The sequence below is a fragment of the Canis lupus genome, chromosome X (assembly GCF_003254725.2).
Source record: "Canis lupus dingo isolate Sandy chromosome X, ASM325472v2, whole genome shotgun sequence".
In the NCBI taxonomy this organism is placed as follows: Eukaryota; Metazoa; Chordata; class Mammalia; order Carnivora; family Canidae; genus Canis; species Canis lupus.
The window spans coordinates 12,698,724-12,987,081 of record NC_064281.1 but is presented as its reverse complement, the minus strand read 5'-3'; the positions used below and the strand labels follow the sequence as shown (position 1 = coordinate 12,987,081).

The 288,358-nt window shown below is 42.0% G+C and overlaps 5 protein-coding genes and 2 non-coding genes across 23 annotated transcripts; 4 read left to right on the top strand and 3 right to left on the bottom strand.

Annotated features, from left to right (window-relative positions):
- The first annotated feature begins 13,488 nt into the window (after positions 1-13,488).
- RBBP7 (RB binding protein 7, chromatin remodeling factor) lies at positions 13,489-37,954 on the top strand. 4 transcript variants are annotated; one of them, XM_035711346.2, is made up of 12 exons: positions 13,489-13,816; positions 14,658-14,802; positions 20,592-20,737; positions 24,300-24,446; positions 25,492-25,607; positions 29,631-29,791; positions 30,516-30,642; positions 30,763-30,840; positions 31,444-31,520; positions 33,671-33,728; positions 36,646-36,756; positions 37,501-37,954. In XM_035711346.2, the coding sequence occupies exons 1-12, from the start codon at positions 13,801-13,803 to the stop codon at positions 37,567-37,569; spliced, it is 1,251 nt and encodes a 416-aa protein (XP_035567239.1). In that variant the 5' UTR covers positions 13,489-13,800; the 3' UTR covers positions 37,570-37,954. The 4 variants fall into 4 exon arrangements, with proteins under 4 accessions (XP_035567239.1, XP_025293228.1, XP_025293219.1 ...); XM_025437443.3 differs by having other exon boundaries at positions 13,490-13,816; positions 24,273-24,446; XM_025437434.3 differs by lacking the exon at positions 13,489-13,816 and adding an exon at positions 14,216-14,378.
- Positions 37,955-38,868: 914 nt separating this feature from the next.
- TXLNG (taxilin gamma) lies at positions 38,869-95,040 on the bottom strand. Of its 4 annotated transcripts, none has more exons than XM_025437401.3 (10): positions 94,833-95,040; positions 66,117-66,420; positions 62,443-62,534; positions 56,896-57,066; positions 55,387-55,581; positions 51,969-52,088; positions 50,373-50,447; positions 45,405-45,497; positions 42,987-43,082; positions 38,869-42,011 (listed from the first exon to the last, which is right to left on the bottom strand). In XM_025437401.3, the coding sequence occupies exons 1-10, from the start codon at positions 94,932-94,934 to the stop codon at positions 41,691-41,693; spliced, it is 1,569 nt and encodes a 522-aa protein (XP_025293186.1). In that variant the 5' UTR covers positions 94,935-95,040; the 3' UTR covers positions 38,869-41,690. The 4 variants fall into 4 exon arrangements, with proteins under 4 accessions (XP_025293186.1, XP_048963908.1, XP_025293195.1 ...); XM_049107951.1 differs by lacking the exon at positions 94,833-95,040 and adding an exon at positions 89,475-89,754; XM_025437410.3 differs by lacking the exon at positions 50,373-50,447 and having other exon boundaries at positions 94,833-94,998.
- On the top strand, positions 52,878-52,984 carry LOC112655941 (U6 spliceosomal RNA). Its single transcript, XR_003133979.1, has one exon. It is a non-coding gene; the product is annotated as a U6 spliceosomal RNA (small nuclear RNA).
- A 20,567-nt stretch (positions 95,041-115,607) lies between the features above and the next one.
- Positions 115,608-149,534, bottom strand: SYAP1 (synapse associated protein 1). Of its 2 annotated transcripts, none has more exons than XM_025437379.3 (9): positions 149,215-149,534; positions 140,594-140,712; positions 139,744-139,810; positions 135,392-135,465; positions 131,350-131,489; positions 122,736-122,884; positions 121,275-121,333; positions 120,730-120,877; positions 115,608-118,469 (listed from the first exon to the last, which is right to left on the bottom strand). In XM_025437379.3, the coding sequence occupies exons 1-9, from the start codon at positions 149,405-149,407 to the stop codon at positions 118,342-118,344; spliced, it is 1,077 nt and encodes a 358-aa protein (XP_025293164.1). In that variant the 5' UTR covers positions 149,408-149,534; the 3' UTR covers positions 115,608-118,341. The 2 variants fall into 2 exon arrangements, with proteins under 2 accessions (XP_025293164.1, XP_025293174.1); XM_025437389.3 differs by having other exon boundaries at positions 115,608-118,466; positions 149,215-149,531.
- Positions 149,535-149,685: 151 nt separating this feature from the next.
- CTPS2 (CTP synthase 2) lies at positions 149,686-258,631 on the top strand. 10 transcript variants are annotated; one of them, XM_049107158.1, is made up of 21 exons: positions 149,686-149,880; positions 151,461-151,702; positions 159,431-159,635; positions 162,765-162,878; positions 164,980-165,150; positions 167,433-167,533; positions 179,120-179,236; positions 179,666-179,749; positions 180,614-180,694; positions 183,495-183,646; positions 187,906-188,038; positions 190,960-191,048; positions 192,194-192,288; positions 194,285-194,347; positions 194,453-194,496; positions 219,446-219,542; positions 235,159-235,214; positions 238,674-238,770; positions 243,611-243,755; positions 257,248-257,354; positions 258,425-258,631. In XM_049107158.1, the coding sequence occupies exons 3-20, from the start codon at positions 159,470-159,472 to the stop codon at positions 257,315-257,317; spliced, it is 1,875 nt and encodes a 624-aa protein (XP_048963115.1). In that variant the 5' UTR covers positions 149,686-149,880; positions 151,461-151,702; positions 159,431-159,469; the 3' UTR covers positions 257,318-257,354; positions 258,425-258,631. The 10 variants fall into 10 exon arrangements, 9 of the variants coding, with proteins under 9 accessions (XP_048963115.1, XP_025293086.1, XP_025293104.1 ...); XM_025437301.2 differs by having other exon boundaries at positions 149,686-149,920; XM_025437319.3 differs by lacking the exons at positions 149,686-149,880; positions 151,461-151,702 and adding an exon at positions 153,806-153,951.
- S100G (S100 calcium binding protein G) lies at positions 206,227-210,575 on the bottom strand. The gene is made up of 2 exons (XM_035711342.2): positions 210,435-210,575; positions 206,227-206,428 (listed from the first exon to the last, which is right to left on the bottom strand). The coding sequence occupies exons 1-2, from the start codon at positions 210,567-210,569 to the stop codon at positions 206,324-206,326; spliced, it is 240 nt and encodes a 79-aa protein (XP_035567235.1). The 5' UTR covers positions 210,570-210,575; the 3' UTR covers positions 206,227-206,323.
- On the top strand, positions 209,191-209,263 carry TRNAE-CUC (transfer RNA glutamic acid (anticodon CUC)). Its single transcript has one exon. It is a non-coding gene; the product is annotated as a tRNA-Glu (tRNA).
- Positions 258,632-288,358: the final 29,727 nt, after the last annotated feature.

Sequence of the window (288,358 nt, the reverse complement as noted above, 5' to 3'; positions counted from 1 at the left end):
ATTTTCCCCCAAACTTTATTGAGGCATAATTGATAAAATTGTAAGACATTTAAAGGGTCCCAGGGCACCTGGGTGGCTCAGTTGGTTAAGTGTCCAACTCTTGATTTTGGCTCACTTTATGATGTCAGGGTTTTGAGGCTCAGAGATTGAGCCTCCCTCCACCCCTTCCCCGGGCTCTGCACTCAGTGCAGACTCGGCTTGGGATTCTCTTGCTCCTTCTCCTGCTGCCCTCTCCCTGCTCTCACACATGTGCTCTCTCTTTCTAAAATAAATAAATAAATAAATCTTTAAAAAAATTAAAGTGTACAATGTGGTGATTTGATATATACTGCAAAAGGATTCCCCTCACCAAGTTAACACATCCATCAGATACTTACCTTTTTAATTTTTCTGGTAAGAACATTTAAATTCTACTCTTTTAGCAAATTTCAAATAAACAATATAGTATTTTTAACTATAGTGACCATGTTGTACATTAGATCCTCAGACCTTATTCATCTCATATCTGAAAGTTTGTGCCCTTTGACCAACTTCTTCCTGTTACTCCCACTCCCAGTTCACTGCAACTACTTTTCTACTCTGTTTCTATGGGGTCAACTTTTTTTTTTTAATTTCTTTTTTTAGAAAAGAAAAGATAGAAGAGATGCCATGAGATATTTGTCTTTCTCTAGCATAATGACTTCCAGGTTCATCCATGTTGTTCTAAATGAGGGATTTCCTTTTCTAAGGCTGAAAAACATTCCATTGTACATACATTCCACAACTTCTTTATCCATTCACCTGTCAACTGACTCTTACATTGTTCCCATACTTTAGCTATTGTGAATAATGCTGCAATGAACATGGAAGTGCAAATATCTCTTTAAGGTAATGAATGATTCAGTAAAAAAAAGAAAAAAAAAAAAGAAAAAGGTAACAATTTGGTTTCCTTTGGATATATACCCAGAAGTGGAATGGTTGGATCATATGATACTTCTATTGATTTTTTTTTTGAGGAAGCTCCATGCTGTTTTCCATAATGGCTATAGCAGTTTGCATTCCCACCAACGGTGCACAAGGGTTCCCTTTTCTCCAGCGTTTATCTCTCATCTTTTTGACAACAGGCATCCTGACAGGTGTGAAGTGATAGCTCATTGTGGTTTTAATTTGCATTTCTCCAATGATGAGTGATGTTGAGCACCTTTTTGTGTATCTGTTGGCCATCTGGATGTCTTCTTTGGGAAAATGTCTGTTTAGGTCCTCTGCCCATTTTTAAATTCTTCTAGGAGTTTTATAGTTTCACAGTTACTTCTATTCTGAGGTAATTGTTGTAAAAGGTGTAAGGTCTGTGTCTAGATTCCATTTTTTGCACAGAGATGTCCTGTTGTTCCAGCACCATTTGTTGAACAGACTATCCTCTATCCATTGAATTGCCTTTGCTCCTTTGACCAAAAAACAGGTAAGACTTTTGAGCAACACATCCAGGTGTTCGTCTCATGTCGGTTCTTCTGGCTGATAAACTGACTACAGCTGTGTTTAAGGGAATTGCTCTAGAGTCAAAGACGTCGTTTTGTAATCTAGGCTCCTTCAGTTACAAGTTGTGAGACCATGGGTAAGTAACCTCTCTGTGCCTCAGTCTCTTCAATGTATGAGTTTGATAATAACAGGATTGATAATAACATAAGGTTATCATGAGACAAATTAGATAATATATGTAAAATATCTGGCATATACTAAGTGCTCAATAAATGTTAGCTGTTATTATTATTGTATTCTAAGTTTAACTTGCTTTCTGCCACAGGGGCTCACCATCAAAATATACAAAAGAAGAATATGCATATATTTTTCTTTATTCTCTACATTCCCTTCTAATGTTTATAAAATCACATACCATTTATGTTGCTGCTGTTTTCAAAACCACATTCTCTGTAAACTAGTTTTAGTGACAAAAAGCAGATCAGTGGTTGCTTTGTGGCCATAGATGGAGGAAGGGGCACAAGGAAACTCTGGGGCATGATTGAAATGTTCTGTTCTTTTTTTTTTTTTTTATTGTAGTGTTGTTTTCATAGGTGTTTACATCTATCAAAACTTACTGAATTGTATACTTTAAATAGGTGCTGTTTATTGTACATGAATTATACCTCATCAAAGCTAAAGCATACACCTTTATTAAGAGACAAGCTAGTAAATATAAATGTTTCCTGGATTTTGAAGGGATTGTTAGGTTTTTTTTGTACGTGTAAATGTATTATTTTGAACTTTTTAAAAAAGGAACTTGGGGTGCCTGGCTGCCCAGCTGGCTCAGTCAGTAGAGCATATGATTCTTGATCTCGAGTTTGTGAATTTGAGCCCCACATTGGGTGAAGAAGCTGTGGTCTATGTATACAATGGAATATTACTCAGCCATTAGAAAGGACGAATACCCACCATTTGCTTCAACGTGGATGGAACTGGAGGGTATTATGCTGAGTGAAGTAAGTCAGTTGGAGAAGGACAATCATTATATGGTTTCACTCATATGGGGAATATAAAAAATAGTGAAAGGGATTATAAGGGAAAGGAGAGAAAATGAGTGGGAAAAATCAGAGAGGGTGACAAAACAAGAGAGACTCCTAAGTCTGGGAAACGAACAAGGGTTAGTGGAAGGGGAGGTGGGCAGGATGGGGTGACGGGCACTGAGGAGGACACTTGACGGGATGAGCACTGGGTGTTGGAAAATCTAACTTCAATTAAAATATATTTAAAAAAATAAAAAATAAAAACTCGGGATCCCTGGGTGGCACAGCAGTTTGGTGCCTGCCTTTGGCCCAGGGCGCGATCCTGGAGACACGGGATCGAATCCCACATCGGGCTCCCGGTGCATGGAGCCTGCTTCTCCCTCTGCCTACATCTCTGCCCCCCCCCCGTGTGACTATCATAAATAAATAAAAATTAATAAAATTAAATAAAAACTCTAACCCCCCCAATAACATCTTCAATAAAAAAAAATTAAAAATATTCTTCAGAGAGTTAGAACAAATTATTTTAAGATTTGTGTGGAATCAGAAAAGACCCCGAATAGCCAGGGGAATTTTAAAAAAGAAAACCATATCTGGGGGCATCACAATGCCAGATTTCAGGTTGTACTACAAAGCTGTGGTCATCAAGACAGTGTGGTAGTGGCACAAAAACAGACGCATAGATCAGTGGAACAGAATAGAGAATCCAGAAGTGGACCCTGAACTTTATGGTCAACTAATATTCGATAAAGGAGGAAAGACTATCCATTGGAAGAAAGACAGTCTCTTCAATAAATGGTGCTGGGAAAATTGGACATCCACATGCAGAAGAATGAAACTAGACCACTCTCTTACACCATACACAAAGATAAACTCAAAATGGATGAAAGATCTAAATGTGAGACAAGATTCCATCAAAATCCTAGAGAAGAACACAGGCAACACCCTTTTTGAACTCGGCCATAGTAACTTCTTGCAAGATACATCCACGAAGGCAAAAGAAACAAAAGCAAAAATGAACTATTGGGACTTCATCAAGATAAGAAGCTTTTGCACAGCAAAGGATACAGTCAACAAAACTCAAAGACAACCTACAGAATGGGAGAAGATATTTGCAAATGACGTATCAGATAAAGGGCTAGTTTCCAAGATCTATAAAGAACTTACTAAACTCAACACCAAAGAAACAAACAATCCAATCATGAAATGGGCAAAAGACATGAACAGAAATCTCACAGAGGAAGACATAGACATGGCCAACACGCACATGAGAAAATGCTCTGCATCACTTGCCATCAGGGAAATACAAATCAAAACCACAATGAGATACCACCTCACACCAGTGAGAATGGGGAAAATTAGCAAGGCAGGAAACAACAAATGTTGGAGAGGATGCGGAGAAAAGGGAACCCTCCTGCACTGTTGGTGGGAATGTGAACTGGTGCAGCCACTCTGGAAAACTGTGTGGAGGTTCCTCAAACAGTTAAAAATAGACGACCCAGCAATAGCACTGTTGGGGATTTACCCCAAAGATACAAATGCAATGAAACGCCGGGACACCTGCACCCCGATGTTTCTAGCAGCAATGGCCACGATAGCCAAACTGTGGAAGGAGCCTCGGTGTCCAATGAAAGATGAATGGATAAAGAAGATGTGGTTTATGTATACAATGGAATATTACTAAAAAAAAAAAAAAAAAAAAGGAATATTACTCAGCTATTAGAAATGACAAATACCCACCATTTGCTTCAACGTGGATGGACCTGGAGGGTATTATGCTGAGTGAAGTAAGTCAATCGGAGAAGGACAAACATTATATGTTCTCATTCATTTGGGGAATATAAATAATAGTGAAAGGGAATATAAGGGAAGGGAGAAGAAATGTGTGGGAAATATCAGAAAGGGAGACAGAACGTAAAGACTGCTAACTCTGGGAAACGAACTAGGGGTGGTGGAAGGGGAGAAGGGCGGGGGTGGGAGTGATTGGGTGACGGGCACTGGGGGTTATTCTGTATGTTAGTAAATTGAACACCAATAAAAAATAAATAAAAAAAATTAAAAATAAAAAAAGAGATCTCTCATGTTTTAAAGATGCATCTAGAAATTTTTACAGATAGAGGCACCTAGGTAACTCAGTGGTTGAGCGTCTGCCTTTATCTGGGGTCGTGGTCCCAGGGTCGTGAGATCGAATCCCGCATCGGGCTCCCCATAGGGAGCCTGCTTCCCCCTCTGCCTGTGTCTCTGCCTCTGTCTCTCTATGTCTCTCATGAATAAATAAATAAAATCTTTTTTAAAAAAGAGAAATATTTACAGATAACATAAAATGTGAAATATGCATCAAAATAATAATGAGGGATGGCAGGATGGATAGGGGCATAGATGAAACATACTTGACGATGAGCTGATAATTATCTAACCTGGGTGGTGTGTACATGGGGGTTCATCCCACTACTCTCTTTTCTTTTGTATTTGTTCGAAATTGTCCATAATTAAAAAAAAATAAAAAAAAAACACCCACATATGTTGTGGGGGGGCGCCTGGGTGGTACAGGCTGTTAAGCATCCAACTCTTGATTTTGGCTCAGGTTGTTAGTTATCTCAGGGTCCTAAGATCCAGCCCTTCCCTGTTCGGACCTGAGTGGCTCAGTTGGTTAAGCATCTGGCTTCAGCTCAGGTCATGATTCCCAGGTCCTAGGATCCCTACATTGGGCTCCCTGCTCAGTGGGGAGCTTGCTTCTCCCTCTCCCTCTGCCTGCTGCTCCCTGTCCCCCGCGCTTGTGCTCTCAATCTTTCTCTCTCTGTCAAATAAATTTTAAAAATCTTTCAAAAATAAATCTTTAAAAAAAAAATCACACATGGGGTTACCTGGGTGGCTTGGTCAGTTAACCATCTGCCTTTGGCTCAGGTCATGATCTCTGGGTCCTGGGATGGAGTCCTGACCCGCACAGTGGGGAACCTGCCTCTTCCTCTGCCCCTCCCCTCCACTCATACTCCCTCTCTCACTCTCTCAAACAAATAAAATCTTTTTAAGAAAACCACACATGTAGGAACTATTTTTACTTCAGTTAACAAATGAAACAAGACTGAAAGCATTGCTAAGGGTTTTTTTTATTGTTACTGCACACCACTTTTAATTTTAATTTTTGACTAAATTTTTTGAGGTAATTGTAGATTCATCCTGCATATACTTTGCCCAATTTCCCCCAAAGGTAACGTCTTGCAAAACTAAAGTATAATATTACAACCAGGATACTGACATTGACACAATGCACTAATCTTACATTTCCCCAGTTTGACTTGTACTCACTTGTGTGTGTTTGTGTATTAAGTGCTACACAATTTTATGGCCTATGTAGGTTTGTATATCCACCACCCCTATCAAGATACCAGAAAGTTCCAGTACCACAAGCATAAGGATTCCTCACTTTGTCCTTTTATAACCACATTTCACATTCCTGAACCCCTACCCCCAATCCCTGACCCCCAGCAACTAGTAATCTCTTCTTAATTTCTAAAATTTTGTCACTTCAAAAATGCTATATGAATGGAATCATAAAGTATGTAATCTTTTGGGATTGGTTTTTTTCACTCAATATAACTCCCTAGAGATTCATCCAAGCCTTGTATACCAATAGTTTCTTTCCTTTTATTGCTGATTAGAATTCTGTGGTATGGATCTACCATAGTTTAACTATTTACCCACTGAGGAACATCTAGGTTGATTTCAGTTTTTGGTTATTACAAATAAAGTTGCCACGCACATTCATGGACTCATTTTCCATCTAACATTTTGTTTTGCTACTAGTATAATAATTTCCCCCTCTATTCATTAATTGTAGTAGACTAGTAATTTTGCACACTTTCAAAATAAAATCTGTTGGCTTAATCAGTCTATACTTTTGAAGCATGTGTAATTTCCCTTAAGTGAGATTATGAAGTATTTTCTCAACGATATAATGAATTTTTCTGGCTTTTCTCCTAGTGTATTTTGAAAAGCAAATCTCAATAGGAATTCGTAAATGACCTTACAAATACAAACCTTTTGATGACTAAGATAGGTCTACATCAAAGCTGGTTTCCTATTTGTAATAATCAAAGGGAACAATCTTGCCGCACCTCCTTGCACCTTATAAATATGTATTAGGAGACAAAATTTCCAACTGATACATCCATATGCCATCACTAAGGGCCAGAGAACATGTTACAGGTTTGAAATTTGAGCCCTTGGGTCTTTCAGCATAAAGAACAATAATGATGCAATTTATTTATTTATTTTTTATTTATTTTTTTTTTTAAAGATTTATTTATTTATTCATTCAGAGAGAGCGAGATAGAGGAAGAGACACAGGCAGAGGGAGAAGCAGGCTCCATGCAGGAAGCCCGATGTGGGACTCGATCCTGGGTCTCCAGGATCACACCCCGGGCTACAGATGGCGCTAAACCGCTGTGCCACCGGGGCTGCCCTAATGATGCAATTTATACTTAGCCACAGATAATACTGAAAATTTCCAACTTACTTGGGAATTCTATTTTCAAAAACCACTACTGATCCTTTTAAAAGCAAAACATGCTTTTTGTCGTGGTTATTTACTTGCCACTGTCTCTTAGCTCTAAGCTAACCCTTTTTTACTCTGCTCTGATGCCAGGGCTGGGACTCTGCGAACTCCCATGCCCACTGCCTCCCTTTTAGATTCTGTCAATGGAAGGTTCTGATGGGAGACTGAAAGAAAGAAGGGACCTCTGGATGCCAGCTTCTATCAACAGCCTCCCCCACCATGGTTCCAGTCTCCAGCTTCTTTCAACCTTCCCAGCATACAACACCAGATCCCAATAGACGCACCAACACTCACTGGCCATACCTTCCTTGGTGGTCTGCCCTTGCTGAGTAGTACAGCCTCAGACAACTGAGCAGGGGTGCGTGGGGAGGGCCTCCGCAGAGGTCCAAGAGCCAGCCAGCTCGAGACCTCTCCTTCACGCTCCCAGGTTCTGGGAACCCCACTTCTTTCCTTGTGTTCTCCCAGCCCTAAGCATGGTGACTGCTTGCAATTACTAATATTAGCCCTAGGGGCACAGGAAGCAGTGATAAATATCTGAGTTACCTTGTTGTCATGTGCATCCATGTACTCAATTCTCCGTATTTGAATCCGCTCTATTAGAAATGCATGGCTGTTTTCCTGTAGCAAACAAAATGTTGTCATTCCCCCCCCCCCGGCTTTTTAGTATATTTTCTATTTCCTTTCCAACTACAAGGGTCATGTTCCTTCTTCAGGAGAATCTGTGGTTGAATTAAGACTTGGAGCTGCAAGGGGACAGGGTTAGATGACTATCAAATTCTGTTGTACTCAACAAATGAACTCAGGAAGGGAATCTATGGAAAGATATGAGCAACTCACAGAATCAAAGGAGCCAATTTGTAAAGGGTGGGAACCAGAGCCATTCCAGAGATGTAGGAAGTGGGAACCAATGGAAGGCATCTTGGGGTGCTTTACCAGCATGAGCCTATGGAATCCACATTCCGAGAAGGGTGTGGCTTACTGGCCCCACTGGGGTTAAGTGCCTACCCTGTGGCTGGTAGAAGGTGGGGTATCTTTTGTTATTTTATTTTACTTTATTTTATTATTTTATTTTATTTGTTTAAAGATTTTTATTTTTTATTTTTTTATTTTTTTTTAAATTTTATTTATTTATGATAGTCACAGAGAGAGAGAGAGAGAGGCAGAGACACAGGCAGAGGGAGAAGCAGGCTCTATGCACCGGGAGCCTGATGTGGGATTCGATGCCAGGTCTCCAGGATCGCGCCCTGGGCCAAAGGCAGGCGCCAAACCACTGCGCCACCCAGGGATCCCCTGTTTAAAGATTTTTAAAGTACTCTCTATAGCCAAAGTGGGGCTTAAACCTACAACCTCGACATCAAGAGTCACACACTCCACTGACTGAGCCAGCCAGGTGCCCTGAGGGTGGTGTATCTTGATGGACAATCCAACCAACCTATAAGAAGTTCAAAGAAGGAGGGCAGCCCGGGTGGCTCAGCGGTTTAGTGCTGCCTTCAGCCCAGGGCCTGGTTCTGGAGACCTTGGATGGAGTCCCGCCTCGGGCTCCCTGCAGGGAGCCTGCTTCTCCCTCTGCCTGTGTCTCTGCCCCCTCTTTCTCTCTCTCTCTTTGTGTCTCTCATGAATAAATAAAAATAAAACAGTCTTTAAAAAAAAAGAAGCTTTAAGAAGGAAGAGGAGCTCAACCAAAATAAATTTAGCATGCTGTTTCCTGGAGAAGGAAGAATGGATGATAGCCAGCAATTAACAAATTTTCACTATATTGAACTTCAGAAGTGATCTTTTGTTGTAAATTACAATGCATTGTGTACTAAAACTTTGAATAAAAGAACACTGATCCTGCGGTGCTCAGAGCAATTTTTCCAAAATAAGGTTCTACATGTGAAGCCTTGTTATCACTACTTATGGATTGGGACAGACCAGGAGGAGTTTCCTACTTAATATTTTTCGTTTGACAAATATTTATTTACTCTGCCCCAGTGATTCTAAGTCTAAGCCCCAGGGATTCTGGTCTAGGTTATTTCCTTCATTCACTGTCACCAATACAGAGCTCATGTTGCTTAACATTAACAGTAAGCACAACGGGATAAGTTGGTCTTTCAGAAATCCAGAGGGACGCCCACAAAGGTTAAATATTAACACACATATAAGGGTAAAACAATGACTTCACTCTACCTAATATCACAATAGTAAATGAAAACAAAGTACAAGTTCAAACAAGTACAGTATTTTCTACTTTACAATAATTTTCCTACAACTCCGTCTTTCACAAGTGCATTAAACAATATTTTAAGAGAAATGACTTAGAATTCTATCGCACCTGGGCACCTGGGTGGCTCAGTGGTTGAGGTCTGCCTTTGGCTCAGGTTGTGATCCCGGACTCCCAGGATCTGGTCCCACATCAGGCTCCCTGAAGGGAGCCTGCTTCTCCCTCTGCCTGTGTCTCTGCCTCTGTCTCTCATGAATAAATAAATAAAATCTTTAAAAAAAAAAAGAATTCTATCACACCAAGACAATTCATTTGGGTGCATTACTCTTCTACCATACTTTATACTTTTTTCTAAAGTATGTGGGGGTTTTTTCTGCTTAGAAGAGTAATGTCTGTCCACCGGAGTATTTTTTAAAATAGAGCAATGTATGAATAAAAAGATGACCATCATTCTTAATACCAGTAACCAAGAGACAACAGCTATTAATGTTTTCTGTAGCTTCCTCCACTCCTAACAATTTGGATGAAAATAATTTGGTCAGAAACAAAATTGGTATTCTTTATGCTCCTTTCTGTTTCTGTAATTTTCAGATTTTTCTGCGATGAGCTCTGCTTTTAATAAGAAAATAAAAAATAAAAGAACGTATAAAATGGAAGGAATGTATGTACAGACAATAAAGGAATGTACAGAGTTGGGGCCCTATATGTCTTGTTCATTCCAGGTATCTTGAGTTCCCGGAACAATGCATGGCACAGAGTAGGTACTCTAAAATTTTTTTGAACATCTAAGATTTTCACCAAAAACGAGTAAGGGCTGCTTGCAAATACAGAATGTCTGTGTATTATTTCCCTCTCTCATTTCTTTTGGTAAACAGTTCAATCTATCACACAGGTCACTTTTGCTGTCTTAATATAAGACTGATCGAATTCAAATTCCAAGTCTAACACTCACTAGCTATGTGACCTTGGCAAGAAACCACCATTCTTTGCCTGAGCTTCCTCATGTGGTAAGCACTGGTCCAGGAACTGGGGATATAACAGAACAAAAATCCTGTAACTTCCATTTTAGTGTAGGGAGAAAAGCTTATGAACAAGCATTTGTCAGGTGGTGAAAAGCACTATGAGAAAAAAGAAAATGGGAGTAAAGGGGATAGAATGCAATTAGCTGTGGGGGAGGAGAGATGAGGGCATGTTGCTACTTTTTAAAAGATTTTATGTATTCACTTGAGAGAGAGATGGGTGAGGGAGCATGAGCACCAGGAAGGACAGAAGGATAAGCAGTCTCCTCCCTCAGTGGTGAGGCTCCAACCCAGGATCCCAGATCGTGGCTGGAGCTGAAGTCAGGGGCTTGATCCCAGGACTCAAGATTGTGCTGGAGCTGAAACCAGGCACTTACCTGATTGAGCCACACAGGCGCCCCGTTATGTTGCTATTCTGTAAAAGATAGTCAGGGACTGGCCAGCTGCTTCAAAAATAACCTAGCTGTCTGTGTTTTCCAAACTTTAAGCTGTAACTAAATGTGATTGCAAAAATGCAATGTACAGGGTAATCTGCATATTTTTTAAATGAAATAAAATACCAGACTGTGTCACACATATTAAAGGTCAGCAGAGTTCAGTGTAACTTGTTTCAGTTTTTTTTTAATTTTTTTTTTATTTTTTAAAGATTTTACTTATTTATTCATGAGACACAGAAAGAGAGAGGCAGAGACACAGGCAGAGAGAGACGCAGGCTCCCCACAGGCAGCCTGATGCGGACTCCATCCCAGGACCCTGGGATCACACCCTGAGCCAAAGGCAGATGCTCACCACTAAGCCACCCAGGCGTCCCTCTTTCGGTTTATAATACAAGTATACTAGCCTGTAAAACACAGTCCCATCGACAAAGTGGTGGGTAATAATATAGTAACTTTGATGTAAACAGTCTTAGAGAAAGGTACCTAAACAGGACTCTTTATGCATGCACCTGCTGGTGTCTTACTCATTTAGCAGACCTACCCGAGTGCAAGAGAGACAAAAACACAGAGAAAGTGGGAGAAAAGATTGGGACCAGAGCTAAATCGTTGGGGTGAACAACAAAAGTAAAATCGAAAAGTTTAGCAATTTGAAGGAAAATGTATTACCTTCTGGAGGCAAAAAAGTACCTGATTAGAAAAAAAAAAAAAAAAAAAAGACCAAAAAAATTAGAGAAAAGGATCGGCAGATTCTACCTAAAAGCTAATAAAATATGTTGTAATGATACTTTTGGATGAAGTATATGACAGTGCCTGCATATTTTCAGAAACTCCCAAAACATCTGCTTCACACTTCCACCTCTGACCCTCAGTGAGGTGGACAATATAAAGATTATAAAGCCATAATGTCTGGGAAGATTTCTTTCAACCCTTTACACATGTAATAGGTTTTGGAAATCATGCATACCCATCAAATATAAATAAAATGAATTAAAGGGAGCCTCAAACCTGTCTGCCAAGCCTTCTCTTGCCATGCACATGAGGATGTTCCCGCTGAAGCAAAGCCATTAAGGCAATTATTCTAGAACAAGGTGGTCAAACTAGAGTCCTCTGGGTATATAATCACCACCAGTTTTTGTATGACCCACGAGATAAAAATGTTTTTTCTATTTTAAAGTAGTTGAAAAACAAATCATATTATTTTGTGGCACGTGAAATTTATATGAAAATTCAGTGAAAATTATTTATATGAAATTTCAGTGTCTATTATAAAGTTTTATTGTAGTACAGCCAGGCTCATCCATATTATCTGAGGTTGCTTTCTCACTGTAAGGTGGCAAAGCTGAGTAGTTGTTCCCATCACCTAAAATATTTACTCTCTGGCCCCCATCAGAAAAACGTTTGCCACCCAGTGTTCTAGAATATGAGAGCTGTGCTATTTAAACACCCTTCCAACCCTCCTCCCTCTGCAGCCGAGACCCCCACTGCCCTGCCCCGCCACAGCTTTAGTCCCTAACAAGATTCCTGGGCCTAACATGAAGGCAGAGCGTTACAATAATGAACTGTAACCTACTGTAAAGCAGACACATCAGACAGTAAATTTCTATATAAGGTAATATTACTGGTTTTGCCACCAAGTAGAGTAAGGGCTGAGTTTGTTTTCTGATCGGAAAAGTGGGCATCACAGCGGCAACTGAACAATTTCGTTTGAGGATCACCATGGTCACTCTTGTGAAAGCACTTGGAAAATATCAAGGTACCAAATGTTCTCGGGTGCTTTTGCAGAGGGAGCCTCTCTCCTAATCTGGATGTACACTGAGGTTCTCTTTGTGCGTAGGCATCTCGGCCACGTCCTCCCACCCGGTACCCTCTGGCCCTCACAGCCCTCCTGGCCTTGCAGCTCACTTTCTCCTCACCCCCACGCACTCCTCAGGGGCTACCAAGTTTCAAGGCAAGCAGGGCTCAAGCAAGCCATCCCGGGTCCGCATAGGGCAGCTGTCCCCAGCTAAGGCATCGCGGAGTGGGGTCGCCCTGGGACCCCCACGGGTGACGAGAATGACTCAGCAGGGGCCAGCACGGAGACAAGAACGTAGGGACAAAATTCTCTGCAGTTCGAGAGGCCGCAAATCATTTTAAGGACCCAAATGTGCAAACAAACAGTGTAATTCAAGTCAGCTTCGGGCCGTCGGAGGCCTTGTGCCAGTAACAGGCCGCAAGTTTAGCCTAACAGGGAGGCCCCTCGGCTTTAGCAGTCAAAAAACGCCCGCGGCCTCTGTAAAAGGTTTCCTCAGCCTGCAACGAACCCCACCTCAGCTCGACCGGACCCCGGGAAAAGCCAGTCGACTAGAGGGAAGCCTTTCAGGGTACACAGAATTGCATGCCCGTGATTATCCGGGAGACGTTGAGGGCACAGTAATCTCTCGAGACTAGAAACCATTTTCCTCTCTCGCTCTGAGATTTTGCTTGGCTAAGCCGCGTCAACCTCCCTGCCCCCCTCCCACCCCACCGCCACGGCCGCTGCAAGCAGCCACGCCCCGCGGCCCCGGGGCTCACAGCCCCCGCGCAGCCCGCACGCCGCGCCCCCATCCGCCCCACCCCCGCGCGCCCCCATCCGCCCCCGCGCCCGGCCCTGGGAGCGCTGGGCGAGCCCTCGCGCCTGCGCCTCGCCAACTTCCTGCCGCGGAACGCCCCGCCCACCCCCAGAAGCCCGCCCACAAATGCCGCGTGAAACCTGCGTGCCGCACCTCATTGGTTGAAACAACCGAGCCGTTGGCTCCCAGGCCCGCCTCTCCACCGCCTCTCACTTTTCCCAGGGCGGATGCGCCTGCGCTCAGCTGCCTGGGCGGGCTGGGAGGCGCGGGTTGAAAAGTCTCGTTCCAAGTTTGGAGAGAGAGAGAAGAGCGCCTCAGACCTCGGTACCCGCGAGCGGGGAGGAGGCAGGAGAGAAGGACGCAGCGTTTGGGGAGCACCCAGGCCGTAAGACGGAGCTCACGCTTCGAGAGCTAGAAGTGTGTGACGCGCCTGGGCGAGGCAGGAACGCCTGCGGTTGGGCTGCTGTTGGCTAGCGAGGGGAGTCCGAGGCGGCGGCGAGGGGCGAACGACCCGACGCAAGATGGCGAGTAAAGAGAGTAAGAGGCCCTGCGGGGCGGCGCGCGCCGGGACCGCGGGGGGCGGCGGGCGCGCGAGGCCGCGGCACGCGCCGGCGAAAGGCGCGAATTGGCGTGAGGAGCAGGGGGCGGGGCCGGGCGCGAGGCTAGGCGCGCGCCTCGAGGGGCCTACAGCGGGACGGGACCGCGGCGCGGAGGGCTCCGAGCACTTCCGGAGCCGGGCGCGGGGCCGCGGGTTGGGCCCCCTTCCCCCTCTGCCCCCCTCCCGCTCCCCTCCCCCCCCTCTGGCGGCGGCGCTCCCTCCGGCGCCCTTGGCTCTCGGGCGGAGGCGGCCTCCGCCACCGGAAAGCGGACACGGCTGCTCCTTCCACGCGCGCGCGTCGACCGCTTCGGGGTCGCGGCCCTTGTCCGGGGGATTCTGGCACACGCCGGCCTATGGCTGCTGACGCGGGCTTCGTGGGAGCGGAGGCCGCTCCTGGTGGGGGATGGAGGGAGCGGGCCGAGGGGTTTCTGCTACACGTGGATTCGTCTCCCGGGGTGGGTCGTGGAGCCCCTGCACAGATGGGTCGTCATCTTAGAACAGGTGCGAACAGCTGTAACTGCTGAAACAAAATCGTCGTCTGTGTAATTGCCCAATTCTGTATACGCAAGCAGTATCGATTTCTAAGTGCAAAAAATAAGCTTCCTGGTGTTAATATTCTCCTCACGTTCTGGAAGAGCAGTTAGTTCGTGTCCAAATTAAACGTAAAGCTGAGGAGTAGATTAGGTGTGGCCATCTCGAGGTGACCTCCACTATCTGTGTACAGATTCTAACTCGATTTCTCTCAGCCACTTAATTGTGTGGGATTTCTCCAAATTTCAGTGTTTGAAGATACTGTGGAGGAGCGTGTCATCAATGAAGAATATAAAATCTGGAAGAAGAATACACCGTTTCTGTATGACCTGGTTATGACCCATGCTCTTCAGTGGCCGAGTCTTACCGTTCAGTGGCTTCCTGAAGTGACTAAGTAAGGGTTTCTGGCAACTTTTACTTTGCATAAATTTGACTATTATCCCGAAATTCCTAGTTTTGGCATTTTACACATAGAACATGAGCGTGTAATCAATTTAGCCCTTGCATGAGGTGGCAGGTGATTTTTATTTTCAAAACAAGTGATTTATGGGATGGTTTTTGATATGTAAGCGTGGGGACAAAGTGCGATTAATGATATTTGTGGGGAGCATCTAACGTATTTAACAGTTCTTGGGATTAAATATAGAGCAGCATTTTGGGGACCCAGACTAATGGATTTCTTTAAAACTTTATTGAAAAAGAGCACACGTACAGAAAAATGCACAAATCATAAGCATACGGCTGGATGGATTTTTACGAAGGGAGCACATCCATGTAACCAGCCACCACTATATGAATAGGTTTTAATTGACAAAGGGAAAAAAGAATTTAGCAGTAGTTCACTGAAGAAAAGACGTTACTAGTTGATAGTGTGGAATACACTTGGAGGTTGCTGTTGGTTCTTTTCAGCCGTTTCTAAAATTTCTCTGGTAATAATTGCTGGTATTATTGAACACTTAAAATAGGGCCTGGCACATTTCAACAGTTTTGTGTCCAGTTGTTTAATATTCAGAATTATACTATGAAAAAGTATACTATGATTATTCTTTATCATCTTTGTCTTACTGTTGTGGAAACTGGGGTGGGGGTGTTAAAATACCCAGGATCATCCAGCAAGTGGTGGAGTGGGATTTTGAACCCAAACCGGGTACCCCAGAGTTGAGGCAACTCCTGTATTATTAGACTTTCTTAAGCGCTTGCACTTTTTCTAGTAGGAACTTGGCTGTGTACTTTAAAAGTATTTAATTTGGGTATTGTGAACATATATTTTTAATGAGGATTAACAAAACTAACGTAGGAAGGGGATTTTGAGACAATTTCTGAAAATAAGAGCAAGTTAATTTTCTATGAGGTTACTCCTTTAATGGCCGAATTCTCCATATGCAGACATTGTCTTCCATATAGGTAGAGGCTTTTATTAGGATTCCCCAAAATCAGTGTAAATACACAGATGTGATAAGAATAGCCAAGAAATAAAAAACAGACTTCAAAACACTGACATAACAATTTTGAACATCAAATACTTAAGGGTATTCAGGTTCTCCTTTGAGCACCATGTACTTTTGATTCTTTGTGCACTCCTGTTAAGTAAATTAAAACCTTTAACAGCTTAATTTACATTATTTTGGATCTTTTTGATCTACCTTACCAGCAGAACACAGCGGAGGTGTTTAGGACTCTAAGGTTAGAAACCTGAGTTTGAATCCTGCCGCCTGCTTCTTAATAGCTAAATTAGGGCACATTGGTCAGTCTCTATTCCCAAGCTGTCTGATCTGTAAGTGGAGGTGCTGGTGCTTCTGACTGCCTACTTTTGAGGAAATGAAATAAGATCATGCACTTTTAAAGTGCTGGCACAGAAGAAGTCCGCAATAAGTGGTGACTGATGCTGATTTTCTCCCCCTTTGTATTCAGAAATAATTAGACTGTAGTAACTGTGTTTCTCCATTTGGATTCCAGTGAAAACTGCTTATTCAAGTCTTCTGAAAATGTTATCTGTGTTTTGTGTAACAATTTTAAGGATGTTAAATGTGTATGTTCTTAGCCCGGATACTGCTTTTGAAAAGATTTTTATTTTTAAGTAATCTCTACACCCAACGTGGAGCTCAGATTTACAGCCCTGAGATCAAGAGTCACATGTTCCACCTACTGAGCCCGCCAGCCCCCCGCCAATACTGCTTTTATGTTAACACTTAAGAACTTAACAAAAAATACTTTAAATGATGTATTCCGTGGTGTTCTTTGCATACAAAGAAGTGGGATCTGGTTGTGGGATGTGCAGTTGCTCTGGGAATGCAAGAAAATGCCAGCCAGCCTGCATTCTTGGATGTTGAGGATGGCTGTATGGTACTTTTGCAGGATTCTACTTGGAGTATGAAGGGACTGTGATTGTGTTTTGTTACTATACGGAACACTGGAGATGTTGGCTACTCTTATTCCCAGGGTCTTTGAGGAATGTGATGCTAGTCAACCTCATGAGGCTTTTACCTACATACTACATAGAGCATACCTCCCAATAATTACTTGCACTTTCTGAACTGTTGTCCTTAAACTAAATTAGGTAATTGTCCACATGGTGGATTTGCCTTGTAAAAATTTTATTTAGGGGGGATCCCTGGGTGGCTTGGCGGTTTAATGCCTGCCTCTGGCCCAGGGTGCGATCCTGGAGTCCCGGGATCGAGTCCCGCGTCGGGCTCCTGGCATGGAGCCTGTTTCTCCCTCTGCTTGTGTCTCTGCCTCTCTCTCTCTCTCTCTCTCTCTTTCTCTATCATGAATAAATAAAATCTTAAAAATTTTTTATTTAGGTATTTCTAATCTGTAATTCCATTATTCCATATTTTTTATTAAATAATTTCTTAAACATCTTGAGACTAACTTATTCTGTACTTAGAAACCTTTGTAATCCTTCAAATTCAGATGGTACAAAGTACATAGAGAAAATAATAAGTCTCCCTTCCATGTTCCCTGTTCTCCTGGTTTATTACCCAGAGTTGAGTCATTTTTGGCTGGCTTTTTTAACTGATCCTGCCAGAAATAAGTGTATATACACATTACACACACCTACCCTCCATCTCTCTCTCTCTCTCTTCCCCCCTCCCCCCCTTTGGGTGAACTGGTTGTGCATGAGCAGGGGGAGGGGCAGAGGGCAAGGGAGAGAGAGAAACTTAAGCAGATTCCCTGCTGAGTGCAGAGCTTGACACAGGGCTTGATCTCAGGACCATGAGATCATGACCTGAGCGGAAACCAAGAATTAAACACTTAACTGACTGAGCCACCTAGGCACCCCTCCCCTAAATCTTTTTTTAATGATAGCAAGTTACTCACTTGACTTTACAGTTTGTAGTTTATGTTGGAGACTTCCTATCAGCATGCTTAGATATGCTCTTTTGCTTTAAGGGCTCCATAGAATTCCCTTTATGAATATACTATTATGTATATCACCAGTTCTTTTTAAAATTTTTTAGAGATTTTTTAAAAAGATTTTATTTATTCGTGAGAGAGGCAGAGACCTAGGCAGAGGGACAAGCATACTCCATGCAGGGAACCCGATGTGGGACTCGATCCCGGGACTCCAGGATCACACCCTGAGCCAAAGGTGGACACTCAACCGCTGAGCCACCCAGGTGTCCCACCAGTTCTTTATTAATAGATATTTAAAGGTTGTCATCAGTCTTTTTCCACTAAGACAATGCTACTGAGAATAATCTTGTGATAATCTGTGATTGTTAGGTGACTTTCTTAGCCGTGGAGTCTTAAGTGATTGATCAAAGGATGCTGGCACTGAAAAATGGACAAGGTCTTTTAACATTAGTGCTCCTGCAGCTTTAGGTGCATTCAGCATTGGAGGAAAATACTGTAATATTGTTGGTTCAGGAAAATAAGTTTGTATTTTAATGATGGACTTGAAAGGATTGCCAGTAAAAAAGAAAAAAAAATCCTTACATGATTATTGTGACGGGGGATACCTGAATTGAATTTTAGAGTCAAGGAATTTTTCAGATCCTCCATCCATGTTGGGACCGGGCTTCTTAGAAAGGTCCTATTTTTTTCTGTTTAACCCCCTAATAAAATACTTCTTCCTTTTATGTTAGCCTTAACCTTGCTTTGTGGTGCTTCCTTTCTCTCAAGCATTCCTTTTTCTTTTTTTTTTTTTTTTTAAGATTCTATTTATTTATGAGACAGAGAGGCAGAGACACAGGCAGAGGGAGAAGCAGGCTCCATGCAGGGAGCCTGACGTGGGACTCGACCCCTAGTCTCCAGGATCAGGCCCTGGACTGAAGGTGGCGCTAAACCCCTGAGCCACCCGGGCTGCCCCCTTTTCAAGTGGTTTTTTTTTTTTTTTTAAATTTTCAAATGGTTCTAATGAGATGTGTTTAAGTTCCCTTTCATTTTGAGCTACAAAGATTTCATTTTGTCTAAGTCCTCCTCAGTTACATTGCTTAGAGCCTAATTTTCTGTTATTTTTCCATTTAAAAATAAGTTGGGATCCCTGGGTTTAGTGTCTGCTATTGGCTCGGTGTGATCCTGGAGTCCCGGGATCAAGTCCCGTGTCAGGCTCCCTGCAGGGAGCCTGCTTCTCCCTCTGCCTGTGTCTCTGCGCCTCTCTCTCTCTCTCTCTCTCTCTCTCTCTCATTAATAAATAAATAAAATAAATAAAAATAAGTGGGTGAGTACTCACATGCATTGCCTCCCTCTCTCTCATCTAAGATGGAATTAACTGTTTAGGTAGCCATATCCTGTTCTTGACCACTGAACATACATTGACTAAGACTCCTGTATTTTTTTTTTTAAATAAGCTATTGCTTAGACACGGGTGCCTTATTCTGTTCTTGGAGTTGTATACATATTTATTCTTTTTTACATTAAGCCTAATTTTGGCAAAATTTCATCTTGTATTTTTTTTTCAGTTACTACTAAATTATATTCGTAGAAGCAACCCTCAAGCCTTTTTTAAAAACCACTGAATCCTTTGTACAACCAAACTTTAGAAACTGGGCAGTCCCGGTGGCCCAGCGGTTTAGCGCTGCCTTCAGCCCAGGATGTGATCCTGGAGTCAGGGGATCGAGTCCCACGTCAGGCTTCCTGCATGGAGCCTGCTTCTCCCTCTGCCTGTGTTTCTGCCAATCTCTCTCTCTGTCTGTCATAAATAAAATCTTAAAAAAAAAAAAAGAAAAGAGAAATTTGTAAAACAAACTTTAGAAACAGATAAATAGCCTAACTTGTCTGATGTTGGGGCTCAGAGCCCTACATCTTGGCCCTCACTGAGGTGGGACCATACAGCACAGGTGGAAATTGCTATTCTAAATAATACAAATGGGAAAATGTCGTTAAAAGATAAGAGGCAAGGGATACCTGGGTGGCTCATCGGTTGAGCGTCTGCCTTCAGCTCAGGGAGTGATCCCAGGTCCGGGATTGAGTTCCGCATCCGGCTCCTGCAGGGAGCCTGCTTCTCCCTCTGCCTTTCTCTCTGTGTCTCTCATGAATAAATAAATTTTACAGATCTTTTTAAAAAAAATAGATGAGGCAAAACCAGGGTGTCAAGAAGCATCAGTGGGTTCTTTAGCCTCAAAATTAGGTCCATAGAAAAAGGTAACAACAAAGACCCCTCTCCCCCGATAAAAATGAGAATCTCCATTTCATAAACTTTAAGCACTATGAACATCAATAGAAAGTTTTCACAGGCTATTTGCACACATAACCTGTTTTTTAGGTGAAGAAACTAGGCCCCACAGGAAATTGTGTTTTAAGGAATTGCATATTTTGGGACACCCTGGGTGGCTCAAAGGTTTAGCTCCTCCCTTTGGCCCAGGGTGTGATCCTAGAGTCCCTGGGATTGGGCTCCATGCCTGGAGCCTGTTTCTCTCTCTGCCTGTATCTCTGCCTCTCTGTCTCTCATGAATAAGTAAATAAAATCTTAAAAAAAAAAAAAGGGAATTGCATATTGTTAATTTTAGTTTGAGCCAGGATTTGAACCCAGTTTTTCTGGCTCAGTGCTTAAACTTGTTGCCTCTTACTGGGAAATTAGAAATGTCTAGTGTAAAAAAAAAAAAAGAAATGTCTAGTGTATTACAATGGAAGATATTTTTTAGGTGAGAAGTCGTGATTTTGAGTATGGAGATTGGTGATGAATTTGTTAGCAACTGATTTCTTGTAGGGTTAGTGTGACTTATTTTCTTTCCTAAACAGACCGGAAGGAAAGGATTATGCCCTTCATTGGCTAGTGCTGGGGACTCACACGTCTGATGAGCAGAATCATCTCGTGGTTGCTCGAGTCCATATTCCGAACGATGATGCACAGTTTGATGCTTCCCACTGTGACAGTGAGAAGGGTGGTAGGTATACCATATGTTCCAGTATTGATGTGTAAGAGAGTGTGGATTTTTTCTAATATGTTATTACAACTTACTAATATCTTTTGGCCCAGCAGTTTAGCTTTTAGGACTTTATCTTCTAGAACTCTAGAACTACTTGCTTACATGTGCATAAGGATTTCACAATAGCATTATTTGCAGGATTGAAAAATTAAGATCAACCTAACAACCCAGATGTTAGTTTAATAGGAAATTGGCGAAACACATTATGTTTGAAATACTGTGCAACAATTCCTAAGAATGCAATAAACCTGAAATTTTACACAAACTCACAATGAGGCAGATCTGTACGCCCTAGTACAGAAAAACGTCTAAGGTAAATTAACTTCTTTGTGTGTTATAGTACCCATTTTTGTAAAAGTAATGTGTGTTGGGTGTGCATGGGAAAAAGTCAGAAGGCGTATTATGCCAAACAGTTAATAGTGGCTTTTAATGGAAGCTGTTAACTCCCTGCCCCCCCCCCCTTCTGTCAAAGGTACATTTCCCTGATTTGGTATTCCCACCATCACCCAAGTTTGGACATCGTGCTAGAAGGACTCACAAGACTCAGCAAATTATACTCATGGCTAAAGTTTGTTACAGTAAAGAATACAGAACAAAAGCAGTAAGGAAAAGATACACATCAGGGAGTCTAGGGAGGTCTGGCACAAGTCTTGTCCAAGGCCGCACACGATGTGCTTTCTTTCTGGCAGCAAACGACAGGGACATGTGCAGAATCTCTCTCTCCTGCCCAGGGAAACCCAGTTGAGTGTCAGGATCTGAGGCTTTTGTGGAGGGGTTGTTTTCACAGGCATATCCTGCTGGCAACCAGTTAAGACAATTGAAACTCAGGACCCCAGTAATGAAACCAGGTGCATGTCGTCAATCTTTATTTGTGCAAAGCAACCCTGACAAACTGGTACAGCACGGTCCATTGCTCCAGGTGTACACCACAAAATCATCAGTCTATCAGTGACGTAAAGAACATTCTGAGGTCCATGTTCCCAGGACTTGGCCTAGGGTCATTCATAGTCCCAGTGTCCCTCAGAGCTGCGAGGGCTAAGCAACCGGACCTGTTGGGTTAGTGCATTCTGCACAGCCCTGAAAGGTTTGATCTTAACGTTTCAAGGAATTTGCTTTAGTTTTTTTCTTACCGGAAATAAAATATTACTTTATAGCTAAAGTCTTGCCACCCCAAACCTACTCCTTTCCTACTGCTGCCTTGCTTTGAAGAATTTCTCACTGTCGTGAAATTAGTGTGCCATTTGTTTATATTTTTATTATGCGGTAGTAAATATACATAAAGCTTTTTTTATAGCTTTTTTCTTTCAGTACTGTTTTGTGTATACCATGTAGATGTCATTCTCCTTTTAACTGCCGTATAGTGTTCCATTGTGATTAAACCTGACTTTGTTCTACTGGGGGCAGTTGGATTGCATCCATGTGGTACTTTGCTCTTATAAACAGTGCTTCAGTGAACATCCTTACCATGTCTCCTTGTACACATGTTGGAAAATTTATCTAGTGGAGTGGAATTGCTGAGTTGTATGGTGTATTCATTGTCAGCTTGAAATAGTATGAAACTATTTTCCAAAATGATTTAATCCATTTGCCACTGCCACAATTCACAGTCCATTTCCCTACAACATTAAGCATTATTTCTGTAAATATTGTAATCAGAAATTTTTAGTGGCTTTTAATCCTAAAGTATGTATTTATTGGACTCTTGCCTTTAAGAATTAGTGTCTGTGCATAATTTATGGATGTGTATTAAATTACTGAAGTCACTTGTTCAGTGTATTACATTCCAACAGTGATTGAAATAATTCAGTTAACACCTCTTTGTTTTTTCATTTACAGTATTTTTTAATGGATACTATTATCATTTAAAATAATGGTTTTTTCAAACTTTTGAAGTTGAGAAAACAAAGCCCCATGTTAAAAGTGAATCTTACCTGGAAATCCTTTTTTTTTTTTTTTTTTTTTTTTTTTTTAAGAGGAGAGCTGTTTAGGTTGTTTTAAGTAAAGGAATTGGGGAACTTGAGTGTCTTTATATCAGAAATGTTAGAACCCTTGGAGTCCACAGTGGGTGGAGGGTTTGTGGTGGGTTGAAAATCAAAGTTGGGACAGGTTTGGAGCAGAGTCTTGAGATGAGTGGCAGTCTTAGAAAGACTGGGATGCATTTCTCCCACTGACATGATGGAAAGGGAACATGCTGAGAAGGAAAGGTGATTGCATATGGCTGTGTGGGAGTAGCTATATGGAATGGTATGTGATTTTTCAGCCACACAGAATAGTAAGCTGTGTTTGCCACAGAGTAGAATGGCTCAATGCTGATATTAAACCATGGGAGCCAGTGTTCATAAAGCATTCCCATATAGCAAGAGCTGGCTGAAACAGAAATGGTTTGCTGCTTTCAGCTGGTTTTCTCCAGGACCCAGCCAGTCTGTTTTAGTTGTTACTTGCCTGGCTCCATTAGGCATTTGAGTTAGTGTTCCTAACCTGAGACACTGGGAACAAAAAAGGAATGTGTGGAGAAGTAGCAATATAGGTCAGGAAGAAATAACAGTTACAAAGTGAAGCCTCCAAACATTTTTTAGCCTCAGCAACTATTTTAGTTCTTAATCTATGAACACAAAAAAGAAAATGTTCTTGTTATCTGCTTAGATGTTCTCTACTTGTATTCTTTCTGCTATCATCTTGCTGCTTCCCAGAAGCTCCTGTACTCTTTATGTGACTTTGTTACTTTTCCAAGGCCTTTTTAGTAACTATTCAACACTATAGTCTTTTTTTATTTTTTTATTGGTGTTCAATTTACCAACATAAAGAATAACCCCCAGTGCCCGTCACCCAATCACTCCCACCCCCCGCCCTCTTCCCCTTCTACCACCCCTAGTTCGTTTCCCAGAGTTATCAGTCTTTATGTTATGTCTCCCTTTCTGATATTTCCCACACATTTCTTCTCCCTTCCCTTATATTCCCTTTCACTATTATTTATATTCCCCACATGAATGAGAACATATAATGTTTGTCCTTCTCCGACTGACTGACTTCACTCCGCATAATACCCTCCAGAACACTATAGTCTTATTCACACACCAGGTAGAGAGGTTAACCCCTCCCCCCCCTCATTTTAGCTTTGGCACCCTACTAGCAGTTGAATTCAATATGCTGGTGGAACCAACATATCTGTCTCAGGGTTGGGTGGGGGTAAGTTAGCATGGATTCCTGATTTTAGGGAATAATCACATCCTTTTCGCAACTGAAAGAGGGTAGTTTTTAATTATTCTAAATCCAGGGTGAAACAATTAATTAACTTGCATAAAATAACATTTTCCAATTCAAATGGGCTTTGAGAATAAATTAATTCCAAGTGGCAAGTGAGCCCATATTTTTGCGTCCCTGGTTAATTTGTGCTGTATTCTATCAGGTTAAAAATCTGTTGGGTGTATTAAACTAAATGACTTGTGAATTTTAATCGTAAGTGTATGTGTTTATTTCTTTCTTCTCACATTAGAATTTGGTGGCTTTGGTTCTGTAACAGGAAAAATTGAATGCGAAATTAAAATTAACCATGAAGGAGAAGTAAACCGTGCTCGTTACATGCCGCAGAATCCTCACATCATTGCTACAAAAACACCATCTTCTGATGTGCTGGTTTTTGACTATACAAAGCATCCTGCTAAACCAGGTATGTGGTAATGTAATTAGTCCATTGCTTGAACATTTTCTTGATTTGAAAAAATTGCTTTGAGGTCATTCAAACTAGTGTAATCTATAATTTTTAAAGGTTTAAAAATTGTTTCAGGGGTCCTATCACCAACCTCAGAATTCAGGTGATTTGACAGAAAGACCTGCCAGCAGGTCTCTTCTGGCTCGGTAGGGTTTACTACATGAGAGGATACAGAGCAAAAGTAGGAGGAAAAGATACATATCAGGTAGAGTCCAAAGATGTCAAGCACAGGCTTCTGAGTCCTTCCCCACCAGGGCCACACAGAACGTGATGTCTCTCTAGCAGCAGACCACAGGAGCATGGAAGTATCTCTGCTTAGGGAAGCCTGTTTGAATCTCAGGATCTGGTGTTTTTATAGAGGTCTGGTCACCTAGGTATATCATGCTCTATGACCAGCCATGATAAGGACAACTTAGGACCCCAACAGTGAAACCAGATACATCATGAATCTTGCTAAACAATTCTGCAAGTCTTGACGAGCTGCTACAGCATGCCTCACTGCTCTGTGCATACACAACTTCAGTGACGTGAAGAATTTTGTGAGGGTCACATTCCTAGGGGTTGGCTAAGGGTCAGTCATGGTTGCAGGCTACCCTGGAGACATGCAAGAGCTCAGAAACAGGACCTGCTCTGTTAATCCTTTCCTTGCAAACATGTTTGAAAAACTTGATCGAGGGGTGGGGCGGGTTGCCACCACTCAAATTTGAGGGGATAGCTATAGTTTTCAGTATTTTGTGTTGCAGCTAGTACTAGATTTTGCAAAGGAACTAGTCACTTTATAGTCCTGAAACTTCGTGTGCATCGAGTATTAGAAGTGAAGCACAGAGAACAGGTTTTCAGGGTGGCTATGGGTCAGACCATGTCCTAAGTCATGATTGGTGTGTGGTGCTTTTTTTCAAGCATTGTAATGAATGTTAACAGCTCATTCAGTGAGGAGTGAGGATTGCTTTTACTAGTTCTGATAAAAAAAAAAATCACTTAATGTATCTCTTTTCTTCTTTAGACCCAAGTGGAGAATGTAATCCTGATCTTAGGTTAAGAGGCCACCAAAAGGAAGGCTATGGTCTTTCCTGGAATTCTAATTTGAGTGGACATCTCCTAAGTGCATCCGATGATCATGTGAGAGACTTATTCTTTCTAATCTCATGTACTTGGAGTTAAAGACTGTCATGGAGAGCTGTGCACTGAAGGAGTGCTGTATAGTTGAAAGGTTTTCTAAGATAATACTGGTGATTATTGTGATAACATTTTCACAGGATTTAGAGCAATGGTTATCATACTGCCCTGTTGGAGCCTTAGAATTCCACAGAACTCTTTTGAAGCAGCCTTAGAATGGAGGGAAGGTGGGCAAAAGGTGTCCCATGATTTAAAAATATCTTTATAATGGAAACTATGAAGTGTGAGGCCTGAGAAACAGAAATTACATTTTAGTTTATTTAAGTGTACAATTCAGTGGGTTTTAGTATATTCACAAAGCTGTGCAGTCATCACTGCTCTCGAATTCTAAAACATTTTCATCATGTGTCACAAAGAAACTCCATACTCTTTAAGCAGTCACTCCCCTCTTCCCCCAGCTCCTGGCAACCACTAATTTATTTTCTATCTCTATAGATTTGTCTCTTCTTGATTTTTCATATAAATGGAATCATATGTGCTTTTTTTCTTTCTGGCTTTTCATTTAGCATAAGTTTTTCAAGGTTCATCCAGGTTGAAGCAAGGTCAGTATGTCACTCCTTTTTATGGCTGAATAATCCATTATATGGATATATCAGAATTGATTTCATCAGTCGATGGACATTTGGGTTGTTTTTACTTGGGGCTTTTTGCTCTTTTTTTATATTTTAGGGCTATTTTGTATTTTTTTTTTTTTTTGCTATTTTGTATTTTGAGTGATGTTGCTATATGAACATTTTTGTGTAAGTTTTTGTGTGGATGTAGGTTTTCATTTCTCTTGGGTAATTACCTAGGAATGGAAATAATACTAGGTCATATGGTAACTCTATGTTTAACTTCTTGGAAAACTGCCCAGCTTTTCCAAGGGAGCTGTACCACTTCACATTCCCCCCAGAAATGTGTACCCCAGGCTTCCACTTTCTCCATATCCTGGTCAGCACTTACCTTTTTTATTAGAGCCATCCTGGTGGGGGTAAAGTAGTATCTCCTTGTGATGATAACTAATGATGTTGAGTATCTTTTTATGTGCTTATTGGCTATTTATAGATCTTTGGAGAAATATGTATTCAGATTCCTTGTCGGTTTTTAAATTTTGTTTTTTTTTTTATTGAGTTGTAAGAGTTCTTTGTATATTCTGGATACAAGCCCTTAATCAGATAGGATTTCGAAAGATTTTCTCCCACTCTGTAAGGTTGTCTTCATTTTTTTAGCAATGTCCTCCTGAGCACAAAAATTGAATTTTGAGTCCAGTTTATGTATTTTTATTTTGTCACTTGTGCTTTTGATATCATCATATCTAAGAAACCAGTACATAATCCGACATCACAAAGATTTACATCTATGTTTTCTTCTAAGAGTTATCTTGGCATCCTTAATACAAGTATTTTAACAAAAGTACCACACAAACACAAAGTGATCTTGTTAACTTATTGTAGATCAATCTTTGTAGCATTCTTGCCACCTACAGCTCCATACCTTCCTTCATGGATCCCATACTGTAAGCAAAATATGGTGGGTATGACTCCAGCCCAGAGCTGAGAGTAGACTTCTGGAGCTTTTGAAAGCTCTTGTAACTTGGCCACAGGTTCTCTTAACCTTCTTCCGTAGTATATCCTCCTGTCTAGAACAGGCCTATTGCATCACAGACCTTCTTTTATTTCTACTGGTTACAATTTCTGTTAAGCTTTTTTAAATATTGAAAGTAGGTAATTGGTTCAGTCAAGATTCTTTAGCTGCAAGCAACCAAAACCAACTCCGGCTGATGCAAACAGAAAAGGAATTTATCAGAAGGGTGTTGGGTAGGGTAGCTCACAGAATTGCTTTGCTGGCTAGAAAATGGCCCAGAACAGAGAGGAGAAGCGGGTGGGTGTTACTCTCCACTTTGTACCCCCCCACACACTTGGCAAACATGAGAACAGATTTCCCTCTTAATGTTCACAATTTAAAGTCCTGGTCAGGGGCACCTGGGTGGCTCAGTTGGTTAAGCAACTGCCTTCAGCTTAGGTCATGATCCCGGGGTCCTAGGATCAAGCCCTGCATCAGGCTCTCTGCTTCTCTCTCTCTCTGTCTGCCTGCTATTCTCCTTGCTGTATGCAGTATATCTCTCTCAATCTCTCAATCTCTGTCAAATTAATTAATTTAAAAAAATCCTGGTCAGACTGATGTAGCCACTATCATGTCCTAGCCACGAGGGAGGCTGAGAAGTGAGGGTCTCCCTTAGTTCTCCAAAAGGAAGCTTTCCTCCACTTCCCTCAAAGTGGGTGTGGTAGAGTCTCTGAAACGGAATGGATTATGCTCAGTAACTTTATTACTAGTGCCTTTTGAAGACACCACGCTGGGATTTGCTAGTTATAATAGCTGACGTTTTCTAAGGGCTCTGCATGTGCCAGGCTTCTTGCTCATCTTCCCAGGATCCTTCTGAAATGAGCAGGAAAGGATGTCAAGAGCTCTATATATGTTCCTTTTTCTTCAGTGCTTGTAAATTGTCTGAGTGTATATCAACAAAGACTAAGGGTGTATTCTGTAAAACTATTTTTTTTGTTACTGAGTACATAGCTATTACTGGGAAATAGCTTTGTCACAGAAAGTCTTTCAGATAAGAAAGTGATTTTCAAAGAGATGAAACCCATACCAGTCAGTGGAATTGTTGGGGCAAATATGTCTTAGTGGAATTACCTTTTAAACCGTTTGGATGATAATCATTGTCCCATAGCTTGTAATATTTTTTCATAAAAACTTTCCTGTTAACTTTGTAATGGTTTTCATTTGAAGAATCAGATCCCAGAGCCTGCTGATCTGTGATCTTTGAGGCCTGGGAAAGGCCCATGGCCTTTCCTTGGATTTTGCTGAAGTATTGAGGTCTGTGCTGTGGGGATCTGTCAGCAGGCCTTAAGCTTTGGCCTCTCAAAGTAGCCTAGTTGGGGTTTCTGGATTTTTCACATGTTCGACTTCCTAATGTTCCACTACAAATAGTGGTTTCTGCTGTGAGGCGAGAGAATTATCCAAAGATTTTTCTTTTTTTAAGATCTTATGTAATTTATTCATGAGAGACAGAGAGTGACAGAGACATAGGCAGAGGAAGAAGCAGCATCCCTGTGCGGAACCTGATGCCAGATTCCATCCGGGACCACAACCCTAGCCAAAGGCAGATTCTCAACCACTGAGCCGCCCCCGCCTTTAAAGATTTTATTCATCCATTTTACAGAGCCTTCATGAGCACAAGCAGCGGGAGGGGAGGGAGAGGGAGAAGCAGACACCTTAATTTCCAGTCTCCCAACCCTGTGTGAATTTTTAGGACAGGAGTATCTGTTCAGTAAATACTGAATATTGGACTCTTAGTGTTGCATTGTGTAATCGAGATGAATTTTATTTTTATTTTTTTTTATTTTTTTTTTTTTTTCGAGATGAATTTTAAAAGATTTTATTTATGTATTCATGAGAGTCAGAGAAAGAGAGGCAGAGACACAGGCAGAAGGAGAAGCAGGCTCCATGCTGGGAGCCTGATATGGGACTCGATCCCAGGACTCCAGGATCACGCCCTGGGCCAAAGGCAGGTGCAAAACCGCTGAGCCACCCAGGGATCCCCTCTAGATGAATTTTAGATACTTGATTGAAAGTATGTCAGTAGAAACTCTACCTCATTGTCTATTGCCTGCCATCGTGCCTGGTTTCTCTGTCCCCGTTATCATATACTTTCCTTTTCCTTGCCCTCTGCATCTCAGGTGATGAAAGCTATAAGCATACTCTTGTGTTTCTGAAGCTTCACTTTGTTTATATTTCTTCTCCCTTGTGTTTATTTCTGCCTTTATATATATAGTTAGATAATTTTTAAGTTTAAGTGATCTCTACACCCAGCATGGGGCTCGAACTCACACCTCGAGATCAAGATTCACTCTTCAGACTGAGCCAGCCAGGCACCCCTAGTTATATAATTTTTTAATGAAGATTGTTTGTTTTTTCCTTCTTTAGACTGTCTGTCTGTGGGATATAAATGCAGGACCAAAGGAAGGCAAGATTGTGGATGCTAAAGCCATCTTTACTGGCCACTCGGCTGTTGTAGAGGATGTGGCCTGGCATCTGCTGCACGAGTCATTGTTTGGATCTGTTGCTGATGATCAGAAGCTTATGATGTAAGGTGGAAGGTTCAGTGGGGTCTTGATATATGGGTGTCCTGAATGATCAACAGTGATTGTGGTGGCCTATGGTTTGATTTTTTTTTAAGTTATATACTGGCCTTAAAAGCTTTAGCTTGACATACAAGAAACAACAAGTGTAACAGCTTTTTTTTTTTTTTTTTGCATAGAAGATACTGTGCTATATGAATGAACATATTTTTTTACTTGAAAAAAAATCTACAAATGTAAAGAAACATTCTTAGTGGTATGTGTCAAAATTAGGGTCACAGTGACTTTGAAGATGAGGGCTAAAAATGTTTGCATCAGGGCATGGCTACAGGCTGCATTCAGCCACCTAAAATGTGTTTTATTTCATAAAGAAACTAGTATCTGAGGCAAATGTGGCTAAATAGTAAAATATGGTAAGGTTGGGTTGTAGGTATCAAATTGTTACATTATTCTCCAGTAGTTGTGTCTGCTTGAAATATTTGGTAATAAGACAGGAATCTGAAACTGGAAATGATAGCCCTAATTTATTTTCTGTGGGTTTAGAATATGTCACTTAGTGGCTGGAAGTCCAGATTGGCAGCTTTGTATGTGATTAGGGTGTCCATGAAGGGGTGAGCATGGCAGAGTAAGGGTGGTGTGGAGTGGTGCAGACCTGGAAACGGGCATGAGAAACTGAGGAGGGTTGGGTGGCTTCTGCTTGTGCTGTGTGCCTTGTGTCTTTGTGTTCTAGATGGGACACCAGGTCCAACACCACCTCCAAGCCAAGCCACCTGGTGGATGCACACACTGCCGAGGTCAACTGCCTGTCCTTCAACCCTTACAGCGAGTTCATTCTCGCAACTGGCTCTGCGGATAAGGTTTTTTAAGTTTTTGTATATTTGATGTTTATGAATCCAGTTGTCTTGTGCTATAATCAGATATTCTAAAATTCTTCGTACAGTGCAGAAATGAATTCCTTTTCATTTATTTTTCTTCAGACTGTAGCTTTATGGGATCTGCGTAATTTAAAACTAAAACTGCATACCTTTGAATCTCATAAAGATGAAATTTTCCAGGTATGTGACAGTTTTCTCATGTCTGTCAGGCTTTTAGTAACTCTTTGATGGTGGGAAATTTAAAATCTTACTGGCTTTATAGCAGGCATGATATTTGTTTTAAATTCCTCTTCTGTATATATATGTTAACTAGTGGGAAGTAACTTGGAGCTATTTGAGATTATTACATTAGAAGTAGAAAAATCTTGCAAAACAGGATCATTTTAAAAAGTGAAATTCAAGGATTCTTTAGTTAAGGTGTCCAGTGTGGTGCATTCTCTAGTGAATAAAAATACCTTGTATGTGGTTTCAAATGGAGATTTGCTTAGGTTTAAGATACACCTCATTGAAAAAGTGAAAAGCTTCTGGATTAGTTATGGGCTTATTAATAAGCGTATGGAGGTTCCTAGCTGAGCTCCCCTGTATGGGGGGGTGTGATCTTCCCGGAGGGTGGGCTGGGGAGATGGGCCATTTAAGAGCACTTGAAAGGACAGGACAAGGAGGGTGAGGGCTGTATCCAAGAAGAGGATACAGAAGAGGAGATGGGAAAATCTCAAGGATTAGAATGATACCCACAAACGTAGGAACAAATGATGCTTCATACTTTCAAATCTGTATTGCTAGGTCCACTGGTCTCCACATAATGAAACCATTCTGGCCTCAAGTGGTACTGACCGCCGCCTGAATGTGTGGGATTTAAGGTAACTCAGAATCTGGTAACAAGAAACAGCTTAAATCTGTTAATATGACAGTGTAGTAATTCATAAACTAGAGCATAGTTTGCTGATCCCAGTTTAATAAGCCAAATATTAAAGCAACTTTCAGGTACCTTCCTGAAGAGTCTTGGTTCTGTAAAATAGAAGTGAATCAGCAAATGGACTGCAAAATAAATTTATACAAGGAGAGTTTAACGATCCAAATAATTGTATTGAAAACACTGTTGGTAGAGAAGCTAGCTGTTCCCATCTCATTGGAGCTCATATCATACCTGCACTCTTAAAAGTGTTTCTACCATTTGCTTTTCTGTGCTTCCATCGGTTCATTTTGGGGATCTGAGCCCCTGCTGTGGGTTTTGTGACCGCTGGGGATATACTTCGGAGCAGGATAAGCACTGCTCATGCTGTAAGAGAGCTTACATTCTTCTGGGGCTCATTATATAGTTCCTTGAAATTTCTTAAAGTTCCTTGATTTCAGAGTTGCCATTCTAAGAATTTCAGACTCCTTTCTTTTTTTGTCTGAGCCTTTAGAGCCGTTAACAAAGATGTCCAGTTCCATGAACTACTTCTAAGATACCATTATCCTAAGTTTATGTTTTTTAAAGGTCTTATTTATTTATTCATGAGAGACACAGAGAGGAGAGAGAGGCAGAGACACAGGCAGAGGGAGAAGCAGGCTCCATGCAGGGAGCCCGATGTGGGACTCGATCCCGGGACTCCAGGATCACACCCTAAGCCGAAGGCAGATGCTTAACCACTGAGCCACCCAGGGGTCCCGTTATCCTAAGTTTAAATACTTAAATTACCAAGAATTAACTTATTTCAAATTCTTATTTTAAATGTATTTCTTTGAAGTAGACTGTTTTTAGTTCATTAAAATCAGGGCCACCTTAATCAGAAGCCATATGCTGGTCCTTCAATGTATAGAACAAAAAACATTGTGGAGTAAAATGCGTGTGTTGTAAAACTTGTGAAACATCTGATGTTCTGTGTTTGTTTGGGACAAACTCTGACCATAATAGAAGCTTGGAAATGTAGAGAATCTTTAAAACTGACATTTGAGTATATACTATTTTATTTGAAAACAATTTTGTTAGTAAAATTAGAAACTTAAAGCTCTAGTGGTTATATGAAGTGAAGCAGCAAGCTCTGGAAGTCTGATACCCTGTCAGCTGAATTGTCCCTAAAGGTGCCAATAATTAATTTGCAGGCATTGTAAAAATTCTTCTTAAAACTCTTCTATTACTTGTGTACTATTAAAAATACACTGGATAGGGACACCTGGGTGGCTCAGTGGTTGAGCATCTGTCTGCCTTTGGCTCAGGGCGTGATCCTGGGGTGAGTCCCACATTGGGCTCCTGGCATGCAGCCTGTTTTTCCTCCCTCTGCCTGTGTCTCTGCCGGTCTCTCATGAATAAATAAATAAAATCTTTTAAAAAAAATACGCTGGATAAAACTACAGATTAAAATGACCAGTGTTAGCAATTATACTCCTGACCAGAGGAGACATAATTGTCTAGCAGTCACATGTGTTTGGTGTGAGTTTAATGGGAAGAGAAAGAATCCCTTGGAAAGTTGTGTTTTGGTTGCTTTTTCAGCAGTTATTATTAGCAAAGTCCACCTTGGGGCTAGATACCGAGGCTGATATTTGGCACGTAACTTAAGAGTGATTTCGCTGTTAGGACTGCTGGCAAATGCTACAGATCGAAGTTGTTAAAAAAAAACATAGCCTAAAAAAAAAAAAAATAGCCTTTCCTTGGCTTATATATTAAGTTTTACTTTTAAGTCCAATGCAGTAAACAACCACAGTTAAAAATAAGTAATTTTATTTTGGTTTTTTAAATAATGAATTTTAAATTATTATTTATTATTAACAATTTCTGTGCTATATACTCAGTTATGAATAGCTCTTATCATTTCCAGAACGTGAACATTCCACCCTCCCACCAGTAATTAATATAGAAGCTATATTAATTAGGCAGATGCTTAACTGCTGAGCATAGTAGTATAGAAATAAGTTGTTTCTAGGGTGTATATGTTTTGAGATGCACTTTGTGGGCTAATGCTGGTTTGGCGAACATTCACGCCATCTACGAGAATTTCAGTAATGACGGCATTATGTTCTTTATTGATAGCAAAATTGGAGAAGAACAATCAGCAGAAGACGCAGAAGATGGGCCTCCAGAACTCCTGGTATATATTGGCTTTCTTATGCAAATTGAAATGTCTATGCAGACTGGATTATTTGTCATTGATCCATGTATCTGGAAAAGGAGTCAGAATTTCAAATGCTAGCTCTTGGGGAGGATTTAAAATCGGAGGTCTTGTAGGTTATTGTGACTGGGTTTTGACATTTATCGACAACAGTAAATAGAGCACAGTAGGTTTTTATGAATGTTTCACTAAACTATTTGGGCTCCTTGGAAAATAGTTAATTTTTCACTGATTCCCAATTATAATATTTCTGAGAGGTTTTTGGAGGGGGTGGGCAGCTAGGTATTGATAGTGAATTAGCAATACTTACTTACCATTATCCAACAGTACAGAAATATTTTTGTGACCTGCTATTTAAGTTCCCTGCCCAGAAAATGAAAGCATTCTCAGTCTTGTTGGTGCCAAGTGTCTACCATCTCCCTCCTGCTCCTGACTGAATCACTGGGCATCTCCTTGGCTCGCCATCAGAGGGTTTCTGTGTTGTCTCTCTCTTGTTGGTCCTCATCCCCCCGGTCTCTCAGCTCTTCAGTGTGTGCTTCAAGTCCCTTTCCTGTTAAGCATGGCCAGACTTAGCAGTGGTTCTTCCTCACTCAGATCCATTCATAATCCACCAGTTATGTGGCAAATTGTCATTCATTGCTCTGCAACATATTTTTTTTAATTTTTAAAGATTTTATTTACTCATGAGGGATACAGAGGCAGAGACATAGGCAGAGGGAGAAGCAGGCTTCATGCAGGGAGCCCGATTTGGGACTTGATCCTGGATCCTGGGATCACGACCAGCGGCGAAGGCAGCCGCCCAACCACTGAGCCACCCAGGTGTCCCTCTGTAACATATTTTTATTTTTTTTTTTTTTTTTTTTTAAAAGATTTTATTTATTTATTCATGATAGTCACACAGAGAGAGACAGAGAGGCAGAGACACAGGCAGAGGGAGAAGCAGGCTCCATGCACCGGGAGCCCGACGTGGGATTCGATCCCGGGTCTCCAGGATCGCGCCCTGGGCCAAAGGCAGGCGCCAAACCGCTGCGCCACCCAGGGATCCCTGTAACATATTTTTAGTTCTTAGGGCAGTACTAAGTCTTGGTACACTTGGGCTTTGCCCACTACTTTTAAAAGGTAAGGGCGGCCCTGGAAGGCAAGCCCTAGGAGATGCTCACTAAACTCCCATGTTGCACAGACATCCCGAGATCCCCTTACTCCTTGTCCAGCATGTTACCATGTCAGACGGCAGTGGACAGAAAGTGACAAGAGGGTATGACGACAAGCCAGCACGTTCTGTGCACCACTGATGAAGGAATAGCATTTCTCAATAAATTAGACAGATGACAGCACCTAAATGGTTTATTCTCCATTGAGTGACTTAATCTGAAAAGTCTGTTTTGTGAGGCACGGCTTCATAGTTTTATTTTCTAGCTGAGGTGCTGCTGTCAGCTGTTTTTGTCCAGCTGTTTGCACTTTTTACTTTGGTAAAAACTTTATTGAGCTAGAACTCTCATACCATATAGTTCACCTATTTAAAGGCTATAATTCAAAGGTTTTTGGTCTATTCACAGAATTGTACAGCCGTCGCCACAAATCCATTTTAGAACATTTCCTTCCCCTTAAAAAGGAACTGTCTACTCTTGACCACCTCCCAGTCTGCTTCTTTCCTCAGTCCCCAGCAACCAGTGATCTGCTTTGTGTCTCTAGGTTTGCGTATTCTAGATAGTTAATAGAAATGTAATATAAAGTGGTCTTTTGTGACTGATTCTTGTACTTTGCGTAATGTTTTCAAGGTCTCTAGCTATTTTTGGATACCCTTTATATTACAGTTAACAATTTTTTTGGTCCTTGACGAGATCCACTAGGATTTTGTTCCTTTCACAGGAGAGCCTGAAATCAAGGGATACTTACTTGTAGTGAACTGGATGCTAAGTATAATTTTAGTATAACAATATCTTGATTTGAGGACTCCTTATATATTCCAAGGCTTATGGTCTTAATATATTTTCCCTTATGTCCCCCTTAACGATTCTGGAAAGCTGTTCTATCATTTTTAAACTGGGGGGAAAATAGCTAAAAATAGTTACCTTGCATGTAACTTATTTGTCATCCTGAGTCAAATCAGACTTTGTCAGGAAGTAGGAGTTCTCTGTCCAAAATCGTGTATTCATACTGTCCCTATGAGAATGGTTTCTTCCCATTGCTAATTCTGAGGTAAGGAAAGCCCAGTGCCTTCCCATGAGTGGTCTGTGTCTTATAGGGAAGGAGTCTCTGCCTCCTTCATCATTTCATAGCAAAGCCCTCTGCCTCGCCTTTCTGGGGCTTTGCTTTGGACCCCTGGGTTGGTTTTGGTTTTTTGAATCCCCACCCTGAGTGATGCACCTTGGAAAGATGCAGGCTGGTGGGGAGGTGTGCCTTTCTCTTAGCAAGAGGGAGGAGGAGGAGCTCTAGAACTGGGAGACTGACTCCTCGGGTGGGCCTGTTTTGGACTCTATAACAGAACATTAATTTATTGTGTGGACCTAACTACACATAACTGATAATGAGGCTGAATTACTGTTAAATGTATTAGGTATGTCAATGGCATCATGGTTGTGTAGGAAAAATGTCTTTACCTTTGGGTGATGTGGGGTGAAGTACATGGGCGATGGCTCAGTAGGCGTGTCTGTGTAAGAAAATGCACTCGTGAACATGTTAGAATTGGGGGAATGTAGGCAAAGGGTATCCCAGGCAGTCCCTGTACTGTTCTATCACCTTTTCTGAGGGTTTGGAAATTTGCAAAATGAGAAGTGGAGAGGTAGATTACTGAGCCTGTAAGCCCCTCCCTTTAAACCTCAATTGTAAGACTGATGCTCTAAAAACGGCTAACATAAGATATGAAACGAAGGCTTTTAAAAATTCTTATTAACAGTTTATTCATGGAGGACACACCGCCAAGATATCAGATTTTAGTTGGAACCCCAATGAGCCGTGGGTCATTTGCTCGGTGTCTGAGGATAACATCATGCAGATCTGGCAAATGGTGAGCTAAAATATTTCTCTTTGCTGGATGAGAAGAAGAGACAAACTATTTACTGGAAATGTTTCTATTATAGATTGTGCATATTACAGCAAATCTAGAAAGGCAACAATCTGAAAAGATCTTTCTCCATTTTAACAAGTCTTTAGTTCACTATGCACCTGTCAGGTCAGGAAAAATCTGTGTCTACGCACAGATGGGGACACAGCATCTGTTCCACTTTGCGGGACGGTTGTGCACGTCCTCGGCGGGGCTCTTGGCATCGCTGCTGAATGTCCAGTGTCTGCTGTGCGTCCACGCATTTGTAGGATACCGAGTTCTCGGATGTGGAGTACAAAGTACCTGATGTTTCTGAGGTGGTGTTTACCCTCATTAACTGCAGGGCCATTGCTTCATTTCAGTGATGCTTGAAATGCTGTTTGGGAAACACTTTTTACAATAGAAATACGTAGGGGGCGGGCAGCTTGTTGGTATAAAGGTGGAATTCCCTGCCAAATAAGAACGCCGGCAAAAAAGAAAAAAAAAAAACGCTGGCCCTGGTTTTTCCTCATTCAAATCTTGGGGTGGCGGGGTAGGGGGGTGGTGGCGCGTAAGGAGACTACTAAGTAAATTACTCTAAAAATGTCTAACACACAAACACGTTGACCAGTGAATCCTAAAGTCTAGACAGTTAAATGCTGTTTGTAGAGAACTTTGTAAAAACCATGGGGAGTTTTACCTGTGCGTTTATTTGGTTGTCCTCTCTAGGCTGAAAATATTTACAATGATGAAGAGTCAGATGTGACAACATCGGAACTGGAGGGGCAAGGATCTTAAAACCCAGAGTACAAGAGATGTTTCTATTGAATGTAATGCTACACGAATGCTTGGTTTATCAAGCGCCGAAAGGCATTGTATAGTAGGAGATGTAAGTGAGATGGCATATGGCGTTCTTTACCTTCTGATTCTAGCACTTTCAAGTGAGCTATTGCGTACTGTATCATATTGTAGCTTTTAGGGAAGAAAGGAATGTTGTTTAAGAACGAACATCACTGTTGTTTTAAAATACAAGTAGCAGGGTACTGCCTTTGATTCAACTATTTTAAGTCCTTGTTTTCTCAAACTAAGTGCTTGCTGTTCCCAAATATGCAAGAATAACTTTTACACTTTTTCCCTCCAACACTTGTTGATTGGCTTTGCAGAAATAAAGTTTTAAAATAAATTCTGTTTTATTCTCTTAGAACCTGGGTAAGGAGAGCATGAGTGTGTGTTGTGTGTGTGTGTGTGTGTGTGTGTGTGTCCCTTCTTGGGAGCAAGCTGGTATGTGTGTGGAACAGGGTACACGAGAGTGTCCTAATCGAAAGATGGGGAGAGGTTAGACTTGTACACCTGGAACTACCTTAACACATCTGTTGCCCCTGCCCCATGAAAGCTTGTTTGCTTATACGGCAGGGGTCAGCAAAGGGGACAAACCAGGTTGGCCTCTCCACCTACCACCTATTTAGTAGGACCTGCCAAAAGGAATGGTTTTTAATTTTAAAAGGCTGTTTAGGGACGCCTGGGTGGCTCAGCAGTTCGGTGTCTGCTTTTGGCTCAAGGCGTAATCCTGGAGACCCAGGATCGAGTCCCATGTCGGGCTCCCTGCATGGAGCCTGCTTCTCCCTCTGCCTGTGTCTCTGCCCCCCTCTCTCTCTCTCTCATCAATACATACATAAAATCTTAAAAAAAAAAAAGGCTGTTTAGAGGATCAAAAATTCCCAACACTAAAGTTAGCCAGCCCCTCACTTTGATTGATTGTATGTGCTTTGTGCATCTTCGAATTAGATCGTGCCCTGTATGCCTCTCTACATACCTCATGCTAATACACATAGGGGCAGCCAAGACTTGTGGAAATGCAAAAGTATAGTCTTCTAAGTTTGACAGCAGGTAAACTATAGAATTTTTCTTTTTTCTAAAGGCAGAAAAAAGGTATGCACAGGAGTCTAGACACACCAAATGAGTCTTCTGCTACCCAGTCCCAGGGTAAGGGGGTGCTCCATCCTTTCTCTAAGGCCCGAGAAACCAGCCACCTGCAGCTGTCCTTGCAGTTGTTATACACAGTTATGGTCACACGGGCAACAAAATACACAGAAGCGGTTAAATTTATCATACATATTTACTTAATCTATACAGAATCGAGTAGATAAAATCAGATTCACATTAGTGAAAAATCTCTACAAAATGTCTTTGAAAAGCAAAACAAGACTGCCTCTGAACAATTCGTATCCTCATGAAAGACGTGGGCTGTAAAAATAAAGCCGTGTGTTTAGCACAAACTAGAAGATCTCTGCATCATTTGTTTTTCACAGTTATTTCCATCTACAGTCTGAAAGAGGTAGATTTTTCTGCAACACCTGAGAATTGAATTGTGATAACCAGGTGTAATAAAGGCAGTTGCATACAGAACTAAAAAACGCTGGTCTTAAGACCAAGAAATGTACTCCTAACAAGTCTGAGGATGAAATGGTCCATGATCCAAGACCCAAGTGTTCTCTACTCCTTGGAGTCTACCGCCACTATAAATAATACACAGCAAGATTCCATGATGGTGCAACAAATGCAGTCGAAGTGAATGGGACATTTAAACCTTTTCTGGACCAGCCTAACAGCATTACAGTGTTCTAGAATACGGTGGATACAGGGCGTGCTACAAAGCCACAACACTGGGCTGGTGAGGTGATTGCTTCAGGGGGGTGTCCGCAGAAGGGCCCATTTGTTTTTATTCACAGGGTAATGGGAGGAAAGATTCTGAAGGGACACCTCATGCATCCCAAAGAGAATCGAGCTCCTTTAAATACCATGATCGCATCTAGCTACAAAATACATAGTAAGCCAAAAGCAGCAGGCCAAGGACTGTTAATCACATTGCTTAGAAAGCCCTTGAAAATATGCAACAGGTCCAAGATTTACATCTTCCACACAGGACAAGCACCACAAAGAAACGTGGTGGGCTACACGAATGGCTTTAACAGTAAGAGCTGTACATCCAGCAGAGTTCTTGTGAAACATGATTAGTACTAATTTAAAAGTTGATTATATTTCTGATATATACCTTCGTTTCCTCTAGGGGAAATGAGTCCAACATATCATCTAGTAGCAGAAAGGAATATTTATACGAGGCCGTTGGAGGAGGGGATTGTTTTTGCTTCCGACTCATTTTGACAGTAATGAGAGAACCTGCTCTGTGGTTTTCTTTTCCTCTACCGTCTGGCCCCTTGATTCCTATGACCAATGGCGGAAGCTTATCAGACAACTTTCAATTCTTTCAACCCACTTTAGACCATGAATACAACAGGACTTTACAAGACCGCTTTAAAGAGAAAACCCTTGTTAACTGGACAGAACGGACTCAATTCGGCCCAGTGAGCAATTGCAGTCTCAGTTTGATAGTTTTGCTCCATGAAATGTGCTAGTATCAATTGTGGTAAAGTATTTCAATGCAAAAGTCCAAACTTGCATGGTGTAACCTGACTTATCATTTGCGTAACTCAGCCATATTCAACATCATAACACAGGAAAGTTAAGGAACTAATTCAGAAGTGACATGCTTCATATGGAAAGTTCCCCCAGTCCAAGTAGAGAGACCTTGATAATACTGGCTTTTTTCTTAAAAGGACCGTAACTAAGAAAAGGGGTGAGAACCAGACCAAAAGCATAAGTAATAGATCCAGACTACTTAAGACTCTGCCAAGTCTTCCCACAGTTAATAGTGTGGGTTCCAGTCTTTGTTTTGGAAATAAAACCCGTTGTGGTTAACATGATCCACAATTAAAATTCCCTTTTAAAAAAACCTGGAGAGGGCAGCCCGGGTGGCTCAGCAGTTTAGCACCGCCTCCGGCCCAGGGCGTGATCCTGGAGACCCGGGATCGAGTCCCGCGTCGGGCTCCCTGCCTGGAGCCTGCTTCTCCCTCTGCCTGTCTCTGCCTGTCTCTCTCTCATGAATAAATAAGTTAAAAAAAAAAAAAAAAGTTAAAAAACCTGGAGAGCTTTGCTATCGGGATTTGCAAAAATAGTTGATCACCAAATTTCAAGTAGCCAGAAGGCATCAAGGTAGCAGAGGGACTTCTGCTTAATGAGAGCAATACACCAACCTCACCCTCCTTGTCTTCAAATGACCACTCCTGACGCTGCCTTCTGTAGAAGGGGAGGACGCCTACCCAAATCCCAACGTGAAAGCCAACATACCACCATACTCCAGGGTGACCATCTGGGGTCCAAGTTCAAACGGGTTCTGGTTCTAACCTGAATCCAAAGCAGTAGTAGTCACATAACATTACCTTGTTTTGTTTGTCCAATGAATTGCCTGTATATGCGACTTTAAAAGTGACAGCTTTATGTACTTAATCTGCCAAAACTTTGAGTATTTGAGGCTTGCAGCCATGTCAATTTGTCAAGTGATAGAAGTATTACCAAAAAGCTAATTTGGATCAAGGATGCTATACTTATTTCTGACCCAACCCAACTTTATTTTTACTTAGCATTTAAATGGGCTAGGAGACAAAACTAATCAGATTTTTTTTTTTTAGTATTATTAATTGGGGGGGGCCATGTTTGAATCAATATTGTTTTCACATCAAGGAACCATTATCAGAACAAAGTTCCCTTGTGATGATCGGCCCTGTCTCCAGTGAAATCTGAATAGTTCTGTGCAGGGAACAGGGAAACTAGGACAAGGCGATGGTCACATGCATTCCAATGAAGGGAAATGAGGCAGATGTGCAACACGGCTGAGGAAAATGTATAGAGGAAAACTATTCAAAACTGCTAAGCAGCCTCCTGTACCACATAAGTCCAGTAGTTCTAAGAAAATACAGATATGGTAGAAAAAGTAAGAAAATTTTCACCACAAAACCAATAGTTACTACTAACAGAAAGTTATACACAAAATAGAGCTCTCGATACAGTGATCATACTTCCTTTCAGTCAACGGACTCGATACCTGGCCCCGCGCCCGCAGACATGGCCGTTTTCTCCTTCGCGGCCTTGGGTGCAGCCTCCAGGGGGCCTCCAAGGGCGCTTCTGGAAGCAGTGTTCAGCTCCCTGGGGGCCGCCAGGCCAGTGCAGGGCTGTGTCCCAGGCAGCGCCGGGTCTTCGCCCGCAGCTCTCCCGGAGACCTGCTCCTTCAAGACCTCCACCTTCTCGTTGAGCTCGTTCCTCTCGGTCTGAAGAGCCCTGCACAGCTTCTCTAACCGGTCCAGTTTTATTTGAAAGGCCTTGTACTCTTTATCACGGACAGTTTTCTGTAAGGAAAAAAGCGGATTTATGTAACCTCACTGAATACCAATCAGGTTACAGGATACAAAAAAAAAATGAACCAAACTGAGCCATGTTTAAAAGTGTTTTAGTCCCCCAAGCGCACCGCCTTTCCGCACACACCACCTAACCATGTGGCTAGCTTCGCTGCATACCGATCTGATCTACCTGTACCAGGTGATATTTAACGGCTAATACTGTCCTAGGGTAACAAAATGACCAAAACCCACTTTTAGAAACATTCGGTATTGGTCAACTATAAAAGAAATTCAAGATAGTCCTCACAAAGCTAAAGATGAAAAAAGTAAGGGCCTGATTAAAGAGGAAAGGATTCTTTTCTACATAGATTTCTCTTGTTCTACCAATTTTTAGATAACAAGATTCAAGATGAGATTTTGTGTTTGTAAACGATACATTTCAGCGGGTTAAAAAAAAAACATTTTGCTGCTTCTTTTGAAGACTCAGTCAAGGCAAAAGGAAAGGCACCGAGGAGTTGTCCGCATCCGGCACTGGGCAGTGCGCTCAGGCTTCTGGAGGTGGGCCCTGCAGCCGCCGCCGCCGCACGCTTGTGAGAAAGGCAGATTCTGCAGCCCCACCCCAGAACCAGTCACAGTGGGTGAAACCGAGCCATCTGGGTCTTTCCAAGCTCAAGCGTGATGCAAGCCCCAGCCTGAGAAGCCACTGCTGTAGAGGAAAGCAAAATCTCCGTGCTGTGGCTATCTGCGACAGAAGGCCGCACTCCTCAGCTGCGCGGCGGGAACCTAGTACCTCACTCAGGCCCCCCACCTGCAAGCCTCAAAGACAGCTGCAGGTTCTAGAGAGCCATCCTCCCAGCCCCGGCTCTGGCCAGAGCCCTCAACTACGGCGGTGGGGACACCACATGCCCCCTGCCCTGTTAGGTGCTTGAGCTTCACGAGTCCCCATGACAACACACACACCTTAACCATGGGAAACCTCCTCACCTCTTCAGCCATTTGCAGAAGTGCTTTGTTATTGTTTTCCCATTTGGTACGCCAGATTATTGTTTCTTTTTCCAGTTTTTTAATTTTCTTTGTCATCTGTCAATCAACACAATTGCAAATGTAAATTCGAAGTTCCATTTCTTAGCTCTACCCCCGTCCCACCACAAAAGCTTGCTCTACCCCACCCCCATTGTGGCACCCGCCTCGTCCAGCTGACAGCTGTGCCTGTCCATCGGTGCTAGAGCTGATCTCAGAAGCTCCTACGGTGGCAGCAGCAGGAACCAAGGTAGGGGTTTCAAATTATGAGAAAAACGAGTCTGATCTCAATTTCAGAGGCAGGAGCACATGGAGGAAGGGGTCAGACAGCACACTGAACTCTAGCTTAGGCTGGAGTGCGTCTTTCCTCCCAGCTGTGGTTAACAAGGGACCTCCTTCCCCAGGCTGTACCAAAAACCTGTCCGTGTCAGTTTCCTAGTCATTAAATGAATTCATCTGGTTCTTGGAAGGATCGGGGTTTCCAGCTCCCCCAAAGACTCAGAATTGGTGATCTCCCACAAACCTCCAAGACCACATCAGTTTCAGAACTATAGGCAGTGTCACTTCGGTAACACTCCAGTGAGCAAGAAAGAGACCGTAGTGTATCATCAGCTTTGGGCATTCTCAGCACTCACGAGGCTGACTTCAGGTTCGGCTAAGATAAAACATGCCCCCAATAAGGGGAACATTCTTAAACCTAGACTTCAAGAACCCAGTTTTCAGAAATCACAGTGAGACTTCTCTGTGCCTGTCACTGAGCCCCATTTTCAAGATTCCTTCATGCACTGTTGACTGTGCCCCAGCTCTGATTCCAGGTGGGGCACTGAGCCAGGTGCTGTTATAAGGGACACCAGGATACAACCCTGTGCTGAGTGGGTCATTACCCACAAAACTGTAACACAAGGCAGGGTGGGACAAAGGCCATGGGAAGAACTCATGAAGACCTGGGTTTGGTGCTAAGCCACGAGCAGAGAGGATAGCGAGCGGAGCGCATGACTCCAGCTCCGTCCGGCCCCCATGGTGAGCACTGGCCGGCTATGGCACTTGCTGTGTAGAAGAGTGGCCCTCGAAGGACTCTTCGGGCAGAACGAAGACGCACCTCACCAAATTCTCCAGACTACTGAGTCTAAAAATACCTGAAGGTGGTAATTTGAGCACTTAAACATGGCCAAAGCGCCGTCTGAAATACTCCTCTTTATGGAGGGTAGGTATTTTTGTCATTTTTAATGAGGAAGACCCAGAAAGGTTAAACACTTGCCCACAGTCACGCATTATATGATGTAATTGGGACATTACCCAGAGCACACACTCCCAGCCACTATAGAAGATCTAGTCATCTACTGAATGCTTTCAAAGTGCCAGGCTGTACTTCTCCCCGACCCACCACCATTTTATAAAGCTCCATTTGAAGGGGAACGTGCCACATAAAATAAGGATGAATGGATGAATGGACAGACAGATGGATATGTATGGAAATATTCTGGTTCTCCGCTTGGTATCAAGGATATCGCTTTCCTTAATGTAGGCAGGAAAATTAAGCAGAAGCCAAAGAATGAATGTGTGTGGTTGAAGGAGAAAAAATTCAGTGGGAGTACAGCTAAAAGAAAAAAGCTAAAAATGTATAAACACCAGGACACCTGGCTGGCACAGGTGCAGAGTATGTGACCCTTGATCTTGGGGTTGTGAGTCTGAACCCCACGTTGGGTGTGGAGATTACTTAAAAATAAAATCTTAGGGGACCCCTGGGTGGCTCAGCGGTTTAGCACCTGCCTTTGGCCCAGTGTGTGATCCTGGGGTCCCAGGATCAAGTCTCACACCGGGCTCCCTGCATGGAGCCTGCTTCTCCCTCTGCCTGTGTCTCTGCCCCTACCCCCCTCTGTGTCTATCATGAATAAATAAAATCTTTAAAAAAAATAAATAAAATCTTAAAAAAAAAGGAAGCACAGACATATTTTGGTTCATTACAGATATGTAAAATATAAGTACACATATTCAATTACATATATATACAATTACTGTTCTGGGCTTGGATGTCTTTAATCTCCAAAATCACAGAGCTCTGTGAAAGAGGGGTGGGGTGTCACTTGAGTGAATACAACAAAAAACACAACAAAAAAGAAACCACTTTGTGTGTAACAACAAACTATTTAATAGAGGAATTCACTTTATTAAAGATAGTGTTTAAGAGCATAGAGATTACTAGCTACATGGGGCACACCAAAGGGGAAAATGACGAAATGGGATGCCACTGGAGGATCAGAAAAGAGGAAATGAAGACTACTTGTAACAACGTCAACTCATCCAGGTAGTGATCATGCTTAAAACAGCTTCTTCTATAAATTCCCTTTTAGGTAATATTCTACTAAAAATATGCAAAAATACCTTTTCCATTTCCTGCCGGAAGGTTGTAAACAGTTCGTTGCTTTTTGCCATCGTAGTCTGGAATTCTTCAAACTTATCCATATAAAGAGAAAGCTAAAGAAGAAAAAAGTATGAAATATTCTGAGTTCTAGGTAAACAATTTAAACATTCCAAAAGACTTTCTAAAAGGACATAATATGGTTGGTTACACATTAGTTACTTATTACAAGTGACAGAAATAAACACGCACCCAGCCCCTGGCTACTAGACAGAGACAGCTGAAGTTCTATAACCCACTGAAATTCACTGCAACTTAAACATCTTCAGATGTAAATACTAAAAATGTACAAATATTTACTATCTCCAATCCACCAATTATAATAAAAACTAAAGGATGTAGTTGGTATAACTACAAATTTCATATAACTAATCCTTCATGAACTACCCTCTCTCCTTATATTTGAAAAATTGTCCGTGGAAAAAGAACTTTCTTTTAGAATACCACCTGTACAGTTCTTAGCTTGATATCAAGGATAGCTCTTTCCTTAACAAAAGAAACAGAAGACAAAGCACTGGCTTGGTAGCGGGGGAGAAAGAATTCAGTGGGATGAGGTCCTTTTGATTGGTTTGGGTCTTGGGGACCATGGCTCTAAAGTTCAAATATTGGAAATTATCCTGCTTATAATAACCTTAATAATAACCCTGGTGTGTTGTAGAATATTAAAAGCTTTAAATGCATGTTCATAGCTTTTTTTCTTGAAGATGGAATATCCAGGTAGACTGCCCCATCTGAGAGCTCAAGGCTGGCCCACAGTGGGTAGTTAGTAAGTGGGAACTACCATCACACCTGGATTTACATGCCTGCCTTACAGAACACTGGGTCAACCAACACCAATTTGACTCCGTCCTCAACAAATGCTGGAAACGGACATGGTAAGAGCATAGAATGAGACCAACTTTTGACGAGAGCCACATTTAGGGACTAGGAAAAGAAAGATGTGACAGCAAAGGAAATAAACTAATCAGATTAACACAACTCAGGGTAACAGAGATCACAGACAACAGAAGTTGCAACGGTAACAGTCCAACAGAATCAGCTGCCTGGGAGCTTCATAGAAGGATCCTCTGGTGCTTTGCACTGGACTTAGCAATGACTCCCACATTAAAGTCTATCTTCCAAAGCTTATACAAATAGACTTTATATGCCTTTCCCACATTAATACTCTTCTCCATTTATATGGACAACTGAGTTTATAGAGCTAATAAGGGGTTCAAATTCCCTAGAATCAATCTAGCACAATCCTAAGATACAGTGGAAAGTTCTAAAGACTTCTTGAATTTTCACTCTAGGTTAGGTTAGCTACAGGAAAAGAGCATCACCACATCGTAAAACATGCCCAAAGACAAACTAGCATTGAGAAGAGGTACTCCTAAAGATTCGGACCAGTCTCCATGTATCTGCATTTTAGAGACCGTACATTACGTATACATTAATTACATAATAAACTTAAAATGAATAATATTTTTTCAACAGAACGTATCTAGTTACTTGGAAAAGGGTGAACTATCTATAGGTAAACACTTTACTTGTCCATAAAGACACAGGAAGTCTTTCCTGTACTTTTTCTTTGAGTGGGGAGGCAGCCTCTGCTACCCTTACTCCACATAAGACAAACACCGAGAAAGACTGCATTAGACAAACTCAAAAGGAGTTTGGGTTGAAAAGCAAGGAAGCAACAAAGAAAAGCCTCGGTCCAGATGGTCTCACGGGTGAATTCGGCCAAACACATAAAGAACGAAAGCCAATTCTTCTTAAAGTCTTCCGAAAAACTGAAGAGAAAGGACCTCCTCAACTCATTCTATGTAAGGTTAGCCTTCACTCTGGTATCAAAGCCTGATAAGGATGCCAGAAGAAAACTATAGGCCAACATCCCTGATGAATATAGTTGCAAAAAACCAAAATACTAGCAAACCAATTTCAATTGCACATTAACATCATCCCTGTGATGATGCAAGGATCATTCAACATACACAAAGCAATAAATGTGACATTCTACATTAATGAAGGAGAAAAATCATGAGATTATCTCAATAAAGTACAGAAAATGCATTTGACAAAATACAACATCCATTCACGATATAAATACTCAACAAACTGGGTATAGGAGCATACTTCAATGTAATAAAGGCCATACATGATAGACCCACTGCTAACATCGTACTCAACAGTGAAAGGTTTAAAGCTTTCCTTCTATGATCAGAACAAGGCAAGGATTCCCACCCTCACCACTTCAATTTAACACGGAATTCCTAGCCAGAGCAATTAAGCAAGAAAAATAAAAGGCATCCAGATCAGAAAGGAAAAAAATAAAACTGTAATGTCTGCTGGTGACATGATCTTATATATAGAAAATCTTGAAGACTCCACCAAAAAAATTTATTAAAGTTTCAAAATGTGAAACCAGCATACAGAAATCAGTCTCATTTCTATACACTAACAAAATATCTGAAAAAGAAATTTTAAAAACCCTATTTACAATAGCATCAGAATAAAATACTTAGAAATAAATTTAACCAAGGATATAAATCAATCTACTCACTGAAAACTAAGACACTGATGAAAAAATTTGAATACAAAGTGGAAGATATCTTGTGTTCATGGATCAGAAGTTAATATTATTAAAATGTCCACACTACCCAAAGCCATCTATATTTAATCCTTATCAAAACCCCAATGGTACTTTTACAGAAATAGAAAAAAAAAATCCTAAAATTTGAATGGAACCACAAAGAGCTGGGATAGCCAAAGCAATCTTGAGAAAGGACAAATCTGGATGGAGGCACCATGTTCCCTGACTTCAAACTATACCACAAAGCTAAAGCAATCAAAACAGTATGCTACCAGCATAAAATCAGACACAGACCAAAGGAACAGAGTTGAGAGCCCAGAAATAAACCCATACAATAGGGTCAACCAATATTTGAAGGGAGCCAAGAATACTCAATAATGAAAGGATAGTCTCTTCAATAAATGGCATTGGAAGACTGGATGCCTGTCTTAATACTATTCGCAAAGATTAAAGACTTAAACATAAGACCTGAAACCATAAAACTCCTGGAAGAAAAAAAACATAAGTAAAAAACTTGAAAATGGTCTCAGAAATTTTGGCTATGATACCAAAAACACCAGCAACACAAGCAGAACTCAACAAGTGGGACTACAGTGAACTAAAAAGCTTCTGCAGAGCAAAAGAATCAAGAAAATGAAAAGGCAACCCATGGAATAGGTAAAAATAACTGCAAACCACACATCTGATAAGGGATTAATATACAAAACAGATGAGGAATTCATGCAATTCAATAGCAAAAAAACAAATATAATCCAATTAAAAAATGGACAGAAGACTTGAATTAACATTTTTCCAAAGACCTACAAATGGCCCACAGGAACATGAAAAGGTGCTCAATACCACTACTCATCAGGGAAATGCAAATCAAAACCATAATGAGATGTCGTCTCACACCTGTTAGGATGGCTATTATAAAACAGACAAGAGATGACAAATACTGACAAGGGTGTGGAGAAAAGGGAACTCTTACGCACTGTTGGTGGGAAGGTAAGTTGGCACAGCTACTATGAAAACCAATATGGAGGTTTCTCAAAATTAAAAATAGAACTACTGGGGCAGCCCGGGTGGCTCAGCGGTTTAGCGCCACCTTCAGCCCAGGGTGTGGTCCTGGAGACCTGGGATCGAGTCCTGCGTCGGGCTCCCTGTGTGGAGCCTGCTTCTCCCTCTGCCTGTGTCTCTCTGTGTCTCTCTCATGAATGAATAAAATCTTTAAAACAAATAAATGAATAAATAAAAATAGAACTACTGTGTAATCTAGGAATCCTACTTCTGGCTATATAGCTGAAGGAGATAGAATCACTATCTGAAAGAGATATATATGAACACTTCTGTGTTCATTGCCAGCAATATCCAAAACAGCCAAGATATGGAAACTACCTAAGTGCTTACTAACAGATGAATGGATAAAGAAACTGTGATATATATATATATATACACACACACACACAATGGAGTATTATTTAGCCATTAAAAAAAAAAAAAAGAAATCTTGTCATTTGTAACAGGATGGACCTTTAAGGGATTATGCTAAGTGAAATAAGCCAGAGAACAGACACTGTATGATCTCACTTATATATGGAATCTAAAAATAAGCCAAACCCCTAGAAACAGCAAGTGGAATGGTAGTTGTCAGGGGCTGATGAGAGGGGGAAATCTGAAGATGATGGTCACAGGGTACAAGTTTTCAGTTATAAAAAGAGTAAGTTTGGAGAATCTAATGTACAGCACAGTGACTATACTTAACAATAATGTATCATATACTTAGAAAAGAAAAAGTAGGGAGAGCCGCCATTAAAATCACCATCTCCACAGCTCTGAGACTAGAACTGTATGGCAGTTAATAGGCAGTCTTTAAAGTAGGTTATGTGCTCACAGCACAAAATTCTGAAGATTTTAAGTTCAACTGTATGAAACTGCCATTTTAGTAGGTCAAAGGAGTATCAGCAATTTCATATAATTCAACTTAATACAAAAGAGCTATAATCTTAATATTTGTTTTTCTTTAGTTGGAAATTAACAGACACACGTGGAAAGAGACTGAGAAAGGGAGGAAATACCTGGGATATTGGAAAGGGGACACTGCAGACAGCATCACCAACCGTCCCAGTCTGCCTGAGACCTAAGTGTTTCCTGGGGCACGGGACTCAGTGCTAAAACCAGGAAAGTCCTGGGCAAATCAGAATAAGCTGGTCACCCTAAACTAAGAGGGAAATTCCAAGAGGGACACATGATCCACTCTCAGTTCTGGCTGGGAACAAGCACAAGCATCTTAGAGAAGATTCAAGGTATATATCAAATGAGCCATAGTTGCTGTTGTTTTTTTAATAACAAATGCTACTATCCCCTGCTGTCAAGTTACCTGCTGTTTTAGTTGTACTTCTTGCTGTTTCATTTGTTCATATTTGTGCCTCGATTCTGTTGCTTCTTTTAATAACTAGAAAACAGAAACATTCTGGCAAAATACTAATAGTAATTACAAATATGACTATGTCAAATGACCAGAGAGAGACTTAGGCTTAATCCTTCCACTCATTATTTTAGCAAGAACTACAAGTCTATAGATAAAACTTTCAGTTATATCAATTGTTCATTACCTATTATCTTCAATCTGTTCCACTTGTTAACACTCAGAAATGTTGGAATAATCTTTTACTGCTTAGAAAGAGTACCCTGGAAACCTAAGAATAGGTTTACAAAACTCGAGACTAAATTGTTATGTTTCAGGTGAAAATAATTAGAAGTCTGGTATTAGCAGAAAACGTGACTAGGAATCTTGACATCATCTAGGTGACTAGAAAGCCACTCTACTCCTTGAGAGTCAAGATGAGGCAGAGTGAAAGGATACAGAGCAAGGCAATGAAATCAGAGACCAGTTTCTGATCACTTCTTAAATAGAAAGGGAGAAGTGGATGAAAGCTTTTATACACTGGGTTTTTAAGAAAATTATATAGTGAAATTGCATAGTAATAAGCAACTGCTGAAATTCAGTCTCTGAAGTAAAATGTCACACATAGTCCAAATAAGCCCTAAAAAGTCATTATACCAACTACAAAGTATATACATGCAATCTATGTACATGTGTGTGACTGTATGAAACTTATACTCCCACTTTGGAAAGAACAACTGTTTCTTCAATTACGCACAGGATACTTAGTTCTCGCAGAAGGATTGTGCTGTATGAAAAATAGGTCTCTTTTAAGCCTAGACTCACACTCAACATGGTAAGTTCACAGCATGAGGGCCACTCACAGAGTCTTCATACCAGGCTCTCCTCAAAGCCTACACTACTTGAGTGAAAGCTGGATGAATAGTCCTCATTGCCATAATCACTTCTCACTTTTTTTTGGTTAAGTACATAAAGCTGAATTTGCAGATGTTAAATATACATACCCAATGAGATTCCACTGTATTCACAATTACTGACAGGCAATATAGTCTGAACATACACTCTGGGAACGATGCTGAGTGATTAGGCATAGAGAATTCTGTTAAAATTTTATCAGAAAATTATACCAGAGTAAGTAGACAAATAGTTTCCCTAGTTTCAAGTTATTTGTTTGGAACAAAATATAACAGTATACAGGAGACCAGTGTTTGGTAAGCTTGATATTAAATTGAACTGCCAAATGTGATGTGCTCAATATTGGTATAGTTCTTGAACATGGTGACCATTACACAAAAGAAGTGAAATAACCACAAAAAAGTCAAATGAGTGCAGATCTTTCCACTAACTTGGTCTAATCTCTCCAGTGTATCTTCTGTATAAAAACAAAACAAAACAACAACAAAAAAATACTTTCTAACACACACATGCCCTTCTCAGTCTAGAACAAAAAACCAGTTAGCATGACCCAGGTACTATATTAAGTTTAAATAATAGAAGTTTAAATGTTTTAAAATGGCTTTGATTATAATTTTGACAAAAAAAAATCTTTTTTTAAGAAAGAGAACTTACAAACTCTCTCTCTCTTTGATGTTTTTCATCAGCTTCTTTTATTAGCTGTGTCGTCTGCTGAAGCTTGGCATCCACAAGCTGTTGTTGTAATTCCTTATGTTTGAATACTTTATCAATATGCTATGGGAGAAGTAAAATTTCTTCCATCACTTAATGAAAAAGGAACACAATGATGAGCAAACAGCACAAGTTACAAAACTTTGCTTATTATCACACTGCTTTTCCTGCTTATACCACCACAGCCAAGGACACTGGGTCCCCGTGCTTGCGGAAGCATGTGCTTTCCTTCACCTTGCAAGCCCTCCTACACTACATTTGCAGTAAGGGAGCCTTCTTGCTACTATCCTGTACCCCCTTCTCCCTTTTGGAGGTGGGCTGTCAAGGAGCTTCATCAGCCATATACTTGTACTTCCTATTTCTGCCCTACAATGGAAAATGAGGCTCAAAGTGTATCAAGAAAAAGATGGATGAGGAGATCAAACTGTTCAACTCACAGACTAGACGCAGTAATTCCTGGATCTTTCTCTTCCCTTTAAATTTCCCCAAATTTCTCAGTTGGAGGCAGCATGCTGTCACATGACAGTTGGAGTGGCCCCAGGTCAAATCCTGGCTAGTGTGTGGCCTGGGGAAGCCATTCCCCTTGCTGAGTTTCAGCGCCCCCCTCTGAGTGAGGGGGAATCATGCTCTAATGCAGAGTGGTCTAAGCCAGTGCAGTGGTTATGCTGGGTAAGGTACCCAGTGCTCAGCACGTGTTAGAGATTTGGTAAAACGTCATTATAATTTCCAAATGAAATTGTTCAGTGGTTATTTATGTGCAATAAAGTCATGAGAACATCCCTTCTCAGATGTAGAAAGAGTAACTCTTCCTGACCAAAGAACATTTGATAACATCCAAAATAAGTAAGATTTGTGCTCACTTCGACAGCACATATACTAAAATTGGAACAATACAGAGAAGCAGAGCATGGCCCCTGCACAAGGATGACATGCACATTTGTGAAGTGTTCCATATTTTTGACCATGTGATGTGAGGAGCACTGGGTGTTATACGCAACTGATAAACTATTGAATACTACATCTGAAACTAATGTGTACTATATGTACACATTATATATATATTCTATATATATGTTGAATTTAAATAAAAAACAAGACTCACATGCAATGTGATTTAAACATACATAATTTTCAAGTTTTCTACATCTATGATGTGGCAGATTGTCACTTTAAAAAAAAATTATTTATTCATGAGAAACACAGAGAGGAGAGAGAGAGGCAGAGACACAGGCAGAGGGAGAAGCAGGCTCCATGCAGGGAGCCCGATGTGGGACTCGATCTGGGGTCTCCGGGATCACGCCCTGGGCCGAAGGCGGCGCTAAACCGCTGAGCCACCCAGGCTGCCCCAGACTGTCATATGAAACAAAACCAAAAGAATAATTTTGGGAAAATGGAGGGCTTTATAATCTAATACAAAAATTTATTCTCTAAGATAAAAAAGTTCCTTCAATAAACATTCTGTAAGAAAAAAAAAAGAATGAAGAGGAAATCTTTATGTTACAGACTCAAGATCAATCAACCAGTGAAACAGATGGGCTTTATTTAGACCTTGATTGAAACAGCTTAAAAAAAAAAAAAGGCATGCAAGGGGGACTTCAGAAAATTGAACAATGATTCGATATTTAACATTAAGTAATTACTGTTAACTTTTTTAGGTGTGAAAATCATATTGTGGTTGTGCTTTAAAAAAAATCCTTATCTTTTTGAGGTACACCCTCAAATATATATGAACAGAATAGTAGGACACCATGAGGTTGTGTCAAAATAACCAACGGCAGGGTGATGGGAAGAAAGCTGAAACTATGGTTTCATCTGCTAAAACCAGATGACATATTCTCTACTTTTAAGTCTATATTCTCCATTAAAAAAAAAAAAAAAAAGCACAAGGCAGAGAAGAGTGATTAAAAAGAAAATCTTTTCAGTAACAGTTTTTAGGGGCGCCTGGGCGGCTCAGTCAGTCGAGCTTCCAACTCTTGATTTTTGGCTCAGGTTATGATCTTGGGGTCATGAGATCGAGCCACAGGTTGGGCTCCTTGCTCAGTAGGGAGTCTGCTTGAGATTCTCTCTCTCTCTTAAATAATAAACAATCTTTAGGGCACCTGGGTGGCTCAGTCAGTTAAGTATCTGCCTTCGGCTCAGGTCATGATTCCAGGGTCCTGGGATCAAGCTCGTGCCGGGCTCCCTTGCACAGTTGAGTCTGCTTCTTCCTCTCCTTCTGCCCCCTCCCCACTCTTGTGCTCTCTCTTGTTCTCTCTCACTCGCTCTTTCTCAAAAATAAGTTTTTGAAGGTCTGAATGTAAGACTCTAAGTTAGTATGATCTAAAGTTTGCCTTCAAAACTGGATACAATAACCCATAGAGGTACCAATCTTTTTTTTTTCTTTAATCAGCTATTTTAATCTACTTACATAGGGTTACAACACACATAAAAGCATATTTCCCTAACTTCAAAGGCAGCGAATGCACTATTTAAAGTCTGATGCCTCTAATTCTGTCCATCTGACCTCTAAAAATGAGGAATCTTAAAAAAAAAAAAAAAAGGCTATTGCCTATTTGCTTTTAATAGACACTACCTCTGAACTTTCCAACTAGCTTGAAAAAGTCTTAATTGGAGGCCAATGACCAAGATTGGCAGGCATGGATCGTTCCAATAAACTTTACTTCAATGGGTATGAGAGCTTGGAAATAGGTTCTATTTTTCCTCCCAAATAGTATAAAACCCCCATTCAAAAAAAAAAAAAAATTAAAACAAAGGTGTAATACAACGGTAATGTAGACTGTACAGATTATTATCGATGTCTGAGTTACAGCATTATTTGGAGGCCAAATATTTATTCATTATTAGTGTAGATAAGGAGAAAAATTTGTATGCTAAGAACACCATCTTCTGGGATCCCTGGGTGGCGCAGCGGTTTGGCGCCTGCCTTTGGCCCAGGGCGCGATCCTGGAGACCTGGGATCGAATCCCATATCGGGCTCCTGGTGCATGGAGCCTGCTTCTCTCTCTGCCTATGTCTCCGCCTCTCTCTCTCTCTCTGTGTGACTATCATAAATAAATAAAAATTAAAAAAAAAAAAAAAAAGAACACCATCTTCTAATATCAAGTGGAAGACTAGTAGTACTTAACACGTCTTTAAGAAACTGCCTCACCTACCCAAATGTATGGACTCCTCAGCTATCTAAGTGATGACCCCCAAGACTCCTGTTCCCAGTGGCTGAGTTTTTCCAAAGAAAAGCCCAATGTCCACTATGCAGATATAAAAGTTCTAAAATATTCCATGACGGGAGTTTTCCTCTGATACCAAATGATGAAAAGTTCTTGCTAATAATGAGAAGCTGTCTAAAGCAATAAAACGGCTTTACCTCCTCTCTCAGGGCATACTGTTCAATGAGCTTCTTTAGCTTCTCCCCCAGTTCAATATTCTCCTGACGGAGTTTGGCGTTGTGTAGGTCATGCTGTTCCAGCTGGGCTTGGATTTCATTTAAAGTAATTTGGAAGTGTGCAGTGGCTTCTTTACGTCTTTCTTCCTCCTCTCGTGCCTGCTGCATATTTTCTTCCTTATTATCCAAAATAATTTCTGTTAATGGTATAGACCTATAGAGAAGATGCTTGTAAAAGAAGCTGCTGCTATGGGGGTTGTTATTGCTACCCTGAAGTGTTGCTTCTGAACTACCATTCCTTTCCTTTGACCAGAAGATGCTCATTTAATAAGCAGGCAGCTTTTCTTAAGTAGATAATCAGAGATGCAAACTGCCCTGCTGGAAAATGAGTGCCACCTGTCAATCTAAAATTCATCATCCTGAAAATAAATAAATACATTTAACTCAATGCATTTTACTGAAAGAGCTTGCCACACGGCCAGCTCTCCACCGTAGTTTCCCAAATACTCTCCTCACCAGTTACACAAAAGCATCTTAAATCTGCCTGACGAGAGAGACCCTTCCTGCAGCTTACTTTCTGGGTTACACCTAAATCCCTACAAGGCAAGGGACTAAAGGAATCCGTGTCTTGAAAACCTTACTTCCATCACTTGCCAAAGATACCAGTGTTAAAAGTTTTAACAGTTAAAAGATACAAGTTTTACATGTTTAAATGGCTATCAGTCTAATCAAAATGTTGATTTTCTATAGGAAAAAAATACCACCTACTTTAATGAATATTTAAATCCAAGGGTTCAAAAGCAAAGAGAAAACTAACAGCTCCCAGAGTAGGTAAACATCCATTTCCTGGGTGTTCCTATATTCTAGGACCTTGGACATCTGCTATGCTGGAGCAGTTTAATGGGAGCTACTGCTCAGTCGAAATCATACCAAAGCTGTAAATGAAGACAGGCCTGCCTCCAAGTCTCTGGCTCTTTTTCCTTCTCCCCCTGTTGGCATCAATTAATCTTTGGATACCTGCTCTTTCTTCCTTTATATTCAGCCATCATTTAAGTGTCATTCTAAAAGTACTTCGCCACTGGGTACTGGGGGGCAGGCAAGGGTGGTTTGGCAATGCAGCTTATGAACAGCCCCCAAGAAGCTCAATGGGTGTTTTCCCTCCACAGACTCAGTCTCTGCTTCAAGTCTGTTTCAACTCAGCTTCTCATACATGATAATTACCTCAGTGCTCAGAAAACTGGCAACTCTGAGCTTCCTAAGCCAGGGCTCCAGGCAAGTAAGCTGTGCTTTAAACATCAATCTCAATTAGATTCCCCATGACCAGGTATGAGGTTCATTAAGAAGCATCAGGCCAAGCAAAAGAGTAGTAAGGTGGTTGGTATCTGTCTCCATGTAGTGACAAGATTTATTTCAAATAGGTACACAGTGATTATAGAACAAGGTAAGTCAGTGTCAGTCCCTCCTGAAAAACATAAAAGTGAACCAACTAACCTTTAAAGTCTTATTGTGACGCTGAAGTTCCCTGCAAAGAGACTCTAGTTTGCTTCTTGCCAAGATAGCCTTGCTGTGTTCACTCTGCAAGTGAACTTTCTCTTTCACGATCTGGGCTTGCTTCTTCTGCAGAATCTTCATTTGCTTCTGAACATTCCTGCTTTCCTCCAGCTAAAATTAATAAGTACTTTACAATCAGGAAGTACAATGAAAACCTTTGAGTTATGGCTGGAGGAACTACAGTAAGAACTATGGAACACATTTTCAAAAGCCAAATATATTTTATTTAAATTATTTTGTGCCATATTACTCTGTCAACCTTCTCTCTCTTCCAGTTGTGATAGGTAAGTAAGCAAATAATTTAGGGTAAGAGAAAAGGAAGCCAATCTTAACCCATTTTTTAAAGTAAACTCTGCCCCCAAAGTGAGGCTTGAACTTACAACCCCGAGGTCAAGTCACATGCTCTACCGACTGAGCCAGCCAGGCACCTCTTATTCTATTTTCTTATTAAAAATTTTAAAAAAGGGGATCCCTGGGTGGCTCAGCGGTTTGGTGCCTGCCTTTGCCCCGGGGCGCGGTCCTGGAGTCCTGGGATCGAGTCCCGCGTCGGGCTCCTGACATGGAGCCCGCTTCTCCCTCTCCTGTGTCTCTGCCTCTCTCTCAATCTCTGTGTCTATCATGAATAAATAAATAAATAAATCTTAAAAAAAATAAATAAAAATTTTAAAATGTTTTTTGGAAAAACTTTAGAAATCAACAGTATCGTGTTTTACATTTGTGAAAAACACACACAGGCTGCTCTGTTGAAATGGTCCTCCAAATTAGAATAAGCAGCACTGGGGCGCCTGGGGGCCTCAGCAGGGTAAGTGTCTGACTCCTGATTTTGGCTCATGTTGTGATCTCAAGGTTGTGACATCGAGCCCCGCATCAGGCTCCACACTAGGTGTGCAGTCTGCTTACAAGTCTCTCTCTTCCTCTATCTCTGCCCACATCCCTCCCCCAGCTCGCGCACACATGAGCGCCCTATCTTTTTATAAGCAGCACTCAGGTTTCTTTGTAAGACAGGGGAATTGCTGCAATTTTAGGTTTGGAACAAATGAGTGTATTTCAAGGTTAAATCAACAATGACAGTTTAAGGCGGCCCTACTAACCTTTCACAGAAGGAAAGGAGCGGAGTGAATTTCAAGGGCAAGAGTGACACCTTGTGGCCTATCAAAATACACCAAGCATACATACAGGCCAGATGCTTACAGCTCTTAAAAATGTCCTTACAGAAATTCCTGCAGGAAAAATAATTTTTTTCTCTAATACTTTTGCAAAGTAATCTTAACAATGATTGTGGGCTGTAGCACAGTTCCAAGAAGCTTCCAGTCTGTACACACTATCTGTAATTCCATTGAGAGCTGCAACTCCCTCTGCCCTCCTGGACTCAGGGTAATCACAATCCTGAATCCCAAGCTCACAATTCCTTTGCTCTTCTCTTTTTATCTCCTTAGCGTGTGGTCCTAAAAGAATCGTTTTGGTTTCAGTTGTTTTGACTTTGTTGTGGCTAGTGCAACTGAAGAACTGAATTTTTTCTTGAATTTAAATTGAGCTTAAATAGCCATATGTAAGCGAATGGCTACCATCTTGGACAGCAAAGCTGTAGATTATATTGCTACAACCCATCCAAATTGTTGGCACAGATCAGGGGACAGCAAACCTTTTCTGTAAATGGCCAAAAAGTAAGTGTTTTAGGCTTTGTGGGCCATGTACGTGTCTGGTGCATCGTTGTCTTCTTTTTCTAAATACTTTAAAAATGTAAAACCATTCTTACCTTGTGGGCGGTACAAAAACAGGACTCACTAGATTTGGCCCACCGGTTGTAGGATATTTCACATAAAAAATATACCACACACAATATGCTTTACTGATCCATTCTCAGGTCAATGGGCATTTGAGTTGTTTCCAGACTTTATTACTTAAAATGATACGAACACTGTCCTAGGAGTTTCCTGGTATACACATACAAGAATTTCTCTGGGTACAAACCTAAGAGTGGGACTGCTAGGCAGTGATTAATGTTCTGTTTCACATGACAATGCCAAACTGTTTTCCATAGTGGCTGGCAAACTTATTCTCCCATCAGTGACTTATAAGAGATCATGTAGACAGAAAAAAAAAGAGAGAGAGAGATCATGTAGATAGATGCACATCCTCTCCAAAACTAAGTACAATCAGAATTCTTAATTTATGCCACTACAACAGACATAAAATCGCATCTCACTGCAGTCCAGATTTGCATTTCCCTGATCACTAATAAAGCTGAACATCTCTTTATAAGTTTATGTACCTTTATGTTTAGGTATCTTTGTATCTTCGTGTTTTTCTACTTATATAAAATCTCTCTTACATGTCTCTTGCCCAGTTTTCCACTGAGTTGTTCTTTTCATACTCATTTGTAGGGATTCCTTATTCTTGAAACTAAATATTCTGTTGGTTGTATTTGTTAGAATATGTTCTTCCCAGTTTTTTAATATGTCTTCTTATGGTCTTTTGAAGTGTCTTTTGCTGAATAGAAAGTTAATTTCAGCATAGCCAATTTTTGCAATCCTTTCTTTGATACTGCTTTTTGTGTTATAAGAAATCCTTCCCTTGGGGTGCCTGGGTGGCTCAGTGGGTTAAGTGTCAGACTCTTGATATCCACTCAGGTCATGGTCTCAGGGTCATAAGATCGAGCCTCACATCAAGCTTAGCACTCGGCTGAGAGTCTGCATGTGGTTCTCTCTCCCCCGCCCCTTTGCCCTTCCCCTGCTCTTGCTCTAAAATAAATATATCTTTTAAAAAATCCCTTAACCCAAGTTTACAAAAATATTAATGTATCTAAATAAATATAAATATCTAAAATTTTAAAGCTTAAGTTTTACATTTAAATCCTTAATTCATTTGGAATTAATCATTGTGTATGGTATGTAAGAAACTAATTTCTTTCCCATAAGAATATACATTTAAAAAAAAAGATTTATTTATTTAAGTAATCTCTACATCCAACATGGGGTGCAAACTCACAACCCTGAGACCAAGCATGCTCCACCAACTGAGACAGCCAGGTGCCCCAGGATATACACTATTTACATTCCATTCACTTCATGAGGAAGGGAATTCTACCGCAAATACACCAATAATAGGGATCCCTGGGTGGCTCAGCGGTTTAGCGCCTGCCTTTGGCCCAGGGTGCGATCCTGGAGTCCCGGGATCGAGTCCCACGTCGGGCTCCCGGCATGGAGCCTGCTTCTCCCTCCTCCTGTGTCTCTGCCTCTCTCTATGTCTATCATAAATAAATAAATAAATAAATAAATAAATCTTAAAAAAAAAAATACACCAATAATAGATTCCATGAAATGCTCTTCTAAATTGTCAACTGTTTTTTTCCCCCAATTTTTCCCAGTAAGTTGAACCTAAAATTTTATAAAGAGCCAAGAATAGCTAAGATGCTTCTAAGAAAGAGTATTAAGACTATATACATACCCCAGCAGATATCAAGATTTATTATTACACTATAGTAATCTACACAAATTGACTCAGGAATGGGAAAGAATAGCACTATAACAGGTCCTTAAGAATCGTGTTACAAACCTAATGGTATCCACACTTAGCAAGTGAAATGTGAGGATTTCAAAAACCCATGTTATCTGGTAAATGTAGAGGCCACAAGGTCTCCCCAATGGATTATCCCAATTACAGCACAACATGCCATACCACCTACTCTATAGGACTTTTCTACTTATTCATGCCAAAAGGACCAGTGATGTCAGATGATGCTGTCACAAAAAGGGGAGAGGACAGTGACGGCGAAAGGGAAGTTTTCTAAATAAATAATTCTTAGGAAAAGGCTACTATTGATGGTTTCACTGCTATATACCTATATACTCTACCTTTTAAAAGAAATGAATGCTGTTTTAAGAAATAAAACTTTAGAACATTTTCTGAAAATGGTACACATCTGTCCTTCATACATTCAGCACACATCAAATTCAAAGAGAGGTTACTACTAGGCAAGTCATCTATGTGTCACACATTCTAAAATGAACATAGCAATTGTTACTGGTACTTAAAACTAACCATACCTACCCTCTACATACACAAAATAAAAGCCATAACCAATAACAGCCTAGATGCCTGCTACAAAGTGTGATCTAAGGGCTAACAGCATCAACATTATCAACTGGGAGCTTGTTAAAATACAGACTCTCGGGCCCTAACCCTGACCCAGTGAATCAGAATGTGACCATGATATGGGTAAATATGAAGACTGCCCCAGCGAACTATTTGCTTTCTTCTTCTAATCTATTCATGGCTGTCTGACTTGCCACAATACCCGGTCAAGTAGCCAGCTAACACCCTCTATGCTGCTTTTTGTCTTTTATTCTTCTTTTCTTTTCCTTTTGTTCTTGTCTTCTTTTTCTACCACTTCTCGCAGGATCTCATGTGGATGGAACCAGTAGGGACTGTCTTTCACAGATAGTAGAAGAGTTCCTTGCCTAAAACCAGCAATCTGACGACATTGTGTTTTCTTCCATCTTTGTATTTGTGACTGTTCTAGGCCATTTATACTGACGCACAGGGTTTCCTGCTGCTCTGAATAGAAGGTGCTAGGCTGCCAAATGCCAGCTACGTGGGGGTATACACACATGAAGGGAGAGTAACTACAATTCTTTGAGTAATAAATAAACAACTCATTTTTAGAGCTGCCCAATGACAAAAAGTAGTATTTATGATATGGAATAACTGCTTTATCAACAGATGAAAATGCATAAAAAATGTCAATAATTCATACAAGTTTTTCACAAAAGGCATTATTACTTTTAGCATTTATATTACTACTCATTCTGTTTCCCACAACCCTAACTTCAAAGGGTTCTAGGATTTCCCCATTCTTCAACCTAAAGAGGATGGCAGGGTTTCCATGTTGAGACTTCTTTCATAATTTTAAAAAGAGAATTAATGCTACTTGAAATAACAAAGGCCCAGAACAAATGAGGTCAGTTTCTTTAGAAGATGGAAAAAGAAATGTCTGGCACATAGTAAATGTGAAATAAATATTTCCTGAGACACAGTATTGTTTTAGTAGACTATTTCATCTAACTCACAATTTCAATCACAATGGGTAGAACCTTTATCTCTAGAATTCCCTTGGGAAAAGTTAAATACAGGAACCACTACACCCTGACTAGCATCTAAAGCATCACAACAGGGTATTTCTAAGTCAGCCTTTTCATTCTAAAACTGAGTTTTAGAAAATCGATGCCATATTGTAGCATTATAATGTCCTATATGTATGTATCAGCCTATATAATGAAGTCATACAAGCAACAAAAAGCCCCAAGAAATGACATTCCCCTCTTCGATTCTGGAATACAATATAATTTTACATCTAAAGCTATATGAAAATATTTTTTAAAGCTTATCAAGTATATACACATATACACATATTTTTTATACTTATCAAGTATATACACATTTTGCTGTTATTTCATTTGAACCTTACTGCCTTGATTTAATACTCACAAGATCAGCATATTTCTTACAGAGAGCTGCCAGCTTCTCTTCTGGAGTCGAAAGGGTGTTTAGGGCTTGCATCAATAACAAAACTTCTTTTCCTGATGATCAACAAGATAAGAAGAATGAGATCAAATCTAAACTGTAAATTCTACATAATACTTATGTTCTAACATGTAGAGTAAAATAATTTGTGCCTGTTAACTAGACATAAGAGATTTATCAGCTAAATTAAGAAAGCTATTTTTAAATTCTGGATTAGCAGGAACCTCTCCCTTCCCACCCCCACCCCAAATTTCTTCACTAATACCGCTAGCTATTTGTAAGAACTCTTGCTGAAGGCTTAAAAATTCCCTTGCTTAACCATTGATGTCCAAGTTAAGACAAAGGGCAAGTTACAAAGGGCAGAATATTTTTAAAAGCTTCCTAACCGAGTACAAATATAGAAGCAAGTTCAAAGGGAATTTCAGTTGGTATTCTCGATCTAAGATGCACATAATCACTTGTGACATGTATCTTTTCTATAAGTAATTTAAATAACTTCTGATGATTTAGTAAGCACATTCTGTGTGTTAACCAAGTGTAGTGTAAATAAAAGGATGTCAACATAAATTCTTTTCCCCACAGGAGGAGCCAGCAACAGTACTTTTAAAACGTTTTGGCAGGGAGAAGCAGGTGGCTGAAATAGAGGACAAATGGCCTTTCAAAATAAGTGAAAATATTTTACTTCTTAAGGAATCATTTTTATTTTTTAAAGTGTTTACTCTTATATGTAGGATATTTCATTTAAAAAATACATATGTATATATTTTTAAAGATTTATCCATGAGAGAGAGAGAGAGAGAGAGAGGCAGAGACACAGGCAAAGGGAGAAGCAGGCTCCTTGCAAGGAGCCTGATGCAGGACTCGATCCCAGGACCCCGGGATCATGACCTGAGCCAAAGGCAGATGCTCAACCACTGAGCCACCCAGGTGCCCCTTAAAAAGATATATTAAAGGACTTTGGTACATGGTAGAGAGACTGCTATGAGGAAAAAATGCAAACTTTAAAGTAGAACACCGGGGATCCCTGGGTGGCTCAGCGGTTTTGCGCCTGCCTTTGGCCCAGGGCGCGATCCTGGAGTCCCGGGATCGAGTCCCGCGTCAGGCTTCTGGCATGGAGCCTGTTTCTCCCTCTGCCTGTGTCTCTGCCCCTCTCTCTCTCTCTCTCTCTATCATAAATAATAAATAAACAAACAAACAAATAAATAAATCTTTAAAAAAAATAATAAAGTAGAACACCTTCCTACCCACACAAAATTTCAGTAACAAAACCTCTCATTTACAGCCCAAGGCCAATAAGAATTCTGAAAGAGATGGCTAAACATGATTATTAAACATGATTAGAAGTAACCATAGTGAAACTGCAATTTTTAACCAAGACTTTATTTTATTTTTAAAGATTTCGGGATCCCTGGGTGGCTCAGCGGTTAAGCGTCTGCCTTCGGCTCAGGGCATGATCCTGGAGTCCCGGGATCGAGTCCCACGTCGGGCTCCCTGCATGGAGCCTGCTTCTCCCTCTGCCTGTATCTCTGCCTCTCTCTGTGTGTGTCTCTCATGAATAAATAAATTAAATCTTAAAAAAAAAAGATTTCATTTATTTATTTGACACACACACACACACACACACACACACACACACACACACAGAGAGAGAGAGAATGAGCAGAGGGGAGGAGCAAGGGGGAGAGAGAGAAGCAGGCTCCTTGCTGAGCCGGGACCCTGGGATCATGACCTGAGCGGAAGGCAGACACTTAACTGACTGAGCCATCCAGGTGCCCTTAACCAAGATTGTAAAACTCATATTTTCCATCTGAGGTTTTCTTGAAACACAATTCACATACCATAAAATTCACCCTTTTAATCTAAAAGTGTACAATGGAGTACATTTGCAAAGTTGTACAACCATCACCACTGCCTAATTCCAGAACATTTTCATCACCACAAAAAGAAACTTCATATCCTTTAGCAGTCTCTCCCTCTTGCTCCCCAACCAGGATCCTGGCAACCACTATGCCACTTTCTGTGTCCATGGACTTGCTAATTCTGAACATTTCATATAAAAGAGAATCCTATTATGTGGCCTTTTGTGTCTGGTTCCTTTCATTTAGCACGTTTTCAAGATTCACCCATGTAGGATGTTATCACTACTTCATTCCTTTTTGTAGCTGAGTAATATTCCATTATACAGATATACCACATTTTGTTTATTCATTCATCAGTTGATAGATAACTGTGTTATTTCAACTTTTTGGCTATTATGAAAAAGGCTGCCATGAACATTCATGTACACATTTTTGCATGGACATGTGGGTTTTCAACCCTCTTGGGTATATACCTAGAGGTAGAGTTGCTGGGTCACGTGGTAACATTATGCACAACTTAAAAAAAAATTTGGGGGTGCCTGGTGGCTCAGTGGTTGAGCATCTGCCTTCAGCTCAGTGTGATTCCGGGGTCCAGGGATCGAGTTCCACATTGGGCTCCCCTTGAGGAGCTGCTTCTCCCTCCGCCTATGTCTCTGCCTCTCTGTGTCTCTCATGAACAAATAAAATCTTAAAAAAAAAAATTATTTAAAGATTCTTTAGGGACGCCTGGGTGGCTCAGCGGTCGGGCATCTGCCTTTGACTCAGGGCATGATACCGGAGTCCCGGGATCAAGTTCGCATCGGGCTCCCTGCATGGAGCCTGCTTCTCCTTCTGCCTATGTCTCTGCTTCTCTGTGTCTCTCATGAATAAATAAATAAAATCTAAAAAAAAAACAAAAAAACAAAAAAACAAAAACAAAAACAAAAACAAAAAACTCTACACCTAAATGGAGTTCAAATTCACAACCCCAAGATCAAGAGTCACGCTCCCCAAGTGAGCCAGCCAGGTGCCCGACTGTGTGTAACTTAAGACTCCATCTGCTTTTACACATGTAATTGGGGCTGCTGATTTTGAAGAAATTTATTTGTAAGGAATTAGAATTATTTCTTGTATTTCTATAATTTTTAGGTTTTCCAAGTTAGCAGGAAATAGATTTAATAAGGACAATTCTATAGAGAAAACCATCTAAATCAAACACTATTAATCTTAGGTATACTAAGTATAAAAAATTTAAGAGCAATGAGTAAGGCTAAAATAAAAGGGGATTTCAGATTTCATAACAAGACTTAACATATTACTTTCTTAGTCCTAAATCTCAAACACAGCAGGAGAAAGAAAACATACCTTTGAAAGCCAGTCTTAACCCACTTTCTGAACTACAGATAACATTATGTTGTCTCTCAAGTGTTATGACTAAATTTTTAATAAAACAATCAAATAAATATATACTGTAAATTTCAGACTACACTAAAGATGCAAACAAGGCAAGTCAAATACTACTTCTGTCAAGTTGGCCCCCAATTTTGTCAAGAAAGCCTATTCTTGATTATTCAGAGAAAACAACTTCCTACTCTACTATCTTTGTCTCCTGCACAAAATGCAGTAGATACGCAGACTGACCCCACTGAAGACAATAAATGTTATTAGCTAAACAACATTTACCTCAACAGTGGCTATGTTCATAATCACCTGTGCTGCAGAAAACAGAAGTAAAAAGAGCAGCACGTAAAAATGTCCAAAAAAAGAAAAAATATCCAACCACTGAGCACAGATTATTACCTAAAGTTTTCTCTTTGTTTCTGTTGCATTCTGAATCCTGCTGACCGTCAGGCGGATCTATTCGAGCTTCTCGCCCAGGAATTTCCTCTCTTGACTTTTGTGTGCAGTATGCTGGGCTCATCAAACTCCTGTTCTTTGTAATAAAATCACTGCCTTCATCCTCTTCCAATGAATGCTTGTTACTTGTGCCACCACAATTTGAGTCTTGATGTTGAAGAATATCATTCGATTGAGAGTTGCGCAACATATCTGATTTCACCCCTAACCCACACATTCCAGCTTCTTCCATTGTGCCAATCACAAACTAGAGGGAAAAGAGGAAAAGAAAAAATATACAAAGAGGAGTTATATCAAATGTGATTAATGTTTACATCCTATGACACACCAAAGGTTGACAGCTTTTTTCTTTCTTAGTATTTGTAAAATTGATGTAAATATTTTTAAGTTTCAGAGAAGGGACATAACTATAAAGTATAAGAAAATTAAAGTTAAAACAAATCACACAACTAAATGGTACCATAGGAAGTGAGAAAAGCCATTTAGTTGTAAATCTAAACTTATTTCCCTACAAAAATTCACCACTTAAAATAATAAGCATCTTAGAAGTAAAATCATCCTCTAAGTTATGAACATTAATTATTCTGTTCTTATCCTTGATGAAATGGTACAGCAGAGATGGCTCACTAGCTATCCAGCAAAAACCCATGCTCCTCCAATATCCTCTAGAGCTGGCACTGCTGGACAAATGCTCAGCCTGGGACTCCACTTCCCAGCCCTCTATACCTAAGTGGAACTCCCATGTGAAGTTCCCACCAATGGAATACAGGATGAAGTAATGACTGACTGTCCCTTCTTCAACAAGACTTTTATTCTTAAAAAAAAAAAAAAAAAAAAAAAAAAAAGACTTTTATTCTTAGAAGCATACATTCTTTCCCCACTGGTTTTTAATATATTCACAGAGTTGTGCAACCACCACCATCATCAATCTTAGAATACTCCTGTCACCTCAAAAAGAAACCCTCCCATTACCTTCAATCCTAGGCAACTAATTGTTCTGAACAGTTCACATAAATAAACTCAGATAATTTTTTTAATTTTTTTTTTAATTTATTTATGATAGTCACAGAGAGAGAGAGAGAGAGAGAGAGAGAGGCAGAGACACAGGCAGAGGGAGAAGCAGGCTCCATGCACCGGGAGCCCGATGTGGGATTCGATCCCGGGTCTCCAGGATCGCGCCCTGGGCCAAAGGCAGGCGCCAAACCGCTGCGCCACCCAGGGATCCCAAACTCAGATAATTGTAGCCTTTTATGTTTGGCTTCTTTCACATAGCATGATTTCAAGGTTCATCTATGTTGTATTATGTATCACTACTTTATTTCTCTTTATTGCCAAATAAGACTCCATAGTTTGGATATACCACATTTTTTTTTAAAGATTTTATTTATTTATGAGAGACACAGGGAGAGAGAGAAGCAGGCTCCATGCAGGGAGCCCGACGTGGGACCCGATCCTGGGTCTCCAGGATCAGGCCCTGGGCTGAAGGGGGTGCTAAACCGCTAAGCCACCCGGGCTGCCCTGGATATACCACATTTAACCATTCATCAGTTAATGGGACATTTTGATTATTTCCAACTATTGGCTATTATGAATAATTCTGTTATGAACACTGATGTACAAGTCCTTCTGTGGACATGTTTATATTTCTGCAGGGTATATACCTAGGAGTGGAACTGCTGGGTCACAGGGTCACTGTTTAACCTTTTGAGGAACTGTGAAACTGTTTTTCTAAGTGACTACACCATTTTATATTCCTATTATCAGTGTGTTAGGGTTCCATTATTTCTACATTCTCACCAACACTTGTTTTTGCCTGTCCTTTTGATTGCAGCCTCTACAGTGTGAAGGTATCTCATCTAATGACTAATGATGTTGAGAATCTTTTCATATGCTTATTGGCCATTTGTATACCTCCTTTGGAGAAATGTTTATTTAGATCCTTTGCCCTTTTATTAACTAGGTTATTTGTAATTTTATTATTGAGTTGTAGGAGTTCTTTATATATGCCAGATACAAGTCTCTTATCAGATGTATAATTTGCTAGAGCTTTCTATCACTGTTCTTTCAATTTGAGAAAAGGCAAAATATATTCACCTATTTCAAAATGTCATAGATTTAATTATAAGTTACTCTGGCTTTCAGATTAAAGGCATATAGGTCAATTTCAACCATCATAGAAAAAAGTTGAAGGACTAGAAAGATCAAATGTTTACCTAACTCACAATAGTAGCTGGTGGCATTGAATTAAGGACATTAAGGACACTGAATTAATGTGTAGAGTATATAACCATCACATCTCATGCTGTCCTTCTATTTTATCATTCTCTATCTTCAGTTATTAATACTACTGCTTTTTTTTTTTTTTTGGTCTTTCCAGACACTCCATTTTCACTTCTCAGCTCCTGTCACACACATTACATTATCACTTATTTGCTATACATATCCTCCTAGACAGCAAAGCTTATGCATAAAAGACACTCAACTGCCAATTGATGAAGAACAGAAGGGACCAAAATGGCTGAAAACAAGCCATGGAAAGTACCTAAACATTACTACAGAAGTTAGAGAAAAAGAAGCAAGACAGTATTACATTTCCCTTCTCTCCTGTGCAACTAGTTTTGATGTATTTTTTCATACTTGCTAATGAAAGACCAACTTTGGTGCTACTAAATCTTTGTTTATGAATAAGCCCAGGTCTAGCTGGACTGCTGAAATAGCAAGCCCCGGGCAGCCCAGGTGGCTCAGCAGTTTAGCGCCACCTTCAGCCCAGGGTGTGATCCTGGAGACCCGGAATCTAGTCCCACGTCAGGCTCCCTGCGTGGGGCCTGCTTCTCCCTCTGCCTGTGTCTCTGCCTCTCTGTGTCTCTCATGAATAAATAAATAAAATCTTAAAAAAAAAATAGCAGGCCCCAATTTGTCTACTGTAAGGACTATCTGTTCAAGAACCTACTTGAGGCTCTGCACTGGGACATGATATGAAGCAAATTCTCAGGCCAATAACTTTTTTTTTTTTTTAAAGATTCATTTATTTGAGACAGAGAGACAGAGATAATGACAGAGATAGTGAGAGAGGGCACAAGCCAGGGAGGAGAGAGAGGAGGCGGCTCCCCAATGAGTAGGGAGCCCAACACGGGGCTTGATCCCAGGGCCCCAGGATCGAGACCTAAGATGAAGGCAGATGCTTAAATGACTGAGCTACCCAGGTGCCCCTCAGGCCAACAACTTTAAATTACAAATTATTTCTCAGCCCTCACCTCCCTAAAGCAGAGACTTCTATATTACATGGCAAATACAACTTCCTACTCTACTCTGATACCCATTCTGAATGCCTTTTCTTGGGTATAATTTCCTGTATAAACAGCAGCAGCTAGTATTTATACAGCAAATACTACATCCTGACACAAGTGTAAGCACTCTCCTATATTCACTAACATAAGCCTCACAATAATATCACAAGTACTATTATCATCTCCATTTTACAGATGAGTAAACTGACACAGTAAAGTTAAGTATGCTGCCAAAGATCACAATGAGTAAACAGCAGAGCAAAGATGTGAACCCTGGCCGTTTGGTTTCTGAGTCCACTTTTAACTACAACGATACAACGCTTCACGACTACACTTTGTCTACTATACAAACACCCTTGTTCTGGCCCAGCCATCTAACAGAAATCTATTTAGTAGTGGGTAGAGATGCCCCCTGCCAAATACTATATAAAAACAAATTGCAAAAATAATTTAAAAATAAATAAAAACAAATTGCAAAACAGTACGCACCCATGTTTCATATATACACATGTGTATTTAATGCATGTATGTACATACACACAAAGTGTTGGGAGGGGAGCACTTGGGTGGCTCAGTGGTTGAGAGTCTGCCTTTGGCTCAGGTTGTGGACCCCGGTCCAGGAATCGAGTCCCATATCAGGCTCCCTGCGAGGAGCCTGCTTCTCCCTCTATGTCTCTGCCTCTCTCTGTGTCTCTCATGAGTGAATAAATAAAATCTTAAAAAAAAAAAAAAAAAAAGTGTTGGGAGGAGGCGCACCTGACTGGCTCAGTTGCTAGAGCGTGTGACTCTGATCTTGGGATCATAAAAATGAGTGCCATGCTGGGTGTAGAGATTTTGTAAAAATAAAATCTTAAGAAAAAAAATGTTGGGAGAAAATACATTTACATATTAATAAAGGTTATTTTATTTTATTATTTTTTAGAAGGAGGAAGCAGAGAGGGAGAGGAAATTTTTTTTTTAAGACAGCAAGAAAGAACACAAAGTGGGGGAAGGGAGGAGGGAGAGAGAGAATCTTAAGCAGGCTCCATCTGCAGCACAGAGGTGGACAAAGGGATCAATCTCACAACCCTGAGATTGTGACCTGAGCTGAAATCAAGAGTCACTTAACCAACTGAGGCACCCAGGCACCCTAATAATGTTTATTTTTAAACAGTTTAACTATGGGTGGTGTTTCTTTTTCCTTCCCTATATTTCCTAGTTTAACTACCATGAATTTTTATTACTCTTGGAATTGAAAAAAATTCAGTAACTGTTCATACTAAGAACAGTGGAAGCATTACAGAACATATGTAAATTTTTTAAAAGATTTTATTTATTCATGAGAGACATGGGCAGAGGGAGAAGCAGGTTCCCTGTGGGAAGTCAAATGCAGGACTCAATCCCAGGACCCCAGGATCACGACCTGAGCCAAAGGCAGACACTCAACCACTGAGCCACCCAGGCTCCTCAACATATGTAAATTTTATTAAAATTTCTGGGGGATCCCTGGGTGGCTCAGCGGTTTAGCACCTGCCTTGGCCCAGGGCATGATCCTGGAGTCCCGGGATCGAGCCCCGCGTCGGGCTCCCTGTGTGGAGCCTGCTTCTCCCTCCGCCTGTGTCTCTGCCTCTCTCTCCCTCTCTCTGTGTATCTCATGAATAAGTAAAATAAAAATCTTAAAAAAAATTTTTTTAAATAAAATTTTATTAAACTTTCTACAGTCATTTAAGATTAAAAAAATATTTTTTTAAATATATGTGCTGCCGAAGCGAGCACAAAAACAAATTTTTTAAAAGATTTTGTAATTTTTGTTTAAGATTTTATTTATTTATTCACAAGAGACACACAGAGAGAGGAAGAGACACAGGAAGAGGGAGAAGCAGGCTCCATGCAGGGAGCCCGATGTGGGATTCGATCCTGGACCCCAGGATCACGCCCTGAGCGAAAGGCAGATGCTCAACCTCTGAGCCACTCAGGCATCCCTAAAGATTTTATTTACTTATTCACAAGAGACACAAAGAGAGAGGCAGAGACACAGGCAGAAGAAGAAGCAGGCTCCCCTCAGGGAGCCGATGCAGGACTCAATCCCAGGACCCTGAGATAATGACCCAAGCTGAAGGCAGAAGCTCAACTGCTGAGCCACCCAGTTGCCCCAAGATAAAAAAAAATTAATTATTATTTTTTTTTTATTTGAGAGTGAGAGGCATGGGAGGAGGCAGGGGCAGAGGAAGAGAGAGAATTCCAAGTAGGCTACATGCCCAGCACAGAGCCAGACATGGGGCTCCATCCCACAACCCAAGATCATAACCAAAGCCCAAATCAAGAGTAGGCTGGTCAACTGAGCCACCCAGGCGGCCCCAAAATTAATTTAACACAAATGGATACTCAAATGAAATAAACAATGTTAAGATCCACAATCCAACAAAAATGGGCAAACAATATGAAGCAAGAAATCATAGAAGAGGGGATCCCTGGGTGGCTCAGCAGTTTAGCATCTGCCTTTGGCCCAGGGTGTGATCCTGGAGAACCAGGATCGAGTCCCAAGTCAGGCTCCCTGCATGGAGCCTGCTTCTCCCTCTGCCCATGTCTCTGCCTCTCTGTGTGTGTGTGTGTGTGTGTCTCTCATGAATAAATAAATAAAATCTTTAAAAATAAAAAAATAAAATAAAATGAATAAATAAAACAAAAAAATTGAATAAATAATAAAGACTACACACACCCCCACCAAAATAATGGACTAGATAGATCAACTGTGGTACATCAATACAATGAAGTACTACAGCACCTATTAAAAAAAGAAGGTAGTTGTATAATTACTGATCTGTAAGGATACGCCAAAAGAGGAAAAAGAAAAATGCCCTATACTATGTACTGTATGCCAAGATTTGGGTGTATGTGAGGGGGTGGTTGTTTAAGTTTATGAGTGGGAATCCTATACAATCTCTGGAAGGATACAAAGAAACACACTAATGGAGAGAAACTGGAAGTGGCAATGGAGAAGAGGAGACACCAAGCTTTCATAGCATGCCTGTTTTTGTCTTTCAAGTTAGAGACATTCATAACAGTTTGTTGGTCTTTTAAAAAACAAAAAATATCAAGATGAATAGAGTAATATAGTACCTAACATTAGGAAAACTAAGGAGGAAATGTTTATTGAAATTCCAACCTCAAATGAAAATGAAATCAACAATAAGTAGTTTTAAGATAAATTTCTATTCGAACTTTTCCCTGAAAATCATAAAGCAAGAACTATCACATTTTTATTTTGTTTATGGTCTACAGTCATAAGTAGCACACACAGCTCTTAGAGCCTGAAAGACACTAGAGAGAGCAGGTCATCCTGCCACAGCAGTATTTTGTTGTTTAGAGCCCTAAACCCCAACAACCCCCACCCTAGCCACTCCCCTCCTGTCAAAAGATAGATTTCTCAACCTTCCTTCCACTGTCTAAATACCTGGAGCTAAGATGATTCCTTAAGTGAAAAAAAGATGCCTTCAAAATGGATAGCCACCAGTTCACCATTAATTGTGGGAATTTATTTATTTATTTATTTATTTATTTATTTATTTATTTATTCATGAGAGACACAGAGAGAGAGGCACAGAGACATAGGCAGAGGGAGAAGCACGCTCCATGCAGGGAGCCTGATGTGGGACTCAATCCCTGCACCCAGGATCATGCCCTGGGCCAAAGGCAGGCGCTCAACCATTGAGCCACCCAGGTGTCTCAAAGAATAGCTATTATAGAAATTTTTGCAAAGGTAAAAAAGCATTTAAATAAGTTTCTTTCCCTTCTCTGTAAATTTGAATAATTTTAAAGTTTAATACTTTCATTTATGCTCTCTCAGATATTATTGAAGCTAAAGAGCCCTATTTCTTTCACTTATTTTGTTTAAAGGGCTTCAATATTTTTAGTAATGGCTGTTCCTTTACTACCATTCATCTAAAAAAACAAAAAACAAAAACAAAAAGCCAACACCCACATTCACTTCCTAATTATTTCAACTACCATCTGCTTAAATGAGATCGAATGTCTTCAACCAGTGCCAGGCCATGTGTTAAAAGCAGAAATCACTCAGTCCTTGCCACTGAGGGCCAGGGTGGCCCTTTAGAGGGAGCAGTTGGGAAAGATTATGCACATTTATGCCTTTTCCTGAGGAGAGAGTGTAGCTTGCCTTGGGTTCCCAAAGAGTCTTGGAAAAATTTATCAAGTAGGTAAAGGAAACCTTCAGAACATGCAGGTTCCTTTATTACCCCATTTAACCTTCCTCTCTGAGAGGTGAGTCTTACTGTTCCCAGATAAGGAAAATGAAACAGTGAGTTGCAATAACTTGCCCACGATCATATTAAAGTCAATAAAAGGAATTCAAATAATTCAAAACCAGGTCTGTCAAACTCAAGAGCCTAGGTTTTCTTCATTACACAACTCCTCTCACACTTCATACATTGGCCTTGAAAAATGAAAAGTCAAACAGATCTCTCATGCAGTTACAAAATAAACCTAAGAAGTTAAATGATGTCTAAAAATATATAGCATGCTACATATACTAGCATGAAATTAGGAAAACATTGGGAAAGAGCTTTAAGATTTTTAGCAGTGATTAACTCTGGAATTTAGGGAGGTAAGACAGGACTAATTTGGGGGTAGGGATATCTTTAAATAATTTTAAGTGATTATTTAAGGCATTGGGTTGTTGTTGTTTTACTTTTTTGGCCCAACTTGGGGCCTGAACGCACGACCTTGAGATCTAGACTCTGACACTTAACCAACTGAACCAAGCAAGCGCCCCTACTTTTTGCGTCATGGCATAAACTAAATTCTCTCTAAAAATCCCTTCAACTCTATGTTTCTAATAATTAGCCCTAAGAGTTGTCAACCACCAAATGGGAATGTGAGGACAGGAGTGCATGCTTGCCAGACCCAGTGGGAGCCAGTGAAGGAAGAACTGCCTGAGGAAATACTGAAAGGTACCAAAAATACTCTCTCTCAAGACCAGCTATCAGCCTTAGTTGATTTTTAAAATATGAATCTTAATACCTCAAAATATAAACCTATCCAGTATTTTGAGAGGTTTTTACATTTCCAAATACAAATTTTACAAACTTACAACATTTACATTTTCATGTGCCTTTTTGTCTTCTTAAATAGGTGGATGGAGTTGGTGGGGGTTTCATATATTTTTTAAATCAGAAAAGTGACTTTAGCTTTGTATAAATAATTTAAAATAGTTTATATACTAAAGCTATTTTAGTCTTTCAAAGCATTATTCTGGATAGCAAACTTTTCCACACATTAACACTGCATCAATCATTCATCTCAAAATTCTGTTTTAACCATTTTGGACCAAAGCCTTTAAAATATATATTACATAATGATGGCTCCTTAAATAGTAGTCTGTTTCACTGTGTTAGAACAAAGGAATGAAATGAAATTAGGGGTTTTAATTTTTAACAGATAAAATGATATATTACTGTGCACTAGAATATAATTAGATTCTGGAGTACATCTCCACAATATGCCTATATTCTTTTTTCGGGGGTGGGAGGGGCAGAAGGAGAGGGAGAGAGAATGTTAAGCAACCTCTGCACCAATCTCATAACCCTGAGATCATGACCCGAACCAAAACCAATATTTGGATGTTTAATTGTGCCAACAAGGTATCCCCTTCCTATATTCTTTATGACAATAAACTCTTAATATCTCAAAATATAAACTCTCACAGATGAAACCTTATTTTTATTTCAAGCATGAAATACTTGTCTGAGACTTCCTAATTTTATAGCACTGTCTTCCAAAACAGACCATGCAGACCCATATATGGGAATTCACTATATTAAAATCAGTGTCAGGGTGCCTGGTTGGTTCAGTCAGTTGGGCCCCTGCCTTCAGCTCAGGTCATGATCTCAGGACTCCCTGCCCAGTGAGGAGTCTGCTTCTCCCTCTCCTTGCCACTCCCCCTGCTTGTGCTCTCTCGCTCTGTCAAATAAGTGAAAAAAAATCTTTTTTTTTTTTTTTTTGAAAAAAATCTTCAATTACATACATATATACAGTGTCATTTCAAATTGGTAAAGGAGGGGATGCCTGGGTGGCTCGGCGCTTAAGCATCTGCCTTCAGCCCAGGGTATGATCCTGGAGATCTGGGATCTAGTCCCGCATCGGGCTCCCTGCATGGAGCCTGCTTCTCCCTCTGCCCGTGTCTCTCATGAATAAATAAATAAAATCTTTAAAGAAAAAAATCGGTAAAGGAGATAAATGATTTCATATTATTTCTCAAATCATACAGGAAAAAAAGAACTGATATCCTGTAGCATCTCTCTGATGTACCAAGACTGAAAAACAGAAAATGAAAACCACAAAGAACTAGAGGTCCTAAGTAAAATTTTCTTCATAACCTTGGCAATGGAAAAGATCTAAGTAAAATAAGTGCAGAAGCTATTTTTTAAAGGAGAGGAAGATCAATTTGGACCGACTTCAAAAGGCCACATTTGTACGAGCTTCAAATGAGTCAGAGACTTATTTGCAAGGGTTTGTGAACAAGCAGATCACAGTTAAAAAAACATGCTTAACCTCATTCATAATAAAAGAAAAGCAAATAAAAACATATACGGGACAACTGGGTGACTCAGCAGTTGAGTGTCTGCTCAGGGCATGATCCCAGAGTCCCGGGATCAAGTCCCATATCGGGCTTCCTACATGGGGCCTGCTTCTCCCTCTGCCTGTGTCTCTGCCTCTCTTTCTGTCTCTCATGAATAAGTAAATAAAATCTTAAAAATATATATATCGGGATCCCCGGGTGGCGCAGCGGTTTGGCGCCTGCCTTTGGCCCAGGGCGCGATCCTGGAGACCCGGGATCGAATCCCACATCGGGCTCCCGGTGCATGGAGCCTGCTTCTCCCTCTGCCTGTGTCTCTGCCTCTCTCTCTCTGTGTGACTATCATAAATAAATAAAATTAAAAAAAAATATATATATATATCATCTTTAACCTACTGGATATAAAAAGGATGATTTAAAAAGAACAAAACAAATCATACTGTGGGCAAACAGGTCCCTCAGTACAGTCCTGGGAAGCCTAATTGGTAGAGTATTAGTTTTGTAGGAGTATTTAGCACTATCAATGTCTGAATACACATTCACTTTCACCCAACAATTCCACTGCTAGTTTACTCTGAAGATATTATCACTCAAGAGCAAAAGCTATTCACCAAACTACTGATTGTTACCACGCAAAACTACCTAAGTGTCTACAAATACGGAACTGGTTAAATAAACAATGCTCATCCATACAAGGTAAAACTACAGCTATTCAAAAGAATAAGGTAGATCCACATCAATATGAACAGATCTCCAAGGTATACTTTAGAGGAAAAGACAAACATCTAGTGCAAGATGAATGTCTCAGTATAAATTAAAATTGTATTCATATATAAGCCAGTATACTGGCAAAATTTTTTTCTGAGGATATCCTCAAAATTGTTTACCATGACAGAGGTGAGCCTAGAAGCTGGAAATGAATGAAGACTTACTTTTCATTTTACTATGTGAATGTATTACTTTCATTTAAAAAAAACAAAAACAAAAAAACACTTTAAAGTTGATTAATTTATTCTTAATTTTGGGGTGAGATCACGGTATTATTCTTACTCATTATTCTACTACTACACTGTAGGAGTTCCTATTCCATGTCATCTTTTCCCTTTGCCCTGCTCTATAGACCTCTGGGTCTGTCCCCCTAAATCTTTATACTCACATTTTCTATTGGATTGTAGTAGAAGCAGGAGATACTAAGCATGAGGTTTTGTAGCACTTCTCATTTATTTCCTTCTTAAAACAATTCTGAAAATGAAAATATCTCACTTAAATTTGGTCTCAGTTTATAACTATGGCTAGGACATCTACCAAATCACTTCACCAGTTTGAAAAAACTCAAGCATGGATAACTAACTATTCACAAGTGAAATCAGATGATCAATATCTCCTCAATGAAAACAGATACAAAAATCCTCAACAAAATATTAGCAAGGGGTACCTGGCTGACTCAGTCAGAAAAGTATGCTACTCTAGATCTCAGGGTTGTGAGTTCAAATTCCACACTGGGTGTAGAGATTACTTAACTAAATAAAACTTTAAAAATAATAAAAATAGGGCAGCCCGGGTGGCTTAGCGGTTTAGCATGGCCTTCAGCCAAGGGCCTGATCCTGGGGACCCGGGATTGAGTCCCACATCAGCCTCCCTGCATGGAGCCTGCTTCTCTCTCTACCTGTGTCTCTGCCTCTCTCTCTCTCTGGGTTTCCCATGAATAAATAAAATCTTTAAAAATAAATAAATAAGGGGATCCCTGGGTGGCGCAGCGGTTTGGCACCTGCCTTTGGCCCAGGGCGTGATCCTGGAGACCCGGGATCAAATCCCACGTCGGGCTCCCGGTGCACGGAGCCTGCTTCTCCCTCTGCCTGTGTCTCTGCCTCTCTCTCTCTCTTTATCATAAATAAATTTTAAAAATTAAAAAAAAAATGCTGGCAAGTCAAATTCAACAATACATTAAAAGGATCATACACTGGGATTAAGTGGGATTTATTCCAATGAATTCAAGGATGGTTCAATAACCACATATCAGGATGATACACCACATAAACAAAATGAATGATAAAAACCATGATCGTCTCAATAGATGTAGAAAAAGCATTTGGTGAAATTCAACATCCATTTTATAATAAAAACTCTCAGGGCACCTGGGTAGCTCAGTCTGTTAAATGTCTGACTCCGGATTTTGGCTCAGGTCATAATCTCCAGGTCCTGAGATCAAGCACCATGTCAGGCTCCCCACTCAGAGTCTGCTTGAGATTCTCTTCCTCTGCTTCCACCCTCCCCCCAACACACACACACACACACACACACACACACACACACTCACTCACTCTCTCGCTGTAAAATAAATCTTTAAAGAATAAAATAAAAACTTTCAACAAAGTGTAGGTAGAAGGAACATACCTCAACATAATAAAGGCCATATATGACAAGCCCACAGCAAACATCATACTTAATGGTGAAAAACTGAAAGCTTCTCTTCTAATAAGAACAAGACAAGGATGCCTACCATTGCCACGTTTATTCAACACAGTATTGCAAATCCTAGCCACAGCAACAGGCAAGAGAAAGAAAAAAAGGCACCCAATTAAAAAAGGAATAGGCATCCAAAACTGTCAGTTTTTGCAGATGACATGATTCTACACATAGAAAACCCTAAAGACTCCACCAAAAAACTCTTAGAAAAAGTGAACCCACTAAAGTTGCAGCATACAAAATCAATATAAAGAAATCGTTTGCATTTTTCTACACTAATAAAGAACTATCAGAAAAAGAAATTAAAAAAAAAAACACCTAAAATGGCATCAAAAAGAAAGAATACCTAAGGAATAAATTTAAGGTAAGAAACACACACACTGGAAACTGTAAGACACTGTTGAGAAACACTGAAGACAACACACATATATGGAAAGATATTCTGTGCTCATGGACTGGAATAAACTCATGGATTAAAATAATTAACATTGCTAAAATGTCCATAATACTCAAGGCAATCTACAAATTCAATGCAATCCCTATCAAAATTCCAATGGCGGGCAGCCCTGGTGGCGCAGCGGTTTAGCACCACCTGCAGCCCAGGGTGTGATCCTGGGGACTGGGGATTGAGTCCCACATCAGGCTCCTTCATGGAGCCTCCTTCTCCCTCTGCCTGTGTCTGTGCCTCTCTCTCTCTCTCTCTCTCTCTCTCTCTGTGTGTGTCTCTCATGAATAAATAAATAAAATCTTAAAAAAAAAATTCCAATGGCATTTTTCACAGAACTAGAATAATCTAAAATTCATATGGAATTACAAAAAACCCAAGATAACCAAAGTAATCTTAAGAAAGAGAGCAAAGCTGGAGGTATCACACTATCACACTCCCTGACTTCAAACTATACTACACGGCAGCCCAGGTGGCTCAGCGGTTCAGCACCGCCTTCGGCCCAGGGTGTGATCCTGGAGACCTGGGATCGAGTCCCACATTGGGCTCCCCGCATGGAGCCTGCTTCTCCCTCTGCCTGTCTGTCCCTCTCTCTGTGTCTCTCATGAATAAATAAAATCTAAAAAAAAAACCAAACTATAGTACAAAGCTATAGTAATCAAAGGTATGGCACTGACCTAAAAACTGATACACAGATCAAAGGAACAGATTAAGAGAGCCTAGAAATAAACCCATGGATATATGGTTAATTAATATATTACAAAGGAGGTAAAAATATACAACGGGGAGAAGACAAGTCTTTAATAAATGGTGCTAGGAAAACTGAACAGTCACATGCAAAAGAATGAAACTGGACTACTTTCTTATACTATACACACAATTTCACTAAAAATGGATTAGAATTGAATGTAAAACCAAAAACTATACAATTCCTAAAAGAAAACACAAGTTGGGATGCCTGGGTGGCTCAGTCGGTCAAGCATCTGCCTTCATTCAGTTCAGGTCATGATCTTGGGGTCCTGGGATCGAGCCCTGCATTGAGCTCCCTGCTCAGTGAGGAGCCTGCTTATCTCTTACCCTCTGTCTCTCCCTTCTCTTGTGCTTGCTCTTTCTCTCTGAAATAAAGAAGTAAAAATCTTAAAAAAAAAAAAAAAAAAAAACGAAATAACAAGTGTTGGAGAGGTTACAGAAAAAAGGAAACCCCTGTATACAGTGGAAATGTAAATTGGTGCAGTTACTATGAAGATCAGTATAAAGTTCTTCAAAAAGTTAAAAATAGGGCAGCCCGGGTGGCTCAGCAGTTTAACACCGCCTTCAGCCCTGGGCCTGATCCTGGAGACCTGGGATTGAGTCTCACATCGGGCTCCCTGCATGGAGCCTGCTTCTTCCTCTGCCTGTGTCTCTGCCTCTCTCTCTCTCTGTGTCTCTCACGAATAAATAAAGTCTTAAAAAAAAAAAAAAAGAAAGAAACTTAAAAAAAAAGGTAAAAATAGAACTACCACAAGATCTAGCTATTTCACTTCTGGGTATTTATCTGAAGAAAATGAAAATTCAAATTTGAAAAGATATTTGCATCCCTATATTCACTGCAGCATTATTTACAACAGCCAAGATATGGAAACTATCCATCAATGGATAAGGAAGATGTGATATATATATACACAATGCAGTGTTACTCAGCCATAAAAAAGAATGAAATCTTGCCATTTGCAACATGGATGGACCTAGAGGGTATTGTGCTAAGTGAAACAAGTCAGAGACAAATATCATATGATTTCACTTATATGTGGAATCTAAAAAACAAAACTCAGAGGGAATAGATAGGTGGTTATTAGAGAAGAAGGGGGTTGGAGGTGGGCAAAAGTGTAAAGGAAGTCAATTGTATGGCGATGGATGATAAACAGACTCATGGTAGCAATCACTTCGTAGTGTATGCAAATACTGAATTATTATATTGCACATCTAAAACTAATATAATGTGATATTACCAATTTTACCTCAATTAAAATATACTGGAAAAAAAACCCCTAAGCCTACTGTTTGAGATATATGGAATTTACAAAAGAGGGTTAATATAGAATACATAAGGCTAAGTTCTGAGTAAAGGGAGGAAGGAAAAAACCTAACATCTATCTACTAATTGCTTTGTGCTAAACATTTAAAATACCTTATTTAGTTTACCTTACAATTCTAAGATAGTGAGAAATGTCACTCCATTATACAGATAAACTAAGGAACAAAGAAGGAAGAGGGAAAAAGTCCATTATTTGAGACCTACATTTGTTGAGCGTGGCATGGAGGTAATGCTTCTATGGGGGATGTCCTAAAGAATCACATTTGAAGTTAAGAATCATGATGACTACCCAAGTGTTCACTGACAGATCAACAAATGTGATATATAATACATACATTAGAATAATTATTCAACCTTAAAAAGGAAAATCTTGACACATGCTAGAACATGGATGCACCTTGAAAACATCATGTTTAAGTGAGGGCTCCTGGTTGGCTCAGTCGGAAGAGCATAGGACTCTTGATTTGGGGATGATGAGTTCGAGCCCCATACTGGGTGTAGAGATTACTTAAATAAACTTTAAAAAGGGGTGCCTGGGTGGCTCAGTCAGTTGAATGCCCAGCTCTTGATTTCAGCTTAGGTCATGATCTCAGGGCCCTGAGATCAAGCCCCACATGGGCACCCTCCCCCCCCCCCCCCCCCCCCGCTGTGCTCAGTGGGGAATCTGTCCCTCTCATTCTGCTCCTCCCTAGCCCCTCCACCCCCAGCTAGTGCTCTAAAATAAATAAAGAAAATCTTTTAAAAAATACATCTACAAAAGTGTTTATATATATCATGTTAAGTGAAAAAAAAAAGACACAAAAGGACACTGTGTGATTCCATTTATGTGCGATACCGACAATAGTCAAACAGATAAAGAAAATAGAATAGTTGCCAGGCGCATAGGGCAAGGGGAATGGAGAACAGTTTCAGTTTGGAAAGATGAAAAAGTTCTGGAAATGGATGACTGTGTTGTTTGCACAACACTGTTGATGTAATTGATGTAATTAATGCCACTGAACGGTATGCCTAAAAAGGGTTAAAATGGTAAATTTTATGTTATGCATATTTTAACACCCCCCTCCCAACATACACCTGAATCATGATGAATGTATTTTGGTTTAGAATGTTCTTCAAGCCTTTAGCAAATAAAACCTAACTTTATACCAGCCAGTAGGAATTAAACGTAAAAATATTCCGGTTGCTAGGATTACTGAATTGCTCCATTAGCAAGATAAAGCAGTTGAGTCAGTAGTAACTGGGATTCCACATTCCTAGAACAAGGCCTAGGAATAGGGCCAGGAAAAATAAGCCTATTCTCTTCTGACAGAATGGTCTTTGGGAAAGAAGAAGAAAGGAAAAGCAGAGCCCACTTCTGAGAAAACTCAGGGGCAGTGGTTCTCAAAGTATGGTCCCTGTGGACCCTTCCAGGTAATGTGTGCAAGCTCAAACATTATTTTCATAATAATACAGAGATATTATTTGTCTTTTGATGTTAACATTTGCACTAACGGTACAAAAGCAATAAAGGGTAACAGTGCATGCTCCTTAGAACAAAATCAAGGCAGTAGCACCAAACTAGAAGTCATGGTTTTCTTCACCATCATGTACTCTGAGGGTAGGGGAGCATTTTTACTTATAAATGCTCTTGAGGAAGCAATAAAGTTACGAATCTGTATTAAATCTCAACTAATGAGTACATACCCTTTTAACTGTGTGAAGACAAAGTACACATAAAGCACTAATGCTGCACATCAGTGTAATGGGATCTTTTCTTTTTTAATTATTTATTTATGGGGGGGGGGCAGAGACACAGGAGGAGGGAGAAGCAGGCTCCATGCCGGGAGCCCGACGTGGGACTCAATCCCAGGCTCCAGAATCACGCCCTGAGCTGAAAGCAGACGTTCAACCCTGAGCCACCCAGGCATCCCAAAATTTAGGATTTTTAAAAACTACCTGCTACCATGAGTTTGACAGATTCCCAATACTTAAGACTTCTCTATACGACATAGGGACTAAAGTCAATAATATTGTAATAACACTGTGGTGACATAGAGACTACACTTAACAGTAGTGAACACTGAGTAATGTATAGAATTGTTAAATCACTATGCTTTACACCCAAAACTAATATAACGTTGTTAAAAAAAAAAAAAAAAAACTCCCCTGATGACATCAGTGGTGATACTAACATGATTTTGATATAAGAAAATGCGTCAACATTTAGAAGATCAACACAATTTGGTAAACCAAATGACTAGTAGGCAATGTTACAAAATGACACATGGAGAAAGAATATCCATTCAAAGTGTAAAACAGACAATTACCATTAGATTTTAATAGTACTGGGATCCCTGGGTGGCTAAGTGGTTTAGTGCCTGCCTTCGGCCCAGGGCGTGATTCTGGGGTCCCGGGATCGAGTCCCACGTCAGGTTCCCTTCATGGAGCCTGCTTCTCCCTCTGCCTGTGTCTCTGCCTCTCTTTCTCTCTCTTCTCTCTCTTTCATGGATAAATAAATAAAATATTTTTTAAAAAATCAATTTAGATTTTAATAGTACTAAAAGTTCAGTAGAGTTTCAGATTCCACATTGGCGACTAACTAACTTTCAAGAACTACTACTTGTCAAGTTTTGAAGTAGTATCAGAATTTCCACAACTGTCTATTAAAACACTACTCCTTCTCCTGGTTCCACCTACATATATGTGTAAGGCCAGACTGTCTTCGTGTACTTCAACTACAATGGCATACTGCCAAAGACAGAATATGAGAATTCAGCTATTAAGCCATTCATTAAAGAAATCTACAAAAACATAAAACAATGCCACTCTTCTCACTTTAAACTCCCTTCATCTATTTCACCCATGCCCCCACCCATCTCCCCTCTGGCAACCATCAGTTTGTTCTCTGTATTTGGGAGTCTGTTTTTTTGGAAAATCAGTATTTAATTTTCAAAAACCATTATTCTGATATGTGGTAAGCAGCTTCTGACACGGCCCTGGATGATCCCAGTGATCCTCCTGGTATTTACAACCTTATATAATCTCCTCCCCTTGAAGGTGGACTAGACCTAGTGGACTGACTTTTTTTTTTTTCTAAGTTTTATTTATTTATGATAGTCACAGAGAGAGAGAGAGGCAGAGACATAGGCAGAGGCAGAAGCAGGCTCCATGCACCGGGAGCCCGACGTGGGATTCGATCCCAGGTCTCCAGGATCGCGCCCTGGGCCAAAGGCAGGCGCTAAACCGCTGCGCCACCCAGGGATCCCCTGACTTCTAATGAAGAGAGAATCTGGCAAAAGTGAAGGGATGTCACCTCTATGGTTATGTGACAAAAGATTGCAACTTCCTTCTCTCTTCTGCTGACAGTCTTGGTCATTCTGATGAAGCCAGCAGCCATGTTGTGAGATGCCTATAGAAAGGCCCATGTGGCAAGGAACCAAGGGAACCCTGGAGCCAACAGCTCATAAGGAACTGAATCCTGCAAACAGCTACATGAGTGAGCTAGGAAACGGATCTGTCCCCATCAGGCCTTCGGATGACTGCAGTCCATGAGACCCTGAAGCAGAGGACCCAACTAAGCCACACCCAGATTCCTGACCTATAGGAAGAGTGAGATCATAAACATTTCAAGCATTAAGTTTTGGGGTTACACAGCAATAGATAATTAGTACAATAGGAGTTCTTTTTTTTTTTTTTTTTTAAGATTTTATTTGGGCAGCCTGGGTGGCTCAGCGGTGTAGCGCTGCCTTCAGTCCAGGGTGTGATCCTGAAGACCTGGGATCACGTCCCATGTCGGGCTCCCTGCATGGAGCCTGCTTCTGTCTCTGCCTCTCTCTCTCTCTCTCTCTCTCATGGATGAATAAATAAAATCTTTTAAAAAATCAAAATAAAAAGATTTTATTTGAGAGAGAGAGAGAGAGCGCGCGTAAGAGAGAGCATGAGCTGGGGGAGAGGCAGCTGGAGAGGGAAAGGCAGACTCCGGCTGAGCAGCGAGCCCGATGCAGGGCTCAATCCCAGGACCCCGGGATCATGACCTAAGCTGAAAGCAGATGCTTAACTGGCTAAGCCACCCAGGTACCCCTAGATGAGTTCATTTTAAATGAATAATTATTTAAAATTTGCTTTAATTTCTAATACGTGAAATATCAGATATAACCCACAGAAACTCCTTAGGGTTCTCAATAATTTTTAAGTATGCAGAAAGATCCTGAAGTTTAAGAACTGCTGTCCTGGTTATGGTGGAACAGAAAGAAAGAGACTACAGGACACCTGGGTGGCTCAGTGGTTGAGTATCTGCCTTTGGCTTGGGATGTGATTCTGGAGTTCCAAGATCAAGTCCCACATGGGGCCCCTGCATGGAGCCTGCTTCTCCTCCCTCTGCCTGTCTCTGCCTCTCTGTCTCTGATGAATAAATAAATAAGGTCTTTAAAAAAAAAGGGGGGGGGGGGATCCCTGGGTGGCTCAGCGGTTTGGCGCCTGCCTTTGGCCCAGGGCGCGATCCTGGAGTCCCGGGATCGAGTCCCACGTCGGGCTCCCGGCATGGAGCCTGCTTCTCCCTCCTCCTGTGTCTCTGCCTCTCTCTCTCTCTCTCTAGGTCTATCATAAATGAATAAATCTTAAAAAAAAAAAAAAAAAAAAGGAAGAGAGACTAGAAGGCCAACTCACTCAAACCATGGTCTGAGAGGGGTCCTTATCTCAGCACCCTTAACCAAGCAGATCCACCTCTAGGGAATATGACCCTGAGACCAAGTACAAAGACAGGGAGCCAAGAGTGCCACTTCCTCTGGTTCATTCAGAAGCCTCTCCAACAGTACTTGATATACTTCCTCATTTAATCCTCAGAACTATCTTACAGGCAAGTGTGATGAACAAACAGGCTCACACTGATATAACTTAAAGTAGTTTGTCCTTCTCAGTCATGAGCCTAAGGGCTTAGAAAGCAGAGACTGAATTCTTAGCTTTCTCTCATTCCAGAGGATATGCTCTTCCAAGGTTATGTTAAAAATAAATGTGGTGGGCAGCGGTTTAATGCCGCCTTCAGTCCAGGGCCTGATCCTGGAGTCCCGGGATCGAGTCCTGCATTGGGCTCCCTGCATGGAGTCTGCTTCTCCCTCTGCCTGTGTCTCTGCCTCTCTCTCTCTCTCTCTGTGTCTCTCATGAATAAATAAATAAAATCTTTAAAAAATAATAAAATAAATGTGGTGATGGTCACAAAACTCTGAATACACTAAAAACCACTGAACTGTACATTTTAAGTGGGTGAATTGTATGTGAATTATACTTCAACAAAGCTGTTAACCAAAAAATTAGTAAATTAATACATGAGTAAAGCCAGATCAATGACAGGGTTCCAAGGAGGGAAATAAACTGGAGGCATAAGTTCTAGGAGTTGTCCCAACTCCTAACTGTTGGCAGCAAAATGCTGCCAATGATCTGTCACAATTATGTTAGGAGCACGGGGAGCACATGGAGGCGTTAATAAGTAAATGAGAAAAAAAAGAGAAACCAGAGCTGAAGGTAGGATGAGGGAACCTGATTTCCCCCACTGGCGAAGAAGCAAAGAGTGAGCAAAGAGGTCTGGAAAAGGTCTAACTGGGACACAGCTTCTTTAGCCTTATGATCTCTCTTGTAGTAGTGTTACTATCTACAGTAGTAGGTGCTAACATCTGTATTAGACTATACACATCATTTGCATTTTAAAACAAGGATCGCATTAGATTTCGCATTTAATTTCTATCTTATAAAGGGTGCTAGATTTTATTATTTGCAAAATCATTTCTAGCTCTAAAACTGTAATTTGGGGATCCCTGGGTGGCTCAGCGGTTTAGTGCCTGCCATTGGCCCAGGGAGCAATCCTGGAGTCCCGGGATAGAGTCCCACATTGGGCTCCCGGCATGGAGCCTACTTCTCCACTTCTCCCTCTGCCTGTGTCTCTGCCTCTCTTTCTCTCTGTGTGTCTATCATGAATAAATAAATAAAATCTTTTAAAAAAATTAAAAATAAATAAATAAAACTGTAATTCAATGATAATCTGCAAACTGGGAGATATCTGCACTAGCCTAAACACCTATCTATGCAGCAAAAATATCTGGAAACCCCAAATTTTAATGCTCAAAGCTACTGAAATATGCTTGGGCCTGACCTATTTTGCAGAGGGGCAGGGGCTGGGTCACACAATCAGTATCTTCAAGCCACAGACTCCTAAGATGTAAAATGGTCTTCTACTTTTATGGGTTACTAAATGGAACACCCCGTCCCAATTTTATGAAGTCATACTTTGCCAGCTCCACGTGCAACAACCATGATGTACCTCTGAACATCAAGCTTTCTCTTTTTTCTTGTCCTACTTACCCAGACCACTTTAGCTCTTTGTTAACACCATGTTGTGTGGACTTTAAGACAGGTTTTTACAAAAAGGTCTCTCTAAACCCTCTATCTTTCGATTCGTCCAAATTATACTTGGGAGGTGCTTTTGCAGGAAGTTAAAGCAGCATATCTCCTAAATCATTTATCTTAAAGTTGACCTAAGGCCTAAGTGAAACAAAAGGTATGAAACCTGAAAGGATCAAAACTCCCCTCAAAACTTCCCAAATTATAATAGCTTTTCTATACCCCTAGTGATCCAACCCACCCTTCAGAGTTTCATTTTCATTTAACAAAAATGATTATTATTTTGACTCACCACTGAGTTTGGGTTACATTCAACAAGGAGCATGTTTTTACTTACTATTCTCAAGAAATGAGTTAAGAGAGCACAAGACACATGACATATGGGTAATGACTTTGGAGCCCCAGAAGTCTGACCTTCGAACATACCACATACTGCCTCCTATGCAGCCATGAGGGAGATCAACGTCAGTTTCCTTATCTGTGAGGTAGGGATGTATATTATCTACCTTCCAGAGTTGTAAGATTAGACATAATCAATATAAACTGAGCATGCAGATTATAATAACATCTGAATAAGGATGCATTTGCAAATTATGCAAAATGCCTACATTCTCACTTTTAATATGGCCCACATGCCAATTGATAAAATCCTTGGCAAAATGTGTTTCTTAGCTACTGGCACATCTTGCCAAACCATTCCATATTGACCTTTCTGAAAGTAGGAAAAGAAGTGGAGAGGGATGCCTGGGCGTGATCCCAGGATCCTGGGATCAAGTCCCACATCAGGCTCCCCATGGGGGGCCCGCTTCTCCCTGTCTGTGCCTCTGCCCCTCTCTCTCTCTTATAAATAAATAAAATCGTTAAGAAAAAGAAAAAAAAGTGGAGAAGTGCTGGTTTAGCAATATTATTTATGACAGACTACAAAGTAGGAAGTTGAGGATAATGAGGGTTGTTCTGGGGGACATTTTTGAAATGTAACAATGCAAATCAACACCCTGAGCAATAAATGCTAAGGGAATTATTTTGAAAAAAATTATTTTGATAGCATAGGAGGACAACACCAGTTATTTTATATATCTTTTCCATCAAGTAATAAAATTTAAGTAGTTTTAAGTATAAAGAGAGTTTCAACTAGGAAATAAATTGAATCATAAAAATATACTCTCAGGGTTCAAATCCTTAAAGGGTCACCTGACCTATTTTATTTTCTTCTGGAAATGCTCCACTTGGGAAACATTTAAACATACCTAATTTTCAATGTTAATGAATACTACATTAAATTTGTATATTACTTTATACATTTAAATACTGTCACATTTGTTATATCAACTAAAAGTTACTGATAATCAGTGTAGAACCAAACAAAAAGGAGCTGAGGGGGAAGGGGGTGAGTGGGGGGAGGGAAAGGCAAGGAATTTCTTTGGGATATTAGATTAAAACTTGCTAGGTAAGCAGAAACTGTCCACTTAGTAGGGTACAGTGGTTGCACAATTATATATCAACTCTAGGCCAACTTCACCAACTCTGAGCTATGTTATTTAAAGCAAGTTTTCAAAAAAAATAAAAATAAAAATAAAGCAAGTTTTCTGTTATTTGACTGAGCCTCAGATGTCATATCTATACACCTGGGAATATCACCTATTCTGCAAAGGTAAGAAGATATGAGAATGTAAGCACATTTTAAGTGCCTAGCACATTGCAGGAGACAGTGAAGACTCAAATTTCTTTCCTTTGAAACCCAACTCTCTGTAAAGTGTAAAATCTGAACAACACATCTACTGAAAAATCTATTATAGTGAATCCTTATGTAAAGAATCCCATTTAAAAAAAAGAAAAGAGGGATCCCTGGGTGGCGCAGCGGTTTGGCGCCTGCCTTTGGCCCAGGGCGCGATCCTGGAGACCCGGGATCGAATCCCACATCAGGTTCCCGGTGCATGGAGCCTGCTTCTCCCTCTGCCTATGTCTCTGCGCCTCTCTCTCTGTGACTATCATAAATAAATAAAAATTTAAAAAAAAAAAATAAAAAAAAAATAAAAATAAAAAAAAAATAAAAAAAGAAAAGAAAAAAAGAATCCCATATAAGGGATACCTGGGTGGCTCATCAGTTGAGCATCTGCCTTCAGCCTGATCAGGGCATGATCCTGGGTCCAGGGATCGAGTCCCACATTGGGCTCCCCTCGAGGAGCCTGCTTCTCCCTCTGCCTATGTCTCTGCCTCTCTCTCTGCATCTCTCATGAATGAAATCTTAAGAAAAAAAAAAAGATTCCCATATAAAAGCAAATCATACACACCCTGTTTTATGGTATCTAGATTTGACATATACATTCCTACATAAAACTCTAATCAGGGATCCCTGGGTGGTGCAGCGGTTTGGCGCCTGCCTTTGGCCCAGGGCGCGATCCTGGAGACCCGGGATCGAATCCCATGTCGGGCTCCCGGTGCCTGGAGCCTGCTTCTCCCTCTGCCTGTGTCTCTGCCTCTCTCTCTCTCTCTCTCTCTCTCTCTCTCTCTCTCTCTCTCTCTCTCTGTGACTATCATAAATAAATAAAACTTAGAAAAAAAAAAAAAACTCTAATCAATTGGATGGACCTAGAGGACATTATGGTAAGTGAAGGAAGTCAGAGAAAGACAAATACCATGACTTCATTTGTATATAGAATCTAAAAAAAGGGCAGCCCGGGTGGCTCAGCGGTTTAGCACCGCTTTCAGCCCAGGGCCTGATCCTGGAGACCCGGAGTCGAGTCCCACGTCGGGCTCCCTGCCTGGAGCCTGCTTCTCCCTCTGCCTGTGTCTCTGCCTCTCTCTCTCTGTGTCGCTCATGAATAAATAAATAAAATCTTAAAAAAAAAAAAAAAAAAAACACACAAATGAATAAAAAGAACAAACAGACCCATACAAAGAATTGATGGTTGCCAGAGGGGAAGGTAGTGGGGGGAATGGGCAAAATGGGTGAAAGGGAGTGGGAGGTACAGGCTTCCAGTTATGGAATGAATTAAGTCACAGGAATAAAGGGTACAGCATCGGGAATATAGTCAAAGATATCAGAACTGTATGGTGACAGACGGTAGCTACACTTGTGGTGAATGTATAATTCATAATGTATAGACTTGTTGAATCACTAGGTTGTACACCTGAAACTAGCAGAACATTGTATGTCAACTATACTTCAAATAAAAAATAAATAAATAAAAAAGCTTTTTGGAGTGCCTGGGTGGCTCAATTAAGCATCCAACTTTGATAGCAGCTCAGGTCTTGATCTCAGGGTCGTGAGTTCAAGTCCCACATTGGGCTCCATGCTGGATGTGGTGCCTACTTAAAACAAAAACACACAGAGGCAAAACAACAACAACAACAACAAAAAAAACCTACCACCACCACCAATACTTCTCTAGTCAAGACCAATATAAATGACACACATAACATAAAAACACCTTCCAATAACATAGTACATAAATGTAGCATATTATGATCTAAAAACATGGAATTACCAAAGGAATGTGCTACAGCCGGTCTGCTCTCATTACTGCTTTGCCTCTTTGGCCACCATTAAAATGAAATTGACCAAAGTTTGATGATAGACAACAATGTTGTAAATAGAAGATCACTTTGAATATTATTTAATCTCTGTGTCATAAGAGTGGAAATTCAAATCCACAAATAGGGAGAAAAACAAGATAATGAAACGGTTTCTTCCTATCCCATACTCTTGCCTCACCCTGAGTGGACTTCTCATTTTTTCTATCAGGGAGAGATTCTGGGAAAAGAGAAGACTACAAAGCTTGGTAGGTATATTTACAAAATTAATAGCACCCTAAAAGCAAGAGAAATGTATCTTTCATATATTCCCCTTGCCAGAACAAGTAAAATTATACAGGCCCAGGAGTGTGCTGAATGCTTCTCATCAATTCTTATTCTTCACAACAATTCTATGTGGTAGGTATTAGCATCATCGCCACTTTACAGATGATGCAACTGAGGCTCAGAGAGATTGAGAAACCAAGGTTGCACAGCTAATAAGTGGCAGAGAGCCAAGAGTCTTGACTCCAAAATCCATACTATTCACCTAGTAGTACACTACTTATTACCTAGATGAAAGGGTATTGGTTTCTAGACTTGGCTTCACCCCTTGGGCAAATCACTTGACCTTGCTGAGTAGCTTCTCATCTGTAAATGAGGGCAATGACAGCTTCTCCACAGCATCCAGTATGCTGAAAGAGTTAACGTATGGGCAAATATGCTGTAAAAATTATGGGGTGCTTTGCAGATGTAAGATTTTAATTTGAGCCTTGGTTACATATCTTTATTTTTCCAAATGGTTTATTGACCTAAAAACGTTTAATAGTAGTTTAATCATTTTTAACATTCCCAAGCAAAAATCTAGTATTAAACCAAAACAAACCTACCTTAGACATTCTGGAAAAAGCAAAACTATATAGATAGTAAAAATACCAGTAGCTGCCAATGGTTTGGGGGAATAGGAGGAGGAAAAATAGGGGATTTTCAGGGAAGTTAAACTATTCCATATGATACTGTAATGGTGGATACATGTCACTATACATTTGTCAAAACTCTTAAAATGTACAATACTAAGAATGAACCTCAATGAAAATTATGGACTTTTGTTCATGGTAATGTATGGATATTGTTGCATCAATTCTAACAAATGCACCACACTAATGCCAGATGTAAATAATAGGGGATAACGGTGTGTGTGAGGGAATATATGGGAACTCTGTAATTGATGTTCAATTTTTCTACAATCTAAAAGTGCTCAAAAATTATCAAATTTTTTAAATCAACCTCATAAAACAAATTCTACATAGAAATTTAGAGAGTAATGAATGACCTTGGTGGCCTAAAAAAATGCCTGAATACCTGACAATGTATATCCCATCTTTTTAGACTAATATTGTCCAATAGAATTTTATGCAATGATATAAATATTTTTGATCTGCTCTAACTAACACGGTAGCCACTAGCCACAAAGGCTACTGAACACTTGAAATGTGGCTAGTATGAGTGAAGGATGTAATGTTTAATTTTATTTAATTTCAATTAACATTTAAACAGCCACATGCAGCTAATGGCTATCATATCAGATAGCACAGTTTTAGACAATTCAAGAGGCCTCTAGAAATGTACTATAGTATTAACTTCATAAGAAAAAAGTTACCTCAGAGACCATTCAAATGGATGTAGTTATGAAACAATGCCACAATTAACTGAGCTGGCGAAGAATGACTAAGTAGGTGGTTCAAACTAAGAACCAATAAAGTCCATCTCCAGTTGTTTTTCCACTTTAAGTCCCATAATGTAACCAAAGTGACTGTACACTTTTCCTTTAATTCTCTCAATATTTTCAAAACATTCCAATTAATCAAACATCGTTTCTGCTTCCTGAAAAAATACAGTACAAGTCAAATTAGAATTAGGAATATTTTCTCATGTTGGTAACTCAGAGAAAATAAAATATTAAGGGTCATAAAGAAATAAGTGATTTTTGCAGACACAAGATAGTCACCCAATTTTTTTTAAACGAAAATTCAAAAACTAATATTCAATCATGTATTTCAATTCCATGTCATAGTCAGTTGGAAATCAAAAGGAAAAAAGATGCCCAGAAAAACAAGAGCAAAGAAAAAAGGTACATGAGATAAGAAAACAAAAACAGTACCGACACATATAACTATTCATATCCAGCTGTTCCCCAGAATGCTACCTCAAAGGGTCATTACCTCTTATCTCGGGCATTTAAAATGCTAGTTGATAAACCTCAGTTCCTAATTCAGACTTTTGGTCCTTATCCCAGTGGCATAAACGGGAACTTATGTCTTCAATCGCAGTGGCTTTTTATCAGAGCCCTCCCCTGGGGGACCTATGAAATCAAACACTGAGATTGGCTCCCCACCCTCAGGGAATAAATGAAGTGACCGAAGTGACAGTTTTGAATCCCTAGAGTACATTCAGTCCACAGCTTCTTTTTCAGTCTTTCATGTACTGGATCTTTATTTCAGAGTATAAAGAGAGAGGTAACTGAGAAGTAGTAACACCCTTATGCAGGAAGATCTAAAAATACTCGACCTTAGGAACAGGCCCCCGAAAGCCAATTCTTGACACTTTGCTCAGATGTAAACCAAACCTTTGTTCTCCTTTTTCAAGCTCGTAAGTCTCATTAGAAAAATATTATTTAGTAATTTCACACAGGAGTGATTTTTAGAGTATCCAAATGCATAATTAACAATATTAAAAAGCCCTGAGTGATCAAGCAGGACGTCCAACAAGTCGAACGTTTCAATATGATCCACCGTAAGGAAAAAGAGATGGGATTTCCACCTTTCCAGCGCCTTTCCCCGCGGATTTCCATTCCTGGGCCCTGAAAGCCCTGTACCCCATTAGTTGTGCAATTTTTTTCGAACTCCACCCACTGACTCCAGAACAAGTGGAATTCTCCCATTCTGAAGGTCTAGATTTTCCTGTATCCAGGGAGACATTGAAAACTCCTTGACGTGAGTCAAGTAAGGCAAGGGGGAACGGTCCAGCCTGTCTCCCAGATTAAGAGAGACCAAAGGCCAGGGTGGGGGAGGCGCTCAAGTTTCTGCTCACCCAAAAAAATAAAAGAAAGAAAAGAAGGGGAAATAAAGAAAGAGCAAGAAAGGGGAGGGAGGGCTGAAATGGGAAGACTGGCTATATCACGCAATGCTGCCCCCAACTCTGCGGGACCCAAGTCCACCAGCATCGTCTCTCATCGCCCGCCCCACGTGCAGCCAGGCCCGTGGTGCCCAGAGACAAGCCCGGGGGCCCAGGAGCGGAGTGGCCCCTCCAGCCCCGCGGCGCTCGCCCGCCCGCGCAGTGGCGGGGAGCGCAGGGGGGCGGGGGAAGGGGGGCGCAGTGCAACCCCGGCTCCCGCGCGGTTATCTTACTGCGCAACAGCCTCGCCCGCGCCGCCCGGGCGCACCCCGCAGCGCGCCCTGCGCACCTGCCGGGGGAGAGCAGGGCCAGCCCGTGACCCAAGCAGCCCTCCGACGGCGGCGCCCGGCGCGGGGAGCGCGGCTGAGCACTGCGAGCACCGAGAGCACGCCGAGGGCGGGGGCTGGGAGAAGGAACACCTGGTGTCCGGGGTTCCCCGGTGCCGGCCGCACGTGGCTGTCACACCTGGCGCGCCCCCGCCTCGCACCCCTTCCCCTTCACACCAGGTTGCGCCCCCTGCCCTCTCCCCACCTCTGCCGCGGCGCCCCCAAACCCCAGGCGTCGCTCCCTCTTACCCCATCCATCCCGGTCCCAAATCCCCCCCCCACCTGCTCCCACTGTCGTCACCCCCGGGGAGAAAAAAGGCCGGATGTTAGTCCCGCGGCTAAAGGTAACCGGAGAGAGTGAAGATGTGGACCCCGAAAAATCTACCCGGGCATTCCCCCGGCCGGGCAACAACGCGGACGCCTCCCACACTGACCTTTTGCCGCGGGCTGCGTCGCCGTCCGCTCCGTCCGGCCTCAATAGCCTCCTCGGCGCCGCCGCCTCTTCCCCGCGCTGCCTCCTCTACCCGCGTCGCCATGAGGTGACGGCAGCAGCCAAACAAGCGGCCGGACAAGGGGCACGGAACCTTTCAGGGCCCCCGCGCCCCGCCCCTGAGCCCCCACGGCCAATCGCCGCATGAAAGGCTTCCCACGTGACCGGAGGAGGTTGGCCCCCGAGGGGTTGGAGCGGGATGGGGGTGGGGAGCATTGAAGTCTGGGCTGGGCTTCTGCAGGGCCGAGGGGCTAACACAGGCCGCGCGAGTCTGCGCAGACAGGGAAAAGTACTCTGAAGCCGACTACATGTCCCAGCAGGCGGCGCGGCCACGGCTCACAGGCTCAGCTCAGGATTGGAGCGTTAGGCGGCGTTCTGAAACGGGGAGAGTGTCCACTGGGTTGCGCGTGCTGCCTACTGGGACTTGTAGTTTTGTGGAAGCGATGTACCGGTACCGGAAGGTACTCTTGATTATCCTTTGGGAAAAGTTTAGAAATATTCCAGCGTTTGGGAGAGAGCGGGAGTGGGGGACACGTTGTTGTGTTTTTCTTTCTCCTCTTCGGAATTGAGCCCATATGATTTAGGGATAAGGGGAAATCGTGACTTTCGAGGCGGGAGAGATGTAATGGCTTTCAGAATTTGAGGCTTCTGGCTGGGACACTTGCCCGGAGTCCTGCTCATCCAGCAGAGCTCGCAGCACCGTTTACCTGTCCTGAGCTCCTGCGGGGGGGGGGGGGGGCTGCGTCCGATTCACCTGGGCTGAACCGCCCGGTCTCCTAGCACAGTTTTCCACACTTAGTTGGCGCTTAATACATGTTGAATGTATCCTGTTTTCTCCGCTAGTCGTTTCGTTACCGAAATTTTTAAACAAATTAGGTTGGCTGAATCGCTTTTTTTTTTCTTGACAGGATTGGGGCGGGGGGTGCAGTTTTCCTCAGGAATATTCCGTTTCCATCTGATGGAACCAGATCTTTAATGACTGAGCCTCTGAAAGTCATAGATCTTCAGCTATGATCTATGATATATATATATGATATATATTTAATATGATCTATTAAAGAACTAATTATGAAAATTTGTGTAAATCCTTTACCATTTTTTATTAGAGTTGAGGACAAGAGTGGTAGCAGATGCTGAAAAATTTAATAATAGGGACGCCTGGGTGGCTCAGCGGTTGAGCGTCTGCTTTCACCCAGGGTGTGATCCTGGAGACCTGGGATCAAGTCCCCTGTCGGGCTCCCTGCATGGAGCCTGCTTCTCCCTCTGCCTGTGTCTCTGCCTCTCTCTCTGTGTGTCTCTATGAATGGATAAATAAAATCTTTTTTAAAAATTTAATAATATACATGAGAATAAATTTCAATATTGTGGAAATTCCACCTATTAATATTAATTATTTTTGTAAATTTGGGGAAAAGTACCAGTATTTTATTTCATGGGCAGAACACCTCAATTCAGCATTGAGATTTCAAAACTAGAGCAGTAGATCATGAACCCGTACTCAGATTCTATATAAAGCTGATGGTCTCAGCCACCATGCCTCACCTTCTTAAAGGTAAAATTCCAAGAGAATTTTGCATCCAAGCAAGATGCATAATAAATGTAAGGGTAATACTGCTTCTAACCTGTTCGGGGAACTGAGTATCAAAACAAACAGTAGTTAAATTACAGCACAATAGAACACCATGCAGCTACTAAGAATGATAAACATTTTTTTTTAATTTTGACCTAGAAAATATACATAGCATAGTGAGCTTTAAAAGAAAAAAATTCCAGGGGCTCCTAGCTGGCTCAGGCAGTGAAGCATGTGACACTTGGTCTCTGGGTTGTGAGTTCAAGCCTTAAGTTGGGTGTAGAGCTTACTTTTAAAAAAATTTGTTTTAATTCATTTGGGAGAGGGTAGGGGATGGGCAAAAGGTGTGAAGGAGAGTGTGAAGTAAAGGCTTCCAGTCATGGAATGAATAAGTCACAGGGATAAAAGCTACAGCATGGGGAACATAGTCAATAGTTTTGTAATAGCATTGTATGGTGACAGACGGTAGCTACACTTGTGGTGAGCGTAGCATAATGTATAATGTTGTCAATGTTTTACACCTGAAACTAATGCAACATTGTGTCGATGATACTTCAATAAAAAAAACTCCATTTATATAGAATTGCCTGTATATGTATAAAGAGATATTTAGAAAGATATTAATCAAAACGTTAATAGTATGTTTCCCTGGATGGTGAGATTTGGGAGTATTTCTACTTCATGGTTTTCTGTATTAAGTATGTATGGGGAAAAAGTCGATAGTTATCTTTATTACAAAAACAAAGGAACTATAAGTGACCTCAACTCTTAAAAGATGAAAACTATTTCATTGTATTTTATTTATACATGGTCGTATTTCAAAAGGGATTTGGAGGGATCCCTGGGTGGCTCAGCGGTTTGGCACCTGCCTTCGGCCCAGGGCCCAATCCTGGAGACCCGGGATCGAGTCCTGCATCGGGCTCCTGGCATGGAGCCTGCTTCTCCCTCTGCCTGTCTCTCTGCCCCCCCCCCTCTGTATGTCTATCATGAATAAATAAAACCTTTTTAAAAAAAGGGATTTGGTTATATGTGTGTATGTAGATATATGGATCTATATCACGCTATTCATTCATTCCTATGTATATATGGAGGGAGGGAATGAGGAGAAAGTGAATGTGGAAGAAGGATGGGAAAAATAAGATGAAGTCATGGGTGAGTTGAATCTGTAAAATACAGGCCTTAAGGTCTTGTCCACAAGCTGGAGGTGAACCAGATTTTTATTTGCGCTTCTTGACAACTGAGAAAAAGAAGAAAACACAATTTACAGAGTGATTCACAGCATTGTAAAATAAAAACAAAATGGTTGCTCGAGAGAAACCTGGCTATTACTGCTCCTGAGAGAAATATGAATTTTAGAGGTTCTAGAATATCTTTAATGTAGGCAATGGTGGTTTTTAAGTCTGTCCACAAGTTTGTCGATGGTCCTCCCTGCAAAAGGTAGAGTCTGATTCCTCTCCTCTTGGGTGTGTGGCCCAGGCTTAGTGGTTGGCTTCTAAGGAATATAGCTTAACAGAAGTGATGCACAGCTTCTAACACTAGTGAGAGAAACAATAGCTTCTGTCTGGTCCTTTAGGCCTTGGATCGTTCTCTTATTCCTTGGCTCAGAGTAACTTGATTTTTTTTTAAAGATTGTATTTATTCATTCATGAGAGACACACACAGAGAGAGAGGCAGAGACACAGGCAGAGGGAGAAGCAGGCTCCATGCACCGGAAGCCCGACGTGGGATTTGATCCCGGGTCTCCAGGATCACGCGCTGGGCCAAAGGCAGGCGCCAAACCGCTGCGCCACCCAGGGATCCCTGCAGATTATTTCAAGCTGAAAATAACCAATGCCCAAAAACGCTCAGGAAGAAACTTGGAACTTCCCCCTGACTGCCTAAAAGAATATGGAGGACCTGCTCCAGAGAGCTAGCACCGTAAGTAGCTATATTATACTATGAACTATGTATGGTAGACAAGAAGAGAGCTAGCAGGCCTGTTTGATCCAATTCTTTTCTGTGTCCCATTGTTTGAGTGGCCAAACATTTACTCTTTTTCATCTTCATGAAAGTCCCAGACCCCTACCCTCTTCTCCTTAGTTTATTTATTTTTATAAAGATTTATTTATTTATTTATGAGAGACACAGACACAGAATGAGAGAGACAAAGACACAGGCAGAGGGAGAAGCAGGCTCCCTGCAGGGACCCCAATGTGGGACTCGATCCCAGGACTCCGGGATTACACCCTGGGCCGAAGGCAGATGCTCAACCACTGAGCCACTCTGGTGTCCCTTCTCCTTGGTTTAGAAGGCCATTTACATACTTCATTTTGCCTGTCTTTGGAATCTCAGGTCTGTATGGATTCCTCATATGTAGATAATTAAATTATTTTCTCCCGTTAATCTTTCTTTTGTCAATTTGATTCTCAGACTAGCTAGAAGGACATTGAAGGATAGAGGGAAATTTTTCTTCCCCAACAATACCCTGTAATGTAATAAAAAGCATTGACAAATCTAAAGACGCAGTGTTTCTATTAGAAGATCAGAAACTAGCAAAAGGGAGAGTCAGGAAAGCTTGGCTGACAGAGCCATCCAAGCGATGTTTGAGGGAGAGAGAATCTTGGTCAGAAAAAGAGAACTTCAAAAATAATAGCCCTATTCACAAGTCTAATTTCTCACATGGGGATGGAGGCTCTGTCATCCTAATGCCTTTGAGCAGGGAAAATTGTTTTGATTTCTTACCAAACAACCTTTCCATTATGATCTGCCTCTCTATATGGATCTGACTACAGAGAGAGAATGTAGATATGTGTACATTTCCATTCAGTGAGCCACTTCCATTGCTTATTGTTAATAAAGGGACATTTTGACTTTGTTAATCAGGCCCAAGGGCTGTGTTCTGTAGAGAACATATTCTGAGTGGTCCCTCTAGGAAGCCTCTCTGGTGCTCACAGTGTCTTAGGCGTACCATGTTATCCATCCCTAGCATGTTGTACTTCTCATCCCAAGCTAGTCCCACTCTTCAGTGTAAAGACCTTGTTTAATTGACTCTTTACCTCAAACAGGTGGTAAATGAAGTAAGGGCAAGGACTGTGCCCATTGAACTCCTGTATTACCAGTGCTCCACAGAATGTCACACTCGGAGAAAGCTCCCAATACATGCTGATTGAGAAAGAGCCTCTGAATAGATAAAATGTACTCATAATTTTTCTGAACCTGAACAGATGAAAGCCAAACCCTCAATTCCCTGAAGCGATATTCCTTTGTGCAACTTCTTGGAGAGCTTCCTGCTAGCAACAACCCCCTGCTACACTGGGAAGACCTCAGCCAGCCACAAGACCAAGATCATCCCAGGATAAACGTGGTGGCAATAGAAAGTTTTCATTCATCAGTTGAGCATTTGAGCACTTACTACATTCTGAGCACTATATTAGACACTAGGCATACCACAATTTAGAATAAGGACTCCCAGGCCAATAATGGACAGTGGCATGCACAAACAACTAATTCATAAGATACAGGTATTGCAAAGTAACTTCTCAAGGGCTATTTTCTTCTGGTGGTAGAGAGATTTAAGGAAGGTTTAAGGTAACATCTGAGCTGTGTCTTGAAAGGTCAATGGGAGTTAAATTAACCATGCTAGTTTGACTAGTCCACCTCAGTATTTTCAAAGAAAGAAAAGCTCCTACTAACCTTTAAAGCAGCCAAGAGTATTATTTCATGAAGACTTAAATTTCATGTTTGTTGGATACTATTGAGGTTGTAGGTAGTGGAAGGAGTATTTGCCTTTTCATAGAACAGAGAGCTTATTGTTTATTTTGATTACCCAATACTATCCTTGTGAGCTAACCTTGATTTTAGTCCTTATAGGAATTTGGCCAGTTTTAGTATTTGCTATACACTTCCACATTTCTGGCAGACACTAAAAGATTTAGAAAATGATTTTACTTTATACCCAGATTGCTCAGACATATTCATGGCAGGCCGTGGAGGATACTATTAGATCGGCACACACTGGAGAGCCAGCTCCAGCAGGAAGAAGATAGGTCCAAAATTCTTGTCATTATGGAATATTGGGAGAGTACTTGCATTTCAAAAACTCAAATTTCAAATACACCTATTGCATATTTGAGTATAGGCATTCATGGATTTTGTTCTGATTTCCCCCAAGTCTCACCTTTAATGATATACTTACAAGGTAAAAAAAAAAAAACAAAAAAACAAAAAAACAAGGTAATGGAAACTCTGTATATAAAGACAATGGTAGGGCAGCCCAGGTAGCTCAGTGGTTTAGCGCCGCCTTCAGCCCAGGGCCTGATCCTGGAGTCCCGGGATCGAGTCCTGCATCAGGCTCCCTGCATGGAGCCTGCTACTCCCTCTGCCTGTGTCTTTGCCTCTTTCTCTCTCTCTCTCCTCTCTCTCTCTCTCTCTGGGTCTCTCATGAATAAATAAATGAAATCTTTAAAAAAATAAAAGACAATGGTAAAGAACACAAAATTTTCATGGGTTAGGATGTGTATTAAAGCACACACACACACACACACACACACAGGCACCTGGGTGGCTCAGTTGGTTAAATGGCTGACTCTTGATCTTGGCTCAGGTCTGGAGCTCAGGGTCATGAGTTCAAGCCCCGTGTTGGGTGTGGAACTTACATTTAAAAAAATAATAATAATAAAAGAAAAAAATAATTTACATAAAAATTTAAAAATTACTTGTTTTTGGCATCATGGTTTAGGCTACCTGCCAGTCTTCTCTAGATTAGATGCCTCTAAGTTACATATCTTTTAGAACTGATAAGGTCCCAGTCACGATTATTATTATTTTTTTAATTTTATTTTTCATTCATGAAAGACAGAGAGAGAGAGGCAGAGACACAGGCAGAGGGAGAAGCAGGCTCCCTGCGGGGAGCCCAACGTGAGACTCGTCCTGGGGCTCCAGGATCACGCCCTGGGCTGTAGGCGGCGCTAAACCACTGAGCCACCCAGGCTGCCCCAGTAACGATTATTTTTTAGCACAAATGTCTTATTATTGTTATTACTACAAACATCTTATTTTTGAATAGAATGTAAAGATTGGGCCCCACCAAACACTTCTGGATCCATTGAAGAATAGTATCTTACCCATAATGGGTGTTTTGGTGAATACCATTAACCATTTCTTCCATAAGATGTTCCAGGATAAGGATTTGTTATATTTCCAGCTGCCTTTAGTGCCAGCATGGTATCCAAATCTCCATTCTTTAGTTCTTCTGAGGCTCTCCCAGGAATATTGGGGCTGATATTTAATTAATCTAATACTGAAACCATTATAAAGAGTTTTGCAGTCTTTGTACAGGGTGCCAACTTGGCGGCTTGGTCTGCCTGACTATTCTCTTGAGCAATCAAACAATTTGGGGTGTCCTCGGCATCGAGGACCATAGCTGATGGGTCACAACTACATCTAGCTCTGTGTTGTCCCTGATCCATAAACCTGTTCCCATCCATGATTATCTCAAGGTCTGAAATTTCCAATAACAGATCTATCAAATCAGGATGGCTGGAATAAACTAGTTTTGGTGATCTGAGCGGCCTATTCAGCAATGACAAACATGGGCCAGTGTGGCAATTTTCTCTGAAATTTGCTTCAAGTTGTCTAGATTACATCAGTTTGCAGGGCTTCTGGAAAAAAGGGCAGGTTTAGTTCTCAATGATTTCAAGTCAAGAAAATGGGAGAAAATTGGAAACCTTAATCAAATACCTAATAAAGACAAAACACAAGGGAGAGCGAGGAAGAGTGAGAAAGAGCAAGGGTTGGTTACTCCCTAATAAACCTTTCTCCGTGTTTATTCTCTATGATCTCAGTCCCAACCATGTACAAAATTCCTTACCAAAGATTTCCTTCTCACAAGCCTTCTACAACTTTCCCTGTTTACATTCAGATTTTGTTCTAAGGTTTTCCTCTTTAAATAACCAGTCTTGCTTTCCTTGCATACAGAGTTGTTACCCTTATTATTCCCAGCCTTAGATAACCCATAAAACTTAATGAAGCATTTAGACAAAGCTTTAAGGGTTTTTTCCCTTTTCTGACAAATTTTGCAATGGAGATAACATAAACTTTTACATTTAATGCTGATAATTCTAAAGACCCGTCCATTGTAACTAAACTATCAACCTTAAATTAGCTTTAATGCCAAGTATTTTCCAAGATCATGTGAACTTAAAAACCAAACATTTGGGTTAGTTTCCATCTTTCCACCTCACATTTATAATATACATGGACACACAAATAAAAACACAAGATGCAAACAAAATCTTAAAGCACCAATTTCTCAATAGCTCCCTTTTACAAAACAAATCTAATTGCAAGATGATATTATAATTTATGGATGTGTTAATTAGTCATTTTTCTCCAGGGTGTAACAAATATGATAGCCAAGCAGTGTTGCAAAAAAAGATTGCCCAATTTTGGAGAGTATAGCCCAAAGGGCTGCACACAGGGATCAAACTGTCATTTCCATTTTCCGATCACACCATTGCCAGTTTTATTCAAAGACACCGAAAGACCTAGCAACAAGCAAACCAAATAAAGCCCAGGGTAGCTCTACAAGGGTTGGTTCCTCCCCAAAAGTTGGGGCTTCACCGACTGTACCAAATGGCTTCCTCCCCAACCTTTTTTTAAGCATGCAGGAAAAGGAGGCTAAGAGAACCAAAACTCCTGTGGGAAGCCAACCAAATGAGAGGAGAAATCTAAGAGAGCCAAGTCAAAAGGGACAAAGAAATAGGCTCATGTGCTGTCACACACAAAGTACTCACTAAGAGAAGTCTGTCCAAACCAAACCCCCAAATCATTTCCTTGCTACAAGAATTAAATTAGGCACTAAAGGTCAGTGGTCCCCAGTTGGAGTGGGGCCCTGGGGACAGTCCCTGCGACAAAGGCCATAGGGCGCTGCTTTGACTTATCACCAGACTCCTGTTACCGACTGGGGTCCCGAAGAACCATGGGCAAAGAGCTCCTGGCTGGTTTGCCAAATTTGTAACCAAACCCAAGCTCATCTGCCTGATGCACAACAAAGCCAATCACTGAGATGCTGAATGCACAGCAAGGAAAGGGCTTCTTCGAGAAGCAGCCAAACGATGAAGGAGATAGGAGCGTTAAGCCTCAAATTCACCTCCGAAGTCCATGGAGGCAAGTCAGGGAAATTTAAAGGCAAAGGAAAAAGGTCTGGGTGAAAATCTGCAGCTGAGCTTATTAGTCTGCAGCTGCAATTAGTCCCATTAACCAAATTTGGTTACCAATTTCAACAAGACATTTACTTCACAGATAAAATTTAATATAAGGACGGGATACCTGGGTGGCTCAGTAGTTGAGCGTGTCTGCCTCTGGCTCAGGGCATGATCCTGGGGTTTTGGGATCAAGTCCCACATCAGGCTCCCCGCAGGGAGCCTGCTTCTCCCTCAGCCTAGATGTCTGCCTCTCTCTGTGTGTCTTCGTGAATAAATGAAATCTTAAAAAAAATTTAATATAAGGAATGATTAGCTAGGGGTGGTGGGGGGGAAAGAATGATCAGCCCATATATTGGAGAGGCAAAAAGGAAACACTTAGGTAGCAAGTTTTGGAAACAGCTATTGCTCCTAGGACTGGAGGGGAAAAGGAGCCGTTGGAATTTTGAGGCTGATTAGCTTGGCGGAGGGGGTCAGACCTCTGATGAGGGGGCACCGTCGATGCTGGGCTCTCTCAGGGCACCACGAGGTTGGTTCTGGGGAAAAGCTGCCCATGGAATTAACTGCTACCACTGAAACTAACTATAGAAAATAAATAAATAAATAAAAAATAAAAAAAAAAAAAAAGAAAGAAACTAACTATAGGCAGGTGAAGTTTCTGAGGACCAAGCCCAGAAACAAGGCCCCTCTGTCCTCTAGCGGGCTCTCTAGAGCCTCCCAACGGTGGGGCCTAACAGGGAAAGGCTGGCCAAGGAGAACCAAGGCACCTGGGAGGGCAGCTGGGAAGCTCAGAGAGGAAAGCTTTAACGACCCTCACAGGTTGTTAGCTTCAGGCTGAATGGGTTCCTGGAGTACCCTGAGCTAGAGTTGGGCTATATCATCATTTTGCAAACCCCAGTGAATAAATGAACCAGGCACTGAGTATCAATGGTTCCCACCCACAGAAACCAGCACCATTTTATGTCTCCCAAGCTTATGTCAAAGTGATCAAAACAGAATGGACTCAAGCCTGGGCATCCAACTGCTAGCTTGTAGGAAATTCCCAGGATACAGTTCCTCCTGGAACTACATCTGTAGTTTGTAATCAGCAACAGTCAAGCTCTTGGGATCAAAGGGCCCGGTTTCTTCTACCGAAAAATTGTAAAGGAAAAAAAAGAGGGGATGGATGGGAAACTTCAGGTAAAAACAATTTAAAAGACATTGACACAAATGGGCAGGATTGAACTGTGGTGCCTGGGGATGCAAGTTTGGGTGAACCATAAAGGAAGGACTATAGAAGTTGGGTGATCTTCCAAGACAGGGAGCAGTGATGGGGGCAGGCGTTCAGAAAAGATGCTGGGGGTGGCTGGCAAAGTTCTATTTCTCCACCTGTGTTGTGGCCACCAGGGTGTTTGCCTGAAGATACTTTATTAAGTTGCACGTTTGTTATTTTTTCCAAAAACAGGTTAAGAAATATTGCTCTCTACCTTTACACATCCCCATCCCTCAACTCCCACTACCTAGCGGCCACCACTTTCATATCTTTAAAAAGTCTTCTGCGGGATCCCTGGGAGGCGCAGCGGTTTGGCACCTGCCTTTGGCCCGGGGCGCGATCCTGAAGACCCGGGATCGAGTCCCACGTCGGGCTTCCGGTGCATGGAGCCTGCTTCTCCCTCTGCCTGTGTCTCTGCCTCTCTCTCTGTGTGACTATCATAAATTAAAAAAAAAAAAAAAGTCTTTTGGGGTGCTTGGCTGGCTGAGTTGGTAGAGCATGAGACTCTTGATCCCAGGGTTGTGAGTTCAAGCCCTACATTGGGTGTAGAGATTACTTAAATAATAGATAGATAGATAGATAGATAGATCTGTAAAAAAATAAAAATAAAAAAACCTCTTTTACTTATAGGCTGTTGGTGATTAAAACGGTTTTGTGGGCAGCCCGGGTGGCTCAGGGGTTTAGCGCTGCCTGCAGCCCAGGGCGTGATCCTGGAGACCGTGGATCGAGTCCCACGTCGGGCTCCCTGCATGGAGCCTGCTTCTCCCTCTGCCTGTGTCTCTGCCTCTCTCTCTCTCTGCATCTCTATGAATAAATAAATAAAAATCTTTAAAATATATATATATATATAAAAAAACGGTTTTGTGATGTTCACTTTTGTGTGTGTGTGTGATTTTCACTTTTAGATCATGGTAGAGGGACATCTGGGTGGCTCAGCAGTTGGGCGCCTGCCTTCGGCGTGGGATCGAGTCCCACGTTGGGCTCCCTGCACGGAGCCTGCTTCTCCCTCTGCCTGTGTCTTTGCCTCTCTCTCTGTGTGTTTCTCATGAATAAATAAATAGAATCTTTAAAAAAAAAAAGATCATGGTAAAGACTTCTTGTTGCCCCCTCTGAGATCAGTTCTTTCTGCTTCCTCAGTAATAATCCTCACCCACCCAAATTCTTAGCTGGGAAAATGGACATGGACTTCCTAACCTTCCTAAGCACCCTTAGCCTTCCTCTAGACTTCATTGATGTGAAATAGAAAATATGCATCCAGCTTGGACCACTGTAATTTTGGATTTTCTGTCACATGCCATCAAATTTATTCTTGAATCATGGAAAGATATTATATACAGCCTGCCTCCCACATCACACCACAGGGACAAAAGAAAATCCTAAAAGCTTCCTGAGTAAAAAGGGGTCACATACCAAGATTCAAGAATCAGAATTGCATTGGTTTCTCGACAACACTGCAAGCTAGAAGGCAATATAGTAATACCTTTAAAATCTTGAAAGATGGGGCAGCCCGGGTGGCTCAGCGGTTTAGCGCTGCCTTCAGCCCAGGGTGTGATCCTGGAGACCCGGGATCGAGTCCCATGTCGGGCTCCCGGTGCATGGAGCCTGCTTCTCCCTCTGCCTCTCTCTGTGTGTCTCTCGTGAATAAATAAAATCTTTTAAAAAATAATAAATAAAAATAAAATTGTGAAATAAATATTTTTTCTATACTTTTCTATACTTTGGTATAGATCTGGAATGAACTCGAGTGGCTATGTGACCTGCTTTGGCTATTGGAATATAGGCAGAGTAAACATATATCACTTCTAAGCAAAAGCTGAAGGAACGATCATCTTTGGTGAGCTATACCCTCTTTCCTTCTGGTTTGAGACTGATGTCCCAGTCGGGGGCTGCTCCATCCCTTGATCCTGGGGAGAAAAAGCATAGAGCTAGAGCCAACCCATGAGGACATGGTTTGTTGAAGAACGGTTTGTTGAAAACCAGTGGGATGTTGGGATCATTTGTTACCAAAGCATAACTTTGGGTGACATATAAAGGGGTGGCCAAGAGAAAAGAAACATATGAGATCCAGAAAAAAGGATTCAGCAGAGGAAAAAGGAGAAAGGAGGCCCAAAGAGACAGAGAGAGAAAGAAAGAAGAAGAAAAAGAGGCCCTGTTTCAAGAGAGCAAACAGTCCAGATTGGAATAGAACATAGGATTCCTGGAGAAATGTCTCCTGGAGAAACGATCCAAAACTAGATCAAATGACTAAACTACCTGAGGTGTTATATGTTGATGTATTGAAAGGACACTGTATTGAACATATTTGTAGCAGAGGCTCTGGAAAAGAATTAGGTAATAGGGGTATAGAAAATCAAGCAAATAAAAACATAAGGCAATTGTTAACTCAGAGACAAAAAAAAGTTGAACAAAAAAACTATTATTTTCATAGGACACTATATAACTGAGTTGTAAATAATATTCACATGGAAATAATACAAAAGAGATTAACAAAAATAAAACCACTATATTGGGAGGATTATGATGCCAAAGTATGTGTGTGTATGCATGGGTGTGTGCGCACATGCACGCACCTACATGTATGGGTGTGCTGGAAGTTTCTTTAATTCTTTCACAAGGGCAGCCCGGGTGGCTCAGCAGTTTAGCGCTGCCTTCAGTCCAGGTCGTGATCCTGGAGACCCGGGATTGAGTCCCATATCGGGCTTCCTGCATGGAGCCTGCTTCTCCCTCTGCCTGTGTCTCTCATGAATAAATAAATAAAATCTTAAAAAAAAATTCTTTCATAATTTTCTTCTCTCCATTTTGTTTTCTCTTTCTGGGCTTCCTTTAGCTAGAGGTTATACATTCTGGAAGATCTTCTGTTTATCTTTTCTCTCCTATCTTTCTACCTCTTATTTTGTTCTAGTTTCTAGAAGATGGTCTCAACTTTGTCTTCTAATACTTGAATGAAATTTTGACCTATGCTATCATATTTTAATTCTCTAGACCTATATCTTGTTCTCTGAATGTTTTTCTATCTATAGCATACTGTAATTTTTTCATGGCTGCAATGCTTTCTAATATCTCATTTAAAATATTAGAGTTTTTGTTTAAGTTCATTATAAAGTTTCCCATCAAACTTTCTCCTAATGGTTTCAGCATCACTAGTGATTATTATTAATTTTTAAAGATCTTTTAAAAATTTATTTATTCATGAGAGATTCACAGAGAGAGGCAGAGACACAGGCAGAGGGAGAAACAGACTCCCTGCCGGGAGCCCGAAGCAGAACTCGATCCCAGGACCCCAGGATCACGCCCTGGGCTGAAGGTGGTGCTCAACCGCTAAGCCACCCGGGCTGCCCTGGACTTCTTTTATAAAGAACTTTCCTTCATCAATTCTTTGTGTTATGGACTCTTCAAAATTCTATCTATATCCTGAATACAGGAAGCAAAGGCAACGAATAGCCAAGACAATTCCTGAAGAATAAATACTTTGTGTCATCAAGAGAAACCAGGGCTCTTGGAGAGAGTGCCTGATTCTAGGTCTGAGTCAGGAAATATAAAAGATGAGTATGAAACCTCTTGCTGTCCCGTGTGTGTGCCTGCGCATGCTAAATTCAAATTTACGAAATTCGATTTTAGTATATGTGCTGCTGAAGTGAGCACAGCTACTAAGTTCAGTCAAAAACTCAGGGGCTTTCTTGGAGAAGCTCCTGTTGGACTGGGATAAGACATTTTAAAAATCAATAAAAATCAATAAAAATAAAAATCAATAAAGATAAGAACTGCAATGGATAGACACAGCGAATATATTCAAAGCCATTAGTTCATAAGGATCCTTCACTGGCCCCTGGTTTAGAGCCTCAGTTATCCAAGTTAAGGTTTCTGCAATTCTTTGACTTTTCCTTCTTGGTCTCAGGGAAGTACCAGCAGCTCCGGCCATCACATCCACGTTCCAGGGAGCAGGAAGGAGGAAAGAATGAGGTTGACTCAGCTTTCCTGGGGGTTCTCCTGAAGACTGACTTACTTCTCTTGGTCATTCTCACTGGTAAGGGACCCTGGGGAATGTAGTTTTCTTCCCACAAACTGAGCACAATGCTGACCCTATAAATACCTTATTAACAAAAAGGAGAAAAATGATACTGGATAGGGAGCTAGCTGTGTCAGCCACACTTTTGTATCTTGAATTATATCACATTTCTAATTCCTACTTTTATTTGTGCCTTTTTTATCTTGATCAAATCTTTTACAAAATCATGTTTGCTCCTCTTGAGATTCTTTGTCTTGTATTCCCGCTGCTTATTCTTCGTCCGCCCTATTTTCTTTTCCTTTGCTCATCATGAAATCATTTTATTTTTCTTATTTTGTCTTACTATGTCAAACACAGACATTTCTGAAAACAGACAAAAACAAAGAGCCTCGAAAAAGGCATAACCGGCATGAACATCCTGGCAGAAGGATCATTTTGGTGTAAGCATGTTTCTGTGCACATACATGCCCGACGTGCCCATATACATGCATTTCTGAGAAAGGAAAATGTAATAATATTACATATATTTTTCGATTTTGCCTTTTAGAGTTCATCTCACGTTATGTTTTGAACATTCTTACATGTCAAATACAGACCTCTGACATTTGCTTAAGCAGTCAACAAAATCCTTTGTCCTAAAGAAATCACCCCCAGAGCCTCCAGGAACAAAACGGATGCGACAAAGGGTCCGGGCCGACCAGGGAGGGGGCCAGTCCCTGCCAGGCGGGCTTCAGCCCCCCGCGGCAGCTACAGCGTTAATCTCCGGAGCGATGACTCAGCTTTCATTTGCATTACCATGGTGCACTGCAGGCAATAGATTTTCAAGTTAAAAGCCAAAGGTTTCCTTTAAACCTCTTATTTCAAAGAATGAGACTTTTCTCTACCCACGTGATGGAAGGAGCTGCTGCTGCAGGCTCTGGAGCAGGGCTTACCTTCACCCTTAGTGTCCCAGGAGTCACGGCTCCCTGGCAATCCTCTCAGGGTGCCACTCTGTTCTATTCCACTTTCTCTTCAGATAGTACAACTCTGTTGACTTTCATTAAATATTTCCGTGGAGAAGAAACAAGCTCGAATATTGATCTTTTCCCAGCCCCGCAGCCCTCTTACATGCAGGGCTAATGCCTCTAATGGTAGATCTTGCAGCTAACTAGTTTTGTGCAGTTGTGATCTCCTATCTTCCTTTTTTTTTCCCCCTAAATTGTGAGAAGGCCTTTATTTTTCTAGCTCGGTAGTATCTAATTTTCGTGGTGGTTGTCTTATTTATTTATTTATTTATTTATTTTTAACTGGTCATATTTTTCATTTTTCACCTATATTTCAAGCCTATGTAGGTGAAGTCGTTCTGTTCTTTTGGCTCTTACTTTTTTTTTTTTCTCAAACATTTTGTGAGATTCATAGATTCATTCACAATCCCGTGTGTAGCTGCTATTCATTCGTGTTCTTTGTTTTTCACTGTGGTATATATTTCCATTCCATGTTGATGGTCATTGGGGTTGGGTGCAGCCTAAGGCCACTAGACCACTATTACGGACATTTTTGCACCTGTCACACTAGATACATCCTTTTAGCTTTCATTTTCCTAAGCAATGGTAATTTTCTTCATAAGTGGTTATCTCATTTTATGCACCCTGGGAGAGGAATTGCTAGTCAGAGAGAAGCACATATTCAAGGTTTCTTTTTTCTTTTTTTTTTTTTTTTTTGAAGGTTTCATTTAAGTAACGTCAATTTTTGCTTTCTCCGAAGGAGACGGAACCAGTATACACTGTCACCGCAGTGTATCAACAGTCCAATTGTTTGACATACTCACCAAGTTGCTATTTTCAGACTTTTACACTTTTGAGCATCTGGTGGGTGTGAAATCCATCACTTAAAATGTTTGCATAAAAAAATAAAATGCTTGCATATCATTCCATTGTATGGACGAGCCATCACTTGTTTATTTTTTTTTTAAGATTTATTTATTTATTCATTGGGGGGGGGGAGAGAGAGAGAGAGGCAGGCAGAGGGAGAAGCAGGCTCCATGCAGGGAGCCCGACATGGGACTGAATCATGCCCTGGGCTGCAGGCGGCCCTAAACCGCTGCGCCACCAGGGCTGCCCCCATCACTTGTTTAAATGAAGATTCTGATATAGAACATGTAGTTTCCAATTTTCAGTTTTATAATCAAAGCAGTGCTTGTTCAATTCCTCAGGACAAATTTTTTCTTTTTTTTTTTTAGAATTTTATTTTTTTAAGAGCTTATTTATTTATTCATGAGAGACACAGAGAGAGTCAGAGACTCAGGCAGAGGGAGAAGCAGGCTCCATGCAAGGAGCCTGATGTGGGCCTCGATCCCGGGTCTCCAGAATCACAACCTGGGCCGAAGGCAGGCGCTCAACCGCTGAGCCACCAGGCATCCCCTCAGGATAGATTCTAAGAGTGAAAATGCTGAACTAAATGTTCTGTACATTTAAATTTTTTTCTTTTCTTTTTTTAGATTTTATTTATTTATTCATGAGAGACAGAGAGGCAGAGGGAGAAGCAGGCTCCATACAGGGAGCCCGACGCGGGACTCGATCCCAGGGCTCCAGGATCATGCCCTGAGCCGCAAGCGCTAAACCGCTGAACCACCCAAGGATCCCTATACATTTAAAATTTTGATGCATATTACCCAACTGCCATTCAGAAAGGTCTTACAATTTTACATTCTCATCTACTGTATTTGCATACCTTTTTTTGCCATACCCTGGTCAAAAATAACTCTCTTTTTGTTCTTTTTTATTTTATTTATTATTTTATTTTTATTTATCTTTAAATATTTTATTTATTCATTCATGACACACACACACACACAGAGGCAGAGACACAGGCAGAGGGAGAAGCAGGCTCCATGCAGGGAGCCCGATATGGGTCTTGATCCCAAGACCCCGGAATCACAACCTGAGCCGAAGGCAGATACTCAACCACTGAGCCACCCAGATGTCCCCAAAAATAACTTTCAAAAAAAGGTCTTCTGTTTATAGTTTTAATTTTAGAAGTCATTTGATGAAGGCTTTTAAAATTTTATTTATTCATGAGAGACAGGCAGAGACACAGGCTCCATGTAGGGAGCCCAACATGGGACTTGATCCTGGGTCACCAGGATCACACCCCAGGCCAAAGGCAGCGCTAAACCGCTGAGCCACCTGGGCTGCCCTGATGAGTGCTTTCAGAACAGCAGACCCCTGACTCGCCCTTCCCCAGCCCTAATTCCTACTTCCCAGGAGCCATCATTTTAAACCTTTAGCAGTTTCATCTGTTTGCCTCTGTAGCTCATAATACATTTATACCACTCTTTGATGATTTTTTAGTTGTAAATTGTGGGAGAGGCCTCTAGTGGGCCACCCTATCAATTTTCCCTCAGTCTTTTTTTTTTTTTTTTTTAAATTTTCCCTCAGTCTTTAGAGGAGGTACACCTTTGGAATTCCTGAGCCTTTTGGGGTTCTGAAACAAAATGTCTTCCTTACCACCTGGCTACTGGATCCAGTCCCTGCATGGAGCCTGCTTCTCTCTCTGCCTCTTTCTCTCTCTCTCTCTCTGTGTGTCTCATGAATAAATAAAATTAAAAAAATAAAATCTTTTTTTTTTAAATAAAATCTTAAACAAAAACTCTCAAGCAATTCCACCCTTTCATTTTTCTAAGGAAGCAACTGAGTGCTCCCTAGTTATCTTTTTTTTTTAAAGAAAAGGTTTTATTTATCCATTCATGCGGGACAGAGAGGCAGAGACACAGGCAGAGGGAGAAGCAGGCTCCATGCAGGGAGCCCGATGTGGGACTTGATCCTGGGACTCTAGGATCATGCTCTGAGCCCAAGGCAGATGCTCAACCGCTGAGCCACCCAGGCTGCCCGCTCCCTAGTTATCTTGCCCAAACAAATCTTTGTCCCCAGGCGTCTTTCCCTGAGGCCCAGAGCTTTGCAATTCCAGCTGCTCTTCAGAACAACTCAGGGAGTTTATAAAACTAAAACTAAAACAACGCTATGCCCAGGCTATATCCCCACCAGTTAGACTGAGGGTGGGGTTTGGGCATTAGTATTTTGAAAGCTTCCAGGTGGTTCTCAAGTGCAGGGTCACTGCCATAGGCTGAGAAATTCACTGGCTTAGCCCATTTCTAAAAGTGTGGTACTGGGGTCCCTGGGCGGCTCAGCGGTTTAGCGCCTAACTTTGGCCCAGGGCGTGATCCTGGAGTCCTGGGATCGAGTCCCATGTCGGGCTCCCTGCGTGGAGCCTGCTTCTCCCTCTGCCTCTCTCTCTCTCTCTCTCTGTCTCTCATAAATGAATAGGTAAATAAAATCTTTAAAAAATAAAAGTGCGGTACTAAGGACAGTAAGACATGCATCCCATGTTCTTGTTATGAAATTACTTTTGTGTGTTGCCCAGATTTAGTAGTGGCTGTTTTCATGCCTTAATTTCACAAGGACTCTGTTAGTTCAATTAACAACACTAATCTTGCTGGTGGCATTTTTAAACTCCAGGCCCATTGTGGGCCTTGAACTCATGATGCTGAGATCAAGAGAAACCCACTACCACCTGAGCCAGCCTGATGCCCCAATGTTATATCTTGTGCCATACTCTTTTGGTAGAGGGATACAATTTAGCTCAGTCCTCACCTCACCTTTATACCCTGCAGTGTCTTCATGAAAGAGTTAGTACTGTTGAATGATGTGGCCATTTTGTAGTATCTGGATTTTTTTAAAATTTTATTTATTCATGAGAGACAGAGAGAGGCAGAGACACAGGCAGAGGGAGAAGCAGGCTCCATGCAGGGAGCCCGACGTGGGACTCGATCCCGGGGGTCCAGGGTCATGCCTTGGGTGGAAGGTGGCGCTAAACCGCTGAGCCACCCGGACTGCCCTAAGATTTTATTTATTTATTCATGAGAGATACGCAGAGAGAAGCACAGACACAGGCAGAGGGAGAAGAAGGCTCCATGCAGGGAGCCTGACGTAGGACTCGATCCCCAGACCCCAGGATCATGCCCTGAGCCGAAGGCAGACGCTCAACTGCTGAGCCACCCAGGTGTCCCTGTATCTGGATTTTTGCACTAAGTCCAGTGTGACAGAGGAGAATATTATGTACTTACTATTTTCATGATTATAATGGGGATACTTTAGTGGTAGTCACCCAAATCTTCTATTATGTTGAATTGATCTATTATCTCTATTTATTTAAGGTCATAGGTTTGTTATTTTTTAAGTAAGCTCTAGGCCCAACGTGGGGTTTGAACTCGTAACCCCAAAATCAAGAGTTTCGTGCTCTACCGACTAAACCAGCTGGGTGATCCTATTAGGCCACAGGCTTACATTTTTCCCCCCCAGCTTTACTGAGAACTGGTTAACCTCGGTGAGTTTTAGCTCTAGCCAGCAGAAAGCATAATCAGTGCTCATCATGGTTATTAGGATAGAACAAGATAGATCAATATATACTATCACTACTGGGAGGAGGGGAAAATCCTGCAATAGCTTTAGAGTAAAAGACCTGCTGACTAGATTAGAAGGATTTTTTATCATGAAGGACAACCCATTGCACTTGTGTAGAAGTCTACAGTGAAAGTAAGATGTGTTCTTAAGACTCAGTAACTTCTCAAGGCAGTTTTAATTCTAACAATAGAAGCCTACATACCAGATACTTTGAAAATATTTACAGGTCCTTATTGGAAGAGAATTTTTAGTTATTCAGGAAAAACCATTATAACTTATATCTCATCGCTAAAAATGAGGTTTATTTATTCAGAACAAAATGGAATATAGTTTTTTCATATTGGAAATAAATCAGAATGCACTGAAAAAATGCTGTTAAAAACTAATCATAGTTTAACAACTGAAATCATAAACGGTTTCATCTGAACAAATCTCCCAAGTGTGAAGACCAGATAAACAATTGATGACTTATGAGAAATATGTAACTGCATGTGATTAAAGCTTCATGGATATGTATTTGTCATCTGTCATGACTCATTAGTTTTCTAAGCACCATCTTTTTTGGGTATTGTAACATGCATTCTGTGATTTTATTTTCCTATCAACATAGTCTGGAAATAATCATTTATTAAAAAGGCCTATTTTCCTCCCAATAAAATTGATTATATAAATTGGATCAAAATTTCTACCACTTATATTTTTAAAAGCTGAAACATAAATTGGCTAAAATTAAATGCACCTACTTTTACACTTGCTAAAGGTCTTACTTCAAAATGGAGGGAAAATCTCACTATTACCAAAAAAGAACCATATCAAATTATTTAAATGATACAAGTGCATTCATAGTCCTGGTTTTTATACCAAAGTGGTCAAGGAGGGAAATAAAATATGACAAGTTGGGTGTGATTGTAAGCTTCTTTTTTTTTTTTGTAAACCTTTAAAATGTCCTAAAAATCTTATTTGTAATAATAATTTGTGAAAAACCATCTTAGTTACTGTCGGGCATCTGAAAGCACTGTAACAAGTATCACTACTGCTTTACCTCCTAACAGAACAGGTTCTCTAGTTTTGACTTTCCAAAATTACAAATTGAGATTTCCCACTTTGTATAAAAAGTTGCTACTTTTGCATATAAGGAGTTTCTGACATTGTACCTAAGTTGCCTGTAGCAGAGCACCCGCTCCTGGCTGCATCAGTGGATTTTACTTGCTTGCCATAAACTACTGTAACTGTAAATAAACAATTTTAATTCTTGTGTAATAAGACTCCATATACCTTAAAGACATAGTTTTATTTGGTTCGATGATCCATTACCTTTTCAAGTATTTTTACTTGATTTCATGTGCACGAATTTGCCCAGCCTTCAGGGGACATCAGCCCTCAAGAACCTCAGAGAAAGCTCATGAACATGTGAAACAGTTCTCAGGGACCCTTATCTCTGTGCTCTGTAGTGTTGTCATTTTCCTTTGAAATGTATGCCATTAGAGATATCTGATTTAGCAGGACTATTCATGGTCCTCATGTGAGCTTGGTTCCTATTTGGCAATGTGGAAAGGTGAATCGGCAGCAGGAACTGACTGGAACAGCCAAGGAGGCATCTGTAACACCAACTAGAAAGAAAATCATCATCCAAGGATGCTAGTGGAAGGGTAAAAAGTAAAAAGCACCAGCAACCTTGGCCGCCCTGAGGGCATTAATATGTTAGTCCAAAGTGCGTCAAACTGTAAAGCCCATTCTAATCCCTGGGGGTCTCAGTAAAGTGCAGTCTGGGCCAGCAGGTCTGTGGCAGGGCCTGAGACTGCATTTCTAGCAAACTCCTAGGGCAGGCCACCACTGGTTTCTGAGCCACACTGAGTACTGAGGTATAATCCCCACAGTGTGAAGCTTATGTGTTTTTATGCTCAGTGTAGCTTGCTGGCTATCCCCCAGGCACGTAATAATACTTAATTTTCCAACTAACATGGTTACAAATTCTTCCCTTTAAAGGAATACACTTCAGTTACCTGTACCATTTATACGAGCACAACATTTTACTCCATTTGGAATCATAAAAATAGAGTATAACTGTATTTTTATGCAGTATATAAAATCTTATTTTAGCCTTTTATTTTCATGGAGCAATGCACAATTAGGTTGTTTTAAAATGCAGTAAGAATATCATGTAAAGTTGATAGTAACAGCTGTAACATGTCTATTGTCATTTTAGGTTTTTTTTTTTAACTTTCTTTGAAAGCTTTGCTTTTTGTATTTTTTCAACAATATGAATTTTAGTGCATGTACCAAGAGCCAAGCACTGTCATATTTTGATCTGCTTACATCCAGGACTTTTAGCTACTTAAAGCATTTTATTTATTTTTTATTTTTTAAAGATTTTATTTATTCATGAGAGACACACAGAGAGGCAGAGACACAGGCAGAGGGAGAAGCAGGCTCTATGTAGGGAGCCTGACATGGGACTCCATCCCAGGTCTCCAGGATCAGGCCCTGGGCTCAAGGCAGTGCTAAACCGCTGAGCCACCCAAGCTGCCATTAAAAACATTTTCTATGTCCCCCCCCCCCCGAAAACTCTACTTAAAAAAAAAATCCAAACTTCTCCTCTTCAATAGGATTATTTTAGAACTTGCCAGTCATCGTTCCTGAACCCAAACTCAGTAATCAGCAACTGTGGCACAAGTGGAAATCCCTTGATAATGGGGTCAGTGGTTTCATAGAATACATGAATTTATTGCTATAACGCAAGGGATCCTAGCTGAGACAGCCTGGCCCATTCACAAGTGTGTATACCAAGCTACAAACAAGAGCAAAGCTTAGAGGCACACCCAGTTGCCTTGTTGACTATACCTTTGCCAGACGACCATGGATTAATTTTTATGGGGTCAAGAATATAAATATGTACATTTTTCCTATAAAGGATTTATAATTTTCCTATAAAGGATTTATTATTATTATTATTATTATTTTTTCCTATAAAGGATTGTCTTAATTCTATTCCCTCTTAGGAAATAAAGTTTCCTTTAAAAATACCAAAGTTTCAGGAAGCAAATGCCTCAGAAGTGTTCTGACATTAAGCCACCTTGTTTTTTTAAAATGCCGTATCCTCTAAATGTGGATTTGCTGGTGTAGCAGGATACAAGTGGTGAGTTCCAGAAGTTGTACTCAGAGGAACACAATTTTATAAGGACTGACAGGTTTAATTAAGACAAAGCTAAAACATTTATATGTGGTGATGATTTAAACAAAAACAAAGAGACTGTAAGGTGAATGGGCCTGTGAAGGTCATTAATATAAAAAGGACAAAATGCCCCGCTTTCTACAAAAACTGTGATGGGGAATTTAGGAAAGCAACACTATTAAATGTGGTATAGTTAAACAAACAAACAACAACACAAGAAAGAAAAGGCCCCAGGGAAAAACAAATGTTTTTACACAGTATTTGTCAATGTCAAATTGTATGATGTTTATACCATTAAAATCAACATAATTATTTTACCTTTTGGCATTTTAGATGGAATTTTAGAAAATACCTAGCAAGAAAATAGTCTTGAAAGTGCCTCTTCCTAAGTTCTTTGGTACAATTTGGTCATTTTGTTATCAATCCATTAAGTAAGTACTTTAACAGACATATATCAATGAAAATACAAGAAGTACAAATGTTTAGAAAACCACAATTGAAGAATAAATTATAATTCTGACCTCACAGAAAACAGAACTCTAAAATTTTACTTCCATTTCTGTGGCAAAGATATCCATAGTGACTACACAAATATCTCTAACTAGACTTATATTAAAGAAATATTACATAAAACATCCCTTTTTGATTATTAGAATAACTGTTCTATACACTTTTTTTAAAAAGCAAAAAAGGCAAGTTTCAGCTTGAAAAAAGAATAATCTTGAATTTCATAATTATAGCAATCTTTTGTGCCTTCTGATTCAGCAAGTGTCATCTAGAATTTAATATCAACTATAGAATGTTAAGGATTATTGTTTTATTTCAGGAAAAGCGCTAATTTTCCTCCTGCAGCATTTCCTCTATTTCCTTATCCCAGTTTTCATCTCGTTTCTCTGATTCTGTCACCACTTCATATTCCTGAAGTTCCTGTTGCAGTTCTTTTTCCCAATCTGCGGAATCTTCTGAAAGAAACAAATGAGAAGGAAAAGATTCTCTTTGAATTCACAATGCTTGTTTTTAAGAACTTGGTCAAGTACAGTTCCCTGTGGAAGTCCGAGCCATGGTAATTTTTAATGTCTCCAGCTTCCTCACTGTGTGTACTCAGAAAACCTGACCAAATTTTAACAGTAACCGAAGGGAAATACGATTAGAAAGATAAATCAGGTAAGTGCCAGACATTCAGGTGTTATTTTGCTTTATTAAAACCTCTGCTTTTGGGCAGCCCTGGTGGCTCAGCAGTTTAGTGCCGCCTTCAGCCAAGGGCCTGATCCTGGGGACCCGGGATCGAGTCCCGTGTCAGGCTCCCTGCATGGAGCTGCTTCTCCCTCTGCCTGTGTCTCTGTCTCTCTCTCTGTGTTTCTCATGAATGAATAAATAAATAAATAAAATCTTAAAACAAACAAACAAACCTTAAACCTTGAAAACCAAGTGTTTTAATTTTTTTTTGGCAGTGGTGACTCAAGGGAAAGGATACGGTGTGTTGCATGGCCAACCACCAATGTCATAGATATTTATTAGGGGCTTACTGGGTGCCAAACTCCATGTCAGGTACTGTGCGGTGACAAATCCAAAGTGTAACTGCCCTTGAGGTACTTATAATTTAGCTGGAGGGCCAAGACAATGAATATATAAAAGAATATTACGTGTTCTGAATTATAACTTGGGCAGGAATTCAATAAAAGAATAGCTTGCCTGGAGCAGCCAGCCAGCACCTTATGAATCCTGCCTCAGGGCAACTTCCAGTTTCCTGTGGGGCCTGTGCTACTAGCCATCACTGGCAAAAAGGGAACCCACGCACAATCCACTCTAGCTATCGCCTAGAACACATGGGGCTCTTGCCCATTGTCCTTCTGTGGTGGCTGGCAGCCATCTCTATCAGAAACAGGTAAGGGTAGAAGGAATCTGAGGCACCTAGCAAGCCCAAGTTTTCACTTCTCTTCTGGCCTCTCTTTCCCCCAGAAGCTCTTCCTTCCTCTTTTCCCAATTCTCTCCAGAGTCCCTCCGCAGTGTGCAAACAGGGTTCTGGTTCACCTCTGGGAGGCTAATTTTCTCAGGGTGCTCTCTGTACAACTAGGGGAAAGCCAGATTCCTTAGTGCATTGTAAGTCTCAGAAGGCTTCATGAAACACTCTTCATATGATGATTAACTCGACCCTTTGCTTTTCATCCAGTAGAAAGCCAGTCATTTGTCCTGATGTGCCAAAGAAAGCAGCCCTCCCTCCTTCTGCTTGTTCTTTGTCTCTAAATTATTATTATTAAAGATTTTATTTATTTATTCATGAGAGACAGAGACATAGGCAGAGGGAGAAGCAGGCTCCCCGATGTGGGACTCGATCCCAGGACACAGGATCATGACCCAAGCCGAAGGTAGACTCCCAACCTCTGTGCCACCCAGGTGCCCTAAATCATCATTATTATTATTACTAATTAATTAAGATTTTATTTATTCATTCATGAGAGACACACAGAGAGAGAGAGAGGCAGAGATACAGGCAGAGGAAGAAGCAGGCCCCATACAGGGAGCCTGACATGGGACTCGATCCCGGGTCTCCAGGATCATGCCCTGGGCCGAAGGCGGCGCTAAACCGCTGAGCCACCGGGGCTGCCCCCTATTATTATTATTTAAAGGCAGCCTGCTCCTTCCCAGAAGCAGTACTCTTGTGGCACATAGCAGCAGGGAAAAGAATCTTCTACATAACAGTATAAACCCAAGAGGCGGGAGGGTGGCTCAGTCAGTTAAGCATTTGCTTTCGATTCAGGTCATGATCTCAGGGTCCTGGGATCAAGCCCCATTTGGGCTCCCTGCTCAGTGGGGTGTCTGCTTCTCTCTCTGTCCCTCTCCTTGCTCATGTGCACATGCTCTCTGTCTCAAATAATAAAACCTTTTAAAAAAAAAAAAGTAGAAGCCCAAGTAGAAGGCTGGAGGGCAGTGTCTCTAAGTGAAAGGGTATGCACTCTTTGTCGCCTGTTGCTAACCACATGTTCAAAGAGCTGAGGTGCCTTGGATCAATCACTTATCCTCTCTGGGCTCAGTTTCTCCTCTCTATATTCCTGGCCATGCTTAAGGCAGAGGGATGTGAGGTCTGGTCACGTGTGCAAGAATCCACCTTCTAATGGAGAACACAGTAAGTTACAATATGTTTGTATATCTGCTTCAGAATGACATTTTCTCCAATCAACTTCGGAATCAGAAAAGAGCACAGCTATTTTGTTTGTCTGGTACCTTCTAGGATGGCTGTCTCCTCCTCCTTTTTGTCAAGAACCAGTTGCTCCATTTCCTTCCTCAGATCCTCCTGATTTAAGTTACAGGCATCAAAGGCGTCACTGACAAACTCAGAAACCCCTGGGCTGGTAGAAATCTCCTCTTCATCCTGAAATACAACAAAGGAGCTGTGGGAACGGTTTTCTTAAGTGGCATTTAGCTTAGTGTCCCTTTCATCGCCTTCCTCCGCTAGTCAGACGCTCAGCTCACCGCTCTCCAGTCATCTCACCTGCACTGGTTGCTTTGGAGCCAGATGAGCTACTGCCTGAATCTACTAGGCTCTCTCACAGTTCGGGTCACCCCAGTCATTCAGTCCAATTCCTGATGCCAGGGAATTGCCTCAAGTCTTAGCTACAGGTCCTTAACTAGACAAGTGCTGGGCCCCTCTTCTTCAAAGCATACAAGACCCGTATTCATAAGCAGTTTCAAATGGGATCTGAGATTGTTAACATGAGTTACTTCATTTCCAGACATCAACTACTAGGTACAACGTAAAACTGTATTACCTCTTGAGTTTTAAGCTGAGATTTGATTACGACAGGTGGCGTTTTGGGCCGTACTGCCTCTAAGAAGTGAGAATAAAAGAGATAAAAATTGCTTGATTCAATTCTGAATACATATTATAGTAACAACTAAAATATCCACAAGTACAATGATACTAAATAATTTTCAGAAATGAGCTTTTATATTATGCTTTCAAGAAATAGCTAGGCGAGACCATATTTCAACCTCTTTCTTTGGGGTATATATATTTTTTAGGTCATCATATTTGATGCTCCTCATATAAGATTTCCAAACAAGAAATAAATTTTGACCCCAGTGTTAGCTGAAGTCAAATTCAGGAATAGTTCTGCTCTTTCTTTTAGGATAAGGAGAATTCAGTTATTTGTCAAATTTTCCTTTTGTCACGAATGCTAGGAAGCACAAAGTGAAGTGCAACACTCAGCCACAGCTTCCCCTCTTTCTCCTGGGCCACATTTTCTATCTTACAAACCTCACTAGGTGTATAGTCTTTACTGAATCCTGTCTTAAGCCCATTTTGATACACAGGCAGTATTTGGTGAAATGGCATTTTCTAATAAAATTACTGAAAATAAATAGTAAAGAATAATAGACAATTGGGATTCTTTTTTGACATCTATATGCAAAAGGCCAAATTTCACTGTGTAGAGCAACCTCATGACATTTCCCTGACCTGAAATGCAGTGGCAGGTTCTTTTCTAGTGGTCTGTACAACCCGTACCTTAATATACATGGTTTTGCATAATTATTTAAAATTCCATGAACAGGTAAGCCTCTAGTAGGTATAATTAGTACCCATACACAGGTATTCATGAAACATTAAAAATATGACCCAAAATACCTTATTATTTTTTAATATCTTTCTTATTTTAATTAGTATTATTGATCTTAAATTGTTGCTGATATTATAGAACACTTCCCCAACAACCAGGGGTCAACTGTCACAGTAAAAGTCCAGCGTGCAATGTAACGGTGCCCAGGTCTGAGCTAGACACTGGTAACTTGGAGTGGAATGGAGCTTAGTTCCGCTCTACAGAGTACAGGACTAGGGAACATCAGCTTGAATGAGAGGCAGAGAAACAAAGAAAAGCAGTGGACTGAATCGGTAGAGGATAGAAGGTATCAAATGTTACAGGGTAAAGGGCAAGGAAAGAGATGTGAAAATGACCAGTGGCCGAGGAAGAAATAAAAAGAAGTAAAACCCCCGAAGAACAAGAAAAAGAAAGCAAAGGAAAGGAAAGCTTGGGGGAGAAGTGTGAGCAGGGTCAGAGAGAGGGCATGAGAATGAACATTCCTTTGGAAAGGAAAGAGTTTTTCAGTAGATGACAATGACATTTTTGGTACTTACAAGATGACAAGCTCATGAGAGTCTCTAAGAATATTTTTCAAGTAACTTTTTTTTTTTTTTTTTTTTAAACACAGAGTTAAGTCTTCTCTGAATATACCTGTCAGTGGCAAGTCTTCCTCTCTGCCACGGCTCTTCTCCTCCTTCCCGGCGGCCTGCTGCTGGGCGGCCAGGGCTGTGAGCTGGGCTGACTGCTTAATCAGTGAGACACGGTAAAAGTAGTTCCTCCAAAACACTTCTTCCTTCACGCTTTTCAGGACAGACAACAACACATTTGAGAATGCGTGCAACACATGCAAATGCACATGGGGGTTATTTGTTTTAGTGGAGGTGGGAAGAGATGATTTTTCAGAAGCATTTTCAAATCTGAGTGAGGCTCAAAGGAGATTTTACTTGCTTTTGAACTAAAAGCTAAGGAACAGGATAAAAAGAATAGCTATCTTCTCCACAGCAGCAAAAGACAACTTACAGAACACCAATGAAACCTCCATATTTCTTGGTATTTTAATGATACCAACATTGCCCTCAGCAAAAACAAACAGGCACTGTTGTGAAACCAGCACATCAACCTGGGAGACTGCAAGCACAGCCAGCCAGGACTTCACTGGATTTGCTGTTTGCCGAAGGATTAAGAACTTTCCAGCAGTGACAAGAAAGGATTGTGGGTGTTGCTCCTTATGAAAGGAAATGTCTGGCAGCATGCAAATAACTTGGGGATCAGTAAGAGTGAGGTGGGAGATGACTGATAAAAAGACTAAAGTGCAGTTCAACCAGAGGACCCTCAGGGGTCCTCAAACTTGTCTGCATATGAGAATCACCTGGCAGGGGGTGCCAGGGACCAAGTAGGGTAAGGTGACTGGCCACATGGGGATGCCTTGGAATGGGGAATGTCAGCCTGAGCCGGGAGAGGAGGGTGTCTGAGCAGGGGAGTGGGTGGTGGCAAAAATGGAAGATTGGTTACACGCAAGGGGTTGATCAATTAAATAAAAATATTAAGGAGAGTGGAAACCAAGATTCTCGTGGTCAGAGAAGGGAGTTACAAACATTGAAAGGGAAAATTCTAGAATGATCCCTGCTGTGAGGTAGCACCATGAATACATGGTTTTCATTCAGTAGAGAATGTATGTGAATATACATGAGCACACAAATATTCCCTAGCTCTGTCCACTGAGTGGACCAAGGAATAGTGACACCCCAATAAGCAATGAACATGCCTAGTGCTCAGATCTTGGTGTCTGTACAGCATTTATAATGATGGCAACGATTATAACCATTGCATAAGACAGGATGGTGAGTCTATACAGATACAAATAAATACATGAATATGTCCCAAGTCTGATGAGGAATGGAATAGTTTTACAGAGTTCAAAGTACCTCCCCCAGAAAATACTTATTAATTTCAAAGAGAAAAGAAGTAACTTCACAGTCAAGAAGTCTGGCAGAGGGATGCCTGGGTGGCTCAGCAGTTGAATGCCTGCCTTTCATTCAGGGCATGATCCTTGGTCCAGGGATTGGGATCGAGTCCTGCATCAGGCTCCCCGCAGGGAGCCTGCTTCTCCCTCTGTCTATGCCTCTGCCTCTCTGTCTCTCATGAATAAATAAATAAAATCTTAAAAAAAAAAAAAAAAGTCCGACAGAAACCACCTTCATCAAGTGAAGTGCCCACAGTGTAGGCAGTAAAGGGGACAAAATGGGAGCATACACCACCTGATAGGGTGCAACAGATTATAGGACACTGATGAGACACAAAAACGAAATGCACCATGTGAGCCTGTACTGAGTCCTTTGCTAAAGAGGACACTGGGACAAATGGGAAACCTTGAATGGGGTCTGGGAATCAGATGGCAATAATGCATGAGTAACTGTTTCCTCATTTGGAGGGTTACGTTGTGGTTATGTAGAAAGACTTGTTTGCAGGAAATACACACTTTAGTGTATTTAGTGAATGCTTTAGCATTCAGGAGTGATGGAGCATCAGGTCTCAAAGGAGTGAAAAAAAAAAAACTTTTTATGCTATACCTCCAACCTTTTTACATAAAGGTGTGATTGTTTATTTATTTATTTATTTTTTCTTAATTTTTTTTTCATTTATTTATGATAGTCACAGAGAGAGAGAGAGAGAGAGAGGCAGAGACATAGGCAGAGGGAGAAGCAGGCTCCATGCACCGGGAGCCTGACGTGGGATTCGATCCCCGGTCTCCAGGATCACGCCCTGGGCCAAAGGCAGGCGCTAAACCGCTGCGCCACCCAGGGATCCCCAGGTGTGATTGTTTAAAACTAAAAAATAGGGCAGCCCAGGTGGCTCAGCGGTTTAGCGCCACCTTCAGCCCAGGGCCTGATCCTGGAGACCCAGGATTGAGTCCCATGTCGAGCTCCCTGCACGGAGCCTGCTTCTCCCTCTGCCTGTGTCTCTGCCTCTCTCTCTCTGTGTCTCTCGTGAATAAATAAATTTTAAAAAATCTTAAAAAAAAAACAACGAAAAAACAACATTGATGACTATGCTTACCTCAGAGCTATTAAATAAAATTCTAAGGGTGGAAGGCAAAACAAAATTCAACCAAAAACATAAAATGTATACCTCCATCACCTAACTAGCGATGGGGCTGGTGACCTGTGGAGTATTTTTTTTGTCTGGAGGAGTCACTCATTTTGTGTTTCCAAAACATTTCCTAATAGAAGTGACAAACCAGGGGGTAAGGAGAATGTTCTCTACCCCCTGGTTTACTAGAAGGGATGCGGGGTCTTAGAAAAAGGAAGGAATAGAAAAAAATCAACAAGAACTAAGAGAAAATTCTGAGACCCGGCCTTATGGATGAGAATAGGCCTCAGGTAAGACCCAAGAAGAACACATGGTTGTCACATCTGTGAATGGTGAAGCTGGGCCAGGAGACAGAGGCTGGCTTTATTTTTTTTTTAAAGAGAGGGAGTGGGGGAGAGAGAGAGAATCTTATTTGTTCATTCATTCACTTGAGAGACAGCACAAGCAAGGGGAGAGCCAGGAGGAAAAGAATCAGACTCCCCATTGAGCAGGGAGCCCAACATGGGGCTCGATCCCAGGACCCTGGAATCATGACCTGAGCCAAAATCAAGAGACGGATGCTCAACTGACTGAACCACCCAAGTGCCCTAACAGAGGCTAGGTTTTTTTAAAAAATATTTTATTTATTTATTCATGAGAGACACTGGGGGAGGGAGGGAGAGAGAGAGAGGCAGAGACACAGGCAGAGGGAGAAGCAGGCTCCATGCAGGGAGCCTGACGTGGGACTCCATCCCGGGTCTCCAGGATCACGCCCTGGGCTGAAGGTGGTGCTAAACCACTGAGCTACCAGGGATGCCCCGAGGCTAGGTTTTTAAGTGACAGAGGTAAAATACAAGATTATCCACAGGGCTAGGCTGGGTAACAAGATGACATGCTGCTAGATGCAGCCCATCTTTTCTTTCATTAATTCCACTAATACTTACTGAGTGCCACATACATCAGGCCCCATGCCAGGTGATGCGGGGATGAATAAACCAAGTTATCTGCCAACACAGGTGGTCACAGGAATAATGACCTCTTACTTGTTAAGCTCTTACTATGTTAAGTAAATGCCAAGTAGCATTTCCCAAACTCACGTGCTCTCACAAACCTCTTTTTCTTATAACATCTCTTGGAAATAGTTCAGCAGGAGGCAGACCTAGCTTAACAGTAGGTCGTGAGGCACTATAGTCAACCACACATTTACCTGACCAAAAGAGAGTATGCTGTAGCTGCTAGAAAAGCTTAACAAAATCTTAGGCAGCATTAAAAAGTAATACAAAGGGTGCCTGGGTGGCTTAGTTAAGTGGCTGACTCTTGATTTCAGCTCAGGTCATGATCTCAGGTCCTGGGATTGAGCTCACGGTCAAGCTCCCACTCAGCAGGGAGTCTGCTTCAGGATTCTCTTTCCCTCTGCCCCAGAGCCCCATCAAATAAGTAAAATAAATAAATCCCTAAAAAGCAACACAAGATATACTATAGTGTGCTGCAATTAGACAACACTTTATATTCACTTTGGAGAATTCACTTTTGGAGGTTAAGTACCTGGATGGTGACTGGGTACAGAGATGAAGATACCCAGGAAACAAAAAAAAGAACTAAGGTCTTTACCTGGATAAGTTCAAGAATCTTAAACCATGAACATCACAGACAGAAGTGAGTTTAGCTTCCCATGAGGTAGTGAGCTGCCTGAATATTTTTAAAGTCACTTAAGTCTGAGCTCCATGAAATGTCCAAAATGAATCAGGTGTACCATCAATTTACAGCAGATTATGGGCAATGTTTGCTCTCTTGATAAAAACAAACATCTTGACTGTTTTCTTTCCTCTTGTTTCTTTCTCTTTCTTTTCTTTCCTTTTCTTTTCTTTTCTTTTCTTTTCTTTTCTTTTCTTTCTTTCTTTCTTTCTTTCTTTCTTCTTTCTTTCTTTCTTTCTTTCTTTTTTTTTTTTTTTTTTCTTTCTTTTTTTTTCTTCTTTCTTTCTTTCTTTCTTTCTTTCTTTCTTTCTTTCTTTCTTTCTTTCCTCTTGATATAAGAGGAAGAGGTCACAGAGGCACACTAAAGAAATGTTCTGTTACCCTCTGGACAGAGTTACAATGCCCATGACATAATAAAGATTCTGAGGACCCCTATGATAAAGAAAACCATGGAATATAGCAACTCCCAAATGTCTATTTTACCACTTATGCTTTCACGGACAATTTTAAGGCATTAGAATGATATATACATCCTCTGGGAAACAATGGGCGTAGGTCACTGTCCAAGGCTGGAAAGGACTTGTGATTTCTCTACTGCCATCAGAGTGAAGGCCTCAGAGGGTGTCTGTGATATGAGAGCAGGGCCCTGTCTCATACCAGCATTGGTGTTACAGGGAAGTGTTAAGCACTACAAGGTATTTTGAAATACAGAGTGTTTGATTTTTTTTAAAAAGGTTTTATTTATTTATTCATGACAGACACACACAGAGAGAGGCAGAGACACAGGCAGAGGGAGAAGAAGGCTCCATGCAGGGAGCCCGATGAGGGACTCGATCTCGGGTCTCCAGGATCACGCCCTGGGCCAAAGGCAGGCTCTCAAACACTGAGCCACCCAGGTGTCCCTTGATTTATTTTCTAAATTGTTCCTATCTAATGATGGCTTCTGTTTACAAAAAGTGTCTCAAGTGTTCAAAGTTTCACTTCTGCATGCCAGGAAGGGAAGTCCTAGATTTGTGTGTGATGGCTCATTTTTTTTATTATGGAAGTTTCAACAAAAACAAAAATGGAGTGACTAGGACAAAGAAGCCCATGTACCCGTGACCTAACTAACAATCACCAATATTTTGCCAATCATGTTTTATCTATGCCCCTCTCCCTTGCACGCACACCTTTCTCTGGGTGTAGGATGGAATATTTTAAGGCAATGCCAGATATTACATCCTTTCATCCACAAATATTTCAGTAAGCATTTCTAACAGATAAAGAATTATAAAAAATGACAACCCTAATCTCTAAATCATCCCTAACAGAATTAATAGGAAACTGGAATCATATTACTCAATAGACAATTTACCTAGCCAGCAACAAACTAGAAATATGATTTACCAAATACAAATTCTCCAAATCTTTTATGAACTTTAAAATTACTCTCAGCAGTGAGAGGAAGTCCAGAATTGTCAATAACTCAAACTATGGAATCAAAGCTAGCTACCTGTCTGCCATGAGTACCCCAGGCCACATGCCCCAGCGTCCCCGGGCCTCTGGACAGTCCCAACAGCACTGGCAGGGAACCCACTGTGTGGCCCAAGGTGATTCAAATGTTCTTCAAGTTGATGGAGCCTTTAGGTGCAAAGGCCACCTGAACCCCAGAGCTTTGTTACTCTTATCTCAGAAGGAAGCAGTTAGGGCAGCCCGGGTGGCTCAGCGGTTTAGTGCCACCTTCAGCCCAGGGTGTGATCCTGGAGACCCAGAATCGAGTCCCACATTGGGCTCCCTGCATGGAGCCTGCTTCTCCCTCTGCCTGTGTCTCTGCCTCTCTCTCTCTCTTTCTGTGTCTCTCATGAATGGATAAATAAAATCTTAAAAAAAAAAAAAAAAAGGTTGCAATTTAAAAAAAAAAGAAGGAGGCAGTTATTCAGAATAGGTGCAACCCCGAATTCTGAGATGAAAGAGCTTCCAACAGATATATATACATGAACTGTTCAAAAGCCAACTCTCGGGATTTTGTGAGCATAATAGTTAAGAACAGATCAGATGATATATTTTTTTATGTCCTTAACTAAAAATAGCTCCTTTATTTATTTGTTTGTTTGTTTGTCGTAAAGTAACCTCTACACCTAATGTCAGGTTCAAACTCATGACTCCGAGATCAAGAGCCAGGTGCCCTAAAAATAGCTACTTTAGACACAATCTAGGAATTAGATTTGTAATGAGATTTTAGCCATAAAACACATGTTTTTCTTTTTAGAGGGGGAAGGGAGAAGGACGCCTGGGTAGCTTAGTGGTTGAGCATCTGCCTTTGGCTCGGGGGCGTGATCCCGGGATCCGGGCTCCCTGCATGGGGCCTGCTTCTCCCTCTGCCTGTGTCTCTGCGTCTCTCATGAATGAACGAATAAAATCTTTAAGCAAAAAGAAAAGGAGGTGAAGTGAGAGAAGGGCTACAAAAATCCACCTCCAACATGTTAATAATTATGAAGAGTTTCACTAAAAAGGAAAAATAAGTAAAAGGTTAGATATAACTATTGTTCCGGGTCTGGAAGAACACTTGTTCTCTCACAGACAGAAGATCTTTGCTCCCATATGAACCAAAGGGCTAGCAAATATTTGTTAAAACCCCTGTTTGGCCTGCTAAACAAAGCACACAATGAACATGTATATATCTGTGCTCCCTTTGAAAACACTTCTAAAATAATAGAAAAGACATTAAGTAGATAAAATCCACACGACAAAGAGAATTGGCCAGGAAACCACAGCGGAAGCCAAAAAGGTAAAGGGCAAATAGTAATGTACTCCATCGACCAGAGAGTGTGCAGGAGGGCCAGCCAGCAAGAATAGGCCTGTCTACATGATCCTGGGGACCTGGGATCGAGTCCCACATCAGGCTCCCTGCATGGAGCCTGCTTCTCCCTCTGCCTTTGTCTCTGCCTCTCTCTCTCTCTCTCTTTCTCTGTGTCTCTCATGAATAAATAAATAATATCTTTAAAAAAAAAAAAAAGAATAGGCCTGTCTACCAGGCATCGGCTCAGAAAGACCCAGGGACAGGAGGTACCAGGCATCTCTGAAGGCTGGTGGAGGTTTGGCTCAAGACAAGAGGAATGGTGGCAAGGAGTGGCCAGCTGGCTCTGCCTCCCACACTGCCCCTTCCAGCCAGGGACTGTGTTCTCATGCAGCAGAGTGTGACAGTTAACTATGAGCTAAACCACTCCACACTCAGATAGCTGACATGGCTGAGAGGGGTCAGGCAGGAGGTGGATGAGTCCTCTTGGGGGAGGCCACCTAGCCCTCGGCTACTGAGCCTCCCTCTCCAAAAGGCCTGTGGGAATGCACAGCTCTAAGTGTTCCTTCACTACGGTGCCCTCAGATATGTAGGGCAGGTAAGGAAAACCTGCAACATGAACGACAGAGCTCAAGACAAACACGAAGGCTTTGAAGAAAAGCATTGAGACAAAAGAGTATTTCAAGGAAACTATACTTCATGTTCTCAGAGAACAGCAAGATGCCGTACCCATCTAAAAAGAATAGAGTGCTGGGATGCCTGGGTGGCTCAGCGGGTTGAGCAGCCAACTCTTGATTTTGGCTGAGGTTGTGATCTCAGGGTCATGGGATCAAGCTCCGCATTGGGCTCCCTGCTCAGCATGGAGTCTGCTTGGGATTCTTTCTCTACTCCTCCCTCTGGCACTCCCCCCACTCGTGCACATGTACATTCTCTCTCTAAATAAATTAATTAAATATTTAAAAAAATTAAAAACAAAAATAGAGTGCTCTAAAAAAGGAACACTCAGAGTAAGAAAGACTGCGGACTAAAAGTGCAGATTGAAAACAAGGAACTGGAATTTAAAAAGGTGATTAAGAGCCCGTGGTGGCAGAGGGGAAAGGAAAGGGACCTCTGTGGGGGGCCTCTGCTGATACCTGTCAGGGTTGTGTCCCTGAAGACATGATGCTTGCACTGGAGCTCCAAGCACAAGCAGGGACTTTTGGAAGAGAAGAGGGCCTTTGGGTAGAGGAAAAAGCTCGGGTGGGAAAGAGGACAGGAACACGTTGCCAAAGGGCAGAGCCTGAGTGGAAAAAAGCAGTGGGCCAGGTCCTGATGAGCTTTGTAGACCTTAGTTTTATTTGGAAGACACGGGTACGTTGGTTGTTTCTGTAGGAACTATGTTCTCACTTCTAACTGGGGATAAAAGAGCACATCTCATCTCCACCCTAAATTTCCTATTAAGTCCATTCTCAGTTTTGATTCTATGGCTCTGTGTGTGTGTGTGTGTGTGTGTGTGTGTGTGTGTGTGAGTGAGACAGGGACAGAGAGACAGAGGGGACAGCAAGAGCATGAGCGAGCAAGATGAAGGGCCACAGAGCCTGTTTTTTATGAAGAGAGAGTAGGAACCTGCTCTGGCTCCCATTCCACAATTTTTCCCTGATACTGTGCATACGACCAAGGCCATTAGAACACGCAAGTACACGCTGTGTGAACAGCACTGCTCCAGCTCAGGAACATACTGCTTACAGTTTAGGAACAAGGGCGAATCTCATCCTGCTCAGCAGCTCGTCTTCCTGGAGCATGACTAGGGCAACAGGGTACATCTGATCAAAGTCAAAATTAAACTGCACTCCAGCTGGAGGGTCACGAAGGAAATTCCTCTTGTCCTTTGATGAAAAGGGGAAAAACATGGGGAAAACCATAGGATGTGATTAATATGTAACAATGCATCATTGATTTGACAAACACCAAATTCTAAAGATTTCAGTCACAAAGTCGACTGAAGTATCATTAACCTGTCGGCTGACCAGAGTGGAGAATGACCGATCCTGTCATATATTTAACAGTCTCAACTGAAGAGAGCCTCGTGGGAGACCAGGAAATTCAATCATGCAATTAGTTGAAATTAGAGTTTGAAATCATATGAACACGTCTGTTTCAGTGAGCACTTTAGGTATGTGAAAACTAGTGTTGAATAATCTTAGAAAACTGGCTACTCAAATCTTAGAAGCTGGCTATTAACAGCACCGGTCAGTTTCATCTCATCTTGCCCATGTTAGATTTTAACAGTATTTTTGTTTTTGAGAATTCCTACATTAATAAAGCAAGAACAAACCTGAACCAAAATGGATTTTAGTTATTTTACCTTCCAACCTAAAAATTGCAAAGTCTAAAATTGCCCCATCATGTTTCACCTGGATTTCTACAGCTGCAGCTGTCTCCAGTCCTGTTTTTCTTACTCAGAGCAACCCACTTTCTACCCTGCCCAAGAAAAACATGTGTTTTACCTATCACTAAAATCCTTCAATGACTCCTTTGTCACCTTTAAGATGAAACCTAAACTCATCAGAAAGGTATAAAAAGGTCTTCATGATTTGGCTCCTTATCCACACTTCCACCTGTATCCTGCAGTCCAGTCATACCCAAATGCTTACAATGCCCCCTATCTGAATCTCAAACCCTGCCTCACATCCCCCAAACATCTACACACCTTCCTCCCAAGACAATAACTCAGCTCCAATGTCATCAGTTCTGGAAAGCTTTTCTGAGATCATCCTCTTCCCTCTCCAAAATCAGGGAGATGCCCCCCCTCTCCTCCGTGCTTCATCACCATGCTGCATTACGGTGCTCATCATAGGCAGTGATGCTATGTGTGCACTCATCTAGCAGCTGTCTAGTAAGCCTTCAGGGTCTTAGAGGGTAGATCTCATCTACCTCCGGTCCTAGGACAAGGTTGGCCCAGAGGAGGTTCTAAAAACAATTTGCTGAATTGAGTTCTCTACCACTACCTAACGACAGCATTACGTCCTAAGTAAGGGGTGCCCCAACACAAGGAGCTTAAAGGGTTACTCTGCTGTAGGCTCTGAATTGTCTCAACTAGTGCTTGGCTAATCAGAGAATGTAAGGCAACTATGGCAGAGATTGCAAATTATCTCCCAGTACTCCTTCCCTCCCTCCCTCCCTCCCTCCCTCCCTCCCTCCCTCCCTCCCTCCCTCGTTCCCTCCTTCCCTCCTTCCCTCCTTCCCTCCTTCCCTCCTTCCTTCCTTCCTTCCTTCCTTCCTTCCTTCCTTCCTTTTAGGATCACAACTCTTGAGCTCCAGCTGGGCATATGGCCACCCAGCCAGAGACTGGGTTTCCCAGGCTCCCTGGCATCTATGAGTGGCCGTGAATTTAGGCTGCCAAAGGGATGTAGGCCTGAGTGATAGGTACAATTTCTGAGTCTCATCTTTCAAACAGTCTGGCATGCCCACCCACCTCTTTCCTAATTCCCACAGGCTGGAATGCAACCACGGTCATGGGAGCTGGCTTCACTATATAGAAGGCAGACAACACCATAGAGGCTGGCATAGGATAGGATTAAGACAGGAAATACTTGGGTATGTAGATGACTTCATGGGCAAAGCACACCTACAAGGACCATCTACTTCTGGACTCCTACATGAGGCAGAAGGAGGGAGGGAGACAAAGTCACAGCCCATTTAACCTACTGTATTTTTGAATTTCTCTATTATAGCAACTTAGTCTATCCCTTAACAAATTCAGTAGCCACCATAAAGGCTGTACTCAAGATGGTTCAAAGCCTCTGGGCCATGCTGAAATCTTGGGTGCTCTCTTGTAGGTGTATCTATATGCAACGTTCACGGCATCACCCATTCAGCAGATGCCCATTCAGCACCTGCTATGCTCTAGGCACCATGCCACCTGCTCAGCAGGGCATGATGGAGTCCCTGCCCTCCGAGCGTTTCCATTCCAATCGTGGGGTGGAGGACTGGGAAGAGACAGACCAAGGTTTAGATTGCTAAGGCTAGGAGATGGGGTAATTGGTGGAGGGTTGAAAGGATGGTGAGGGAGGAGGTGACAGGTGAGATGAGATCTTATGGAATGGTGCAGGGTGGCGTTCTAGAAAGAGGGGACAGTGAGCAAAAGGCACTAAAGCAGAACAAAGCTCAGCTTGCTTGTATACCAGAAAAAAAAACTGGCTGGAGTGCTGGGAGGCAGGGCAGTGGGGCACAAGGGAGGAGAGGTGTGCAAAGCCAAGGGCCTTAGAAGCCAATGGAGGGAATTTAGATCTTAGCCTATGAGAGATTAGAAGGCTCTATGTAGGAAAGTGACACGAAGGGCACAGCAGTGGCAGTGGCAGTAAAGAAGTGGAGTAGAGGTATATTTTGAACACAGCACTGTCAGGATGTGAGCAGACCTGGGGGGTGTGTGTGTGTGTGTGACTGAAGGTGAATGAAGGAAAACTCTTAGGTTCGTGACTAGAAAAAACTGGTGAAAAACTGGAATCTTATTTTGAGATGGAGAAATGAGGACAGGAACAGGTCTGAGGGACAGAAGAGCTATGGGGACCTGACTGGTGAATATCTGATGTTTGCCCGCAAGAAGTCTCACTGTCCCAATTTGCTTCTGGAGAAAACCATTATGTGATGTCAGCATCAACTCTGGCCATCATACAGTAAACAAATACATGGAGTTCACACTGAATTCATAATGAATGCTCAGGCCTTTGAAGGGTCTACTAATGGAAAGGAAAAAAACCTTAAAATGTCAGCTAAAAAAAAAAAGAGTGGATTAAAAACAAAGCTTGAAAACCACTGATACAGTAAAAGCCCTATTTGCTGAGTCCCATGCCAGGCGGGCTGCTGGGTGTTGAGGACAGAGATCAAAGCCAGCCTCTGCCCGCTAAGAATGCACAGCCCAGTGGAGACACATGTTCCTTAGTGAAGGTCACATTTGGGAGTCACACTCCTCACGTCTGTACAGAGCAATAAAGCTCCTACCTAACTCACAGACGTGCAGTGAGGCTCAAAGGAGATAATGTGTACGAAAGTTCTTTCTGAAACTATCAGGTGCTGTACAATTGTTTACTGGTTATCATTGTATTCCCTTCTGAAGTCCCAAATTTCTTTTTATAAATTTATTTTTTATTGGTGTTCAATTTGCCAACATATAGAATAACACCTAGTGCTCATCCCGTCAAGTGCCCCCCTCAGTGCCTGTCACCCAGTCACCCCCACCCCCCACCCACCTCCCTTTCCACCACCCCTAGTTCGTTTCCCAGAGTTAGGAGTCTCTCATGTCCCAAGATAAATTTTTGTGGGCCAGCATAGAAAATTTTATTTTTTTCAATTTCCGTTTCAAATACACATAACAGTTAAAGAAAAAATTTAGAATACAATCTTTTCATTCAGATGAACATTCAGAGCATTCTAATGCTATCTAGAAACTTTATATGATGGCATATCTCAAAAGATTATCTTAATAACATAAAAGAATTCTTTTAAGGCTGAAAGAATTATTTTGTGTAATAGATTATAGTTTTCCATTAAGAAAAAAGAACTTAAGGAGAAGTAAGTTAAAACTTAGGGTTGGGAAAAAAAAACAGGGTAGGGAGAAATTTAGGGGAAAAAACAATGAAAGTAGATGTGTACAGTTCTAACATCTCAAAACATTTTAAAAATTGTACAGAAGGAAACATTCTAAGGATAAAATCATGATAGGAAGGTATTTCTTAAAAAAAAAGGGGGGGGGGAGGTATTTCTATCCAGGGAATCACAAGATACTTACAGCTGATAAGGCCAAGATTTGTTGTTGAATTGTTTCTTCATCATTACTATCAACCCATGGGGGCACCGCTGCTTCTGAAGGTTTTTAATAACAAAGAAAAGAGAAAAACAGCTTACAAGTGTTATACACTGCTCTCTGTGGTTTGAAAGAATGAGAGTTTCCACATAATCATTTTAGCAATTTACTAACAAGTTCCAAACATGAACATTCATCTTAATTCCCAGACGTGATGTATGACTAAAGCATGTACGTATTTGGTAAAAAAATTACTTAAATCATATGGTGGAGAAATTGGATAACGCCTTGATCAGGTGACCCAAATCATCACCACCAATGAAAGAGATGGCCACTGTGGGCTTCCAGATGTGATATCCTGAAAAGGACACAACATCATGTACGTAGTACTATGGCCAAGAATGCATAATCTGAATCTAATCATGAGGAAATACCAGCCAAAGCCCAACTGAGGAATGATTTATTTAAATAAAGGACTGGGGGGGTGGGGGGGCAGCCTGCCAGGGTGGCTCAGCTGGTTGTCTGCCTGCCTCTGGGTCAGGTCGGCTCAGGTCATGATTCCAGGGTCCTGGGATGGAGCCCTGAGCCCCATGTCAGGCTCGCCCCATGTCAGGCTCCCTGCTCAGCAGGGAGTCGGCTTCTCCCTCTGTCCTACCCCCTGCTCATGCTGTGCTCTCTCTCCCTGGGAAAAAAAAAAAAAAAAAAAAAAAAGGGTGGGGGAGTACCTTCCAAAACATTAATGTCCTAAAAGACAAAGACTATGGAAGTGTTGCAGATTAAAGGAGGCTAAGACACAGGACCAAAGTTACAATAATGTACCTTAGACTGCATGCTGTATTTGAGGGGGAAAATGTACAAAGGACATTACTGGGTCAGTTGACAAAATTAGAATATGCCCATTATATCAATGTTAGATTTCCTAAAGCTGCTAACTGTCTGGTCGGTGATTATGTAAGAGAATACCCCTAATTCTTAGGAAATATATATTGAATAGAGCAGAAAAGACAACACAAAGGGAGAAAGAATGTAAAGGACAAGAAAGATGGAATAAAACCAACAATCTAGGTAAGAGGGTGTACGGATGTTCTCAATACTCCCTTTATACTTGCAACTGTTCTGTAAATTGAAATTATTTCTAAATAAAAAGCTCTTTTTAAAAAAAGTCACTGTACTTGACTCATGACAAAAGGTAAAAAGCAATTAGGAACTAAGAAAAGGGTTGTCAGGAATGAAAGCAAATGAAGAAAGAAATGGGCAAATCGGGGGCAATAAACAAGAGGGCTGGGATCTACAACAGACACATTGTCCTTGGGGCTCACAAGAAAAAGACAGTACAGCTTAGCAGGCTTATAATGACAGAAAACAAATGACAACTACTGAGAGGTGAGTCCCAGGGGTTTTCTGTGGAGACCTGGGGGCTGATCTTGGTCTAGGAGGAGGAGTTGGGCGGTGGATGTGTGTAGGGGGTGTTCAGAGGGAGCAGCAAATGTGAAAGAGTGGAGAAAAAGTCAGTGAGTGTGTTGCTCATCTGAGTAGCGCTGCCATCCGAACCAGGGCAGGGCAAGAGGGCAGAGCCAAGGTTGTGGAGGTGGGAGGTCAGCACAGAAGATATATCTGCAGGGGGTCCTAATATTTTTGCCAAGACCTCCCTTTCTATCACGTTGCAAAAATCCAATGAAAGAGACATCCTGTTGTGTACCAACTGATAGAAAAGTTATGTGCATGTGTGGATGGACATGTGGACAGAAAGACAGATACATGGCTCCTTTTTTGGCTTATCCTAAGCAAGCAAATGGTGGCAATTATATAATCCAAATTCCATTTAACTATAAGATAAAATAAACATATTTTCATACTTTAAAAAAATTGGGGTAAAGCCCTTTCAAAACTTTTTTCCCCCCTCACACTATTGATTTTAATATTCTGGCCTCGGGACGCCTGGGTGGCTCAGCGGTTGAATGCCTGCCTTTGGCTCAGGTCATGATCCCGGGGTCCAGGGATCAAGTCCCATGTTGGGCTCCCTGTGTGGAGCCTGCTTCTCCCTTTGCCTGTATCTCTGCCTCTCTCTGTATCTCTCATGAATAAATAAATAAATCTTTAAAAAGAAAAAAACTTAAAAAATATATTCTGGCCACCATTTTAAGTCTATTTACCTTGAGCAGCCTCTCCTGGTGTTTCTTACCTTCAGATAAGGTCCTGTCAAGGCCCAACCTACCTACCTGGATGAGACACCCCCTACCTCCCTGTTCCTCTGAAACTGCTCTTTCTAGGGCGACCAATAACCTCCTGGTTGTCCAACCCACGGGCACTTCCTAGTTCTTTTCACTCTAGGCTCAGTTTCTTTCTCTGCAAAATGGAGATTCAAGTACCTCAGAGAGTTATTGTGACTGTTAAATGAACAAATGCACATGGAACACTCACATAGGGCCTCTCGTATGGCTCTTGTAAAGCGACCTCTCAGCTGACCTCACTCTCCTTGAAATTCTCCCCTCTCTGGGCTTCCATTGCTTCTCTCTCCTAGTGTTCTCTCTCAGGTAAATGGGCACCGTTTTTTGTTTTGTTTTTAAAGGTTTTATTTATTCATTCACAAGAGACACACAGAGAGAGGCAGAGATACAGGCAGAGGGAGAAGCAGGCTCCATGCAGGGAGCCTGATGTGGGACCCGATCCCAGGACCCTGGGATCATGACCTGAGCCAAAGATGGACGCTCAACCACTGAGCCACCCAGGCATCACTTGTTTTGTTTTTGATGGCAGATTTGTTTCATCACTCACCAGCTGAGCAACCTTCAGCATAATTACGTAGCCTTGCTGATCCTTTTACTAAAAAAGATATTGTATATAAAGTACGTGCCACTTAGCAGGTACTTAGGAATTGTCAATTTCTCCCATTCCTCCCTCCCCCTCAATACTGTAGATCTCTGCTCAGCTCTCTTCATGCTTTACACACTTTTCACTGAGGAGGTCACCACTCTCATGGTTTTTACATGACTTGACTAATAATCTGTATTGGTAGATGGAATTCTCCATACTTCAAATAGGAATCAACTAACTGCTGCTGCTGGACCCCATTCAGTTAATTTAGAACAGTGCTGACCAGTAGAACTTCCTGCAATGATGGGAATGTTCTAGGTTTGCACTGTCCAATATGGAAGCCACTAGCTCCATGTGGCTATTGGGCCCTTGAAATGTGACTAGTGTAACTGAGCAATGGCATTTTCCTGACATGCCACTTGCATTCCCTTCCCTGCCTTTGTACATGTTCTTCTCACCTGGGGTCTTAATGGGCACCTCAAAACTGAAAGTCCCTCCAATCCTTTCACCCTACTCTCTCAAAGTTCCTATCTCAGAGGCTCCAACCAGCTCCTATCCCAAGTCTCCAAGCTGAGATCATTTTCACTGGTTACCTCGAATCACGAAGGAATGCTAATTTGTATGGATTATTTGTCCCAAAGATCTGCTTTATACTTTGAGTTTACCTAGGCATGACAATGCCTGACTTACCACAGGACTAATTAGCTCTTTTGAAATTTGTGGCACTGCTCAATCTGATCAAATTATTTTATTCTTTTGCCAAATTCAAAGAAAGACATGAGGCCAGTTTTGTATTTGAGTACAACCAAACAGTAAAAGTAGACATTCTGAGACCTAATAACTATTAAACATGTAAACAAGCACTTGTCAGCAAAGAAATGTATTAAGGGGTGCCTGGGTGGTTCAGTTGGTTAAGCACCTGCCTTTGGCTCAGGTCATGATCTCAGGGTCCTGGGAATGAATCCTGCGACAGGCTCCCCATTCAGTGGGGAGTCTGCTTCTTGCCCACCCTCTCCCCCTGTTCGTGCTCTCTCTCAAATAAATAAATAAAATCATGTTTTTTAAAAAAGAAATATATTGAGTAACTTCCCCAAACACCTCATGACTTTTTGTAGTCCTCTGTTACTCCTCTGGAAAGCTCTATCATTTTCTCCTCCCAAACAGAATGGGAAGGGAGCCAACTTTTGCTAAGTGCCTATTATGTGTACATCACACATTGTGCTGGACAGGTTATAAACTGAGAAATGAAAGCTTACCCATTTTCAGGGCGAGCTCTCCAGAGGGGCTGTCACCGGCTAATCTCACTCTCCATCCCAGCCACAGGGAACAATTTCCTTCCTTCCTTTAAAGCCCAAAGATTTATGAGCTTGTCTCTGCCACTAGTCTTTGTGCTACTTGAAGGATGGGCTGTTACTTACACATTTTTGTATTCTCAGAGCCTTAGTGTGGTGTCTGGCACATTATTAGGTGCTCAATAAAATCTGGCAGGTAAGTAAGTCATGTACAAAAAACTTGCATCATACCTGACTTTTTGGTATGCTGTTCTTCAACAAATTTTTTCTGTTCCTTCTGAAAATCTCCTATAATGGTCTGTTAAAAAATACATAGTCAAGTTACTTTGAGAAGTTTATTATTAGATAAGAATTACATTTAAGATTTGTGAAGTTGTGAGATATTTTATTAATTTTCTTCAAAAAGGTTAAAAAAGTGATACTTCCTCTTTCCCCAACAAAGAGAAATTCAACATTTAAAAATTTTAAGTATTCAAGTCTTTTGTGATGGATTATCTTTTTAAATGCAAAGATAATTGCATTTTGAATTTTTGCTTTATTCCAAAAAACAATAAAAGCCAGGTCAAATCTCATTCTAACAAATGGCACACACACAACAAAGCATCTAAATAACAAGCTCTCTAAAGTTTAATTGATGATCTCCTTAGTTCAAATAATTGCCAACATAAATGAAATTCCCTGGGCCTGCACCCTACCACTGCAGGAAATGTACAAACTTCTTCAAGTCTTAAAAGTATAATTCCTAATGGGTTAGGACTTGAAACACTTAAATGGATGATGCAAAGGCATAAATATTTGCAAACAGTTATAGTTTAAAATTAAACTTAAAATATAAAAAGTTAAAAAAATATATAAAAAGTTTAGTATTACCCAGAAGCATCAGTGTATTTTCGAATATATTAAAACCAAAGTTATTTAAATCATAGCTACTTCTTATACAAAAAGTGAAAAAAAAAAACAAGAATCTCAACAATTAATATTTTTACCAGAATATGATATCCTACTTGGGTTAATAAAGTTCATAAAAAGAAGAGATAATTATATTAGCTGCTAATCAATTTCAAAAGATGTTTAAATGTACCTTATCAATGATGTCATCTATCTTTCCTTCTTCTACTGATTTCTTTATTGTTTGTGCTGTTTCAGCAACTGATTCAGTTATCTTTTTTGTAGCAGCAGTTGCAAAGCTAAATAGATAGTCTGTAAAGAATAAAAGACAGTCTATGCTCCATTCAAGTACAATGATTATTATATTTGTGACTGTTCCCTTAAAGAGCTCGCATGGGAATCTTAAACCATAGGGCATGATTCTTGCTAACTAGGACTTGAAACACACTCCACTCTCTGGACTGGCCATCCATAGCATTAGCATACTCCCACCCCTTCTCTCCCAGTAGCCGTTTCAGACATGTCTTGCCCTTCTCCAGTCTCTCATTTTAATTTATCTCAGTAGATAATTTCCCTTCTAACTTCACAAATAAGATGAAGGCTTCCTTTCACTTTCCTCCCTTTCTAGACCTTTAATATCCTATTTTATTTTGTTCTTCCCTCTTGTTCAAAGAAAACATGTCCTTCCTTTCCTAGATTAAGCCATCCCATAATAAATCTGGGGGAATTTTTAATAAATAGAAATCCTTCTTAAAAAAATAAAAAAATAAAACAAATCTTTCTTAACTAATATGAGCAAATATATAGAATAAAATTAAAACCGGAACACACAAACTTTCACCTTTACAAAATAAAAGCACAATATTAACTTTCCTGAAGACTTGAAAAGACCTAAGTATCAAGGCTCTATTGCAACTATAACAAAGGCTTGTATGTAGACAAATATCATTTCAAAGTCCACACTGTATACAACGTAGGCTGCAAGAAGCAACCTCAGGCAGGTTGTGAAGCTAGACTTGCTGGGGGGATTCTCCTGGGCAACTGGCCTTTCAACCTCATCTAGTGGGAAATACTAAATTAGGGCAGTCTTGCCTCTGCTACTTGCACCTGCTGAGGGCAGGTAGGCTGACTCTCATAACACTCAGGCAGGGGGAAAACCCAGGTAAGAGTGGTAAAGGGAGCTTGGCACACCAGATTAAATCCTCACTGGTGGCTAGTATCTGTTCCAGGGAATCCGGCAACTTGTACTGCTATCTGGGAGCAACAGTACTATCTCCCAATCTGAATGACTTCTCTTCCACTTTCTGTAGCCTTTACCATAAACAGTCTACTTTCCCTCATTGTGTCTGGTGGTGTTCACCTGTCAGTGATGTCAACACTCCATTGTGACCAAACCACAGGACTCTACTTGGCTCTAGTCTCATTCTTGCCATTCTTCTCCCTCCTATCCTACATTCATATGACCCCAAGAAATTCTCAAGTATCTCTAAGGAAGTCTCAGATACATTATTCCTTGATTTGAAACACTTGTATCTGCCCGCCCTTTATCTGGCTAACTCTACATATACTGTGGGTCTCCGCTTACATAGCACTTCTCAGAAAAAGTTCTCTGGCTCCTCGGCTGGAGTGGGAGCTCCTGAGATGTGTTCCCTCAGCACCTGTGTTGCCAGACCAACAAAATTCATGGGACTATTGATTACTTGGCTCTGTCCTCTCAGTTAGACTGAAGGCCCACCCTAAGTCCCACTGAGGCGGGGACCAAGGCTGTCTGATTCACCACAGTATCCCCAATGAATGACCAATCAGTACTTGCTAAATGACAGAGGAGCAACACAGTAATTGCTGAGTTTTAGGGAGGTCCTTCATTTCTTTTTGGTTATGACTCATCTATTTTCAGAGTGGTAGAATAAATTGGGTAGACAGCCAGGTTCTTTTGTAAAAATATTCTTTGCAGATAGTCAAAGAAATCTAAAGTTCTGGGCAGCCTGGGTGACTCAGCGGTTTAGCGCCGCCTTCAGCCCAGGGTGTGATCCTGGAGACCTGGGATGGAGTCCTGAGTCGGGTTCCCTGCATGGAGCCTGCTTCTCCCTCTGCCTGCGTCTCTGCCTCTCTCTCTCTCTCTCTGTGTGTGTCTCTCATGAATAAATAAATAAAATCTTAAAAAAAAAAGAAATCTAAAGTTCTAAAAGAGTAGGGTTCCTTTTAAGATTTTCTCAGGAAAATATTTTAATTGGAATCATTTTTATTTTAAGGAGGACTGTCATTTAAAAACTGGTATTTTAGGGACCCCAGGGTGGCTCAGTGGTTGAGCATCTGACTTCGGCTCAGGTCGTGGTCCAGGGATCCTGGGATCCAGTCCTTCCTCAGGCTCACCACAGGAAGTCTGCTTCTCCCTCTGCCTGTGTCTCTGCCTCTCTCTGTGTCTCTCATGAATAAATAAAATCTTAAAAAAAATAAAAAATAAAAACTGGCATTTTAGGGTTGCCTGGCTTAGTCAGAAAAGCTTGTGACTGTGAATCTCGGGGTCGTGAGTTTGAGCCCTACACTGGGTGTAGCGATTACTTGAATAAATAAGTAAACTTAAAAAAAAAAAAACCCTGGTATTTTGGCATAATAATCTCAATTCTCAGATTTTAATGGGTCCAAGAGTGGAGTGCATTGAACACAGAGAACATTGCAGAAACTATAGTTCTCGTCCTCAAGGAATGTCTATTTCTAAACAAACAAGCCACTAAGAGGCTCAAAGAAAACAGCAGCAAGAATAATCATTAAACAGAGGCACTCAGAGAAAAGGAGGGAGGAAGGTCTCCCAAGAGTAATTAGAGAGTGGCCTGGATTCCAAAGTCAGAGGAAGTGGGGCGTGGGAAAATCTGCCAGGAGATTTTTCAGGTAAGAAGCTCATACAGATGAAAAGTGGTTTATTAATTTTGCAAATTAATATACTGGAAGACACCAAGTTAAAGATAGTTTTCATTAAGTTGTTAGAAAAAATTGAGACTAAGAGTTAACAGGAAGTAACAGGAGTACAAAGTCCACTTCAGGAATGCAAGCATAAAGAGAAAGTCTGAATTAAAGCAGCAACCAAAGAAGAAAAGACTGAGTAAAATGGCTCTCAGTGAGTATGACTACGCAACCTTATGGAAGGAGAGGGCAAACTGCTAACAGTGAAAGTAGTCATTTTAGTCTCACAATCATCCTGGGAAGAATAGGTATAATCTGCCCAGTTTATAGCTAGGTTGGCTGAAGCTCACACAGACTGAATGATTTGCCCATTAAGATAGCGGCCAACTCTGCTGACTGCCTAGCCAATGCCTAATCCCTTCCTCCTTGCCAAAGCAACCCGTTTTGGTGGGTGCTCATCAAACCTAGGGGTGGTCTTGGGGACTTCTCATTTTATGCCTCTGTTGGATTTTCTGTAATTTGCAAATGACGTTACAATAAAGGCAATCGTACAGGAAACTCAAACACAGGCTATCTGCCTTTTTTTTTTTTTTTTAAGGTTTTATTTATGGGGATCCCTGGGTGGCTCAGCTGTTTGGTGCCTGCCTTTGGCCCAGGGCGCGATCCTGGAGACCCGGGATCGAGTCCCACATCGGGCTCCCTGCATGGAGCCTGCTTCTCCCTCTGCCTGTGTCTCTGCCTCTCTATCATAAATAAATAAATAAACAAACAAACAAATAAATAAATAAAATCTTTAAAAAAAGGTTTCATTTATTCATGAGAGACACACAGAGAGAGGGAGAGAGAGAGAGAGAGAGAGAGAGAGAGAGAGAGAGGCAGGAGAGGCAGAGACTCCCGGGACTCCAGGATCGCGCCCTGGGTCAAAGGCAGGTGCCAAATCGTTGAGCCATCTGGGCTGCCCAGGCTATCTGCTTCTAACTGGCAAGCTTGTGTCCCAATCCTATATTGCCTCATGTCATATGAACAAGTGACAAGGCCTTACAGAACTGAATGGAATGATAAGGATAAAAGAAAGTAGGAAGGAAGGTTCTCAGAAGTCAGAAAAGGGATACATATGTCAGAGTAAAAGAAGGTAGAGTTTAAGGCTTGCTGCTAGAATAGGAAAATAAGGAGCAGACAATGGTTTCTAAAGCTTTGCTTTAGAAAATCAATATTTTATATTTTTTAAAAGATTTTATTTATTTATTCATGAGAGACACACACAGAGAGAGAGAGAGAGAGAGGCAGAGACAGAGGCAGAAGGAGAAGCAGGCTCCATGCAGGGAGCCTGATGTGGGACTCGATCCTGGGTCTCCAGGATCACACCCTGGGCTGAAGGCTGTGCCAAACCGCTGAGCCACCCGGGTTGCTCTAGAAATCAATATTCTTAAGAAGGGGCTGGCTAATTTTTAAAAAATGCTGTATTTCATACAATTTTAGAATATTCATGTTGTAAGGGGCTTTAGAGGTTACCTAATTGAATCTCTTACCCAAGTAGCCCTACCTCCAGGAATGGGGAGCACATGACTTCAAAGGGTAGCCAATTATTACTGTTATGCTCCTCTAATTAGAAAATCCTTTCCATTTTCCTTGTCATTTCTACCTCTCTCCGACTTAGATCTGTCCTCTTATGTAACATATAATGACTTTTCGACAAAAAACCCCCAAATTTTCAGAATTTTGAGTAATGCCCCTAACTTTCTTCTTCAAGCTAAAATCCCAGTTCTTTTTAGTATTGTTCATAAGCTGTGGGATCCAAGCTCTTGACCATTTGCACTGCCCTCCTCCGTGGTAAATCTGTTATTTTACTTCTGTATTGAAGCAGACATATATTTTCCTACATACACACTAACTTTAGTTGTAAACTAAGCAAGTTAGGCACCTCAAACTTGAAATGCACTTTCCTTACAGAAAAAGAAGATGGTCTAATTAATACAGTTCCACTGCAAATACTAGGAGCACTTTTCTAAGGAAAAGAGGAGGTGGCCCTTCCTCCAATTTCTGGGCATGCACTGGCCTTAGACAGTTTTGAAAAAGGTATAGCTTGGGACACCTGGGTGGCTCAGTGGTTGAGGGTCTGCCTTTGGCCCAGGTCGTGATCCAGGGGTTCTGGGATCAAGTCCCGCATCAGGCTCCCCATGGGGAGCCTGCTTCTCCCTCTGCCTAAGTCTCTGCCTCTTTCTGTGTCTCTCATGAATAAATAAATGAAATCTTAAAAAAAAAAAAAAGCAAAGTTCATTTTTGGCCACCCTCCCACTTATTTAAACTATGCAAATGACTCTCTTTATTTAACACTCTCAGAGGTATGGGATTGTGTTGTATTTTTTTTTTCCCCAAAGAAAGAGTACAGATAAAGCTTCAACAAAAACCAAGCAACCAATCTGTGCTGAATAATAAGTTACTTTAGGACACAAGGCCTTCAGTGAGATAGGGAGGAGCTCTTCAGTGTGTTCCCTTATAAGATGCTCTCCTTCTGAAGCAGGTGATCCTAGGAGGCCAGAGTTCATCAGGGGGGAGGACTGAGGATGGGAAGGTATTGGTTTTGAGTAAGGGAGTGGAATCTAGGCCTGGGTATCCACCATTTGTAATTGGTGAGTTGCCTAAATTTACAAATAGATCACCATGAACCAGATGTATTTATTTATTTTTTTTAATTTTTTATTGGTGTTCAATTTACTAACATACAGAATAACCCCCAGTGCCCGTCACCCATTCACTCCCACCCCCCGCCCTCCTCCCCTTCTACCACCCCTAGTTCGTTTCCCAGAGTTAGCAGTCTTTACGTTCTGTCTCCCTTTCTGATATTTCCCACACATTTCTTCTCCCTTCCCTTATATTCCCTTTCACTATTATTTATATTCCCCAAATGAATGAGAACATATAATGTTTGTCCTTCTCCGACTGACTTACTTCACTCAGCCCAGATGTATCTAGAATCCAACCTTGAAGGCAGGCACTCAACAAGTATTTACAAAACAAAGGAGAGTCCAAAGATTTTAAAATGCTAAAGAAATGTATCTATGCAGTGGGAGTCAGACTCAGAGATACTTAATTTCAGTTTTTGAGAGAGGAGTCTTTTTAAAAATAACATACCCCTTAGGATCAGTATGTAAAAGAATATCTCGGGCAGCCCAGGTGGCTCAGCGGTTTAGCGCCGCCTGCAGCCCGGGGTGTGATCCTGGAGACCTGGGATTGAGTCCGGTGTCGGGCTCCTTGCATGGAGCCTGCTTCTCCCTCTGCCTCTCTTTCTGTGTCTCTCATGAATACATGAATAAAATATTTATTTTTATTTATTTATTCATTCAGAGAGAGCGAGAGAGAGGCAGAGACACAGGCAGAGGGAGAAGCAGGCTCCATGCAGGAAGCCCGATGTGGGAGTCAATCCCGGGTCTCCAGGATCACACCCTGGGCTGCAGGCGGCGCTAAACCGCTGCGCCACCAGGGCTGCCTGAATAAAATCTTTAAAAATAAAAAAAAAGAATATCTGATCCATCTCTCATCTTTCTGAAGGTTTGTGTATAAACTAGAACCTTTACATCTTTTTAAAATCACATAAATTTCAGAACCAAAAGAGTTCTCACTTATTTTGAGACTTTACACTCACAATGTGTATGTGCAAGGAAGTAAGGGCATACTTCCATCTAATCCAAACACTAAAAGAGTCTGGTAAGGAGAGACAGATGGGAGAATCAAGCTCCAAAGTAGACATACATATTGAAAATACAACTATTTTAAGGGGCGCCTGGGTGGCTCAGTTCGGTGAAGTTCTGCCTACAGTTCAGGTCATGATCCCAGGGTCCTGGGATGGAGCCTCGCATCATCGGGCTCCCTGCTCAGCGGGGAGCCTGTTTCTCCTTCTCCCTCTGCCCCTACACTCATGTTCTCCCTTGCTGTGCTCTCAAATAAATAAATAAATGAATAAATCTTTAAAAACATGTTTATATTATAATATTCAAGTCTTTGTTACTAAATACAAATATGATGGGGTGCCTAGTTGGCTCAGCTGGTTAAGTGTCTGACTTTGGCTCGGGTCATAATCATAGGGTCCTGGGATCCAGCCGCACATTGGGCTCCCTGCTCAGCAGGGAGTCTGCTTGTGTCTCTCCCTCTCCTTCTCTCCATCTCCTCCTCCTGCTCATTCTCTGTGTCTCAAATAAGTAAATAAAATCTTTAAAAATTTTTAAATGTGAGGTTTCAAGTCAATAAAGCCCTGTTTTAAGAATTGACTTCTGTAGCGCCTGGCTGGCTAAGTCAGTAGAGCATGTGACTCTTGATCTCAGGGTTGTGAGTTCAAGGCCAATGTTGGGCACAGAGATTGCTTTAAAAAAAAAAAAGACTTTTGTTAGATTCCTGAAGATGGATGCAAATGGTCGTGTGTGTTTTATGAAATGGAGTAAAGACCCATACCCTGGTTTTCCTAACATGGTCCCACTTGTATTTATCTTGACTATGTACCTAACAGCCTTTCTGCTGTAGTACGATTTATCTCACATCTGTTGAGTACTACAAGCTCATTTGTTGTCAATGTTCTACATATAAAACAGTTGTTCCCTCTTTAGAGGTTGTACTGCACAGCAGTTAGCTTTATTTGTCTTGTGCAGTGTTCAGGGGCCTTGAACTGAGATTCTGTACTGTGAAGAGTTGAGATGATGTTTGTTTTCCCTGTGCCCTCCTCAAAGTTTTTGAATGTCAGAGCCTTTTCTATTCACATATGTATTCGTCCACTCTCAGGTCCTAGACTCCCTTATGCTCTGGCGTTTTAGTAGATTCTTAAAAGATGCTTGCTAAACTAAGTATCTACGTTTGCTTCAGTTCCTTCACTTGTAGCGCCATCTACTTTATGTACCACCTTGTCCAAGATGTTTTCTTTGATTGTTTAAGCCCGCCAAGGTCTTCAGAATCAGAATTACCAGAGCTAGGTGTTGATTGTTCAAGTCTGCTACTTTTACTGTCTTCCCTAACTAGAGTGTGGCTCGCAGAGTATGGGGTTTGAAATTAGACAGACCTAGGTTCCATTTCCAGTTCTAGTGCTTACTATCAGTATAATTTCGAGCTGGTAACTCTGGGCTTGTGTTCCTAAGTCAGTGGGAGGTTTAACAGAGTGAAGGAGATATCGTTCATCAAACGTATATAGCAGCGGGCTGGCTGGGTGGTTCAGCGGTTGGGCACCTGCCTTCAGCCCAGGGCGTGGTCCTGGAGACCCAGGATCGAGTCTCCCTATCGGCTCCCTGCACGGAGCCTGCTTCTTCCTATGACTGGGTCTCTGCCTCTCTCTGTCTCTGTGTCATTCTCATGAATAAATAAATAAATAAATAAAATGTTTAAATAAAAGAAGAAAAAGTATAGCACCGAAGCTTGCGTCACAGACAAAAATGGACAGCTACTTTCCCGGCCTTAAAAAGAATTCCACTACACCGAAGTGTTCCCGGAATGTACTTCAGACAACATACTGTGTCCTAAGGACACAAAGGGGCACTTTTCCAACCAACTTAAGCTCCCCGACGTCCCCCGTCCTGGGGGTGATCGATGTGGAGATGAAAGCTGGAGACGTGGCCAAAAAAGATTTCCTGTCAAAGCCGAAGACGTGGAGCCGCAGCGTTTTACGGAGGCCCTGGCTCCCAAGGTTTAGACACCTCCAGGGTGACCCGTCATCAGGAGCGGCAGGCACGGGATTTGGCCGCTGGATGAAGCCTCGGCCTCGCCCGGCTGCTGATCCACCTGTCCCGTCCCGAGGCGACCGAGTGACACGCACAGCTTGCCCCCGTCCTACCCACCCGACAGCCCCACGCAGCCGGGCCCGCACCCCCGGGCGTCTAGGGCAGGGAGCGGGCCCCCTCCCACCCTCTCCGGTCGCAAGAGCCGGAGGCGACTCACTGCCGAGGCCTCTGGCCTGATGAAGCAGTTCCTGGTCCCCCGCTTGCCGCGGCTCCCCGTCCGCCTCGCCGGCCAGCGCCTCACAGCACTCCTCGGGGGCAGCGGCTCCGTCCAGCTGCCCGGCTCCCTCGGCCGGCCGGCCACCCGTCGCCGGCTGCTCCAAGCCAAACCAACTGCTCAGACCCCGGAACATGCCGCCCGCGGGGCCGCTGCCGCGCTCGGGGCCACCGGAGACCCTAGGAGGCACGGCCGCCTCGCGACTCCACGGAGCCCGGCTCCCGGGAGATGCCCGGAAGTGCGACGCGGGAGCCGCCTCTGCACCGCCCCCGGCTCACTGCGGCTGCTCGGCCGCCGCCGGCGCCTGTGTCATTTCCGCCAAAGGTCCCGCCCCCGTCGGCGGCTTATTTCTGGGACTTTGTGACGTGCGTGGAAAGCGGACAAAGGGTTTTCCCAGCGTCGGCCCCGCCCGCTTCCCTCGCGTCCTCCCCCGGCTTTTCTGGGTGACTGACCCCGACGTGTAAACGGCGTCCCTGTCACTCTGGGCCGCTTGGCCGCCTCCTCAGGTCCGGCTGGCTTCAGCCCCTTTCCGAGCCCCGAGCAGAACTGGCCCAGCGCCTCTAGGTCCAACAATTAATGTACTGGAAACACAGAGGACGAAGGAAAGTGGTAAAGCGCACGACGTGGTCCCGGCACTAGAATCTAAACTGTGAGAAGCCATGGGGCAAGCGACCCCATTTCCTCAAATACATTGCTACGAAGGGAGGAGAAGAGGAACCTATAGATGAGAAATGATTTTTGATTTTATTTATTTATTCATGAGACAGAGAGAGACAAAGAGGCAGAGACACAGGCAGAGGGAGAAGCAGGCTCCATGCAGGGAGCCCGATGTGGGATTCGATCCCAGGACTCCAGGATCATGCCCTGAGCCAAAGGCAGACGCTAAACTGTTGAGCCACCCGGGCTGCCCCTATGACAAATGATTTAAGAACCATAACCCATGGCAACCTGTGGATTTTATTTGGATCCTAACTCAAACAAACATGGGGGGGGGAACTATAACATTTATAAAAATTGGAAATTTCAGCACACCATAGTTCCTGTAACTAGGGAATGGTTAAGTTGAAATTTTAATTGTACTAAAAACACCCATAAACTGTAACATCTCAACCATTTTTAAGTGTACAGTTCAGTACCATGAAGTCCATTCACAATATGCAACCAATCTCCAGAAGTATTTTAAACTTGCAACACGAACTGGACCCATTACACAAGTCCCCATTCTCTCTCCCCACCAGTCCCTGGCACTCAGCATTTTACTTTATGTCTCTATGAGGGTGACTACTCCAGGAACCTCATGGAAGTGTAATCATACCATGTTTGTATTTTTGTGACTGCCTTATTTCACTAGTAAATGTTCTTGAGGTTCATCCATGTTGTACGATGCATCAGAATTTTCTTAAAATTCTACTTTTAAAATGTTGTGTTAAAAAAGGCTGAATGACATTCTACTGTGTGTATATACCACTTTTTGTTTATCCATTTATATGTCGATGGACATACAGATTGATATTTTTTTATTGTGCTAATAGTATCGTGTGTATTTAAAGGAGTTCTGATCTTTTACAGTGTCCTACCAAGATATTTACCAATGAAATGATAGGATATCTGTCATTTGATTCAAAATAAAGGCAGAGGCAAGGCAGAAATGGGTAGGGATATACATAAAACGAGCTTAGCCACAGTTTGACAGTTCTCCAAGCTGGTGGTAATACTTTTATATCTGATACTCTGTACCTTTAACTTTTTCCATAATAACATGCAAACGGAAAAAAAAAAACTGGTTAAGGGAACAACTACCCTTCCACAGCAGGGAGTGCATAAACAGATTTCACAAGCATACTCTTAAGCAACCTATTGGCGAAGGATACCCATTATTCCTCCTCCTCCCACCTACTTCAAGTGTCCTGTAGGAGTATGTGGAGACAGATTTCCCTGCTCTCCAGTTTTCCAGCCTGAGGTATATTCACTATTCAAATCCAGGACTTGAGCTTAATAAGCCCAAACAACTTTATGGAGATATGATTCACATACCGTATAATTAACACATTTAAAGTGTACAGTTCAATGGTTTTTGGTCTATTACACTATTAATTTTTTAAACTGTGGTAAAATATATAGAACATAAATTTGCTGTTTTAACTTTTTAAAAAATATTTTTTATTTTATTTTTTATTTATTCATGATAGACATAGAGAGAGGCAGAGACACAGGCAGACGGAGAAGCAGGCTCCATGCCAAGAGCTCGATGCGGGACTCGATTGCAGGACTCCAGGATCGTGCCCTGGACCAAATGCAGGCGCTAAACCACTAAGCCACCCAGCGATCCCCTTAACTTTTTTTTAAAGTAGGATCCACACCTAGCTTGAATTCACAACCCTGACATCAAGGCCTAAGCTGACATCAACAGTTGGACACTTAACTGACTGAGGTACCGCTCCCTCCCCCCCATTTTAACTATTCTTAAGTGTACAATTCAGTGGCATCAATGGTTCTTCGAGTCTGGGTATTGATTCAGCCTTGAAAGTCAAGAGACATCTTAGGACCAATGTTTTCTAGGATTTATATCCGTAAGAACCTGAAGTGGTCAGCACTTTACTGAACAGGGATATTTGGTTCGAGTATGATTGGAATGAGCCCAGAATTTTGGGCAGAAGCCTAGAGGAATGAAGGTTCTAACTTCACTATCTAATAGATGAATAGCCTTGACCTGTTATTTGTCCTTTCTGTGCTTCACGTTTCTTTGCCTGCAAAAATATAGCACTGGCATCCAATACACAGAGATGGAGCCCAGCCCATATAGCACTACTTTTACTTTATCTCCAGGAACTCAATACCACAGCATATTCCCCAGGGAACAGACAATTTCACAATTGTTCTGAAAGGTAGGATTCTTCAAAATAAAAGATTGTAAGAGAGCATGAGCAATCAACTAAATGACAGACTTTTTTTATTTTTTTATTTTTCATCTTTTTTATTTTTTTATTTTTCATCTCTTTTTTATTCTTATTGCTGTGCTGGTAGTGGGCCATGAATAAACACTTGTTTATTCATGAGGATATTCTTGTCCTACCCAAATCAATCTGAATCCTGTTATCAAATTCATTTTTCTGTTCAATTTTTCCCCCATTTTGGATTGATACAGTAGTTATCATAATAATTCCCCCTTTTTAAAAGGTTTTATTTATTTATTCATGAGAGACCCAGAGAGAGAGAGGCAGAGACACAGGCAGATGGGGAAGCAAGCTCCATGCAGGGAGCCCAACGTGGGACTCGATCCTGGGACTCCAGAATCACACACTGGAAAAAAAAAAAAAAAAAAAAAGAATCACACACTGGGCTGAAGGCGGCACTAAACCGCTAGGCCACCAGGGCTGCCCCCATAATAATCCCTTTGTATTCACAAGATATCTTCCATCCTTTAGCTACATGGATAAGTAGAATGAGGATAAGGCCCCACATCCTATGGTGAAGAATCTGGCTTTAGGGACAAATATTTTACATTGATGTCCTGGATTTGCCACTCATATTAACTAATATACCTTTGGTCAGGACACTTCACATCTCTAAGCCTCAGATTCCTCATTATAGAAAGGGGGGATCCTAGTAATTGTCCTGGAAGTAAACAGGGAATGAAGTATTGAAGTGTGGAAGGATGGGCAGCCTGGGTGGCTCAGCGGTTTAGCGCCACCTTCAGTCCAGGGCCTGATCCTGGAGAACTGGAATCCCCACATCAGGCTCCCAGCATGGAGCCTGCTTCTCCCTCTGCCTGTGTCTCTGCCTCTCTCTCTCTGTGTCTCTCATGAGTAAATAAATAAAATCTTAAAAAAAAAAAAAAGCAATGTGGAAGGAAACCTTACATATGTGACAGGTATCACCATTGATGTCGGCCCATTTCATGAGTGTGCTTTCCACAGGATGCTGTGGAAGACTTGTTTTGTAACACATCTTTCCATGCCTCCAGCTTTCAAAGGCCTTTCCTCCTCCTCCTTTTTTTTTTTTTTAAGATTTTATTTATTTATTTGAGAGAGTGACAGAGCAGGAGGAGGGGGAGGGGCTTGCAGACTCCTCACTGAGCGTGGAGCCTGAGGGCAGGGCTCCATCCTAGGACTCCAAGATCATGACCTGAGCTGAAGTCAGATGCTTAACTGACTGAGCTATCCAGGCACCCCAAAGGTGTTCTCTGCTTTTCAAAAAAAATTTATTTATTGGCCTTCATGAAGACTTGAGGCTTCCATACGGTTCCTGCTGAGTAAAGCCTTTGTTTATTTTGCCAGAAGTTGACATCACTATCCCTAGCTCCTTCCTGCTTTTTCCATGACACTACTCTGTCATCCTTGGTGGGGAGAAACTCCGCGTTGCTTTGAAACTCACTTAATTTTTGAGGGACTTTAATAAATTTTTTCTTAAGAGTTTATTTTTATGTAATCTCTACACCCAACATGGGGCTTGAACCTACAACCTGAGATCAAGAGTTGAAGGCTCCACCCACTGAGCCAGCCCTGCGCCTGAAGAAACTTTACTGATTTCGATAGACTTGTAGACCTGCCTCCAGACTGTGAACCCCTCAAAAGCAGGAATCGAGTTTTATTTGCATCTTCTTCTTAGCGTGTTTCCAGTTCCCGGAGGGCAGTAAGGGATCCAGAAACGTGTGTGGACGGTGTGAAGCTGTTCACGGTGGTGAGAACTGGACGGGAGGCCCGCAGTAAGAGGATCTCCCTGCCGAGAGGCAGGGGCTCTCCGGGGACGTGGCGTTCCCCCGCTCCCCAGAAGTGCCTTTGCTAAGTGAGCCACGGAGGGGAGGAGCAGTCCTCGAGCTGAGGAGGCCTGGGGCCAAGTGCATCCAGGGCGGAGGGTGGCGGGAAGCTGTCTGTGCCTGAGGAGTCACTTTTTAGGCGCTTGTTCTGGAGCATTGCACAAACGCGGGTGCAAACCCCAAGCTCACCAGCGTGAGTCAGCGGGGCCCGCAGCAGCAGGAAAGGGAAAGGTGGGCGAGGAGGGCGCCGCGCACCCCGAGGCCCGCGCGGGCAGTGGGAAGGACTCGGTGGCGACAAGGGACACCCCTAGCGGCGGCCCCTTCCCCAGCCCTACAGGTGAGCGCGGGCCCGCCACGGGGCGGAGCGCGCCGTCCCCACCGGCCACTCTCCCGGCGCCACCACCACCGCGCAGGTAACCCCCCGCCCGGACCTTCCCCGCGCCCCCAGGGCCTCCGCGCCCCCAGTCCGGGCGCGCACGTGGGGCCGGGCGCCTTTGTCCCCTCGCCGATGGCGCCGGCGCCGAGTCGGAGAGGGGCCGGTCCCCCGCGCTTCCCCGCACCCGGCGCACGCAAGCCGCGGCGGACGGCGGACGGGCGGGGACCGGGGCCGCCCTGCCCGCGCCCGCTGCCGTCGGAGCCCGCCCTGCGGCGGCCCACAGTCCGGGCTCCCGAGCGTCGCGTTCCCGGGGTGCGCTTCTCCCCGCACGGGGCTCGGGAGGGGGCGCAAGGGCCGGCTGCACCCCGGGCCCCACTCCTCCCTTGGCCTCGGGAGCCCCGAGAGCCCCGAGATGGCGTTGGCGGAAGTGAAGCCCCGCGCGGAGTGAAATGGCCTTTCTGTCCCCTCCCCCGCCCAGTGCACTCGCTGAACAACGACCCTGGCGTTTCCCCCGGAATAGCTGCTTAGGGCGCGCTGTGGCTAAGGACGCTGCTGCAACTAAATAGCTTTCTTTGGGCAACAGTATTTACAGATTTGATGTGTAATTTACAGACAACAAAATGCCCCCATTTTAAGGGTGCAGATCGGGGATTTGACAAATTATACTCCCGCGTAACCACTACCCCAGCGTTGACATAGATCATTTCGTTTGCATCACCCCGGGAAGTTCCCTCATGCCCCTCTCCGGTCAGCCCCCAAACCACCCCTCCCCCTTGCCTGCTTTCTATCACAGCTTAGTTTTGCCTGCTTTAGAACTTAAGACAATGGGATCATTCAGTAAGTACTCTTGCTTTTGACTAATATTACTTCCTAAATGGCCATCGTTGAGAAGGTGTTTCTTGGTGCTTCTCACGTTTTCAGTTGCTCTTGGGCCTGCACTGTCCAGTGTGGTAGCCACTGGCCACATGTGGCTCCTGAGCCTTCGAAATGTCGTGAGTGTGAATTGAGATGTGCTGAGAGTAGACACACAGGATTCTGATGACCTAGTACAAAAAGGGGGGGGGGAGGGGATGTAAAATACCTCACTAATGAATTCCTCTGTTGATCGTGTGTTAAAATGATAGTATTTTGGATACATTGGGCTAAATAAGATATTATTAAAGTTAACTTCCTCTGTTTCTTTTTACTTTTTTTAATATGGCTACTAGAAAATTTAAGATTATACAGCTGGTTCCTGTAATGTTTTTTTTGGACAGCAGACAGAAGCAGCTATACACACTCCTGTGTTGCAATAAGCGTAAATGAAAAACTTCAGTCTTTACAGAATTTTGGAAAAGCAACTCAAGGAAGTAGCCTGAAACTAGCCTGCTTTTTCCTGCAGTTTTGAAACTTGCTTCAAACTTAACTTGTTTGCTTACAAGAGACAGAAAGAAGTAAACGTCTCCTTGGTATTAAGTTACATTTTGAAGGACGTTGTAAATTATCTGATGTGTTTAAAAAGGCATCTTGTGCTTTTGAAAATAAAGTAGTAATTGCCTACAGCCCAACCACCTAAGTATTAAAATTTAGCTTTTTGATGGACTTTTGATCAGTTTTTTAAAATAATAAATTTATTTTTTATTGGTGTTCAATTTGCCAACATACAGAATAACACCCAGTGCTCATCCCGTCAAGTGCCCCCCTCAGTGCCCATCACCCATTCACCCCCACCCCCTGCCCTCCTCCCCTTCCACCACCCCTAGTTCGTTTCCCAGAGTTAGGAGTCTTTATGTTCTGTCTCTCTTTCTGATATTTCCTACCCATTTCTTCTCCCTTCCCTTCTATTCCCTTTCACTATTATTTATATTCCCCAAATGAATGAGAACATATAATGTTTGTCCTTCTCGGATTGACTCATTTCACTCAGCATAATACCCTTCAGCTCCATCCCACGTTGAAGCAAATGGTGGGTATTTGTCATTTCTAATGGCTAATATTCCATTGTATCCATAAACCACATCTTTATCCATTCATCTTTCGATGGACACCAAGGCTCCTTACACAGTTTGGCTATTGTGGACATTGCTGCTATAAACATCGGGGTGCAGGTGTCTTGATCAGTTTTAATTAACACTGTTGAGATATTATATTCAATTTTATATCCTTATGTATAAGGGAATTTTTATGATAAATTCCGAGGCTTTTTGGCAACTACATAACATGACTTCACATGAATGCATTCCAGTTTTCAATGACATTTTTCAATTTTGCTAACTTTTACAAAGAGGAATTCATTTTAATAGTGTGACTGCTGGGATAAGGTACCATTACAGCAGTGCTCATTTTGTAACCGAATCAAACCAAGTTTGTCCACCCGATGCACAGCAAGCCAAGAAAAACTGACACTGAGCTTTTGCAGTGAAGGAAGATGGGCTATTTATTGGTGTGGTGCTACCTAGGAGAACAGGGAGCTAATGCTCTAAAGTTCCAAACTTCCCAATGGCTTGCAAATAAGGGTTTTTAAGGGCAAGATTTGGGGCATGGTCTCGTGAGAAGGTGGGTGTCATTATTTGGAGGCTTATAAGATCATGCTAGCAGGTGCCCTGGTGATACTTCGTCTGGTCCCCTGGAGGTCTTTTCCATCTCAAGAGACTTAGAATCTGAAAAATATCTTTGTTCTTTATGTTGGAGATTTCATTAGGTACATCTGGTAATTATATCTTTACTTGTAAGCGAATGGAGTTGCATTCCTACAGGTTTCTTGGCCAGTCCAGCTTTCCTGGGGGTGATATGACCTCTAGTATTCTTTTTTTTTTTTCATCTCAACTAACAAAATGGATGTGGCCTTCAATTTGCCCCTAAATCCCACAGGAAAGGTGAAGAGGGCAGGGACTCTGACTTTTTGTCTATCCCCAGCACCTGGGAACATGTTAAGCATAATAGACCTATAATAAACATTTGTGAACTGATTGAATGGTGAGTAGATCACTGTGAAAAATGGTAACGGCTTTCATTAAGCACTTGGGCACTCTCTTTATGAGTGCCCATGCACCTCTATAAGGCAGGCACTGAGAAATTCGAGGTTTAGAAAAGTTGAAGAAGTGCCCAGAGTCATAGCTGTGAATAACAGAATTAGCATTTGCACCCAGGCTGTCTGACTCCAAAGGAGGGGCACTTACCAAATAGAAGAACTCAGGAGGGGTGGTGAGTAAGAGTAAGGGAGGTGTGAAGAAATTACCCCTATAATGACCACCTGGGACAGTAGGCGTGGAAAGAGGTGAATATTTAGATACATTTTGGATCTATAGGAGGAGCATTCTGGGTTTGGATTGATTGTTAGTCTTTTAGGCTAAACCCAGCTGGAGGGAGTGGAATGCCAGGTGGCTAGGGAAGAAGATTGAATGTGATCAACTGGAGTGTGTAGAGAAAGGCCCAGGGACTTAGGAAAGCCATTTGGGATGGGACATGTATATTTTGGGTGGCATCTGTTTACTCGCCTTGACCATGGTTGATTAGTTTAAATCGAGCTCAGAGCTCTGAAGTGAGATAACCTTATATACCATCAAGTCATGATTGTTTGTTTTGAAAGTAGAGGAAAAAAAAATCAGAATGGGCATCAGCTGACCTCTCATCTATTCCTTAGTTCACTTAATCCTCACAACCGCCTATGAGACTTTTTTTTTAATGTTGGCATATTTGAAGACTGATTTTTTTTTTAAGATTTTATTTATTTATTCATGAGAGACACACACAGAGAGAGGCAGAGACACAGGCAGAGGGAGAAGCAGGCTCCATGCAGGGAGCCCGATGGGGAATCAGGTAATCAATCCCAGGACTCCAGGATCAAGCCCTGGGCCAAGGGCAGGCGCTAAACCGCCCAGCCACCCAGGGATCCCAAGACTGATTTTTTTTTTAAAGGCTTTATTTTTTTTTTGATTTTTAAAAAGATTTTTATTTATTTATTCATAGAGACAGAGAGAGAGAGGCAGAGACACAGGCAGAGGGAGAAGCAGGCTCCATGCAGGGACTTGATCCAGGGTCTCCAGGGTCTCCAGGATCACGCCCTGGGCTGCAGGCGGCGCTAAACCGCTGCGCCACCGGGGCTGCCCCAAAAGGCTTTATTTTTTGGAGCAATTTTAGGTTCATAGCAAAAATGAGCAGAAAGCACTAAGTTCTCATACACTGGCTGCCCCTGCATTCATAGCCTTTCCCATTATAGACATCTGGAACCAGAGTGGTTCATTTGTTACAATTGATGAACCTACATTGATACCTTATTATCATCCAAAGTCCATTGGTTACATTGGAGTTTGCTTTTGGCCTTGTACATTCTGTGGGTTTGGACAAATGCATAATGACGTATATCCACCATTACAGTGTCATACAGGATAGTTTCATTGCCCTAAAAATCCTCTGTGCTCTGTGTTTTCATCCCTCCCCCTAACCCCAGGCACCCACTGATCTTTTTATTGTCTCCATAGTTTTGCCTTTTCCAGAATGTCAAATAGTTGGACTCACACAGTATGCAGGTAGCCTTCTCAGATTGACTTCTTTCACTTAGTAATATGCATTGTAGTTTCCCCCATGTCTGTTCATGGCTTGATAGCTCATTTCTTTTTAGTGCTGAGTAATGTCCCAGGGACTGGTATTTTTAAATTCTATTTCACAGATGAAGAAATAGGCACAGAAAGGATTAGTAACTTGCCCAGGTACAGCTTGTACAGATCAGTCTGATTCCAGATCCTTATCTCTTAATTTTACCATGCTTCTGAATCCCAGACAAATTTGGTTTCTCACGATGAACTTTGTCCCATGATAGAGTAGGGGTAAATGGAATCAGGGCAATGGAGCCAGCCACTTTGCTTGTAGAAAGTATCCACAGCTTTTGCATATAGACAAAAATGGACAATCTAGAAGATAGGACTTTGTTTCGAAAATTTACTTTATATGAAAAATGCTGTGTGCTTTGGAATTTCTGGTTTAACACACTCCTGCTTTACTGGTTTGAGAATATGCTTCTTTTCCCTGACTCTTATATTACCTTTCAGATTATATCTGGGTGCTGACACCCAGCCACTCCTCTGCCAATGAAGTACATCCTGGTCACTGGAGGGGTCATCTCGGGCATTGGTAAAGGGATCATCGCAAGCAGCATTGGGACGATTCTAAAATCATGTGGACTCCGAGTGACTGCCATCAAAATTGACCCCTATATTAACATCGATGCAGGCACTTTTTCACCTTATGAGCACGGTATGAGAGAGAATAACTTCCCCCTCTTATAAAGCACAAATTGCAGTTCCTTCTTTTATTTGGGGTCATTTCTTTAGGATAGAGTTCTAGGAGTAGAGTTGCTGGATCATTCAGTATGAACATGTGAATGTTCTCATAGTTGTTGAGACATTTTTCAGATTGCTGATGACATTCCAAATTAGTTCACTCTTTTGGAAAACAGTGTATGGGGATACCATTTTTCTTGTACCCTTTACCGTTCAAATTATGTTTTATTTTATTGTAAAGGTAATATAGGTCTCTTAGAAAAAGTCCGACAATATGGAATATATTGACAGTTATACTGACAACATAGAATGGCATGAAGAAAATAAAAGTCCTCCATTTCCCACCACTTGTAGTGACTATTATTAATGTTGACATTTTAATGTACATGCTAATTATTTTTTAAAAGATATTAGTAATTACGTACTTTCTTTTTAAACTTTTTACACACAAGCAGGCAAGTGCACAGATCATAAGTGTACCACTTGATAAGATGAGCATACAGTGTAACCGGCCCCCAGATCAAGAAACAGAAACCCCCTTTATGCCCCTTCTAGTCTTTCCCCATCAAAAACCACCAAGGTAACCACTATCCTGTCTTCTAACACCGTAAGTTACTTTTGCTTATTTTTTTACTTTTTCACTTTATTTTTATTATGCACTACATAATACACGGCATGCTGTATATAATACACTGCATCACCTACTAGCAGCGATAGATGGCCATAACAGTTGTTTTTCAATAATCAGGAAAATGCTTCCTTAACTAATGTTCTCCAAACTCTTTGACATATAGTAACAGTTAACTCCAGAGACTACTTTTGCTTGTTTTTGAACTTGAAATGAATTGAATCTTATAGTCAAGCCGGTTTTTAATCTAATTTTTAAAACAATGTACTGTGGGGGGCATCTGGGTGGCTCAGTCAGTTAAGTGTCTACCTTCCACTCAGGTCATGAGCCCAGGGTCCTGGGATGGAGCCCCACATCAGGCTTCCTGCTCAGCAGGGAGTCTGCTTCTTCCTCTCCTTCTGCCCCTCCTCCTTGCTTGTACATGCATTCTCTCTCTCTCTAATAAATAAATAAAATCTTAAAAAGAAAACCCAACAAAGTGCTGTAAACATTCACATGTATTTTATACTCTTAAAGGCTGTGCTGAATCTGTACAATAACAGAAAATAACTACAATGTATTGTTATTATAAACAACACTGTGATGGAAATCTTTAAAACTTACTATTTCTTTAAACATAAATACCTTCATGCAGTTTCTGATTTCACAGGTATGTATGCCTTTCTGGCTTTTGACGTATAATACATATTACCAAAGGTTTTTAGGTTCATGATCTCTTATCTATAACTGTAAAATCCAGAAAGTTCTGAAAACTTAAAATTCTTCATAAGTTTGTGGTTATTTATAGTCTTTTTTCAAAAGTATTGAAAACTGGAGCACCTGGGTGTGTCATTTGGTTAAGCATCTGCCTTTAGCTCAGGTCATAGTCCCGGGGTCCTGGGATGGAGTCCCACATTGGGCTCCCTGCTCAGCGGGGAACCTGCTTCTCCCTCTCCTCCTTGCTTGTGCTCTCTCTTCCTATCTCTATCTCTCTGTCTCTCTCAAATAAATAAACTATTTTTAAAAATATTGAAAGTTGAAAAATCTTCAAAAAGCTGTGACTCTACTCTTTATTCCATTTGGAATGTGTTTGCATTTGGGGTGTTTTCTAATATATGACAAGTGTTTTATATTACCTTTCCATAATCTGAAAAACTTCAAATTTCAACTTCCATCTTGTCTCCAAGAATTCTGATAAAGGCTGTGGATCTGTGGCAATTTATATACAAATCAACAGTGTATAAGAAGGCCTATTTTTTTTGATACCCCTGTGGAATATTATTATTTTTAAGCTTTACTAACCTGAGAGAAAACCAAATAACAACAACAACAACAACAACAAAAAGGGTATCTCATTGTTCTAATTAGATTTCTTTGGTTTTCATTTTGTCTGTGGAATGGCTTTTTCAAGTCAATGGGCAGATTGTATTTTTGTTTGAAACTATTAGCCAAAAAAAGAAAAGAAAAGAAAAAAGAAACTATTAGCCAACTTCCTTCTGTGGAGTCAATTTCCTTGCCTCATTGACTTTGGACTTTGGTCATATATGTGGTCTAGTTTGTTTGGAATTTTCCTGGTTTTGAAACTGAAAGTCCAAATCCTGGGAACCCTATTAGTCTTGGGCAAACCCAAGAGGTTGGTCACCTTATTTGGTCATTGATTTGTTTTTCCCTACGAGACATTAGTGAATGTGACATCTGTCTTGTTGAAGCAGAAATTTTCAGTATAGTGGCATGGTTTGGCTCTCTTTGTTGCGTCTCTCTGCCATGAAAACTGCCTGCCCTGGATAAGGGATTTCTCCCTCCTTCTGGGTCCTGGAATGAGACCAAGCAGACTCACAACTGACCCACAGCCCCCACATAACATGTAACCCGAGGGAGAAATCAACAAATGTTTTGTAGGTTGCTAAGGTTTTACGGTTGTTTGGAATGCAGTAAAATTCACTAAGGCCATGTGTTATGCCAATTTTCCTTTGGATAATTTTTAAGCACTTTTTAAAAGATTATTTATTTGGGAGAGAGTGTGCACACATGTGCACACGAGGGGAGAGACAGAGGGAGAGAAAATCTCAAGCCAACTCTCCACTGAGTTTGGAGCCCAACAAGGGGTTCCTTCTCAGAACCTTGAGATCATGACCTGAGCCGAAATCAAAGAGTCCAACACTTAAGTGACTGAGCCACCCAGGTGCCCCACTTTGGATTTTTAAAAAATGATTTTCAAGAATACTTTATGTAAAGTGTATTAACCTATATAGAAAGAGTTTTACTGTTTGAAATTTGTGTTAATATTACTTCTGTTAGTTACTAATAAATTTCCACTTACCATTTATGTGATTAAATGTATCAACTGTTTTCTTTATGTTTCTGCCTTGATGTTACCTTTAGGCTTCTCTGGTTCAAGAATTAAACATTGATCTATATTTTCTTTTGCAACTTTTATAGTTTCATTTACTTTAACATTTTTTTAAGATTTATTTTTTTTTTATTTATTTATGATAGACACAGAGAGAGAGAGAGAGGCAGAGACACAGGAGGAGGGAGAAGCAGGCTCCGTGCAGGGAGCCCGACGCGGGACTCAATCCCGGGACTTCAGGATCACGCCCTGGGCCAAAGGCAGGCGCCAAACCGCTGAGCCACCCAGGGATCCCCTACTTTAACATTTTTTTTAAAAAGATTTTATTTATTCGTGAGAGACAGAGAGAAGGCAGAGACACAGGCAGAGGGAGAAGCAGGCTCCATGCAGGGAGCCCAACGTGGGACTCGATCCCGGGTCTCCTGGATCACACCCTGGGCTGAAGGCTGCCCTACTTTTTTTAACATTTTTATCATAGCTGGAATTGAATTTGGTGTTAAATAAATATGTAACATAATTTTTTTCTAATTTTTTTCCCGATTAGCCAACTATTCTTAATGGCATTTCTCAAAGATTTCATTCTTTTCCTGCTGACTTGAAATGCCACCTTTTATCATACACTACGTTTCTGTCTATACTTAGTATAGTCTTTGGATTCTGTTCTGTTCTGGATTTCTATGTTTATTTCTGCCTATCATTTTAAAAGCTGCAGCTTTTTATTATCAAGTGGGTCAGAGCTTTCCACATTCCTTTTCTTCTTCCTTTGTTTTCTCTCTCTTTTTTGGTGCAAAAAGGTGTTTTTATTATCCCTCTAACAAAGCATTAACCTTTTTTTGTTGTTCCTTTGTTTATTTCTTACCCTCAAAATGTTTGTTGTCTTCAGAATTAACTTAGGAATCATTTTGTCTGACTTTACAAGAAATTGCATTGGAGTTTTTGACAAAAGTTTCTTTAAATTTATGAATTAACTTGGGGGAAGAATTAAACACTGGAAAATATTGACTGGCCCATTCAGGAACTTTAGAAGCACCTTTTTTTATATCTCTGAAGTAAGCTTTTTAAGTTTTCTAAATATAGTTCCTACATTTCTTTGGAATTTGTGAATGTTTTATTTACTTTTTTAAAAAATTATTTATTTATTTATTCATAAGAGACACAGAGAGAGAGAGGCAGAGACACAAGCAGAGGGAGAAGCAGGCTCCATGCAGGGAGCCCGACATGGGACTCGATACCGGGTCTCCAGGATCACGCCCTGGGCTGAAGGCTATGCTAAACCACTGAGCCACCCGGGCTGCCCTATTTACTTTTATTTGTAATGATACCCTTGGTTTTCTTTTTTTTTCAAGTCATGTATTAGATTCTTTTATGTAATAGGGATCTTTTTGTTTTTTGTTTTTTTAAATGTTTAATTTTTTTGAGTTATCTCTACACCCTATGTGGGGCTCAAATTCACGACCCTGAGATCAAGAGTCACATGCTCCGCTGACTGAGCCAGCTAGGCACCCCAATAGGGATCTTTTTGGATATTTTGGTTTTGTGTATTTGTTGAGGCTATCTTATTCCATCTTTATATATATTGAAATATATGTATGTGTATATATTTCAATCTTCCTTTACTCACTATTATTTGTTATAAGGGCTTTTATTTTTATTTATTTTTTGTGTGCTTTGTTTTGGTAATCTGACCCTTTTTTTTCTAACAAATTAACTTTAGTGTCATCCTCAAGTTGAAAAAAATCTGTTGGAATTTTTATTTTAACTACATTAAATCTAAGAACCTGTTTTAAAGACTTGTAATCTACAGTTTTTCTTTCTCTTCTAGGAATATAATGCATACATACTTTTTTTTTTTTAAAGATTTTATTTTGGGCAGCCTGGGTGGCTCAGCAGTTTAGCACTGCCTTCAGCCCAGGGCCTGATCCCGGAGACCCGGTATCGAGTCCCACGTCGGGCTCCCTGCATGGAGCCTGCTTTTCCTTCTGCCTGTGTCTCTGCCTCTCTCTCTCTGTGTCTCTCATGAATAAATAAATAAAATCTTAAAAAAAAAAGGATTTTATTTATTTTTAGTGAGTGTGTGTATGTGCTTGTGTGGGGGGTTGTTGGAGAGAGGCAGAAAGAGTGAGTGGGAGGAGCAGAGGGAGAGGAAATGGAAGAGAGGCAGAGTGGAGAGCCTGACTTTTGGAGATCCATCCTATGACCCCAAGATTGTGGCCTGAGGTGAAATCAAGAGTTGGGCACTCCACTGTCTGAGCCATCTAGGCACCCCTGAAAGCAAATATTTATTTATTTATTTATTTATTTATTTATTTATTTATTTATTTAAAGCAAATTTTTAATATTTACGTTGCCTTTTTATCTTAGGTGAAGTGTTTGTCTTAAATGATGGTGGAGAAGTTGACTTAGACCTTGGAAATTATGAACGGTTCTTGGATATTAACCTTTATAAAGACAACAACATCACTACTGGGAAGATATATCAGCATGTGATCAATAAAGAGAGGCGTGGCGATTACCTGGGAAAAACAGTACAAGGTATTGTATTCCACAAAGGTTAGAGTCCTGTGTATTGAGCACACACACCCTGCTCAAAATAGACATGAAGTGAGGTGCTCCTTGAGCTCTACAAAGTCTAATCCTTTTGAAATCCTTGCTTGTTTTCCCTTTTCATTTTCTTCAGAGGTGTCCACATCACCTTCCAAGTTCTTGAGTGTATTTTCCTCAGTCTTTTTCTTTGTTACTAATGTTATTGTTTTACCTAGTCCATGTCTCTGTCTAAATTTTATTTATAAAATCCATGGAGAACCATTCAATCATCATTTTTACCTGATTGAGGTGCAAACTTTTTTGGTTTGCCTTTTGTCTTGTCTTATTTTGTCTGTCTCCTCCCTTGTATTTTTCCATGGATGATGATTACTCCCCTTTGAAGGGGCAGCACTGGGGGATTGAACTGGAGTGTCTGACCCTTTTTCATCAACTCTCTTCCTGAGTGTATGATTCTCTTTTGTCTTAGGAGAGACCCCTGCGCTTCCGTCTCTTCCCCCTACCCCCGGCAAGTTTTGTGTCCACGCATTCCCGAATGGTAGGGTAAAGGTGATAATTCCCCATCTCCTTTATTTATTTTTTAAAGATTTTATTTAAAAAAAGATTTTATTTATTTATTCATGAGACACACAAACACACACACACACACACACACACACACACAGAGGCAGAGACACAGGCAGAAGGAGAAGCAGGCTCCCTGTGGGAGAACTTGATCCCAGGACCCCAAAACTTGATCCTAGGACCCCAGGATCACAACAGGAGCCAAGGGCAGACGCTCAACCACTGAGCCACCTAGGCATCCTCCCCATCTCCTTTAATTAATTAATGGATTTATTTATTTAAAGATTTTTAAAAATTTTATTTATTCATGAGAGACAGAGAGGCAGAGACACAGACAGAGGGAGAAGCAGGCTCCATGCAGGGAGCCTGACGTGGGACTCGATCCCAGGTCTCCAGGATCACACCCTGGACTGAAGGCAGCGCTAAACTGCTGAGCCACCCGGGCTCCTTTAAATTGCATGTTGGAACCAGCTGAGGAGACCTAGGGATCGGACCGATGGAGATCACAAGATAAGTGGTGTTTTCACTGAAACTCGATGTGTGGCTTAGATCTCAGCTACAGTTGTGCTTTCTAATAGTTTCTCCCCCGAGTGTAGATCTTGGGAAGACCCATAGGAGGGAGAGTTGCTGCCTCACACTTGCCATGTCCCTATACTGGGGAGAGGACAAGGCCCTGGGCCTGGGCTCTAACTCCTGACCCCTGCACTGCCCACATGGAGGCAGGGCCCGGCCAACACCCCTGCCACCTAAAGGGGCCAAGCAGCACATGTAATGTGGGTTGCTCCAAGAGCAGCAGTTGGTGACAACTTCCTTCCACTTCAAGCAGCAGATGTGAGGTAGACCAGGCAGTAGATGCTCCTTCACCTCAGCTTCCCAGAGGGCAACGTTCTTGCTTCGTATATCACATTAGGTTAGTTGGCTGCATCTGCAAGGATGTCCCCTACCTGTCTCTTCAGCAAAGACCAGTAGCTGGAGGCCTGCTCATCATGAAGAGTCCTCTGGGCCTCAGATACTTGTGGAGTTGTCACCTTCTGGCTTTTTCAGCTGACAGCAACCACAGGCCGCTGATCGGCCTACAGGTCTCATCTACACCCTCCGTGTGGACCCCTCCCCACTGGCTGGTGGGCTTCCCAGAGTCTGCAGCACTGGGCCACTCTGCATCGTTCTTCCCCATGGAGCCCAGCATGCAGCACCCGACAGCCCTCCTTGCAGTTTTTAGTTGGCATTATAGGTGTTTCTAGTTGCATCGAAGATGGCATTCCAGCTTTCTGTTTCTTGTTCTCTGTGGTCACTCATTTTCAAAAGAAATGACATAACGTTTAAATGACTAAACTAGGGGATCCCTGGTGGCTCAGCGGTTTGGTGTCTGCCTTTGGCCCAGGGTGTGATCCTGGAGACCCAGGATCGAGTCCCACATTGGGCTCTCTGCATGGAGCCTGCTTCTCCCTCTGCCTGTTTCTCCCTCTCTCTCTCTCCATGTCTCTCATGAATAAATAAATAAAATATTTAAAAAAATAAAAAAATAAATGACTATATTGTACCTATAATATGAATTTCAGTGAGATGGATAATAACATGAGAACTGTAGTTTCTCTCATTTGCCAAATGGCTTTCATGTTATTGGGAAGTCTAAGGACATGGATACATTCCTTTCTCATGACTGTGACTGTGGAATCAGCTTTTGTGCTAATTATTACTTTTTTCTACAGTTGTCCCGCACATTACCGATGCTGTTCAGGAGTGGGTTATGAATCAAGCTATGGTGCCCGTGGACGGTCATAAGGAAGAACCCCAAATATGCGTCATTGAGGCAAGCATGGAGTTTTTCTTTATAAACTTATATCCTTTTGAGTCTTTAAACATCTACTCTTCATTCATTCAACACATATGTAGAGATGGCTTCCTGTGTGCTAGACACTGGGCTAGGAGGTGGGATTATAGCAAGGAACGACATAGATAGTCCCTGCCCTTGTGGTCACAAGTTAGTGGGCAGGATTGGCATTGAACAGGGCGAATAGGGATGCCTGGGTGGCTCAGCGGTTTGGCGCCTGCCTTCAGCCCAGGGCGTGATCCTGGAGTCCTGGGAATCGAGTCCCGCATCGGGCTTCCTTCATGGAGCCTGCTTCTCCCTCTGCCTGTGTCTCTGCTTATCTCTCTGTGTCTCTCATGAATAAATAATAAAAATATTAAAAAAAAATAATTAAACAGGGCGAGTATTCCTCGAATTGGTATGCAGGAACCTGCCCATGGAGACAGACCAGTTGCAGAATGCTTTCTAGTGAGTGCTGTTTGAGGGTTAAGGATGCTGACTTCTCACTCCCAGTCAAAAATCCAGGTATAGGGATCCCTGGGTGGCGCAGCGGTTTGGTGCCTGCCTTTGGCCCAGGGCGCGATCCTGGAGACCCGGGATCGAATCCCACGTCGGGCTCCCTGCATGGAGCCTGCTTCTCCCTCTGCCTGTGTCTCTGCCTCTCTGTCTCTCTCCGTGTGACTATCATGAATAAATAAATAAAATCTTTAAAAAAATAAAAAAATAAAAAAAATCCAGGTATAACTTTGACTCCCTCTAAACGTAACTACTAACAGCCTACTGTTGATGAGGAGCTTTACGGATAACATGCAGAGTCACTTAACACATACTTTGTATGTGTGTTATAGGCTGTATTTTTACAATAAAGTAAGCTAGAGAAAAGAAAATGTTATTAAGGGGGTACCTGGGTGGCTCAGTCGGTTAAGTGTCTGCCTTCAGCTCAGATCAGATCTCAGGGTCCTGGGATTGAGCCCTGCATCTGGCTCCCTGCTCAGTGGGGAGTCTGCTTCTCTCTCTCCCCCCTCTGCCTGCTACTCCTGCTCTGTCTTTAAATAAATAAATAAATACAATCTTTTTTTTTTTTTTTTTAAAAGTCTGGGGAACCCTGGGTGGCACAGTGGTTTAGCGACTGCCTTTGGCCCAGGGTGCGATCCTGGAGACCCGGGATCGAATCCCATATCAGGCTCCCAGTGCATGGAGCCTGCTTCTCCCTCTGCCTATGTCTCTGCCTCTCTCTCTCTCTGTGTGACTATCATAAATAAATAAAAATTAAAAAAAAAAAGTCTGATGGTGGAGGTGATTTGAGGGTGAGAAGTATTAGCTCCTTGAAGAAAGAAAATAGTATTTGAACTTGTAACTTGTTTACTGTTAACTTTCCTCTCACTGAAGGAGAATGACATGCATGTACTCCTTATCTAAGTGTCAGTTGACCTAATTGCTGGGTCGGCCAACAGAATAATGAACAATTTAGTTCCTAGGGACTGCCTGCCTACGTTCAGATTTCTGCCGTGACCTCTGAGTAGTGTGCAGCTCTGTGGTTAAGAATCTGGAGCTAGGGGATGCCTGGGTGGCTCAGCAGTTGAGTGTCTACCTTCGGCTCAGGGCGTGATCCTGGAGTCCTGGGTTCAAGTCCCACATCGGGCTCCCTGCAGGGAGCCTGCTTCTCCCTCTGCTGTGTCGCTGCTTCTCTCGTGAATAAATAAATAAAATCTTTAAAAAAAAAAGGGGAAAATAATCTGGAGCTAGACGGCTTGGGTTCATAGCCAAGCTGTGTCACTTACCAGCTGGGTGACCTTAGACAAGTGTACTAATGTGTGCCTTAGTTTACCCATCTGCTAAATGGGGACAGTGTTTCAAGGATTAAATAAGTCAATATACTTAGTGCTTAGAATGATGTCAGGTCTATAGTAAGTACTCAAAAATTATTAGCCATTATTAAGATGCCTGTGTGACTTTTGGCAAATTACCTCTCAAAGCTTCAATGTCCTCCATTAGAACAATATGATAATAATGTAAGACTGTAATACAAGCCAGATGATATTAACAGGGTCATTGGGAGAAGTAAGTGCAATTATATAAAGTACTTGGCATGTTTGGTATTTAGGAAGTGTTCATAAACATGAGAGCTGTTCTTACTGTCATCATTGTTAGGGTCAGTGGATAGATGTTATGCTACCTGCAAGATCCAGTTTTTTTTTTTTTTTTTTAACAATTTTCACAGAAGTCACTTTGGACTTTTTTTTTTTTTTATGATAGTCACAGAGAGAGCGAGAGAGAGAGAGAGAGGCAGAGACATAGAGGGAGAAGCAGGCTCCATGCACCGGGAGCCCGATGTGGGATTCGATCCCGGGTCTCCGGGATCGCGCCCTGGGCCAAAGGCAGGCGCCAAACCGCTGCGCCACCCAGGGATCCCAAGATCCAGTTTTTTAAAAGATTTTATTTATTTATTCATGAGAGACACAGAGAGAGAGAGAGAGAGAGGCAGAGAGACAGGCAGAGGGAGAAGCAGGCTCCATGCAGGGAGCCCGATGTGGGACTCGATCCCAGGACTCCAGGATCATGCCCTGAGCTGAAGGCAGACGCTCAACCACAGAGCCACCCAGATGTCCCTGGGCTGTACTATCTTATATTAACTATGTATTGTACTACTATAACAGCATGGTTGATAAACTATATAAATGTATAAATATGCTATGCAAAATTTTCTCTCTCTTACTATTTCTTTTGTTTGTTTGAAAGATTTTATTTATTTGACAGAGAGAGCACGAGCAAAAGGGCAGGTGGGGAGATGCAGAGGGAGAGGGAGAAGCAGATTCTCTGCTGAGCAGGAAGCCCGACGCAGGGCTCCATTCGAAGACTCTGAGATCACGGCCTAAGCCAAAGGCAGACACTTAACTGACTGAGCCACCCAGCCGCCCCTCCTTTGCTATTTCTTCCTTCACAATTTATAAGGAAAAGAGAGGGTGCTTCCTTTATAATTTTTAAAAATTAGAGTATAACATAAACAGAAAAGTGCACATATCATGGGTATACAACATAATGAAGTTTTATAAACTGAACATACCTGTGTAACTAAGCTGGTTTCCTTTAAAACATACTTAATATCTAATAGAGTGAATAGTTTGCTATTGCTGATTGAGGCAATGACAAAGACAAATGATTTAAGAAAAGAGACAGGCAGGTAAAAGCTCCTGGAAGAATAACATCTGATATGAGAACCGGAGCGTAGCTTGACTCTACGGTGAGGGAGGCGTACACAGCCTCTCTGTTTATTGATATTCAGGTTTTAGATTCAGTCCTCAAGATGAATCAGAAAAGGCTTCAAAATAGGGATGTAACTGTCAGCTTTGAGGTGGAGATGTGGGTGGGTGCTGGAGAGGGAGGGAGGGAGATAAGAACTTCATTTTCCACCGTGAGGCAGCTATACAGAGATCGGTGATAATTGCCAAAAAAAGAGGTAAAAATATCTCAGGTTAGGAAAGTAACCCATACAACTACCAATTGATATGGGATCTGGGGATGGGGCAGCAGAGAGCTACAGCCTCACCTGTCACAGCAGCAAGTCAACTTGTGTTATAGAAGATGTCTGAAATGGGCAAGTTAAGAAAGAGTTGAGAGAGATGGTGTTTAGAGATGTGATAGAAAGTAGCAGAAGAAATCGTGAACAAAGGAGTAGGTAAAGAGCTGTATCTGAATCTGCTGGGTCTTGATTGCTTTTAACTTAAAATAATCTTTATGTTAGAGTGGCTTATCTTGTGGTGGCCTGCCTTTGGCCCCTACAATCTTTTTTTTTAAATATTTTATTTATTCGTGAGAGACACAGAGAGAGAGAGAGAGAGAGAGAGAGAGAGAGAGAGAGAGAGAGGGGCAGAGACACAGGCAGAGGGAGAAGCAGGCTCCTTGCGGGAAGCCTGACATGGGACTTGATCCCTGGTCTCCAAGATCAGGCCCTGGACTGAAGGTGGCGCTAAACCACTGAGCCACCGGGGCTGCCCCCCTACAATCTTTTTTTTTTAAGTAATTTTATGCCCAATATGGGGCTCGAACTCATGACCCTGAGATCAAGAGTCACATACTCTACCAACTGAGCCAGCCAGGTTCCCCAGCCCCTACAATTTTTAACCATGTACATGCATTATTTTGATTTTTTAAAAAACTGCTTATTGGGGCCCCTGTGTAGTGAAGTCAGTTAAGTGACCTGCTCTTGGTTTTGGCTCAGGTCATGATCTCAGGGTCATGAGATTGAGCCTCCCACCTGTTGGGTTCTGTGTTCATCCTGAGGTCTGCTTGGAGTTTCTCTCTCCCTCTACCTCTGCCCCACTCCTCGCTCCCAGTCTCTCTCAAATAAATAAATCAATCTTAAAAAAAACTCTGCTTATTAATGTCAACTTGAAAATGCCATTTAGCAGTTTCAGTTTGTAAAGTTCAGCCCAGGGCTGATTTCATTCAAGCCTTAGAAGGTAGGACAAGCCCTCACACTTTTGTTTTAAGCAGGTTATTTATTGTAGAGTACCTTGTCTCTGGTATGGTAGCTGCTCCCAATATGAGGCTGTTGAGCATGTGAGATATGTCCCCTCCTAACTGAGATGTGCTGTGAATTTTATTTATTTTATAGGTAAAGCCTGATTTTTTTTAAAGATTTTATTTATTTATTCATAGAGACACACACAGAGAGAGAGAGAGAGAGAGAGAGAGAGAGAGAGGCAGAGGTACAGGCAGAGGGAGAAGCAGGCTCCATGCAGGGAGCCCGATGTGGGACTCGATCCAGGGTCTCCAGGATCATGCCCTGGGCTGCAGGCGGCGCTAAACCGCTGAGCCACCCGGGCTGTCCTGTGCTGTGAATTCTAAATATACACTGAGCTTCAAATAGCATGAAAAAACCTCCAGAATGTAAAATACCTAATAATTTTTAAAATATTGGTGATATGTCAATAACATTTGGATATATTGGGCTACATAAAACTTAATGTTAAAATTAATTTCTTCTATTTACTTTTGTTCTTTTAAATGTGACAACTAAAAACTTTAACGTTACATTTTTGTTTTTATTGGACAGTGCTCGTCTAGCACTTACACTGGTTTCTGCTGTTCTAGCAATAGGAAAGGTAAAGCATCCAAAATATGTCCATTTTTCTTGAGGAAGAACCAGTCTCTGGCCCAAGACTAATGACCGATTTTCCAAACCCGAACATTTTTATAACTTTTCCAGTGATTGTTTTTCTTTCTTTTAGTTTTTGTAGGTGAAAGGATAGCTTGTTGTTTGTTTTTTTTTCCAAAGACTATTAACCTTAATCACAGAAAATTTCCAAATGGTCATGTGTATGGATGTTTTTGTCTCTGCTCTCTGTTATAAAAAAAAAATACATTAAAAAATAATCACAAAAAAGGAAAAAGGGGAAATCTATTTTTTAATGTTGAGCTGTCTTTGAATGGCATTAAAATATAAGCCCAATTTGACCTTAGGATGAGCCTTCTTAACACGTCCTTTTCGTGTTCTCAGGTTTGTTTGTTTTTTTAAGATTTTATTTATTTGAGGATGCCTGAGTGGCTCAGTGGTTGAGCGTCTGCCTTCCACTCAGGGCATGATCCTGAAGTTCCGGGATCGAGTCCCACATCGGGCTCCTTGCATGGAGCCTGCTTCTCCTTCTGCTTGTCTCTGTCTCTTTCTGTCTCTCATGTCTCTTTTTTTTTTTTTAATTTTTTTTTAATTTTTATTTATTTTATGATAGTCACAGAGAGAGAGAGAGAGAGAGAGAGGCAGAGACACAGGCAGAGGGAGAAGCAGGCTCCATGCACCGGGAGCCTGACGTGGGATTCGATCCCGGGTCTCCAGGATCGCGCCCTGGGCCAAAGGCAGGCGCTAAACCACTGCGCCACCCAGGGATCCCTCATGTCTCTTTTTTTAAAAGCTTTTATTTATTTATTCATGAGAGATATGGAGAGAGGCAGAGACACAGGCAGAGGGAGAAGCAGGCTCCCTCCCAGGACCCTGGGATCACAACCTGAGCGGAAGGCTGATGCTCAACCCCTGAGCCACTCAGGGGCCCCAGAGTGTTCTTTTTTTAAATGTCTATGTACTTTATTATTATTCTTTCATCTTGCTCCTAAATTGACTTGCTTGGCTTAAAAAACATGAATTTAGTACTTAATATGCACTAGCCCCAATAATAGCTGCGAGGCATGTAAAGGCAAATGTGATCTGACTCCTGTTTTCTGGGACTCTTGGTCTTCATTTCTAATTTCATGGAAACAGAGATTCTGACAAGTTATCCCCAGCATAACTCCTTCTTCCTATAGCCCTAACAGTCATATTGGCTTATTGAACACTAGCTCAGGCATCCTTCTGGGTTCGTTTTCAGTTGTGCTCAACGTTTGTGTTTGTGCACGATTTAAGCTTCTGAGAAAGGACCACTGAGCTAATTTTCAGTTTTAAGCGTGTAGAAGTGGTTGGAATGTGTCCAAAGCCTTTTCGTGGGGTTCTTACTTTTCAGACCAGTGGAGCTAACAGGCTTTATTTGTTAATTAGTCCAGGTCATCTCCTCATAAACCTGAAATAATTTATGCCTGGCTTAAAGGAATAAGCAGCTTGCTTGCTTTATCTCTCTTTCTCTCTTTATTTTTCTCCCTCCCTCCCTGTCCCTCCCTTTCTCTTTTCCCTTCCTTTCCTTTCCCTTCCCTTCCCTTCTCTCTTTCCTTTCCTTTCCTTTCCTTTCCTTTCCTTTCCTTTCCTTTCCTTTCCCTTTTCCCTTTTCCCTTTTCCCTTTTCCCTTTTCCCTTTTCCCTTTTCCCTTTTCTTTTCTTTTCTTTCTTTTTCTTTTTCTTTTTCTTTTTCTTTTTCTTTTTCTTTTTCTTTTTCTTTTTTTTTTCTTTTCTTTTTCTTTTCTTTTTCTTTTTCTTCTTCTTCTTCTTCTTCTTCTTCTTCTTTTTCTTTTTCTTTTTCTTTTTCTTTTCTGGCAGCCCCAGTGGCCCAGCGTTTTGGCGCTGCCTTCGGCCGAGGGCGTGATCCTGGAGACCTGGGATCGAGTCCCACATCGGGCTCCCTGCATGGAGTCTGCTTCTCCCTCTGCCTGTGTCTCTGCCTCTCTCTCTGTCTGTGTCTCTCATGAATAAATAAATAAAATCTTTTTTCTAAATAAATAAAATCTTAAAAAAGAAAAAGAAAAGAAGAATCCTTTCCTTAAAGGCAAAACAGACATTGCACATCTCCTAAATTTGCCGTTGCTTCGATTTCAACTTTGGATGAATCTTAAAATATTGTTATAGGTGATACTTTACTTGTGTGGGGAAGTAATTTAGGTGTATTCTAGTAATAATACTGAAGGTTTCTAACGACGACAATGTATTAGTAATGGGACCTTCCAAATTGGCTGAGAGGATGCAGTGCCACTATAGGCCATGTGAGGGCAGAAGTGGATAATGTTTAAAGTTTTTTGGGCAGCCCGGGTGGCTGGGCGGTTTAGGGCCGCCTTCAGTCCAGAGTGTGGACCCCGGGTACCTGGGATCGAGTCCTGCGTCGGGTTCCCTGCGTGGAGCCTGCTTCTCCCTCTGCCTGTGCCTGTGTCTATTTCTCTCTGTGTCTCTCATGAATGAATGGATAAAATCTTAAAAAAAAAAAAAAGGTTTTTGCTTCCTTTTTTCAGATTGCCTGTTGATTACCAGAGTACACCTGTGAAAAATCAGGTGTTCCTATATGGTTTAGTTTAAGTGCAGACCTTTTTTTTGCCTAAAATTTTCTCTCATTAGATTCTGGTACATTGCAGTTGGTGAGCACTTAAGCCCCTCACCCTGCCAATTTCCTGATTGCATGTGATATTTCGGATTTTCATCATTAAGTTTGTCATTCTTAATGGAAAGGTCATATATTTCCATATCTGTTCCATACCCAGGAAGCTTGAATTTTAATTATGTTTTATTATCTGACTTAAAATTAGTAAAGAATATTTTTTTTCTGTAGCAATGTAGTCTGAGATTTCTTAGTTTGATTCCATTGTAATTATGGTAACAGGTGCTAGAATGCTGTTACCTTGGCTTATACTGAATTTTGAGACCCTTCTGTCCTGGGATGAGTACTAAGCTAAAACCTGTTGGAGAGGGAAAATTTTACTGTTACTCTTCAAACTTCTTCTGGCAGGTCTAAGAATCAAACATGAAACATATTACCAGGAGAAAATCAAACAAAGGTTTAATTCCATATGCACAAAAAGTCCATATAAACCTGAGAGATTCCAAAGCAGTCAGCAAAATGAGGCTCAGTGATATCCGGAACCAAATAGAAGGGTTGAGGCCTAGAGGTTACTGAGGGGAGGAAGGCCATTTGCAGAGGACAGGTTTGTAAAACAAAGACTCCTGTGTTATGCAGCTAAGTTTCTTAGGTAAAGAGGAACCTCTGGGGATGCCTGGGTGGCTCAGCAGTTGAGCATCTGCTTTGGCTCAGGGTGTGATCCTGGAGTCTTGGGATTGAGTCCCACATCAGGCTCCCTGAATGGGGCCTGCTTCTCCCTCTGCCTGTGTCTCTGCCTCTCTCTCTGTGTCTCTCATGAATAAATAAATAAAATCTTTTAAAAAAAGAAGAAAAGGAGAACCTCTGGTGATAGCTCTCTTCCTGGCGCAGGGATTCCCCACTTTGCAATGTAAATGGAGACAGTTTAGGGGGAGAGGGAAAGAGCTTTTCCTGACTCTGCTGGGTTTTGATTGCTTTTAACTCAAAATAATCTTCATGGCAAAGTGGCATATTTCTGGGAGGCCTGTCCTGAACCTTCAACTCCAGTGCTGTGTACAGGGAGCTGGGCTTGTGCCAGAGATAGAGTACAGAGCAGAGGAGGCATGTTCCTACTCTCATGGGGCTTATAGCCTAATGGGGTAGAGAGGCAGGAAACAAGAACTCACAGGAAATAATGGCACCTGGTGCTGAGTCAGTAAGAAGGGCACAGACACAGTGCTGTGATAGGGAGTGGTGGGAGGGAGGCTGCCTTAGGTGGGTGGTCAAAGTCTGCTTTCTGAGGAAGACCTAGGTTTTTAGGCTGAAGGATAAAGAGATAGATATACGTAAAGAAGGAGGGTAGTGGTCCATCTAACCTACAAAGCCAGTGGGGCTGAAGTACAGGCAGTGTGTGTGTGTATGTGGGGGGGCTGTGGCAAGCAGGGGCATAAGATGAGATTACAAATATATGCAAGGGGGGCACCTGGGTGGCTCAGTCAGTTAAATGTCTGCCTTCAGTTTGGGTCATGATCCCGGGGTACTGGGATCGAGTTTCGCATCATTGGGGCTCCCTGCTTAGTGGGGAGTCAGCTTCTCCCTCCCCCTCTGCTCTGTCTCTGGCTTTCTATCTCAAATAGATAAATAAAATCTTTTTTTTTTTAAAGATTTTATTTATGAGAGAGAGAGAGAGAGAGAGAGGCAGAGACACAGGCAGAGGGAGAAGCAGGCTCCATGCAGGGAGCCCAATGTGGGACTCGATTTCAGGTCTCCAGGATCAGGTCCTGGGCCGAAGGTGGCGCTAAATCGCTGAGCCACCCGGACTGCCCCAATAAATAAAATCTTAAAAAAAAAAAAAAAAAAAAGGAACGTATGCAAGGGCCAGATCATGCAGGGTCTTTGATTGCCTGCTGAAGGGAATTTAGATTTTATTTTTAGTGAAGCAGTGAGCCACTTTGGGTATAAGCACAGGAAAGATATATTCTGACATTTTTTTTTAACATTCTGAGTTTTTATAAGGTCACTCTACTGGTGTGTGACAAATGATTTTATTGTAGAAATAGGAGAGGGTAGAAGCTAGGAGGCCATTTAGATGGGAGGGGAGGGTCAGCCAACTTTTTGTATAAATGGCCTGAGAACCTGAGATCAAGTGTTCACACTCTTTTGACTGAGCCAGCCAGGCGCTCCAAGTTTCACTCTTTATTATTGTTCTTTTTTTTCTCTTTTTAAAGATTTATTTGTTTATTCATGAGAGACACAGATTGAGAGGAGAGGCAGAGACATAGGCAGAGGGAGAAGCAGGCTCCTCGCAGGGAGCCCGATGCGGGACTCGATCCCGTATCTGGGGATCACGACCTGAGCCAAAGGCAGGCGCCCAACCGCTGAGCCACCCAGGTGTCCCTTTATTATTGTTCTTTAGCTCTGCCTGATTTTCCTCGCTAAATTCTGAGCTCTTTAGGAGCAGGTTGTCTTAAATTCTTCCCTGCACCTCATGTATAGTGTTGAGCATGCAGTAGATGCTCAAATGCTAGAGAATTAATTTTAAAATTCATGGGATAGTCTTTAAGTATTCAAATATGGTGAGGATGAGTAGGTTAAGGCAGATTTTATCCCAAAGTAAATGCTTACTTTAAAATGCCTTACTTGTTGGAAGCACATTGTAAATTAAGTTCACATTTATCAAAGGATTAAGCTGTCAGGAATATTATTGCGGCTTTTGGAACTACTTAATTCAACAAGCCAGCATGTTTTAATAGTAGTTAATTCTAGTCATACCTCCGTTGCAAAGAAACTGTTCAGACGTATGCAGGTGTGTGTGCGTGTGCGTGTGTGTGTGTGTTGTACGTGGAGAGGGAGAGAGAGAGTGAGAGGGCACTATTTCACACCAGGCAGAGCCAGGTGGCTCTGTTCTCATATAGTCATTGGAGTCACTGGATTTGAGTTCTGCCTTCCAAGTGGACCACTGGTAGAAACTAGCTGATCTCACTCCTCAGTGGCCTATATTCTGGAATCTTTTTGGCTGCTTAAGAATTCCTTTCTAAAAAAAAAAAAAAAAAAGAATTCCTTTCTATAAAAAAATTAAAAAAAAATAAAAATAAAAGAATTCCTTTCTATTAAAGTCTTCCTTTCTTTGTAAACATTTGTTTTTCAGTCTTGGTGAGAGGAAGGGTTGACAGCTTTATAATGATCCTCCATTTTTCTGGGTTGGGGGGATTTACTACCTGTAAAATCCAACTGAATCAGAGATAGCAGAATTGATTTACTTAACTTAGTCCATATCTCCACACAGCAGGCAGGGTGATCTTATAAACACAGGAATCAGGTCATTCTTAAAGCCCTCCTTTAAAAAAAAAGAAAAAAAGTTTTATTTATTTATTTTAGAGAGTAGGGAGAGGTAGAGGGAGAGGGAGAGAGAAAATCTCAGGCAGACGCCTCACTGATCCCTGAGCCTGACACAGGGCTTGATCCCACGACTCCAAGATCATGACCTGAGCCAAAACCAAAAGTCAGAGGCTTAACCACCTGAGCTCCCTAGGCACCACTGAAAGTCCTCCTTGACCCCGATTTCTTTTCCCTTCTTGATGCTTCTCCTGTTCTCTCACCTGCTTACCTGGCTCTGTCATCCTGCACCTTTTCTTCTTGGTTTCCCTCCTCGTCTCTTTCCTTTGCTTCCTGTCTCTCTTAAACGTACAATGCTTTTCCGTTTTATGTCAAACAGCTTAGCGAGATGTAATTTATCTATTACAAATCTCACCTGCCTAAAGTGTAAAATGCCATGATTTTTAGTATATTTATAAACATATGTTCTTGTGCTCTGTTTATTAGTGACGTTTCTATTAGTCTGTATGCTGTGGAAGATCACTTGTGTCTTTTTTTTTTTCTATTCCCAGTTGGGTGGCACCATTGGAGACATTGAAGGGATGCCGTTTGTGGAAGCATTCAGACAATTCCAGTTTAAAGCAAAAAGAGAAAATTTCTGTAATATCCATGTTAGCCTTGTCCCACAGGTGAGCTTTCCAGATAAGTATAGACAGCAACTTCTAGAAATCTTCCTGTGATATTCTGTTTGGTCCACACTTTATAAGGAGATAGAAGTTTATTGAAACACTATAAGGGAGCAGCGGACAGGACAGCAAAGGAGAAACTGCCTGTTTTTTCCACATTTTATTTATTTATCTTAAAAATATTTTATTTATTCATGAAAGACACAGAGAGAGAGGCAGAGACACAGGCAGAGGGAGAACCAGGCTCCCTGTGGGAACCCTGATGTGGGACTCAATCCCAAGACGCCAGGATCACGACCCTAGCTGAAGGCAGATGCTCAACCACTGAGCCACCCGGGCACCTCTTTTTTTCCACATTTTAGACTAGGGAGCCATTCATTATCCAGAAAAGCTAAATGTCCGGTATACTGACAGTGACCCATTTCTTTTCAGCCCAGTGCTACCGGAGAACAAAAAACCAAACCCACACAAAATAGTGTCCGTGCGCTGAGGGGGTTAGGCCTGTCTCCTGATCTGGTGAGTAAAGGAGAATGGGTAAATTTCTTGGAATAGGACCTCCATTTTTTGATCTATAACATCATCTAAGTCCTTTTTATCTCTCAATGATTCCTATGACACTGAGGTTTTTGTATCTGGGGCCAGGGAAGGCTTATTCCCATATCCTCAAGGGTAGCTTCACATATTTCTAAATTGGCCATCTGTTCTCCTCCAGGTCCTCGAATTGGCCACATTGACAGCTAGACAAGTGCAGTGTCCCGTCATTTTTACAGTCCCTGGGTCCTTTAGTGTGAGGTGGGACCTTGCAGATTTTCCTGACACCCAGTACAGTGGGCTGTCATTGCCCTTATTATAACAAGTAATCCAGTTATCACCAATGGTCTATATCAGAGGTTGGCAAGTAACAGCCTGGAGGCCTGCTGCCTATAAAGAAAGTCTTAATGGAATGTGGTACGGTCTGTTGCTTACATTCGTGCACAGCTGCCTTTGTCTTGCAATGATACAACTGAGTAGTTGGGACAGTAGCTTCTTGACTTGCAAAACCTAAAATGTTTGCTATCTGGCCCTTTAGAGAAAAAGTTTGCCAACCTTTGGTCTAGCTCTGTTCTTGTATCCAAAGAGACAACATTTGTGAACCTTCACTCTTGTTCACTAGAGATGCCTAGACATTTTGAGTGCTTACTGGTAGATGTGTATTGAGTTTGATTCTGCTTGCTTATATTAGCGCTCAGGTGTTTCTAATAGTCCAGTGGCATGCCCAGAATGAACAGGTACGTACTTGGTCAAATCTCTGGCTGTAAGAAGAAATTAATATAGAGAATGAACGGCGGCATGAACAGCCAGATTCCCTCTTGCTGACCTGTGCACAACTGACTTTGACAGATTGTCTGCCGAAGTTCAACGCCCATCGAAATGGCTGTGAAGGAAAAGATTTCCATGTTTTGTCACGTGAACCCTGAACAGGTTAGTGCTGCTCCTGAGCTCTGAGTGCCTTGCGGCAGGCACTTCTGCTGATGCTAATGTTTTGCATCTCTTAAATGATCGTATTACTTCTCACGGCATTTATGAAGGCTTTGGGAGATTCATATCCAGCCACGGCTCCCGTGCCCTGAAGGGAGCAATCTGAGACCCTTGATTCCTTAGGTAGATCATGTTTCTTGGCATAATCACTCCTTAAGTTACAGGTACAAAACTAGGTGGGCTTTTTAGCTTACAGTCAAACTTCTAGAGAGAGAGAACCGTGTGAAGCCTGCTTATCGTCTGTTTATCTTGTCTTTCCAGGACACTTACTGCTTTTGCTGCGATTTCTGCTTTGTACATGTTATAGCTTAACTTTCCCCAGGCTGCCGGTTCCATTGACATTCACACCATCACTTCTGATCACATCAGTGGCCTCAGTTCACTTCATTGCTATAGAAACTGTACTGTGATTTGGGCTCAAGACCTCTGTCCTGCAGGGCTTTCCACCTGGGGATCTGAAAGCTTTTTCTTTTTTCTTTCATTCTCTTATCTGTCTCTTGTTTGCAATAAGGTTTAGTTGTAAGGGATCAGAGCTGGCTGTAGTTTAAAAAGCGATATGAATGGTGCTCAGGAAAAGGGTGAGGTTTGGCAGAAACCTTTTTTTTTTTTCCAGATTAGCCCTGGGTTCTTTGAAGCCTAGAAACCATCTCCTTGGGTTTCTTTATCTATGGAGGAAGTTTAGTGCACAGGCTCCTGCCTCCTGCCTGAGGCTTCAGGGTCGGCACATGAGTCTGAACTCTTTTGAAAAATGTGATGATAGCAAGTTTAAAGGACTCTCCTGTATTTGTAATGTCATTAAGCCACTTTAGGTTTTTTTCCTGTTGTTTTTTGTGTCCTTCCTATTGGTAAATAGGACTTTGTGTCTGTATTATATAAATGTAACCTGGTTACTGAAATGGAAGGAGGATACAGTTTTCAGAGTTGGATTATTGAGAGCTCTGGGAAGGGAAGAATGCAAATTTCTGACCATCCAGAGCCTGTTTTCGATAGAACTAGAGATTCCAGAAAACATTCTCTCCCAGCAGTCCACAGGTTAGTTTATTAGTCATTTTTCAGCGTGTTGTTTTTTTCTAATGTGAATTAATGCTCCTGTTTCTTGGTTCCTGGTGAACCTGCATTTAAAGATCTTCTCTAGTTTCCTGAGGAAGGGATGGAGGGTCAGAGACATCTGTATGGATGTGGTCATTACCATGACATTTGAAAAAAATCTCTCTGGCTTGGAGGATAAATGAGTAAATAGTTCCACATTCCATGTCTTCCACTGTGGGAGTTTGGGCTGCCCAGAGATTTAGTTTTAATCTGTGGTTGGTCTGGAGCTCATATCAGTGACATCTTGGCACTTTGAATTGCTTTGGTGTATGCAGAGTGAGGCACAATAGTCCTAAGCATTAGGTTGGTAATGTTCAAACAGCTTAGGAACCCTTGGGTGGATTTGGCTATGGATTTGGGAAGATGGAACACAGAGTTAGCAGAACATTTCTTGGCATTGATTTAGAATGTGGCAGATCCTTAAATGCCTGCCAGTAGTCCCTTTGGATATACTTGAGAGGGTGGTGAAAGCTTGTTAGGGTGAATGTGAAAAACAACCATAACACCTGGCATTTAAAGGAGCTGTTCTCCTTTAACAGGTGTAATTAATTTGGGTTCAGTGTGTGTTTGAAAATATATCCAAATGAAGGGGACTTAGATGGTGATACCTTGGGCCGTGTGTCTTGGACATTGACACATAAAGCATCCATGTTTCAACACCAATTCTCTGACTCCAGCTGGGGTCCTGCAATTCAACTCTGACACTAACTACCTGGAATGAGCATCAAACTCCGCAAATTTGAGGGCCGAATTCTTTACAAGACTGCCCTCCGCATCAGGCACCAGCCACAAGTTTCCACTGTTCTAAGCCACCTACATTTCTGCCTGGCTAACTACAAATTTGGGGCTTCCAATAATCCCTTCGGGTTCGGTAATTCTCTAGAATGACTCATGGAACTCAAGAAAATGTTATACTTACTATTACCATTTTATTATAAGGAGTGCAAATGAACAGCCAGATAAAGAGATGCATAGGGCAAGACCTGGGAGGTCCCAAGCTCAGGAGCTTTTGTCCTCGTGGAGTCAGGCTGTGCCACCCTCCTGGTACATTTATAAATTTATCAACCAGAACACTCGCCTGAGTCTTGGTGTCCAGAGATTTTTTTTTATGGGGGTTTCACTATCTAGGCATGATTGAGTAAACCATTGGTCAAGTGACTGAACTCATTCTCCAACCCCCTTATTATCCTTGGAGGTCAGGTGCCTGAAAGTTCCAGTCTAACTTTGTTGGATTTTCTGGTGACCAGTTCCCATCCTGAAGCCACCTAGGGCCCACCGTTAGTCGCCTCATTAGCATAACAAAGATACCTCTGTCACTCAGGAATTTCCAGAGATTTTTGAAGCTTTGTGCCAGGAATTGAGAACAAAGACCAGATTCTCTCTATACATGTATGTATAGAGATATATCAAATAAGTCCTACCACAGCATTCATGTTTCTAGAGTTGGAATAATGAGTTCAAAGAGTTTTATAATTGGGTCAAACTAAGCTTGTGTTAATTCTGCCTCTTGTTTGGGTCACTGGGCTTTTGGTTTTCTTCAGTCAGTATAAATGAACTACCATTGTCTCTCGAGTTTTGATTCATTCTTGAACTCATTCTTGTGGCATATCTGAGGCATGTCATTTAAATATGGTGTTTTATCATCATTAATCAGGTCATATGTATCCATGATGTTTCATCCACATATCGAGTGCCAGTGCTTTTGGAGGAACAAGGCATTGTTAAATATTTTAAAGAGAGATTGGATCTGCCCATTGGTGATTCTGCGAGTAATTTGCTTTTCAAGTGGAGAAATATGGCTGACAGGTATGTGAAAGGAATTACTAATGTAGTCTTTAATAATTCTTGGGTTTGGAATAAGGATTGAGACATACCTTAAGTATACCTATGTCACATTCAACTTTCTGTATGTATATGTTTTGGTCTGAATTTATCTAAAGCTTTATTTTTTATTTTTTATTTTTTTAAAAAAATTTATTTATTCATGATAGAGAGAGAGAGAGAGGCAGAGACACAGGCAGAGGGAGAAGCAGGCTTCATGCCGGGAGCCCGATGGGGGACTCGATCCCTGGACTCCAGGACTCCAGGATCATGCCCTGGGCCAAAGGCAGGTGCTGAACCGCTGAGCCCCTAAAGGGGCTTTAGGATTCCCTAAAGCTGTAACACATTAGTGGAGTGTTTTGCCGTATTCTTTGAAGATTCTGTGGCTTTTGATTTTGTTCTACTTAAATGAAAGTGAATTGAAGGAATTTGGATTCTGGAATGATTTTTTAAAATTCTGGAAGTATTTTGATTGGTTTCTTTCTCAGTTTCTGAGTATTTTATTATTTAAAAAAATATTTATTTTTTTGAGAGAGAGAGATAGTGAGAGAGCTTTTGGGAGGGAGAAGCAGGCTCCTCACTGAGCAGGGAGCATGATGTGGAGCTCAATCCCAGGACTCCAAGATTATGACCTGAGCTGAAAGTAGACACTCAACTGACTGAGCCACCCAGGCACCCCGAGTTTCTGATATTTTAAACAGGTTTAAATGTCACAGGTTTTTGCCGTTTTTTTTTTAAGTTTATTATTATTATTATTATTTTTAGATTTTATTTATTCATTCATGAGAGACACAGAGAGAGAGAGAGAGGCAGAGACACAGGCAGAGGGAGAAGCAGGCTCCATGCAGGGAGCCCAATGTGGGACTCGATCCTGGGATCATGGGATCACGCCCAGAGCCGAAGGCAGATGCTCAACCACTGAGCCACCCAGGCGTCCCTTTAAGTTTATGTATTTTTTAGTAGTGTCTACACCCAATGTGGGGCTTGAACTCACGACCCTGAGATCAAGAGCTGCATGCTCTTCTGACTAAGCCAGCCACGTGCCCTTGTAGTTAGTACTTGTTTTTTAAGATTTGGCTAACATTTCCTAAAGGAAATTCCCTTGAATGAAAGGTTTAGGCTCTGACATTATTGCTTCATCCTGCAGTTATTAACTGTCAGCATTGTTATTAAAACCTCAGACAGGTTTTAGCTTTAAGACCATGATATTAATTTTAGCAAGGTTTGTCTTATTTGAAGTCATGTGGAAATTAAATTCTTGTCACCTATTTTCTCTTACTAAATGTAGACAAAGGCATAACTCCATAAAGTCCCAACTGCCTGGCTTTTTGTGCAGCTTAGGTACGGGCAGCAGTTACAAACATGGGCTCCGGTGTTGCTAAAGAATAGATCTCATCACAAGTTCTCATCATAAGAAAAAAAAATTAGATGTTAATGGATGGATGTTAATTAGACTTAATTGTGGTGATCATTTCATAATACATACAAATATTGAATCATTATGTCATATACCTGAAACTGATAATATTTTATGTCACGTGTATCTCAATAAAAAAAAAAAGTAAGCTCTGGCATCAGACACGCTGGACTGAGATCTCAGCTTCGCCTCTCACTAGCTGTGTGAGTTTGGGTGGATTACCCAACCTCTCTGGACCTGTTCTCCCATCCATATATAACAGGGGATACATTGTGATAATTATGAGAGAAAACATGAGACCTTAATCTCCATGGGGCGCTGAATATTGGTTACTGAAGATGGTAAAAATAATTAAAATGGTTTGATGGTGACAAAATCACTGACCTTGGTAGACGATCAATAGACTGAAGTGCTCTTGCCCTGTCACTTCAAGATTTAGAAAGTGTTTAAGAATTTTCTATGGCAAGTAATATCAGGAGCAAAGTGCAGTTTCTGAATTTAGGTAGTGTCCTGCATGATGTTATAGTTAAGTTCCTGCCCTCCAGAATGCTTAAGGAATCAGTTGCTTTGGAGGAATTTTCTGAGTAGCTTGGGGCTGATCTAGAAATTTTGATATTTCATTCCTTTGATTGGAAGTAGCTCTAAATTATACTCTATGCTTCTGTGCTTCTTAAAGCCAGTGTTTGGTTTTCATGTTCGTTTCTTTGGCTGCTGTAACAAATGACCACAAACTGGGTGGCATCAAATAGCAGAAATGTATTCTCTCCCAGTTGTGGAGGTCGGAAGTTCAAAATGAAGGCATCAGCAGGATTGGTTTCTTCCGGAGGCTATGAGGGAGAAACCGGTCCAGCTTCTGGAACTGCTGGCAATCCTTGGTGTCCTGTTTCTGCCTCTGTCATTGCATGGCCTTCTCTATGTCTCTCCTCTTCTCTCTCTCTCTCTCTCTTTTTTCCCCTCCTCTTCTTTTCTTGTATAAGGATGCTTGTCTTTGGACATAGGGCTCAACCTAATCCAAGATGATCTCATCTCGAGATCCTTAATTGTGTCCACAAAGACCCTTCTTCCAAATATCGTTACATCCACAGATTCTGGGGGACATATGTTTTGGGGGGTTGCTATTCAGCTCACTGCAGTCTTCAAGCAAAAGGAAATTGAGCATCGGTCCTTCATGATGATATTGATTTATTGGTAATGACAGTATGTACTGTGCTCTCACTACAGCCTGTAGAGAGATACAGGAAGGCAGAGGTCAAAGGGCTGCCTTGTTCGTGGAGGTCCAGTGCTGTTCAGAAGCCAGGGGTCCCTGGTGGAATTGGATGGCAGAGCTCACCTGGGACCCCAGGCCAAAGTGGGGACAGCTCAACTCACTGGGGACCTGCCTATGGGGTGGGCCTGCGAAGCAGCAAAGCGGCTGGCCCCTCACACCCAGCTGATGGCCAGGTGGAGAGCATGTGAGAGCTTGGCTGGTGTGGACAGGGCCCGGTGAGCCTAGCCTGTAGGCCCGAGAGGGAAAGAGAGCGTGCAGGGACCTGTTTCCCTGGGACATGTGGGCCAATAGACTCACCTGTTTCACCTGGCTGCCAAGTGACTCCTCCTCCCCTGATAGACCAGACTAGGTGAGTAGGAGGGAGTGATGGTGAGGACCCCAGTCCTGCTTCCTTCCCGGGAGCAGAACTGACATTCCTCCTTCAGTGGAGGAGTGAGAATAGGGGTTAAGAACTCAGCCCAGCTGGTGTGCTCAGATGTGGTTGTGACCGCCAGTTCTCCAGGGTCAAACCTGGCACGGGGAGTGCTTCCCTCTGACAATGTATCAGAATCTTGCCTTGATACCAACTTGCTTTGTCATCTGTGTCTTTTATGTAGAGATGGGGTGAAGCATGGGCAGCCACACAATCTCCAGAGCAACATAAAATTCAGTAACAAGCTAAAGGTTTAGCAGCCTTCTCTGAGGGGCTTCAGTCACCTTCCTAGAAAGTCACCTTTACTGTCACTTTTAACTTCTTAGCTTCTTATGCATTCTTCTCCTTCCAGCCTATTTGCAATTATATTTGTCTGGCACATTTTGCAGATGTTGGTATGAAAGAGATTCCTGCTCACAGTAAGGTGTTTGGGGGATGGTTTGCTTCCAGGCCCTAAAACATCTTCAGCCCCAAAATGATGTTTCTACATAGTTAGTACCAGACCAGACCATTTTTGTGTTCGTTATACAGAATTTCTAGCCAAAGCAACAGTAAACATGGTGTCTTAAGTGGTAAACTGTGATTGAGCATCTTATTCAGATTGGAATTTTCTCGTAAAAATGATCTAAATGTCTCTGAGTGACATTCTTTGGGCATGCCATGAATAACCTGCCTTTGTGGGCCAGCTGGGACTGTAACCATGTTTAATGTAGACAGTTTGAATGCATTTTCTTATATAATGTCACCTTACAAACTTAATATTGAAATGTTTCCTGTTGACATTCAGAATGAATTTTCTTATACAATGTCACCTTATCAACGAATTTAAGGACAGCTCATGTTTATGAGATAAGGAGAGTTTTTTATTTTTAATGCTTTTAACTGTTTCTTTGATACACTTTACTTGGATTTATATCCATGCCTGCTTAGTAAGCCAACGTTGAGGTTGCTTATGAGTTTGCAATCTATTGACACACAGATTTTCATTCACTGGGGGTGGGGTGGGTATTTGAGTCAAGCACATCAAGTTCGAGGCTCATCTGCTCTTAAGGTTTTAAAAAGTGCCTTGGGATAAGAACAATGGCTGTCATTATATTTGTGATGTTATATTACATGCATATAACCTTTAAGCATGCCTTTCATCTCAGGTACGAAAGGTTGCAGAAAATGTGCTCCATAGCCTTGGTTGGCAAATACACCAAGCTCAGCGACTGCTATGCCTCCGTGTTCAAAGCCCTGGAACATTCAGCCTTGGCCATCAACCACAAGTTGAATCTGATGGTGAGCCCCGGCTGGTCTTCCTCATATTTCAGTTATTCACTGTGATATCTCATGTTTCAGAGACAGGTTGTGTTGAAGGAGCCCGAGACTGCTGCCAGGATTGATGTCACCAGGAGGACTTATAGTACTTAGTATACAGCAGGATTTGTGGCTAAGATTTAGTACAGTGAAAGGTTACAGAGCAAAGTCAGCAAAGGAAAAAGGTGTATGGGATGAAGTCTGGAGGACTTCATATATATACTTTGAGTATATTCTTTGTCTTTGTTAGATATAGAAATAGTACATGCTCAACGTGGGAAATTGAAACAAAGCATCATGTAAAATACAGAAAGCGGAAGATACCTCCTCCCTGAAATCCTATTTCTCTGTTGCACCTGTCCTTCCCAGTTTGATACATATCTTTCTAGACACATATGTTATATTTAATGATATTCTATACAGGTATACCATGATTTAAGGAAGCCTTATTATATTTTTAAAAAATATTTTATTTATTTATTCATGAGAGATGCAGAGAGAGAGGCAGAGACATAGGCAGAGAGAAGCAGGCTTCCTGCAGAGAGCCCATTGTGGGACTCGATCCCAGGACCCCGGGATCATGCCCTGAGCCAAAGGCAGATGCTCAACTGCTGAGCCACCCAGGCGTCCAGTCCAGCAAGCCTTATTATCTTGATTTAAATGGTGAAATTTTTTTTTTTTTTTTTTTTTTTTTTTAATGGTGAAATTTTTATGTAATGAGCAAAAAGATACTCATGTATATGTCTAAGAAATTTACTAACTTCCGACTTAGGACCTATCTGACTTTTCTCTCACCTTTCTAGCCTCCTCCTACTGTAATCACTTTTTTTTTTTAAATTTTTATTTATTTATGATAGTCACACAGGGAGAGAGAGAGAGAGAGGCAGAGACACAGGCAGAGGGAGAAGCAGGCTCCATGCACCGGGAGCCCGACGTGGGATTCGATCCCAGGTCTCCAGGATCGCGCCCTGGGCCAAAGGCAGGCGCCAAACCGCTGCGCCACCCAGGGATCCCAGTAATCACTTTTTAAAAAAAGATTTGCTTCATTTTATTTATTTATTTATTTATTTATTTATTTATTTATTTATTTATTTATTTATTTATTTTTGAGAGATAGAGAGTATGGGGGAAGAGGTAGAGGGAAAGAAAGAGAATCTCCAGCAGACTCCCTGTTGAGCATGGAGCTGGACATGGGGCTTGATCTCATGACCACGAGATCATATCTGAGCTGAAATCAAGAGCCCAGCACTTAACCTACTGAGCCACCCAGGCGCCCCTGTAATTACTTTTTATTTGTGGCTTTCCAAGGAACACTTCACTTCTTGCTCTTCCCACTCTTTCACGGCCCCCACCCCTTGTAGAAAAAAGAAAACAGCAATAGTAAATTATTAGATTACAAATTTTATAAAGCCTTTAAAATTTTTTATGTTATATATTCAGATAGTAATTTTTAAAAAAGATTTTATTTATTCATGAGAGACAAAGAGAGAGAGAGAGGCAGAGACATAGGCAGAGAGAGAGGCAGGCTCCATGCAGGGAGCCCAATGTGGGACTCAATCCCAGGTCTCCAGGACCACGCCCTGGGCTGAAGGCAGGTGCTAAACTACTGAGCCACCCAGGGATCCCTCAGATAGTAATTTTTACAAAATAAATACTAAAATAATATAGGTCTATGGAGACTGTTACCTACATAGGAGTCATTGTACATGATTTTTCAGTAGACAGAATTTGTTGACGTTGGCTTCCACAAAGTACTATTTGAATCATGGTCTTGTCATATTCTTTTTAGACCGCTTTTTTTCTGTGTTTACCTCGCCTGGCTAAGTGGAGCAGCTTCCTGACCGGTTTGCCCTCTTCCCTCCATTTGTACATCATAGTGCCGTGATCCTTCTAAAATTAAAATCCCTCTTTGTTCTCTCTGTTCCTTTTTTAAAAAATTTTTAAAAGATTTTATTTATTTATTCATGAGTGGCACAGAGAGAAAGAGAGAGAGAGAGAGAGAGAGAGAGAGGCAGAGACACAGGCAGAGGGAGAAGCAGGCTCCATGCAGGGAGCCCCTTGTGGGACTCGATCCCGGGTCTCCAGGATCACACCCCAGACTGTAGGTGGCGCTAAACCGCTGCGCCACCGGGGCTGCCCATTTAAAAAAAAATTTTTTTAAAGACTTTATCCATTTATTCATGAGAGACGCAGAGAGAGAGGCAGAGACACAGGCAGAGGGAGGAGCAGGCTCCATGAAGGGAGCCTGATGTGGGACTCGATCCTGCGACCCTGGGATCATGACCCGAGCTAAAGGCAGATGCTCAACCGCTGAGCTACCCAGACATCCCTGTTCTCTCTGTTCCTAAAGACTTTCCAATGGCTTCAAATGTAAACTCTCTGTGGGTGGAGTCTGTTTTGAGGGCTCCAGAGTGACCACCGCTTTGTCTCTTCCCTCTGAGGTTTCATGCAAGCTGTTCCTTTGCCTCCCCTCCCCGCTGTGACTCTGACACAGCTCCCCCTCCAGCCTCCCAACTTGCACGCACATGCTCATCCTCGAGGGCTGAGCTTCTCGGACATGGCCTCCCTAAAGACCTTCCCCGATGGTGCTCCTTCCCATCTTTCCTGCAGTGTCTAGATCTAGCTTACGTGTGGCTCCTACTTATTTCCACAGCATTCTCTTTGCCCATCATAGCCACTATCACTCTATGGTGTGAGTGCCTGTTTATTTGGGTCTGTAGTCTTCCTGGAAAATTATAAGAACCCCAAGACAGAGATTGTGGTTTCCTATCCTAAGTGACCGGTGCAATGTTTGCATAATAAGTAGTCACTGAATAGTTGGGGCATAGTGTTAGATGCCTCGAGTATTTTTGAGTATCTACTTTTCTTGAATGTTCCTTTAATCTACTGGATTTTTTTTTTAGTATATAGACTCCATTGATCTGGAGCAGACCACCGAAACTGAGGACCCTGTGAAATTCCATGAAGCTTGGCAGAAGCTCTGCAAAGCTGAGTGAGTGCTGAGGACTGTCCATACCAGTTATGAGAATACCACTGTGCTTTTTCTGTAACAATTTGATTTACCCCAATTCCTAATTTATGTGTGTGTTTTGAAAGGTTGGTTGTCTGTTGTACTCTTGGTCATTAAGGGGGATCACACTGTAGCCTCACCTCACTTTCTTTGAAATGTGCCACATTCATGTTCGTGGAATGTGCATTGGAAATGGGTTTTATTTCAGGGGAGGATGGAGATCCTGTATTGGGGAGAAAGTGTGTTGATTCTGAAATATGCAGAAATAGATCTTACATATGCAAAATTAAAATACAAGGACGACAACTCTTCTCTCTTGGTTATATTTTCTTTTTTACATCATTTGATTCTAGGTTTTATTTTATAAGTAATCGACAGAACTTTTGGGAGCAACACTGTACTGTGAGGGTAGCATGACCCTCCCTGTTAGCTCTTGAATTTTTGTCTTGTCCAATGAGTGTTTGCCAGGTCTTTTGAGTGTCTCCTAGCCAAGAGACTTTCATGTGTTGCTATTTAATTAGCAATTGAAATCTTAGGCTGATTTTACCAGTTTAACTCTTTCTGATTATGCAAGAGGTCTTAACATCTTTCTAATAGTGTTTTTAAAAGAACCTTAATCTTTTTTTATTCAGATAATTCTCTCAGTGGCATTTTTAAAAAAGATTTTATTTATTTATTCATGAGAAACACACAGAGAGAGGCAGGGACACAGGCAGAGGGAGAAGCAGGCTCCCTGTGGGGAGCCCGATGTGGGACTCGATCCCAGGACCCTGGATCACGACCTGAGCTAAAGGCAGACGCTCAACTGCTGAGCCACCCCAGCATCCTTCTCAGTGGTATTTTTAATTCACTTAGTTTCTCAGTCACTATGCTCACATACCACAGAGACCTATCAAAAAATATATTTATCAAAGTCAGTTGTGAAAAATTATTGCCTCTTCTTCATGACATTGGGAGGAGTTCAGGATGTAAAATCACGTGATCGATTCTGAAACTAGACCTCAAGCATATTCTCTAGCAGTGATGCCAAGCATTGGACTCGGGATCAGTAAGCATGAGGGGCTGAAAATGAGAGTTTTAAAAGCAAAAACAATGTCAAATTCACCCTTGTCTTGTGTTGATTGCAGTGGCGTTCTTGTGCCAGGAGGCTTCGGAATCCGAGGAACATTGGGGAAACTCCAGGCCATTTCTTGGGCCCGGGCAAAGAAGATACCTTTCCTGGGTAAAACTCATGTTTATGCATCCTAACTATGAGTTTATTAGACTGTTGATATCTAGTAGGGGTAACATTTCTTAGGGTTTCCTAACATGAAGGGTGTGAAGTTGGATTTGAATATTTAGGTGCCAAATAGTCTGCCATAGGGGGTCAGCAAACTATGTTCTTCAGGCCATCCTGGTTCATGGCCTGTTTTTGTAAATAAGATTTTATTGGAGTAAAGCACATCAATGTGTTTACATACCGTCTGCGGCTGCTTTTATAGTGCAATGGCAGAGTTTGAGACTAGCAGGCTGGAAAGCCTAAAATCTTTACTGTCTGGCCCTATATAGCGAAGGTTGTTGACCTGGGAGAACTTACCACTGTTCTGGTTGGGTAGCAAGAGGCTGGGAGAAGTCACTGTGTACACCTGCCCTTGCCTTCCCCTGTTTTCACTCAGATCCATCTTTTCACCACTTTGAGCTAGAAAAGACCATCCTGTGTCACAGAAGAGCTCTGCTAAAATTTGGTAGAGCCAGGTCTTTTTAATGCCTTTGTTCATATTTTATTGATTGATTGATTGAGTTAAAGATTTTATTTATTTATTTATTTATTCATGAGAGAGAGAGAGGCAGAGACAAAGGCAGAGGGAGAAGCAGGCTCCCTGTGGGGATCCTGATGCAGGACTCAATTCCAAGACCCCGAGATCATGACCCAAGCCAGAGGCAGACACTTAACCACCGAGCCACCCAGGTGCCCCAATGTGTTTGTTCAAATTGCAAAGCATGGGTTGTGGATGAGTGAAACCACATGAGAGGGCCCCTCAATGGGATAAAGGCAACTCTGCAGGTGGGGATTGGGGCAGGGGCAGGGGTGTGGGAAGGGGTATGGGAAGGGAAGTGGGGAGAGGCTGTGTTTTGCCCTCTGCGTGGCTGTACTGGTGGGCTTATGAGTGAGGGGACTGGCTTCCGTGCCTTTTACAGTATCTGCACACTATATTCATTTTCCCCACTGCCTCCTGTCCTTTGAATGGCTTCCTTCATGGTCTCCACCTGGGATCCATTTTCAAAAGAGAAGCCAGGAGTAGTTCGATGCCTTGCTCCCTTGCTTTGTTGTAGCCCTCATCTGGCCACTATCTTCTTCTGAGGTCATCTTGTTTGGTTTTTGTCTAAACGCGCTTAGTGTTCTTCAGATAGTTTCCACCGTATAGAATGGTTTGCAGCTCTTCAGCTTTCTCTTTTAACACCACATCCCTTTCTGCCTTAGCCATATGGAACTTTCAGAAGTGTCTCCCCGCACCCCTGCAAAGCACTCAGCTCTTTCACGCTCACCAACTTTTGCTCTAGTGTGCCAAGGATATGGTTGCTCTTCTCTGAGGAGTTCCTCGTATAGCTTAGATATGTCTATAAAAGCATCTGGAATGCTCCTTGGCCTTTGTTTCGCGGAGAGAATCGGTGGATGTGGAGGTGCGGGGAGGGCCCATCCCTGTGGCAGTGGGCTTGGGGCTATGCAGGTGTTTGCTTTCTGGTTCAGTTCCATCCTGCCCCTCCCTTCTATGCTGTCCACGGTGCTCAGGCCTGCATGGAGAGGCCCGCCCCCCACCCCCACACCGCTGCTGCCCCCCAGCAGCCTGGCACACACTTCTGGCTCTTTAGATCCCAGTCTGCTGGCCAGCCTGAGGTTGCCCTCTGAGGAGAGGGCATGTGAAGTCCACCTCTTGAGTCGGGATGTTATTAGATAGTCTTGGAAGGCACCAGATGCTCTGGGATAGCCCCACAACCCACACATACACTGCAATTTTGGACCTTGCTCTGTCTTCTCTTGCCCTTTCCTGCCCTCAAATTCCTTCTTCCTCAAGTCCCGAGAATGGGGGAGAGTCGAATCCCCTCACCTGCCTCTGCCACAGAGGTTCGGAGTGCGGAGAGTCCAGCTGTTAACCCGGCAGGCAATCTTGCCCTCTCGGAGTGTTACGAAGTAATACAAAGTATGTTCATTTGCTTTATATATATGTTTTTTCCAATAGGAGTTTGCCTCGGGATGCAACTGGCAGTGATAGAGTTTGCAAGAAACTGCCTTAACTTGAAAGGTAGGCCTGCTGTTTGCTAATACCCTTTTATTAAACAAATTCTCATTACTTCAAATATTTTTCAGCAATACTGGTAAATGATTGACCTCATTTCTTAATCTTCAGATGCTGATTCCACGGAATTTGAGCCAAATGCCCGTGTTCCTGTGGTAAGTGGTTTGTTTACCTGTCTGGGCTGGGTCATTGTCATTTTGTTTCTGGCTCTGTCCTTACAACATCAGGACATTTGGGGCGCCTGGATGGCTCAGTGATTGAGCATCTGCCTTTGGCTCAGGTCGTTATCCTTGGGTCCTGGGATCGAGTCCTGCATCGGGCTCCCCACAGGGAGCCTGCTTCTCCCTCTGCCTGTGTCTCTGCCTGTCTCTGTGTGTCTCTCATGAATAAATAGATAAAATCTTTCAACAAAAACCCCATCGGGACATTTTGAATTAGATATGATTTTATTATTATTATTCCTACTGCTACTTTTACTTTTATGTCAAACTGCTGTGCTCTCAATAGTCCCTCTTGTCAGCTGTGCCTTGAAGAAACACACAGTCCAGGTCTGATCTCTCTTTGTAGCAGTTTTCAAGCATAGTGTTTAGGAAAGGATGAAATCCACTGTGACAACAATTTATAACAGCTAATACAAATAAACGGGCTGTCCTGTCTCTAGACTCATCCCGTGTCCACCTGTTCTCCAACAGTGGCAGTCATCTGCCTTTCTAAAATGAAGGTGATGACCTTCCTTGCACTGCTCCTCATCTTCCACTTATTTTTTTTCCTATAAAATATTCAGTACAAGGTTCTTGGCTGGGACTGAAGGCCACTGTGCTCTGTCACCTGTGGCTTTGCTACATCAGTCCCCCATATCCATGGGGAATACGTGCCAAGACTCTCAGTATATGCCTGAAACTGTGGATGGTACCCAGCCCAATATATACTCTATATAATTCAAGTGGAGGTGTCCCCATCCCTCCCACGCTTGGGGTCTATGTTTGGACAATCTGAATGATGTTTTTAGATGTATCCTGAGATTTCCTATACCTGAGATGTCCCACCTTCCTGCAACCTTCCTTTCCATGGAATTTCAATGAAACCAGTGAAGAATTTAATTAAAAAAGTATACCAAACCTGATGATTAACAACTTCCTTGGAAGCTTATCCTGACCTCCGTTCTTTCCTTGCCTCTACCTTCTGTGCTTCATAACTACCCACTCTGTCAGAGTGCCTGCCTCACCATTGTGATCGCTTTTTTAAAAGTTTATTTATTATTTATTTTACTAATTTCTACACTCAACGTGGGACTAGAACTCACGACCCTGATCAAGAGTTGCATGCTCTTCCTACTGAGCCAGCTAGGCACCCTGTGGTCACCTTTTCTTTTTTTTAAAGATTTTATTTATTTATTTGAGAGAGAGAGAGCTGGTAAGCATGTGAGCAGGGGGAGGGGCACAGGGAGAGGGAGAAGCAGGCTCCCCATTGAGCAGGGAGCCCTACAAGGGGCTCGATCCCAGGACTTTGGGATCATGACCTGAGCCGAAGGCAGATGCTTAACAGACTCAGCCACCCAGGCTCTCCCCTTGATCGCTTTTTAAAACAGTTTTATTGAGATATAATTTATATACCATAAAATTTAGCCAATCGAAATGCATAATTCAATGGCTTTTAGTATATTCACAGATCTGTGAGACTGTAATCCCAATCAATTTGAGACCATTCTCCTTACCTCAAAAGGAACCTCACACCCCTTAGCTGACACTGCCAACGTACTCTCACCCATAGCCCTAGGCAACCATTAATCTGTTTTGTGTCTCTATAGATTTGCCTATTCTGGACATTTCGCATAAATGGCCTCATACAATATGTGGCCTTTCCTGACTGACTTCTTTCACTTACTATAATGTTGTCAAGGTCTGTGTATGTTATAGCATCTATCAGTACTTTGTTTCTTCTTATTGCTGAATAATATTCCATTATATTATAACAGATTTTATTAATCTGTTCATCCATTGATGGACATTTAGGTTCTTTCCACTTTTTGACTGTTATGAATAATGCTGCTATGGCCATTGGTATATAAGTTGTGATGTGGACATGTTTTCATTTCATTTGGGTATATACACCTAGGAGTGGAATTGTAGGCCATATGGTGACTGTTTAAGCTTTTGAGGAACTGTCCCACTGTTTTCTTTTTTTTTTTCTTTCTTTTTTTTTTTTTTTGTCCCACTGTTTTCTACAACTTATATTCCCACTAGGGTTCCTAGGGTTCCAGTTTCTTTTTTTTTTTTTTGTCCCACTGTTTTCAACAACTTATATTCCCACTAGGGTTCCAGTTTCTTCGTATCCTCAACACTTGTTATTGTCTGTCTTTTTTTTTTAAGATTTCCTTTTTAAGGAATCTATACCCAACGTGGGACTCAAACTCACAACCCTGGAATCAAGAGTTACGTGCTCTACTGACTGAGCTACCCAGATGCCCCATTGTTCTCTGTCTTTTTGATTATAGCCATCCCCATGGGTGTGAAGTTGTATTTCTTTGTGGCTTTTTTTTTTTTTAAGATTTTATTTATTTATTCATGAGCAACACAGAGAGAGAAGCAGAGACATAGGCAGAGGGAGAAGCAGGCTCCATGCAGGGAGCCCAATGTGGGACTCAATCCCAGGACCGGGACCTTGGGATCACACCCTGAGCCAAAGGCAGATGCTCAACCGCTGAGCCAGCCAGGTGTCCCTCCTTGTGGCTTTGATTTGCATTTCCCTGATAGCTGAGGATATTGAGCATCTTTTCATGTGCTTATTGGCCACTTGTATATCATCTTTGGAGAAATGTCTATTCAGGTCCTTTGCCTGTTTTTAAGTTGGGTTATTTGTCTTTGTATTATTAGGTTGTAAGAGTTCCTTACGTATTCTAAATACAAGTTCCTTATTAGATATATAATTTGCACTATTGACATTTTGGGGCTGGATTATTCTTTGTGGTGGGGCACTATCCTGTGTACTTACTTTAGAATATTCAGGAGCATCCTTGCCCTCGACCCACTAGATGTCAGTAGTACACTCCTCCCAACCCCTAATTGTGACACTAAAAATTTCTCCCAAACATCCCCTGGGGGCACAAGCAAAAAAGCCCTCACTGAGAACCCCTGATTTTTAGAAATCCATTTTTGTTCCACTCTCCTCTGTCCTATTCCCTCCCTTCCTTTATAGTAGTCATTAATTTTATTTTTCATAGGTTATCTTTCTTTTTTAGATAGGTTACCATTTTAAAAATCTAAGTAAAATATCTACTTGTAACCCCCCTCTCCTCCTAGATAAATGGTAGCATGCTCTGCACATTTTTTTCTGTCTTGCTTTTTTTACTTAACATTATATGCTGGAGATCACTCCATGGAAGGATATAGAGATATTCTTCACTCCTTTTTATAGCTTGCAATTCGGACCATAATGAACCATAACTTCCCAGCCAGATGGTACTTCTAAGCCCTATGTTCAGAAGACCTGATACTAGTGAAGAGTTCCTTATGAGGCTTTATTATAAACATATTTCCTGACTAATGGCTGAAATGGCTGTGCAGGCAAATCATGGCTTTTCTTTCCTAAGATAATACTTTGGGATAGGAAGTGATTTTTTGTGGGGAGGGTGGGGGGGGGTGCTAGGAAGGAATTTTACCACTAGGTGCCACTGTTAGATAGCTTTGGCAGGGTTAATTCTTGGCTGACTATTCTTTGCACTGTGTGTGTGTATGTGTGTGTGTGTGTGTGTGTGTGTGTGTGAGAGAGAGAGAGAGAGAGAGAGAGAGAGAGAGAGAGAGAGAGAACCCTTCTACTCACACATGTATTTATTTCCTTTTAAACAAATACATTGGCTAGCATGCTTGAGACACTGTGCCTCCTTGCTTTTTGTACTGATCACTCCCTGTCAGGGCACAGGGAACTTCCCCGTGCCTCCCATCATTTATTTTACCAGTCTCATACTGATGAATATTTAGGTTGTGTACATTATTTTGCTACTTTAAATCATGTTGCAAATTAGTATCCGTGTACATATGTCCTTGTGCCCCTGCATGCACACTTCTATGGGATGAGTTCCTAGAAGGGGAATTACTAAGTCTGAGGATCTGTGCATTTTGCATTTTGATAGCTTCTATACTCATAAGTGAGATGGGAACAATAAAACCTAATTGCTACTGAACATCTTTATGGCCTGCGATCAGTTTGTTAGAGAAAAATAGCCTTGAGAGGCAGCATTTGTGCTGATGGTGAGAAGTCCTATTAAGGAAAAAGGCTAAGGGAATAGAATCACCAGGCAGCAGATACCAAGCAGCCTGGGGAAATTGCTTAAACTTGAGCAAATAACAATGACTTATAGTGGGTAGTGGTCATTCTGGCCCTTCCAGCTAAAAAAGTAAATAATTTGGAAACCGGGAGCCTACTCTAAGGTATATTTGGTGTTAAAATCTGTTTCATAGGTGTGGAGGATGAAAAATAATTTTTACTCCTCCCTTCTAGGTTCTTGGCTGAGACCCCTCTTTCCCAAAAGATTAACAGAACAAAAACAAAGAATGCTTAATAACCTGTATACCTCCTGTGTACAGGGGAGAAACCCAGGAAAACTGAGTGACTCTTACAAACGGCTTAGGCCATCATGTTAAATAACCTCTCCAGCTAAAAACAAAAGAAGATGTTGGGAGTGGGGTGAGGTTAGCTGGCAAAACACAGTCAACAAAGGTATGATTGTTATGCAGATTTAAATCCACGCTTTCTCCATTCATATGAATTTCTAGAGATTTAGTCATCCTCTTCCTGGTACAGAGTAGGAGACACCCTTCCAGATGGAGATTTGTCTTTTACATATAAATGTTCTTCCAACGGTAAAGACTGGGGCATCCGGGAGAGATATCTAAGAGGAGGTATCTCTTATCCACATAAAAGGAGAAATAGGGCAGCCCCGGTGGCGCAGTGGTTTAGCGCCGCCTGCAGCCCAGGGTGTGATCCTGGAGACCTGAGATCGAGTCCCACATCAGGCTCCCTGCATGGGGCCTGCTTCTCCCTCTGCCTGTGTCTCTATGAATAAATCTTATGAATAAATCTTAAAAAAAAAGAAAAAGATTTTTCTCTAAGAGTGAAGGTACTCTGAGAGTACTCGGAGAGCGTGAATAGAATTTATTTTATTGTGCCATTTCTCTGCTTAATCCATAAGGTGAAACAGAAGGCTCTGGGAATTTGCAGGATATTTAGGGTTCTTTAAAGGTTTTTTTTTTTTTTTTAAGATTTTATTTATTTATTCATGAGAGACACAGAGAGGCAGAGACACAGGTAGAGAGGGAAGCAGGCTCCATGCAGGGAGCCCCATGTGGGACTCGATCCCAGGACTCTGGGACCATGCCCTGAGCTGAAGGCAGGCACTCAACTGCTGAGTCACCCAGGCGTCCCCGAATATTTAGGGTTCTATTAGCGAGTCTGATTTTTTGGCTTGCTTCAGAGTGGTTTACCTGCTTTCCGGACAAGGCTTGCCAGGAACACAGCTGTAGGTGACTTGCATTCTGACTCTGTATCAATCACATGGCTGCTGACGACACCCTTGACCTTGAATTTGGCTTCAGATCTCCAGTTCATGTGAAGGATAGTTCCCCGCATTGTATACTTTATATGTAGAATATTTTGGGGTTTTGGGACATATATAGGAAGAATTATCTCAATCCAATATTTAGGTATGTGGCTATGCTTCATTTTTAGCATTGTTTTTCTCTTTATTGAAAATAGTAACAGGGGATCCCTGGGTGGCTCAGCCGTTTAGCGCCTGCCTTCTGCCCAGGGCATGATTCTGGAATCCCGGGATCGAGTCCCACATTGGGTTTCCTGCGTGGAGCCTGCTTCTCCCTCTGCCTGTGTCTCTGCCCCCCCCCCCCCCTCTCTCTCTCTCATGGATAAATAAATGAAATCTTAAAAAAAAAAAAAAGAAAGAGGGATCCCTGGGTGGCGCAGCGGTTTGGCGCCTGCCTTTGGCCCAGGGCACGGTCCTGGAGACCCGGGATCGAATCCCACGTCGGGCTCCCGGTGCATGGAGCCTGCTTCTCCCTCTGCCTGTGTCTCTGCCTCTCTCTCTCTCTGACTATCATAAATAAATAAAAATTAAAAAAAAAAAAAGAAAGAAAATAGTAACTAAAAAACCCTGTATTTGTGTAAGATATAACACTCAAGGAAAGCAAAATCCGTGTTCCACCTTCATACACATCAGTACACACGTGTACACTTGGATCATAGTATTGGTAAAGAAAAGTGAGAAATTTGAAGCACTTTAAGCAGATGCAAATGGGTCTTGGAAGTTGTGATATTTGATACTATTTCAATTTTAGTTATTCTAGATATGACTTCTTTTTTACCCCTTTTTGATCCAGGGATTTTCAAAGTGAAAATTAATTTCACATCCGACAGTGGATTTGTGGAATAGTTACATATAATTAAAAGTCGATTCAGGTGAAGAGTAATTTCTGTTGTATATTAAGCATAATTAATGCATAACATTTTCCTACCTCTAGTTGAAGCTCTGTTTGAAATATTTTTTCTTCCATGTTATTTTTCAGCAACTTTATATGGAAAGCAAATTAAGAGGCATTAAAACAAACCAGACAGCCACTTAGAGTAACCTTTCAGGTGACTTTTTATTACTTTGAGACTGCTTGGCATTTAGAACATTGAGCATCTCCCAACTAACAAACAAAACGATCTCATAGAAGTCATTTGTAGCTTCATTTAGGCTAAAGAACTTTTCTTCCCATCAAAGCAGCTGTGAAGAAGATAGCTATACTATGGGTAAAATAGCCTTTTATGGACCAGTTTGGGAGCCTAATAGTCATTTAATCCTGTCTCTGTGGGGGCGGTAGGTTCAGAGTTGATATTGGCTGTTAACCATAGAAATTGCTTTGTACCTGGAGAAAGAAAAATTCTTCCAGGCATGATGGCTGGCATCTAATGGCGAGGGTATCTTCTCCACCCAAGTGGGCCTACTTTTTAAAAGGAGATAGCGCACGGTGCTTGAAATGAGCCCCCATTAGTGAATCACAAGGGTAGTCTATAATTTTAACAATAAATGACTAAATGAGTACTTCAAAGCTAATGTATTCAAAGGCTTTTGTACCTTGAGCTCAATGGGAAATGCCTTAGGAATAGGTATTTCAACCACTTGAAAGATTTTTCTGCAGTAGAAATAACTGGATGCTAGTGGAAAGAGATGATTAAAAAGAAAAAAGTCACTGTACATTTAGAGCTTGTCCACTTAAGTGCAGTCCCAAATATTGTGCATTACAAATGAAGTGCTGCCACAACCCTGCTTTAAGTTTAGTCGGGGATTCGAGACATACACTGGTGAAACATATAACCAAATATATGGGCGGTATGTGCATTATATGCACATTAATGCTAGCAGAGTTGGCAGCTGGAACTTTCTGCTGTGATAGAATGTTCTGTATTTGTGCCATCCAATATGATAGCCACTAGCCACGTGGGGCTATGGAGCACTTGAAATGTTGCTAGTGTGGCCAAGGAACTGAACTTTAAATTTTATTTATTTATTTATTTTTAAAGATTTTATTTATTTATTCATGACAGACAGAGAGAGAGAGAGGCAGAGACACAGGCAGAGGGAAAACCAGGCTCCATGGAGGGAGTGCAATGTGGGACTCGATCCCGGGTCTCCAGGATCATGCCCTGGGCTGAAGGTGGCACTAAACCATTGAGCCACCCGGGCTGCCCTATTTTATTTTATTTTTAAAGATTTTATTTATTCATTCATGAGAGACACAGAGAGAGAGAGGCAGAGACATAGGCAGAGGGAGGAGAAGCAGGCTGCATGCAGGAGCCTGATGTGGGACTCAATCCCGGGACCCCAGGATCACGCCCTGAGCCGAAGGCAGACACTTAGCCACTGAGCCACCCAGGCATCGCTAAATTTTATTAATTTTAATTGATTTGATTAATACTTAAGAATCCAGAGTTTAGAAAAAATACTGTGGGTTAGATTAAGAAGGGAAGGTTGTCAAAGGCTCGGAGACTTCATAGAGTGGAGGGGAGACATAGGCGAGGCCAGAATGTCTAAGATTTGCTCATAAAATACCACGTAGCTTGGTTGAAGCATGTGGCTCCTGTAGGGAAGTAGAGAGAAATAAGAGAGATTGGTATGGATTTGTGGGCATTCTTGAGTATCAGAGTCAAAATTAATCCTGAAGGCCCTAGGGAACCAATAAGATAATACCAGTCAACTGTGACATATTATGCAAATACCATACTCATTGCTGAAGACTTTCCAATAGAATGAGTGCTTTAGGAGAATTCAGCTGGCATGGGATTGAGAGAGATGAGACGGGAGAGAAGACTCCAGGCATGGCACTTTGTTGAGTCTTGAGGCAGCCTGCAATCTAAGGAGCTGGATCGGAGCAGGAGTTAGAGTAGAAAGATCTGGCTGCTATAGCAGCTTTATGGAATGGATCAACAAGAATTAGTGACTGGATAGTCCAGAATCATTCGTTCAGCAATATCTATTGAACCCAACCCAGGTGCCAGGTTCTGAGCTAGACTTGGGGATATATCAGTGCAAGAACAGGTAAAAATCCTTGTCCTGGTGGAGCCTGTAGTCTAGTGAGGATTGAAGTTTCATGGCTGACAAATGCTGGTACTATGTATTCAAGAGGAAATTCGAGCGAATCCTGTTTGATGTGGGAGATGAGATCGGTGTTGGAAACTAGGCCAAGAAAGCCAACGAAGTAGATGTACATACACCCGTACTACATATGACACTCCATATATTTTCACCCTCATCCTCAAATGATAATTTGTCCAAGTCAGTAAACCTCGGCCAGGTGAAGATATCTCTCCCCTGTGTTTCCTGTGTGTTGCTCCCCATCCCTTCCTTTGAGGCCTTGCTAGTTTGCCCCACTTGCCCTGGGGGCCCTCTGCCCAGCCCCAATCTCCACTCTGGGACCACTCCCCATCCTTGGCAGCCTCATTGTGGGTACCACCTCATCTACCACATTCACATCACCTTATGACTCCTATACCTTTCTACTCCCTTTCTGACCTTGGTTTATCATGGCAACCAAGGGCTTTCATGATCTGAAACCAGTGTGTACTCTTTACTTCTTATAGCTGACTTTCCACACTAAATGTAGTATGTGTATTTCTGAACTACCTTGTACTTACATGTGTGTTTACTTGGGGGGTTTTTTCTCTCTCTCTTTTTAAGAAATATTTATTTATTTAAGTGATCTCTTCACCCAATGCGGGGCTTGAACTCATGTCCCAGAGATCAAGAGTCGCATGCTCTTCCGACTGAGCCAGCTGGGTGCCCTGTGTTTTCTCTCTTTTGGATAGCCCAGTGCTGCCTCTTCCCTGTAGGTTCCCCTCAAGGCTCTTCCTACAAATCCCAGTTGGAAATACTACTTTTTTGATTAAGCCTTTCCCTGACCTGATCCCAGACTTGCCAACTTAGGAGGATCTCAGAGGTCTAGAAATTTATATCTCTTATGGCATCCTCTGTAATACCTTGCCCATAGTAGTTGCTTTATATATTTTGGAGTTGAAAGAGTTAACATATATTTACTCTGTGAGGGGCTGATTGAGAGCCAGAACACAGGCTGAAATGGGAAGCTAGCATGATCTAGATATTAGAACTTAACAAAGCACCTGCAACAAAAAATAAAACCCCAAACCATAGACTAATGTTGGTTATTAATAAAGATGTAAAAATATTTTAATTAATTTATTTGACAGAGAGAGAGAGCACAAGCAGGGGGAGCAGTAGGCAGAGAGAGAGGGAGAAGCAGACTACCCCCTGAGCAGGGAGCTCGATGTGGGGCTCAATCCCAGGATTCTGGGATCATGACCTGAGCCAAAGGCAGATGCTTAACAGACCAAGCCACTTAGGTGCCCTGAGATGTGAAAATCTTAAATAAATTATTAGAATGCCAGGACACCTGGATGACTCAGCAGTTGAGCCTCTGCCTTTGGCTCAATACATGATCCTGAAATACTAGGATTGATCCCCACAGCGGACTCCTGCATTGAGCCTGCTTCTCTTCCCTCTGCCTGTGTCTCTGCCTCTCTCTGAGTCTCTCATGAATAAATAAGTAAATAAAATCTTTAAAAAAATATTAGAATGCCTAATTTAACAGTATTAAACAATAATTGATCATGACTAGACAGCGTGTTTGTCCTGGAGATTGAATTGATTGACACATTTTATTGATCAGACAAAAGAAAGAACCCCCATATCAGCGTAGTTGCTTGGCAGGCAGTCTACAGAACCCAAGCTCTTGTTCTCACAATCTCATAACAAACTAGGAAGAGAAGATGAGTTCTTATTTTTTTTAAGCTTTTATTTATGTATTTGAGAAAGAGTACATGAGTTCAGGGAGGGTCAGAGGGAGAGTGACAAGCCGACTCCGCACTGAGGACAGAGCTTGATCTAGGGCTCGATCTCATGACCCTGAGATCATAACCTGAGACAAAATCAAGAGTTGGATGCTTACCAGACTGAGCCACCCAGGCACCTGGAGAAAGGGACTTCTTAAACCAAAGAAAGACTACCTTTTACAAACCAATATCAGGCAGTAAACTCAATGGGAAAATAGTGGGGATTCCTATTAAAACTAGGAATGAATAAAAGATGCACAGTATTGTGAGTAATAAAGTTTTTTGTTGTTGTTGTTTTGTTGTTGTTGTTGTTGTTTTAGTAATCAAGTTTTTTAAATGAGACCAACTAATGCTCTTTGGAGAATGGCATTCTCCTCCTGGCATTCTCCTGCCTTTTTGTAGATTTTTTGAATCAATACAACCTTTCAGAGAATCAATTAGATGGTCTGTTTCACAAACCATAAAAATATTCCTAACCTCTGACTCAGACATTTACTTCTCAGAAATTCTCCTAAGGAAATGTGGTGTATTGATGGAGATATGAACAGGTACTCATTATAGCATTATTTAGAAGAATAGGAAATGGCAACAATCAAAATGTCCCACAATGGGGAAATAGTTAAGACTATTATGGGTATCCCTGCAGTGGAATATAATTAGTCATTAGAAATGTTTAAGGCTTTTGATGCAATGACAATGCTCTTGTATTGAATTAGAATGATAGATTGTATTTAAACATTTCTTCGCTGTGTATAAAAATCTCCCTTGTTTCTCGGTAGTAGGGTTAGAAGTCATTTTTCTTTTTTTTCTTTTTTTGGTTAAATTCCTCTCCGACACTCCACCTCCCTCCTTCCTCCAAGCTAGACTCAGCAAGTGGAATTTGAGGGTTCACTGTTTCTCAGCTCCTAACAGTCCCAGCACCACAGGCTGTGGGAGCCGGGAGGGCCCTATGTCTTCCTGTCCCTTTTGTTTTACACATCACATGCCACAACCAAGGCCACCCCTCAGTGATGGAACAGAAGTGACTCTTGGTCCTGTAATGCTTCTACTCTATGAGAAGGTCAATGATTCAAAAAACATGGTGAGTCCTGGAGGTGACTTTAAAGACAAGTGTTGGTTTTTTGAAGGCTGCTCCTTACTAGCTGTTCACTAGAGTTGGAATCGGAAATGATGTGAGCACTGAGTGGCTGGGGAGGGAGAGTGGGAACAGGGCTATTCTGGTGGAAGGCTGGAGTAAGGGCGTTAGTTTGGCATGTCAGAATTCTTTCTAAGCCTGACACTATCTTTGCAGTCTTAGTGAAGATCATGAACTATTCTCAGCCTTTCTTAAAAAAAAAAAAAAAAAAGATATAAAATTAGATGCATTAGACTAAGGTTACTTTCAAATCTATTAAGCAATGGGGGTCAGTATTTGACAAGGAGAGACATGTCTAAGAATTTCTTTATTAACAGTGTTTGGACCTCACCACCAGATCATTATAATTGCAAGAATTAAACAGACATTAGCTATTGTGTATAGAATGGGGCCACATCCCAGGTGCTCTTCTTTTGGTGCTAGGAATGATATATTGTTTTGGTTTTTTCCCTTCACTGGGATATCTTCTTCACTAACACCTGGAATTCTTCGAAACTAACTTCTCCATCTCCATTCTTGTCCAGTTCTTGAAAGAGGTCATCTAGGGTGCTGGGACCCTGGTTTTAGGTGAGAAGGATGGGAAAGGGAAGAGGAGAGAAAATGAATCAGTTACTACTACCCATTTTCTGAAGTTAGAGACACTGAGTCTGTGTTCCAATAAGGCAGCTCTGAGGTTTTGATTACTTGCCGCTGATGGTTGGAGGTAGAAAAACCAACTTTATCTCCATGTCACCGAACTGGCCACCTGGTTTTTCCTATATCACACATTTATCTTTTAAAAAAAAAAAAAAGAGAGAGATTTTACGGGATCCCTGGGTGGCTCAGCGGATTACCGCCTGCCTTCGGCCCAGGGCCCGATCCTGGAGTCCCGGGATCGAGTCCCACGTCGGGCTCCCTGCATGGAGCCTGCTTCTCCCTCTGCCTTTGTCTCTGCCTCTCTCTCTCTCTCTCTCTCTCTCTGTCTCCCATGAATAAATAAATGAATTCTTTGAAAAAAAAAGATTTTATTTATTTCGAGAGAGAGAGAGAGAAAGCGAGAAAGAGAGCGAGCACGTGCTAGCAGGGAGGGGCAGAGGGAGAGAGAGAGAGAGAGAGAGAGAGAGAGAGAGAATCTCAGACTCCTCACTGAGAATGGAGTCCTACTCCGGGTTTGATCCCATGACCCTGAGATCATGACCTGAGCCGAAATCAAGAGTCAGAGGCTCAATCGACTGAGCCATCTAGGTGCCCCACACATTTATTATTTTAATATTGATAATGTGTATTTTAATATACAGTTGACCGTTGAACAATGCAAGGGTTACAGGCACCAACCCCCTACACAGTCAAAAATCTGAGGATGACTTTTGCCCCCCCCTCAATCTTAATGATTAAGAGCCTACTGTTGACCAGAAGCCTTCCTGATAACATATACATTTAATTAACACATATTATGTATGTTATATGTATTGAATACTGTATCTTACAATAAAGTAAGCTAGAGAAAAGTGTTATTACAGAGATCAAAGGAAGAAAAAATACACTTCTAGACTGTACTGTAAAAAATCTGTGTATAAGAGGACCCATGCAGTACAAACCCATGTTGTATAAGGGTAAACTGTAATTGGTTATTTGTGCAATCTTAAGTATTTTTCTTTATGCCTCTAAAAACATTCTTTTGGGAAGTAATCTGAGGGCTTCGCTGGACTGCTGAGGAGCCCATGACCCAAGACAGTTGAGGCTTCTTGCCCCAAAGTTTTTCCTGGGAGCTGGCTCTATGTTGGGCTCCAGGGCTGAGCCAGCATGTAACTCGAGGCAGCAGGGTGCCATGGGCTTTCTGTAGCCTGTGCATTCATTGCTCCCAACTACCTCCTGAGGGAGATCCACTTTCCAGATGAGGGAGCTCTGCTCTGAGACAGGGCCCAGAGGGCTCGAGGCTCCAACATGGACTCTAGAGCTCAAGCTCTTACCTAGGATCCACACCAGTTTTTCCCAAATCCCTGGGTTGCCACCCACCTATGCTCTGTGCAGGATGACTGGATCAGTGGTTCTCACACATTGGCATGCATCAGAGCCACCAGATCGGCTTGCTGACCTTAGTAAATACAGATTGACAGGTCCTACTCCCAGAGTTTCTGATTCACTAGGCTCAGGGTGGGGCCCGAGAATCTGTATTTCCAACAGGTTCCCAGGTGATGTTGATGCTGGTGATCCAGGACTGATCACCCTTGGAGAACCACTGCTTGAAATGTTACAAGAGATCATGTGAAGCTTGACTCCCTTTTTACTACGATAGTCCTGTAGTATCTTGAGCAGACTTAATTTTTGTCTCTGGCCTAAAACTCAAATCCTAAAGCCATTAGAGCTCTGCCTTTCAGGTAGGAATTTTTCTGCGGCCAAACAGTACCTAGGAAATTCACTGAAATAGCAATTTAGATTTTAAGTCAGCTTCAAAATTTTTTTAAAATTGTGGTAGCATTTACCTTTTTAACTGTTTTAGTACAGTTCGGTACTGTTAAGTGTGTTGACATTGTTTTACAACTGATCTCCACAACAAGATATCTTTTAACCATTAAGATTCCTGTAAAGACATTTGATACTTTGGTGTGATCAGAAGACCGAACTAAGTTAGTTACTCAGCATTTGTTGTATAAATACCAAACACTTGTCCTGAAGCATTTACAAGATTCTAAACCATACAAGGCAATGATGGAAAGAGTAGAGCTTGGAAAACCTTAGTAATCCTTATGGAAATATAATCAGGTACATGATTTTGTAAGCAGATTTTTAAAAACTTACCATTAGTCTTCCTACCTTTATTCAAATTATAAGTCATACATGCTTTTTGTAGGAAATACATAAGCCATGGGAAAATATAGAAAAATTCCCCAGTCTTAACTTTTAAAACAACTTGTTTGAGTAGACTGCCTCGGCTTTCCTATCAGATTATTATTTGTCTTTCTTTTATTATTATTATTACTTCCTATTATTATTTTTCTTCCTTTTGAAAAAATTTCAGAGTGTTTTTTAGAATTTAATCTTTCTCAGAAATCTTTGTTGTAATTTTTAATTTAATTTAATTTAATTAAAAAAAAGTCTCTTCGGGCAGCCAGGGTGGCTCAGCGGTTTAGTGCCTGCCTTCAGCCCAGGGCCTGATCCGGGAGACCAGAGATCGAGTCCCACATTGGTCTACCTGCATGGAGCCTGCTTCTCCCTTTGCTTGTGTCTCTCTGTCTCTGTCTGTGTCTCTCATGAATAAATAAATAAAATCTTTAAAAACAAACAAACAAATAAATAAATAAATAAATAAATAAAATTAAAAAGTCTCTTCATCTGGGACACCCGGCTGGCTCAGTCGGTAGAGCGCTGGACTCTCGATCTCAGGGTTGTGAGTTCAAGTCCCATGCTGGGCATAGGACTTACTTCAAAGTAAGTAAATAAAATAAAAATCAGGAAAGTTTTTTTTTTTTTTTAAAGTCTCCTTTTCTGCTAGCGCCTTTAACCATTTTTAAAAGTTATTTTATATTTTCACTGTAAGCAAATGAGAAGAGATTGGATTAAAAAGTCATTGAATTCGGCTAGTTTTCTTTTTAGTACTAAAACCAGAAACCTCAACATCTACAACCAGAAAACTCCTCACACGTCATACTGATAGAAGGGAGATTTCTGGTTAAAATCTGGGCAGCAAATGCTCTCTTCTGAAGTTACAGCTAGATGGTGAACAAGTCGGGTGAGACAGTTGCACAGTTGCTTCCATTTTGAAGATGGTTTCTAGTTGCGGAGGAGAGAAAGGGTATTAGAGCAGGGAGGATCAGCCCACCTCTCTTCCTCGAACTATTGCCTCAAGATGCACTTTGGACAATTCTGGGACGGTTTTGACAAGAAACTGTCAGGCTAAAGAGATTTTAATCCCTTCCTGGAAGTTGTTTAGAAATGCATGGCTGCCTCATTAACACAGATTTAGGTGCTTAACACAAATTAACACAAATTCAAATGCTTTTAAATGCTTTTGAAATATAAATGGATGTCGCCAGATGGCAATTTGTCAGCACAAAGTGGGTTTTCTCTACAGATTGCCTAGTAAGTGCTGGTCTTCTTGACAGATCCTACCTCTAAAGATGAAGCACGTTCAGGACCAACTAATGTTCTTTTGCACACCTCTTTGTTTTCCTAAAAGCCTGGCCCCGAGATGCTGAATCCAGGCTGTGTTTGCTTGGTGACCTGCGGGTCTTCTAGGCCTAGCTTCATAAGAGTGTGATCATGGCTTCCTTTTACTCTGGCTGGCGGGGAGAGTTCTGTGCCCGGGCTGTGGGGCATAGAAGGCTTAGCTCCTGCTTTCTAGGTGCATGCCATCTGAGACATGGCCTGCCACCAAGAAGGAAAGCACATGTTGAAGTGGCCTGAGTCAAGGGGTGCCCGCGCCTTGTTGGCCTTGGCTGCTGTGCTCTCTGCCCTGGACGGGCCTGAGCTCCCTCTGATCAGTCCTGCCTTCCTCCTCCTCTCCTGCATCCTTTCCACTCCTCTCTCCTCCCTCCCTCCCTCCTGGCCCTCGGAGGCCCGGACCCTGCAACAAGGAATACTCACTTTCAGTAAAGTAGGAAATTCTGCCTCAATCAGTAGCTTCAGCTCCGCCTTTGACAGCTGGTCTGGGTCACCTTCTTTGGCTGCGTATTTTTCAAAAATGCTCTTCAGTTCTTCGGGAGACTTTTTTACACTCATTTTGGTGTCCTGTAAATTGGGAAAGAGAGGAACTCACCAAAAAGCCGTAGTGAAGTTTTACACTGATGATTGCCCACGGTTTAGTGCCCTTGCGCTCTTTCCTTGGTGTAGTAAAAAGAATCATCTTAGTATGTTAAATGTCTGTACTTGGAGTACACCTGTTAGGAGATAGTCCCTGGAGCTCAATACTTTTATTAGTAATTGTGGCATTCTGCACTTCTTCTGGCCCTGGTCTGCATCCCTAGGCTGTGGTCTTGAAGAAAGCTGAGCACAGCTTTTAGCTTCTAAACTACTAGTAATATCTTTAGATGGCACAGACCTACTCTTTTCTCCTGATCATTATCTTTCACACCATTCTGAGCAGAAGCAGAAGAAGCACCAGGTAGTACTAAATCACACTTACCTGGTTGCCTGGCAGCAAGGCAGCTAGAAGAATCAAGTAGGAGTCTGAAGAGTTGAGCAGGATCGTGACTTTTATAGTCTTCACAGACATGCCACCCTGATTATGAAATTTTCCTTTTGTTTGCTATTTAGGGGTAATTATTAATGGTTTTTGAAACTCAAGCTTAAGACTGCATGAACCTTATAATTAAGGGCAAGAGCCAATAAATGGCCACCTCAACAGTTGCTTAATGGTTCAGAGTCCCAAGAGTAAACTTGGATTTTTTTTTCCTCCTTATATTGTATTTTCCCTCCAATGTGGCTTTATGATATTTGCTCACTGTCAGAAAGCTTAACTGTGGAGGGTTGGATATTTTTCAGTATAGGTGCAGATTTAGGCTTGAAAGAAAAAAACTTTCTTTGCATCCAGGAAAAAAATGTTTTAATGGATGGTCAATACCCTATGGTTTAAGAAATTGCAGTATGGCCATTGAAGTCCCTCTGATGTTTTGTACAGATTAGCTGCTTAAATATTAGAATACCTGAAAGAATGAACAAGCAGAAGTATCACTGAGATGCCGGCTTAAGAAGTAGGGAGAAGATACACAATAATCGGTGGTTTTATTTAGCAAAGCAAGATTACCAACTAGCACGGGGATTTTTCAGCTTTTTCATTATTTGTTGTTTCCATATCTGCTTTTTATTTCTCATTACCCCTTTCCTTACCACATATGTATATATAAATTGTTTTTATTGAAGTATAGTTGACACACAATTTTACATTAGTTTCAGGTGTACAACTTTTCCCCCCAAATATATTTTGTTGATCATTCTTAAAACTTGTGAAAACATTTGACTTACTTTTATTCAGTTGGAAATATCTCAGACTTGTGGAACTGCCAGGATTTAAAATTGGAGACTATATTTATTTCTATTGGAATGAGTTCCATGAAAGAACAAGGACATTTCCAGAGGACATTAATCTAATACGGATTGTAACTCACAATAAAGGTTTCCAGATTGACTTTAAGAGCTCTTATCAGCTTTTAAACACTTGCACGCTTCCACACTTGTACAATTTTCTCTGACCCTTCGTTGTATCATGTATATATTGAGGATTGTACCATTGGACTGTACTTTTATCTGACACTTTTCAGTTCTTAACTTCTAGGGCCTTATTTACCTTGGAGAACAAATGTGAAATCTAATAGCTTCTTAAAAACTTCCCCTGGGCAGCCCCAGTGGCTTAGCGGTTTAATGCCGCCTTCAGCTCAGGGTGTGATCCTTGGAGACCTGGGATCGAGTCCCATGTTGGGCTCCCTGCATGGAGCCTGCTTCTCCCTCTGCCTATGTCTCTGCCTTTCTCTCTCTCTCTCTCTCTCTCTCTCATGAATGAATAAATAAAATCTTAAAAAAAAAAAAAAAACTTCCCACGAGGGGCACCTGAGTGGCTCTGTCTGTTAAGTGTCTGCCTTCTGCTCAGCTCGTGATCCCAAGGGTCCTGGGATCGAGCCTTGTATCATAGACCTGCATCATGGCAGCATCAGCATCAGGCTCCCTGCTCAGTGGGGAGTCTGCTTCTCCCTCTCCCTCTGCCTCTCCCCACCACTTGTGCTGTCTCTCTTTCCCTCTCTCTGTCTCAAATAAATGAAATCTTTAAAAAACAAAATAGAACAAACAAAAAAACCACTTCCCACCTATCCTGAGCATTTGTCATTCTATATAACTTCATTGTCCTTGTATATGTTATTCTTGCTTTTATTACAGGTTTGTTGACTTTGGTATTCACCAGTATTGAATATATATGAACTCACTTCTTGGAGTAAAGATAAGCATTTTGGGTTTAGTTGTAAGATCTTTTTTTTAAAAATATTTTATTTATTTATTCATGCGAGACACACACACACACACACACACACACACACACACAGAGGCAGAGACACAGGCAGAGGGAGAAGCAGGCTCTATGCAGGGAGCCCGATGTGGGACTGGATCCTGGGTCTCCAGGATCATGCCCCGGGCTGAAGGCAGCACTAAACCGCTGAGCCACTCGGGCTGCCCTAGTTGTAAGATCTTATGCAAAAAGATTCTGATTTTGGCAATGCATTTTAATCAAGATTTTAGAGAATTTCTGGTGTTTTATACTTATGCTCTGTTTTACTTGGGAGGAAGTCAGCTTTGTTGAACAATCATAGAAAAAAATATCTTTTTCTTCTAATACCTTTTTAAAAATTTTCCAATCTACAGAAAAATTGCAAGAATAATCAGCGAATACCAACCTACCTTTTGCCCAGATTCATTGGAGAATCAGTTGCAGGCTGATTTACCCCCTAAATACCTTAGCATCTTATCTGCTAAGGACAAGGTCATTCTTCTATCCAACCACAACACCATTATCACAGACCAAATTAAAATCTCTCCAAATGTGGAAATAGCATCTTAAATCATCTGTTCTCTCAAATTACCACCTGTGGTAACATGGCAGTTGTTATATTTCTTGAGTCTATATTGAAGAGATGTTTTTAATAACTATATAATGTATAACTGTATAATTTTAATAACGGTATATTATAGGATAGATATGTGTTATGTGTAACACATGGCATGTATATATGGTGTATGTGTGTGTGTGATAGTAAGTCTAAGAGAAACATTCGGGACAGTTTTGTTTAACAGTCTTTAAGCCTACACATGTATAGTTTCAAGGAACACCTTTGATTAAAAGAGGCCCAGTGCTGGGGCACCTGGCTAACTTGGTCGGTAGAGCAAGCAACTTTTGATCTCGGGGTTGTAAGTTTGAGCCCCATGTTGGGTGTAGAGATTACTTAAAAAGAAAATCTTAAAAAAAATTTAAAAGGCCCAATGCTATTTTTTGTCAGAACTTATGCTTGTAGTAAATGCTAACAGAACTTGAAAAACAACCTGTGGGTTTTAAAATTTCACTTGCTCACCTGTGCCAGGCACATCTCTCATCTCTTATGTTTCTCTTTACCTCTGAGCTCAACTGTAAGGATAAACCTGCAGTGGGAAACACGAAATCCGCCAATAGATATTCTCATGAAACATTAACTAAAAATATATGGAGATAGGCGATAAACACAGGGTGTGTTCAAAAGAGTGCATGTTGATACCAGGGAAGGGGGAGAATGACAGGCACAAGATTGGTGATGGAAAAATGAAGAGGCAAAGGTTTTTTTATCACCTCTCCATTCAATTGCTTGATCTTTGGACAGACTTAAGTCTGGATGGCCCAGTTGGTTAAGCGTCAGACTCTTGATTTCAGCTCAGGTCATGATCTTAGGGTTATGAGATGGAGCTCCAAGTTGGGCACTGTGCTCAGTAAGGAGTCTGCTTGAGACTCTCTCCTCTCCCTCTGCCCATCCCCATGCTTATGCATTCTCTCCCTCTCTCTCTCTCTCTTTCTCGCTCTCTCAAATAAATAAATAAATCTTCCCTAAAAATTTAAAGATTCTGTGGTTACTTTGGGCCCACTCAGATAACCTAGGACAGCTTTCCCATCTCAAGAGCCTTAATTTTCTCATGTCTGCAAAGTCTCTTTTGCCAGGTTAGGTAACATATTCACAGGTTCCAAGGACTAGGGCATTGCCCTCTATGTGGGGTCCATTATTCAGCCTACCGCAAGGGCTAATTCAAAATGAATTAGTGTATTATTTGGTAGGGTGAGCATAATAGCATGGTGTTAATTATGGGTCAATAAGGAGAGCAAGAGGGTGCCCCCAAAACATGGACCCATGTGGAATGATGGGGAGAAGGCATTTTAGGAAAAGTAGTGAAGAGGCAATATATGTGGGGATGTGGGGAAGGGGACAGAAGAGCCATCGGCAATGTACCTGTCTGCCAAGGTCGAAACCTCAGGTTAGACCATGTGAGAGGAGCATAGCCGGACTGGGTTCCTGAATGAGGTAGAACCTGAATGCCATGAACGGAAGAGTGTCGATTTGATCTGCAGTGATGGAGGCTACTGTAGTTAGCAGTGGAACAAAGAATGAGTTCATACTTTATGAATATCAGTTGGTTCATACTTTGTGCACAACTTGAATGCAACTCATCAAGAATGGAAATCAGAAGCAGGCTTGAAAAAAAGCAGAAAAGACTAATGGACGGGAGGCAAGGAATGGGTCGGGGAAATCCTCATAAAGAATACTTGAGGAATATATTAGAAAGTCTGAGAAAAATCACTGTGTGTTGTCTAAGAGCCTGGAAACAGCCTGCTGGGGAGTAGGCTCCTTCAGTGTCTCCAGATGAACTGTCCAAAAGTAAGGGACATGAGGGAAGCTGACCTACCCAGGGCTGTGTCATGGTACCTCACACATTGGAATTTCATCTTTGATAAGAGAACATAACTTCCCTAGAATTTGTGGTTAAGGCATGAGGGATGCATGAACCCCGTCTTGAACCCATTACACTTTTATCGTGGGCTACAGAAACTTCAGTAAAGGTTAATTAGTGCTGTATTTATCCTTATGTGGTACTTTCACATCTAAAGCTTTATCACCACCAGTATTCGTTACTTATTGATCCTTTTTTATTTTTCTTATGCTATATGACTGGCTCTGTTCCAAGAAAGGACAGATCCATAGTGGGAATCAGAAAACAGCCAGTATTTAGGCAAAATCAGAGCAGGCCAAGGTAATCGTTTTGCAATGGAAGAGACATTTTCCTCCTAGATGCAAATGTAGGGTATTTTGGAAATGTTGGGATTAAGATGAAAGCACATTCCAGGTTTTTTGTTTTTTTTGTTTTAAACTATCCCAGAAATGATAAAGGATGTTTTGAAACTGATGTCTCTCAGACTTTTCATGGAAGGAATACCAGACACAAAGGCTTTTTCCCTAATTTTTTTGCTGAATCCGGTTGCTTATAACCCAAGAGGCAGTTATACTGCCAACTTCAGAGGTCTCGGGAGGTACCTTGGGCCCGGCTTGGCCAGAAAGGCACTGTGTTCTCTACCTTCCCCGAGCTTCCCTTCCCCGTGGGCTTGGAATCCACCAGTTTGTGTCTGGCCTGGAGGTCCTTTGACTGAGGGTCTGATGAGCATCCCCAGGTGAGGCCTCCGGAGCCAGACCAGAGAGAAGAGCAACTCTCCTGCCAGTTCTTGCTCTGCTTTTCTCCTTCTGCTGAGATTTGGGGCATCATTCGGCATTGGGAAGGTATTTCCCTCTGCTCCCCCATCTTTTCTCTAACGTCTTCTTGGCCTTCTCCACTGGTTTCTGTTCTAGCACATTTTTTTTTTTTTTTTTTTAGCATGTTTTAATCAAAGGATCACTGTGGCTGCTATTCCTTGGGATTTCTTTCTGTGTTACCATTTCAGGAAAAGGTTATAGTTATTACTTATGAAAACAGCAGGGATAATGTGAACTCATACCCTAACAGAAGGTCTAAGTAATACATTTCACTATTTGGGCTTTAAATTTGTATTGTCTTTAAAATAACACTATGTACAAAGTTTACAGAGCCAACATGTTCCAAAAGGCCTATAATGAAAATATTCAGTAATCTTCACACCCTCTCCACCACCCTCAAGTCTTCCAGCTGTTTCTCCTGATATTTACCTCCATCTTTTTATCATTTTTATGTATGTGTATGAACTCTGCCCCCGACGTGGGGCTTAAACTCACGACCCCAAGATCGAGAGTCACGTGTTCTACCAACTGAGCCAGGCCCTGCCTCCATGTTTTTGAGTAATATTCTCGTATTGCTCTTTCAGAGATTGCCAGATTTCCATTTATGTGGGAGAAGTATTTAGTGCCCTCGGGCAGCCCCTGTGCCCCACTGCATTTTTTTTTAGAAATACGTTCTGGTCTTGTGTTCCTCAAGTTCATCCCAAGTAAGCAGTAAGGCAAGTTGCCTGTCCTCAGGGGGGTCATTTGACTTTTCTTAGTGGTTCAAGGCAGAACATTCCTTGAAGACCGAGCACACCAATAACTGTGCAAACTACATTAAAAAGACTCTTCTTGGGCAGAAGAACCCAACACAGGAAGTAAGGGTGGATTGAATGATCTCAGAACACTTCTAAGAAGCCAGGGGGAGTTTACCGCTGTGTCCTTCCTACATGGTTCAGCTTGTTGTAAACGTAAGCGAAAATTGAGGCTGTGGTGGGCAGTGCAGTCTTATCTGCCCTTTCCTAGAAAATACATAAGGGGCTGGGCATTTATAAGCAGCTCAGCTTTGAGAACTGGAAGCCAATGCCCTCTCTCACCTCACTCCAGTAATACTTAATCTAGCCATAATTAGCCAACCAAAGAAGATAGGAAAGAGACGCCAAGGCCAAGAGCACTTCAGGACCAAGCACTCCATCCAACAAGGGGAGTGATAGAGTTTTTTCTCCACCCCTTCTCCTCATTGACTCTTAGAGTGTCCTTGAGACGCAGGGTTCAGATGGCTCAGAAAGTTCTGGGGCGCTGATAAGATCATAAAAGTTCTGGGAAAATTTTTACCTTGGGAAGTTCCAGTTGTGCAGGCTTCCCATAGAGTAATACATGACAGTTAAGGGATGGGGGAAAATACCAAACAAAAGGTTTTATGGGGAACCCTGGGTGGCACAGCGGTTTAGTGCCTGCCTTTGGCCCAGGGCGCGATCCTGGAGACCCGGGATCGAGTCCCACATCGGGCTCCCGGTGCATGGAGCCTGCTTCTCCCTCTGCCTGTGTTTCTGCCTCTCTCTCTCTCTCTCTCTCTCTGTGTGTGACTATCATGAATAAATAAAAATTAAAAAAAAAAAAAGGTTTTATGAGAAGGAAACCGAACCAGTTCCATTAGAACAGGTTGACTTACTCAACTGTAGTCTGTTGTAACAGCTTAAAAAACTGATAGATGAGGGATGCCTGGGTGGCTCAGTGGTTGAGCATCTGCCTTTGGCTCAGGTTGTGATCCTGGGGTCCTGGGATCCAGTCCCACATCAGGCTCCCCACAGGGACCCTGCTTCTCCCTCTGCCTATGTCTCTACCTTCCCTCTGTGTCTCTCATGAATAAATAAAAAATAAGATCTGAAAAAAAACAAACAAAAAAAACCCCAATAGATGAAACAAAATCACAAGATCATGGCAACTAGAACTGGGAAAACAGCAAGGACTTACGAGAACGAGTTTTTCATAAAAATTACGTGTTTCTTAATTTCTGTGAAGTAATCATAAAGAAAAATCTGAAATCATTTGGCTTGAGTTCCTTCCTTCCTTCATGCATTCGTTCAGTGTATACCCAGTTCCATGGGTGTGAGGGGCTGGGAATGCAAAGAGAAACAGCATTGCCCCACCTCTCAAGGAGTGCAGTCTAACACACAGAGCATGCTCCAGACATGAGCTGAGGGAAGTGCAGTAGGCCGGGGGGGGGGGGGGGGGGGGAGGGGGGGTGGAGGGGGGGGGCATAGATAGGGGGTCCTGACTAGACTATGGCACCTGCGAATATCAGCTCCCAGAGGAGTTCATTTTGGATAGTTGAGCTAAGATCTCAAGGTTGCCGATGGTTTAATTTAGGAAAAGAAGGTAGGGGAATGGGAGATGTTCTGGGCAGAGGAAATAACATATGCAAAGTCCCCAAGGGAGGAGGAAAGTGGATGCACTGGAGGAATGGAAGGAAGGCCAGTGACCAGAGCTCAAGGGTTGGTCATGGGACGTGAGAGTGGAGGGCTAGGCTGGGCTGATACCATGCAGTCAAGGAATTCAAGCAGGAGAAATACCACAACTACTTTGCCTACAGTGTGCAGGGTGGACTGGGACCATGTGAACGTGGGGCAGCCATTTAGTAAGCTCTGGCTGTAGCATGGGTGAGGGGCTGTGGTTTGGGTGGTGGTTGGAGCCGTGGATGGATGCTGGAAGTCTGGAGGGAGTAAACTGATGGGATTGGACAAATTGGAGGTGGGGGATGAAGAGGGAGAGATCCAGGGTGGCCCTTAAGTTTATGACATACAGAATGTGCTAGAATGGGTGACATTACTTTCTTCTTTCTTTCTTTTTTTCTTTCTTTCTTTCTTTCTTTCTTTCTTTCTTTCTTTCTTTCTTTCTTTTTAAGGAATCCTTCTAAGGTTTTCTAAAAAAAAAAAAAAAAGTATTTTTGGTGTATTATTCCACAAGGATTGGCAGATTTGCTTATGGAGAATCTTTAGGGAGTGAAGTGGGCACTGAGGGAGGGATATGAATACCAAAGTGAGAGGTCCCAGAAGTCCAGGACTTGATGTGTGAACATTGCCTGGAAGTGACAGCTTGAGTAATGACAGGAGGAAGGTCATAAAGAGCCTCCTGATAAATTTTTTACAAGTGATTTGAATGAAAGATGAGAAGCAGAGACAAAAAGGAAGCATATCGTGAGGGATGTGTAAAGCATGGCTGTATTTGAATAAGAAAATTGGAGGGAATGATCAGATTTTACTGTTTAGGGAATATCCTGACCCAATGATCATTACTCTCAAAGTAAAGTTTGAAATGTGGGAAATTACATTTGTATAAGATGACACAACCGGCCTTGTTTTGTTTTCTTAGGTGATCGATATGCCCGAACACAACCCCGGCAATTTGGGAGGAACCATGAGGCTGGGCATCAGAAGAACGGTTTTCAAAACGGAAAATTCAATATTAAGTAAGTTTCTCTGATTGCTTGTTTGACGACAGCGGGCATGGGTGGCATGGCTCTGCACATCCCGAGCCCTCTGGAGTTCACCCTGCCCCTTCCACCTCTCTAGCTTCCCTTCCAGTAGCTGTAGGTGCTGTGACGCTTCCTCCCACACATCCCCACCCCACCAACCCTCGTGCCCTGGCTGGTCCTCCTGCTTCCCGAATCTTCTCCCTGGAAGGGTCTTTAGAACACCTAGGAGTGCCCCTTCTCATTTGATCTCCACGACCCAGTGCCCAACAGGCTGCTTTGTGATTGACTGATGCTGCTGGAGATGACCCTGCACCAGGTGCCCCGATTCCATTCTTTCCAATCCACTGTTGTCTCCATTACACTGAAACCAGTTCCCTGTTTAATTATTTCACATCAGACTGGTTTTAGCCACTAACTTACAAACATCCTGAGAAGGAGAGCAGTTATGTCTGAGAAGTATATTTCTCTGTTCCCTCAGTAGCTTCGGCACAGGGAGAGGAAAATATGACATGGCTTGCCATCTGATATTTGCTCATCTTCTACTTCCGATAAGGTTATTTGAAGTTTTGGGGAACTTTTTTTTCATAGATCAACATATTATATGGCATTAACTTAAAGTAAGAAAAGTCCCAAAGCCCTGAATTCAATTTAATAAATATATCTCAAGTGCCTACTCTGTGCCATAGGCACTGTGCTAGATGCTGCAGAGACAGTAGTGCCCAGGAGAGAGGACAGCCCTGGCTGGCCTCCAAAAAGGTGGAAAGAGTGTAATGAAAGGGAACACGCAAGGTGCCAAAAAGCCTGGAAGTACAGAAAGGGAACCCAGGTTTCTGGGGTGTCCAGCATCCTTCCTGTGAAGTGATAAGTACATCTTAGAAAAATGCCTTCTTGAAGAAGAATAAGACCAGGAATATGAATTTCTTCTTTATGGATGATACACAGCTTCTAAGGAATATAAATCTTCCTAGTAAGAATGAAATTTAAAAAGGAAAAGTTTCAAGGTACACACATTTCCCTACTTTCTCTGGATAAGAAACTATTGTTCTCCGAGTGACTTTTTTTCTTCAAGAATGTAAGAATTTTTTTTCTCTTCTTGGACATTAGTAGCGGTTCTTCAGCTTTCAGATGTTTTCAAGTACTTTGAAACTTTGTTCAAATAATTTCCTAAGAGACAAAAAATGGTTAGTGAAAAGTGTAATGTTTTAAAATTGTATCTGCTGTAAAAGATTCAGTGCTAATTGTATGTACTAAGCTTTTAAGAAGGGCATTGTGTTCAAAATATTGAAAATGTTGGTCTGTCTTGATAGAAATGAGACTGATTTAGGGTTTGTTTTTCTTTACAGTAGACATAAAAGTAATGTCAATGATTTTTATGAATCTTAAACATACTACCAGAGCTTGTTGCTTAATTAATATTTTTGGCCTGCTGCTTTGAAAAAATTTTTTTAAAGATTTTATTTATTTATTCATCAAGACATAGAGAGGCAGACACATAGGCAGAGGGAGAAGCAGACACCTTGTGGGGAGCCTGATGTGGCACTCGATCCCAGGACCCCAGGATCACGACTTGAGCCAAAGGCAGACAACCCCTGAGCCACCCAGGTGCCCTGAAAAAAATTTTTTTTAAATAGCTTTATTGAGATATAATTTAAATACCATACAATTCATCTATTAGAAGTATATAATTCACTGTTTTTTATTGAACCTAGAGTTGTGCAACTACCACTGCACTCACTTTTTGAACATTTTTGTCACTTCAAAAAGAATCCGTTTCCTTTAGCTATCACTGCCCCTGCCCCACCCCATCCTAAACAACCATTAATCTGTCTCTACAGGTTTGTCTATTTCAAACATTTCATATAAATAGAACCCTGTGCTATATATATATACATATAAAGGAAAGTAAAAGGTTTTTATATACATATAAAGGAAAGTAAAAGGTTTTTTTTTTTTTTTTTTTTTTAGAAAAAGAGAATACTTTGAAATAGGACCAAACAAAGCCTTAAGATATTGGTAGACAATTGCTGGATTAATAAAGTGATTGTAATTTTTATATTCATAAGGAACAGATTCTTTTTTTTTCTTGGTCACCTGTTAATTCCTTAAAGTTCATGAAAACTAGAACTGTTTTTTCTTTTTTTAAAGATTTTATCAGGCGGGGGGTGGGAGTGAATGGGTGACGGGCACTGGGGGTTATTCTGTATGTTAGTAAATTGAACACCAATAAAAAATAAATTAAAAATAAATAAATAAATAAATAAATAAATTTCAATGACTCCTAAACAAACAAACAAATAAATAAATAAATAAATAATCTATCATTCACTAAAAAAAAATAAAAATAAAAATAAAGATTTTATCCACTTATTCATGAGGGACACACAGAGAGAGGCAGAGACATAGGCAGAGGGAGAAGCCTATGGGAGGGAGCCTGATACAGGACTCGATCCCAGGACCTTGGGATCATGCCCTGAGCCAAAGGCAGACAGACGCTCAACCACTGAGCCACCCAGGCGCCCACTTCTTTCTTTTTTTTTAACCACTTTATTGAGGCATAATTGACATACAGACAGCTATGCATATTTCACTTATGCAATGAAATTAGTTGAATTTGAGTTTTCTAAAGTGAAGATTACAGGCATAAATTGATTTGGACAAAAGTAGTAATCATCATTTGCCCTGTTTGTAAGAAACATGTTTGGGATCCCTGGGTGGCGCAGCGGTTTGGCACCTGCCTTTGGCCCAGGGCGCGATCCTGGAGACCCGGGATCGAATCCCACATCGGGCTCCTGGTGCATGGAGCCTGCTTCTCCCTCTGCCTGTGTCTTTGCCCCTCTCTCTCTCTCTGTGACTATCATAAATAAATTAAAAAAAAAAAAAAAGAAACATGTTTTCAGAGGCTCATTCCTGTTCGTTGTTCTGGATGTGTGTGCTGTCCTCACCTACAAAGGCTCTTTCTTATTAAAGGACTAAGGACAGTGTGTGGGGAATTGTCAAAGCTGATTCACAGGTCTTCCCAAATAAGATATCTTTCTAAACTGCATTTCTCTAACACTTCACCTTAGTATTAATTGCATATTCGTGATCTTTTTGAAACTTTATCATATTTAGTTTTTATGTAGTCTTTTGTTATAGAATAACGTTTTCATGTACCTAGCCTTTGTGTTTATTATTTAGGCATATAATATTTTAAATTAGGTACTGTAATCTAGTGGTTCATTTCTTATTGCTAAACATTCCAGGTTGTTTCCAGCATTTTGTTAGAAAAATGCTGATGCGAATGTCTTGACACAGCGTATATGTTCTTTTGATTGTTTCCTTAGGATAGATTTCCAGGAGTCAGACTATTAGGTCAAAGGGTATGAACACTTTTATGACTGATAATTCTGCTGGATTGTTTGAAGGAAGAGGTGAACCAGTTCATAGTGACATCAGCTCTACTGTACTGTTCTTGCTTTCTCTAGTCTTTTTGCTGGTCTTTTTATTACTTTTCTTTTTGCTCTACTAGCAAGAACAAAAAGGGCCCTTTTATTTGTGTACCTTATTTTGCATTTCTCTTCGTTACTACACAGTGAAAAGTCTCCCACACACACCTCAAAATGTTGATTTTCTTGTGTATATACTTGCTCAGGTTCCCACTAACAGTTAAACATGGGAGGGGAGAGATGTTCCAGCTCAAAGTCTATAACCTAAATGGCCTTAACCAGGGCTTAATAAACTTTTTCTGTAAAAGCCCATATAGTAAATATGTTCAGCTCTGGGGCCACATGGTCTTTGATGCAATAGCTCAACTCTGCCATTGTAGTGTAAAAGCAATCATAGGCAAATATGTAAATGAATGAGTGTGGCAATGTTCCAATTAACTTTTATTTACGAGCGCCGCACTGTGAATTTGATGTAATTTTCGTACATCATGAAATAGTAATCTTCTTCTGTTTTTTTTCCCAACCATTTGAAAGTATAAAAGCCATTCTAAGTTTGAGGGCTGAACAAAAACAGTCAGGGGAACCCTGTTTTTTTTTGTTTTTTTTTTTTAAGATTTTATTTATTTATTCATGAGAGACACAGAGAGAGAGAGGGAGGCAGAGACACAGGCAGAGGGAGAAGCAGGCTCCATGCAGGGAGCCTGACGTGGGACTTGATCCCGGGTCCCCAGGATTAGGCCCTGGGCCGAAGGCGGCGCTAAACCGCTGAGCCACCCGGGCTGCCCCAGGGGAACTCTGTTTTGCCTCAGAGTTGCCATGGCTTGCCAAACCCTGGTCTACACCAAAGAAGCACAGGCTGAATGAAGCGTAAGGCCCAGGCAGTGAGGCTGTTACCCTCCTGGGGAGTGTTCAGGGACATCTCCTCACCTGTCCACTTGCCTGCTTAAATATCCTATTTAGTGACAGAATAAGGTCAGGAGGGTTTTCAGAAGCCATTTGACCGAATCAATATTTTTCAGCAAGGAAGCAGAGCACACAGAGGGGAAGTAGCTCGTGGTCAGTGGGAGGTCAGAACAGGCCCAGACCACTCTTCTTGCATAGTTTCTAGTCTTCTGCTGGAACAGATGGCCCCGGCTCCACAGGGCCACACGTTTCACTATTGTTAAACTCATTAAACAGCTCTACCCTTCAGATAAGTATATTTCATTGCATGTAAATTACACCTCAATTTTCAAAAAACCCCATTTTATCCAGATACATAGATGGCAGGACTTGTCTCAGAGTGAGATCTTTACTTGGTTGATTAACTCATTAGATGACATCTGAAAAGCAGGGAGAAATGGTGCAGAGCAGGTAAATATTAAATGGGATGCTTTGAAGAGTGAAAAATCTAGAAAGAGGTCTGGTTAGAGATGGAGCAGGTCGGGCTCAGATGAGAGAGGAGCCAGGGAAAACGCCAGAGAACTTTGTTATGAGAAGGTTTTGAGACTCCAAAAATAGACTTTATCGTTTTGCTCGTGGCTCTCAACTGAGTGTGAGAGATGGGAACGTAGTAAAGTACAAAGCAATTCAGACAAGATTCAGAGCTCATTAAGGGGATGGCTGACAACTTGTTTGATGGTTATTGGTTCCCAAATATTACAGCCCCAGGCTTAATATTTTTGGTCAGATCCCAGACGTGTCGCTGAGAGATCCAGGAAAGGAAGCATGTCTTTGTCTGTGCTAAGTAAATGTGATTTTCAAACCTAACTGCCACTGACGAGAAAGAATATGTTTTTCAGACCATGCAAGTAGCATGTTTTAATATTGTATAATCCGGTGTGTATATGCAATGGCAGGAATGCTAGGGTAAACTCAATTAAAAGCAATCCCATATTTGATATGCAGTTTGAGAAACTCTGTCCTCTAAACCAACACCCAAATGGTTAGGGAGCTCTTGCCTTTAGAAACAGGAATGCTGCAAAGGTTGAAGGGTGCAGAGCAGACCTGAGTGCTTGGGGTAGGGGTTAGGGGTGGGGCTTGGTGGAAGAGGGAAAGGGCCACCCCACGCGCTGGCTTGTGGGGTCATTAAAAGCAGGTGGATGCCATTTTGCCTGTTAAGGGTGTCCAGTCCAGTGGAGAATGTGGCATAACATTTTGGAAGGAATTAGAAGCCCTCTTCAGTGGAGTGCGTCCAAGGGGAGACGAGGCCATGGTGACTTCCCATCAGAGTTCTGAGAAGACCCTCATCCTTAGAGCAGACAAGGGGACAGTGAAACTTGACAAAGGCAGATGTCAGCGGGCAGTGGAGGCTGGGGAGAGCCGTTCAGGACGCTGCTGGCAGGGAGTGTGCCAGCCTTGGGCCTGGGGGAGGCCATGGCAAGTGGAAGGGGAATGCTTTAGGAAAAGGCTCGATGCCTTTTGGGAATCGTCTCTGCACTTCCTCATTATAAGGAGGAGGACTTGGCTAAAACACTTGGTTCTGCTGTATTGTAAGTGAAAAGGGTTTTTGTTCTGAGAGAACAGGCAACAGGCCAACTAGGAAGGTATTGAGTGAGTCCCAGTGTTAAGGGTCTGGGACAAATTCATGGCTTGGAAGGCGGCGTGGTCAATCTCAAATTTGAAAGAACTGAAGGGAAAGGGGGTACAGTGGAACAAATTTTCACGGGCTAGAAAAATTGCTTTTGCTTTCTTATCTCTTATCAAAGCATTGGTAGAGAAAAACAGATTCTAGTTCCTGGTGTGATGAGATTGTTAGGAAGTATAAGAAAATAATTATGCCATACAAAAAAGCCTTGGCTCGGTTAATGAGGTGATTTACAAAACAATTTAAAAGAGGTCACCAGGGATTTAGGGACGCTGAAAGTGCTGAGACCAAGGGGAAGGGGGTGTGGTGCGTCTCCTGAGTGGAATGTGCCAGCTGGAGAGCCTCCCCGCCTCCCTGCTGATGGTCCGCACTGCAGGGTAGCTCTCTTCCCTTTCCTTCTTGCCTTTTGCTGGGGAAACCACTCACTAAGGTGTATTTGTGGATATGGGGGCTCCCAGATCTGGGACATAAAACAGCTCCTTCAAGGGCAGCCTAGGTGGCCCAGTGGTTTAGCGCTGCCTTTGGCCCAGGGCATGATCCTGGAGACCCGGGATCAAGTCCCACATCGGGCTCCCTGCATGGAGCCTGCTTCTCCCTCTGCCTGTGTCTCTGTCTCTCTCATGAATAAATAAATAAAATCTTAAAAAAATAAAAATAAAAAACAAAAAACAAAAAAACAGCTCCTTCAATCATAACGACAGGAGGCATTTCTATGTCCGTTACTGGACTGGCTGTTTGCTGAGCACTTCACCCGTGGAAACTAGTGGGGTGGTTAACAACCCAGCCACAGTGCCCCCCTGGAGTCCCTTCCAGCCCCAGCTCTCAGTTCCTGGCTGTGGAGCTACTTATTGAGCTGCAACTACACTGCAGTTTCCGCATCTGTAAAACGGACAGCAGGATGGCTCCTGCCTCATGGGGTTCTTGTGAGGGTGAAATCAGTTATACATGTGGGTCCTTCAGTGTCTGGTACAGAAAAAAAGCACTATTCAAATGTGGCTGTTAGGATCGTTAATGTGAAGGGTGTATTGTCAATACAATTACAATAAGACCCATAAGTCTCTCAAAGCTCTGGGTATGAGTTAGTATTAAGAATGGGGTCCCACTATTGGCACAGCCGCTGTGGAAAACAGTATGGAGGTTCCTCAAAAAGTAAAAAATAGAAATACCATATGATCCAGCAATTCCACTACTGGGAATTTACCCAAAGAAAATGAAAACACGAGCTCAAATAATAATAATAATAATAATATGCACCTCTATCTTTATTTAGCATTATTTACAATAGCCAAGATATGGAAGCAACTCAAGTGTGCATTGATAGATGAATGCATAAAGAAGCTGTGGTGTACACACACATACACACACACACACACACACATTGGAATATTACTCAGCCGTAAAAAAAAAAAAGACGAGATCTTGCCGTTTACAACAACAAGGATGGGCCTAGAGGGTATCATGCTAAGTGATGTAAGTCGGACTGAGAAAGACAGATACCATATGATTTGACTCATATGTGGAATCTAAAAAACAAAACAAATGAATAAATAAATGAGAAGCAGAATCGTATCTATAAATACAAAAAACACAAACTGATGATTGTCAGAGGGGAGGAGGACATGGGGGATGGGCAACATGAGTGAAGGGGAGTGGGGGATCGAGGCTTCCAGTTAAGTCATGGGAATAAAAGATATCGGGAATATAGTCGGGGTATTGTAATGGTGTCATATAGTGACAGATGGGAGCTTCGCCTGCGGTGAGCACGGCATAACTTACAGAGATACTGAATCACTATGTCGTACACTTGAAATGAATGTAACATTGTATGTCAGCTATACTCAAATAAAAACAATTTTTTAAAAGAATATACTATAAAAAAGAGAATGGGGTCCAGTAGGGCAGCAAGAGGGGAGAAAAGGTGAGCCCAAGGAAAAGACATCCCCCTGCCTTACAGGTTCTCTCCAGTCCCTCTAGTCCAGTCTCCTTGTTCCCTACCTGCTGATATGGACTAGGAGAAGCATACAAAAAAATCTAAGAAAAGAGATGCTAAAAATGGGATAAGAATACTAAGTCAGGGTGGGGGAAAGAGATACAAGCAATGAAAAGAATGTAGCACTGTAATGTAGAGTTAAAGGCAAGGATTCACATTTTAAAAATAGAAAATTAGCATTTTTATATAGCAAATTGAGATAAAAGCAGATCATGAAAAATAAAATTAGGGGAAGAGGAGGAGTCTAGAGGCTTAAAAGAAATGAGATGTTTTATAAAAATTGAAGAAATGGGGGCATCTGGGTGGCTCAGTGGTTGAGTGTCTGCCTTTGGCTCAGGGCGTGATCCCGGCGTCCTGGGATCGAGTCCCACATCGGGCTCCCTGCGTGGAGCCTGCTTCTCCCTCTGCCTATGTCTCTGCCTCTCTTGTGTCTCTCAGGAATAAATAAATAAAATCTTTAAAACCCAAAAAACAAAAAAACTGAAGAAACAGTATACCAAAATCCAAAAGTAATAAATAAGGAGAAAGATAATGGTTGGTCCCGACTGTGCACTTTCTAAGCATCAGTGATGAGGACGTTCTGCACATTGTTTCAGTTATTCCTTTCAACACCCCCAGGACCCGGTCACATTTTGCATGAGACAGAGAGAGGCATCTTAGCCAGCTCAAGTCATTTGTTAGAAACTCACTCAGCTGATATCTGAGCCTGAACTCTTAACCCCCTCCCTATACCAAATAGCTGGACCTTAATTAAAGAGGGAATAGAAAGACCCAAACAACTCTCAGAGCTCAAAGCTGCCTTGTGCTGAGATCCCCAAGACAGAGCTCCACAGATTTCAGGAGGGGGGTTTCGGGGGAGAAGAGCAGGGAGTGCAGAAAGTGAACACCCCACCTCTGGCTTCTGAAAGCCAATCTGCAACCACATGCTTGGCTTGAGGAGGGACGCATGCACTGAATCAACATCAGACTGAGCAGCTGGGCCAGTGGGACTGGGCTTGGGAATGTAAACGAGTTGAACAGGCAGATGTAAGAAATGCCACAGCTTAAGCTCAACACTCAGTGGCAGCTACATCAGGCCTTAGAGTTACCCGGGTGATAGGGAGTGGTGGGGACTGGGGCAAATTGACCAGCACTTGACCCATCAAAGTAGCAACTAACTGCTAAAACTGATAGTTGCATGAAGAACTGTGGATTCACTATCATCAGTCTTCTAAAGTTTCAGGAGATTCTGGAAACTTGGAGGGTTTGTTTTTTTTTTTAAGATTTTATTTATTTATTCACGAGAGACACAGAGAGAGAGGCAGAGACACAGGCAGAAGGAGACACAGGCAGAAGGAGAAGCAGGCTCCATGCAGGGAGCCCGATGTGGGACTCGATTCCGGGTCTCCAGGATCAGGCCCTGGGCTGAAGGTGGTGCTAAACCGCTGAGCTACCCGGGCTGCCCGAAACCTGGAGTTTTATAAGAAATCTCCTGGTTTCTAAATGTTGGCAACTTACTCAAAGCTTTAAAACAGTGTGTTTGCCAACACCATGCGAGTCAAATACACCAAATATCCGTACCCTGGGCAGCCTATCTCTGAGATGGACAAATACCGGCAAACCCTTGCACATAATGGAGAGAACTCTAGCCCTTGTAGTGCCCTTGTAGTGCTTAATTAGCACAGGGCACGGTTCAGGGGAGTCTTAAAAGTGGGTCAAATGAAGACATTGGTGCAGCAGTTAAAAGATGTTTGGGCAAAGGCAAGGCACTTCTGCCGAGGGGAAAGAGGGAACAGAGCCCATCAGGTAGTGAATGATCTTACCTTTTGTACCTGCCCTGGATGATTTCTTCTAGTCCCCTGGAAGTAGGAAATGTGGAGCCCAGGTGAAAGATAAGGATCAGAAGATACAAAATGGGAGTCAACAGCATGTGGGTGATGGCTTTCAGGAGTGAAAGTGGGGGAAGAAGGGAGGGTACAATTCTGAGCAAGTGTCCCAGTTGAGGATGAAGAGCTAGTACATGGGGCAGGGAGGATGCACAGAGGAACAGAGGTCATTGATGGGGAAAGGAGTTACTCAGGTCCCAACTGAAGACCCCTCTGCTGGGGTTTTGAGAGCAGTTCTGTAAAATAACAGGAGCAAAAGCCAAGTTGCAAAGGATGTGGATGGGAGGTTTGCATGAAGGGTAAGTCAGGGAAGAGGGAGTGGTGGGGGCAGGAAGGGGTTTTTTTAACTTTTACTTTTTAAATTTTGTAAAAAAGATTTTATTCTTTTATTCTTGAGACAGAGAGAGAGAGAGAAAGAGGCAGAGACACAGGCAGAGGGAGAAGTAGGCTCCATGCAGGGAGCCTGATGCGGGACTGGATCCTGGGACCCTGGGATCAGGCTCTGAGTTGAAGGCAGACGTTCAACCACTGAGCCACCCAAGTGCCTCTACTTTTAAAAATTTTAATTGTGGGGATCCCTGGGTGGCTCAGTGGTTGAGCGCCTGCCTTGGGCCCAGGGCGTGGTTCTGGGGACCCGGGATCGAGTCCTACATCGGGCTCCCTGCATGGAGCCTGCTTCTCCCTCTGCCTGTGTCTCTGCCTCTCTCTCTCTCTCTCTCTCTCTCTCTCTCTCTGTGTCTCTTATGAATAAATAAATAAAAATCTTTAAACAAAAAACCCCATCAAATTTACTGTCCTAACCATGTTTAAGCATACAATTCAGTAGTGTTAAGCATATTTACGTTGCTGTGCAACCAATCTCCAGAACTTTTTCATCTTGCAAAACTGAAACTCTGCAACCATTTAACAACTTTCTATTCCCCGCGCTGCAGCCCTTGGCAACCAGCATTCTGCTCTCTGTCTCTATGAATTTGACTACTTTAAGGACCCTGTATAAATGGAATCATCCAGTATTTGTCTTTTTGTGACTGGCGTATTTCACTTAGTATAATGCCCTGAAGGTTTATCCATGTTGTAGTATGGTCAGGATTTCCTTCCTATTGAAGGCTGAATAATATTCCATTGTGTGGATGGACCATTTTTGTTCATCCAGTTTCTGTCCCTGGACATTTGGGTTGCTTCTGCCTGTTAGCTTTCTATAGCTTTTTGAAGGGGAGATTTTGGCTCTGAAAAGGAGAGAAAAGTAAATCACATTCAGTTGCTAGCATTACTAATAGGTGGGTGGGGGTGGACAGGACCGTGCGTGGGTTAAAAATACATCATGTGCGTGGGTTCAAAATATATCATGTATGAGACAGAATAAGCAAATTAGAGAAGGAGATGGAGGGAATTTGCAGTGTTTTTATTTCTCAGAACCCTATTGTACACAGTATTGGTGTCTTGATGCTTACATTGGGGGCATTTTATGGATCCCGAGACTTCTATCAGTTGCCTTTCTTTAAAGCTTTGCTGACACTCGCTTCTTTTATTTTTATTTTTTATTTTTCATTTTTCAAAATATTTTACTTATTTGAGAGAGAGAGAGAGAGCACGAGCAGGGGAAATAGCAGGGGGAGAGGGAGAAGCAGATCCCCTGCTGAGCAGGGAACCCTACAAGGGACTCGATCCCAGGACCCTGGGATCCTGACCCGAGCCAAAGGCAGCCACTTAACTGACTGAGCCACCCAGGCGGCACCCCCCACCCCTTACTTCTTTTCTTTTCCTTTCTTTTCTTTTCCTTTCTTTTCTTTTCTTTTCTTTTCTTTCTTTTCTTTTCTTTCTTTTTCTTTTCTTTCTTTTCTTTTCTTCTTTCTTTCTTTTTCTTTCTTTTTCTTTCTTTTTTTGAAGTTTCCCCCACTTGATTCTTTTTTTTTTTTTCCACCACTTGATTCTTAAGTGAACATTAAGCTTGTGCGCAGTTAATCTTTGTTGCATTTGATTTTGTCTCGAGAAAGACTAGGATAGAAAGAAGACTGTGTCATTTTGTTCAGGATTTTGCCCGTGCCTAAGATCATCGCATGGCACGTGTGCTTGATAAATCCATCCAAAGAACCACTCCTCACAACATGGTGGATCTATCCCTCAGTCCTCTCACTCCACACCTAGAGATGCCCTACGTTCAGTAGCAGCTCGTGTCTTGACTTGTCACTGATTGTCCACCTAAAGCACTTTCAGCCACAGTGTGGATCCATGGCTCCTAATTCGGAATCCACAGGGAGTCACTGGTGGTGCTTTGTAAAAAACCACATGCCCAGGTACTCTCCTGAGAGTAACCAAATCAGAATTCCTGGGGCCAGGGCCCTGGAATGAGCATTCTTGGTTTTATTTTGTTTTTAAGGTGTTTTCAAATAAAATTGGACTAGTCACATTCTGAGCTGATTCTCAACATATAGTTATAAAGGAAATTTAAATTTTTTTTCATGGATATGGCAATAGATTAGTTTTGTAAATTCATTCTTGACAGATACATATATGTGATCAGGTAAGAATTTGAGTGCACAAAACAATATTTCCAAAGTTCTGAAAACATGTTTCATTATATATCATATATATATATGGGAGAGAGAGAGAGAATGCTCCTCCATTCATTAGAGAAATATATATTTTTTTCATCTACTTGCTTATGTAGCAAGTAGTTTACACTGGTTGCAAGAATTGAGGGCTTGGGTCCTTATCTTGTCCATTATCTTGTAGAGCTTATGTTCTGGCTTCCATTCTTTCCACTTAGGTTTCATAGTCTAGAGATAACAATAGCAATCACATGGTTTACTTACTGTTCTAAGTTCGTTCTTTCTTTCAAGATTTTATTTATTTATTTGACCGAGAGAGAGAGAGAGAGAGAGAGAGCGCACAAGTAGGGGGAGCAGCAGAGGGAGAGGGAGATGCAGGCTCCCTGCTCAGCAGGGAGCCCGATGTGGGATTCGATCCCAGGACTTTGGGATCATGACCTGAGCCGAAGGCAAATGGCCAACCAACTGAGCCTCCCAGGTGTCCCAAGTGCTTTGTTTAATCCTTACAACAACTCTACGAAATAAGACTATCATAATGCCCATCTTACAGATGAAAAAGCTGAGGCAGAGAGGTGAAATAATTTGCCCAAGCCACACATCCTTTAAATGGTGTAGTGCAATTTAGAGCCAGGTAGTCTGGTTCCAGAGTCACTACACCACCCCTATCTTCCTGTCACCTTTGAGATATCTTAGCAAACCCCAAATTTGCCTTAAGTCAGGCAGTATGCACAGGCCATACAGTTTCAAAATGTTGTACCATATCCTGCTAGTCCTGATGACTCAAAGATAGAATTCCTTATATCCTAATTTGGAGATGTTTGTTATATTTTTCACCATCTGTTAATATTGGCAGGCTACTGTTGGATTTCTTACTCATCCATTGTAATGGAGAAAGCAGAGAAGTTTTGGACCATAGGAAGAAAAGCTCAGTCACGAAGTCAGAGGTCATAAGGGAATCAGGGTCCTCTCAAAGTTAGGTCCAGAGCTTTTTTTTTTTTTTCTTAAGATTTTATTTATTTATTCATGAGAGAGACACAGAGAGAGAGAGAGAGGGAGAGAGAGGCAGAGACACAGGCAGAGGGAGAAGCAGGCTCCCTGCAGGGGGCCTGATGTGGGACTCGATCCAGGGACCCCAGGATCACGCCCTGGGCCAAAGGCAGATATTCAGCCGCTGAGACACCCAGGCGTCCCTGGTCCAGAGCTTTCAAATGATTTTTCTTGTAGCTTCACAATGATACATATGCTTCTGTTTTTTCCAATGGGACATTATTGTGCTTTTAGTTTCCATTTTTCCTTTCATTTTTATGAACCAATAGTTTGAGAACAAAGGCTCAGTCTTGAATGACCCCCCTTTCAGTGGCGTGTTGGAGCTCTCCCAGAGTAGCTCCCTATCCCCAATATTTCCAATTTTCCTCAAATGCATGTGGTAAATATTCACTGTTATTAACATTATCCCGAAAGAGCTGTGTCTATATGGACAAAATTGCAAAATAGAAGTTCAGTCGTGATCAATGATCATATGGGGTCATATGAGAGCATAACCGGGGTGCGCTTTCTTTATCCAAGTCAAAAGCTCAAAGGAGACATGAAGCATTTGGTCTCTCTTGGTTGAAACATCCTGCTCCTCAGCCTTGTGACATCTTATAGTCTGATAATCCCCTGCCTACTGATCCAAGCACGGCTGCTGATTCTGTTGGAGTTGGACGATGAGTTCCAGCGCCGTTGGCAGGTCTTCTCCTCCCTTGGGTGTGTGCCAGGGGTCTGCGTCATGAGGGCTGGTGCCGAGGGAATGGCTGTTGGCCCCTCCCATTGCTCCAGTGCCATCACCCATGTGATGGTAGTGCCATCCTGCTTCCCCACGTGATCCGGTGGGGCCTATTCTTGAGAAGGGTCCTGTGACGGCAGCCATTCCTATCCACCTGACACTGCAGTCACTGGACAGCCCAGTCATTGCCGTGCCTGTTGCCAAAGAGGTCGTGCCCAACGTGCCTCACTCTGGGCTGCAACACCCACAGTGACACGGGCATGTTTTAGCAACACACGATCATCAGCCACGCACTCCTGGTTAAGAATCCTTGGTGTCTGGGATCCCTGGGTGGCTCAGCGGTTGAAGGCCTGCCTTTGGCTCAGGGCGTGATCCTGGAGACCCTGGATTGAGTCTCAAGTCGGGCTCCCTGCATGGAGCCTGCTTCTCCCTCTGCCTGTGTCTCTGCCTCTCTCTCTGTGTGTCTCTCATGAATAAATAAAAGAAAATCTTAAAAAAAAAAAAAAAAAGAACGAATCATTGGTGTTAAAAAAAAAAAAGAATCCTCTCATTTAACCTAGCAGTCCTCTAGTCCTGCTGCTCAGTCTGTTTCCAATTGTTCGCTGTTAAGTAATGTAGTAGTGCACATCTTTGTGGTAAACTGTCTTTGTTTCTATTTTCTGGGGTAAATTCATAGAGGTCGAATTTTTAGAGTCAAAGGACAGGCATATTTTAAAGGCAGGGTGTAAACCAATTTGGCCAATACACAGAGGCAGCTGGGGTGGTGGAGAAAGCATGGACCAGGTGTGAGGGGGCCTGGGCTCAAGATCAAACTGTGCAGCTAGTGGGGTGGGGCTTTGGGCAAGTCCTTCTGTTTCATTTCCATTCCTTTGGTTTCATTTTCTTCTTTTGTAACGTGAGCCCTGTTAGGAATCTGCATAGGAGGGCAGCCCCAGTGGCGCAGCGGTTTAGTGCTGCCTGCAGCCCGGGGTGTGATCCTGGAGACCCTGGATCAAGTCCCACGTCGGGCTCTCTGCATGGAGCCTGCTTCTCCCTCTGCCTGTGTCTCTGCCTCTCATTCTCTCTCTGTGTCTCTATGAATAAATAAATAAAATCTTTTAAAAAAAAAAAAGGAATCTGCATAGGAGCGGTGGTGCCAACGTTACTCCGTCTCTCAGTACTGCAGGCAGGTGTAGGAAAGGAGGGCATGTCTGTTGGACTCCATGGTGGACTTGTGTAGCAGAGGGCTTCCCTTTATGCAGTCGTGATGGCTTACTTGAGAATTGCTTCAGGGTTTCAGAGAAGCTATTGCTTTTCTAGAAGAAAATCTAGATTACTGTCTGGAGTCCAGGTAATTTTTAGGCCTCTGACATATGGATAGAGATCAAAGAGACATCCTCCACACATATGTTCTGGATGTGGTTCCAAAGCTGATTACCTTGATATTAATTTCACTCTTGTATCTTTACAGGGAAACTTTATGGTGATGTTCCTTTTATAGAAGAAAGACACAGACATCGGTATGAGGTATGGCCTACACACTGAATTACTGTGGAATGTAGATGCTTAGTTCGAGGAACTCCAGTGATTACAAATAGACCTCTGGAAAAAGTGTCCAGCTCAGTGGTATCCATCGGGCTCGGGAGTCAGAGTCAGGCCAAAAAAACCAGAGGGGGCAAGTGGAGGCAGGGACCCTCTGTCCTTTTTGGCTTTTCAAAGGCAAAATCTCTAAGTATCCGCACACAGGACATATCAGGGTTTAGGTTACCCTAACTGTTGTCTCCTAGACTAAGATAGGGTCATTGTCCTTATTTTTAAACTCCCGCCCTTTTTTTGGCAGGTTTGGGAAAAGGGAACTTGCCTCTTCTAAACCATATGCCTAGGGATCCCTGGGTGGCGCAGCGGTTTGGTGCCTGCCTTTGGCCCAGGGCGCGATCCTGGAGACCCGGGATCGAATCCCACGTCGGGCTCCCGGTGCATGGAGCCTGCTTCTCCCTCTGCCTGTGTCTCTGCCTCTCTCTCTCTCTCTGTGACTATAATAAATAAATAAAAATTAAAAAAAAAAAAAAAACAAAAAAAAAAACCATATGCCTCTCGGGATAGGGATGCATCTCGGGCTATCACATAATGGATTCTTGGTTTAGGAACCTCTTTGGAAGTCTACATTGAGCTTGAGGCTTAGTGTTGTATGATTAATAAGAGTTATTGTTGAGATTGTCACATGAGAAACAGGTTCCCTAAAATGCAGACTGTCTATACCAGGATTATTGGAGTATCAATTATGATGCTCTCAGCTAGGAAGAAACAAAATCCCTGCTCATTATTCACTCAAACCAGCCTCAACAATAAGGAAATTTGTTATATTAGGTAATAGGTAGTTCAGAGGCTGGGCAGGCTCTAGGCATGGTATGATCAGGGCTTCTACTTTCTGTGGGATTCTCTTGGCCCTACCTTTTCTCTGTGTGTTTGCCTTGCCCTTTGGCTGGTCTCCCTCCTAGTTGCAAGTTGGTTACCAGCAGCAGCTGAGGCAACATGCATCTATCTCTCCTAGACATGGAAGTTTTTCTTCAGTCTGATTGGATCAGTACAATTATCTGCCCTCCTATGAACTGGTAACCATAGCAAGGGCAAAGCTAAACCAGGATTAAACCTGGGTTCTTGTATCATTCATCAACCAAGAGGAATAGGTTTATGATGTTTGGTTTAGACTAGCAGGACCAACTTCTAGAATGGGGGAGATGGGATGCTTGGTGGCTCAGTGGTTGAGTGTCTGCCTTCCGCTTAGGGCATGTAGTCACAGGATTGAGTCCCGCATCGGGCTCCCTGCATGGAGTCTGCTTCTCCCTCTGCCTGTGTCTCTGCCTCTCTCTCTGTGTTTCTCATGAATAAATAAGTAAAATCTTAAAAAAAAGAGAATGGGGGAGATGGTGTCCCATGGGCCATGTGGAGGTGGAGTAGATGCTAGAAAAAGTCCAGGGTTCTATTTTGAGGGAGGATCAATGGGAATTGATTCTGGGTAGGTACTACTATTAGAGACCAATTTGCTGAGTATAGGCCATTTTTGGTCCTATTTCCATTGGGAACTGGCCCAACTGGTGCTTTGCCCAGGTGGTAGCCAGAAGGTCTAAGAACTACTGTGCACATGGTTGTGTGGCCATCCATTCCTTCATATTTATTTTGTATCTGATATGCACTGGAGATGGAAGGGGGAAAGGCACACACAGCCTCTCTCCTGTTCAGGAGCTTGCATTCTAATGGACAGGACAAAAAATAAGATAACAGATAAAATAAGTACAGGTGAAATCACATATCAGATAGGGTACTTCTATATAGAATATATAAAGAATTCTTACCACTGAATAATAAATAATGGCAAAGATTCTGAATAGACATCTCTCCAAAGAAGATATACTAATGGCCAATAAGCAAATAAAAAGATGTTCAACGTCACTCATCATCACGGAAATGCAAGTCAAAGCCACTAATACCACCTCATACCTACTAGGATGGCTACAATCAAAAGACGGACAATTAAAAAAAAAAAGACGGACAATAACAAGTGTTGGTAAAGACATGCTCTTGGTAGGAATGTAAAATGTAAAATGGAATATCATTTAGCAGCTCCTCAAAAAGTTAAAGCTAGAGTTACCATATGACCCAGTAATTCCATACTTAGATATATAACCCAAGAGAAATGAAAACGTGCATGCACACAACTTATATACAAATGGTCAAAGCAACATTAGCCATAATAGCTAAAAAAAAAAAAAAAAAAAAGGCAGAAACACCCCAAATGCCCATCAACTGATGAATGGGTAAATGAAGTGTGGTTTATCCATGCAGTGAAATTATTTGATAATAAAAGGAAATGAAATATTGATACATGCTACTATAGAGACGAAGCTAAAGCACATTAGCTAAGTGAAAGAAGCCAGTCATAAAAGATTACATACTGTATGGTTCCATTACCATGAAATGCTCAGAACAGACAAATCTGAAGAGACAGAATGTAGATTAGTGGTTGCCTAGGGCTGATGGGGAGGTGATGAGGGGATTAGGGGATGATGGTTAGAGGAGATAGGGCATATTCCTGGACTGATTGTGGCAACGGCTGAAATCCTCTATGAATGTGCTAAAAACCATTGAGTTTGTACACTGTTAGTGGGTGAATTGGATGGTATGTGAATTATATCTCAATAAAACTGTTGAAAAAAGGAAAAATAATTATAAATTGTGAGAATTAGCCTAATGTTAAAAAAATAAAAACATATGGGGTTAAGATTGAGGAGGACAGGCAGGACCCCACTTTGATTTTAGATGAGTTAGTACTTTCTGTGAAGGAGAAGCTAAAAAGTTTGGGAAAGGACTAGGGATGCAATGAGTGAGGGAAGGAGCTGTGCACCAGGCCATAGAGTTGTCGTCTATTACCAATATTCTACGCAGAAAAATTGCTCCAAGCATCACCTTAGAGCTTTTATGTAACTATGTGTGAAGGAAGCATTGAGGTTAGTCACAAGGGAAATAAGACAGTTTCAATCCTCAAGGAGATTTGTGATTTGGGGAGAAACAGTTAATTACACATAACTCAAGGGAAGAAGCAAATATGGTGATGGCTATAAATAGCTAATCTCAAGGTTCCAAGTCAGAATATCTGTGTCACAGTCTTACTTTTTGAATCTCATCTTTGAGCAACAGAAGGTGGGCCTCTCAGGTTTAGGGGCTGTGATTAGACTGTTTCTCAGGTTCATCATGAGTTTAAAAATAGGCTTTGGGGGTGGGATATAGAAATTAACTACTAGTAAAGAGCATCACTGAAATGGAATCCCCACCCAATTGATGGGAGGACATTTTCTTTTTTTATTTTTATTTTCTTTTATTTATTTTTTAAGAAAATTGTATTCAAGTTGACAGAGGACATTTTCATAAGCTGATATGTCTGTATGGCTCTGCTGCCCAAAGTCTTAATTTAATTTCTTGTTTTTTTAGGTGAACCCAAGCCTGATCAGTCAGTTGGAGCAGAACGACTTAAGTTTTGTAGGTCAGGATGTTGATGGAGAGAGGATGGAAATCATTGAACTGGCAAGTAAGTGGGGCTCTTTGTTTTTGAAAATTTTCCTGGTAAACTAACGTCTCATTGTTGTTATATATGAAAATATCATTTGTCGTCATATGTGAAGATCTACGTTGAGACTCATTTTGTTTGCTCTCCTTTTCTTCTCTCCTTTGAAATAAATACGCAACTCAATTTAAACAATATGACTAAATATAAAGTACATGAAAAAAACAAGCCACTTATAATCCCAATCACTTTGGGGCCCACTAGTCTGACTCTACCATAAAATGACACATTGCTCCGAGCCTACCAGTTCTCCTAGCAGTATGCTTCCTTACCATCCTTGCCCCATTTCTGGGCCTCCTCCTCTTGCTAGCCTCTAGGTTACTTGCTCTGGGCAAGGCAGGTGGCCCACCATTGAGTAGCACTCTCCTTTCTCTCTCTTTTGAGGAAGAATGGCCCGGTGCCCACCCCACTACTGGTGACTGGTTTTGATGTCTGTTGTATGTAGAGCCTGGCCCCTCATTCTACCTGGAATCTGCCTTTCCATACCGCTTATGCTCCATGGTCAAGTGTGGGCCAGTTGTTTGACTTGTGAACACTAGTCACTGCACCCAGGGAAGTTCTTAGTAAGACCAAACATGGCACAAGGGGATGGTGACTTCTGTTGAGGAAGACCGCCGAAGAAGTTGTTTATGTGTGGGCTGGGACTCCCTCAAGAGCCTAGGTGCAAACCATCCACCATCACTGATGACACAGAGGACAGTTTTCTCATTCAGAGCTGCAAATACATAGTAAGCCCATGCTTACTGCTGACCCCAGCTCTGTCTTGAACATTACTTATTGCCTGGCCCCTGTTACAGAAATGTTTGCCAACCCCTGTTGTAGATCCACACATACACACTTCATTTAACTTGAACCTAACATGTTCAGGTGCCTGCTTGACCGGTTTGTCCATCTGGATGTTCTAGTGCTTCCAATTCCATTTACTTAAAACTAAGTTTGCATGCTTTCCAAATTAGTTGTTCCTCCTGACTATTTCTGCTAAGTCATCCTCAGTCTCCCTGTTCAGGAGAGGGGGCACCACTGGCATGGGGAGGGGGATCATTCTTTGCAGTGGGGGTGGTTCTGTGCACCATATGATATTTGGCAGCGTCCCTGGCCTCTACCCACCGGATGCCAGTAGCATTGTCCCTCCTTGCCCAAAGTCGCACACCCAAAACCATCTCCACACATTGCCAAGTGTCTCTGAGGGGCACATTCGCCTCTGGTTGGGAACCACTGTCCTAGACCATCAGGCTTAAAATTAGACTTACTTAGTTCCTCTTCCCCTTTATACCCACAACTTGTGATCAGTTGTCAAGTTGTGTAGATTCTGTCTCTAGAAAGATTGAGTTGGGGTTGCATTTCCATCCCTCTCCCCGTCATCCCAACGCATGGCGACTCAGACCCAGAGCGGTACCAAAGCTCCTTTCTGCCTCCAGGCCCTTCCCTCCACAGCACCTCCCAAGGAGGATGGGGCTCTGTGCAGTGCATGTGACACGAATTTGGTGGATAAACCACTCTCATTTATCGAATGCTTAGTTTGTACAGGATACTATAAAAATGGTAGCATGATTTCCTAGAACCTACCTTTCAACCTATCTTCTTTAGGCTCCAGATATTCTGGCCTTACTCTTCTAAATTTCCTACTTCTTTTACCATCTTAGCCCCTGTCACCATCCTCTACTTAAAATTCCTTTTCTCTGTCCCTTTCCTTTTCTGTCTGGAATCTGTTTAGGTTCTTCAGGGGTCCCAGGCAGGGAGCAGAATTAAAGTCGGCAAAGGCTTCTTTGAATGCAGTAACGTGTTACTTGGACCCTCAAAGAGGGAAAGCAGTGGACATTAAGAGCACGCTCACTAGATGCTTCTCACTAGATGCCCTGCGGGGCTTATGTAACTTACAAGATGGGTGACGTTATTCTCACTTTACAGAGAAGGAGGCTGTGGTGCAAAGATGTTGTCTTTGCTGTCCAGCTAGTCACAGGTGGGCCTGGAGCCAAACCAGGTCCTGCCACTGCCTTGGTGGATGTTGTTTTTCTTCTTTTCACCAGACATTCCACCTAAGATTATCAATCCATGCCTGAAGTTTTGAATTAGAAGATAAGGATGTATTTCCTATAGTCTTTTTTTTTTTTAAGGATTTTTAAAATTTATTTATGAGAGGCAGAGACATAGGCAGAGGGAGAAGCAGGCTCCCCACAAGGAGCCCCATGTGGGACCCCATCCCAGATTCGGGATCAGCCCTGAGCCACCCAGGCATCCCTCCTATAGTCTTTCTAATGGAAATGCCCATCATTTAGAATTTTTATAGTGCAGATCCCTGGTCAGGGTTGAAGTCTCTTAAAGCTTTCTGGCATGGGAGAGGGCAGAGAATTTCTTAAGCAGATTACTGTTTGTTTACTTCATTCAAGTACTTACTTTCTTTTAATTCTCCTGGCCCTCCTTATTGTCAGCAAATCCTTAGATGCCTCTTTCATTGCATGGATTTAGTTTCCCATTGACACTTCCAAATTTCACGGGTGTTGGAAAGGAAATGAGAGACGCCGTAAAATCCTGCCATTTTTTAAAAGCTGATTGCAAGGAAATTCAGTTTATTAAGGCAAATTCCCCAGGAGATTCTGATCTTAGCTACCCCTAGAAGCATATCCGTGAATCTCTACATTCCTAAAGGAATTCTAAAAGGAACAATAAAGTTTGAGATTACTATAGTGTCAGAATGTGATTCAAAGCAATTAAGAGCACTATCTAAAAGATACTTTATCTGACTGATAGAACACCATCAAAATAGAAACTTTTTCTTTCTTTCCTCATATTGACCTACGGGACTCTTTTGGAGAAAGTGATTCAGAACAGTGGTCCATTCATTCAAATATTTTGTCCCTAGCCATGACATTATTCACTGCGTAGCTTCTGTCTGCAGTTGTACAAAAGCACAATTACTGTCTGTCTTTCAAAGACATCCCTAGATGCTGTGCTGTAAGAGCCATTGCATCTTAAATTGAAAGCTACTTGCTTCATTTCTTTTCTTCTTTTACTTGAGAGGACACATTCCTGGAAGAAGGTGGCATTCTCCTCACCAGGCTTTCATACCTGAGTGTCCCTCTCATTTAAGGAGGCTTCTTCCTAGATGTGATGTACAGGATTTCCACGCTGGATCTTTCTGGACATAGAGCTGTCCAGTGAAACTTGCTGCAATGATGGACTACTCTGCCCTGTTCAGTGTGGTAGCCACTAGCCATGTGTGGCTACTGAATACTGGATGTGTGCTCAGCTAATTTGAATGAATTTAAATAGCCACATGTGGCTAAGAGCTACCATTTTGTATAGCAGAGCTTTAAATGAGAACTTCACGATAGTGGGCATTTCCATTCAGTCGTCATTTCCTTACTATTGTAGTAGGAGCTTTGGGTCTCCAATTGTAAGTGAGGGGAATTTGTGACTTTGAATTCCATGCTAGATTTTCAGATCATTTTATAAAGCATCTTGTTGAAAGTTACAAAGTTATATTTACTCCCCTCCCCATAAAACTTACATTCTGTCATCGTTGGTTTGATATACATAGCAATTAAAATGATTTTTGAAGTAGGAAATACAGCCCTGACCATGCTCTGTACTATAGTAATTATGAGATTAGAGAGTTGTCCGATTTCTTTTTTTTTTTTAAGATTTTTTATTTATTTATTCATGAGAGACAGAAAGAGAGAGAGAGAGAGAGAGAGAGAGAGGCAGAGGGAGAAGCAGGCTCCATGCAGGGAGCCTGACGTGGGACTTGATCCAGGGACTCTAGGATCATGCCCTGAGCTGAATGCGGCGCTAAACCGCTGAGCCACCCGGGCTGCCAAGTTGTCTGATTTCTAATTAGAAGTTGCTTCCTAATCTGGGGGGCAAAAATCCAAAACATAGTTTTTGAGAGATCTGATTGGGGGAAGGAATTTGTAATCCTGTAAAAATTCTACCCAGATTTCGAAATGTTGCCCATTTAATTTTTTCCAATCCCAAAGGGGATTCGTGTGTTTAAAAGCAGCTGGGTAAAGCTACTTTTCTGTTCCTATTCCATTTAGGAGAACTTGAATGGCTCACACAGGAGTTTTTTACAACCTCAGTATGAAAATCACTTAATTTCTCCCCCATAATGTAAATAACATATAGTCATGGAAAAGTTTCACGCAATAAGGAAAAGTGTAAGAAAGAAAATAAAAATATCTTGATCTCTTACCACCTCAAGCCATAACCACCACTAACATGTTGAAAGGCCATCCTTTTATCACTCTGAGACTCTAAATCACAGGTGATAAGTTGGCATAGGGTGAAATAGGGGTGCCAGTTCCGTTTCATGGAGCCACCCCTGATAAATATCCAACCTAAAGCTGTGACTGGAAAAGTAGTTGTGCTTGCTGCATTCTCAGGGGACTCTTCCCTTGAGACCGGAAACAACCTTGGAGGGGACGGCCAGAGGCCAGCTAAGAGACAGAACGACCTACAGTTCGCCCTACAGTGTGAGGGATACCATGGGAATGGAGTCAACATACATCTACCAAGGGCCTTCAAAAAACTTTGGGCAAGCAGAATTCGTCTCGCCTTTCAAAAATGTTGCTTAATTTTGCTCACTCTAACACCTTGCACAGATAAAATGCCAGATCTCTTATTAAGCGAGATGTGTTTTGCAGCTTGAAATTCTGCTGTGAACACGGTTCATGAGGGGAGCTGTTGGTGATGGTAACGGGTTCATTATCTTACCATTTGATGTGTTTTCTTATTCAAAGATAAGACCTTGAAAGCAGCTCTCTGTTTGTCTGCTTCAGTCACATCATGATTATTCTCATTTCAGATCATCCCTATTTTGTTGGTGTCCAATTCCATCCTGAGTTTTCTTCTAGGCCGTTGAAGCCTTCTCCTCCGTACCTGGGCCTATTACTTGCGGCAACCGGGAACCTGCATGGCTACTTGCAACAGGGATGCAAGCTGTCTTCTAGGTAACCAGCTTACTGCTCTCAGCACCGACCCGAGCTGCCCTTAGCAACATTTTAGGTTTCTCTTGACATTTTAGGTTTCTCTTGAAATCAAACATCATGACAGGATTTTTGTAAAGCGAAGAGTAGGGTTTTTTCTTTCTTAATGATCCTGATTTTTTCTCCGAATGAAAATAATTTCTTCATATCTAACATCAGTAACATGTCGACTTTGGGAATCATGCTGATGCTGGGTATTATTTTAGAAATTTTGTCATTTTGATAGGTGAAAAATGGGCTTTACTTTTGTTGACTCTCTGATTAATGAATATATATAAATATTTTATACGTTTATTTGCTTTTTTAGGAATAGCCTGTTCATACCCTCTGCTCTATTTTTCCTTTTGCTATTATATCCTTTTTCTTACTGATTGGTAAGCTCTTTATATATAAAGGACATTAATCCTTTGTTAGGTTGCAAATACTTTTTCAAACTGGGTTTGTTTGCCTTTGAAGTTATTAATGATAGTTTTCATTTTCCATAAGGAGTTATAAAGAAGGACTTGGGGATCCCTGGGTGGCTCAGCGGTTGGGCGTCTGCCTTCAGCCCAGGGCGTGATCCTGGAATCCCGGGATCGAGTCCCACATCGGGCTCCCTGCATGGAGCCTGCTTCTCACTCTGCCTGTGTCTCTGCCTCTCTCTCTCTATCTCTCTCTCTCTCTCTGTCTCTCATGAATAAATAAATAAAATCTTTTTTAAAAGTTATAAAGAAGGGGGATCCCTGGGTGGCACAGCAGTTTAGCGCCTGCCTTTGGCCTAGGGCGCGATCCTGGAGACCCGGGATCGAATCCCACATCGGGCTCCTGGTGCATGGAGCCTGCTTCTCCCTCTGCCTATGTCTCTGCCTCTCTCTCTCTCTCTCTGTGACTATCATAAATAAATAAAAATTAAAAAAAATAAAAATTTAAAAAAAAAGGGAAGAGAAAAATTAATTAAAAAAAAAGTTATAAAGAAGGACTTTATATAGTCTTTATGTTTTTTTGTAAAAGATTTTATTTTTCAGTAATCTCTACACCCAATGTGGGGCTTAACAACCCTGAAGTCAAGAGTTGCATGCTCCACTGGTTGAGCCAGCCAGGCACCCCTATTTATGTTTTTTTAAAGTTTATGCAGTCAGATCTTTAACTTTTATGGATTTTTCCTTTAGTATAATACCTAAAATCTTTCTTTCCCTTTCAAAAATATCATATAAAAGCAGCCCATTTGTTTTTTTGTTTTGTTTTGTTTTGTTTTAGCCCATTTGTTTTTCACTAGCACTCTCATGGTTTCAATTTTACAATTTAAATCTGTAATCTGGGGTGCCTGGGTGGCTCAGGCCGTTAAGCATCTGCCTTCAGCTCAGGTCATGATCTCGGGGTCCTGGGATCGAGCCCCATATCAGGCTCCCTGCTCAGCAAGGAGTCTGGTTCTCCCTCTCCTTCTGTCCCTCCCCTTGCCCTGGCTTGTGTGTTCTCTCTCTCCTCTCTCTCTCTCTCTCTCTCTCTCCTCTCTCTTTCAAATAAATCTTTTTTTTTAATATTTTGTTTATTTATTCATGAGAGATTCAGAGAGAGGCAGAGAGAGAAGCAGGCTCCATGCAGGGAGCCTGATGCTGGACTCGATCCCAGGACTCCAGGATCACGCCCTGGACTGAAGGCAAGAGGCTCAACCGCTGAGCCACCCAGGCATCCCTCAAATAAATAAAATCTTAAAAAAAAAAATCTGTAATCTATATGTACTTGATAATTGGCATAGTGTGTAAGGTACGATCTGTACACACACACACTCCCGCCCGCTATCCCCATGGTTAATAAGTTGGAAGGATTTCTGTTTTGTTCCACTGATGATTTTTCTCTTATTTCGAACCCTTATCACCCTTTTCATTATCATAGCATTACTGTAAATCAAGACTTTATCTACCCTACGCCCATTATTAAACTTTTTATTTTTATTTATTTATTTTAAAGATTTATTTATTTATGATAGACATAGAGAGAGAGAGAGAGGCAGAGACACAGGCAGAGGGAGAAGCAGGTTCCATGCAGGGAGCCTGACATGGGACTCGATCCCGGGTCTCCAGGATCGTGCCCTGGGCCAAAGGCAGGCACCACCCAGGGATCCCCCATTATTAAACTTTTTAAAATATATATTTTGCTATTTTTCCAGATGAATTATACAATGATTTTTAAAATTAGGTTCAAATTTTAAAAATCCCTTAGGGATTTTCGTTAAAATTTCCTTACATTTAAATATTAGTTTGGGGAGAATGTGTATCTTTACTTCTCATTCGAGAATATTGGATGCAATAACTTGCAAAGTGGGTGGAGCTAGCCAGAATCAGAGAAGGGTTAGGAAGGGTTATTACCACAGTAACTGGATATATATCGTTTAGAAGATTACCTTTGCTGACACTCATCCTAGCAAATAACCCTTGTGATGTTGCAGTAGAGAGCTTCCAGGAGAGGTGTCTGGTGTGTATGCGTGTGCTTGTGTTACACAAGCTCGCTTCTTTGTGACATTACTTTGCTAGGAGAAGCTCACAGCTGTCTCTCATTTCTTTTACACATGTTTTCTTTTTTTCTTTCTTTCTTTTTTTTTAAGATTTTATTTATTTATTCATGAGAGACACAGAGAGAGAGAGAGGCAGAGACACAGGCAGAGGGAGAGAGAGAAGCAGGCTCCGTGCAGGGAGCCCGATGTGGGACTTGATCCCGGGTCTCCAGGATCATGCCCTGGGCCGAAGGCAGGTACTAAACCACTGAGCTACTGGGGCTGCCCCTACCCATGTTTTCAAATGGGAACAGCTTTACATACTTCCGTGTTGGGTGTCTTACTGAATGAATGCTCACTCCTTGCACCCTTGAACCAGGGCTTTGGTTTTCAAACGGTGCCCAGCGGAGCTGCAGTCTGGGCTGCCGTGAGGAGGAGCAGGTGAGGGGACCCCGGGCTCTTCCCTGCTTCAGCCGAGCAGCTGCACTTTATCAGGCTCGTGTGGCATGGTTGTGCATGAGATTGCATGCGAAGAGAGAGCTCCCTGTGCTCTGACACTGCGTGGCCTATGCAGCAGATTGGGAATACCAGTGTGGTCTCATGTCGCATGTGTGCTGTGACCCTGCTCAGCCACTTCGTAGTCTCCATCATTTCAGGTGCTGGCATGTAAAAGGAGAGTGACAGTGGAGGAAGTTAGATGGCTGGGAGAAATAAGTCACACCAGACTGGTTGGTTGTTTGCAAGCAACAGCTAAGAACAAGTGTTACCTAGTCTGTGTGGACTGGCCACCTGTGTGTTAGATGGCCCCTTGATTCCCGTGGAGGGGGGATGGTGGTCTCTGGGTGCAGCTTACCAGCAGTTGCAGAGAAAAATTGTTGCTTGCTAGCAACTCCTGAGCAAGACTCAGTGTGTCTCGAGGAGAAGGAAAGACTTCTTAATATAACTCAGCTACTGCTATTGGAATTATAGCAGAATAGCAGGCTTCCGTGGTAGAGAATTCCTACATATCCGCTATGATCCGGTGCATTTCTTGAGGGCAGCCAGCACCTTATATATCTTGGTGTCCCTGGCTCCCCAGCACTCGAGGTTGTTTAGTACCCGTTAAAGTAATAACTGTAGGTAGCAGGGGAGGATGGATATGGTCTAGTCTAATTTTGACACCTCGAAGAGAGTTTTCCAGCTAAGAATGGTGACCGTGAGTTAACCCAGTGACAGATACCCAGGTTCTGGAGGAAGCTTGCACTGCAACCCCTCTCTGCCCAGCTCTGTGGCATTAGTAAATGTCAAAAAAGCAAACAACTGCTTTGATGGCCGGTCTCTAATGTGAGCGGGCTTGGTACTGTATTTCTGTCAAACAAGATGACTGTCTGTAATCAACCATAAACAAATGTACTAAGGAATATGAACACTAGCATAATGACTTCCTTTCCCAGAAATTGGCTGACGGTATGTAATTATATGGCACATGTGCAGCTGACATCTTTAAAGCCCAGAATGCAAAAATCTTTGGCTTTGAGCAGGTCCACCTGAACTATAACCTCTGCGGTCTGCCTGTGGAGAACAGTTCTCTTTTAGTGCCTGGGAAGTTGCGGTAAGATGATTGTCTTGGGATCTAGAGCTGAAGTCTTGGCTACTCTGCTGTCCATAGAGTGGCAGCAGTTATGAGGACCAGTTCCACCCGGTTTTCAACTTGTAGTTTTCTGTTCAAGAGGCATGACAGTTTTAGGATAGTATTTTTTAGGTTTTTATAAGCTACTCAAAAGTACATGCCAAATCAAATTGAAAGGCTTTGTTTTGGGGGTTCCCCGAGACGACCCACACATTTGATGATTCACTAGAAGGAAATCAGAATATAGTTGTACTCATGGTTAAAATTCACTTCGGTGACAGAGTAAGCATACCCAGCTGGCTCAGTAAGAAAAAAAGGTGTAAGTGGGGTCTGGAGAAACCTATTTGCAGGTTTCCTATGCTCCCTCCCTCCCATGAGAGGTCCTGCAGAGCTCACCTCCCCTTCAGCAGTGAACATGCAGCAACATGTGCTTGATGTTTATGGCCAGAGAAGCCCATCTGAGACTCAGAGTTTAGGGTTTTTATTGGGGCTGGTTTCATAGGCATTCTCTACCTAGTAACCACTCAGATTCCAGACTCTCAGAAGGAAAGCAAGCATTCACCATAAATCACATCAGCCTACACCCAGTGAAATGACCTTATCAGTTGCTAATGGAGAACACAATCTGAAAGTCAAGTTCCTGAGTCCCTCCTTAAGCAGGACCTTCTAAACATAGCAGCCTCAGGCCCGCTGTGTTAACTCTTTTTATGCACAAGTCTAATAAGCCAGTTTTAGAAAAAACAAATCCAGTGGGAGATTGTTGTAATTCTTTGCTGAGCTCTCTCCTCTGGTATGTAAACATAATCTGTCCCACGTACAAAAGGTGACCGCACATTTGCATGGTTTTGCTGGCATATCATCTAATAGAATGAGACTGTTTCATGTGATTATAAGAAGACTATTATTAGAGGCTTATACTAAATAGACTATACAAAGGTGCTTGTAATTTTGAGTTCTTTAGTATCTAGAAACAGAATATATCATCTCTGTTCAGAATTCCATTTTTAAGCAACTGGAAACAGAAGAGGGATCAGAGTCCAAAGTTATTCCGAGGTTTTTTTCCAGCACGTGGTTCTCTGGGGCTGCCCTGCAGGGCTCTTAGGCTCACTCACCTACATACCAAGTTGAGAAACACCTTTCAGTTTGGATGATGCTATCATTTCTCATGCCCATTTGTCATGCCCACATGTCAGGTCAGAGTAAAACTCTCCTGCTTGCAGAGTGCTTGTTCCATGTTGGAAAGCAAGAACTTAGATGGGGCGCAGTCAGCAGTTCACAGACATGCAGCTCTTTGAGGTAATGTATTTTTAAAGTATAAAGCCAGGATTTCAAGACATTTGAGCAGCATTTTATCCTAGGTTTTAGGACCCTGGATTCCATGCCTCCACCTGACATATACTACCTTTTGTACAGAGAAATCGACTTTTTGTGGCAAAACAGGAAGCAGTCTGGTACAGAAACGAGAAGGGAAATTACTCAGTGATTCTCTATATTTGCTTGACTTTTTTCAGGCCGAACTCAAAAGTTGAAACTACTTTATAATCAAAAGGCCCTTAAAGGAACTACATACCTAGAGCCAGATCTTTCCATTTCCCGATACCTTGTGTACTCCTAGGATTTGAGTCCATTCTCTCCTTCATGCTTATCCTTATCTCTCCGTTTTTATCTTTGGGTCCTGGCAGCAATCAGGGAGAGAAGGTGACCATTTTCATTCACCATTGTCTCTAGTTTCTCTTCTGTGACTCTCTTTGGATTTTCCATCTAAGTGACATGCTGGCTTCCAGCTTGGAAATATTTTCTGGTTGACTTCTAGATGTAGCATTGCAGAAGATTTTGAAAATAGAAAGAAAGGACCTGTAAACCCACCAGCCTAACACACTGTGTTCATTTTTAGGATTTCCTTCCAATCTTTATTCTATATCCATACATGGTTCATTCCATGATTATAATCACTGTTCTGTGACTTCACTCTTCTCTGCATCAGTTTCTTTATAAAAAGGGCATGGTAATGGTACCCACTTGACATGGTACCCACTTAATGAAGATGAAGTTTCATACTAAGTATAAAGCACTTAGCACAGTGTCTGGTCTATGGTGCGAAATTAAATGGAAATTATTATTATTATTTTTTAAGTAAGCTCTGCCAGTAACATGGGGACTGAACTCACAACCCTGAGATCAAGAGTCACACTCTACTGACTGAGCCAGTGAGGTGCCCCTGAGTAGGAATGATTGTCATTAATTTTACCTTAGTTCTGGTCTTCTTCATCTCTTGCCTTCCACAAAGCTTCCTATCTGGTCTCTATCCCTTCAGCTTTCCTCTTCTCAATCCATCTTCCTACATTATTTTGGAATTTAAAACTCTCAGTGGCTTCCCTTGACTTAGAGAACAAAATGCACAACAATCCATAGGGAACAGCTTGCAGTCCCTTGATCTCCCTAGAAGTTTTTAATGCCTTTGCCTCAGCTCACACTGCTTTTGTGGCCCTTGATTTATCAGTGTATATACATACATTCCTGAACTACTTAGTGAGAGGCGAACGCCAATCTCTTGTTAGGATGCTAGTTCCCCGAATCATTCCTGACCCTGGGCATGGGGAGGCCTCTCTATTGATTGTAGCATCTGCCTTTCTCCCTCTAAGGCATACTTATCTCCCCCTTGGGTACCTCTTTCCTTTGACTAGGAGGGTAAGATACTCTTTCCCCCTGCAAGAATCTGATGTGTATTTCCCAGCGCTATTTTAAACTTGGAATCACCTTGCCTGTTTTTTTCTTAAACTTTAGGGTGCATGGTTGATGTTGTCAAGGACCATTCTTGCAATGTGTGGTGTGCAGGGGCCAAAGGCAAGCAGCCCCAAGATGGGCCACTTTGGCATAAAGATTATTCCAGGTTTGAAGGGGTTTGGGACAGATGTCAAAATATGCCGCTTTGGCACGTGGACTGTTTGGAGCTGAAGGCAATCAAGACCCTGAAGGCGGGCAGCCCCGGTGGCACAGCGGTTTAGCACCGCCTGCAGCCCAGGGCGTGATCCTGGAGACCCTGGATCAAGTCCCACGTCAGGCTCTCTGCATGGAGCCTGCTTCTCCTTCTGCCTGTGTCTCTGCCTCTCATTCTCTCTCTGTGTCTCTATGAATAAATAAAATCTTAAAAAAAAAAAAAAAAAAAAGACCCTGAAGGCTTAAGAGAAACTTCTGTCCCTCCAGGTTTCTTCTGTTCATCTGTCGCATTCCCTTTATGCCTAGTCCAGGGTGGAGTATCTTAAAGAGAACAGGAAATTCTTGCTCCCCAACAGGTGCAAATAGTTTGTTTCTTTGGGGACAGGGTGGATGAGTAGAGCAGGTGCTATGGATTTGATTTCTGGATTTGCTACTTACTAGGCACTTTTTTCTAAGTCTCTACTTCTAAACCTCAGGATCTTCATCCTTGTGGGCTGCTATAAAGAATAGTTGAGATGGTGCTTTGTAAATTTTTAAAAAATATTTTTAGTTTTTTATTTGTGAGAGACAGAGAGAGGCAGAGACACAGACAGAGGGAGAAGCAGGTTCCCCATGGGGGAGCCCAATATGTTACTCAATCCCTGGACCCAGTGATTATGCCCTGAGCTGAAGGCAGATCCTCAACCACTGAGCCACCCAGGCGTCCTGGTGCTTAGTAAATTTTAAATTCACATAAAAATATGACATTTTCCCCTTTGTTACATTTCCAGCAAAAGTGAACTGGAAAAAAATGATTCTTTTTTACCAGTTTTTTAAACACCCTTTAAAACAGCACCATTTAAAAAAAAAACAAAAAAAACAAAACAAAAAACCAAAACAAAACCAGCACTGTTGTTTGTCACCAACTCCATACCTTGAGACTTTTTTTTGGTAAAGTGCTGCTAATAAACCACATTTAAGTACATTTTCCATTAGGGATTAAATGTTGATTAAAAGGTGCTCTTTATTGATGGTGGTCCACTGCAGTGCTGATGATATGGTGCCAGCCAGGAATGGAGTTAATAGTGATAGAGACTACTGTGCTTTTAATGCCCTGCTGGGGTTGTAGTCTACCATTTATTATTCAATGCAAAACTCATCAAAGCATAGTAAGTTTTTATTCCAATGCTCTTACATTTTATGGCTTCCAGGGGCTCTTTGAAAAGGAAGTAAGTGTAGCAGTAACAATGCTTTGGAGAAAACTGTGTGCATGGCAACCTGTTTTAAAACATGCTTTTTCTACATGAAATGGATTTTGATACAAAGTATTGCAGGAACTCATGCATGCTGGGAATCCGAAGTATGCCATCAAAATTTTTAAAAATTCCAATCACCTCTTTCTGTTAATGGAGTAGAAGTGGTTTAATGGCTGCCCCTGGGGTGGCATAAAAGGTGGGCTATATGAGGCATTACCATATCTTGTCCTAGCGCCTTGGAATATATATGTTTTCTTATATTGGGAATTTATTAGGAACCAGGAATCTTTGACAAACAAATGACTATGATAAACCTTTTTTTTTTTTGTCAAAGAACCGCATGTAAATTGTTGCAGACAAGTCTCATAAATCAAGCTGGTTTTGTAAGGATAGAGATTCCCATGAGTCACTGTTGGTGATTTTGATTTTATCTTGTAAAAAATAATATAGGGGGCATCTGGCTGGCTCAGTTGGTAAAGCATGTGATTCTTGTCCTCTGGGTTGTGGGTTCCGGCCCCATATTGGGCTTGGAGCCTGCTTAAAAAGATTATATAAACCTTTTTGGAAAGAGTACTTCCATTATTTGGGGAGTGCATGCATGCATGAGAGACATTTGCCATGATTTTAATTAACTGTGGATAGCCAGACCTTAAAAAAATTTTTTTTAAGGAGTGACAAGGAGAATCATTGGATGGTGATTATAGTTTGTTGTTTTTTAAATCATTATTCATTTTTTTTAACATTTTTTAAAAGATTTTATTTATTCATTCATGAGAGACACAGAGAGAGAGGCAGAGTCACAGGCAGAGGGAGAAGCAGGCCCCATGCAGGGAGCCCAACGTGGGACTCGATCCCGGGACCCCAGGATCACGCCCTGGGTCGAAGGCAGGCGCTAAACTGCTGAGCCACCCAGGGATCCCCCTATTCATTTGTTTTAAAATTGGTGCTATCCAATAGAACTTTCTGCAATGATGGAAATGTTCTATAAGCTACACTGCCCAAGGTGACAGTCACCAGCCCAACATGATTATTTGTTGGGCAGTTAGGTATGAGGGAGGAGGGATAAAATAGATGCTACCAATACCCTCAGAGCCACCCCTGAGAGTTAACAGCCACACACCTTCAGAGCCACCTCTAAGGGCTAACGGAAGCAGAAAGGCCTAGCCACAGAGCCAGCTCAGAAGCCACAAAGGGACTTCTGAGAGCTGAGCATGCGCCCAAAAGGCACAATTTGTCCTTAAGGTCACAGCAAAAGCTCATTAGAAACTCATAAATATACAATACATAAACAAATACGATCATAACAGAATGCATCATGGGTAGGTGCATGCGCAGAAGACAAAAATGTTATGTAACCATCAGCTGTCAATCAAACATGTCAATCAAAGCCAAATTTACATATGCAGAAAGCAGGTTTAAGAGGTTGCAGCTAGAGCTTCTTGGGGCCCTTGCCCCTCTTGCTCTAGCAGTGGCCTGCTTTCTCTCTTGAAAGTGTACTCTGGGTGGCGCAGCGGTTTAGCGCCTGCCTTTGGCCCAGGGCGCGACCCTGGAGACCCGGGATCGAATCCCACATCGGGCTCCCTGCATGGAGCCTGCTCCTCCTTCTGCCTGTGTCTCTGCCTATGTCTCTCTCTCTGTGACTATCATAAATAAATAAACATTAAAAAAAAAAGTGTACTCTACTTCTCCACTTAATCAACCCTATGTTCCCATTCTGGTCTTGGGTCTCCAATGCTTTGGTGTATCTGGGACAAGAACCGAGCGACCTGGTAACATACTGAGCACTCGAAGTGCAGCTTAATATGTGTGAGTGAGGAGTGAGATTTTCAATTCAATTCGGTTTTAATGGATTTAAATTTGTAGATATTTGTAATCCATTTTTTAATGGATTAAATTTGCAGATAGCATCATGTGGCTTGTGGCTCCCATATTGGGTAGTGCAGGTTTAAAACTTCCCCTCCTCAAATATATCAAGACACACACATGTGGATCTGTATTCTGTGGCATTTCATAAAGTTTAACATGTAAGACCTTCATATCGAATAATTTTCTCTACTGAGAAATGCGTGTGTGCCCATGTGTGTGTACAGAGAAGATTATTTAAAAAGATGGGTTAGTCTTAAGATAGAGCTGAGATGTTGCGAATTAAGTGAAAATATACCCAGACAAGTATATCTTATGACTTCTTTAAGTTTGTTCTGTGTGAAACAAAAATGAACCCCTAAGTCATATGCAGCACAGAGTACTCACATTTTATTGAACGTGCGGGAGCCACTGCTATTCTGTGTGTGGTGATGATCCAGATTTTATTTCTAGCACTTGTTTTTTGTTGGCACCTGGGTGCCCTAAAATGAGCACGTTGAGCAGCAAGGCCTATTTTGATGATTCTGTTCTTGAGTGCCGTGATTTATTTCATTGTCCTACTTCTGGTTCCTGACACATATGAAAGAAAATCAGTGAACCCACTCATTTGCCTTAGAAATGAGTAAACTCAAGCAGAGTCTCCCTATGTCATTTTGATGTGTTGTCAGAGTTTGGGGCAGCCAGCCATCAGACAGAAATGAGAGCTGTTAGGTTGGAAACAGACCCACCCAAGTCTGCTGGCTAATGTGGGCAGGGAAGTATTTGGTACAAGAAACAATTCTGAAAATCACGCAATTGGCAGTTTTTATGACTTCTTTCTATTTCCATGACTTTTTGAGAGATACCATGTTATAAATATATTTTTTTAAGATTTTATTTATTTATTCATGAGAGACACAGAGAGAGAGAGAGAAAGGCAGAGACACAGGCAGAGGGAGAAGCAGGCTCCCTGCAGGGAGCCTGACGCGGGACTCCATCCCTGGTCTCCAGGATCAGGCCCTGGGCTGAAGGTGGTGCTAAACCGCTGAGCCACCCAGGCTGCCCTCATGTTATAAATACATAATTCTCAAAAACAGCAACAGCCTATAATTGTATATAGTCTTCAGAGCACATTTATATACATTCTCTTTTGGCCCTTATGTGGTTGTGGGTATTGTTACTTCTTTTTTTCTAGACTCTCAGGAGTCAAGTGACCAGTCCAAATGTACATGGTTCATAAATAGTACAACCAGGAGTGTGAGGGGGAAGATGTGCGTCCACCTTACTCTTCCCTGGGCTCAGAAGTAGGGAAGAAAGCAAGTATAAAATCTGATGCCTGAGAAAATGGAATTTCCTTGGCTCTTTGGCCTTCTTGCTTGTGGAGTCAGTGGACATGGCCCGAGGTGCTGCGGGTACATTGCAGCACAGCTAAGACTTGAGCTTGTGGCCTTGGTTGGTGTGATGGGCCTTCTGGTCCCACCTCGAATGAGCTGTGTGCTGGGTTAATCAACTGAACACCCTAACCTTCATTTCTTCTCCCAGAGGAAGTTGAGCGCAACTTCCAGTTCCCTCTTTGTTGCACAGAACCAGGAAGGACTCGACATTTGTGTAATGAGAGTGCATGGATAAGGAAGGACATAATCAACTTTTGGGGGCAGTTTTTTAAAAAAGCATTCTTTAGTTATTCCTGTGTTTTCTTTATTGGAAACCCTTTTGTAACAGTAGAAGTGATTTTCCTGCTCTAAAATCTAAGTAGGAGGTATCTTCTGCTTGTTTTGAGACTCTGTTGATTTCTATGTTTATCTAACATATCTTGACTTTTCTGCCAATCCTTAATCTTCTATCTCCTCTCCATACTTCAGCCCCACCCCCACAGCCTTTCCAGTATTTTGTTCAAAAGTCAGGGAGGAGAGTGAGGTTGTCTTTTACATTGCTGTTTATGTATTTATTGATACTCGCTCCATATGTGTAGAGTAAATCTTCGTCTCCTAACCTGTCAGCATAGGATTTCTTCAGTTGTTCCCTTTCCTCCTTTAAAAAAAGGAAAAAAAAAAAAAAAAAAAGAATGGGGAGGTGTCTGGGTGGCTCAATGGTTGGGCGTCTACCTTTGGCTCAGCATGATCCTGGGGCCTGGGGATTGAGTCCCATGTTGAGCTCCCCTCAGGGAGCCTACTTCTCCCTCTGCCTGTGTGTCTCTCATGAATAAATAAATAAAATCTTTTTAAAAAATGGATTTTCACATGTTATGGAATTCAGACTTATTTGCTATAGGTCAGCAAAAAGTTGGTCAAGGCTAGGAATGGTTCAGGCAGAAAACACTTCTTGGCAACGTCGCCTCTACAGATTGGTAGCACTCCTGTAGAGTTGATCTACTAGCTGATTTATTTGGAACTGAGCAAGAGGAACCCCAGCCTAAGCCTATGGCTCGAAGCAAAACTATAATTGCAAGGTTATGTCATGGAGAAGGTGTACCTCTGACAGAACCCAACGTGGCAGTATCTATATCAGTAATTGGTCCCGTATTGAATACTATATGTGGCTCGACGTAGTCAGAGCATCCCATAAAGCTGCTGCTTCTTTTCAAAAATATTTTACTTATTTATTCATGAGAGACAGAGAGAGAGGCAGAGACTCAGGCAGAGGGAGAAGCAGGCTCCATGCAGGGAGCCCAACGTGGGACTCGATCCCAGGACCCAGGGATCACGACCTGAGCCAAAGGCAGACGCTCAACTGCTGAGCCACCCAGGTGCCCCTTATAGAGCTTCTAATGTGAAAATAGCATACAAATTATTTCTTTTTTGAAATTTTTTTTATTTTAAAAGATTTTTATTTATTTATTCATGAGAGACACACAGAGAAAGGCAGAGACCCAGGCAGAGGGAGAAGCAGACTCCATGCAAGGGAGCCTGTCGCCAGACTCGATCCCGGGTCTCCAGGATCACACCCTGGGCCGAAGGCAGGCTCTCAACCACTGAGCACCCAGGGAATCCCCCAAATTAGTTCTCAAAGCTTTGGATGTATGAGAATGTTTGTTGGAATGGAAAATTTAATGCTGCTGGTCTCTACTAGTGGTCTTCAGAAGATTATAAATTTTAATGTAAATTGAAATGATTTTATAAATTTTCTGATTTTATAAATTTTACTTCCAACTTAAGATGCAAGCGAATAATCAGCTCCTCTGAAAAAAGACCATGGTGTGTGTTTGGACTCACCTCTTTCTGTAGTGACTAGACAGTGCTAGTAGACTATCCCTTGGCATTTTCTCTGAGTGGATATTAAGTATGAAAAGTGTTTGGAATTGTAAATGCAGTAAGTGTCCAGGGTTTTTTACAACTTGCTAAATTAGCTCCTCTTTTGATCTAGTGATAGATACAGCGATGCCAGTGATGACAGCTTTTCAGAGCCAAGAATAGCTGAGTTGGAAATAAGCTGAAACTAATGACTCGGAATAATCAGGACTGCCTGAGAGGGTAAGATGGAATCTTCAAGTATTCTCTATCTGTCTTAGAGACAAGCTGTTGTCCTGGTGGAGAAGGGAGCATCTTATGACTTGCCTTGCAGGATTTTGCTCTCTCGGGATGCTCCTATTTGATCAGCATAGGTAGCGGTCAAATAGGAGCATCCCAGGTCATAGCTAGGACAGACCTGACGGCCAGTCATACTTTTGAGAAACTGGAATGCACCTGAGGCTGGGGAGAAATATGTAAGAGCACCTGTAAATGGAGGCTATAGTGGTTAGAGTTGTAATAAGTCAGCAAATGTGTTCCATAAAGGGCTGGAGAGTAAATATTTTAGGATTTGTGGGCCGTGCGGTCTCCGTTGCAACTATTCTGCTTTGCCATTACAGGGCAAAAGCATAAAGGAATGGGCATGGCGGGTGGGGGGTGGGGGTGACTGGGTGGCGGGCACTGAGGGGGGCACTTGATGGGATGAGCACTGGGTGTTATGCTATATGTTGGCAAATTGAACACCAATAAAAAAAGAATGAATGGGCATGGCTGTGTCCCAATAAAACTTTATTTACAAAAGCAGTTTGGTGACCCCCGGTTTAGGTCATTCATGGAAAAACAGATTTCCTTGGGTTTGTATGAAATAAAATGGTCTTTTATTTCTTTGAAGGGAGATGCCTGAGACTGGCTTGGCTTCTGAGGGCCGCTTATTTTTCCCACGGCTCTTTTAGGCTTTATGAGGGAGGATAGCAGCCTGGAGAGCTTTATTAGATTCAAGTTCTGAGGCTGATAGTGCCTGGGATAACTCCAGCGTTAAGGCTGCCGTGAAATGGATGAGCAGCTCTCTTTCATAGACAGCAGCTTCTGGAAACTGTAAAGAGTTAATCGCTCCATTATGAGCTCTCTTCATATCACTTAGGGATAGGATATTCATGTTCACCAGAGAAAGCATCTCTCTATTTATGTTTGCCTCAAACATAAAGTCCTTTAGGAGCAAACCAAGATGGTGCAAAGGCTAGCTGGAGGCACTTTACAGTCTTAGTTTCCAATGTTGCTAATACTTACATTCTTTTTCTTCTTCTTTTTTTAAGGCTCTGAAGTAATTGAAGCCAGGATGAAGGAACTGAGGAAATCACACTCTTAAAGAATCCCTTTATTTTCCACTAAACATGGATGTAGACCTTCGAAGGAGATCTAATAATAGAGAAACCAGAACCAAAAGGCCACCACCCTTTTTACTCTAGAGGTGGCCTTTGGTTCTCACAAATTTCTGTAGCCAATTAAACTTTTCCCAACAACCTCGTGGGGGAGAAAGTGTGTTTGTGTTTTGTCCGGTGTGTGGTGATGTCCAGGTGGTGAGCGAGGATCCGGGTTCCAGAACCTTCCCTGTGCACACATGATAGGGAATTTTGAGTCAAAAGAGTTATTCTGTGACCTGGAACTCAATCCCAGATTTTTGTGTGGCCCAAGCTTCTTTCAGTTTGTCACCCTCTTTATTTTTAGTTAAAATTAAACAAGTCCAAGAGTGGGGGGTGGCAAGTAAGGCCCTCGCCGCAGGCGGGCAGAATGTAAGGGGGGATAAAAATATATATTATATATGTATATTAATTGGGGCAGAATTCACATAACATGGAATTAATAAGCATTTTATTTATTTTTTTAAATTTTGATTGATTTGAGAGAGTGAGAGTGTGAGAGAGCACAATGAGGAGAGGAGGAGAGGGCGAAGCAGAATTCCCTCAGCAGGGAGCCTGACACGGTGCTCAATCCCAGAGCAGGATCATGACCTGAGCCCAAGGCAGGCTCTTAACAGACGGAGCCACCCGGGCACCCCTATTTTATTTTGTTTTAGAATTGATCGTTTTATTTTTATTTTTTTCTTTTTAAAAAGATTTTATTTCTTATTCAGGAGAGACACACAGAGAGGGGCAGAGACACAGGCAGAGGGAGAAGCAGGCTCCATGCAGGGAGCCCCATGTGGGACTCGATCCCGGGACCCGGGAATCACGCCCTGGGCCAAAGGCTGACTCTCAACCCTGGGTCTAGGTGACCCTAGGATTGACCATTTTAAAGTGAACAGCTAGGGGATCCCTGGGTGGCTCAGCGGTTTATCGCCTGCCTTTGGCTCAGGGCGTGATCCTGGGGTCCCGGGATCGAGTCCCACATCGGGCTTCCTGCGTGGAGCCTGCTTCTCCCTCTGCCTGTGTCTCTGCCTCTCTCTGTATCTCTCATGAATAAATAAAATCTAAAAAATAAAAAAATAATAAAGTGAACAGCTAAGGAGCATCAGGTACATTTGCAACATTGTGCGACCAGGACGGTGTCCAGTAGGCTTCCCAATGCCCCTGTTGAATGAGCTTGAGAGGCAGTTGTGGCTCACACCTGTGCTTCCCGACACTCAAATATTTTAACTGCTCAGTTAATTTTGTGTGTGTGTGATTGTCTTTGGCCTTTTAACTTTTCTCACTTAGTGCTGTCAGGTGTTACAGCATTATTTTGTAAGACGCTACAGAAAATTCATCTACCCGACACAAAAATATTAAAGAGCTTTCAGGCTCCACTTGTGAAAATTACAACTTGAAGATCACAAGAGGCTCGGAATGAAAAGCCCACAAGGTAGGTTGAAAGCTGGAATAGGCCTCAGGGAGAGAGGGATGTAGGCGGAAACAACACGCGTGGGTACTCCGGCTTAAATGGCAGTTTTCAATGGTGATTATTATGATTTCTAATCACTTGTACCAAAGTGCTTTCACTGTGGGGTAATGATGCATGTAAATAGGACTAGAAGAAGGGCTCTTAAAAACTATAAACCAGCCCTTTTGTTGTTACTAGGGGAGGTTTTCCTCTTTTGGAGACACCCTTGAACTTGGAATCCACCAAAGGCTTAATGGTAGGAGCACAATGGTAGGAGCACGGCTGCTCAGAATAGTGCAGCGGCGTCGCACATGACTACGGAGAAAGTCAGTATAAATCATTCATTCCAGAAATGTATCTTGAGGGGATCCCTGGGTGGCTCAGCGGTTGGTGCCTGCCTTCGGCCCAGGGCCTGATCCTGGAGACCCAGGATCGAGTCCCACGTCGGGCTCCCTGCATGGAGCCTGCTTCTCCCTCTGCCTGTGTCTCTGCCTCTGTGTGTGTGTGTGTGTGTGTGTGTGTGTCTAATGAATAAATAAATAAAATCTTTTTTTTAAAAAAAGAAATGTATCTTGAGCTCTCAGCAGGAGCCACGCATGGTATAAGGCGCTGGGGCAAAGACGGGAGCAGAATTTGCCCTTATAGGGCCCAGGGCAGGCTGTCCCCATATGGGCCTCTGGGCATAAAGAGGAGTTCAAAGTAATCAAAACCTGACAGCCCCAGGAGAAGCTCTCTTCCGGCCCTGGGCCACCTACACTTACGTTGGAGCAGAGAGCCTGGCCATTCCAGAAGCTCCTCTTTACCCAAGAACCTTCTCTGCCTAACAGGGCAACCTTGTTTTTCCAAACAACCTTCACCTTCCTGCTGATGAGCTTTTTCCCCTTTCCGTCCTCGCCCCTCTCCTGAGTCCATATAAGCTTGGATCTTGCTTCATCGTCTTTGGAATTTCCACGTCTGCGTGCGTTCCTCTTAAGTGTGCTATTAAATGTGATGTTCTCTCGTTCCTCTGTTTCAGGTCAATTCGATTCTTAGTCCGGCTAGAAAGACCCTGGAGGGCAGAAAGGAAGGTCTTCCTCCCCAACACCCTCAAAATATGTCGCTTTGGTATAAGAATTATTTTAGACTGATTTTAAGGAAATAGCAGACGGAGGAAAAACTCTGAAAACTGAGTCGAAGTTACCATCGTGGACATGTTATTAACTGCCATTTGGTTTTCTCCCATTATTCTGTCTTTTATACCAGGGGGTGTCTTCCATCCCAGGCTTTGATGGAGATAGAACTTGAACTTGTGAGCTGCTTTTTGCCATGCAGCTTTAGTCTTTAAGGTTCATGTCCAGGGAGATCTCTAAAACACGGTGGCAAATGTATAGATGCCATTCAGTTTTCTCTCTGAAATGGGGCTCATTTTCCATCGTAGCACTTTCCTTGGTACCACTTTCTCTTCTGAGAAGGATACCGGTGAAAAGCTGGGGAATCCAGGTCGTCCCATGGGATTACATAGTTCATTTTGAAGCCTCACTGTCAGATTTTAAACGTTTCATCTTTCCCTTGAACAAGAAATTGTTTTGAAAATAGATGTATTGCTTTGATTGTTTTTTTCCTGGGGGAGACTGTGTGTTCAGTTAATATGCTGGGAGTATTTGAGATTGATAGTAAGATAAAAGCCAGGAAACTACACTTTTCTATGCTGAATTACCCTCTCAAGGGGTTTCTGTGAAGTAGAGAAACCTCATCGCTTGCCACAGGCCAGGATGATGAGACTACTTGTTGTAATTTAGGTCACCTCTGTAGAGAATTTAATGGCAAGAGATGAATATTATTTCAAGCTATCTAAATTTCTGGAGTAGCAACTTCTGAATTTATTTAAGATTTATTTTTTATTTTTCAAGAGCATGAGCAGGAGGGGCAGAGGGAGAGGGAGAGAGAATCTCAAGCAGACTCCATGCTGAGCGGAGACCGACGTGGGGCTGGATCTCAGGACCCTGAGATCATGACCTGGGCTGAAACCAAGAGTCAGATACTTTACCAACTGTGCCACCCAGGTGCCCCTGCACAAGACTATATTATTTAAATGTCAAATTTGAGAAGTATGACACCTCAGAAGTAATTTACCACCTAGAATGTGACTTCTTTTTTGCCACCATTGATTTGAGCCAGGGAGATTTCTGATAGGATAAGAGTTTTTCATGGCTTTTGATACACTTTCTCTTTTCCTTTTTTTTTTTTTTTTTAGATTTACTAATTTATTAGAGAGAGAGAGTGAGCATGCACTTGAGCACAAGCCGAGGGAGGGGCAGAGGGAGAGGGAGAGAAGCCGACTCCCTGCCGAGCACAGAGTCCAACTAGGGATTGATCCCAAGACCTTGAGACCATGACCTGACCTGAAACCAAGAGTGGGACCCTTAACCTACTGAACCACCCGGGCACCCCAACACTTTTGCTTTTCTGAGTGAATATCACAACTCCATGGTTTTATCCCATAAACTCGATGTTTTTCTTCTGTTCTCTGTTATCTTTCCTTTATTCCAACCTTCCCAAGCTTAACTCTAACTTGGGTTGAAGGGAGATCTGTGTTAACCTGTGTCAGAATGAAGAAGTTAAAAGCATGATTGCATTTTCTTTACTGGTTGGAGGAGGCACTATCTGAAGCAGGAGGCTGGGGCACCTCGGTGGCTCAGCGGTTGGATGTCTGCCTTTGGTTCAGAACATGATCCCAGGATCTGGGATCGAGTCCCACATTGGGCTCCTTGGGGGGAGCCTGCTTGTGTCTCTACCTCTCTCTGTGTCTCATAAATAAGTAAATAAATCTGAAAGAAAGAAAGAAAAAGAAAGAAAGAAAGAGGGGGCTGGCAAACTATAGCCATTGGCTAGATCCCACCTATTTTTGTCAGTTTTTTTTTTTAATATTTTATTTATTTACTCATGAGACACACACACACACACACACACACACAGAGGCAGAGACACAGGCAGAGGGAGAAGCAGGCTCCATGCAGGGAGCCCGACGTGGGACTCGATCCCGGGTCCCCAGGATCACGCCCCGGGCCAAAGGCAGGCACCAAACCGCTGAGCCACCCAGGGATCCCCTTGTCAGCAGTTTCAATTGCACTCAGCTGCACACTTTTTATTTTTATTTTTTACTGTTGTCTGCAGCTGCTTTCCTGCTATAAGGGCAGAGGTGAGTAGTTCTTGGAGACCCACAAAGTCTAAAACATTTACTATCTGGTGCTTCACAGAGTAAGTTTGTTGACGGTTAGCTAAAGGAGCTGCAAGGAAACTTTACAGGTCTCTGATGGGATCTTAATTTTCAAAATCTTTTTTTCTATAGAGTGAAGCTATGCTCTTTAAAAGGTTTTAAAGGGATTCCTTACATGAGGTTCCACATTGAAAGACCACAGAAATCTCTCTCTTCAGCCACCTTGTTCCCTTTCCTGGTGGCTGTTTTATCAGATTGTTCTGGATCCTTCCTGCTTCATACCATGCAAAGGTGATTGTTTCACCATAATGTTTGAGCAGCATTCTTATTTCAGGTGAAATTATATTTCTCTTTTTAGTGAGAAAAGAATAATTATGAAATACTGAGAAAAAAACGTACAGGGAACGGTACCTGGGTGCCCCAGTGGCTCAGCCAGTTAAGCACCTGCCTTCGGCTCAGGGTCCTGGGATTGAGCCCCATGTCAGGCTCCCGGCTCAGTGGAGTCTGATTCTCCCTCTGCCTCTCCCCCTTGCTCATGCTTGCTCTCTGTCTCTCTCAAATAAGTAAATAAAATCTTTTTGTAAAAAATGTACAGAGGAAAGGTGAGTTCTTAGTTCAGCTTTTTTTTTTTTTTTAAGATTTTTATTTAAAAAAAAAAAAAAAAAAAAAAAAGATTTTTATTTACTTATTCACAAGAGACACAGATAGAGAGGCAGAGATACAGGCAGAGGGAGAAGCAGGCTCCACGCAGGGAGCCCGATGTGGGACTCCATCCCGGGACTCCAGGATCACGTCCTGGGCCGAAGGCAGATGCTCAACCCCTGAGCCACCCAGATGTCCCCTTAGTTCAGCTTTTGATAGATATTGTGCACGAACATTTCCCAAGGATGCTCCTGAGACATAATGAGCCTGCTTTCTCAAATGACACTGCCCAGATTTGGAGCATCCTGAAAATGAGGAGTCATTATAAGGGCTATCTGCATTCTCACTAACAAGCAGAGAGATTTTGGTGGTGAGAAACCCAGCTTCCCACTCCAGACTTTAGAAGAATTCCACTATCTTTTTTCTTTTCCTTTCTCTACCCCAGCTGCTCTCTACACTAGTGCTAGCCAAAAAATAAAATGTAAAATAAAACAAAATGTGAGCCACATGTATTATTTGAAATTTTCTGGTAGCATGTTAAAAAGTAGAAAGAAACAGGTGAAATCAATTGTAGTACTATAATAGTATATATATTACCTTTAGTAGTATGATGTTACATTACACTACTAAATATCATATTAATTATACAGCACAGCTCTAGATTCTGTATAAAGAGGACGTACAGGGGCCCCTGGGTGGCTGAGTGGTTGAGCGTCTGCCTTCGGCTTGGGTCATGATCCTGGGATCCTGGGAAAAAGAGGATGTACAGACCTACCACTTGCTCATGGCAAAATCCCTGGGTATATATATGTATCCCTGGGTATATATATTAAGTATATATATTAATATCTCAAGTAATCTCATATTGGGTTATGCATATTTTTGTGTTTGAGGTGTGAGGGGGTTCAGGACAAACCTCCTCAGAATGTGCCACTCTGGCATGTGGGTTATTTTGTGCTGGAGGCACTTGAGACCCTGTAGGCTCAAGAAAAACTTTTGTCCCTCCCTTAACCACACAGAAGAATCTAAATTGGGGGCCTTTCCCAGAATAAGGATTATTAACAGATAATTTTACAATAATTTTATCCAAGTGACCCATGTGTATAGTAGGGCAAGCATCTAAATACCACACATCTGCTCTTCTTATCACCCTGTGAAGTGCATTTCTCTCCTGAGAAGTCCCAGACACCTACCCCCCTCTCCATAGTTCAGAGTGACATACAGACCTCACTTTGCCTGACTGCCTTTGAAATTTCCATGTGGATGTGGATTCCCCGTATGCACGCCTGCTAAATTTGATTTTCTCCTGTTAACCTGCCTCTTGTCAATATGATTCTTATTCCAGCTAAAAGGACTTTTGAGGGGACAGGAGTTCTGGCTCCTTGACAAGGAGAAACTAGTATAGTGCAGTCACATATGAGGCTTGCTATTGGATTTGGTAGTCGGCCTTCTTGCTGTTTTTTTTGTTTTTGTTTTTGTTTTCTGGTGGCTCCCCAGGTGCTCTAGCCCTACCTTTGCCTCTGGATTTTGAGAAAGTACTTCCTATTCTCTTCCTTAGAATTCTCCAGATGCCACATAGCATTCTCAAAGAGAGAAAAGACGTGAATTAGTTGCCTTTCTAGCATTTATCACTCTCTACCCAGGACCATTTGTAGGGGAAATTTACTTGTCAAGTCCTTTCAGATTCTCCTTAAGAACATTTGCAAGTAATGAGCATTTTTTGCATTCAAAGGAGAATAACATTGACAGTTAAAGTCTACTAATTGCCAGGGTTGTAGTTCCACATTCTGTCTTTTTAAAAAGTTATCTGAGTATAGATGTCACACAGTGTTACGTTAGTTTCCCATGTTCAACACAGTGATTCAAACACGCTGTTCTTGATAGGGATATAGCTTATGAAATAGCAGATCCCCTGGCAAACTCCAGGTGGAAGCTACTGGTAATCAGCAAATTTGGCCCTTATCAGTAGGATGAAAGAAGATGGGACTTTTAGAGAAATGTTGAGACATAGGGAGAATTCCATTCATCAAACATTTTTTTGAGTCAACTTTGCCAGTGGGGTGCTAGACAGTGACTTGGAGTCCTGTATTCAGAGAATTCAGTCTGATGTTAGGGGCAGTTAAGGAAGAGATTCATAGCCAAGTAACATCTGATTCTTTGGAGTGTTTCAGAGACCAGATAAAATAATGTCATGACATATTACTGGGGAGGTGGTGACATGGATGCGATGCTTTCTATGTTACCAAGAGAAGCTGCCCACACATGTGGATGTGCACAAGAACGATTTGCTCCAACCTAGAATAGAGTTGGGTTGAGTTCTGGAATTGTGACATGTTTTATGAAGGGATTCTATAATAGTAATAATGGGATTTTCAGCTGTTGCGTGAACCATAGGAAATGCTATGCAAATGGGAATTTATTAAATTCGTAAATTGCACTAGACTCCCTTTCCACAGCTCTCCTGATTCCTGGCCATTTCCGGCTTGATGATAAATAATTGTAGATTAGTATAGTTCTTTTCTAATCTAAAAGAGAATAATGGCCTGTAGCAGGTGGGGAGCCCCTAATGGTAATGACCCAATCAAAGCTGCTTTAAAATGTCAGTTAGCACAGATCCCTGGGTGGCTCAGCGGTTTAGCTCCTGCCTTTGGCCCAGGGCGTGATCCTGGAGACCGAGGAATGGGAATGAGTCCCACATCAGGCTCCTTGCCTGGAGCCTGCTTCTCCCTCTGCTTCTCCCTCTGCTTCTGTCTCTGCCTCTCTCTCTGTGTATCTCTCATGAATAAATAAATAAAATCTTTAAAAAAAAATGTCAGTTAACAAAGGCAAATGTTATGCCTTTGTTATGTAATGTTGGAGCAGAAAATCCTTTAAGTAGCTAGTAAAGGATGCCTTTCTAATGACTATGTAATGATATCATGACTATGTAAATGATATTTTCCTTAATTTAGAAGTGAGGTTTAATGTTTATTGGACATTTGTTTTAAATTTAGCATGTCGTCTAGCCTGTTGATCTCAACAGCATATTTTGATTTGGACTAACCCCATTTTTAAGTGCTCAATCGTGGTTCTCTCTGGCATATCAGACTCTGTGGCTAGGGGCACAGAAATAGGATGCTTGGTGTCCAGAATACATCCTTAGTAAAAGTTTATATATACTGTTACTTCTGGGGGCACGTGGGTGGCTCAGTCACTTGAACGTCTGCCTTCAGCTCAGGTCATGATCCCAGGGTCCTAGGATCGAGCCCCGCATTGACTCCCAGCTCAGTGGAGTCTGCTTCACCCTCTGCCCCTCGCCCTGCTCATGCTTTCTCTCTCTTTCTCTCAAATAAATAAATAAAATCCTTTAAAAAATGTTACTGATGTCCTTAGTGATTAGGGAAATACGAGGGCAAGACTAACATTAACTTACGGTTTGTATCTTGCAAAGCTGGGACTCACCAAAGCCAAGCCCTCTTCATGGAGAAAATGGGGCTGAATTCTCAGAGCAAACTGCCTGGTCAGGTGTGGCCTCCCTGGAAAACTAGTGAATGGAATTAGATAGAAGGCAGCCTCGGATATAACAGCATCCTCTTGATCACAGTATGGTAGTGTTTTTCTGCATCCATTTTCTCTGTATTTAATCTGGAGCCAGACAATATGGATCGGCTAGTTTTGGAATAGCAGTTATTTGCTTTCAGGGCTTGTAGAAACAGGCCAGTTTAACCTAATTCAACTCAGGCAAAAAAAGAAAAAAAAACAAAAAACAAAAACCAACTTCAGAAAGAGCATCAGAGGAAAAATAACATATAACCTAGAATATCACATAGATATCCAGCACAGCTCAGGTAAATGCTTGCGGTATTTTTATTTTGTTTGTTTTTTTGTTTTGTTTTTGTTTTTGTTTTATCTTGTTTTCTTTGATTTCTCAATTGCAACTTCATTCTTATGCCACTCATAGAAACTCAGGAAGACAACCATGATAGCGCTTCAGGGATTAAGCTACTTAGAATTTACATCTTCCAAGTAAGACTTATTGTGGAGGCCTGCCTTTGGTGGGATTCCACAGCTGTGAGAAAATGCAGGCGACCCAATTAAGGTAATGCATTTTTTTGCCCACACTGGAGGTTTTCTTCAGCAAAGAAGCAGGTAAATAAGGTGGCATATACTCATCACATAACTGAAAATGTCTTTGTAAAAATAAGGCATCTCTTTTTTTCACCCAGAGACACACCTGGCAGTGACCTTATTATGCAAGGGAGCAGATGTGTTGCCAAAAGCTTTTTAAGCCCTTTTGCCATACTTTATTTAGCTTAAGAAATCCTAGGGGCACCTAGGTGGCTCAGTTGGTTAAGCATCTGCCCTTTAGCTCAGGTTATGATCCTGGGTGCCAGGATCAAGCCCCAGGTAGGCTCCCTGCTCCGTGGGGAGCCTGCTTCTCCCTTTTCCTCTGTCGCTCGCTCCCCCTCTGCTCGTGCTCTATCTCTTGCTTTCTCTCTCTCTCAAATAAATAAAATCTTAAACTTAAGAAATCCTATTTTATTATAGCAATCAAAGACAAAGTGGTAAAATTATAAATCACTTACCTGTGATATAGCTATCTGAAAACCAGTAAAAGTATAAATCATTTATGTGCAAAATAGCTGTATGAAATTACATTAAAAAGTAACTTAGCAAGGGGCGCCTGGCTGGCTCAGTCAGTCATGCATGTGACTCTTGATCTTGGGGTCTTGAGTTCAAGGCCAATGTTGGGTGTGGAGCCTCGTTTAAAAAAAAAGTAATTCCTTGAGGAAACATTGGGAACAGAAATGGTTCCCTTCAGGGCAGCCCGGGTGGCTCAGCGGTTTAGCGCCACCTTCAGCCCAGGGCCTGATCCTGGAGACCTGGGATCGAGTCCCACGTTGGGCTCCCTGCATGGAGCCTGCTTCTCCCTCTGCCTGTGTCTCTCATTAATAAATAAAATTTTTAAAAAATGGTTCTCTTCAGGTGGTGGGGAATATGGGTGAATATTTTTTTCTTGTTCTAATTTCTTTTTTAGGAGTCATCCAGAAAGAGTCCGTGAAACATTTAACTTTCATTACTTATTTAATTAAAAAAAGTTTCTGACACACAGATCTCAGTTCACCATGTGTCTCCATTCATGGCTCAGTACCTCCCACGGTCAGTCCAAGGTGCCTGATTTTTTTTCATCACACCCCAAATATGTTCTTTTTTTTTTTTTTAAAGATTATTTATTTATTTATTCATGAAAGACAGAGAGAGAGAGAGAGAGAGAGAGAGAGGCAGAGACACAGGCAGAGGGAGAAGCAGGCTCCAGGCAGGGAGCCTGACGTGGGACTCGATCCCAGGTCTCCAGGATCACACCCTGGGCTGAAGGCAGCGCTAAACCGCTGAGCCACCCGGGCTGCCCCAAATATGTTCTTAAAAAGGTATAATAAATCCCTGAAACATTGGCAGTACTGTTTTGTGCATGTGTTTGTGTCAAATTTATACAAATGGCATTGTGCTACAATTCTTATTCTATACTGCTATTGTTCAACACCATGTTTTTATTTTAATTTTATTTATTACTTTAATTTTTTTTCTTTATTTATTCATGAGAGACACACAGAGAGAGGCAGAGACACAGACAGAGGGAGAAGCAGGCTCCCTGGAGACAGCCTGATGCAGGACTCGATCCCAGGACCCCGGGATCACTCCCAGAGCTGAAGGCAGATGCTCAACCACTGAGCCACCCAGGCGCCCATCAACACCATGTTTTGAAAGTCTATCCCCACTGCTGTATGTACATTTAGTTCATTGCTTTGGGCTGTTGGGTAGTAATCTTCCATCTGCATCCATTACATTTACTTAGGTATTTCTTGAGTTGCACCCACCTTCCTACTGCTGCCAACAATGCTGCACAGAATAACCTTGAACATGCACCCTAATGGAACCATATGTGAGTTTTTCTGGAACACACATATCCGGGAGTGGAATTGCTGGGCCATAGGAAATAGGCACACTTAATGTAGCCAAGATTGACTGGGTTGCTCTTCTGGACAGTGGCCCTAGCGGCCTGTCCACATTTCCATCAGTAGGTGAGGAATGTACCAGTTCCCATCGTACTTGTCAAGCCTTATTCACCTTTTTAATTTTTGCCCATCCGATGGGTGCAAAGTGGTATCCCAATGTTGTTTTGATGTTTCTCTGATTGCTGGTGATGGTAACCATTCTGGTTTCCTTTTTTGTGGATTGCCTCTTTTTAATCTGTGGGGTTTTTTTCTCTTTGAATTACTGACTTAAAATATTATACATTGGGCAGCCCAGTGGCTCAGTGGTTTAGCACCGCCTTCAGCCCAGGGTGTGATCCTGGAGACCTGGGATCGAGTCCCACGTCAGGCTCCCTGCCTGGAGCCTGCTTCTCCCTCTGCCTGTGTCTCTGCCTCTCTCTCTCTCTCTCTCTCTCTCTCTCTGTGTGTGTCTCTCATGAATAAATAAATAAAAATCTTTAAAAATATATTATATATTATATACATATATAATAGCTTTATTTGTATGCCATAGGATTTAGCCACTTAAAAAGCATTCATTGGTTTTTAGTATATTCACCACAATCCATTTTAGAACTTTTTCTTTTTCAAAGATTTTATTTATTCATTCATGAGAGAGAGAGAGAGAGAGGCAGAGACACAGGCAGAGGGAGAAGCAGGCTCCACGCAGGGAGCCCGATGTGGGACTCGATCCCAGGACTCCTGGATCGTGACCTGAGCCAAAGGCAGACGCTCAACCCCTGAGCCACCCAGGGGCCACCTATTTTGGAACTTTTTCATCAGCCCAAAAAGTGACCGTGCCTTTAGCTCAAGGAAACATATTTAGGCTGGACACTGCCTGTGACCTTGCTGGTTGCATAGGCCTGGACAAAAGGTCTGTGAACTCCGGTTGCTGTCGCCCTGGCTTCTGCTTTCCACAGCATGCTTTGGCTTCCCTTGGAGTGTGTGAGCGTCCTCAATGTCCTTCCCACAAGTTCTTCCACAGCACATGTCCTCACTTAGTGCTTGTTGCCAGCACTGGTTTCTGTTTGCTTCCAATCAAAAGAATCTAAACTAAGAATTTTTTAACTAGATGGAGGATTTTGCAAGCAACAGACCCCAGAGTGTGTGGAGTTCATGGAGCCGTAGTGGATAGCAGAGCCCTCCATCTCTTCTATAATAAAGGGCAGCAAAACTGTTGATCAGATTATGGTTCGTTTCCTCCTGGGACCATGTACCTACCTATAAAATATATGGATGTTTCCCAGGGTGAGCTACTTTTCTGACTTTCTTGAGGAGCTTTGAAAGAGACAGAGAGAGAGCTAAGCTTTAGTTCAAGATGATCCAGCTGAAAGAAGAGAACAAGCCTGGTGCACAGCTTCATTAAGAAAGCATACACCCGGGCCAGTGATCTATCAAAGCTCTGTTTGTCACGCCACCCTTAGGAAGTGGGCTGCTAGGATAGTACGATGCTCAGCAGGGGAATCCTCTTACCACCTTTCTCAGGTGGGACTTTGGATGACACTGGGTGGAGGAAATCCAATGGACACAATTCAGTTAATCAAGGACGTCCTTTCACTGCCAGAGAAGTGATTGACAAGTGGACATTTGCAAAAGATGGTCCAAGAGGATCATGTTCATATTTGAGATGTTGCTTTCCTTTTTTTCCTTCTTATTAAACATTTTTGGTCTCTCTCTCCTCATGCAGTATATCAGGTATCATTTAGGCCACAGATTGCAAGACTATGAGATGCCACATCTCACCCTGCCTGAGTCATGGGCATCACCAAGAGCTACTTGACTTGGTAGCGCAATGGGGAGACTAGCTGTAATTTTTAATTGTCTCCTAATGGGGGAGGGGTGGAGGGGTTCAGCCCATTTTTGGTTGTATGGGGAGTAACTGTATTGTTAGGTGGTAATATTTAAAAAATGTGTGTGTAGGAATAAAGGTGCACGTGCACACGTGTGTGTGTATGCACCTAAACTACCAAAGATAGACCGTGATATACATTTATTATTTTGTCTTCTCAGAGCAGAGAAGAAGACTGTATTAGTCAGGTTTCTGCTGTGATAATGCTACATAACAACTAACTCCCCCACCCCTGCCCCCTGCCATCTTAATGGCTTACAAATACAGGCACTTATTTCTTACTCATGGGTCTACAAGTGGTTGTGGCTTTGCAGTACTCGGCTTCTAGCTGCAGGTTGGTTTCCGGTCTGCTCTATCTATGACTAGTGGCTACTCAAGGCTCGTTCTTCTCATTGCAAATGGCAGAAGTACAAAAGAGGCCAAACCAAACTCTGTGAGCACAAATAAAGCCTCTGCTTCAATTCCATCAGCTAAATCATTGAGGATTGAGATTTATTCTCTGCCCACAATAAATCCCAGTAGAGGAGGGGAAGGAAGGAAGAGTTGAGAATAAATAATTCATTCTATCACACTCCCTCTTCTTCTAAGAAATCAACCCTGTGGTTTAAATGTGCTTTCTCTCAGCCGATTACAGTATTATCCCTCATTTGCTCATGTTAGAAGCCTATAAGAGAGGGTCCAGATTGGGAAGGGAGGAGTATTTGTTTAAGTATGAGTTTAAGGTGACTATGGGACAGAGAGATGACAAGACGGTTGGATATAGATCCAGAGCCAAACCATTCTGGTTGTTTATGTTCCTACTCAAGCTCCTACAGATATTAGAAGTGGGGCTACTGATGAGTGGTACTAGTTTCTTAGAGTCCTCTCCACTAAGGTGTCCTTATAATGTAACTCTCATGAAGTTATTCTGGATTTTGCAGCAAGACTGGTCCTGTTGCCTCTCATATATAACTCTGTGAATTACTAAATGTCAGCATCAAGGTTCCCATGCAGATTTTTATTATTTTTTAATTTTTTATTTATTTATGATAGTCACACACAGAGAGAGAGAGGCAGAGACACAGGCAGAAGGAGAAGCAGGCTCCATGCACCGGGAGCCCGATGTGGGATTCGATCCCGGGTCTCCAGGATCGCGCCCTGGGCCAAAGGCAGGCGCCAAACCACTGCGCCACCCAGGGATCCCCAGATTTTTATTACTACAGAGAATTTTTAAAAAAATTTTTTTTATTTATTTATGATAGTCACACAGAGAGAGAGAGAGAGAGAGGCAGAGACCCAGGCAGAGGGAGAAGCAGGCTCCATGCACCGCGAGCCCGACGTGGGATTCGTTCCCGGGTCTCCAGGATCGCGCCCTGGGCCAAAGGCAGGCGCCAAAACGCTGCGTCACCCAGGGATCCCGAGAATTTTTTTTTTAAAGATCTTATTTATTTATTCATAGACACAGAGAGAGAGAGGCAGAGACACAGGCAGAGGGAGAAGCAGGTTCAACACAGGGAGCCCGACGCGGGACTCGATCCTGGATCTCCAGGATCACACCCCAGGCTGCAGGCGGCGCCAAACCGCTGCGCCACCAGGGCTGCCCTACTTCAGAGAAATTTTATGACTTAAGGGCATTAACGAGTAATGTTTTTCAATCTAGAATTACTTTAGTCCACTATTTGTAAAGATTCTTCTGAAAAAGAATTTTCTGTGCTTGTGTAAATACACTTGAGTCATCATATCTTGTGCAAATTGTCTGTATTGATTAATGGTCTCTTGTTTGCTTCCTTTTGCTTGTTGTATTTATAGCTCACATTACTTATAATTGTTGGACAACATAATATGGACCAGATGGCTTCATTATTCTGTGTTTCACATTTTGAATTTTAAATGTTGTGTCAAACTGCCTGTCAGTGGCCAGCTGTGTCCTGGAGGAGATATGAGGCCAAACCATAGTCCAAAGATCCCAGGCCAGATACCAGGGACAGTAAGTGCTGCTAAGGTATTAGCATTTGAGGTTTCCTCTGGCTCCTCTGCCCTTGGAAATTCAGACTGGAAGGCCAAGGGGGAGAGAGAGACGGTATCAAAGGCCTTCTGAATCACTCTGCTGCCCCATAATTGCATTGTGTTTGAAAAGGCTTTTTACCAATAAGCTCACAAAATTTATTATGTTAGGAATTTTAAGTATAGCAACTAATATTTTAAAATAAGAATACAAGTCAGGGACCTAGCAGGAAACAGATGATATACTCAAATGGGATCATTGAAGAATGGTTACTTAAGGGACTCTTTACAATAGTATGGGTTAAGGAAAACAAGGTACAGTGAAGTAACAACAGTCTGTTCTGGTCTCAACTTCAGACTAGAACATTGGCTCTTCTTGGGTCAAGAGCCTATTGGCTTTTTTTTTTTTTTTTGTGCCTATTGGCTTTTGTACTGGAACTTACCTCATCAGCTCTCCTGGTTCTCAGGTCTTCAGACTCATCCTAGAACTATACATTAACTTTTCTGGGTCTCCAGCTTCTCCGGCTTGCTGACTCATCCTGCAAATCTTGGGGCTTATTCTCCATAGTCATATGAACCAATAATAAAGTGTCCTCTCTCTCTTATACACACACACACACACACACACACACACACACACACACACACACACTCTGGAAAACCCTGACTAATACAGAGGGCAAGGCAATAGGTGCTGTGGCCTTTCTTGGACACATAGATAATCCTAACCACCAGGTGGTGGTGGGAGCTGGGGAAATAAATACCTAAAATCTCGCCTTTCTCCCTGGTGCCTCCAATTGGTTGAACTCACCTGGTTGTTATAGAGCAAGGGAACCATTGATTCAGTCTTCAACAAGTCTGAGATAGAGAGCAGGATGGAGGGTGAATAGTGGGTCTATAGGGGCAGGTGGAGCTTTTCCAGATAAGTTTCTATTACAACTATTGTTACCATATTCTTGATATCCTCCCGGAGATGTGCTATGCATACAAAAGCATATATGGGATCTTGGTAATTTTCCTGATATTTCAAATTCTTCCAAAAATATCATTTCGATGGCTACATGGTATTAGCAAGCCTTTTATTACGAAATAGTGTTACATAGACTAGATATAACATTTATACAATATATATAATGAATGAAATTCCAGTGTATCCTTGATGTTGCTTAAGAACTAGAATTCTGGATCCCTGGGTGGCACAGAGGTTTGGCGCCTGCCTTTGGCCCAGGGCGCGATCTTGGAGACCCGGGATCGAATCCCACGTCGGGCTCCCGGTGCATGGAGCCTGCTTCTCCCTCTGCCTGTGTCTCTGCCTCTCTCTCTCTCTCTGTGTGACTATCATAAAAAAAAAAAAAAAAAAAGAACTAGAATTCTACCAAAACTTCTCAAGACCACTGTGGGCACCATCCCAATTATATTCCTTCCCACGATGGATAATTTGTGAAAATAATTGCATTATCATATTTCTGAATATATGTGTATCCTCAAACAATATATTGTCAAACTTTGTATGGTTTTGATATTTATGTAGTTTCAACCTGCATGTAGATCTCTGAGAATCAGTTTTTATCCTTGATGTAATTTTGAGATTCATCCAAGTTGATGCACATTATTTTAATTTTTTCTGCTATATATTGTTCCATTGTGTGTGTGCTATAATTTGTGTTACCATCAACAGGCATTAGTTATTTCTACCTTTTTTTAAAAAAATATATTTTATTTATTCATTTGAGAGAGAGACAGAGAGAGCACAAGCAGGGGGAGAGTGAGAAGCAGACTTCTCACTGAAGTGAGAAGCCTAATGTGGGGCTTGATCCCAGGAGCCTGAGATCAAGACTTGAGCCAAAGGCAGACATTTAACCAACTGAGCCACCCAGGCACCCCTATTTCTACCTTTTATATGGTATTGCTATAGGATTTCTGGGCACATATGTGTATGAATTCTCCAGGATCAATACCTAGGAGAAAAAAATCTGGGTGGAGATTATCTTCAAGTTTACAAGGTAATACAACATTTTCGTCCAAAAATTTTCTTCCAATTTTCACCCCCCACTGCTAATGTATTAATTTTATGGCTTCATATACTCCCCAAACCATTTTTGCCAATCTGACAGGTGTAAAATGGAAGTAACTGTTCATGTCTTTTGCTCATATTTAAGTCATCTATTTCTTCCTTGTTGATTTGTATAAGTTCTTTGTATATTCCAAACATCCATCTTTTGTCAGTAACATTGCAAACACTGCAAATTAGACTTCATCAATACTAAACACTTTTTAAAAAATTTATTCATGAGAGAGGCAGAGACACAGGCAGAGGGAGAAGCAGGCTCCCTACAGGAAGCCCGATGCAGGACTGGATCCCAAGACTCCAGGATCACGCCCCGAGCCAAAGGCAGACGCTCAACCGCTGAGCCACCCAGGCGTCCCAATACTAAACACTTGTGATCATGAAAACATAACATTAAGAGAGTGAAAAGTCAAGACATATAATATGAGAAAAAATTTCAATACATATATTGAACAAAGGACTGATATTCAGTTTACTGAAAACTCCTTTAGGTCAGTGAGAGAAATACAGACATCTCGATTTTTAAACATGGACAAAGCTTTGAACAGGTACTTCATAAAAGATGACTTCTGAGTTGCCCATCAACGTAGGAGAAGGTGCTCAGCTCATTAGTTCTTCAGTGAAATGTAAATTTAAGACACAATGAGAAGCCCCTCTGTACTCTTCAAATCTTAGCACTAGTGCAATAATGCAATAATGTGGAGTATCAAAAACTTTTATTCTATGGTGGTCATGTATCTTGGTTCAATTGCATTGGAAAACAGTATCTAGTTTCTAGTAGTCTGATAGTATATACTAAAGTTGGACCTAGGCATAACTATAATATACAGCTCCATTCCTACATATATACCCAACAGAAATTCCTACATATGTTAATAATAGCAATATTCATCAGAATCAAACACTGAAAAAGGTCTAAACGTTCATGAAGAATTGTTTATCTATGCAAAAAATTGGATGAATCTTACAACTATAGGAAAGAATGAAAGATACTATATACAAATGAAAGCATGCTATATGATTCTGTTTATATAAACCCCCAAAACTGACAAAACTAATTGATGGTAATAGAAGTAAGAATAGATACCTTCAAGGAAGCTAATGACTTGGAGTGAATATACTGGGAGCATCTGGGACTAAAAACATTCTTTATCTTTTTCTGAGAGTGAGTACATGGGTAAATTCATTTGTGGAAATTCATTGAGGTGTGTCCTTATGATTTCTGTACTTTTTGGTATTTATGTAACACTTCAGTAAGAGCTATCTTGAAAATGCCATGTGTTTGGAAATCAACAAAAACGCATCTAAATAAATAATCACGAGTAAAAAAGAAATCATGATGGAAATGTAACTTAAGGACAATACTGCATATTAAAACAAGTTAAGTGGTACTGTAAGGGAAATTTATAGTCTTAAATGTTTACATTGGAAAAGAAGAGAAGCTTAAAAATATGGGGCACCTGGGTGGCTCAGTGGTTAAGCATCCACCTTTGGCTCAGGGTGTGATCCCGGGGTCCTGGAATCGAGTTCTGCATTGGGCTCCCCACGGGGAGCCTGCTTCTCCCTCTACTTATGTCTCTGCCTCTCTCTCTGTGTCTCTCATGAATAAATAAATGAAAATGAGCCAAGTGTCCAAGTATAGCACTAAAACTTTTTAAAGCATAAAAAAGCAACAATAAAAAGAAATGAAATAGAAAATATACAATTTAAAAAATCAACAAAGTCTAAAAGTTGGTTCAGGGAAAGCAAAAGGGAGAGAGAGAGAAAGGCACAAACAACTTTTAAGGGTGAAAAAGGAATTGTAGTTCCATAACTACAGGGAGTCCGACCATATCCAGTAGTACAGTTTTGGTTCTTTTCTTTCTTTTTAAATATTTTTTTTTCTTTTTAAATATTTTAATCTCTATGCCCAGTGTAGGGCCTGAACCCACAACCCCAATATCAAGAGTTGCAGGCTCTACCAACTGAGCCAGTTAGATGCCCCTGGTTTTTGTTTTTTAAAGATCTAAAGATGGCCCTACTTGGGGAATGTATTACAGAGGAACTCGAGTGGATGCAAGCAGACTAGTTAAGAGATCACTGCTGTGGAGTGGCTCAGTCAGTTAAGCCTCTGCCTTCAGGTCATGATCCTGGGTTCTGGGATCAAGCCCTGCATCAGGTTCCTGCTCAGCGGGGAGCCTGCTTGTCCTTCTGCCTCTCCTCTTTCTCTCAAAAAAAAAAAAAAAAAGAGGTCATCACTGTAATCCAGATGAGAAATAATGGTAGCTTTTATTGGGAATAGTGTCTTCTCAGATAGGATGCTTGCATTGTTTTTTTGTTTGTTTTATAATTTTTTTAAAGATTTTATTTATTTATTCATAGAGACACAGGCAGAGGGAGAAGCAGGCTCCACACAGGGAGCCCAATGCGGGACTCGATCCCAGTTCCCCAGGATCATACCCCGGGCTGCAGGCGGTGCTAAACTGCTGCACCACCGGGGCTGCCCAGGATGCTTGCATTGTGAAGTTACCTATTTACTCTCTTAACTTTTCTTACAATATTTTTATTGTTTGATTTTTATTCTCAAAACTGTAATTTTAAAACAGATTTTATTTATTTGAGAGAGAGAGAGAGAAAGCATGAGCAGGAGCAGAGGCAGAGGGAGAAACAGGCTCCCTGCTGAGTAGGGGCTTTGATCCCAGGACCCTGGGATCATGACCTGAGCTGAAGGCAGACCACACTTAACCAACTAAGCCACCCAGGCACCCCTTGAAACTGTAATCTTGGGACGCCTATGTGGCTCAGTGGTTAAGCATCTCCCTTCCGCCCAGCGCGTGATCCCGGGGTCCTGGGATGGAGTCCTGCATCGGGCTCCCTGCACGGAGCCTGCTTCTCCCTCTGCCGGTGTCTCTGCCTCTCTCTCTCTGTGTCTTTCATGAATAAATAAATAAAATCTTAAAAAGAAAAAACAAAAAACCCTGGAATCTTTAAAAAATATAGCATGAAGTAATGCTATGTCTTTTTTCTCAGAGGGAGAACTATTTTTTTTTAATTTTTATTTATTTATGATAGTCACACAGAGAGAGAGAGAGAGAGAGAGAGGCAGAGACACAGGCAGAGGGAGAAGCAGGCTCCATGCACCGGGAGCCAGACGTGGGATTCGATCTCCGGTCTCCAGGATCACACCCTAGGCCAAAGGCAGGCGCTAAACCGCTGCGCCACCCAGGGATCCCTGAGGGAGAACTATTTATATTAATACAACTCACTCAAAAATAGGTTTGTGAAATACCCTTGCATATTAGGTTTCCATATTTACTTGAGTCTATTTCTGAGTTTTCCATTCTTTGTTCTACCATCTATTTGTCTCTTTCTATGCAAATACTATATAATAGCTTTTGTAGTAAGTTTTAATACCTAGAAAGGTAAATTACTCCCCTCACTATTTTAAATTTTTTCTAGCTTTATTTTCTTACATGTATTCTTCTATATGAACTTTAAAAGCGTTTCATGCTGATTGGAATATTATTTTTAGAAAAATTCACACTTGTCTTCCATTCTGGAAACATATCCTAACTTTCCATTTATTCAAGACACCTTTTCTTTTCCATAAGTATAGATAATGAAAAGTTGATTGCAGTTATGTTTAGTATTTTATGCCTTTTATTTGAATATCTGAAAGTAATATTCATTATATTATGTAATTTAAGAAGCAAATAGTGCTCATTTAGTTAATCACTTAGTAGGCTAAATATTTCCAACATTTCAAGTGTGTCATTTTGACTATGGAAATTCTTCTGCTCTGAAAATTACTGAAAACCTCTTATTCATGATTAGGTTGAAAAGAAGGAAAAGTATTAAAATTAGACTAATCAATTTCATATATAACATATAACAGACACTTGTGTAACATTTGAATTTGTTATGCACCATTATCTCTTTTACAGATGCTCCCTTCCAACTTTTGATTTCATCATGTAGCAAAGACATGGGGGGACAGGTTTGGGATTTGAATCAAATTATCTTCATAATTTCTGGGTGAGTCAGGATTAGATGTTCAGTTCGTAATGAAGCTGCTTGGGTATCTAATATCTTCCAACACCCCCCACACCCTCGCCACAAACACTACCTCAATGCTTAGAGAGGAAAAAGACTACTTTTTTTTTTTAATTAAATTTTTTTTTTTTTAATTTATGATAGGCACACAGTGAGAGAGAGAGAGGCAGAGACACAGGCAGAGGGAGAAGCAGGCTCCATGCACCGGGAGCCCGATGTGGGATTCGATCCCGGGTCTTCAGGATCGCGCCCTGGGCCAAAGGCAGGCGCCAAACCGCTGCGCCACCCAGGGATCCCCAGAAAAAGACTACTTTTAAATAGTAAGACTCCTAATGAGTAAGAATGATCAAAAAATGTTGACATTATTATTTTTTTTTATGTTTTACTCAAATTATAGTCTAGTGGAGTAAGATGACAGATGTAGCTCTTATTTATTACTTGGGTTTGCCCCAGAAATGGTTCTGGAAACATCAACAGGTTTGCACCCTTACCTGAGACAGATGTTTGGAGATGAATCTTGCCGGTGAGAGACAGGGAAAGAGAGATTGATTGGTTTTCTGTCTCCAGTCTGGGTCAACAACCAACTACTCCTCTGTTTTAACCTCTCCTCTCTCTTGCCAGGGATGAATCTGGTTTTATTTAGAGAAGACAGCAGCCAAACCAGAAACTGCATAACTGTGAAAGGTAAGTATTTGGGGGAATTATTTTTCTCAATACCTTTATCTAAAATGAAGCAGATATGAGAATGTGAGGGGAAAGTTTAAATGTGGTATGTTTGGGGGAAGGGATGACAGGATTAATTTTCAGTATATTTTAATGTAAACAAGATGGGAGTTGGCTCTAGTCACTCAGGTAGAGTGGGGCTCCTTTATGGCCATGCATGTCAACCCGAGCTACATATTAAAATCACCTGAGGGGATCCCTGGGTGGCGCAGCGGTTTGGCGCCTGCCTTTGGCCCAGGGCACGATCCTGGAGACCCGGGATCGAATCCCACATCGGGCTCCCGGTGCGTGGAGCCTGCTTCTCCCTCTGCCTATGTCTCTGCCTCTCTCTCTCTCTCTCTGTGACTATCATAAATAAATAAAAATTAAAAAAAAATAAAAAAAATAAAATAAAATCACCTGAGGTAAGGGGATCCCTGGGTGGCTCAGCGGTTTAGCTCCTGCCTTTGGCCCAGGGTGTGATCCTGGAGTCCTGGGATCGAGTCCCACATCAGGCTCCCAGCATGGAGCCTGCTTCTCCCTCTGCTTGTGTCTCTCATGAATAAATAAATAAAATCTTAAAAAAAAAAAAAAATCACCTGGGGTAATAAGGAAAATGCTAGTGCTTCAGCCCAAACTTCAAGAAGTTCTTACTCAATTGGTCTGGGATTGGGCCTGGGCCTGGGTCTTTTAAAAAGCTCCCTAGTGATTCTAATGTGTGGCCAAAGCTGTGAACACTGTTTGGGGAAATTACCAAGGGCCTAGGAGCATCAGGTTTTTTTAAACAATGCAGGAAACAAAATCGCAAGATTTGCCAAGGGATTGCAAAATGATGTGTCAACAAAAAGTAGGAGACATTTATTTATTTTATTTTTTTAAGAAGATTTTATTTATTTATTCATGAGAGAACAGAGAGAGAGAGAGAGAGGCAGAGACACAGGCAGAGGGAGAAGCAGGCTCCATGCAGGGAGCCCGATGTGGGACTCGATCCCGGGACTCCAGGATCACGCCCTGGGCTGAAGGCAGGCACTTTAACTGCTGAGCCACCCAGGTGTCCCAGGAGACATTTATTTTAATTCATCTTGTTAGGGAACAACCAGTGTCCAATAAGTTAAGTTTGTGAGGTTATTTTTTCAAATTGATCTTTTCATACCTAAATAATATTTCCATTAAATGAAGAAGAGTGCCATTATCTCACATGTGTTACTATTTGAAGTAATATCTTGACCTTCCAATATATAACTGTTTAGAAAGACCCAACATAGCATGATTAACTTTTTGATTGTGGAGCTATACATACATGCCTGTTACTGTTACAAGGTGATTTCTGCAACATGCTTCATGAAAAAATCTTTGGATCTTATTTCAGCCTTAAAGTTATAATTCATTTTGGAAAACAAAGGTCATTAAACCTCTTGGGATTTATTCAGTTGTTCATTCCTAGGGTGCAAGGATTACAGAGTTTTTCAGTGCCTGCTAGGCCTCTCATTTTCCCCAGCTTCCAAACAGTTCTGCTTAATAATGTGCAGATAGAGCCAGGATTAAACTCATGCTTCTGATTATTCTTTATTATTGTTTTTTAACTGACAAGTTATTACATTGGCTTTATTCTTGTCACTTTCCTCTGACGCTCCAATTATCTAGGCATCAAAGATCATAATGAAATAACAAGAAAGGAGAATGTTAAAAAATCATCTGTACAACACTAGGCTGTTGACACATGTGTTAAAACTAGCTTTCCAACCTGGGAATGAGTCTGCATGAGTCACAGATCCTTCTTTTCTATGAGAAGTTGAGTAAAAAAAAAAAAAAAAAAAGGATGGGGGGGTGCAACTCTTGATTTTGGGGTTGTAAATTTGAGCCCCATGTTGGGTGTAGAGATTACTTAAACATAAAATATATTTTTTTAAGATTTTATTTATTTATTCATAAGAAACACAGATTGAGAGAGAGAGGCAGAGACATAGGCAGAGGGAGAAGCAGGCTTCATGCAGGGAGCCCAATGTGGGACTCAATCCCAGATCCTGGGATCATGCCCTGAGCTGAAGGCAGACGCTCAACAGCTGAGCCACCCAGGCATCCCAAAAATAAAATCTTAAGAAAAAAAAAGGATGATGCATCAGTTGGGATTAGTTTGACTGTAACAGAAGCAATAGAGCTTTGTGCTTCTCACTTTGAAGCCCTGGCTGTCTTCAGAGGCCCTGGCTACCTCCAGCTCTCCTCTCTGCTTTCCCAGGGTATGGCCCTTGTCCTAACAGTTCAAGATGGAATTAGAGCCATCCCATCCATCAACATGTTTAGCAGCAGGACGAAAGCAGAGGCCATAGGAGGCAGGGCAGGGCAAAGAAGGAACAAAGTTGAGCTCTTGCTCTTAGGAAAGATCTTCCGATAAGATTACATGATGAGATCACATTTATAGCTCATCAGCTAGAACTTAGTCATATGGCCAACCTAACTGAACAGCAGTCTGGGAAATGTAGGCTTTACCTGGTATGAGGTGTCCAGCTGAAAATAAGGAGTTATGAGAGGGATACAGAGACATTAGGGGTGAACCAACAATCTGTGCCTTTGGTGGCATATGTTGGATTGGATAGTCTCTGGGAAATTATTTTCTGAGGTTGAATTCTCCACAAACTTTTATTTTCTATCAGAGACTCCTCTGTACACACCATTACTATTCAATTACTTTTCGGGAGTTCTTCTCTCTCTGCTTTTCGGTGGGACCACCGTGGGATAAACAAATAGAACTCCATAGAAATCAACCTTTTTTTTTTTCTCATAGAAATCAAACTTAAAAAGGGACCATATTGCAGAGAAGTGTACGTTTTCATTCTAACCTGCTCCTTCTTCTCAAAGACAATTTATTCCATTGCCTTACAGTATTTTTATTGGAATCTTTCTAGGACTGCTACCACAAGATGGAAAAGGTAGTAACTGAAATGGAGGGATCTGAGAAATGTCACTAAAAGCCTTTCTACAAAAAAAAAAAAAAAATCTCACAGATTTTCCAACACATTACCTAAGATCACACAATTAATAACACATTGCTTTCTAAAATACAAAGTATTTTGGGGGAATTATAAAGAATTGAGCTCTTTTTAGCTATTTATACCTTAATATGAATTAGTTCATTATATACATGAGATCCAGCTGGAATAGGAATTTTGAGAGGTGAGATGAAAGGGAGATATAAATTAGGAACATGACAGGAAGACCTGGGTGAGGCCACAAAGACTCACCCATATCTCCTAAGGATCCCCCCACTCCAGTGTAGACCATTGGTTTCTACTGAAATATAAGGACACTGGTGGGAATGTCAAAGAGGATTGGAAGAGATGGAAGAGCAAAAAGACAAATATCACTACTTCAGGCTCCCGTTGAAAGAGACATTTGCACACTTAGTTTTACTTGGAGGAAATCATCATTTCATAATCTAACATGCATATACACTTAAATAAGAGTAAATCATGTTTTGAGACCAAGATATTGTGAGGAAAAAAAAAATCATACTGCATTACTGGAGGCTATCATTTTGCTTGAAGCCAAGGTATCTGAATCCAACATCACTTTCACAGACATTTCCTTTCCCGATAGTGGATTTTTCCTTTGCTTCTGCTGATCAATGGGAATTTGTTAGCTCAGACTGAAACCAATACAGTTCACTGGGATAAGTAAGCTGTCAAAATGATGAGAAGAAGCACTGGAACTAAATGTCATCCACCATGTCAGTAAATAGTGACGGTAACACTTGCATTTCACGGACATGTTTACTCTTTGCCTTCTTTGCTTATGTTCACTAGGTTATAAGGATCCTTCTGAAACCGTTCCCAGAGAACAGAAGAAGCCAAGTCAACCATGTTGGGTGACTTGAGAGCAAGTTAGTTATCCTATGCCAGTTGGTTATTATATAGGAATAGTGCCACCAGGGGCTAGTGCAGAACAGCGTAGGCCGAAGGGGTCTTGGTTACTCATCATAGCAGATGAAGTTGGTGCGCCACCTACACCTCCAGGCACTTGCTATTCTGGTACTCATCAGTGCCAATGGCTTCTTAGCAGTAGTGGGTTTGTGCTTTAGCCCTTTGCAGGGCAGGCCAGGCCAGAAGTGGCGGGGACCGAAGGCCCCTGGGAGCTACCCTCAACCAGGGATGAATAGGGTTGATGGATAAATGTCTCCGCTTCCCCAGCTCTTGAGAGGCCTGTTCAACATCATCTCCCTGAGATGCCCAGTAGGATTAAGCCCCTTTTGCTCATAGTAACAAGCTGCTCATGAACGCATTCTGTATTGGCTTCCATCCCTTTTCTCTTTTATCTTCCCACTCCCCAACCAGAGCTTCCTAGGATCACCTCCCAGATCAGCTACGGGCATTCAAATTCCTGTCTCAGTGCTTGCTTCTGGGGGATCTCCACCTGAGGCATAGGCAAGAAAAGTAATAGAGAGCTGAAGAAGACATAAAGCTATCCATGGTAGAAACTGGACTTCAGTATATAGAAACCAGGTGGTGCTTTATGTAACTTATTCCGTCTCAGAAATTTCAATGAAGATTGTGAGAACAGTAGCAGGAAATATTTACTCTAAGTTCAGAAATGATCCTGCTTAGATGGATAGACTGAGAGATAATTTGAGGCTCCAAAGTTCTTCACAAGAGCACCATACTTGTTGGGAAGTCTTGCTTGCTTGTAGTAGTCGCTGGGACTTTTTTTTTTTTTTTTTTAAAGATTTTATTTATTCATGAGAGACACAGAGAGAGGCAGAGACACAGGCAGAGGGAGAAGCAGGCTCCATGCAGGGAGCCCGACGTGGGACTCGATTCTTTTCTTTCTTTCTTTCTTTCTTTCTTTCTTTCTTTCTTTCTTTCTTTCTTTCTTTCTTTCTTTCTTCTTTCTTTCTTCTTTCTTTCTTTCTTTCTCTTTCTTTCTTTCTTTCTTTCTTTCTTCTTTCTTTCTTTCTTTCTTTCTCTTTTCTTCTTTTTTTTTTTTTTGAGGTATTCTTGATTACTACATATGAGAGACAGAAAGAGAGAGGGAGAGACTCTTACATGAATACATTGAGATTTGGGTTCGGGGAGTGGGGAGGTCATCCATTCAGGATGCAGAGACAATCACATGGGTGTACAGGGGAGAGAGGAAGAGAGTGGGGACACGGGAGAGGTCCTTGCCCTGTTATGTATGACATCTTCCTGCAAGCTCTTCAACCTTGAAAACGTTATATTAAAACAAAAATGGGGGAGTCCCGCGTCGGGACTCGATCCCGTGACCCCGGGGTCACGCCCTGGGCTGACCGCTGCGCCACCCGGGCTGCCCTCATTGCGCCCCACTGAGACGTTAGACTCTGTCATAGGTATGTATGCATAGGACAAAACATAGTACACCTAGGGTTGGGCACCCCCTTGGCACGTATACCCCGCGAATAAAGAGCGACGGCTGTATTCTCTCTGTTTGATTCGATTCTGGACTCCTACAAACAGCCTTTCTGTCCTACGTGCTCCGTCCCGCAGACCGTGCGCCCCTCCGCTCCCCAGGGCTGGAGAGAGCAGGCTTGCCTCGGAGCACCCTCCGTCTGTGCCCTCTCCGTCCTCAGAGCTTGAGCTGGGATGTATGGAAGGAGAAAAAAAAGAAAAAAACCTGAGAACTCACTTCCAGGTCATCCCTTAAGACCTGGGTTCCTTACTCAGTCCTCTTGCTCTTTATCCACTGTGCTAGGTGGAATAATGCCCTCTGCTCCCCCCCCCCCCCCCCCCCCCCCCCCCCCGGTCCACGTTCAAAGATCTGGAACCTGTGAATATGGTACCTCACGTGGCTAAAAGGATTTTGCCGACCTGATTATGTTAATGATCTTGCAATGGGGAAGACTGTTCTGGATTATCTGGGTGGGTGTAATCTAATCACCAAGGCCCTTGTAAGAAGGAGGCAGGAGAGTCAGAGTCAGAGAAGATGTGAGGACAGAAGTAAAAGAGTGATTGATAGAGGAGGAAGGGACCAGGAGCCAAGGAGTTGGGGCAGCATCTAGAAGCTGGAAAGGGAAGGAAAAAGGTTCCCCTCCAGAGCTTCTAGAAGGAACACAGCCTTGCCCACCCATTTTAGGTTTCTGACTTCCAGGACTATATGGTAATGTATTTGTGTTGTTTTGAACCACTAAATTTGTGATGATTTGTTTCAGCAGCAAAGGCAAACTAATATATCCACCTTGCAGAGACTTCTGGGAGTTGCTTTATATATCATGTCTAAGTTTTTTCTGTCATAATCAAAGGGAGAGATGGTGTGGGACTGTCCTTACTTCATCTTGAGTGGAACCAGAGTCCATTCTTATTTTTCAAAATGTTATGACTTTGGACGGTAGGAGCTAACTTCCATGTCCTGTGGACCCCACCTATGAATCTTTGAGAACTTCCCTACTTTCTGAGTTAACATGATGTCTTATCCCTTTCCTTGTTCAGACCTGGAACAGCCATTTCTCTGATGAAGTTTAAACGAGTGAAAAAAGTATACATTACAATGTGTTACTGAATTCTTAAGAAACCATCATTGAAGCCCAGCACAGTCCTGGTTCTCTCTTCCTTTTAGCCACAGGGCAATGTGCTCCATCACCCACCTGCTTGGAAACCCCTCCCTCCCTCTATTTAGGTACCAGCTGAGGGAGTTCTGGCGTTTTTCCCTCAACAGTCCTCCTCCCCCCAGGTGCACGCATACTCTGTGAGGCTCAGCGAAGGCACAGTTGGGCAGGAGTACCCAGGATGGGAGACAGGGACGAAGCCTGTCCCCAGGTTCCCAGCATCCCTCTGACCCAGCACAGTGCTTGGCCCACAGATAGGGCTAAATGCACAGGTATCTAATCAAAGCTAACAGTTTACGACCAGCAATTCAAAAATACCCAGATGTTGCAGAGTGAAGCTTGAGGATGAATGCATTTAAGTGAACAAAGAGGCTTGAACGAACAGACCCCAGTCAGCGATCATGGTACACACACAGCTCCTGTAACACTTCTCTCTGGCTGCAGAGCCTGCCCAGTGAGGTGTTACCAAGTCTATATAGTGAGAGATGCAAGGAATGATGGGAACTGGGTTAGCATTGGCAGGCAGCCTTATTCATATTCTGTGCTCTGGGGTGCAGGACTTGTCTTGGGGAACGACTATTCTTGTTTGGGAAAACATTTTGAGGGGCTTTTTGGTTATGCAAACCAAAGACCTAGAGGTGGATCTGGTGAGAGAGGTTGTGGAAATGGGGAACTAGATTACTGCTTAGAAGTCTGTCTCATTAAGGAAAGACATGTGTCCATGAAAAACAATTTTTTTTTTTTTTGGTCTAAAAATTTTTTTGTGAAACATGAGTCCTTACGGGGCTGAAACTAGGGGTGAGGAGAGATGGGAAAAGATGTTATGTTCTGAGGGGTAGAAGTATGAAGGTAGTTCTGAGTGATAGCCAGGACATACACACATTCCCTGAGAATATTCAGAAATATTCTGGAAGGGCAGCCCGAGTGGCTCAGCGGTTTGGCGCCGCCTTCAGCCCAGGGCCTGATCCTGGGGACCCAGGGTCGAGTCCCACGTCAGGGTCCCTGCATGGAGCCTGCTTCTCCCTCTGCCTGTGTCTCTGCCTCTCTCTCTGTGTCTCCCATGAATAAATAAATAAAATCTTAAAAAAAAAATATTCTGGAAATATCTGGGCCTCTACTGATGGAAGAGTGCTAAATTCTCCAGCACCAGCATACCATCTATATAAAGATGGAGGAAGAATATGGTGATGGAGGAATCATGGCAGCATCTAGCTCAGTGCTGTCAAAAAGAAATATCATGTGAGTTACGTATGTATTTTTACATTTTCTATTAGTCCCATTTGAAAAAGTAACAAGAAACAGATGAAATAACATTTTTACTATATTTTATTTAACCTGATATATCCACAAAATCATTT

Coding starts and splice junctions, on each gene's coding strand:
- RBBP7 (XM_025437423.3), top strand. CDS start 14,231: ATGGCTGCTGACGCGGGCTTCGTGGGAGCGGAGGCCGCTCCTGGTGGG. Junction 14,379..14,657: donor GGGTCGTCATCTTAGAACAG/GTGCGAACAGCT, acceptor TCCAAATTTCAG/TGTTTGAAGATACTGTGGAG. Junction 30,841..31,443: donor ATAAAGATGAAATTTTCCAG/GTATGTGACAGT, acceptor CTGTATTGCTAG/GTCCACTGGTCTCCACATAA.
- CTPS2 (XM_049107158.1), top strand. CDS start 159,470: ATGAAGTACATCCTGGTCACTGGAGGGGTCATCTCGGGCATTGGTAAA. Junction 180,695..183,494: donor GTCACGTGAACCCTGAACAG/GTTAGTGCTGCT, acceptor ATCATTAATCAG/GTCATATGTATCCATGATGT. Junction 243,756..257,247: donor GGATGCAAGCTGTCTTCTAG/GTAACCAGCTTA, acceptor CTTTTGATCTAG/TGATAGATACAGCGATGCCA.
- SYAP1 (XM_025437379.3), bottom strand. CDS start 149,407: ATGTTCCGGGGTCTGAGCAGTTGGTTTGGCTTGGAGCAGCCGGCGACG. Junction 140,713..149,214: donor TCAGGCCAGAGGCCTCGGCA/GTGAGTCGCCTC, acceptor TATTCTTTACAG/ACTATCTATTTAGCTTTGCA. Junction 121,334..122,735: donor GGAAGACTTGCCACTGACAG/GTATATTCAGAG, acceptor CTCACTTCTTAG/AGGCAGTACGGCCCAAAACG.
- S100G (XM_035711342.2), bottom strand. CDS start 210,569: ATGAGTGTAAAAAAGTCTCCCGAAGAACTGAAGAGCATTTTTGAAAAA. Junction 206,429..210,434: donor AATTTCCTACTTTACTGAAA/GTGAGTATTCCT, acceptor ACCTAAAACCAG/GGTCCCAGCACCCTAGATGA.
- TXLNG (XM_025437401.3), bottom strand. CDS start 94,934: ATGGCGACGCGGGTAGAGGAGGCAGCGCGGGGAAGAGGCGGCGGCGCC. Junction 66,421..94,832: donor GACGCAGCCCGCGGCAAAAG/GTCAGTGTGGGA, acceptor TTTTCCCTCTAG/TTTGTGATTGGCACAATGGA. Junction 57,067..62,442: donor GTAAGAAATATGCTGATCTT/GTGAGTATTAAA, acceptor TATTAATTTTAG/CTGGAGGAAAGCAGGAATGT.